Genomic DNA, 262,965 nt, shown 5'->3' on the forward strand with positions numbered 1-262,965 from the left:
TAATCATGTGCATAGTATCATCTCTCATAGAAACAAACTCCTCATAGGGCATCTCATCCTTGTGAATGAACCACTCACCACTGCATCATATGATTTGTGGCTCCCAAATCTATGAACCAATCATCAGTAAAGGAAGGTTTCTCACAACACACTCCATACTAAAGAGGTGAGTGCCATATCCATGCTCATGTGCATGCTCTCTTCCGCCAACGTAATGATTGTATTGTGGGTTTCCACCATGCCCTCTATGTGTGGCATTACACTTGGCATAACAATCTCTCTCGAAATGCCCATATTCTCCACAAAAGTGACAAATTCCAACTTGTGGAGTATGAGTGGCCCTTCCTTTACCACGGGGTGTGGCTCTCCCCCTTCCTCTTGGCATGTAACCATGTCCTCTTTGTGCAAAATTATTTATGTCCATAGTGTTTGAGGAGCATATAAGGCTCTTCTGCACCCTCTTGGGGGCCCGCTTCGCCCTCTAAAATCACCTCTTCCACCCTGGTGATAAAACAAATTGTATCTTCCACTACTTGTGGAGGCTTCGAGCCCAAGCTTCACCTCTTCTGTCATGCATAATGCAACTAGCTCCTCAAAATCAGGCATAGTGCCTTACACAAAAATAGAAGTATCCAACTATTAGGGCCTAAGCCATTCAAGGTGATAGACACCAACTCATCATCTTCCACATTGCAATTTATGGAGGCTAAGTCTTTTGTAATTTGTCTTATCTCAGTCACATAGCTCGTGATGCTTCTATTTCCTCTCCACATTCTGTGGAGCCGCTGCTTGAGCTGAATTTTGCCTTGCCTCCATGCTTGTATCATAGAATTTGTGAATGATATCCCAAGCCTCTTTAGGCATACTAGCCTTCTTGATGTGAGGGATGATTGTATTGAAAATGCATAAAGAATGCAATACCATTCTTGATTTTTTCGCCCATGTTTTGTACTCCAATTCTAGCTCATCCAATGGTTCATCCCATGACAACTCTGAGCATTCATCTTCGCCCATGATCAATCCCCAAACACCTTTTCCCATGAGGAAATTTTCCATTCTATAAGACCATGCACTATAATTATCCTTGGTCAACTTTTCACCCACTATTTGGGTTACTTAAGTGGTCTCACCCATGCTTAATTGTGACAAAATTTGCTTCCAGATATAGCTTAGTAAACCTCAAATTAATGGTGCTTTTCTGATTTTTCTAAGCACACTCACTTCAAGTGAGGTAAATGGAATCCAAATCTGAGAATTCACCCTCTTTTCAAGTGCTTACACTTGCTCAAATTTTAGGCATCCAAGAGCATCATATTTGAGCACTAACATTCCACTTTTGAACACCAATTCAAGCATGTACTAATGCACTAATGGCACTTCCCACTTTTTGTAAATGAGTGTATTTTGGCATCAAATGGTCACAAAATGCCTTCCAAAATTGCTCTTGCAATGACTTGCCAAACAAAGAATTTATCCCATGCTTTTGGGCATCATACACATCCAATTTTGGGCATACATACCCTTATATTTATTCTCTAATTGAAATTTATTGGTGAAACCTTATTTCAAGTGTTCAAGTGCATTCATGCTTCACAAACTAGGCATTTATCCTCCAGTATCAAGCACCTTTTTGTCTCAAGACATGACTTTTTGCTTTTTCAAGTAAATCCCTACAAGCAAGTGCTACCCCAATGGCAAACTCTTCCACCGCGCTAGCCATAGGTACTATGCCAATTTTTTGCAAATAAAAGGATTGAGAGAAGATAAGTATGGATCCCTTACTTGGTTACCAATGTGATTGGGCAACAACCTTGACAAGTGATTTCAGATTTACTTCCGAGAATCAAAATTCAAAGTATAGCACTCACTATCCTTTGCAAGGCATAGACTTCTCTTTTTGATATAATTTGGCATTCAGTCAACCACTTCTAAAATTTTTCCTTGGCTTTAACAACATATACAGTTAACTTTTGGCTTTGCACATGAGCATTCAATAGTAATGAAGCAGGTTCTTGTCCCTAATTAGCAAGTCACACAACAACCTTCATACGCATGGGCTTTCGGCATGTGCTACAGTATTCCTTCCACAAATTTGCAAATCTTTGAGAACACAAATTTAGAAGCCTTCACTCTGTTTTTGTTTGCGTGACTGTCCACACTGTAAAACTATCCATCAAAGTCCTTCCTGGTCTTCCTTCCAATCAAGTTCCCAAAGGAGACAGCACATGTGAAGCAAGACTCATGATTTAGGATTTATCTTGGAGATCCTCTTGAATCTTCTAAAAAATTGGTGAAGAATGTCCCTTAGATGGACTAACATGCCTCTAACATAAGTACTTAAAGAGCCTTCTGCTTGCTCTACAAAGCCTTGGCTCGGACGTAGCAAACTTCTCTTCCACATTAGACTTCCCACCAGATTTTCTTTTTTGTGACCTTGAAGAATCGTCTGACCTGCGCCTCTTGCCCCTAATTTTTCTTCGTCTTTTGTTTGTGCGATTCAAAATATTTGCATCTGGTCCTTGATTTGTGCTCTCAGAGAGGTGAATTTCAGCCAGGTTCAGCTTGATGAGAGTAGTAGGGGGTATGCTATCCCTGGCCTTGTCTCATGAAGTTTCTCTTATCATCTCATGGCAATGAAGATATGCTATTATAAGTTATTGTCATCGTTTGCAGGATGGGCAGTGCGAGAGTTGGGTACAATACAAGTTTCTAAGTAGACAGATATGCTTAGAGTTCTTCGCATAGATCCATAGACTATCTGGTAACACCTAGAATCATTGCATCCAGCATCATATTGCCAATACTCGCTAATCGGCTTCACTGTAGGCATGGCAACCAGCGTGCTATTGGCTGATTCCATGTATAATGTCCATGCTAACATTATTCTTGACTCTGTAAATAAGGCTTCACTACCATGGGAGGATGTTTGTATGCTCTAGAGAGAAAAAACCAGGGACCAAGATAACCATGATTTAAGAATTAAAGATGGAATTGGTAATGCTCGCTAGTTGTCCCACAAAGTAATAGAAGAAGAGAGATCTCTGGTTCTCAGCTCCAAGAAAAATTGATTGTATGTTGATGGACAGCTCAACTTCACCAGATTCTTATTCAATGCTTCGTCATGACCTAGCCCTTCTCCCTTCCTTTGATCAATATCGGTGTATACATTGGAATTTTCTCACTTACAAGAACTAGGCTATTCCATGCACACATGAAGCCTTCATAACGTGTGTTGTTGATTGATATTTATAATCCACCACCCCCACCAAAAGGAGACATTGGATCTTAGATGCATACCATTTGGGTGCTCTTAGATGTAAGGTGTGATCTGATGGCTCAAATCAAGTGCTACTCGCTAAGCACTTGGATGGAGTATTATCTAATGGCCTTAAGTTGGGCACCATTTGCGAGCTATTTGATCCCTTGGATCACACATTTGAAATCTCAAGTGCCATCCTTGATGCTCCATGACCACCCAAGGGAGATAAATAGCGACACAATAATTTAAAATTGGTTCTAATGCCCATTAACTCTTTATGAGTAATAAAATCCTTTGATTATTGCATCTTATGAATAGATTTGCCCCCTTAAATTATGGAGACTATCCATTCCCTATTCCTCTCTTTACAAGGCCATTTTTGACTCTACATATCCCCAAATGGCATAAGAGGGCTTGGATAATTTAAACTTAGAAGTTTAGTTTTGTAGAAACGATCATCAAAGGCAACACGTCTACTCTCTTTTGGAATGTGGAATTATATGGTAAACATCTCATACAATCTTCATTAAAACTTTGAGGAAAACTTCAAAAGAAATATTATTTATCTCATGTTCATAGTTTGAAACCTCATACTTTTATGCTGATCAAATCTACACAGATGTGAAGCACATGATATCCCATGCAACAAACTTTACAACATTTGGATTGCATCATTTTCTAAAATAGTAAATTCTCTCATCGAAAAAATATTGAAGAAGGTATTTTTACCATGTAATGCATGTAGAATCCCAAAAAAAGAAACTAGTATTTCTTTCAACTTAGAATAAGAACAATAAACAATTGTAACAAGCTATACACTACCTTATAAAGCTAGGATCCAAGGACGCAAATCGAAATGAAGTTTGATTTCACAAAACGTATATCGTTTGTCACCAAACGCCCAACATATTTTTAAATTGCAAAATATATTTCCCGTGAGTTTGTTGCTTTTAATTATCAAATAAATTTTACTTGGATAAGAAAAGGAGGACATTTTTGTCTCTTTGAATTTTGGTACATTTTTCTTATCAAACTAGTCCACATCATTTGAGTGGCACACGTTACTTTTAAATGAAGCCCAAAACAGACATGACTACTTAACAACATAGAATATTAATTTTCTCTAGATCCTTGCATTTCACTTCAAGTCTCATAATTATTTGAAGATTATGGAGCTACTAATAATCTCATGCACCATTGCCATGTATACCATTTCGATAAAGCAAAATTATTTTGAAAAATGAGTGGCCAATGTTAAAGTAGAGGCTCATGTATTCTCCTTCAATGCTTAAAAAGTATGGAGGTGAGAAGCACGTTCTAACGAGCAAATAATAGGCCAAAACATTTTATAAAGAATCACCTTTTATCATATCTAGTGATGTATGTATTCTTTCATCTAGGTCATTTCCTTAGCCTTAGCTTATCAACTTGGACTTGTATTACCATGTTGATGGGTCATATATCCTAAAAATGATATTCATGCATTGTTGTTACACAAAATATATTGAATAGGGCACTAAGAGGATTAATATATTATTGTACAATTGATGTTAGCTAGAACATGCATACGATTGAAATTCTAGAAATGGACCAATATAAATTGTGAAAATAGAAGCAATCCAATTATGATCTATTCCAAGTAAGCTTCTTATTTCTTTTGTTTATATTTGAGTTTATTGTGTACTACAATTATTTTGGCAAGAGGAAATAATGTCATAGATCATAAAAAGTATTTAGACTCTTACAAAAGAGTGATTTGGTGGTTAATTAAGACAAACACAACACACAAAACATAATACTTTATAACTACACATTTTTAGATGCAAGAGCATGCTTTAAATCACTTCAAAGTACTAATACAAATCTCATTGGAATTACATACAGAAATACCTTATTTGAGTGATGCCCTAGAAAGCTGTAAAGTATGGTAAAATATGAGATATCAATAAATATAATTGTGATAGCTTTCATGGAAAATGGATCAAACTTATTATCATCCTTGATATGAAAGATGGTCACAAGGATGCTCTTTTGGGATTACCTTACATCTATTCACAATATTAACAAGAATAAAGTAGAATTTGAATACAATTTCATGAGGATATTTAAGTATTTGATTATATTGCATGATGGTCTTGAAAGCGTATAGAGGAATACGTTAACTATAGTTTTACTTTATTATCTTAGGTTTCATTTGGAATGAAAATATCACATCCACATGGTCTTTTATCATAATTTACATGGCCAATAATCAAAATGAGATTATTCTCCCTTTGTTCAACTATGTGAAAATTCTTGATTGGATGAAACAAGTAAGTACATAATGTGAAAAATAGTATGCATATTTGTGATTCAAAAGATATGCTTACAAATGAAAATGGAGTGGGAGGGAGCTTTCATGATAACTTCATTTGTTGACTAGAATTAAAAGAGACCGCATTGAGCTATCCATAGTAGAAGGAATAAAAGATAACTTTTGTCAAATCTCAACGCTAGTGCATTTTTGTTTAATCCATGAGTAAAATTTTGGGACTTCACATCAAAAACAAATTATGATGGGTTCGCATGTATGTCATAATTCTTAAATTGTGAAACAAAATTAAAGGCACTTCCCTCACTATTGAGGATAAGGCTATAACCATACTGTAAAGTACCTCCTAGCAACTAGAAAGACATAGAGTCCAATGCTAGTAGCTGCATAGAGGTGTGATAGTACATCAACAAAAAAATTTACTTGCAATGATATGATATAATTTCTAACAAAATAATAAGAGACATGACAGTAAACATAGAGAGTTTGAATGTGGTGTTGCAAGAATATTTCCTAAATAGGAGTTCATATACAAATATGATATCAATTGAATGCAAGGAGAGTATGATGGTAGGCAATTTGACATTGCAACATACAAGGTCAACAACCGAGAAGTGCCCATCTTGTTGTTTTGTATGGTTGGCATATGGGAAATACATTACATAAAGGACTTGGGTGTAGCAAAACATGCCAATAATAGAATAAGGAGCACACACACTAGCATAAGGAGGAATAAGCAGTACTGAGACAGCAGTCTTAGGCAAGATCTAAAGACCATGGGGTCATAACTAAACTGAAGGAGAGTGATAGTGGATGATCAAATGATGCAAAATAGGAAGCTTATAAATGCGTAAAGGAGAAGTCAATCATAGGCATGTACAAAACAAGCACACAAAAACAATGTTCTTCACCCTCCATTCATTCTTCACTTACGCATTATCATTAGCTCCTTTTTTGAAGGTTGTTAACTTCTCATCAAAGTATAACAACTTTCCATCTATGTGGAGCATTGAGATGAGTTTAAATAAGGTTTTTAAAATCCCTTATTGACTAATCAAGGAAAAGACAATGTATATATTTTTAATACTTACAAATTTTCTATCACACAAATGATGAAAATTATCTCTAGACCTATCATGATTGATGATTGTTAAAAAGATTTATTTATAAGAAAATCCAACTTTTATGTGTAAGAAAGATAATAAGACTTGTGTAGACAAGAGATAGAATGGAGAATGAAACTGTGTTATTACAAATTGTTACAATGATGGCAATGCTTCCCAATTGTGTGCTTTGGTGAAAAGGCTTCAATGGCATGCTAGAAACGCTAGAGGATGGAGGTGTATGGTGGGAGAATAAAGGAGCCTTTGTTGTGAGGTCGATGGCTGACTAAACCACCAATCCCCAGCTAATGCTCATACCTCTAGCCATCAAGCCAATCTTGGCCTCCATCCATTGTTTAAACTGAGACCTACCATGTATGCATGTTATTCAATGCCTTTTTCTCATAAAGGGGGCTTACAAAGGAGGTCCCCGCATATTTACATGAGAGTGCAACATTGATTTCTAACACAGTTTTGCTAGTGGGCACAATTGATTTCATATATTCAAATCTCTCTCTCTCTCCCTCTCCCTCTCTCTCTCTCTCTCTCTCCCTCTCTCTCTCTCTCTCGCCGAGAGAGAGAGAGAGAGAGGGAGAGGGAGAGAGAGAGAGAGTAAAAGAATATCCTATGGGCATTCTTAAATGAAATGATTTTCTGCATTGCAAAACTCCCAATAACTTACTTGAGCACATTTTTAAAATAAAATATCTAATACCAGTATCTTTTTTTTATAAAGCTATATTTTCTATAGTAACAAAAGAAAATAAATAAGATGGAAAATTGAGGGTTTATTTGAGGTAGCAATTTGAGTAAGAAAATGTGTGACAAATGCCAAAGTAGGGCTTGGTTTAATGGTAAGAGTATGAAGCTTTGAATGCACCCCACTAAGGGTCATGTCCCCTTGATAGCCCTAAGTGTGAAAATTTGCTTATAAGGCTTCATCATCCTAGTTGCCTACATAGCCCCCCACTACAATTGACAACATAGGGGTCTACCGGAATACAAAAATAGGGAAACAAAAAAATGATAAAAGAAAGGTGTATGCACTTGTAGATACTCATGATACATAACTTAAGACCAAAAACGTTTTGATGAGATGAATAAGGGGAAGAGGTTGATTGGCCATTAAGAAATTAGATTGTTGGATAAACCAACCGATTGAAAAGTTCATGAAGAGGTTCTCTAAAAGTTTTGAAAGCTACAAAAGGTCCTTGATCTTTTTGAAAAGGGAAAAAATATGCTTCTAACTTGAGATCCATGTATAGAACTACATTTCTTTTCAGATTTGACTAGTTTTGTTATGCATCATTTGTGGCTTGTAAGCTAAATGAGAGAGAGAGAGAGAGAGAGAGAGAGAGAGAGAGAGAGAGAGAGAGGGAGGGAGGGAGGGACGGGGGGAGGGAAGGGGAGAGAGAGAGAGAGAGAGAGAGAGAGAGAGAGTTCTTTTGTTCATCTGTCCTTAGTTATGCAAAAAACAAGATTAGGATGATATTTCACTAAAGTACATGAATCATTGTGTAGCTTTATATAGTGTTTACTGGGAGAAAATAAGCGTATAGACAAAGCCAACATTAGTAAAAGATACTCTTAACGTGTTGAAATAACAAAAGAGGTCCTTGATTTTTGAAAAAAGGGAAAATTTTTTGCCTATAATTCCATATCAATGTAAGGGAGTCACAAAGAGAAAAAAGACATAATTAAGAACAAAATGTGGGCACATATGAATGTCAACACCCTCCCCCTCTCCCTCCCACATGCATAATGCCCTTTTATTGTTTGCAGTGAAATATGCTAATTTTCTTTCAAGTATGGGTAGTGCCACTCATTTTTTAGTATTAATGCTTTTTTGGGTATCCACACATGGATACACAAATACACACACAAGGGTACACATGCACACAGTTCTATCCACATGTGCATGCCCATATCCACATGTGGATGTACAACCCTTATCATACCTATGGGCTTTTTGTTGAACTATTATGGGACCCTTGATGGTTGGTGCCCTATGTGTTGGTTCTAGGATATGAGGGTTGGGATCGTTGCTTGTTTTGTGTGGACTAATGCTTAGAGTCAAGCCGTTTCTTCTTGAAAGTGACAATTACTAGGACAATATCCATCTACTTTTTATCCATGGGATTGTTTTGAAAAGTTGAAAGGGGCAATAATTGGGTGGTTTTGTTCCCCAAATTTGAGAAATTGACATTTTCTTATCCTATTGTTAATGTATCCATGCACTTGATGAGTTCCAAAAAAATAGCTCAGGATATGATGCACTCATTAAAATGATTGTTGATTGTTGATGGCCTTCTTTGTTATCCATTATTTCAATCTCCTTGTCCAAACTAGGAAGATGCACCACAACGCATCATGCACGCTGGGTATCTTTAATATAGGTGTTGCTAATCATCAAGCAAATGTGTAACAAGAGTTAAGAACCTAAATGGAGGGCGAGTGAGTGTGAGGTCAAAAAAATATATTTCCTGTTCTTTTAAAGTTTTGGGTTTGGTGATTATTTTTTCCTCTTTCACACATGGCAAGCTTGTACTTAGGCACCATTGTAAAGTCTTGAATGCCTTTGAGAGCACTCAAGCTGTCACTCACTTGTTTTTTACATGCATATTTAGGTCCCTTTACTCAAACTCTAGGATTGAAAGGAAAGGATGCCTTTGCTAATTTCTCTTCAACTGGCATGATAATGAATGAAGGAAAGCCACAAACAAAAAAGTAAGACCTTCTCCTTCCAAAAGGATCTCTTGAATTTGTATCTATTTGTCATAGATGTTTTTTTAATTTTGGGGCCTTGTATCTATATTTTGCCAAGTGGTATAGTAGTCTTGAGGAATAACAAGCGGATAAAAAATTAGGAGTTATTGTCCTAAAGCTTGGGACCTTCTATCCTCTACCAGGTAATAGATCCTACCATTCAGACAAGCATATAAAAGAAGAGAGAATGAGGGTGTTTACACATCAATTTCCCAAAGTTGCACGCTGCAAAATATCATTGGATGTGCAAAAGCAAGGTGGACAAAAATCTTGGGCAGCCAAACTCCCCCTTCATCCCTGCCCAAGTCCATGGACCCCATGAGCAAAAGACAATAGTTCAAACAATAAGCTATAACAGACCTACTCACAGATGTAGGAACCATCTGTGGATTTTCGTTTGCTTGTTGCCTTGGTGTGTAAAAGCACACTTGCCTATCCTTGCCATGCTTGAGGGTGGCACATATCCACCTTGAATGTTTGTGGGCTTTGCCTTGTTGGGAGCCATAATCTTAGAGACGTTCCCGCCTTCCGCCAGTCCAACGGAAATGCCAATTCAAATCTCATTGGTAGATAGACGTGGGAACGATATGAAAGGAGGCGTAAATGCTCAATCAACTACAAGCCCCCTGTGATTGTGACATTAGAAGAGAAAATAGGACCTTAGGATTGGCAGGAGCAAAGGTAGCCCCAAAATGCCCAAGGAGAATGAGCAAAAACCCATCTCACTACAATGCTAGGTTGTGGTGTAACGATTGGGCTGGCGATTGGTGAGAACAAGTTTGGTGCTAGAGTTTTCGGGTGCTTTTGGGCATTCCCGCTCACGTGGGAAGGTCCTCTTACTGCACATCCCACTTGATCATCATGGCACCCTCCATGTTATCTGCATTGGCCTTCTTGTTCTCCCGTCTCGGATCACTCTAATCCCCATTTATGATGAATTTGTTACTAGAGTTGCAACCAACGGTGACTTATTTTTGTTCAGTGAGTCCTAGAATCAGCCCTAATATGAACCAAATCTACTAAGTTTTGTTTGTTTTATTTCACGCAACTCATACACCCATGGCCAACTGTGAGGGGCCAACAACTTCTGGCCTACATGGTTACAACAGTAGGTGGGGATTCAAACGTGGGCGGCCAGCTTAGAGCGCCTCTCCACGTTCCAGCTAGTGGGGATGGTTGGTGGGGAGCCATATCGCCAAGCCCATCCCACATCCCTGTGCTTCATCTGCATTCGTCAAAAGCACTCTCTACTCGATGTTCATAGGTGAAAACTCTGACACATGTTGCAGCAGCTGAATGTTGACGAGAGAATCAGCAACGGTAGCGTGGCGGTGCAATGCTGGACGAGGAGGGATGTAGGTTCATGGTAAGCACATAAGAGCACATAAGCACAAAGAGCTTATTCAACTTCTAAACCGAGGGAAACGAAGGTGCACTAGATCCCTTGCTAAGTGTAGGGCGGATAATTTGTGAGATGATGATGATAAGGGTGTCAAATTTCAATGTAGCTGTTAGCTTTGGTTAAATTGTCTGTTGCTTTGAACTTTGAAGCTTCTTCCTTGGCAGCTATGGCTCGCTGCATTCACTCTGCTCACTACAAACACACACACATCTTCTCATAGATGCTTTGCAACCCTTTCAAGCTCCCTGGCTATGGCTCGCACCCTCCCTCTTCACCCAGCCGCCATCGCACCTCTCCATAGCAGCTCACCGTCTCGATTCGCGACCTCCACGGATATCTTTCCGGGCCGTTTCACTTTCCTGCTCCCGAACCAGAGAGCGATTTCCATGTGCTCGAGCAGGTATCACGATTCACATTCACCATCGTTACCCCTCCGTATATAGATAGAGCGCGCGCTTTGGACAAATGCTTAATTGTTATTCATAGTACAGGTGTAAATGAGGACCCCCGAGAGGACGACAACGGTGGCCTGCGAAAGGTGCCGCACTGGCGTGGGTGAGATGATGGATTTGTGGGATTTTTGGGGCGTGGTCGGGAGTCGGGACATTCCCGTGAGGGGGTAGGCTAGGCTGGTGTAAGTAGCGCGTCTGAAATTTCTCTCTGAAATGGTGCTTTAAAGTATCGCAACTACTATGACCTGTCCCTGCGCATTTTGATGTGGATAAGGTGGAGATTCCGAAATGGATGCGCTGCAGACAAAGTATCAGGGTCCCAGAGGAACCCGATGGGATTGGAATTCGGATGCCTTGCATTTGCTCCAGTTTGGACAAACAAGATATTGCCGCTCCCAAATGTTTCTTGTTTCGATCAATTATTGAATCTGCCGTAACTTTGCTGTAGCTGCGCTACTCCAGCCTATGGCTCTCTGCTTACACAGGGACTTCTGTACAGTTGCTGCCTAGGGCTAAAAATTGAAAATGAGCAACCCTGGCAAACAAGGAGCACAATGCCACAATCGGCAGCCGTAAAGCATCTCTCTGGCGCTGACGATGAAGTTGCAAATTTTAAGGTCGATGAATCATGACTCCGATCTGAACTGTAGCGATGCAAGTGAGCGACGCTATCTCAACTGTGCAGTCTTAAGGCTGAATTAGTACTACGGATTTGGGAAGTCCGATTACAACTTCGTGTGAGGCCTCAGGCTATCTCAACTGTGCAGTCTTAAGGCTGAATTAGTACTACGGATCTTGAAAGTCCGATTGCAACTTCTGATGTACCCGTGTACGGCGCGATTTACTGTGGTATTAGACACTGGTGACTGTCGGCAAGCAGAGATAATCAGGTTGTCCAACGCCATTTGCAAGATGGAAATTTAGGCAAGGGACGCGCAAAGATGAGTTCTGCAACGAAGGATCCTGTGATCAGACAGAATCACGAGGGAAGGGGATAAGGAAGTACTGACGAGAAGCTAGGAAACCAAGACTTACTTTGCGTCCGCTCGAAACAAGGGGAAAGAAGGCGCGGCAAAGGGGACAATTGTCAGAGCTGGGGAAAACCGGCAGAGGGGACAATTGGCAGGTGGTGAAAGGAAGAAAGCGTGTGAGTTGTCGGGGCAGGTGGCTGCTGAGGAAGGAGGAGGGCAAACAGGCGAAGGAGATGGCGTCTGAGAAACGGATGAGGCCAAATCGTTGAAATCCGAGGGGGGGATCGATCGATCTATTGCGAGACGGAAGGAGGGGGAGAAAAGGCTGCGAGGGTGAGATCGTCGGCATTCGTTGAAATCGAGGAGGAAGAAGAAGGAAGAAGGCGAAGAAGAAGGAGAGTGAGCTTGGATATGGCGATGGGAGTGTGAGCGTGAGGTTGGCTATGGCGATGGGAGCTTGAATTTTTCTTGAGCGTATGACTTCTTTCGTCGTCGTCAACGTCTTGTTCGTCTGGTAAAGAACGAGGATTCCATCCCAGTGTGTGGGAAACATCCTCCGTTGCAATCTCCTCTCTGTTCTTCCCTGGATCCTCGCCGCTTTCTGTGCTCCCCCTAATCTCCATCTCCAACAAACACTATTCCATTCCCCTCTCTGAATCATGCCTCCCTTTTCTCTCGACCTTGCTTCCCGTATCCATTCCCCTCTCACAATCCTTGCCCCCAGACTCATTTCTCAGCAGCTTCACCCTAGCCCTTCCCCCTCCTCCTGATCTTTCTCCTTCTATTTGCGCTGGAATTCTCTCACTCGCAAAAAAATCAGGTACCCGACGCACACGTGGAGGCTTCGTCGGCCGTCATGGAAGCGACACAGGCCTCCCTTTTCTGGAAAATGCTATGGCACGCCACATTGAAATGCCCCTCTTAGCCTTACTCTGTGACGAGCGTTCATCCGTGGCGTTTTTGATGCCTTCCTTTCCCCTTCCGCGAATTCTGCCTGTGGCTCACAGATTCTCGCCGCTGTATTAAAATTCATCCCTTCAGACAAAGGGGGTTTAATGGAGGTTTTGCCAGAAACAGAATCAGGCACAGAGGCAGAAGCGGTAGACGATCACGTTCAGAGAAGACTACCAAAGCTTTCAGAGGATACTACCCCAACAAGGCTCCCACAGCAAGAGGTCTGCAAAGAGGTGTTGAAAAGGCTTACGGAGGCTGGCTGTGAAGCAGCCAGCCTCCCTAATTTTGCTGAAGAGCTGCTCGCCCATTTCATGCGCCTTCCTAACAGGTTGCCTCTCTCTCCTCTTCTCTCTTCGGTCGTGCGACTAGGCGTAACGGCGCTTTAGCATGTAATTAGAAACGGCATCTTGTCAAAACGGGAAGAACCATTAAGTCGCTACTCAATTCCTAAGGTTTGTATTGAAGCAGGCGATTGATAGTGACTTGGCGAATATCATTTAAGGCGCTATATAGGCGCTGACAGGATACCCTAGGAACTTCACTTGAACCTTAAATCGACAAATGGAAGTAAGATGAATGAATAGTTGAATGGCTAGCTGCGCATCGGTTGAGAGCTTGGACGGATATTTAATGCTCGGAATCAATAGTGTCTATTGCACGAGCAGATTAGAGATCAAGACTCAAAAGTAGTAGCAGCCTTTTTACTAACACAGTTACCAAAGTGCGATTTTATGTTTTTTACTAGAGGGGTATGATGCAAGGTTGTTTGGTTGTGAATGGACAAATTGAGCCCTCTGCAGTGTGAATTTTTTGCTGAAGATGTGAAGTAGATCTATGAGATACATCCGGGATTAATTTCCTATAGTGTCGTGAGTCCAGATTCAGAAAACAAAGTTTGCAAGCTACTGAGAATTATTTTGTCGTCTGGTTCTCCGTGTGAGGAGAGATCTAGTGAATAGTTCAACGAATATTGCTGGCTGCTCAGTGTGGCCGTTATTACCCCCTTCTGCAGTTGACTATAATACCTTATGGATTTACAACAATATGACAAAACATCATTTGGCACCTAAATTACTTGTTCGATGAGAAAAGGTCGTCAGTGGGACACGTTCAATGTTGAGACTTTCGGCTGCCAATTTTGCAGCCTTCTGGTTTGCGATTAGTCTTTATCTTTTTATTGATACGTGGCCCTATCAGCTTCGTTTGCTAAGCCCTTATGCTTATTGTTAGATGAAATCATCTCGTCTTTGCAAGGCACTCCTAGCTTGGCTGAAAATGAGCTGGACCGACATCTGATTAGCCTCACCTTTGTTTAAATGGATGCTAATATTCATTTCAACAGAGGACACACGGTTAGGTTCGGTCCGCCCCTCCTTGATGAGAGTATTTGCCCTGAATCTTTGAAAGCACCCCCTTTGATGAGAGTATTCGAATCTCTTGTTGGAAAACCCTAGACAACCCTTTCTTGCTGAGCCCTATGGAATCCTTGGGCTAGCTAGGGCCATAGTCACATGAAAACCCGTTTCGTCCTCTTCGAAAGCTCGAAACTCGAAACAGATGAAACGTTTCGAAATAGGATGAAACGCTCTCAACAAAACCTTTGTTTCGCCCAAATCAAAATAAACGTTTTTGCCCCGTTTTTTCTAGAATCCAAGGTGTTCATGTTTTGAACTTCCTTTTAGTATCTTGACTTATATTTCTCTTTGTTCACTCTAACTTAAATATAACATATCTTTTTGTCCCTATAAGGGTATATATTAAGTATCAATTTGAAACCTTTAGTGCTAGCCTTCGTCATGGCTGAGTTTGCCCTTCACCTCCGGAGTGCCGACAGAAACTCAGTACAAAGACTTTGTATAAATGGATGCTCAAGTATGTGTGGGTGTGTGGATTTGTATGTGTGAGAGCATACTTTTATACTATGGTCTACACCCACTGTTGGGCGCTGATGACGTCAGTGGGGATGTCATAGTAGCTAGTCCCTACTATGCGTGATGGAGTTTATGGTTTTTAATCTTATGAGTGACTCTCGTGAGATTGAAACTGCACTATGTTGTGTTTTTAGAGGATGAGTTTGAGAATGTTCCTGGATTCATCTAGGTATATCAATTCCAAACCTATCCATTTCTTACGAAAAGCCAAAACGAAACGAAACAAAACTTGTCGAAACGACGAAACAACGAAACAGACGAAACGTTTCTTGTGACTATGGCCAGGGCCTGGCCTATGTGGCTGTAAAACCCTGCTTCACTGTGCTTGCCTGCCAATGAAGACATTCCTCCCTTGGTCGAGCATGGTTACTCCCAATCGTCATCATGCAGTCTTTTGGTGCTACGTGCTGCCTTGGATGGCGTGCTGCTCCTTGTTGGTCATGGTCATGGGCTGTATGAAGTCTGACTCCCGGGGGGGGGGGGGGGGAGGCTGCTGGAATGACCTTGCAGCCTGTTGCAACACATGTCAATGTGCTACGATTGACCCTGCTAAGTCATCTGACAACTGGTTCCTTCTACTTGTCTGCAACGTGGCCTCACAACAATAGGCAGGGACCACCCAATGCTCATCGAGCCCGAGGGGAATAACCAAGGGTATGTCCATCTGTATGAACCCTAGCTAGACTGGAGTAGCTTTCTACATGGTCTTGCAGAAGATGCATCTGACAGCGCTTGTGGATGTGTGCGCAATATGTGATAGCATATGTCTATACATAGTCTGCACTGATGGTTGGTGCTGATGACATGGTGGAGATGTCCCAGTGGTCAATCTTTGCTATGCATGATCAAAACTGCAGTGATTGTTTGGTTTTCTCATGAAAAGGTTGGGCATGTTTTTGGATTCATCTGGTTATATAGATTGGATAACTCCAGTTTGCTACTCTTTATGAGGGGAGATTCAACCTTCTTAAGACATATTGCCTGCTGCAGTGTCAGAAAGACACTCTGGAATCAATGAGAATCTAAGAAATTAGAAATACCGTGATCTTTTAATATTCTGTTCCAGTTTGCCCCTCTTTATGAGGGGAGATTCAACCTTCTTAAAACATATTGCCTGTTGCAGTGTCAGAAAGACACTCTGGTATCAATGAGAATCTAAGAGTAGAAATACCTTGATCTTTTAATATTCTGTTCTAAACTTACAAAGTTAGCTTTTTGTTGTGCTTGCAGGTATGCTCTGGATGTCAACACAGACAGGGCAGAAGACGTGCTCTTGCATAAAAGGCTGTTACAACTTGCTGAAGTTCCTGAGAATCGGCCTGTCTTTCATGTTCGAGCTGTGGTGTGTAACTTTGTGGGTTTTACATCTAAAATTGGTTTTCACCAATATCTAAGTATGAATGGGCTTGTATGTATGTACATGAATACTTTCAAAGTATTTAATCAATCAATTGCTTATGTAAAGTTACTGCTAACACGTGATCTGAAACAAGCGATTGAGATTATGTTGTTGGTCATTGGGCCTGCACATTGCAGACGGGCACCTTTTGGCATAGTATTGGTGTTTCCCACAAATGTCCACCTAGAGGCTGTTAACTCTTTTCGAATTGTAACAGAGACATCACGTTGGCATGGTACTTGCAGTGATCCTAGTTATCAAATATTGAACTCAGTAAAATTAGAAGGATTGAGTTTGGGGGATTAAGGATAAATATAGGTTAAATGTAGGCTCGATATTGTCTAAAGAACCCCGATCTGAAGAAGTAAAAGGTGTGGGTATTCATTTATGGACACACTAGTAACATTCAACTTCAAAGTGATTCTCGGGTAATGATAAGATAGTATGTATCAATTATGGTGAAGAACCCTGTGAATGTGTAGCAGGGAATAAACTCATGTATGGACGCAAAGAGTATGCTTGCAAAATCAGTACGAACATGGCAGATGAGGACTGTTACAATGTTGGGAAAGTTCCTGACACTTGGCCTAGCTCTGTTCCATGTTTGAGCTGTACATGTAAGTTTGTTGGATGTACATTATCGTAAGTTTATTTTTTTAACAATGGATCTGCATTTACCAATGTTACGATTTCCCTACTCTTGAGCAAAGAACCATCCTGCTTTTCTAAAGGCAACTCCTGCTATTAACGTTAGCCCAGAAACTGTTTAACAACCTGAAAACATTGGGTCTACTCATCAGGGGATTGAGGAGAATCTCTTTTTGCTGTCTTTTTGAGACAACAATAGCCTCAGGCTTTTTGACTTTTAAAAATAGTTTTTTCAATTTCTGCTTCCATACCTTCTCCTTAGCCTTGGATCAAATGAATTATGCAAGCTGATCATTTCTTTTGCAATATATGCCTAGAGGCTTTACTTTCTACTACTGTCTGATTGTCGATGGTTGTTACTTTCCACTACTGTTTGGTTTCTTACCTCTGCTGTTTTGTTGTGTGATGATACAGAAGTTGTATGTACCTCGTGGAGCTAACCAAATGAGAAAAATGCTAGAACCTATTCTTGGCTGCGTGGATAATAAATGAAGTAGCCTAGAAGACCTCATTGATTCCACCTCCCTGCCATAGGGTGACCCATGCCTTAACAATGGTACTTCTTATTGGCATAGCAAACTTCAACCCTTAAACTTATCGTGGACAAGATCTTTCTTGAAGCTCTGAGGATGCTCTTGGAAGTGGTATATGATCAACCGACGTCAAGCACCATGTTGCATGGATTCCATTGGAGAAAATTGTGTCGTATTGCACCCAAAGGCATATGCACAACTTCAAAGCCACGTAGACATAAGCAAGCACAATGATACCATCAATTCACACATACTAACCCTGGTGTCACGTACAATTTTCAGCCATCATAGGAAGCATCTTGATTAGACTAGCCCTTTGCTAGAACTTCAAGTTCCCTATGCTAGATTTGTAGGCCTTCAGTCACCTTTAAGACATCAATGGCACTCTATCAAAGCTGCCATACTGCCTTGACCCACTCAAAAGAAGCGCCTTGATTGTACGTGCTCTTTGCAGTGGCTTTAGCCACCTCTATGCTTCTTGGAGATGGGATCCAATTCTTACATAACCCTAAACTTAGGCCAAACATGTCAACTGTTGAAAATAGAGGATAGAATCACTGACACCTCACTTCCTCTCTAGCTCATACAACACTCAGAAAACTGAAAGAGAGATGGGACAAAACTCAGATATCTTCCTCCACAATCGTGGGCAACAAAAGCTCAAGAGTGAGCGTGTACAAACAGCTTGTGTGCTGTCAATGATGCTGAGCCTCTTCCTCTCCCTGTGCGCTTGCCTGTGTGCAAGGCTGTAAGTGCAGGTGATGAGGAATGAGGGGGAAGGGGGGACTTTTTATAGGACGGGGGATAGGCCCCCTCATTTTGGTCGACCAGGGAGTCGGCTCCCTGCCCAAGGCACCGACCTGCCAGCCCACCAACCAACCTGATTGGTTGGCCTTTGCTGGCTGGTCAGGCCGGCTTATGGGCTGCTGCTGCAGCTGCCAACTCTGCCCGTGCGCAGGTTCAGGAGCGCCTAGGATGTTGCACCACCTTCACGCTGCAGCGCGGGTTCCCTGACAGGTAGGTCTTCTGCCTTTTCACCTCCCCTACCCCTATGGTCTCCTGCCCCCTTGTCCCCTCAAATCGGGGGCTCACAGGTGGGGCAGTGACCTTCTAACATCAACTTGCTGTGTGCTTATATGTCAACTTGCTTTGTTTGGATATGACATTCCTTGTCTTTCATGTAGCCTGGCACAATTGAAATGTATCCGTTGCCTTGGACATCATGTCTCACTAGGCCTTTAGAGATCATTGAGTTCAAATATACTTATTAGTTTCCCCTCGATGCAGTCTTCAAAAATCTCATAACCACTAAAGTCTACTTTATGTTCATCAACACATTCACGAGCACTAGATCAAAGTTGGTTAAGATTGAGCTTGGTGCACCCTATTTATCTATTGAGTTAACTTTTATGGTTTAAGGCTAATAACGAGTGGCATTAGTACATCTATCTAACCTGTCTATGTCTAGATGTGTCTGCAATGACAGGTTTTTAGATGATGAGTTTGGGCATGTTCGTGGATTCATCTAGATATATCCTTCTGCCATATTAGTGGACATGCGAATTTCACCTTGTAAAGTTTTCATCCATGTTGTGGCTTGCTGAGATTGCGATAAATTCTTTTCGTCTTAAGTGGTGCGTTGCCCTACAACTAGATCGTCTAAGCATTTTTTTGCTTAGATGCTCGTTTGGGAGAGACTAAAATGAAATCATAGTCTTCACAAGTAGTTGTAGCTTGAACGAAGAGAATGTGGACTACTTTTTGATTAGCCTTCTCCTTTAATACAAGCCTTTGTTACAGCTTTGTCTGCCCTTCGCCTCTGGAGTGCCGAGAAACTTAGTACGAAGGCCTTTGTATAAATGGATGCTCAAGTATGTGTGGGTGTGTGGATTTGTATGTGTGAAAGCATATGTTTATACTATGGTCTACACCCACCATGGGGCTCTGATGACGTTAGTGGGGATGTAACAGTAGCTAGTCCTTGGTATGCGTGATGGAGTTTATGGTTTTTGACCTTATGAGTGACTATCATGAGATTGAAATTGCACATTGTGTCGTGTGTTTAGAGCGTGTGTTTAGAGGGTGAGTTTGGGCATGTTCTTGGATTCAGCTAGATATATGTTTGCAATGACAACTTGAATGCATGCTAACTTAATATTAGTCCCCAGGGACGAGGTTATGTAAGCTGCTGTAACAAGCAGCAAAGAGAGAAGCACATATGGACTTAAGGAGAGCTAAGCCCTTAGCTCTATAGGTTTCAAGCAGGATCATGGTATCAAGGAGACCTACAGAAACCAAGATAATTAAGCTACAAGATGAAGAGAATGACCTTAGTCACAATTTGTATTGAAAGAATATAACCTACCATATGTAAAATTAGGTGGCTATTTAATCGTGGAAGCCCATTGTAGCATTTGGTGCTGCTATTGCTTCTTGTTTTGGATGTGCCTGCATGAATTGGGACTCTCTCTCTCTCTCTCTCTCTCTCTCTCTCTCTCTCTCTGTGTAAATGGTCCCCTACATTTATTGACTTGAAAGTAGCCCACTTTCAAGTTATGTGAGTTGTTGGCACCCGCTTGTCTAAAGTGCCTCAACACACCCATCTGTCATCATCGCATGTCCCTACTATTGTCATTGAGTGTGCCACACTATTTGGAGTTGCCGTATCTTCTTTCATCTACCCTTGCATGGTCCAATGAACTTGACACCGTGCATGAGCTCTAGCCCTACACTACTGTGTGCCTACTTATAAGACGTACTCATTGAACTCTCTCCGTGCCTTGGACTTCTTAGGGATTTGATAGCCTATGGCTGCCATGTCCCTCCATTGTCCCAAACCAATAACATCCCTTCTTAACTTCTTCGAAATTGGCAATAGTAAGTTGATTACATGTTCACAGATACACACTATCTTGCCAAGCTTTGTGTCGTCCATAACACTCTAGCTAGAAACAATGACTTTCCTATATGCATGTTCTTGTGCTACTTAACGTGACTTTTTCATGGAAGCCTGTTCTTTGGAACATATTATTTCATGCATTTGCATTAATGTGATGTGTACTATGCTGGATGGCCAAGTGTCCTTGCATATGCATAATCCTCATTTTCCTTGCTGGGTCCTAGGTGTGAAATGTGGTCCTAGATGTAAAATGCCTCTACCCTAAACTCCCTTGCAAGCCTATCTTAGCAAGAAGACAAGCCCTCAAGGATCTACGCACAACCAGTACTCAGCTAGGAGGTACTTCAAATATATAGGTTGGCTTAATAGTGCAATGGTGCATGATTTCTTTTTGGAGGCAGCTATCGACCTCATAGTGTGGGCAAATGAAGGAAGGAGAGTGAGACCAAGATGGAAAGGGGTGGGGGAATCAATTGAGGAGAAGAAAGAAAGAAAGAAAGAAAGAAAGAAAGAAAGTTTATTAAAGTCTTCGGAAGACCGATGGGTCTATGAGACTGTGAGAATCATGATACAAACAAACTATGAGGGTGGAACTACTAAACGAGCATCCATATCAATGCAGAATGTAAAAAGCTAGTGCTAAGTACTACATAGTACACATCAGTATCATGATCATGATCATCATCATCATCATCATCATCATCAATTTCATCCAGGTGGATGAGACAACGGAAGCATGAAGTCGGCAATAGAGTGTTGTCGGCTGCTCTTGGGCGTGGTCCTATGTCGTCTCTTGGTCATGGCTCTGCGTCTAACAAGGGCTATAGTGACCCCTCTCGGTTGAGCTCCGACTCTAAACAGAGAGGGGATATCCCCAAGTGTAATCTATGAATCAACGCTCTGTCTCAGCTGTTGTGTCACTGGCTCTGGATCTCGTTCATGTCGGGGTCTCGTAGTGCACCTCGTAGTATTGTCCGACATGCTCTGGTTGGAAGAACTCCGTGATCGAGCTCTGAGAAGGTTTTACTAAAGTCTGCTCCTGTCTCCAAGCCGGAAGTAGATGCTCATGGTGCCTTATTGTCTCATGGATGAAAGCCGCCAAGCATCTCTGGTCTGGATAGGAGAGAAAACGAGACAACACCCCAGAACTACTTTGAAAAGGCAGTAGAAGTGTCCTCGGATCTCATAGTATACTGGGCACCTAAAAATGAAATGCTCCTCCGACTCGACCTCTTGTATGTCACATAATGTGCATATGCGCCTCTCCCGGGGTCGACCCTTTGCCTTGCCACTCTCAATGTGCAGTCTTTGTGAAGAGACCCGAAACTACCCAATAGAGATCTCTAATGAGGGGGGTAAGTGGATCTCTGTGTATCTTGGTGGGTCAAGGAAACCCTCCTCTGTGATGTGTAAGCAATGATCCCTGTAAAAGCTGAGCTGCACTGGAAGCTCACTTAGTCCCAACGAGGGAAAGCCAAGGAACTCATTTTCATCATGCGTTCTTATCATATTCAAACCAGCAAATTTAGGCTAGTGCTAGATTGACATTGAAACGTCAGGTGGATTGAGTATTACTAAGAGCAAAGAAAGTGCAATGATTTGCATGTATTCTTTTGAAGGACTTTTAGGAGAATTTGATTTTTTCAGCAATGGCTTTAGGAGAACGAATGTCTTTAGCAGCATAAAATCTTCAAAGAAAAATGATATTGGACAAATGCATTATCCGTAGTGGGCCTAGCATGACCTAAGTTTAAGAAGATTGATTGGGAAATCAATACATTATTTGCTCAAAATTTCTAGATTACTCTAAGAACTTGAGCTGATGTAATAACTAAACCTTAATTTTCTTGCCGGCTTCGGATATAGCTCCTAATAAATCTTGTTTCTCTATGAGATTGAAGGTAGCTTTAGCATGCTTTTCTCGTCGCACATTCGACCGAGGACATGCTTCCATCTAAATGGGAAGAGGATGAGTTTGGGAATGTTCCTGGATTCATCTAGGTATATGCTTCTGTCGTATTTGCGGACATGCAAATTTCACCTTGTGAAGTTTTCGTCCAAGTTGCGGCATGCTGGTATTGCGATAATTCTTTCTATCTCAAATGGTGCGTTGCCCTATCAGCTAGATTTAGATTTAGATGCTCGTTTGGGAGAGACTAAAATGAAATCGTTTAGACTTCACAAGCAGCTGTAGCTTGAATGAAGAGATTTGGACTACTTTTTGATTAGCCCTCTCCTGTAGTGCTAGCCTTCGTCATGGCTGAGTTTGCCCTTCACCTCCGGAGTGCCGACAGAAACTCAGTACGAAGACTTTGTATAAATGGATGCTCAAGTATGTGTGGGTGTGTGGATTTGTATGTGAGAGCATACTTTTATACTATGGTCTACACCCACTGTTGGGCGCTGATGATGTCAGTGGGGATGTCATAGTAGCTAGTCCTTGCTATGCGTGATGGAGTTTATGGTTTTCAATCTTCTGAGTGACTATCGTGAGATTGAAACTGCACTATGTTGTGTTTTTAGAGGATGAGTTTGGGAATGTTCCTGGATTCATCTAGGTATAAATGGGAAGAGGAGTTGAGCCTGGGAGAGCCATCACCTAATATACTGTCAGAGTGGCCGGATAAAAAATGCAGTCCCAAAATATGTGATAGTGATTTTGAATCCTACTTTGCATAATGCACGGGCTGCCATTTTTGTTTGAGATTTAGAGTATAATATTACGGAAACAAAAACACCAAAAAAACTGAAACGTCGTTTTTTGTTTCCCTGTTTTTTATGAAAACCCTAGTTAGGGTTTTTTCTTCTGCCATACACGTGCCGTGCCTGTTTTCGCCGCTTGCTGCCTCTACCCTCCACTCTCCTACTCTCCTCTACGCTTCACTCTCCTCTACCCTCCACTCTTCTACTCTCCTCTATCCTCCACTCTTCTCCTCTCCTCTGCCCTCTCTACTCTCCTCCCACTCCTCCTACTCCTCCTACTCCCTCCTTCAGTTCTCCTCTACCCTCTTATACTCTCCTCTACCCCCTCACTCTCCTCTCACTCTCCTTTACCCGCTCACTCTCCTCCTCCTCTACCCCCTCCTTGAGTCCTCTACTCCTACTCCGCATACTCTCCCTCCTCCTCCTACTATATTCATAATTGTGTTATGCATAAAAAATTTTATTTTTACACATAAATTATACTATATTGCTGTTTCTCGTTTCATCATTTCAGCTCGGGCTGGAAACTCCGTTTGTCCTGTTTTCCGTTTCGGCTGGCAATGATGAACTTCTAGTAGTGCCCTCTGGTTCCAAACAGTCCCAAGCCAAATTCATCCTAAGCCCTTCTCGGCCCAATTTCAGCCTTATTACAACTATCCCCACCCAAAATGAATTTGTCCTCAAAATTGTGAGTCATAGTCAAACACCAAGGCTCCATGCTGCAAAAAGGGGCATATTCCATCATGCTTGCTCCTTGGTTCAATAGAAAATGATATCTCTTTGCCTTGGATGCTGTGGAACCTTTTGGGTCATGTAAGTGTTGATACACCCTTGGTAGGCTGATCCTCAGGAAGCTTCACAATTAGATAGATGTTGACTGTCCCCATGGTTGGCCTTGCTGTCCGTTTCTTCCCACATTGGAAGCATTGATTGCGTTTCTATATATCCCACATGGCAGCTTCAATTAGCTATCTTCGCATTGCATCTTCCCAATAGCATAAAGCTGGGATGTGCTAAATGCCTATCCTGATGGATAAACTCTGTACAATTCATGTAACCTGAGTACGCCACCTACAGGGAGTGTCACTATGAAGAAGTTCATAGTGGGCTGCTCGCTACTTAGCGTCCTGAAGTCCTTGAGCTTGTACCCCAATTGATTGAAATGCTTGCCTCTCTTTGAGAGGTCTTGAGTTCGAGTCTCAATGGACACCTAATGCATGTTGCGAGTTAGGTGGACACTTGTAGGCCCATATGTAGGTCTTCATCGACGATTGTGTAGGGTTTCATCTTGTTCAACTTGACTTATGCCAATCGCCTGATGACTTCCAAGCTCCATATGTCTTCATCCGCAGCCACAGAGCTGCCAAGAGAGGCTAGACTTCGACATCAAACCTCTACAAACATGGCATTTGATTGGCGCATGACTAACATATTGTGTAGGGTGTTGTGCCAGATGTTGTTGATTGTCTCGAGACATTGTGTGGCTAATTGGTAATTATTTAGAGGGAGATACCACCGTAATGGTATCATGAGTGAGTGACGGGTGTGTGAGTATGTGTGAGTGATTGTGAGGAGAATTCACCACCACGAAGGTGCTTGGGGCTAAAAAAAACAAGCGCCTAAAGACGGAAGGATTTGGTTGGTTGTGTAGTAAATATCCTGCATGCTGCCCACCATGTATCTTGGGTCCGTCTGCAAAAGCGGTTTTGTCCTATGACAACATCCTTATCTTGTGGTACTATGAAATCACTTGGTGAGGATTTCATTAGTCATCCTTTTCCAGGTGCATTTTTGGACCTGGATCTTGTCTTGTGTTGTTGTTCAATGCTTGCTTTTTCTTTGCATTTATATTCAGATCTGCAGCTCATATAATATAATTGCGACATGATGTTTGGCAATCTCGGTTCTTATGTGATAAAGGTGTTAGCGACTGGGTTGTGTCCGTCTCCAAAATAGGTTTTGTCCTGTGACAGCATCCTTATCTTGTGGTTCTACATAAATCACTTGGTGGGGATTTCATTAATCATCCTTTTCCAGGTGCATTTTTGGACCTGGAACTTGTCTTGTGTTGTTGAATAATGCTTGCTTTTCCTTCTGCATTTGAATTCAGATCTGCAGCTCATATAATGTAATTGCAACATAATATTTGGCTATTCTTGGTTCTGATTTGTAAAGGTGCTAGCGACTGGGTTGGAAGTAGGGGAGGTGTCTTCTCAACCAACCACAATAATCTCAAATCAAGACCATCCCATTGGTCGATCCGATGAATTGAATCCTACGTATCAGCATGATCCGAGGTGCGTTGGAAAATTTAAGTCGTTGAAGTTTGTTTGCTTTAATTGTTAACTATTTGTAGTTTTGTTCTTGTCAATTCCTAACTGGTCTAGATTTTGCTATTGCTAAAGTGTCTGTGCCCCTGCATTTGGAAAGCCGGAGTCTTTAGCTGTTGATGCGTTCAATCTTTCAGTAGCAGATGGAGGGGCAGATAGCAGTAATGAGAGGCTTTCGTCAAGGTAAGCATAATTTCACTTTGGAAAAATAAAAAGAAAAAAAAGAGCTAAGTGGGAGTTTTGCAGGTGCTTGTGATTTTATGGAGTGTGCTCTTACTCTCAATAAACGTCAATCCTATGTGAAGATCTGTAAAGTGTTTCTTACTGTTCTGTTTGGCAGTTGTCATGACAACACACCACGAGAATAAAGTCATCAGCATGTCAAGAGCCGCAATTGAATATACATATCATGACATAAAATCCACATGTCCACAGACAATTATGTATAACGGATGAATCAAAGAGCATGTCCTTAAGCTAGAAATGGCAGGCTTCCCCAAAATCTAACTTTTACCTGGACTCCTCTTTGTCTTGTGCAAACCTGTTTATTTGGGAGATGCAAATGAAATACCTGCTTCACCAGCTGTTGCAAATGGATGGGGAGAAAGGGGACTGTTTTGCCTACCCTTGAGATGCTGCTGAATTTGTTTCATACCTCTTAAAAGTTTTTCTTGCACAAAACTGTTTATTTGGGAGATGCAAATGAAAAACTTCTTCACTAGCTGTTGCAATTTGGATGGAGAGATGTCAACTATTTGGCCTAACCTTCTTCTAACTGCTAGCGTTTACTTTTGGAGTAATTTATACAAAGAGCTAAAAGACGATCCGATGTTGGATGGTGTATGTGTGCAAATAAGTATATGTTCAGACATCAGTTTGCATGCACTTATAGGCACATAGGAGATGTTATGGCGGCTGGCTGCTACCATGCATGGATTTACACCAAAGGGCATGAGCAAATAATCCTGATATGTAGTTACTGCCACAAAATCAGTTCCATTAAGACCAGCGTTAGCTATCAGCATTAGGCTCGGCAAAAAAATAAGCAACTTGGTAATCCTGTCTTGGTAATTCTGCTGTAGACAGCACAACCTTAATACCAAGGCCTATGCAGCCGCGTATGGCCCTGACCATCAGGGGAAATTCAAAATCACCTATGCTGCTCCAAAAATATTTACCACAAGCACAGATTCTCTTCCTGTGCTTGTTCAACTAGGAATTTTCCTCTTCGGGCTATTTCTGCCAGGAACATGTGCATCCTACACAAGGATAAACACACCAAAGGGAATTTACACTTTTCCTGGAGCAACATGACTCTACTAGCTCAAAGCTGGCTCTGATGCCAGTAACCCAAATGAAACGGCCCCTAACCAGGTTAAGTAAACATCTGACCCTGAAGGTGTTCAACTTCAAACAAGAGTTCCAAATACCGTAGGACAATCCACCAAAAAAACCATAGGGCCTTGAGCTAGCAGCTCACCTCCTGGCTGTAGGTTCAGTACATTGAGCCACCCCTGAGCCTGAGGTCTAGACAGTCGTGAGAGCCAGCTATCCTCAACATCAAGACATGTGTCCCATACCACATGCCCCTTCATCTAGCTGCTACTCCTTGGCCAGTAGGTCTATGTCTAGAGAAGGCTTCAACTCCTTGAGCCCCTGGCTCATACTTATAGACCTAGCACTGGCTATCCTTAGCAGTTGGCCCTAAACTTAGGCTGCATGGCCAAAATAGCTTTATTTTACTTAGTATCATGCTTTTCCCAAATTAGCTTTGCTAATCTTGGAATAGCCATGCTGTTCTTAGACGAGTCCCGCATGACGTACTCCCGCATTAGAGCTTGCTTTTGTGGTTTTCATTTATACTAAATGAAGTAATCTTTTTTAGAAAAAAATTCCTGGAATACCGATACCGTTCTTAGACTAGTCCAATCCATGGTCCACCACGGGATTTAAGCCTCATCGACACTTGTTTTAGTCTCAACCCTAGGTTAATCCAACCCTTGGTTAGACTATGCCCTAACCCTAGATCCAATCCAAGATCCTAGGTTAGCTTGGCCTTGACCCTAGAGAGTCTAGTCTTGGTTAGGCCCTAGTTAGTCCAATTATGGACATAACACAAGCGTTGTAGAAATTTGCAATATGTTGATGTTCATCCATCGCCAATCCTTTGCATCTCGAAGATAGTGTTGTAGTTGGTGTGGCCAATCTCTCATGCCTCAAATTTGAGCCGCTCGCATTCTATGGACTAGTGGAGCACTTATCTTGTACAATTCGTCTTCTTTCACACCTTGTGCCACACCTTACCTACGTCCTTCAACGAGATCAATACCTTTTTGTCGTCGAACTCTGCCTTCCTTCTGTTTTTTGTAATCTGTTTAACATATAGCAAGCTCTTATAGAAGTCAGGCACATATAGAAAAACACTTTTTTTTGTCACTCGAGCTGTAGTGAATGGAATGCTCCCCATTTCTTAGACCAAACACATCTTGTTGTCTCTCGCCATTACCGAAGATATAGGATGTATAGGCTTCATTCCTTGAAGCAGCCCTTTCTCTTGGACATGTACTTCAAATCACTGTTGTCATTGTTGCAGTCATCTTTATACTTACTTATGGCATGAGTAGAGCAATGTTTGATAATTAGAAAGAGTTCTTTCTTTGTAACATTTAGTAATTTAGACTCTTCCTTGGTTTCTCATCATTCTCTTTCTTCTTATGGTCTAGTTTCTTCTTTTTGCAATCTTTTGTAATGTGACCAGGCTTCTTGGAGTAGAGACACGTTCGGCTTACCCTTGCGGCTTGCCACCTTTCCCTTTTGTACGGAAGGGCTTGTTGCCACCATCTCTGATGCACTCCTTGTCCCTTGCTTCGTCTTGTAGCCAATTGAAAGCTGACAGGTTTAGTGTGCTCCGAGTTATCACAATTGTCATGAACCCTATGGATCTTGAAGGAAGTGAGCCTACTTGAGCTGAATGGACCGCCTTGTGACCCATTGTTGCTAGTTTATCTCCATTCTGGTGAGCTGATCATGAATCCAATCCCCTTCTACATCATCCATCCTCTGGCGAACAATCGATTTTGGAGGGAAAGGATTTTGAGCATTGTTCATGTCCTATATGTCTTTCAAAGTCTTCCATGCTTTAGCCACCATGTCTAGAAGCTAGATATGTGGGATCAACATATTTGCCATTGTGCCAATTATCATAAAGAATGTCTCTACACATTTTGAATCCGATAGTGCACTACCACTAGATTTGCATGTGTCGTTTCACTTTGCCTGTGGAGTACACCACCTTTTTGGATTTCTTGTTTTTTTTTTCCAGAGAAAGGAAACTTCTATTAATGCTTGAAAACACCATACAAATAGCTTCCTAAAGGAGCTCTAGATGATAAATACAAAAGAGAAATAGGTTGCCAGCTATAAGAAAGCCAACCTATTCCGGATCTCGCGGCTCGTTGCCTAGAGAGATTCCGAAATAGGAGCTAGCAACCATGGTGGTGGTCTATACATCTAGCAAATACCCCTTGCGGAAAGGGTGTAAAAGATTCCTGCAGGCCAATCCTTGCAGAAGCCCTCCCGCCGTTCGGTGGTCGCTCTCGAACATGGAGTACCGCTCTCCCAAATGGTTTGCAAAGTGAAACTAATCTCTTGCCAGATGGCTACTAGGGTAGCCCTCTGGGAGACTAGCTGGCCTCCCATCACTTGACTGCATCTGGCGACCGAGATGTTCCAAACAACAATGCTGGACATCGTCTCCCAATTTCTATCCTCAAGTAGAGGGAGTGGACGTGATCGGGAGGACGGAGATGTGTCATAGATCGATCTGGGAGACCCGCTGTTCGTGTATGTATGTCGGTGCGATTGGAACAATAAAAAAGGCGTGTCCTCCCTCCCACCGTGAGCCATGCTGCCATCCCCAAGTGAAATCCCTCCTTATTTTGTGTGTACTAGCCACAGTCCTAAAGGATGCCAACCATATCCACTGCGTGACCGGGCACCCCCATAGGCAGTGGGGGATCGTCTCTAGAACCTCTTTTGCACAACATATGCATCTACTGTCTACCTGCATTTGCGAAAGCCAGGGGCCGATGGGCAGACCCCCGTGAGCCATCAACCAGAAAGAATAGGAAATCCTGCGTGGGCACAAGATCGTCCAGCGAGGCCAAAAGTGGAAATAACCTCCCTTGGGACATCTTGCTCTAGACGATGGCGCTCCCTCGAGGGGGTCCACATTGTTGTCTCAAGCTGTAAGTTGCGCCCAATGTGAGTCGTGTAAGAAAAAGAGACCACCTCCACCCAATACGATTGTCCTACATGGGTTGGCCAAAACCACTGTCTTGGATCCCACTGGATGTCGCATAGGGGTCTGCCCTCCCAAAGCCACAGGCGCCACATTGCTCTCTCCGAGGTCGATGGGACTATGGTGGGGTCAATGTACCAGGTCCTGCCTTGCCCAAGCGGCCACTATCCTGACCCTTTGTCTAGAGCCCTCAGCCACTCTAGACCCTCTAGGGCCACCTTTGACTCATCATCCACCCCTGTCTCTACCTGCAATGAGCCTCCATGTCCCACCGTGTAAAATCGACAATGGCAAGATCCAAGAGACTCTCGAAAGAAGCCTATCTTGAAAGGTACCCTTGTCCGCTGCCCTAACCAGTATTGTGGGGTCCAAGGACTCCGTAATCCATCCCACCATGAATGAGGTATCGTTGCCTCAATCTCCACCATTCGAGTACCTACCCCACGAAGATGAGAGAGGGCTTGCCTTCTGGCCTGTCTCACTAGAAAGTCGGCTCCAAGCCCCAAAGGATCTAGCTGGTCCATTGTCCCACTGTGCCCATCCAATGTGAGTCCGCTGACCTAGCATGCGTCCCTCCGAGTCTTGGACCTCCGGGTGCCATATGCCTCTCAAACTCCTCTCTACATGACGGCCTAGCCCGAATGAGTCCCCGTGCCAATCTCTGCCACAATCTGTAGAGACTCCTCATCAATGGAGAGCCATTTCTTGTCAAACGGAGCCTTGCAAAAAATCCACCTATAAGACTTCCGCCAGTGACCTCTTGTGTGAGAAGTGTTTCCAAGAAGCTCCCGCTGGAGGAGGAGCTTCCAGGGTTCCTCTCCTGGGGTGAGGCCTCTCACCATTAGATTTTCCAGTAGGGCTCTGCTCTGCATCTCTGGATCAATGATGCCCAATCCACCCTGCGCCTGTGGCATAATCACTGTCTGCCAAGCGACATTGGCTCTGGTGTTATATGTTCCATCCGATCCTGACCACAGAAAGTTTCGCACCAAGTGTCGTAGCTGCCCCATGCAGCCCCGGTGGAAACACCAACAGGAGGCGATATACTAGGCCGTGGCAAGGAGGACCTAGTTAACCACCAACACTCTACGTGCAAGCGAGAGTTTGGCGGAGCTCTAGTACAAGAGCTTACACCGAACACTCTCTACTCGGATGCGTCAATTTTACGAGCAAAAACCTATGAGCAGGTTTATCCGAGCGTGTTTTTCAAGAGATTTAAAAAATTGTATTTCTTTAGGAAACATGGTTTTTACACGTTTATTTTCACTAGAACTAGATTCCTTTATCATAAAAATATACACACTAGTCACTCATTGATTTTTACATAACATAAGTTTTCTTATTCATAGACATCCCTTTGTACCCCTGTTATTACCTTAAAAAAGTATTGAAAAATAATTCCTTTAAGAAACATCCCTCATAATCACTCTCAATGTAATAATATTATACATATGTAATTACTTATTAAACACATTTGTATCATATGGCAATATCTTTCTAGTGTTTTTTAAGCATAAATAACAAGATATTGACATGTTTCTAAAGAAGTTTAAATTACTATAAATAAGTATTAAATTGAGCTTATATATCACTCTCATAAAACACACTTAATATTTAATACTCTATATGCTCAAATGGGGTTTTCCAATCAATTTGAGTGGTTGAATGACTATATTTGGATATTGGATGTGAAAGTTATGTCACTTTTAAAAGTGCTGTCCAAGGTAGTTTCGCCAGCGAAACTACCTTGGAAGACCTATTTCAAAGGGGTTTCGCTGGCGAAACTACCTTGATGGCTTACTTCAATGAGTTTTCTTTGGAGAAACCCTTTCATGAAAATAGGTTGAGAGAGTTTTTCAATGTCACCCCCTATTAAGTTAAAGTTGTAAGAAGGATCATAAGGGCATTTTCATAGAGAAGTCTACTCTACATGTGGGTTCCTTCAAAAGCCATCCCATTATGTTTTCACCATTCCCAAAGATTCACGTAAGGAATTTTGTATACAATAGGCATTGCTATAATACTTTTCATATTTCTAAGTGAAACTATGTTTTCTTTCGATCCATTTTTGCCATATTTTTGTATAGTTAGAAAGTTTTTTTTTCCTTTGCTCGGACGCTCGGAACATTTCGCTCGGAAAATGCTCGTCCCCCTCTCTAGGAGTGGGTTGAATTGGTGCTTTGCCAAAATATCAATGCTAGCCATCTTTCCTCTTGGGATCCATCGAAAGTGGAAATCAGCCCCCTAGTCTCAAACCTCCTAGATCTCCTCTGGTTTTGTGAAGAAACCAATAGATTTGGTTTAGTTTATGCGAGCTCTGGAAGCCTTGCAATAAATGGACAAGGCTCCCCTGACCCTCTCTAGACTGGATGCTGAGCCTTCCACATAAAGGGTTGTATCATCTGCAAACTCTGAGTCTAGGAGCTCCTCCTCCTGCCGGATCGGAAGCCTCATCCCCGTAAGGCCAAGTGCCTGAGAGCGCAGAAAGTGACCTAAGGCCTCCGCTACAAAAAGGAAGAGGTAGGGCAAGAGGGCAGCCTTGTCTCAATGAACAGGAATGAGAGAAGGCCTCTTCTGTGTGCCCTGCGATGATCACCTGTGTTGGAGCTGCCCGCATAAAGAGCTGAAACCCCTCTGATCCATCTCTCTCAGAAGCCAAGTCTTTGCATGTTGCCCTTCAAAAAGGCTTACTCTACTCTGTCATATGCCTTCTCGAAATCTAGAAGAAGGATAGCGAGAGGCTGTGACTCTTCCCTGGACCAGTCCACTGCCTCCCAGAAAGTGAATATGTTATCCAGGATGTTACGCTCTTGGACAAAACGTGTTTGTGTCTCATGGATGATGTCTGGTAAGTGGGGCCTCAACCGGCTGAAGAGCTTGGCCGTGATCTTGTAAGCCGTGTCAAGAAGGGTGATCGCCCTCCACTGACGAATATCTAGTCTATCTCCTCCCTTTAGAATCAGACAAATCCAGCCTCTGCTCAAAGAATGTTAAAGGGATCTGGTGTCGAAAATCTCCTGGTAGGCTAACCTGATCGGGGTAGAGATGTGCTCCTAGAAGCACCTGAAGAAGCTCGGAGTCTGGCCGTCCTCTCCAGGGTACTTGTGACTTGGTAGGGCCTGCAACGCTCCGCATCAATAAACAACACCTCCAGACGTTTGCTCAAAATCTGCATAACGACTGAGGAAACCTACTTCCATACCGCCTCTCTAGCCAGGAAAGCCATGGGCGACTTCACCTTCGACTGAAAAAGATGATGGTAGAAGTCCGTGGTTAGCTCGAGGATCTTCTGTGGGTCCGTGTGCATATGTCCCTGCAAGTCCCCGAGTTGTTGAAGCTGGATCCTTGTAGACTGTGGTCCTGTGTTTTGAAAGAACTCCCTGGTCATCGTGTCCCCCTGTTGAACCCATCTAGCCCAGGAAGGGTGGTACGAGAACTCTGCTCTACGGACCTCGACCTGTAGCTCCAATCGTGCACACTCCAAGCGATCTCTGAGCCACCGAGACCTCGTTATCCCGCTCTCTTGAGTCTCTTTATGGATGCTAGATCTGGACGAAGTGCTCTCTCCTGCTCTTGAAGAGAAAATCTCCATCTAAGGGCCTAGGATTGGAGCTCCTAGCTACTTCGCAAATCATCTGAGCCACCCACGCTGCCGAGCCCTCCCTTGAACCCTCCTCAGGCTATCTCCAAATCTCCACTATAGCATGATATACCTCCATTTCTTGTAGAAGGTCATTTGGTATGCGGACCCCCTTTGGGGGAGTCCACGACGAGGCTACTCCAAGTGAAGGACCGTTGGGGAGTGATCTGACATCATGGTCCCCGCTAGGATACTGGTGGAGCAGCCTCTGCGTTCCTTTAGCATCTGTCCAGGATTTCCAGCAGCTTATCATGTTGCCGATGTCTAGAAGAAACTGTAGGTTGTCCAGAAGTCGGGTAAACTCAAGCTCACGCCATGGGTCCATTCCACTGATCCCAAAAATAAACTGCTCCCAGTGCTCCTCTCCACAGCTGGCATCTGTGCAAAAGAGGTTCCTCCCTGCTTATCCTCCATAAACTCTAGGTTGTTGAAGTCACCTCCAACAATCCACGAGTCAACCTGTAAAACCTCTCGCTCTTGAAAGACAACAATTACACTTGAAAAAAAAAAAGCTCTCCCTCACTCCCTCTCTCTATAGATGCACTAGGGCCCAGGACAATTGTCGGGCTGGATCCCCCTGAAGGTTTTTATTCATCATAGAGAATTGGAGTACATGAGTTCAGCGTGGAAGCTGAGCATACAAATTCAAAACGTGAATTTCAATTACATGAGCTCTCAGGCTCTCCTTCTTGGCAACAAGCCACTTGTCCAATTCTACATTACTTTCCTAATTACATGCCACTAAGGGCAACTCTAGAGTCTTCGAAGCACTTGGTCACGCGAACCGCCTCCTAGACTCTTGTTAGGCTCCATTGCGCTTAGGAAAATAACTCTTCCTAGTACTTGCAACAATTAATTAAAGCGCACCACCATGGTACCCATTAATTGTTAGCGCTTTACATGCAAATAACACACTGTGGACTAATTCTAGTCACGGTGGGCGTCCCCACTGAACACATGTGCACACATAACAAATATAAAAATATATATTTATTCTCTAGTTGATCGTAGTCAACGCTCTTGATCAAAATTAAGAGGCTTTGACCAAGGGTCGAGGCGTCTTAATTATAGTCAAGTCTCTCCAACCAAAGTTGGCACAACTTTCCAACCGAAGTTCGCACATCTTGGTTAACCGCAGTTAACCTTCTTGGTATAAACTAAGTCTTCTTGACCGAGATTAGGCTTACTTGACCGAAGTCAAGTATCTGTGACCGTAGTCAAAATTCTTTGACCAATAGAAAAACTATTTTGACCATAATTATCCTAGATGGAAAAACTCTTTAATTATGATCAAATAAATGGTCAACTGTACTTTGACTTAGGATATTTACATTGTGGTGACATCCCCTCGGCTTCTATTCAGTCGACCTCAACTGAAACGCTTCCTTGTAAACATCCAAAAGCTGTGGATGATCGGACAACATGTCTTCATCCATCCACTTGGCATCCAATGCCGTATAATTCTTGAATTTTACAAGGTACCTATAAAATTATTTGCCTTGAGCGCCTTTGCGTACGGTATGGTACACGATCTGCTCTGGTTGAAGAACCTCCTCCAGCTCATCCACTTCTGGTGGATCCTCTGATATTGCTTCTGTAGGCTTTGGCCCCTGAAATTTCTTTAGAATATTGACATGGAATGCATTGTGAATCCTCCAATGTTCTGGCAATGCTAACTTGTATGCAACCTCATTTATTCTTTCTGTAACCTTGAAAGGGACATAGTACCTGGGAGATAACCTTCCATACACTTTCTGTTTGCCTTTGAACTTACGGAGCTTAGCTTTCTCGAACTTTAAAAGTACCCAATCTGCTTCCTTGAGATCTAACTGTCTCCTATGCTTATCTACAGCTCTTTTATGCTTCTCTTGAGACCTTTCAATTGCTGTCCGGACTTGGCTATAAGCTGTCTCGAGGTCTCTCACAAACTGATTAGCTGCAAATATTTCATCCTTGGTCCTTAGGATAGGTGGCAGAATCACCTTTTCATAGATGACCTCAAAGGGGGCTTTCCCTGTAGAGCTGTGTATTGTATTATTGTAAGCAAACTCTACCAATGGTAGGTACTTTTCCTAGTTTGAACCTTGGTCACCCACGTAGCATTTCAGCATATCCAATGCTGTAGAATTTGCTACTTCACTTTACCATCTGTCTAGGGATGGAAAGAAGAAGCAAAATTCAGATTCGTCCCCATATTATCAAATAAAGCTCTCCAGAATAGACTGGTCATTTTGGGATCTCGATCACTGACAATGGACTTAGGCATACCATGGTGCTTAAAGATTTGTGCCATGAAAAGCTTAGCCATATGATCTGCCTTTATGGTTTTGCGAACCGGAATGAAATGAGCTTGCTTGCTGAATCTATCAATGATAGTCTAAATCCCATCATTCCCTGACTTTGATCTTGGCAAATCAAAAATGAAATCCATTGTAATACTTTCCCACGGTGCCTGAGGCACGAGAAGAGGCATAAGTAGGCCAGGTGCCTTCCCTCTATCATACTTCACTTTTTTACAGGTAAGGCATTCAGTAACAAATTGGTGTATATCTTTCCGCATCCGTGGCCAAAAGAAATACCTCTCTAGTGCTAGAGTTGTTGCTGTAATTCCTCTATGTCCAGCATAGGGAGGTGCATGGCATTCCTCCAAAATCTTTTTATCTCCTGGGTGATGCATAGGCAATCATCTTTCATTAGATACCCATCTTTCAGGGAATAGTGAGTGGTGGACTGCCCCCCTTGCATTTGCTGTAAAATCTTGCCAAAATCTGCATCATTAGCATATTGCTCCCTCATGTCTTCCAGGTCGTGATGATAAGCAATAGTCACACTGTTGACCTGGGGTCTTCGGGACAAGGCATCGGCCACTCTGTTCCGCCTGGGGTATGGACAATCTGAAAATGATACATTGACAGCATATTTGCCCATTTCATATGCTTCTCGGAAAGTTTTGTGTGAGTTAGAAAATATCTCAGACTTTGGTGATCTGTTGTAACAGTAAAATCTGCACCCAAAAGATAGTGCTTCCATGTGTTCACAGCATGAACTACAGCCAACAATTCTTTTTCATAGATTCCCAGATATCTTTCAGCATCACGCAATCTTCGGCTCTCGTATGCTACTACATGTCCATTCTGATGTAATGCAGCCCCAACACACTCTCCACAAGCATCGCAATCAACATCAAAAGGTTGATAAAGATCCGGGACTACAAGAATAGGCTCTGTAGTCAACTTCTCCTTGAGTGTATTGAATGCTTTCTTCTATGATATTCCCCATGTGAAGGCTGCATTTTTCTTGGTAAGGTCATGTAATGGAGCTGCGATATCAGCAAAATGCCTGATGAATCTCCTATAATAGGAGCAAAGTCCCAAAAGCTCAGGCCATTCTTGGATGGCTCAGATCCTTGCAAGATCCATCTGTATCCCATTCTTGGATATTATATGCCCTAGAGAATGGATCTCTTCCAAAAAGAATTCACTTTTCTTGCTATTGGCAAAAAGCTGATGATTTCGAAGTTGATGAAATACCAAAGTAAGATGTTCCCTGTGCTCTTCTTCTGTCTTTGAAAAGACTAGGATATCATCAAAGAAAGTACCCATGAAATGCCTGTACTTTCGCAAGATGCGATCCATCATTCTATTGAATGTGGCTGGAGCATTTGTCAACCCAAAAGGCATCACTTAGTATTCATACAACCCAAATGTAGTGCGAAAAGCTGTCTTATGCACATCTTGTGGTTGTATTCTGACTTGATGATAGCCACTCTTCAAGTCTATCCTGGTGAAAATTGTTGCTCCTCTGAGCTGGTCAAGCACATCATCTATGCGGGGTATCGGAAATCTATTTTTGATGGTCATCTTATTCAATGCACGATAATCAATGCACATTCGAAAAGAACCATCTTTCTTCTGTATTAGAAGTATTGGTGAGCAAAAAGGAGACGAGCTGGGCTGAATCAACCCTTTGGACAGCAAGTCCTATACTTGATCCATAATCTCCTCTCTCTAAGTCGCACTGACTTTATAAGGTGGTCTATTTGGTGGCTCACTACTAGGCATTAACTCAATTTAATGATCTTTTGGTCTCGCTGGGGGTAACTCCCCTGGCAAAGCATCGGAAAAGCAATCTTTAAAGTTTACAAGAAACTGAAATTTATCTGTGCATCATTCATTTCAGCATGCATATCATTCTCTTTTTCTTTTACAAAAACCATGTACGCGGAAATTGCAGACTTTATTGCTTTACCACATGTAACATCAAATACAATGGGGATAGTCTCCCCTTTATTCCTGGCAACTTATGGATAAAACTCAGCACCCTCTCAGGGTATTCTATCGTTACTTCCTTTGGATGGAACCACGGTGTACCAAGTACAACATCATGCTGCTTGAGAGGAGAGATTAAGAAGTCCTCCTGATCTACATAGCTCTGCACATGGACACGAAGCTTTCCAATCAAAGGAGTATCTTGCACTGGATTCCCTTGGAACATTTGATCAGCATCAAGAGCTCTGCCTAGCTCTTCAGTTTTTATCCCTAATCTCAGGGTTAAATCTTCAGATATGAAATTGTTTGTAGACCCTGGATCAAATAGGATTAATGCTTGTTGATCTCTTATCTTTTCCCATGATAGCAAAAGTTCTTTTTCCTTTGGGTCTGAGGTACTACCCAAAACATTTTGGACTGCTCCCACCATTTGCCTCGGTGCTACTTGTGGCTTTTTCTGCTCCTTAGAACCCGAAGGCTTCTCATGGCACTGGGCAGCCATATGCCCCTCTTTCCCACATCTAAAGCATTTCCCATCTCTGTGGAATTCAGCTATCTGTTCAGGAGTGAATGGGGATTTGCCTTTATATGACTTTGAAAACTGAGGACCCCTTGGCTTCTGAGGCTGAAACCCTTTCTTTTCAACCTTGGGATACTCTTTCTTTTTAGATTTTGAAAAATCAGTTTTCTTCCTTTCAACACCTCCTGCATGCAAGGATAGCACTGTGGATGGATCTTGTAACGGCACAAGACTAGCTACTGAAGCTGAATGCATAAGGTCTTGAATTTTCTTTGCCCCCAAAGCATTCACTACTGCCTAAATTCTTGGACTGAGACCTGCTCTGCACTTTCTCATTTGGGTTCTTTCGGAGATCTTTTTGAAAGGTGCAACCTTAAATAAGCATCCCAAAACTTTTTTGTACACATCCACTGTATCTCCTACATCCATATGCAAACTGTCCCAATCTTGAAGAACATGATCTCTAAACTGTTTAGGGATGAACTGTTGGTAGAAGGCTTTCTTGAAGTCCTTTCACCTCTTTGGGGCTGACCCATCTGTGGTATGTGCACTCCACCATGCACTAGCTGTTGCTGTCAAGTGCAAACTGACCATTCTTAACTTGGAGGATTCTGAAAACTTTCCTGTACCGAATGCAGCATCAAACTGCCTAATGAACTGCAATGCATGACCATATTGTCCATTTTAGGTCATAAACTTGATAGATTGACCTCCATCTTTGAATTCCTTGGTCTCTCTGGAAGACTTGTTCTTCCTAGACTTCTTGTGTTTCCTTATTTTCCTGGATGGTTTATCTGATAAAGAAGAAGATATAGAAGTCGAGCTCGAGGTACGAGCTCGAGGTAGATGTGCACACAACATGGGCACGTTCTCTTGGAGGGCGATTGGCTTGATTTCTGATGCCCACCATCTCAAGCCGAAGATCATTCATGACCTTGGCTAGGTCATTGACTCCGGGTTCTTTAGCAGGAGGGGTCAGGGGAGTAGAAAGGAGGGGGCTCGTGGGTCAAGTTTGAACAACTCTCTTTTACAATTTTGAAAGAAAAATCATATTCTTGTAAAACTACTCGGGCTGTTCACGAGATTGTGCCTTTGGCATTGGCACATCATAAGCTGCATTAGGCATAGTTTCTGCTTGAAACAAATGTTGGGCTCTTGGATCCCTTCTGAGATTTTTCATCTCTTGCATACGAATGCGTACCATCTGCTCAAATTCTTGTTGAGTTCGCTGCACACTTCTCTGTCTTGGATGTGCATCCCTATCTTGTGAATCCCACTGAATAGGTGATTGAGCCATTTTCTTACAACTCGTTTGAGATCTGCAAGTTTCTCACACACACTGTGTATGCAACTGATGCACACTGCCTTTGCTTTTCAAAGAGAAAAAATTACCTCAACAAGAGGTGTCTTGCATTCACAATCTATGCCAGTACCGGGCTGGTCAACTCAAGGCATATACCCACAAAGTGGCAAAAGCATCAATGACTGTGTTGCCCCTTTCTGGTTGCTGTAAAAAGCACTCAGAATGCATCTAATTCATCTTTCCAGTGCACAAAGGCATGCATTTTCTCTTTTCTGCAAATCTCTGATTTTTGTTTTTTTTGTTTTTTGGGACAATAACTCGATGGGTAACTATTGGTTACTCTAACCAGACTGATTGGTTTTGGTTTGGTTAGTTTGCAACTAGACTAACTGGATTGGTCACAGTCTGGTTACAATGACCAGACTTGTCTGGTTGGGTCATCTAACTGGACCTCTAACCAGTCCACTAACCAAAGTTAGGTTGGCTTAACCTCAAGTCTCCCACCTCAGCTGTCTAGCTGGCACTCCAGGTCAGTTGCCACATGTCTTGCCATGTCATCCATCGAGCTGTCTGCCAGCATGGACTACCATGTCATCTGTGTGCCATGAGTCTGTTGACCTGCCAAGACTACCCCTGCCACGTGTGCGCCACATCAGCAGAGATGACATCAGCTCTCCACGTTAGCATCAACGCAGAGCCCCTGCAAACTTTCAGCACCATGACGCCGTGCGTGAAGAACAGGCGGCTTCGTGACGAATCTCGTCAGCGCTCAACGTAACCGGCCCATCCATTTTCCGTCAGTTCATGCCTAGACAAGTTCCAGTTGTAGGAGCTTTTGCATCACGACGCGCTGTGTAGCAGAAGCTTTATGGAGCCTGCGTTGTCCGTCGATACCATTAGTCAAAGATTACACTCGGAGCCTGTGCGCTCCCTCAAAGCCTGTGCCTACGTGAACCTTCTCCATAGCTTCACCTGTATATCCCCGTCAGGCCAGCTATTACCCACGCATACCCACGCAAGAATCAGGAGCGCTTCCACAACTGCCTTCGTCAGCGTCTCGTCAAGACTCAGGGTCCCCGTTAGCTCTTGTTCATAGGTAGAATAACGCCTTGTCCGTTGCGCACAGCAAACTCTCTCCTTCCTTGCACATCCTTGCCTAAGTTACTGTTGGGATCGTCAAAGTCTTGAGAAAGCCTTTAATCCTGCTCTAATACCAATGTAAAACCTCTCGCTCTTGAAAGACAGCAATTATACTTGAAAAAAAAAAAAAGCTCTCCCTCACTCCCTCTCTCTACATATGCACTAGGGCCCAGGACAATTGTCGGGCTGGACCCCCCCGAAGGTTTTTATTCATCATAGAGAATTGGAGTACATGAGTCAGCGTGAAAGCTGAGTATACAAATTCAAAACGTGAATTTCAATTACATGAGCTTTCAGGCTCTCCTTCTTGGCAACAAGCCACTTGTCAAATTCTACATTACTTTCCTAATTACATGCCACTAAGGGCAACTCTAGAGTCATCGAAGCACTTGGTCACACGAACCGCCTCCTAGACTCTTGTTAGGCTCCATTGCGCTTAGGAAAATAACTCTTCCTAGTATCTGCAACAATTAAGTAAAGCGCACCACCATGGTACCCATTAATTGTTAGCGCTTTGCATGCAAACAACACACTGTGGACTAATTCTAGTCACGGTGGGCATCCCCACTGAACACATGTGCACACATAACAAATATAAAAATATATATTTATTCTCTGGTTGATCGAAGTCAACGCTCTTGATCATAATTAAGAGGCTTTGCAAAACCAAGGGTCGAGGCGTCTTAATTATAGTCAAGTCTCTCCAATCGAAGTTGGCACATCTTGGTTAACCGCAGTTAACCTTCTTGGTATAAACCAAGTCTTCCTGACCGAGATCAGGCTTACTTGACTGAAGTCAAGTATCTGTGACCGTAGTCAATTCTTTGAGCAATAGAAAAACTATTTTGACTATAATTATCGCAGATGGAAAAACTCTTTAATTATGATCAAATAAATGGTCAACTGTACTTTGACTTAGGATATTTACATTGTGGTGACACAACCTCTGGGAGGTACTCTTTGAGCCACCGCCAAAAAGCCGGACGGTGTTGTTTGAAAGATGCCTACACATTTAGGATCCCAATGCAGGCCTCGCTTGCCTAGATACCCATTCACACTGCACGACTAGTATGAGCTCACCCTATGCAAATATCTATGCCTGGGAGACCAATATGCGTACTCCGTCGCTCCTACCGATTGCGAGGGGCCAAACCTTTGGGCCCCTCCCAGGGAAGGGAGGAGATCATGTCGACGTGTGATGTTTGCTGCTGAGGACATGTGCTCTTGAATCAAGAGGAAGTTAATTGAATGACCTACAAAAGCCCGTTGCAATTTCTTATCAAGAATCAGATATTGCGGCTAACTACGCACATGGTCATGAAGCCCATGCATGTTCCAGCTCACCAAAGTCAAGCTCATGAGGATGGGGCGGTATTGAACAAGGCTCGTGTGTGCGTGGGAGCGTGCTCCAGGAAAGTGGATTTCAGCGATCACGGAGGAGGTTTGGAGGGAGAGTAATTTGTATCCGTGCGCCGACGAACCAAGGTCGCCACTGCCTCAATTCCTACCCTCCATGCCAAGTACAACATGAGGGAAACATCTACACCAAATAGATCGGCACATTGCTGGAGCGTCCACTAATGAGGTTGGGTGAGCACAACCTCAGTTGGCAAGCGAATCACTCCTATCGCCAAACCAGACCGTGGCCTCATTTGGGAGAAGCCAAGCTGAAAATGCGCCAATGCATTGTGGGCGAGCCACAGATCCATCCCCTAGTCCCATCCTCTCTTTCATCTGGTACACTTGATGCTCCATCATCGTGTCGAAAAGTTCCGGAGTCCACTTCTCCATCCTTATGGAGGCAAACTGGAAGACCCGAACCGGTGGGTGCGGGATCCAATCACACTAATACCCTCTTTTCGGAGCTGCAAGATCAGGATGGTCAGCTCCAAGGGCATGGGATATTCGAGCCCAAGTTATTCCTTTTATTATTATTACTATCTCTCCCTTTTCCGGTTGGAAACATATAAGTATGAGGAATCCCATTGTCCTCGCGGTGCTTTCACTTCTCACCTATCAAAGTGATGTTCTTTCACTAGGTTCCCCAATTTGATTGTAAATAATGAGGAAAGAGAGTGGTATTATAAAGAGATTAGGGTAGGACCTCCCTTCAAAAGATCACGTGTATAAAAGGCCAAGTGGTTTACTTTAGTCTTCATTATTAGATGCACAAGTTTGAAATACAAGCTCCCTCTTCTCTTCAAAGAGTGTTTTTGGGTGTTCTCTTGCTTTCTTTGTAGTGCCTTTGTTTTTGCCACTCCATCCCCCTTCATTCCCCTCATCTCCTTCCCTTTCCCCCAGCTTCTCCCCTCTCCGCTTCCCTCCTTCTCTCATGGAAACACATTGCGATAATCTGGGAGTCTCTTGAGTGACACTTCCAGATGGCTCGTGCTTTGCATTTCTCTCACAAGGACTATTTTCCACTGTACTGCTTTCGCAACTTCCACTTAAGTACTAGCATTGCATGCCATCTCAGTCTTAGACACTCCGTCATTGCATGCCTTGAAAGCTTTGTGAGATCCCTCATCATCTTGAACCAGCCTAATCTCGCCCTCCAATGAGCTACGCTTATCGGCAAGCATGGCTAACATGTAGCTCTACTCGGGGGGGTCACAATGGATAAACCCTTTATATCATGTGCGTTCAAGGCCTATTTGTAAAATCCCTTATTTGTAATTTTTCCATTAATAAAATGTACCCTTTTTCTCTACAAATCTGTAAATTTTTTTCAAAAACTCCCTTATGTAAATTACTTCCTGTAAATTTTAGATATAAAAAATATCCTTTTGTTGAACTCACGTGATAGGGTTACATATGATGAATGACCCCCCCAAGTAGCTCTATCTCATAGTCTCAGGAGCCTAGTTGAGCTCAACCCTTTGTAGTGCATTTTTTGGGCACTAGATCTCTCTTGGCAAGTGCAAGCTTTGAACCAGCAAAATCTTGTATCATCAAATGCTCCTCCACAAGTAGAACTGCCTCTGTACTATTTCTCAAGCATATTGCTCTAGATGTGGAAGAGAGGCCATGATGATGGAAAGATCGCTTTGTAAGGCATGTTGATTGAATCAATTCTAGCCATTTTGTCCATGTCATATGAAGGAACTAACATACAAAGAACCTTGCTCATGAATTTGTTTAACATGAAAATGCTCTCAATTGTGCATGTAGACATTTTTGTGAATTGGCTATGAGGGTGATTCACCCATTGGCAACACGGTAGCCGAGATTATTGGAGAACAACCTAATTTATTAGAATCAAAAGAGTGAGCATGCCAAAATGCATCATCAAATGCTCCCCCACAAGTAGAGCTCCCACTATACTATTTCTCAAACATCTTCCTCCACATGTAGAAGTGTGTAGTCTCGACGGTGACTCATGTGTTGTGGGGATCTTGAAGGAATGCCAATAGAGCCTCCACTCCAAGCTACAAAACTGTGGTTGGCCACCTAAATTCACCTACAAGTTTATGCAAGGAGTACAACAGACTACAAGATTGTGGGTTTTTTCTGTACTTCTTGGGTAGAGTGCCTCAAGAGGATGAGCTCGAGAGGTGGTTTATTCATACATATCAAAATAAATGTAGTATGACGGATTTACTTGTTGGCAAGGGCATCTATCAAGCTACAATTTGAGAAGTTGACGAGCGTGACTGGCTAGTGTCTAGTTTGGTGTGAGGCTGCTGTGTTAGAAACATGGTTTGAGAGGGAGAGAGAGAGAGAGGCTAGGGAGTGAAGAAGTGATAATGGGCTTTGATTCATTCATCAAGTATGACATGACAAGTGAAGTACAAGCCTTATATAGGCTACAAACTCACCACTAGCACCAAGTGCATATGGGATAAGTCCCATAGTGACACGTGGCACTCATACATGAACTGCAAACCATCACTCGTCACCCCCCCTTACTCTGAACTGTGTGGTCAATACCATCAAACCAAGGTAAAAGACCATACATTCATTTTTGGGTGACAACCCAAGGCAAAGTACCTCTTATTGACTCCAAATACATTCAGTTTAGAGGGACAACTCAAGGCTGAGAACCTTTATTGACTCAACACAAGCGCACATAGCATAGAGGGCCTAGAACACCCAATCCTTGTTGTATGGGTTTTCAAGAGAGAGGCCATGAACCTCTGCTGTAGCTGCATGTATCTCCTCAGGGGGCTCTTCAGATTCAGCTTGTTCTTCAACAAGGAGATTGGCATGGTGCTTCTCTTGTTCTTGTTCCTTCTTCTTGAAGCAATGAGCTTCAATGTGTCCTTTCCTCTTGCAAAACCTGCAAACAATGTTCTTGTTGGTCTTCCATTTGCTTGTGGAAGCAAATGCTTGATTACCAGGAGAGGCAAGAGAGGCTTCTTTATTGTGATGGTCCTTCTCAATGAGTAGTGCCACCATGTGGTAGTGGCAAGGTGAAGGACTTCAAGAGTTTGATCATAGCGGATATACCATGCATATTCTTCATAAGGACAGCCATCTTATCATCAAGTGGGCTCTTCAAACTTGAAAGTTGTTGAACAAGAGATTGAAACCTTGCTAGATGATCACTCAACTCATCACTTTCTTCCATTTTCAAATCATAGAACTTGAGCTTTAAAAAAACTTTAGAGTTGGTGATTTTATTACCAAACAATGTCTCAAGACGATCCCAAATCTCCTTAGCTGTTGACTTGAAGTCCACATGATGGATGAGAGAGTCGGCCAAGCAATGACCAATGAGGGCAATGGCCTTTGCATTTTGATGCTTCCAAATCCTTTGGTGTTGCTGATCAAGCAATTCAACTTTGTCGTCCTCAACAACATCCCAAACACCTTCATGCATAAGGAGCAACTGCATCTTGGTTTGCCATGTGGGAAAACCTTCCCCTTTGAACTTCTCCACGAGCAAAGATAGGAAGACACTAAAGTCATGATGGCAAAGACCTTGATGAAGGTGGACATCAAGCTGAGATGAAGTACCAGCAAAGGAATAGGCTGGTCTTGGGCAGATGCATGTGCTCTGAATGCCTCAAATGCAGGCGGCTGAGAGAAGAAGGGTTTGAGGAGAATTAGGGTTAGGGTTAGGGTTAGGTCAGAGATGACGTGGCATGGTGCTAGGCAGGATAACGTGGCTCTAATATGTTAGAAACATGGTGCAAGGGAGAGAGAGAGAGACTAGGAGTGAAGAAGTGATACTCGGATGAAGACATAATGAAGGTTTTCATTCATTCGTCAAGTATGACATGAGAAGTGGAGGACAAGCCTTATATACGCTACACACTCACACTCTAGCACCAAGTGCATATGGGATAAGTCCCATAGGGACACGTGGCACTCACACATGAATTAGTACTAGATTTCCTCGTATAACACATCACACATCACATCTCACATATTATGATATCTCTAACATGTATGGGGGGATGGGGCGGGGAGCCTCAACTTCGACAATGATAGATCCCTCATAGCCTCTTGTCCCACCCCTTCGGACCTGTCGCCCTTGCCCCCCTTGGACCCGCCTACCCCCTCTCCGCCTCCGCCCCCCCTCCCCCCCCCCCCCCCCCGCCGCTCCCCATGCCATGATTATCCTCACAAGCTAACGCAAGCAGTGAATTTACTACAGGATAGGACAATTGTTGGCAGGATTGTCGGCCGGCTCATGGCGAACTCCGCTTGCATGATCTGATGGAGGATCGAGGGCTTACTCTGAATCATCCTAGATCCCATTTTCACCTGCAGCCTCTCAAATATCTTCCACTCTGTCACTGAAATGTCACTCCCCAGAAAGGTGCTGCATACATGGTAGTCGGTCTCACCAAGGTGTAAAAAAGCCAACCCTCTGTTGGGGGTTCCTGGAAGTGTGCTTGGAAGCAGTGCCTCTCTAGTCGGGCTAGAGCACCCTGCCCTCAGATGAGTCACGCTGTAGTTGCATGGGTCATCGTGAAGACTGGTCTTGTAAACACTTCCCCCGCATATGTGTAAGACTGCACTATCTCCACTAGCTCACCTTGGTATGTGAAGCTATGTCGACAGAGCACTGCTCGTGAGGTGTTGAAGATCATAACCTTGGTCTTTTGAAGGTTAACTGTCAAGTATCTCTCTCTACATAACACCTCTAGAGCCTCTCGATGTTTCTTCAATCCCTCTGCTGAGGATGATATGAGGACTATGTCATCTGCGTACAACAGTATGCTTTCAGGACATGCCTTCTGGTCGCCTGCTATGGGCACAAGGGGAGGTACTTGCATTTCAGTCTCTCCCTCTATTCTCCCCTTGGTCGCTGGTCATGGTATTATTTCCCCCTCAATGGATCATTATTTTGATTGGAGGGCATAAGATTGGTCTTCTCAATCTTTATGCTCCCAACAACAGAGGGGAGCGGATCTCCTTTTGGAAGGAGTTACTCTCTAGGGCCCCCATTGCAGATTCTTGGATCATTGGTGGCGATTTCAACATGGTTGAGTTGCCATCAGACAAAAAGGGAGGCAGAGAGGGTGGAATTCATTCTTTGGAGAGGGCAGCCTGGGATGCCTTTCTTTTTCAGTACAGTAGCAGGGACACTTGGTTGGATGATGCCTTTTATGTTATGCCACAGTCACTCCTGTATTCTTGGTCGAACAGGAGAATACACATGCCCATCCATGCACGTATTGACAGATTTTATGTAGATGATTGGGCACTTGACAGAGGAGGATCTGTATGCATTTCTACTGGGGTTTCCACCTCAGATCATTTTCCAATGGTGTTGCAGATCCTTGAGTCTCATCAAAGAGGACGTTCTGCCAGTATCAGGATTCCAGATGCTTTTTATGCAGAGGAGAGCCTCACGGTGGATATTTTACAGATTTTGGGTTTCTCACATACAGGGTGGAGCTGTTCGCCCATCTCAGGTAGCTGCAGCCTTATCCGGAATTTTAGTGACTATTATCATACAGTCGCTGATTCTAGGAGACATGAGATTGGTATACGCCAGCAGTTAGCGTCCCTTCAGAGGGAAGAGCAGAAGAGGCCCACAAATGCTTGGATTCAGGAGCGCCTTGCTGCAGCAAGGGCTCATTTGTAGACATTGTTGGATCAGAGAGCAGAATATGCCTTTCATGCATGGGAATCCTTTTGGATTCATATGGGTGGCAGGGTCAGCAAACACTTTTTCTCTACTCATGGGCCCAGACATAGTAGAGATAGTGTCTCGCAACTTGTTGACTCAGACGGGGTTTTACAGTCAGATCGTGATGCTGTCATGTGCGTAGCTTCAGATTATTTTGCATCCCTTATTACTGCAGATCCAGGCACACAGGCTATAGATGATGCCAGAGATGTTATTTGGCAGTGTATCCCTGTACTGGTGAAGGATGAGATGTATGTTTCTCTGGATGCACCTTTCACCAATGCAGAATTCAAGACTGCATTACTTGCCCTTCACAAGGGCAAGTGCCTAGGTTCGGATGGACTTACCCCTTTTTTTTAAATTACTTTTTGGGAGCAGATTGGTGATCACATCACATCAGCCCTGCAGGGCGTGTGGGACTCTGGTGAGATGCCGGACTCACTTACAGATGGTCTCATTCATCTCATCCCAAAGGGGGGTAATAGGAATCTAGTGTCTCAATGGAGACCCATCACTCTATTGGGCACTTTTTACAAGATTCTGGCGAAAGCCATCAGTGTGCGGCTACAGGTTTTTCTTCCAGATTTGATTCATGACACGCAGACAGGGTTTGTGCATGGCAGAAGTATATTTGATAATATTTTCTCATTTTGGGAGGCCTCAGAATGGGCCATACAGAGCCGCCAGAGATTGGCCATTCTACTCTTGGACTTTGAGAAAGCTTATGGCAGAGTAGACTGGGATTTTTTAGAGGGTACTCTATCTCGCTTTGGTTTTTCAGATGCATGGATTAGAGGAGTATCCTCTCTCTACAGATCAGCCCATAGCCAGGTGCTCATTGGGGGGTAAGAGGGGACAGATTTCAGATTTCCAGATCAGTCCGCCAGGGATGTTCCCTTGCCCCTTTTCTTTTTCTGTTTGTGGCTGAAGCTATGAGTATCTACCTTAGATCTCAAGCTGATATTTATGGGCTGAGGCTTCCTATCCGTCGGGAAGAAGAGCTCCTGGATAGTGAGCTGGCAGATGACACGGCTGTTTTTTTGGATGCCACCCCCAGGACACTCACTTCCTTCCGGACAGCCTTGGATTTATTTTGCACAGCTGCAGGTGCACACATTAATTGGCATAAATCCAATGGTTTTTGGATTTGTGATGATGACACCCCGGATTGGGGTAATGATATTGTCTTCACTTGGGTACAGAGGGGCGTCTCTGTCAGATATTTGGGCTGCCAGGTTGGGGTGGGCAACTCTCCCTCACAACAGTTTGCTCTGGTGTTGGAGAGCATAAGAAGAAAGCTCCTTTTCTGGAGCTCAGTCAAACTTGACTTGGTTTCCAAGGTGGTGGTGGTTAACCAGGTTCTTGTAGCCACAACATGGTTTGTATGCTCTTGTTGGTGCCACTCTAGGGATTGTATCACTCAGCTTAAGAAGCATGTACGAAACTTTTTATGGAGTGGTCTAGATGGCACAACTGATGTTACAGCCAGGGTGGCTTGGGAGACCTTGATTCTTCGTACAAGAGAAGGGGGTTTGAATATCATTGACCCGGATCTACAGTGCAGAGCTTTACTGTGCAAGGTCGTTGTGAGAGGACTCATGCCAGGACAAGAGCCTTGGAAGGATTACTTTATCAGATGCATACAGTCTTGCACGCCCACTTCAGGAGAGGATTGGACACACAGCACCAGATGGGTTTTCACCACAGCCCACCTCAGATCTCCCTCTTTCCCTCTTATGGTTGCTATCCTGAAAGCATGGGCCAGCTCCAGGAGTACACTTCGCAGGGTTTTCCCATCCACATGTGAAGAGATTGAAAGGCAGCCTATCATGTGGAATGATAGTATATTAGATGAGCATGGCAGACCACTTGGAGCTTCCCCTTACATGCAGTGGCCAAGATGGGAGAGGGGCCCTGCATCTACCGTGGGAGCATGGAAAGCATTCAGGAAGCTTCTTGCAGACCGACAGGCACATATGGTTCTTAATCTCAGAGGAAGTGCAGGGAGAGTCCAGCAGATTGATGCAACCTTGCCCTTGGATTGGGTGGACACAGAGGACACTCCTATGACTTGCTCCACCTGGATGGGGGCATTTTCCAGATTGGGAGTTCCTTTATAGGTGATTGCTTTTCATGACACACATGAGGATGCCTTAGTCTTTGATGTTTCTTCAGGGGGTAGGCTGTCTAGATCCACAGAAGATATCTTGTTGGAGGTACCGTTTCAGCCAGTCAGGGTAGTGGGCTTCATGGAGCATGGCTCTCTATCACAGGGGTACTTAGATCCTGACCCTCTTCTCATCGCATTGGGCTCATGGAGGCTGTGGCTCTATGGAGGTATCCCAATTAAGTTTTTGCAGCGGGACCTTGGGGAATGGGAATGGATAGATGAAGGGCACTGAGAGAAGGGCATCCCCTTCTTCCATTACACGGTCAGTAATGCTAGGAAATTCCAGCTCTTTCTATTCATGGTGGGATAGCAATGAACCAATGGAGATCCAGGTTCCAGGTTCGAAGCTGACCCTTCTTGCCCTTGTTGCCTTTCTGCTTTGGAGACAATACAACACTGCCTTTGGGATTGCAGACAGGCGAGAATCATATGGAAGGGGATGGCAAGACTGTTGGAATATGGAAGCAAGAACTAGAACTAGAAACTGGAAATGAAATAACAAGACTGAAAGACTAGAAATACCTTGAGAAGAGTGTAGACAAGACACAAGCTAGACTGATAGATTAGAATGATGTGACCCATTGAATATATGGGCCAAAGTACAAGACATAAAGCAAGAGTGCTTATGGGATAATTGTAGAAGTGCCACATGGCACACACTCAAGACATAAAGACTAGACTTAGACTTAGACAAATGTAGACTAGGAAATAGTACACTTAGTGTGCACTTATCTCCAACACCCTCCTTAAGTGGACACTAGGAGTAAGACAGAAAGACAAGACTAGAAGACAGACTGATAGACTGATAGACAAGATAGAAAACATGACAGACAAATGATCCTGAGACACCCCTCCTCAAGTGATATCCTCATATGGGTCCACAAGGGTAAGGACAAGATGGATCTAAAACACAGTCAGATTGATAGACAAATAGAGAGACAGACAAGACTAGATAGACAGAAGACTGATTGTAGACAAATAGAAAGACCAAGACACTAGAACCCCTTGACCTACATCATCGGTGGTCAAGGTGGTAGACAAAACATAGAAGTAATCAGAAAGCCCACTTCTCATCATGTGAGGAAGGAACAGCAGGATCAGCTGATGGAGATGTTGCAGCAACATGGGCTGAGGTAGATACAGGAGCTGATGTAGAGGTTTTGGAGTAGCAGTCCCTCTCCCGGTGATTATCACGGCCACAAATGGTGCATGGATGAGCCTTTCGTTGTTGAGTTCTTTCTTCCTCTTGGAGAGCATTGATGATACCCTCAAGAGAAGGATTATTATGATACTTGAAGGTAGTGACAAGAGTAGCATAGGAGTCAGGTAAGCTTTTGAGAAGCACAGCAATAGCAATATCTTCGGAGATGGGAGACTTGACTGACGCAAGCTGAACCATAAGACTGCGAAGATAATTGACATGAGAGGCTATAGTAGCTCCTTCCTGCATATGTAGATCAAAGAATGAGATCATAAGTGCAATCTTAGAGTTTTTAGATCGGGCTCCAAAAAGAGTGTCCAAAGTGATCCATGCTTGAGGAGCAGACTGTATGTCGGAGATGTGATGAATGTAATCATCTCCAAGGCCGAGCAATATGATAGCATAGGCTTTGTCGTTCTTGGCAGCAACAACTTGCTCAGATGGACCTTCGGGAGCATCACGGTGAACAATGTCCCAAAGGCCTTCTTTCATAAGATGGCACTTGATTTTGATCTGCCAAGTATGAAAGTTGGACCCATTGAATTTGTCGATAGATATGAGAGAATGAGAGGAAGATGCCATGTGGGAAGGTCTTACCTCTTGCTAGGATGCAAGGGCAGTGTCTATTCCCTTACAGTATTGCAGAAAATAAATGAGAGGAAGAGATCCCAGAAGCCGGTTCTCTCACCACTTTGTCAGGGCCATAGCATATGACAGCCCATCGAAGTAGGAGGAACCAGCAGTTTGCAGATATGAGGATTAAAAAAGACTGCTCAGCAAACTGAAAGAGACAATGTACAGTACCTTAGCAAGAACTGAATGCAGAACTGAATGCAGGTTGGGCAGAGATAAAAAAGCTTCAGCTCCTCCTTTATTTCGAACAGAAAGGTACGGGCAGCAGCTTCAGAAAGTCGTGGGCAGCTCCTTCAGCTCACGAAATCAGGACAGAAATGGCAGGCAGATCTGCAGCAGTAGAGGCCACCTGAACTGGTACAACGGGTGCAGGTACAGCACTGGTACAACGGGTGCAGGTACGTACGGACGACGTCGAAGTACAGACGGCGTACGGTCACAGCGGAGTACGGACGCCTGTACGGACGGCGCTGATCTGTCAGGAGCGACAGCAGGAGCGGGTGCAGAAGTGACAGCAGGTTTGCACAGATCTGGAGCTCAGATCTGGCAGAAATGATGCGCAGATCTGGCGCAGATCTGGAGCAGAAACACACAGATCTGTCGCGTAGATCTGGAGCGCAATGGCGGGGCAGAAAGAGGGGAAAATGTGAAGAGGGAGCGCAGATCTGCAGCGGGAGAGAGATCTGAGAAAAGGCAGACTGAGGGGAGAGAAGAGGAAGAAGAGGGATCAACCTAGCTCTGATACCATGTTGGAATATGGAAGCAAGAACTAGAACTAGAAACTGGAAATGAAATAACAAGACTGAAAGACTAGAAATACTTTGAGAAGAGTGTAGACAAGACACAAGCTAGACTGATAGATTAGAATGATGTGACCCATTGAATATATGGGCCAAAGTACAAGACATAAAGCAAGAGTGCTTATGGGATAATTGTAGAAGTGCCACATGGCACACACTCAAGACATAAAGACTAGACTTAGACTTAGACAAATGTAGACTAGGAAATAGTACACTTAGTGTGCACTTATCTCCAACAAAGACTTCTCATCACTTTTATTCGCCCTCCTTTCTACATGACCTGGGGATCAGTGGCTTGGCTCACTCTTTCAGGGCCCCAGGTCTTCTTTGAGAGACTTGACTCCTCTTGGGCTCTTCACATCCGCCGACACCTTGTGGAGTCGTTCTCTCTAGAGGATGTTCCGACCACTCTCTTCAGGGCTGCTCATTCCTCGGTTGACTCTCCATGGGAGGTCTTAGCTAGCATTGCAGCATGGCACATTTGGAGAGCCAGATGTAAAGAGGCTTTGGAGGGTTCTCAGGTTCACCCTTCTCAGATCTTGGCCAGTACTTGGACAGATACAGTACACACTCTGATGGCCATTTGGGCGACCATGCAGGGATCATCTCGAGCAGCATCCTCCAGGAGAGTTACTTTTCTTAGAGATTGGAGAGACTCTCCCTTCTTTGATGAGACTTCTACAGGGTTGAGTTGGCATTTTCAGCCTCACATGGTTTCTTTCTACCTCATTCCTGTGAGGTGTTTTTATTACATGCTTAGCATGTTGTATTTCTGCACAGAGCTTGCTCTTGTGAGTTTCTTTCTTACTTGATAGAAGTCTCTTTTTTGCAAAAAAAGAAAAAGAAATCATAGAGCTTCTGGCTGAATCGGAGTCTCCTTGCTGACCTGTTTCTGTATGTTAATTCATCTGAAGATCCAGTCCTTTGTTCTCATTTTTCCAGGCCTGTTTTATGCTCTCTTTTTCCAGGTGAGCCTGTTTGGTGTTTGGATGATCTGTTTGGTGGTATGCTATCTTTGTGCCTTTAAATTTTGTAATTATTCTACGGTGTAACGAAAGTAGTTTGTATCAATGATAGGCATTGTAATTATTCTACAGTGTAACGAAAGTAGTTTGTATCAATTTGTGCCTATCATTAGCTCAATTCTTTACATTCATTATTAACAATGGATAGCTCCACGACATTGTTGATGTATGAACATGCTGGCATGTCATGGATGCCAAGTGGGTTTTAAATAACATTTTTACTGACTTCACACAGTACATGAGTATATTCAATTTGCCATCACTAGTAGTCCTACGTTGAGTCCTTGACATTTTTCTACCTTTTGTAAATCTCTGACCTTTAAAAAAATAAAAATAAAAAATGAAAAAGACTTCTATTAAGTAAGAACAAAAACCCGCGAGAGCAAGCTCAAAGCGGAATACATCATGAAATCATGAGGATAATAAAAAACCCCTCAGAGTGAGGTGGAAAGAAACCAAGGCTGAGGCTGAAAGTGCCATCTCAACCCTGTAGTAGATTCAGAGAAGAAAGGAGAATCCTTCCATTCCCTGAAGAAAGAAGCCCTCCTAGCTGAGGCTGCACGGGAGTCCCCCTGCATACCCGTCCATACGGCCATCAGAGTGTGTACGATGTCTGTCCAGATACTAGCCAATGTGTGCGAGGGATGAACCTGAGTACCCTCCATAGCCTCTGTGCATCTGGCTCTCCAGATATGCCAGGCTGCTATGCTCGCTATAATCTCCCAAGAAGTATCCACAGAGGCATGTACAGCTGTAAAAGGACGGTGTGGAACCACATCCAACGAGCAGAACTCAACCCGATGACGTCGAACCGAAATGGCCCGAGAGGAGTCAAGTCCCTCATAGAAAACCTGAGGTCTTGTAAGAGAAAGCCAAGCCACCGAGCCCCAAGTCATAAAAAGTGGGGAATGGGCAAAGTGACTGAAGATCTTGGCTATCCCCATCCAAATCAATCTCGCTTGTCTGCAATCCCATAAGCAATGCTGAATAGACTCCGAAGCAGAAAGGCAACGAGGGCAAGTAGGGTCGGCTCCGAATCTGGACCTCCAAAGGTTCACTGCAATCCCTCCATGAATAGAAAGCCAAAAGAAGATAGTGATCTTTCTATTCCTGTGGGATTTCTAGAGCCTCCTCCAGAAATACCTCTGCTGATCCGCAGTAATACCAAAAGTCTCCCAATGAGGAACTCTGGAGGGTCTCCAGCCTCTACTACTGAGCCGAAATCTCCTGGCATTACTGACCGTGTAACGAAAGAAGGGGATGGTCTTCTCTCGATGCCCCGCGTCAATCCACTCCCACTCTCCGGGGTCCCACTGTAAATACCTAATGGGAACTCCTCCATAGAGCCAAAGTCTCCAAGACCCGGTGGAGAGTAACTGGGGGTCAGGGTCTAAGAACCACTCTGAATCTGATCCTTGCATCAAAAGGCCTACGACCCTGATAGGCTGAAAAGCAGACTCAAGCAAGATATCATCTGTAGATCTGAGCAATCTGCCACCATCCTGGACACTGAAAACCAAAGCATCCTCCTGTGCATCTCGGAAGGCTAAGACCTGAAGTGGAACCCCGCCTCTCGAGAAAGTACCTGCCCAAGCGGATGAAATGAGAGGCATATCATCTGTGTCTATCCAAGCCTCTGGAAGGGCTGTCTCAATCTGCAAGATCCTCCCTGCACTCCCTCTGAGATGTCCTGTCAACCTTGACTTGGTTTCCTCTGGAAGCCTACGGAAAGCTTTCCAAGATCCCAAAGAAGAAGCAGGTCCCCTCTCCCACCTGGCCCACTGCATGTAGAGTGAGGCACCCAGTGGTCTGCCACGATCATCTAAAATACTGTCGTTCCACATGATGGGCTGCCTATCAATCTCTTCCCGGGAGGAAGGAGGAATCCTCCGAAGAGAGCTTCTGAAACTAGCCCAAGCTTTCAGAATGGCAACCATGAGAGGGGATGAAGGTGACCTGAGGTGTGCTGAGGTGAAGATCCATCTAACACTGCTCATCCAGTCTCCTCCTGAGGAAGGTATGCACCTCTGTATGCTGCTGATAAGAAAGTCCTTCCACGGTTCCTGTCCTGGCATAAGTCCTCGCACCACTATCTTGCAAAGTAAAGCTCTGCACTGTAAATCTGGATCAATAATATTGAGACCCCCATCCTGTGTAGGGAGGATGAGGGTCTCCCAAGCCACTCTGGCTAAGGCATCTGCTGTGCCATCAAGCCCACTCCAGAGAAAGTTCATGATCGGTCTTCTGAGCTGAATGATGCAGTCCCTAGAACGGCACCAACATGAACAAATAAACCAGGCAGTGGCCAGGAGGACCTGGTTGACCACCACAACTCTAGAGGCAAGATCCAGCTTGGCTGAGCTCCAAAAGAGAAGCTTCCTTCTGATGCTCTCCAACACGGGAGCAAACTGCTGCATGGTAGAAATACCCAAGCCGACCTGGCAGCCCAAATACCTGATAGGCACACCCCTCTGAACCCAAGTGAACCCTATGTCAAGCCCCCAAACTGGAGTGTCCTCATCACTGATCCAAAAGCCATTGGATTTATGCCAATTTATCTGCGCCCTTGCCGCCAAGCAAAATAAATCCAATGCTGTCCTGAAAGAAGTCAATGTCTGTGGAGAGGCATCCAAATAAATCGCTGTGTCATCAGCCAACTCACTGACGGGGTGAGGCCATCTAAACCTGGGCACTTGCCCTTGTGAAGGGCTGAAAGTGCAGTCTTGAACTCTGTGTTGGTGAAAGGTGCGTCAAGTAGAACATGCATATCCGGATTCACCAACACTGGGATACTCTGCCAAATAGCCTGTCTAGCATCCTCTATATCGTGTGTCTCAGGATCAGCAGTAAGGAGGGTGGCATAGAAATCTGAAGCTATGCGTAAGACGTCATCTGGCTCTGTCTGTAAAACCCCATGTGAGTCAATAAGCTGAGGTACACTCTCTCTACTATGTCTAGGGCCAAGAGTAGAGAAAAAGTGTTTATTGACTCTACCACCCATCTGAATCCAGAAGGACTCCCGTGCATGAAAGGCATAGTCTGCTCTCTCTGATCAAGCAATAACTGCAGATGAGCCCTCGCTGCAGCAAGGCGCTCCTGAATCCAAGCATTTGAAGGCCGTTTCTGCTCTTTCCTCTGCAAAGCTGCTAACTGCTGGCGAACACCAATCTCACGTCTGAGAATATCTCGTCTCCTGGTAGAAGCAACTGAGCAGTAAAAGTCGCTAATACCAGAGAGGGCAGCGGCTAAATGTGATGGATGTGGCTGCCCACCCTGGACATGAGCAAACCATATCCGTAGGGCTGCCTCCGTAAGGTCCTCCTCTGTGTAAAGGGCATCTGGAATCCTGATGCTGGCAGATCGGCCTCTCAAGTGAGGCTCTGAGATAGCCAGAACAATAGGGAAATGGTCTGAGGTGGAAACCCCCGCAGCAATGCATACCGATCCACCTCTGTCTAGTGCCCAGTCATCTACATAAAATCTGTCAATGCGTGCATGAATAGGCATCTGTTGCCTCCTGTTCGACCAAGAGAACAGGAGGGACTGTGGCTGAATAAGAAAGGCATCATCACACCAAGTATCTCTGCCACAGAAATGGAAAAGGAAGGCATCCCAAGCTGCTCGCTCCAAAGAGTGAAGTCCGCCTTCTCTACCCCCTTTTTTGTCTGAAGGTAACTCGACCATGTTAAAGTCACCTCCAATCACCCAAGAATCCACAATGGGGGCCCAGGAGAGCAAAGTCTTCCACATAAGGACACGTTCCCCTCTAATGTTGGAGGCATATAGGTTGAGGAAGCCAACCGTACGCCCTCCAATCAAAAGAATAATCCACTGAGCTCTAGAGGGGATAATGACTCCGTGCCCAACAACTAAGGGGAGAACCGACTGCGAAACTGAAATAGAAGTGCCTCCCCTAGTGCCCAATGGAGGCGACCAAAAAGTATGGCCTGAAAGCAACTTGCCTGACTTGGCACAATCTCTATAATCCAGCTTGTGCTCTTGAATAAATAATATATCAATGGGACCCCCAGTAACACCTGGATGAAGCTGATCCCGGATCAGCTGTCTACGGCGGCGATGTGGGACGCCACCTAGGCCCTGTATGTTCCAACTGATAATCCTCATCGACGGGAGGATGTAGAGTGGAACACCTTACCCGACCTAGTGGCAGAAACGAACCCCTCAACAGGGGAAGACCTCCTGCGCGAGGAAGGAGGGAAGGAACCCAGTGGTGGAAAGTCAATAGGGGAAAGAATCCTGGCACCTGAAGAAGAAGCCCTGTCAATAGGAAACCCAACCACTGGCTCCCCAAAAGTAGCGGGCACAAACTCCTCCTCTGGGAAATCTGAACTCTCTGCCAAGGCTGAAAACGAGTTCCTGTGGAGCAATCCAGACACCGGAGTACGAAGGATCCCTTGTGAGGGAAGAGGATCAACAGTGTAAGCTATCCCCTTCCCCCTATCCAAGGGAGGGAGTGAGGAATGCTCTCTACCCTGTGTCTGCCCAGCCGCGGAGATCTCTCTGTCCTCAAGAGGAACATCTGGCACTGCTGGATCTAAGGAAGAAGCTGCAACTGGGGAGGAGGTCGAAGCTTCAGCGTCTCGGACTGTGCAAGGTGAGACAAGAAGGACAGCTCGAGGTGAAGCAGAGTCTACTAAGGTACCCTCGTGAACTGAAGGAGGGACCTGCACACGTACTGGAACCCACTGTAAAGCGTCGCGTGTGCCTGAGGGAGGTGGGGGTCGAGGAGCAGGTGAAGGACCTGTACCACCCCCCTGTCGAGGCCGAGGAATAGGTACTGGACCTGTACCACCACCTGACTGAGCAGGACCGCCACGTGAAGAACGAGGAGCAGGAGCTGGACCTGTACCACCCCTCTGTCGAGGTCGAGGGGCAAGTGCAGGGTCTAATCCCCCCCCCCCTGTCCCCCCTGTCGATGTCCTGAGGCGGTAGCTGTACCAGAGGGCTTCTTAGGCCTTTTCTTCTTCCTGGGGCAATCCCTGGCAAAGTGTCCCGAGGTCCTGCAAATCCTGCACTGGTCCTGCCTGCCTGAAATGTCCACTCTCTTGCAAAAAAAGGAACCATCCGGGCGCTGGATCATGACGTGGTCCATCTTGAGGTTAGGATCCTTGCAAAGGACCCTAACTCTAGGAACCCCATCAGCCTTGGTTGCCTCTGCTGCAGTCAATGGCAACCCAGGGAGGGGTGGGATCTCAGCAATTGCGCCAAAATGCTCCCCAATAACAGAAAGAAGTCGATGGTAAACCTGGGGAAGCCCGGGGAACCTGATGAAGAGCGAGAAGATTTTCTTATCTGCCTCTACTGGGTCGAAACCAAGGTGAAAGGCTTCAAAGAAGATCTTCCTGTGTCCCAGGTGTAAAAACTCGGCCTTGAGCACAGTGCTCGCAGCCTCTGGAGTGTAAAAAACAACCTAGAAAAAACCTCGTCCCAGAAGGCGAACATCTAACAATCGAGGAGTGAGGTCTGGGAGGAGAGCCGCAAGCATCCAGTCTCTGGCTTGGGATCTGGAAGGGTGAGACCCGAAGATGCGTGCTAGCAATGTGGTAGAGCACTCAATCTCTACATCCTTCTTGAGCTGCTGCAACTCGTCTTTAGAGAAAGTGATAGTTTTCGCGGCCGGTGGAGATGGAGTAGGATTGGCTGACGGGTTATCCATCGCCAATCAAGGTGAGGAGGCCGACTCGAACAGAATAAAAGCTCTTTCCGTTCCAAAAAAGCTGCGGGGGGCAAGGGAGGGGAAAGGAGGCAAGGAGGAAGCAGGGGGGCTGGGGAGGGAAGGAGGAGAGGGGCTGGGGCTGAGAGGGGAGAGGGGCAAGCTGAGAGGGAGGGAGGGAGGGGGAAAGGAGAGGAGAAGAAAGAGAGGAGTGAGAGGAAGAGAGGGGGCGGGAGAGCAAGCAGGGAGGGGGCAGGACAGCAGGGGGGAGGCGAGGGGCAAGCAAGGGAGGGGGCGGGACAGGGGGAAGGGGCGGAACAGCAAGGGGGAGGGGGCGGAGGCAGGGAGAGGGGGCGGAGCAGCAGGGGGGAGGGGGCGGAGGCAGGGAGAGGGGGTGGAGCAGCAGGGGGGAGGGGGCGGAGGCAGGAAGAGGGGGCGGGACAGCAGGGGGGAGGGGGCGGAAGCAGGGAGAGGGGGCGGAAGGGCAGGGGGAGGGAACGAGGGACAGGCAGGGGGAGGGGGCGGAGCAGCAGGGGGGGAGGGGGGGGAGCAGCAGGGAGGGGCGAGGGACAGGCTGAGGGGAGAGAGAGACGGGCTGAGGGAGGGGGAGCAGCAGGGGAACGGGGAGGAGCAGCTCCTACACTTCCCGGAAAAAGGTCTTCTTCTTTAAGTTCATCTCTGACCATTTTTCTTTCTGGAGTTATAAAATTTTCTTTATATTCTATTGAACAGGTCAAAGGGACAGTTTCCCATTCATGAAGTGACTTTCTCAACAATCGATAAAACAAAACTTCTTAGCCAGGTCTGTGTAACCTCTCTGGAAGCTACCTCAGCTTTTGAAAATTTTTGTCAGCTTTCCGCTTGAACTCATAAGAAGTACTTTTGGTTGGCCCTGAGGAAACATATTCGTCTTGCGTGCATTCTCAAACTTGAACTTGCTTCTATTTTGCAGCTGTCTGCTTTGCTTGCAGATGTAGGTTTGAATATTCGTGAGGCTCATGTATTTTCGACGACTGATGGCTATTCATTGGATGTATTTATAGTTGATGGATGGCATATAGAGGTCTGTCTACTAACCTGAGTCATTGAGTGTTGTTTGACTAACTTTCAGAGATCCTTTACATAGATTCTAAAGATTCAGATCCAACAGGTCCTGTTACACCTTTGATCGTGGTGAATATACGATCATCCATCAATCTGTTTAGGTTTCAAGTAGCACTTGTGATGCTTGGGCTTTCTATTTGACAGGAACAGTGCAGAGCCCAAGAGTGCTGACTTCATGCCATGATGTGGTCAGGACACTGAAGATTTGGAACAAGCATTGAGGAATGCTGTAAGCTCTATTGAGGTATGTTACATATGCTCTTAAGATCTATTGAGGTATCTTACTCATGCTTGTTGTTTTGTCGAGAATTGTGTTATAGAAAATCAAATTTACTTTCAAACTTCAAGTGTTGGGTTTTATTCAATTGACGGGGCTCTTGTTGCTAGATTTTCAATTGAGAGTTGATCGCTTGTAGTTGAGAGTCAAAGCAGAGAACAAGTAGCAGGGATATTTATAAACAGAGTAGAATGCGAAGACCAACCTGAGCATTGGAAGTGGACTAGATAATGCACTCTACAAGGGTGATAAGGTCTTGGAACTTTTCTACAGTAGACCATGCACCTATGAGACCTACACATGTTCAGCTTAATAATTGGGCTCATGCTACATAGGAATCCAATACAAACGAATTTATGGCTGCATCATGACATTGCCTCCCTATTAAAGGGCTTCCCACGATCTCGTAGAGAATGTTGTAACAGTCAGCTTTAACTGCTAGGAACTCACAAGGATTTGTTGATTTGCAACCTGTTATGGCCAGAAACTATCAATGCCAGCAGCAAGGAACAGTATGTCTTAGATTTAATTGAGCATGACCCTCACGGGGCGAGTTACTCTTTGCTTTTCTTCAGGGAGTGGGGGGATGGACACATGTAAACATGGCCAGAAAGTATCAACGCCAGAAGCAAGGAACAATATGTCTTTAGATTTAATTGAGCATGATCCTCACGGGGTGAGTTACTCTTTGCTTTTCTTCAGGGAGTGGGGGGATTGGATATATTCTAGTCTTACAAAGGTATATATATATATGAGTTAGGTTGCTGAGACCTTTTCTTTTGGGTTCAGACCAAAATACACATGTCCCTCTGATTTAGCTTGCAAGAGTTTTGAAACTGTGGAGAGATTCCAGCACAATTGTCTCAATGTCTCTTACAAGTTGAGATATTTCAGGAAATAAAAGCACGCATATGTCCCCTTTATCTGCATATTTTTGGATGAGTTAAGCTATTTCAGTAATATTTCATCAGAATCTCATAATAATTTTTTATCAGGTAGAAGATTTTAGATTCCAGTAATGTTCTTGTTAATATGTCTGAAGATTTTGACCAGAATAGGAAATATCCACAAAAAACCTTCCCTGGATTAATCACGGAGTAGGGGTTGTTGGAGTTTGGAAGGGCTGTTCTTGTTTGCAAAAAGACCATGTTCTCTTTTCCAAAGTTCAACATGCCCCTAAGGAGAAGTTTGGTGGCTAATCTTGATAAAGATCCTTGTAGAAGATGTGGGGCATGCAACTGCTTTTTTGTCCTTCATGACCTCACTATAAGTGGCTGCCAGATTATTTAGTTAATAATCTATTGGTTGGATTTTTGGTTTATAAATTGAGAGCCAATATTTTTGAAGATATGCCAACATGCACTGGGATGAACATTCAAGGCTTTGCTTTGTTTACAAGGCTGAGAGACTCGTTTATTTATCTGCTTTGTTTTCTTAGGTTCTTTTGTTGTCTTTTGGTGTCACCAAGTTGTAAATACTCCAAGTCAAAGTTCGAGTTTACCATTTATTTGATCATAAATATAGAGCTTTTCATTTATTTAATTTCCATTGGTCAAAGCATTGACTACGGTCAAAGATACCTAACTCTGGTTAAGTAAGGCTAACCTTGGTTAGGGAGACTTGGCTTAGGCCAAGAGGGTTGACTACGGTCAAGCAGAGCATTACAGAGCTTGCTTTGGTCAGAGTGTTGACTCCGGTCGACAAGGCTTGGCTTTAGCCAAGGAGGATTGACCTCGGCCAACCAAGATATTCCCGATTCCCATAGGAGAGTTTTGGCTTTAATTAAGGCGCCTTGACCCACGGTCAAATCCCGTTAGTTACGATCAAGAGAGCTGACCTTAGTCAACCAGAGTATTTCTATGTTATGTGCACGTGTTTGCTTGGTGGGGACACCCACAGAGACTAGGATTAGTCTAGAGCTTATTTCTTTTGCATGCAAGCGCTAACAATTAATGGGTGCCATGGTTATGTGCTTCAATTAATTGTTGCAGGTACCAAGAGGGCTTGAAAAGCCAAGCATTATGTAGCTTAACAAGCAATTATGAGATTTTCCATGTGACCAAGTGCTATGAAGGCTCTAGAATTGCCCTTTGAGGCATGTGATTGGGAATTAGTCTAGGACTATGACAAGTGGCATGTTGCCAAGAATGAGAGCTGAGAGCTCTTTGTAAAAAGAATGTCTCACATATGGATTTGTATCTTCTGAAGTTTGTACTCAGATTTTCTCTGTGAAATAAAAATCCTTTTGGGGGGTCCAGTCCAACTGCTGTCCTGGGCCCTAGTGCTGCATACACATAGAGAGAGAGAAAGAAAGAAAGCAAGTTTATTAGAGTCTTCGGAAAACCGATGGGTCTATTAGACTGTGAAAATCTTGATACAAGCGAGCTGTGAGGGTGGACCTACTAAACGAGCATCCACACCAATGCAGAATGGTAGTACTAAGTACTGAGTATAACATAGTCATAGTCATAGTCATGTCGGTGGTCGACTACATATTAGTCACATCATCATCATCAACATCATCATCATCATCATCATCATCATCATCAAGACATCACTGGAAGCATGAAGTCAGCGATAGAGTGTTGTCGACCACTCGAGGGTGCGGTCTTGTGACATCTCCTAGTCATAGCTCTACGCCTAACAAGGGCTACAATAACCCCTATTGGCCGTGCTCCGACGAGGGAATATCCCCAAGTGTAATCTGTGTGCCCGTCCCCTCTGTCTGAGCTGTGAGTCACTGGCTCTCGGTCCCGATCATGTCAAGGTCTCATCTCGGGGGAGTCTAGATGATATGGCTGAAAGAGCTCCGAGATAGAGCTCTGAGAGGGGTTTGCCAAGGAAGAGGTCTGCTCCTGTCTCCGTGATCGACGTATCCTCTCACGGTGCATGACTACCTCATGAATGAAGCCTGCCAAGCATCTTTGATGATAGGAGAGGAATCGAGACAAAACCCCATAGCTATCCCTGAAGAGACAGTAGAACCGCCCTCGGATCTCATAGTAAACAGTTTACCTGAAGATGAAGTGCTCCTCCGTCACAACCTCCTGCTTGTCACAACTCGATTGCAAACAGGGAGGGGATGTCCCCCAGTGTGATCTGTGTGTCAACCCTCTGTCTGAGCTGTCGGGTCACTAGCTTCAGATCACGGTCATGTCGAGGCCTCGTCTCGTGAGGGTCCATGTGATCTGACTAAAAAAACTCCGTGATAGAGCTTTGAGAGGGATCACCCAAGGAAAAGGTATGCTTTTGTCTTCATCCTCAGCTGATGGGACGAAACCCGCATCTGACCAATGGCATTCCTTAGTGCATGGGAGACTCCTCTGGCTTCGAGAGATTGGGGTCTGATGATGAATCCCTTTGATGATAATCTCAAGAAGTGGTTGCGGTAAAACTGGGTCTTGGTGGGCAGCTCCTGGTCCTCCCCCCAAGTCCAGGATGTATGAAGCTGGAGGAGGTCTAACCGTATGATACGGTTGATCTCATCTCGCGGGATCGACTCAAGAGGCACATCCATGTACTGAAAGGGAAAAAGCTTGTCGATTTGGATACCGTGCCTAGCAAGCCATGTGGATATGCATGCATACCATGTGTCTGGCCCGCTCTCTGCTAGTTGTCTGGATGACTCTAGGGCCAACCTCGGAAGTCTCCAGTGGGATAAGTCCGAGACTCTGTGGACGAAAGTTACTGTTTGAAAGATGGCATCAACCTGGAGAGGTGTCATGGCAAACTCAGCCTTTACTATCTCATGTGGGACTGGGGGCTTACATCGGATCATCCTGGACCCCATCGTCACCGGTAGCCGCTCGAAGCTCCTCGAGTCTGTCCTCGGAAGATTGCATTCCCAGAACGGTAATGCATACATGGCAGTCGGTTGCACCAGTGTGTCAAAAAACCAGTCCTTCGTCGGTGGATCGTCAACGTGAAGATGGGTCCTGTGAAGACTGTTCCCAAATATGTGTACGACTGCACTATCTCCACTGGCTCGCTATGATAGGTGAAACTAATTCGGCAAGTCACTGCTCGTGAGGTGTTGAAGATCAAAACCTTAGTTTTCCCAAGGTTGACCGTTGGGTCTCTCTCTTTGCAGAACACCTCTAATGCCTCCAGATCTCTCTGCAGCCTCTCCGCCGAAGAGGATATAAGGACTATATCATCAGTGTATAACAATATCTGTATGAGGAGATCACCTAGTAATGAACCGTCGCCCCTAGGTGATCTATGAAAGATGTGATCTCATCGATGTAGAGTCCAAAGAGAGTCGGTGAGAGAGGGCAGCCCTACTTCAACCCAATGGTGCTCTCGACCCAATCCGATAGATGGCCTGGAGCACGGACCCTACCTCTGACTGACTCAAATAGGCTCAGTACACCCCAGACCAACGTCTTTGGAATCTGCATCTCCTGTAGTCTCCTGATCATGCGGGATCATGGGACAGTGTCGCAAGCCTTTTGAAAGTCTACGAAACATGTGTAGACTTTTTGGTGTCTGAACCTCGCCTCCTCAATGACAGCCCTTAGAGTGAAAATGTGGTCTAGAGTAGAGTGTTGCCTCCTGAATCTTGTTTGCCCTAGTGCTCGCTGCCCGCGTGCCTTTGTATGACTGCTGATCTCCCTCTCTAGTACCGATCCATAGATCTTGGCCAAGGTGTGGCCAATCATGAGGGTGCGATAGTTCCTGGTGTCCATGACGTCTCCTGCTTTGTGTATCGATATGATAGTGGTGGTTCTCCATGCTAGTGTGAAGCCGTGACAAACTACAACGTTAAACATGTGCAAGAATCGGTGCTAGAACCTCCTGCCCATGTGTGAAGTGCTCTGTCTGGAGGCCCTCATGATCCTGTGCTTTCTAGTTGTGGAGCCGGCAAAGCAGTCCGCACATTCTGCGTAGTGAATAGATGGTTGGTAGTGGGCTTGGGCATAGAGGACACGGTGTCTGCCTTGGGACATCATATAGGGAGCATGTGTAAGTGTGCCACACTCCCGGATCAGTGATGGGGATGGGTGGCTTCCCCTCCGAAAGAAGTCCCCATCCAGTGGTTGGGTCTCCCCCGCGAAATGATCTGATGATCTCATCCATCCTGTGTGTGAGGAAGGCTCGTCTCTTGTGGCGTGTCAACTGCTGAAAGATCTGGTGTGCCTCAGGTGATGTCAACTGACCCAAGGCTCGCTCCCATGTGAGGTGGGCTTGCATCTCTCTGCACTCATCATCGAACTAGGGGTTTTGAGGCATGTTTCCATCTCGTACCCGTGAAGATCGGGTCATAGGAAAGGATCTTGTGGCAGCATCCTGTATCACTGTGACAAGGGTGGCTAAAGCGTGGGTGAGGTCTAAAATAGGGCCGGAATCTCTTTGGCTAAGTGACACACATACACTAGATCAAGGGCACGGCCAAGGTGAATCTGGGTACGGGCTATGGTAGGAACTCTCCCTGTGACTGGTGTAGTAGCAAGAACACCGAAGGCCCATATGAGTGGTCGGCTCCGAGTTGGGGGGGGGGTGTACAGTGAGGTCATGTATTCGTGAGACAAAAGCCAATAGACCCTATAGGTAGTCCACTGTGCTAGTCCCGCCTCCATGTGGGAAGCATGTGAATCCCCCAAATGATGGTCATCTCTGAAGGCTATTGTAGATGATGAGGTCGTGGACAGCTCCCAGATCAAGCAAGTGTCGCCTGTATGCTACCCAAGCTCTGTTGCATCTAACTCTGGTGTCATGTGGGGGTCTCTCTCATATGTGAAGTCAAGTAAGCCCACTTGCCTATCCCTCGTCCTTGCATTGAAATCCTTCAGAAGGAGGGTGTCTCCCTGTCTGGAGAACTCTATGATATCATCATGTATCGTCCATAAGGACTGTGTCCCTTTGTAGTGACATCATGGGCAAATGATGACGTGCTTGAAGGGAAATAGCATACTGCAATGAAGATTGGTCGGGCATCTAGTAGCTGTACTCGTATCCACATGTGACGTGCATGTTCCTCTCTTCATACCACAGATATGAGTGGTCTCAAGTGTGTTTTGAAAAGGACAGCTACACCTCCAGAGCCTCATACTCCACTATCTCTCCTCAGTTCTCTCCTATGAGCTGAGTCGCAAATGTATCCTGTCACTGTGGGCAGCCCTCTCTCTGGGCTCTCATGTGTCTCAGTGTAGAAGATGACGTCTCTGCCTGTGTTCGTCTCCGAGAAGCCACTTGGGTTGGACCAAAGGGTGCCATTACACTTCCCTACAGCTAGACTCAGCTTGTTTTGTGCACTTCCCTCCCGGCTCTGACACCGTCATAGTTCCCCGTTGTCCTTCTCCCGTTCTCCCTTATCTCCTCTGTCAGCTCTTGCTCGAATAATCACTTTGCCATCCTTGTAGGCAGCCCATTTCCCTGCTTCCCTTGCTGCCATTACCGGTGTCATGCCTTCCCTTCTATGTTGCTGCTGTAGAAGTTGAGGTTATCATCTAAGTAGATTTTGGTCCCCTTCAAGGATGTTTGCATGCTCATAAGGTTGGAACTATCGATTGGAGTCCGGAGTTTCAGCACTAATGGTCCTGTTGGTATCTCTATCTTCCCTACCCTCCAAGCTGTCTCACAGGTAAGGTTGACTCCCATCTTGGCAAATAGGGGTTGAGCATCTGCCATTGGGGTATCTCCGACTGTGAAACCTCTAACTAGGACATTCATTGCTTTACTGGCCCGTCTTTTCTCTTCCTCTAGTGTCGTCGTTTTTGGGAGCTTCTGATCCCTTTATAACAACTTCTGTCCATTCAAGCATTACTTATTTCCCCTTGTTGAGCTGTTGTGTGAACTCGGCATGCTTACCATTCATGGTAGTCTGCATGGCCTCCATCTCTTTCTTAAGAGCTGCTGCATTTTCTGCTTTGAGCTCATCCATAACTTTGCTGCCTCCATCTGATGTTATTTGCTTGCCCTTCATTTGTTGTAGCTCAGTCCCCAATGTGTGTACTTGGTCTTGTAGAGAGAGAGAGAGAGAGAGAGAGGAGGGGGGGGGGGGGGCTCGGGGGGATGGAGGTTGAGCAAAGCCAAGGTTGTCTGAGAGAGAGAGAGAGAGGGAGGGAGTTTGAGCAAAGCAAGGTCGTCTGATCGTCGTTAGCACAAATTGGTTGCCAAAATTTGCCTCTACTTTGCATTGGTATCAGATCCCAGTGCTCATGGTTTCTTCAACCAGTGACGATCCTAGCAAAGGAACCAGAAGAATTGAAGACTAGAGCTAGATGCTGCATTTCAGGTCATTACATATCTATACCGAGTCAGGGAGTATGGGGATTACACATCAATTTGATTCCTATGCAGCACTAACTAGCACGAGACCTATGATAATAGGCTCGGGTAGCGCCACGATAAACAACCGAATGAGCAGGGGTTGATTCGTCATGCACTCTAGAATCGATGGGCTGACGCTGCACAAGTCAATTGATAAAAGGATTTGTGTACTGAATTCGGAGCAAGGGGCAAAGGATTGGTACATGACCACCGTCGAAACACAAGGGTTCAAGGCCCGTGCTGAGGTGCACGATTCTTTGTGACGAACAAGAACGCTGACCTTCGAATACAGTTATCGCTCAACTGGTGTACCTTGCCAGCATATTGACGAAATGCTCAGAGCTAAGTCTTAGCTAGGAACACCTATCAATGTAGAGACCGGGTGATATGACTGTTGTCTGATCCCCTCCGATCACCTTCGTAAGGACGGGTCTGACGTAAATTCTCTCCGTCTGGCAACGAAGCATGGCCATCTGCCAATTCATCTCCGATTGCCCATGTCGTACCAGATCTCCCTTACCCCACTACAATCTGAGAACCCTGCGATGGATTTGAGCGCCAGATGATTTGTTTTGGGACGAAATCCTACTTGCTTCCAGACAGCTTAACTTAGGTTGCAACTAGTCAACTACCACAAGCAGCTTACCCAAACTACAGTCAACCAGTTTGGTTAGTTTGAACAGACCATAGTTGACCAGTCTAGTCAGCTTAACCGGATCACAGTTAACTAGTCTGGTAAGCTTAACCAGACCATATCTAACCAATCTGGTCAGCCTAACCAGACTGTAGTTAGTTAACCAGTCCAAAAAAAAGAAAAAGAAAAAGAAAAAGAAAAAAAAGGATAGTAGATTAGAGTGACAACCAGCCAGCCAGCTGATCAGAGTTATTTAATGCCTAAGGAAAAGTCCAGGATATGCCTTGAGCAAAGAAGCAAATAATTGGCACAAGTCTGGGTTAAGTTGTGGATGCAGTAAACCTCTTGTTGTAGTATCACTGTGAACTGAAAGAGTGTGAGCATTAATATCATAATTCTATGTAAGGACAGACAAGTCCCAGGCTGAAATTGAAGTGATGGCTTCTTCAGAACATGCCATGCCATCTCGTGGGGATACTAGACTACAACCTGCTAGTTCACAGCCTAGTAATGTAGAAATGCTAGAAAATGAATGTAAAGGTAAAGTACAGGATGTAGGTTGCAGAACTTCATGAGCTGAACCATCAAAGTACCTGGCTTGTGTGTAGATCCATAGCTAATGAGGGTTTGCACCAGCAACAGGGCTAGGAAAGGAGATTACCAGGCCAGGAGAAAACATCCTAGTTCAGCCTAGAGCTATTCAAGCTTCAGCTGTAATAAGTGATCACAGATTGCATTAAGAATGAATTGGTACATAGTACAGCAAAGCCCCCTTTTATAGGTGTGGGCGTGGCATCAATTACAAGTTTACTTATGGGATGGCCAGCCTATGATGCCATGTGGCAACTTATGGCTCCCTTACTAAAGTACTACACAATTACAAAGGCATTTAAAAGGCCCACCATTCTACAAACTAAGTAGATTTACCCTTTGTTACAGTCACCCGGGCCCAAAAGAAATTTGCCCTCAAATTGGCAATGGCTGTAACAAGGAATTACCACAATAGAAATGGAAAAGTGACTCATATCTGTCAAACATGCTGCAACAGCAAGTCCAAATGACACCGTCATCTCTTATACATGTTGGTCTGCAGCAACAATGATGGGAGTATAGAGTGCATTGCAGTAAGTGCAGGATTGAGATTCCAGAAAATCCATCCATCACGTTGAGGCTTAAATTCTGTCAAGAGATCAGCTGAGCAGATGTGGATACTGCTCTACTATTGATGATGGCTGCCAGGATGACTCATCATCAGGTAAGCCCCTCCATTTAATGTAATATTCAGTATAAGATCTGTTTCTGAGTATCCTTTCCCTGAATCCAATAATTCTTTCAGGTATGTGTTGAATTTGATCCTGCTCATCCATTGAGAAAGCTCCTCCAAAACCTGATCAGTGGAAACCAATGATGCACCCTTTGGAATTCCCAATTTCTTTGGGTCTATCTGCTGGCTCAATGCCAGATATCTTCCCTGGATGTATCAATGTGCCTTGAGATAATGTCTCACATCCACCTGCCTCCATTGTTGTTTCTGTGTCAGCAGATGCGCTGAGTACAAGTCTGGACAGGCACACAAACAGTTGCATGGGTGGTACCAACGCCTGTCTCACCCTGTGAGTCAATTCTGAAAGCTCAGCACTGGAATACTGAAGAAAGAAGAAAGAAAGTTTATTAAAGTCTTCGGGGCCAATGGGTCTATGAGACTGAGGGGAAAATGAACCATAGCTCAGACAAGCACAGAAGGGTTCCTAATGCTGCACACACATCTTGTGCAGTGAGATGAGCATCACCATGCTTCCATAGCTGCATCATGAACACTTGGCATTCACTGTCCATATTATTCTGCCATGATGTTGCAAATAGTTGGCACAGCATCAGCATCAGCATCAGTTTTTAGAGCATTTTTAGTGAATTCTCATTACTGTTAAGAGTAAACTTGAGTTAGAACAAGCAGTCTCCAATGGGTAGGCATCTGTATCCTCTCTCAGCAAGATGAGTAACCATCATTGCATACCCATCAGAGTTGTGACACCAATCTGTGAATTTATAGTGAAAGAATGGACTGGTAGTCACCATTAGTTGTGGAGTTCACATGAAGTGGACCCACTAGGGTCATATGGGAAAGAAGGCTCCCTTGTGGTCCTATGAATAACCCCATTATTATCCTTGACATCTTTCTCACAATCATGGAATTCAGAATTTGCTACTGGATTATGAGAGGCTAGATCATCATCCAACTCAAGTATCATGCTAACCTTTGCCCCTGATTTGGCTTTGCACACACTCTGATGTTCTGGGGTCCATATTTCGCCATAAAGATAGCACAAATTCTTCGTTTTCCTTTCATCCATCAAGGCCTGAGAGACTTACTTCACCACCTTCTCCCTCGTCACTTGACTCCTCCTTAGGACTAGGCCTGACTAGGGACTTGGCCTCCTCAGCCCTAAAGTGTTTAGTGTTCCCCATCTTGTTGCCATAGACAGCAGGATAACTAGGGATAGGAGTAGCTGTTGTAGAAAATTCCTCTTCCTTAGAAACCATTGGAGGGCTACTCTTGTTAATGGGTTTGCTGTCCATTTGACCAATGCCCAATCCTTTCTCCTTCAAGCTATACTTAGGCTCATAGAGTTCTGCCAACCTTATTGCCTCTTTAAGAGTGCTAGGATTGAGGGGCCGTCATATCAGCAGCTATGTTGGGATGGAGTCCTTTAATGAATTTTAGCCTACTTCTTTCATCAATACCATGGACAAACAAGGATAATTTCCAAAACTTTTTAATATAGTTCCTCACAGAGCCTTGCTGAGATAGTTCATACCATTCACAAACAAGTTTATCTCTAGCAATACAAGATACAAATGTCTGAAAGATTTGCTCCTTAAATTCCTCCTAAAAGTGAATAGTGATTCCCTCATGTTGAAGGCTTCTCCACCAGGAATGAGCATAATCCGCCAAGTGTAGGACAACAAATCTTATCTTACTTTGATCACTTCTAGGATCGAGCAAAAAATAGTCTTCCATTTTACTCGGCCATTCCTCCAATTCACTAATCTTATCCTTGACATCCTTGTCTTGAGTAGATCCCCTAGGTTCAGCAATTGGATATATTGATGAAATGACATGACTGACCTATGATCAGCAGGTAAGGTCTTGTATTCATTACACCTTTGACACAAGCTATCTACCTCAGGACTGGCACTCTTGGGGACCCTGCTCTATGACTGACCTATGATCAGCAGGTAAGGTCTTGTATTCATTAAATCTTTGACACAGGCTATCTACTTCAGGACTAGCACTCTTGGGACATTACTCTTTAGTGCCCCCCTGCTCTTGTGAGCTTTCTGCCCATTAGAATGATAGGTCTTCCTTGCTGATGCCATGAAACGATGAAGTCTACCGTAGGCTCAACCATGACATCCTTTTCAGAATCTGAGTCATCCTCCATGGATTGCTCCATAGGCTTCTCTCCCTCATGAATCTGACTACTCCTGAGCTGGTCCAACTTCCTGTTCATTGTAGCAAAGGCATTCTGCATCGTTATACCATTAGCTTTAATCTCTACAGCCATCTCCTTAAGGTCCTGTAATATAGGATCCATATAACCAATATTATTCTGCTCCTGGCCTTGAGAAGGTGGCACAAATGAGGTGCTCTCTGTAGCCCTCTGTTTGCTACTGCCAGGGACATCGCTATGGTCCGTGCGATCATCTTGTACTCCTTGATTGGGCCCAATGTCCAACCCAATAGTATCTGTTACAGCGTCATTCTCAGGAATAGGTTCGAGCTCTCCCATTTGCAACTTTCTATTTTGACTTCTAGGCCTCCTTGCAGGCATCTTTACAACCCGAATCAATTTGAATGGAGACACTGTTTAAGAACTCTGTCAACCAACTGTCAGCTCACTAAAAGCACTACTAGAATAGAAATTCACTGTTTGACACACTTTTTGTACCCTCTTAATGATACTGTGTAGAGAAACTGTCAGAAACTGTCAGAAACACTGCTTAGGGATCAAAACATTGTTTGGAGCTGAATAATAATTATTACTAGCCAGGGCAGCAAGGTCACTGCCACGTGGCAATTGCACAGAGTTTACCCCTCAATCTCCAACTTCAAGGGTTAAATTATCAATGTTTACTGCAATTTGTGTTTAAGAAGGATATTAGGGAGCAGAATAACAGCTGGAACTGAAAAGCCCTAAATTTTTTAAAAACCATGACTGCTGGTAGCCAAATTGTACCATGCTGGAACCAAATTTGGAGTAGAAATTAGGGCAAATGACATTTGATCAACCTCAAACTTGGTACGGGGGTGGAATCAGCTGGGCGAAATTGAATATGTTGGAAAAACCAGACTTAAAACTGTAATTTGCCAGATAGATGCAGATTCCCAATTCTGCTACCGCCACTTGATTTAGAAAATTTCTGGGTCAATTCTTTGAATTTCAATGATGTGATTGAGGGCTTAGGATCTCCTGACCACAATGATATGACAATTGTACAATTCTGAGCAGTCTGGAATTTCGACGGTCTCAGAGGCTGACACGTGTCATCCGATGATTGGAGCAACTTTTGGCGATGAGTTTTTGAAGAGAGGTAGGCCCGAGGCTCAAGATGCCATGTCATCGTAAGTCAATGAAGTTCTCCCCTTGAAAGAGTGCTTGAGTTTGTGCATAACGGTAAAGCACAACGTATCGTTGCAAGGAATAGAGGGGAGACCATCCCCATTGTACCTAATGTTTCTGTTGGCAAGGCAAAAAAATATGTAGTTTCAACGTACATTGTTTTCATTAAAGAAAGAGATTCAGAAATGCGTGCAGATTTGAATGATGCTGATAGAGAAAAATTTCAGTTTCTTGAAAGTTTTAAAGATTGCTTCTCAGATGCATTCCTAGGGGAGTTACCCTCTCAGAGACCAGAAGACCATTGTGTCGAGGTTATTCTTGGCAATGAGCCATCCGACAAACCACCTTACAGGGTTAGTGCTACCCAGAGAGAGGAGATTATAGCTCAAGTACATGACTTGCGGTCCAAAGGCTTAATATAACCCAACTCCTCTATTATGCTTAATTCTATTATGCATTACAAAGGTCATGCAATCCTTACTTTGAAGTGAAAGGATATGCGGATCAAGCTCCTTCGACAATCTTACAAGTTGAAGGGTACCAAAGTATGGATAGCAGAGGAGCTTACACATGCTCAACTCAAGAGTAAGGCAACTGAATTAGCTAAAGTCAAGGCTGCCAAAAAGGATGGAAAATGGGCAGTTTACCGTGAAGGCGTAGCTCTAATCATAGAGTTTAAATCAAAACCAAAAGACCTTGGGAGCTGCCATGTGCCCTCCCTAAAGCAGATGTACTAGAGGGTTTCTTGCTGTCCCATAGACCTTTTGGTCTCTAGTGGACGTTAATAGATTTTCTTTCTTTCTTTCTCCGTTTTGTGTCCTTGTATTTCTTATATAGAAGAAAGATGGTTCATTTCATATGTGCGTTGAATATTGCGCACCAAATAATATGACCATCAAGAAATCCGTGCAAGCCTATAAAAAAGAGTCCCTGAGCTCTAGAATCATTAAGAGTTGTACTCAGCCAAGCTCTTGTGAGAGCCAGTTGTACAAAAGTCTATTTCTATTGCAATAAAGACCTTTGGGGGGGTCCATCCCTTTTTCTAGGCCCTAGTGCAGTGTGATGCTTCTACCTCTATTCTCACAGCACTCTTTCTTGAAGGCGAATGTGTCCTTATAGCTTCTTCCTGTAATTCAAGCAATCCCAACGCCCAGCCAGTCCAAAGCATCAATAGTTGCTGAAATATTGTTCCCAAAGTGGACTTTGAGGAGTAGTTCCAGTTTCAAAGAGTCTTCTCCCGTTTGACATTCATCCACTAGTTGTGCAATGTTGTCGACATTATTTGCGATCTGGTGATACACATGGGACAAATTACCAAAGATTGAATAGTGTATTGAATTCTACTCCTCATCTTGCAGAAGTTTGGGTGCCAAATTGTTGGCAGAGTCTAGCAATCGGACATCTTCCACATGCAGAATCTAAATTCAGACCAGAAATGCCTATTATATTTTGTACATATTGGACTTATGCCAAGAATAGTGATGAATGGAATGAATAGCCGCACCTCCAGATAGAATATTGAAACAATTGTAATATAATGGAATAAGGTCACCTTGCAAGACAACAAGAACCGTCAATCCTTTGTATAGTTGTCCTAAAAATGTCAGAGCTCTTTAAGAAATAGAATGGCCACCTTGAGGGGCACCTAGGTTAAAATTCTTTATTTCATAGCAAGACTAGCTGCATTCAATCGGCGGTCTGCAGCACGCGGTGTCTCCTTTTTGCGACCTCTGGATAGTTGTGCTGCCTTTGCCTCAGCCGGTTGTGGTCTTGTATAAGAAATTGATAAAATGAATAAAGATCCTCAAGGGCAATTGCAGCTCTTTGGTAAGTGTAGGGAGGCTCGCTTGTGCTAAAATCTTGAAAAGTGCTTCTTCTTGGTACTCGATGGGCTTCTTCTTGGTCACATACTTTGTGTCAACAGAATGACCATAGATCTAGCCAAGATGGAAGTGATACTCATGCTTCCCATCCCACTTTCTCCTAGGAAAGTTAAGCCCTTTCTTGGGCATGTGGTTTAGTGCCAAAGTTTCATTTATTTTTCGCTGATATGGCAAATCTCGTAGAGCTACGTTGCAAAGAGAGGTCCTTTGTTTAGATAGTGGCTCAACAACTGTCATTTGATGATTTGATGGGACATCTTTCCATGTTGTTGAGCAAAATATTCATTCAGCAATAGTGAAAAAGGAAGGGATAAGTTTTATTTGTTAATCCCTACTCCAATATCCTACATGACTTTGAAGGCATCCAACAAGATCGTCAAAAGTTATGACACCCAAATTCAAGCAACAAGTGCACCAAGTTAAAAGGGAAAAGGAACCTAAATATAGTATGGAAGAACTTTGGGATGCCATAGGACAGACATTAATGAAGGCATAGAAGACTACTAGGGAGAATCTTCAGACAACATGCATTCAAGTAGTAATATATATACCCCTGCTTACATACAGGTCTTACATTTCTTTCTTTTAAAAAACTTTGAAATTTATACGTTTGTGAATCAAACAACCCTTGCATATGTTTCTATGAATTTATTGGTTTACAATACCCCCTTATGTTAAAGTATGGTTACATATTTTTCCCTGTACCCCCAGGGCAAAGACCATGTAAAAGCTTAGTCATAGATTGACTAAGAGTTAGCTTAAAATTTATAGGCCACCCAAGAGACCTAATTTAAGAGGTCCAAAGTTCAAGAGGATCTAATTAGTACAAGATAATTTGTTTGAACTTGAGTCCCAAAATTTGTCTGACTTATGTTCGTAATCATTACCTCAAAACACTAATAAAGCACATGCATGTGTGTCCTAGTTGATGGGACAGATCTTGTGAAGCCATGACAATTTATGGAGTCACGAAAGAGGTTTAATTTTTGAAAGATATCTACTAGGGGCTTTTATGGGCCCCAAAGGAGGGCCTGGCCGGCCAGGGAAGTTCAGTGAGGTTGGCAGGCTCGGCCAGCAGTCTGTCGGGTCAGCCTGACTTCAGCCAACCCCTGATCTGGTCGGCAGGACCAGCAGGCCAGTCGGCCATTCTAGGAGGGCTTTGTACCCTATGTGAAGAAGCCATCACGGGGCATTTAGCATTGCAGAAGGCAGTGCAGCAGTAGAATAGTGTGCAGACAGCTGGGCTCAGAGTGTCTCTTGAGCAGCTACTGAAGCCTACAGAGATGCATGTGGCATATGTCAGAGTTCCCACAGTAAAAGTTGCAGCATACACATCCTGCCTTGGTCCAAACCTGTGCTGGACGTGCTGCAGGTGTTGGCTATATGACAGGGCAGTTTATATTTTGCTGTGTAATTTTCCAGATGTGATTGTGCTTCTAAATCTACTTTTGTGCACATGTTGTAATTGAGATATATCGGTGTGTATTGTTCTGGCAATTTGTCCACATAGATTGGCGTGTTTTTAAAGGATAGTCATTTCTCTAGCAAGGTGCCAGAACAAGCATTTACCAACGTGCAGGTTTTCTGTAATAAGGTGATGGCCTTTTCATGAATAGACTTGGGAATTAGAAAATACAATTATTTTATATAAGCTTTACCAAAGGAAGAAAATTCTGTGTTTGCAATTGTTTATTGTGAACTTATGGCATGCAGTATGGTTCATGGACAGTCTGTATTTATCTAAGGATTGTAATGACTCAAATGTTGCTCTTTTGTCACAGAAAGGAGCTTGGGTAAAGGTATCTCCATCATCTTCTCCCATTGAACCATTATCAAGAAGTAAAGATCCTTGCTATGGACTAGGTGTACGACCTCCAGATTTAGGTGATGATTGGGAGCTTGATGGGAACCTGTTGAAACTAGAGAAGAAAGTTGCATCTGGCTCTTTTGGTGATCTGTAAGTATCTTTCATCATGTGGTGAGTATGTATTCGAACAAGTTTGAATAGTCTGAAAGGCATTCTATTGTTAATGTCACAGGTATCGAGGCATTTATTGTGGGCAGGATGTTGCTATCAAGGTTTTAAAACATGAAAATTTGAGTGATGACCTGGAGAGGGAATTCTCTCAAGAAGTATTCATAATGAGGTACATATGCGCTCTCCCTCTGGCTGCAGTTTGTACACACAGACAAAGTAACTAGGACGTTCTGTTCTATTCAAAATAAATAGAATAAAGTGAGGTCATGTTTACTTTGAATATGTAAGGATAAGATTAAACACAGCAATATTTTTCGGTTCTAAAAAGAAAAGATACACAAAGGTAGTAAGTGTTGAAGATGATTGCTCTTGGATAGATTTTCTTTTAGATAATCTTTACATCACAATAGGTGATTCTTTGTCTTAACAAATTATGGGAATCCCCATGGGCACTAATTGTGCCGTCTTTTTAGCAAACTTTTATCTTTTCACTTATGAATTTGAGTTTATGTTGCGTCTTATTTGTATCAATACCTGCCCTATCATTTTACATAAGCTTAGCCAACTTAGGCATTTCATAGATGATTTATTTGTACCAGATGTTCCTAACTTTCAAGACTTTATGTACAAAGACACTTGTGCTTTTGGCGAAGGAATCTATCCTCGTGACTCTTGTGAACTGAACTGCACTTCAAGGGGGGATTCTTGTGTTTTCTTGGATCTTATACTTTCTCAATCTACCATAGGATTAGAGGTTGATATTTACGATAAACATGAACAACCTGAATATAGTGGTTTACACATTATAGAAATGCTTCACATTGACTCAAATATTTCTGATTTGGCAAAATACGGAGTTATTTTTTCCCAATTCCATAGATTTTCCCACCTTTGTACAACTAAGGAGTCTTTTATCACTCAATGTAGTAATTTGATCACTTTACTATTACACAAGAGGTATAATCCAAGGAAAATAATGAAAAAACTACGCACTTAGATATGAAGTCTTTTATCTTTGGTGTATCGGCCTTAGGTATGTTTGGAATGATTGAACATAAGCTGAAAACAAAAAGTGGGGAGCTGAATAGCCCGTTTTTTCTTTTAGTTTCAAAAGAGAGTTTGATTGAGTATGCTTCTGCTTTCTAAGTTAGGATTGTAATTTTGCCTCTTTGTAGGAAGTGATACATAAGTGTAAAGGGTCCTTTTAGCTTTTTATGTTTTCAATAAGAGAGAGAGAGAGAGAGAGAGAGAGAGAGAGAGTTAGGATTTTGTTTTTTGTTTCTTGACTTGCTTGTTTATTTTTGCTTAGTCACCTTCTTCCTTTCTTCATTATTTCTTGTTTTCCTTCTCTTTTGTTTATTTGACGTACTTTAGTAAGCACTGGGTTTGCCCAAGACACTCCGCGCGTCTTTAGAAACCGAGTATAGCTGCTTATGCTTGGGCACTGATGACGACATAAGTGTTACTTTGCTTGCTAAGTATATCTTCCTTTTGTTTTTCATAAAAGTTTGTGTTTACCACCATATACATATGGTGCGTTGCCCTATTAGTATATACATATGTATATATGTATATATATGTATATATATCTATATGTATATACATATACATATACATATACATATGTATCTGTATATGTATATACATATATATACATATACATATGGTGCGTTGCCCTATCAACTAGATTTAGATTTAGATGCTCGCTTGGGAGAGACTAAAATGAAATCGTGTAAACTTCACATATATATGTATATGTACACATATATTTGTATATGTATATGTCTATGTATACATATACATATACATACATATACATATACATATATATATATACATACATATACATATACATATACATAGAGACTCCGCGGGTCTTTAGAAACCCAGTATAGCTGCTTATGCTTGGGCACATCTCAACGAGTCCATCTGAAGCCTTCTGCCAATCCGTGTGGTGTAGTAAAAGAAGGGCACCTCATCCACCGTCTCAGCTAGGCTGCCCCTGGAGGGCCAAAACCACTCCCCTAGATCCCACTGGACGTTGTATACCAATGCGACTGGTGTAGGAGAAGTAAGGCACCTCTACTAGCTACACTGAGTGCCCAACCTAGGATGGCCATAACCACTCACATGGGTTCCACTTTATCTCTTGCAAGGGTTTACTCTCTCATAGCCAAAGGCACCACCAATATTGGTCCTATTTATACCAGAATCTTTTGACTTGATGGTCTATCTCCATCCTAACCGGCCAACAACTCTGCTTCTTTGCCACTCCGTTGAGTCTAAGACCCCATTGTCCCTCAGATCCCTATCCCCTCACTTTAACTCCGTCTGTAGTAACTTGCTCAATCCAATATTGAAAACGGCGGTCGCGGTTCTCCCGTAGGAGAAAAACTTCGAGAGGGACTTGGGTTTTGTAGAATCGACAAAACCATCATGGAGGGTCTATGGCATTTGGGGTGTGACTAAGCCCGTGTTCTACATAGTTTCACATGCGCGCGCACGCGCGCACACACACACACACACACTTGGAAAGAACATGTGGCAACTGCATGAAGTATTGAAGCATGCCCAACATTCAATGTGACCAGAGAACGCGTTTCGCCCAAGCGAAATGTGTAGAAACGTTTCTAGGCAAAACGTCCCGCCGAATTGGGCAAAATGCTAGTGCATTGGGTGAAATGCCCTGGTGCAGACTGTTACTGTTTTTGACCCTTTTGAGAGTGCTCAATGTGTATCTGAGAGCCCTTTTTAGAGAGAGAGAGAGACTCTGGAGATAATTATTTATGTTTGATGCTATATAATCTATATAAAATACATTTTTAAACCTCTTTCTACATGAAACGCCGGGCAAAATCTAGAAACATTTATTGTGACACTGCCAACATCGTATAAAAAGGATTCAATATAGAATTAAAAGCCACGTGAATCAACATTGAAGAAAATTTGAATTTTAAGAAGGTGAGAAAGGTTATTTGAGAATGCGAGAGGTATTCTAAAGATTAGTGATTGTCTGAAGTTGTCTCCAAGATATCATGGACCAATTATTGTACTCTAGAGATTTGATGAGTTTCCTACGAGTTAGCCTTACTAGAAAATGATAGAGTGCATCAAGTATTTAATTGTAGTTGTTTAAAGAAATGACCACTTAGAAGGTGATAGTTTGGTAAGCGAGGAGATTATGTGTACTTGATTGAGCCTCCTATACCTCCATATGAACAAGAAAGAATTCTTGATGTGGAAGAAAAGGGTACACGGCATATACTCCAAGAAGAATATTTAATAAAGTGGTTCATAAGGAAAGGCTACTTATGAAAGTGTAAGAAAACTTAAAAAACGGTTCCCTAATACTGTCACTGAGCGGCGAGCATGTCAATTCTTTTCTTAAAGGGGAGGAAATGTTATAACACCACTAATGTGGGGTGCCATTACCTATAGCTTGCTTAGGAAACTAGGAGTCTAGACAATAGTCATTTGTTAGGGGGTTTAAGTGATCCTGAAGGGCTACTAGTGCCGATTAAGATGGTTAGTTTAATTAATACTAACATATTATCCTAGTGTACTAAGATGTCCTAAGTGGAGTTGTACATGGTGAGTAATTGACCACTGGGCAAGCAATTTCCCAATTGAATAGAATAGTTACTTCTCCTTTGTGATTTGGCATGTTTTCCAAATTATAGGTTAGAACACTTTTACCAATTCATAATATTGGACGTTTTAAGGTTTTAGAGTAAGATGTAAGTAATGCTTTTTCCATAAAAGTAGCAATTTCAAAAAGATGTTTGACATCAAATTGCGTTTTTTTTTTTCAAGAAAGAGACTTCTATTAAGTAAGAGAAAAAACCCGCGAGAGCAAGCTCAAAGCGGAATACATAATGAAATCATGAGGATAAATAAATCTCCTCAGAATGAGGTGGAAAACAACCAAGGCTGAGGCTGAAAGTGCCACCTCAATCCTGTAGAAGTCTCAGAGAAGAAAGGAGAATCCTTCCATTCCCTGAAGAAAGAAGCCCTCCTAGCTGAGGCTGCACGGGAGTCTCCCTGCATACTGGTCCATACGGCCGTCAAGGTATGTATGGTGTCTGTCCAAGAACTAGCCAATGTGTGCGAGGGCTGAACTTGAGTTCCCTTCAATGCCTCTGTGCATTTGGCTCTCCAGATATGCCAGGCTGCTATGCTAGCTAGAATCTCCCAAAGAGGTATCCACAGAGGCATGTGCAGCTGCAAAAGGAAGGTGTGGTATCACATCCAAAGAACATGACTCAACCTGATGACGTCGAATCAAAATGGCCCGAGAGGAGTCAAGTCTCTCATAGAATACCTGAGGCCCTGTAATAGAAAGCCAAGCCACTGAGCCCCATGCCATAAAGAATGGGGAGTGGGCAAAGTGACTGAAAATCTTGGCTACCCCCATCCAAATCATCCTCGCCTGTCTGTAATCCCATAAGCAATGCTGAATAGTCTCCAAAGCAGAGAGGCAACGAGGGCAAGTAGGGTCGGCTCTGAACCTGGATCTCCAAAGGTTCACCGCAATCCCACTATGGATAGAAAGCCAAAAGAAAAGAGTGATCTTTCTATTCATGTGGGATTTCCAGAGTCTCTTCCAGAAGCACCTCTGCAAATTCACAGTGATATCAAATGTCTCCCAATGAAGAACTCTAGAAGTTCTCTAACCTCTACTACTGAGCTGAAATCTCCTGGCATTACTGACCGTGTAACGAAAGAAGGGGATGCTCTTCTCTCGATGCCCTTTGTCAATCCACTCCCACTCTCTAGGGTCCGACTGCAAATACCTAATGGGAACTCCCCCGTAGAGCCAAAGCCTCCAAGATCCGGTGGAGAGAAGCCGGGGGTCTGCGTCGAGGAACCACTCTGAATTTGATCTCTGCACCAAAAGACCTACAACCCTGATAGGTTGAAAAGCAGACTCAAGTAAGATGTCCTCTATGGACCTGAGCAATCTGCCACCATCATGCACACTAAAAACCAAAGCGTCCTCATGTGCATCTCGAAAGGCCAAAACCTGAAGAGGAACACCGCCTCTCGTAAAAGTACCTGCCCAAGTGGAGCAAGTGAGTGGCATATCATCTGTGTCTACCCAATCCGCTGGAGGGCTGCCTCAATCTGCAAGATCCTCCGTGCACTCCCTCTGAGATGTCTTGTCAATTGAGATTTGGTTTCCTGGAAGCTTACCGAAAGCTTTCCATGACCCCAATGATGAGGCGGGTCCCCTCTCCCACCTGGACCACTGCATGTAGAGTGAGGCACCAAGTGGTCTGCCATGATCATCCAATATACTGTCATTCCACATGATCGGTTACCTATCAATCTCTTCACAAGAGGAAGTGGGAATCCTTCGAAGAGTGCTCCTAAAACTAGCCCATGCTTTCAGTATGGCAACCATGAGAGGGGACGAAGGTGATTTGAGGTGTGCTACGGTGACAATCCACCTAATACTGCTCATCTAGTCTCCTCCTGAAGAAGGTGTGCACGTCTGTATGCTGCTAATAAAAAATGCCTTCCACGGCTCCTACCATCTTGCAGAGTAAAGCTCTGCACTGTAAATCTGGATCAATAATATTAAGACCCCCTTCCTGTGTAGGGAGGATGAGGGTCTCCCAAGCCACCCTGGCTAATGCATCTGCTGTGCCATCAAGCCCACTCCACAGAAAATTTTTGATCGGTCTGCTGAGTTGAGTGATGCAGTCCCTAGAACGGCACCAGCATGAACAAATGAACCAGGCCGTGGCCAAGAGGACCTGGTTGACCACCACGACTCTAGAGGCAAGATCCAGCTTGGCTGAGCTCCAAAAAAGGAGCTTCCTCCTGATGCTCTCCAACACGGGAGCAAACTGTTGCGTGGAAGAAATATCCAAGCCGACCTGGCAGCCCAAATACCTGATTGGCACACCCCTCTAAACCCAAGTGAATCCTATGTTAAGCCCCCAAACTGGAGTGTCCTCATCATTGATCCAAAAGCCATTGGATTTATGCCAATTTATCTGCGCCCCTACCGCCAAGCAAAATAAATCCAATGCTGTCCTGAAAGAAGTGAGCGTCTGTGGTGTGGCATCCAAGTAAACTGCTGTGTCATCTACCAACTCACTGTCAAGTAGTTCCTCTTCCCTTCTGATGGGAAGTCTCAGCCCAAGATGTCAGCTTGAGATCTAACATAGATACTCATAGCTTCAACCACGAACAAAAAAAGAAAAGGAGCGAGGGGCATACCTGACGGACTGATCTGGAAATCTGAAATCTCTCACCCCTTACCCCACCAATAAGTACTTGGTTGTGGGCTGATCTGTACAAAGAGGAGACACCTCTGATCCAAGCATCAGTAAATCCAAAATGTAGAAGGGTGCCCTCCAAAAAACCCCAATCTACTCTGTCATAAGCTTTCTCAAAATCCAAGAGTAGAATGGCTAGATTTTGGCCGCTCTGCATGGCCCACTCTGAAGCTTTCCAAAAAGAGTAAATGTTAGAAAAAATGGTTCTGCCATGCACAAATCCCGTCTAAGTATCATGAATAAGATCTGGGAGAAGGGGCTGCAATCGGAGGCTGACTGCCTTGGCCAGAATCTTGTAACATGTCCCCAAAAGTGTGATAGGCCTCCACTAGGACACTAAATTTCTGCAACCTCCTTTCGGGATAAGGTAGATGAGACCCTCTGTGAGCGACCCGGGCATCTCGCTAGAGTCCCAAACGCCCTATAGGGCTGATGTAATGTAGTCTCGAATCATATCCCGAAATGCAATGAAAAAAGAAGGGGTGAGGCCATCCGAACTTGGGCACTTGCCCTTGTGAAGGGCTGAAAGTACAGTCTTGAACTCTGTGTTGGTGAAAGGTGCATCAAGCAAAACATGCATATCCGGTTTCACCAACAAAGGGATGCTCTGCTAAATAACCTGTCTAGCATCCTCTTTATCCTATGTGTCAGGATCTGCAGTAAGAAGGGCGGCATAAAAATCTGAAGCTATGTGCATGACATCATCTGGATCTGTCTGTAAAACCCCATGTGAGTCAATAAGCTGGGATACACTCTCTCTACTATGTCTAGGGCCAAGAGTAGAGAAAAAGTGTTTATTGACTCTGCCACCCATCTGAATCCAGAAGGAATTCCATGCATGAAAGGCATACTCTGTTCTATGATCAAGCAATATCTGTTGATGAGCCCTTGCTGCAGCAAGGCGCTCCTGAATCCAAGCATCTGAAGGCTATTTCTGCTCTTCCCTCTGCAAAGCTGCCAACTGCTAGCGAACACCAATCTCACGTCTGAGAATATCTCGTCTCCTGGTACAAGCAACTGAGTGGTAGAAGTTGCTAATACCAGAAAGGGCAGTAGTTACATGTGATGGAGATGGCTGCCCACCCTGGAAATGAGAAACCCGTATCTGCAGGGCTGCCTCTATAAGGTCCTCCTCTGTGTATAAGGCATCTGGAATCTTGATGCTGGCAGACTGGCCTCTCAAGTGCGGCTTTGAGATAGCCAGCACAATAGGATTGTGGTCTGAAGTGGAAACCCCAGCAGCAATGCATACCGATCCACCTCTGTCTAGTGCCCAATCATCTACATAGAATCTGTCAATCTGGCATGAATAGGCGTCTACTGCCTCCTGTTCGACCAAGAGAACAGGAGGGACTGTGGCTGAATAAGAAAGGCATCGTCCAACCAAGTATCTCTGGCACTAGTGAAAAAGGAAGGCATCCCAAGCTGCTCTCTCCAAAGAGTGAAGTGCTTCTTCTCTACCCCTTTTTTGTTGACGGCATACAGGTTAAGGAAACCAACCTTACGTCCTCTAATCAAGAGAATAATCCACTGAGCCCTAGAGGGGATAATGACTCCGTGTCCAACAACTAAGGGGAGAACCGACTGTGAAACTAAAATAGAAGTGACCCCCCTAGTGCCCAAGGCAGGCGACCAAAATGTATGGCCAGAAAGCAACTTGCCTGACTTGGCACAATCTCTAGAATCCAGTTTGTGCTCGTGAATAAATAAGATATCAATGGAACCCCGAGTAACACTTGGATGAAGCTGATCCCGGATCAGCTGTCTACGGCGGCGATGTGGGGCCTTGTATGTTTCAGCTAACAATCCTCATCGACAGGAGGATGTAGAGTGGAACACCTTACCTGACCTAGTGGCGGAAACAAACCCCTCAACAGGAAAAGACCTCCTGCTCGAGGAGCGAGGAATGGAACCAAGTGGCGGAAAATCAACAGGGGAAAGAACCCTGCCACCTGACGCCCTGTCAACAGGAAACCCAATCACTGGCTCACCAAAAGTAGAGGGCACAAACTCCTCTGGGAAATCTGAAGCATCTGCCAGAGATAAAAATGAGTTCCTGTGAATCAGGCCAGGCACCGGAGTGCGAAAGATCCCTTCTGAGGAAAGAGGATCAATAGTGTAAACCATCCCCTTACCCCTATCCAAGGGAGGAAGTGAGGATTGCTCTCGATTCTGTGTTTGCACGGCTGCGGAGACCTCTACTGCCTCGAGGAGAGTGTCTGGCACCGCTGATTCCAGGGAGAAGTTTAACTGGGGAGGAGGTCGAAGCTAAAGTGTCTCGAACTATGTGAGGTGAGACTGGAGGGACAGCCCGAGGTGAAGCAAAGTCCACTAGTGTATCCTCGTGAACTGGAGGAGGAATCTGCACACGAACTGGAACGCACTGGTATGCGACGGGTGCCTCTGCAGGTCGTGAGGCACCTGAGGTAGAAGGTGGCGGTACCAAAGGAGCGCTCAGTCGAGGAGCACTCTGGCGAGTAGGAGCTGTACCACCACCCTGAGGAGGCCCGCCATGTGGAGCTCGAGGAGCAGGTGTTGGACCTGTATCACCCCCCTGTCAAGGCCGAGGAGCAGATGTTGGACTTGTACCACCCCCCTGTCGAGGCCGTGGGGCGGCAGCTGTACTAGAGGAGTTCTTGGGTCTTTTCTTCTTCCTTGGGCAATCCCTGGCAAAGTGTCCAATGGTCCTGCATATCCTGTACTGGTCCTGCCTGCCTGTAATTTCTACTCTCTGGCGAGAAAAGGAACCATCCGGGCGCTGGATCATAACATGGTCCATCGTGAGGTTGGGATCCTTACGGAGGACCCTAACCCTAGGTACCCCATCAGCCTTGGTTGCCTCTGTTGCAGTCAACGGTAACCTAGGGAGGGGTGGAATCTTAGCAACCGCGCCGAAATGCTCCCTAATAACAGAAAGAAGTCGATGGTAAACTTGGGGAAGCTTGGGAAATCTGATGAAGAGCGAAAAGATTTCCTTATCTATCTCCACTGGGTCGAAACCAATATCGAAGGCGTCAAAGAAGATCTTCTTGTGTCCTAGGTGTAAAAACTCAGCTTTGAGCACGGTGCTTGTAGCCTCTGGAGTGTCAAAAACAACCTGGAAAAAACCTCCTCCCAGAAGATGAACATCTAACAATCGTGGAGTGAGGTCTGGGGGGAGAGCCGCAAGCATCCAGTCTCTGGCTTGGGATCTGGAAGGGTGAGACCCGAAGATGCGTGCGAGCAAGATGCTGCAACTCGTCTTTAGAAAAAGTGGAGTAGGATTGGCTGACGGAATATCCATTGCCAATTGAGGTGAGGAGGCTTATTCGAACCCTTTTGAGGCTCCGTTTGCTCCAAAAAGCGCTGCGGGAGAAGGAAGAGAGGGGAGACAGGAAGAAGAGGAGGGGGGTAGAGGAGAGGGCTAAGGTGGGGGGATAGGGAGCGGGGGAGAGGAGAGGGGGATACAGGAGAGGGCTGAAGCGGGGGGGAGGGAGCGGGGAAGAGGAGAGGGGGGTAGAGGGGAGGGAGGTAGAGGCGGGGGGTAGGGAGTGGGTAGAGGGGAGGGGGGTAGAGGCGGGGGTAGGGAGCGGGGTAGAGGGAGGACTGAGACAGGGAGCGGGGGTAGCGAGTGGGGTAGAGGGAGCGGGGGAGCAAGGAAGGGGGAGTGGGCTGGGAGGGGAGGGGGCGGGCTGAGCGGGAGAGGAGAGAGGGGGTAGAGGAGAGGGACATAGAGGCGGGGGGTAGATACTTTTTATGTTTTTTTCTCAAAAAAAGGAGTTGTGTTGTCATTTGTATGATTTTGTTGTCATTTTTATGACTCCCTGTTAAAACATGAAAACATCACTCAGTAGAAAAAAAGAACCTACTTCTTGTATTACTATTCAAGTAACAAAATTTCCTTATGATAGTTAATCAATAAGTCTACAAAGGTAGAGGATATGTGTCCTAGATAATAATGACATTAGCTGCCACATTCTTTGTGAGTGTCATGAGAGACCTAGTGCAGGACAATTTTTATGGCAGGAAGGAATAGATAAGGATGTCCTGTTGGGGTTAAGGCCCTGTGCCACCTCATGTACACCTTTTTGTTACAGGTTACAGTGTGAACACGGTTCACTCTGAACTGGTTCCACCCAAGTGTCTATCCTAATATATTCTTGAGGGTTGTGGTGTGCCCTAGCTTCTCGATTCACACCCACCACTCTTGTGGTCTTGGTCTCACTCTCCTCCACTTGCTTCCGCTTCAACTGGTATCAGAGCTTTGGCTCATCATCTCTATCCTACGTCCTCACCCTCAGCCGAGAAGTTCCTCGTCTGCTTCCCGTATTAGACTGGTGGCTTCGTCCGTACGCGTATTGGCCCGTACAACGCCAACCGTACGTTCCGTACAACGTGTGGCTTCGTCCGTACAACGTATTGGCCCGTACAACGCCAAGGTCCGTACGTTTCGTACAACGTGTGGCTTCGTTTGTACAGCGTCAAGGCCCGTACAACGTCAAATTGGGTTGCGTTCCGCTGCTGTTCTACGCCCTTCGTTGGTCGTGACCTCGTTAATCTCGTGCGTGGGAATATCCTTCTTCGAGGTATTTAAGACGTGGTTCGCAGGTACACTTGACATTTGTCAAGTGGGCAGTCGGATTGTGTGACATTTGGTCACATTGGGCAGAAATTTGAGGATTTGGTGCACATCCTGGTGCATTCTCGGAATTTGCAGAAATTGCATGCAAGAAATTTGGTTGCTAAGGGGTTCAAGCAGGAAAAGGGAGTTGATTTTGATGAAATCTTTTCTCCTGTAGTCAAGATGACTACATTGAGGACTGTTTTAGCTTTGGTTGCTTGTCAGGACATGGATCTTGTCCAAATGGACGTGAAGACGGCCTTCCTTCATGGAGACCTTCACGAGGATATTTATATGCAGCAACCAGAGGGATATCAAGTCAAGGGAAAAGAAGGGCTTGTATGCAAATTGCAGAAGAGTCTTTATGGGCTCAAGCAGGCACCCAGAGAGTGGTATCACAAGTTTGATGCTTTCATGAAAGCACAAGGATTCAGACGGTCTGATCATGATCATTGTCTCTACACTAAGAAGGCAAGAGATGGTAGTCTTCTTATACTCATTCTTTATGTGGATGATATGCTTATTGCTGGGAAGTCATCTATTGATATGAATGCTTTGAAGGCAAAATTGCACAAAACCTTCGACATGAAGGATCTTGGTGATGCAAATCACATTCTTGGTATGCGGATTGTGAGGAACAGGTCAAAGGGTTTACTCTATCTTTCTCAAAAAGAGTACATTGGCAAAGTCCTGGAGAGGTTCAATATGGATAAGGGGAAGGCTTTGAGCACACCCTTGCCACCATATTTGAAACTCAGCCAAAAGGACAGCCCTCAGTCAAATGATGAAAGGGCTCATATGGCCAAGGTTCCTTATGCTTCTGCATGTGGCAGTCTGATGTATGCCATGGTTGCTACTAGACCAGATATTGCTTTTGCAGTGGGAGTGGTCAGTAGATATATGGCTAACCCCGGTAAGAGGCATTGGGAGGCAATTAAGGGTATATTGAGATACCTTAAGGGGTCTCAAGATGTGTGCATATGTTTTGGCAAGTAAGATGCAGAAGTGCATGGATACACAGATTCAGATTATGCAGGGCATGCAGAATCGTAAGTCCACCACGGGCTACGTGTTTACTTTTACAGGTGGTGCTATTTCTTGGATATCCAGGTTACAGAGATGCACAGCATTGTCTACCACGGAGGCAGAGTATATTGCAGCCACTGAGGCTTGCAAGGAGGCCATATGGCTTTCACGTCTGGTGGGAGACTTGGGTTTTTCAGGGGATATTCCTTCTTTGCATTGTGATAGCCAGAGTGCTATTATGTTGGCAAAGAATCCGGTCTTTCATCGAAGACCAAGCACATTGATGTTAAGTACCACTTTATTCGTGAGGTATTGCTTGACAAGTTGTTAGAACTTGTCAAAATCCATACTGACGATAACCCTGCGGATCTTTTCACCAAGATCTTGCCAGCAGAGCGGTTTGCACATTGCAGGGCACTGATGGGTGTTGGATAGGCCATATATCACGTTTTGGCCTTGTACATTCTATATGTACTTGCTGTAATTTCTGATTTTTTGAGGCACATTGCCTTCAGGAGGGAGGTTGTTGGGGTTAAGGCCCTGTGCCACCTCATGTACACCTTTTTGTTACAGGTTACAGTGTGAACACGGTTCACTCCGAACTGGTTCCACCCAAGTGTCTATCCTAATATATTCTTGAGGGTTGTGGTGTGCCCTAGCTTCTCGATTCACACCCACCACTCTTGTGGTCTTGGTCTCACTCTCCTCCACTCGCTTCCGCTTCACGTCCAAGATTATCCAAAACAAGGTCATCTGTAGTACAAGCATCATCCTTCAAGACTTCCATCTCATCATCACTTTCTTCAACAAAGAATCATTTAGTACTTCAGCAATCTATGCTTTCCAAAAGAGGAGAAAGGGCACCTGAAGGGATAAGTGCATATATAATCTTACTTGTGGCTGGCGCCAATGGAACAAATGCGTCAACAAATGGCTCCCCCTAGTTTGAAGATGCATTAGGGTTCATTGGGAGAGGAGAGGCATACACTCTAACATTTCTTCTTAAGACATTATCTCAACATCTGACTCTTTTTTCTCAGAGTTAGATTTTTCTAAGACTAGTACATGCGAGGGATATGACACTTTGAGCATAATGGCTTTTTTGACTGCAATTGTAAGAAGTTATCCTTGATTCATCTTATGGAGCCATAAGAAAGAAAGAAAGAAATTTTATTAGAGTCTTCGGAAGACCGATGGGTCTATGAGACTAAAAGAAAACCTGATACAAACCACAGTAAGGGTGGAGCTATTGAAACGAGCATCATCACCCGTGCTGCATCCTAAGTCTGATCATACATAATCAAATACAGCTAGATGTAACAATGAAAAGAAAAGGACTGGAGTGGAGTGGAATCCTCCGTATGTCATGTCGCATTGGCTGGTGCATAGCCGGTGATGGGACACTGGCGCTCGTCAAGGGGTGTTGTGCGTCTCGGTCTCTTGGACGAGGCTCGACGCAAGACCAGAGCCACCGTGACTCTTGTGGGACGTATCCCGGGTCTAAACAATGACGGGAGGTCCCCCAAAGTGATATGTGTGTCCCCTCGATGTCTCGTGTGTCGTGCTGCGGTCGTTGGGTTGGGATCTCTGTCATGTCTACGGCTAGAGATTAGGCAATCAATGTCACTCGATGGGAAGAACTCTGTGATCCTGCTCTGAGAGGTGTCTGATGATTGGCCAAGCCCCGTCGCCTGAGTAAGTACTCTCTGTGTCGGACCCCCTCGTGAATGAAGGCCGCGAGGCATCTCTGATCTGGGTAGGCGAGGAATCTGGAAAGGAGCCTAGAGCTGTCTTTGAAGAGGCAGCGGTAGCGACCTCGGATCTCGTAGTACACTGGGCACCTGAAAATAAAATGCTCCTCCGACTCAACCTCCTTACAGTCGCACAATATGCATAAGCGATGCTCCCTAGGAATCCCCTCTGCCCCGCTGCTCTCTATGCGGAGGCGGTGTGATGATACGCGAAACTATGCGATGGAGATCCGTAGTGAGTGAGGCATATGAAGCTCAGTGTACCCCGGTGGTGTGATGAATCCCTCCTCTGAAATACGAAGACAGTAATCTCTGTAGAAACTCAGCTTCAATGGAAGCTCCCTCGGCTCCAACCAGGTCCTAAAGGTGTGTAGCTGCAAGAGATCCTCTCGAATGACCTGGTTGGTGTGTGGCCCGATCGGGATGGTGGGTGGGAGTATTGGAGGGGCATCTAAACTGTACTGAAAAGGAGGTATCCTATCGATGTGGAAACCTAGTCTCACAAACCATCTGTGAGTTCGCGCATACCAGCATCGCTCGTCTCCCTCTGTTGCCAACCTCACGGAGGAATCGAGAGCCAACCATGGCAACCTCTGTCTCCCTGATGTGCAGTTCCCATATGATCTAACCCGGTGTAGATATGTGATGGTCTGAAAGGCTGCATCTAGCTGAAGTGGAGAAGCACCAAACTCGCCCTGAATGATGTGATGTGGTACAAACGGTTTCCCTCGGATCATTCGTGAGAGCATGAGGATCTGCAGGGGCTCCACCCGTATCCACTCTATCTCTGACATGTGAGGCCCCCAACAAGGGCTGCCATACATACCGGCTGGTCGGACCAAGGAGTCGAACAGAAGAGCCTTAGTCCGAGGGTCCTGGAAGTGGGAGTGGAAGCATTGTCTCTCTAGCCGAACCGGTGAGGCGTATCCCCTGCTTAGTCTGGCCTGCATCGCTGGTCTCATCGTGAAGATCGGGCCGGAGAAGATGACCCCCAAGTAAGTGAATGAGGATACGATCTCAGCTGGTGACCCACCAAAAGTAAAAGTAAAGTGCTTCCGTTGCATGTTTGCTCGAGATCATGACCTTGGTCTTTCCAAGGTTGACCTCCGAATCATGGGATAAACAAAAAGCCTGCAGTAGTGCATTCAGGTGTCGCTGGAGCCCCTCGGGTGTGGACGACAAGAGTGCCACGTCATATGCTGATCCTGCAGTGCATCTGGGTGTCGTTGGAGCCCCTCGGGTGTGGACGACAAGAGTGCCACGTCATATGCATAAAGAAGAATCCTGATGATGATCTTGGCAAGTGAGCAACCAGTCCCTCCGAATGCCCCCATGAAAGTCTCAAGCTCATCGATGTAGAGGCCAAACAGGGTCGGTGATAAGGGACAACAGTGTTTGACCCCTATGGTACTCAAGATCTCATCTGTCCAACCTGCGCCTGTCCGAACTCGGCCTGAGACTCTCTCATACAGTGCCATGACTGCCCAGATGATCTCCTAATCAAATCCCAATGTCTATTCGAACTCCACCAACTCTATTCGAAGCTCATTAAAAGATGTTAAACAACAGTATCAAGTGCAAGGCGAAAAGAAACATACTATGGAATCAAAATAGATTGGGGGGAAAGTGACCAAGCCAAGGTGACGATCAATGATTCATCTTGGCGCTTGACACATAGGAGGCATGGAAGAGATCTAAGTGTCCAGACTCGAGAGATTCTATCAAACTCCTCGGCAATAACCTTTGCCTGTTCCATTATAAAGGGTGCCTTCAACTTCAACTCAAGTTGGAACTCGTTACCAGCTCTATTGATCATCTGACCCAACATAGACTGAGCCATCCTAGAGGCAAAACCTTATTGTCAATTGTCATTTCCATAAGCCTCTCGAGAAGAACATCCGCTCGATCTATCTATACACATGTTGTCTTTCTTGCCTTAACTAGGCCACTTGAAAATAGACACGTACACACAGGGTCGCTAAAATGCTGCACAAAGGTTCAACAATGAACAACTTTGCTTAATCTCCTTGTCTTGTTTCCCAAACCAAACTCTTGCAAGAAAGCATTTATCACCTTGATCTATTTATCCTCTGTTAATAAATGAAGTGCTATGCAATGGAGCTTAAATATTACAAGATAATCTTGAGGGTTTTCATGCATCTCCTATATGAACTTGTATTTCTAGCGTGATGTAAGTGAAATGGTCTCGATGGGAAATGCACAATGAAGAGAGGAAAAAACAAAATACAAGAGCTCCTATGATCTTAGACTCTAGGCTTGCTGAGAGGGAAAAAAGTATTGCCAAGGCTAGAAAGAGAAAATCTAAGGCCTAAGGTGTCTGCTGTGCAACTTCCTCAATCTCTTCAACCTCCAAGCTACCACCTCCAGACATGTTTGATTTGGCATCCTTCTTCTGGGCAGCATGCTTAAGAAACTTTTGGATGATTTCTGTAAGACGTGCCACCCATTCAAGGTGTGCATGACACTTGGTTTTGCGATGACCACAATTATCGCATATCCTACAAATTATGATCCGTACATGGGCTGTTCTTCTCCATGGGTAGGAGGGCTCATTAAGAGAGAGAGGGAAGGGGGTGGGGGGATTTGTTCTCGACCCTTGGATTGGGATTATTCAAACCCATAAAAGGATGTGGGGTCCTCATCTACATCCTCAGGCCAAGTAGGATCAGCGTATGGCCAATCATGAGAGTGTGATAGTTCCCAGTATCCATGGGGTCACCTGCCTTGTGGCATGGTTGAACATCTGCGCTAGGACCGGAGCTAAAACCTCCTGTCCATGATTGAAATGCTCAGTTCATAGCCGCTCATGGTCTTGTGCTCTCCGATTATGAAGCTGGTTGAGTGTACCCGCACATTCTGTGCAGTGAACAAGTGGCACGTGGTGGGCGTGGGTATAGTGGACATATCGGGTGGTGCCTTCATTGGAACATCATAAAGAGAGCATGTATAAGTGTGCCAAACACCTGGGTTTGTGATGGGGATAGGTGGCTTCCCCTCCGATAGAAGCCCCCAACCTATGGTGGGATCCCCCCCTCGAAATGAATTGATCACCTCGTTCATTCTGTGGGTGAGGAAGGCCCACCGGTTACGGCGTGTCAGTCGTCGTGAGATCCGTTGTGCCTTGGGTGATGTCAAGTGGCCAAGGGCTCGCTCACGTGTGAGGTGAGCTCTCATCTCTCTGCACTCATCATCAATGATCATACCAAGGGTTCTGTGGCATCTTCCCTGGTGAGGCACGTGCAGATCGAGTCGTGGGGAAAGACCTGATGGCTGCGTCCATGACCACTGTGGCAAGGGTGTTTGAGGTGTGGGCGAGGTCTATATCATCTCCAAGTAGTAACCCGTGCGCCAGGTTGCTCACATAGATGGGGTCGAGGGCACGATCGAAGTGAACCTGTACACACGTGGGCATGGGGGGTACTCGCCCTGGGACTGGCATAGTGGCAGAGATACAAACGTCTAAGTACGAGTGATCAGCACCAAGTGGGGGAGGGGGCACAATAAAGTCGTATATCCGTGAGGTAAAGGCCAAGGGACCCAATAGGTAGTTCACTGTGCTTGTCCCTCCGCCATGCGGGAAACAAGTGAGACCACCAAATGATGGCCATCTCTATAGACCATTGTAAATGATCAAATCGTGGACAGCCCCCTAGCTCAAGTAGATGTCATCCATATCCTTTCACTTGCGGTGCATCTGCGGAGTGTCTCGCTATCCCGAGCTCAGCTGCATGTAGTTCTGGTACTATGAGGGAATTCGATGCAAAGTCCAATAGGCCCACCTCCCTGACCCTGTGCGTGCATTGAAGTCACCAAGGAGGAGGATGTCCCCCTTCTTGGAGAACCCAGTGATATCATCCTGAATCGACTCATACGGGCTGTGCCCCTCTGTGGTTACCTCACGTGCATAGGATGAAGTATCTGGGGGGAAATAACACACTGTATGAGTATCGGTCGTGCGTCTAGTAGCTAGACTCGTATCCACATGTGTTGTGCATGGTCCTCTCTCTGTGCCACTGATATGAGAGGTCTCATGTGTGATCTAAAGAGGATAACCACTCCCCCCGAGCCCTACACACCAGTGTCTCTCCTCGTCTCCTTCCTATGAGATGACTCCCATGTATATCCTGTCACAATGGGCAATCCTCTCTCGGGTTCTCATGTGTCTCAGTATAGAAGACCATGTCTCTGTTAGTGTATGTCTTCGAGAAACCCCCCGGATCAGACGAGAGTGTGCCATTGCAATTCCACACTGCCATTCTCAGTCCACTTTGTGCCCCATTGGCCCGACACCGTCATAATTCACCCTCTTCTTTCTCTTCCCTTTCTTCGTTCTCCCCCTGGTCCTGATCTTGTCTCTCTCAGATGATCACCCTACCATCCCTGTATGCAGCCCATTTCCTTGCTTCTCTCGCTGCTAAGGACGTGTACCATACCTTCCCTCTGGTGTTCCTGCTGTAGGAGGGTGAGGTCATCGTCTAGTAAGATCCGGGTTCCTTTCAAAGTCACCCTCGTGCTCATGAGGGTCTTCGTATCCATGGCTGTTCGGAGCTTCATCACAAGTGGCCTTGTGGGTGCATCGGGCTTGCCAACTCTCACATGTCAGGTTCACACCCATGTTGGTGAACAAGGCTTTTGCATTTGCCATAGGAGTGTCTCCCACTGTGAGACGTCGGACCCAAACATTTAGGGCTTTACTGTTTCTCCTTTTATCCTCCTCCAAAGCATCCGAAATGAACTCTTTCTTGGGGGCAGCCGTGCCTTTCTTGACCACATCTCTCCATTCCAAGATTGCAGCCTCTCCTTTCTTGATCTTCTGGGTGAATTCTGCATGTTTACCCTTCATAGTGTCTTGCAAAAATGCCAAGTCTTTTCTGAGTTTTTCATTCTCAGATTTCAGTTGACCTAGAATCTTGCATCCTTCTTCTGAAGTTCCCTTTACCCCCTTGAGCTGCTTCATTTGTTCCCTAATGATATTCAGCTCCTCATGTAGGGATGGCTGAAGCTCCCCTTCATCTCTGTGTGTATTTGCCTTCAGTTTTACATTCTCATCTTGGAGACTAATCACCTGAGCTTTTAGGCTCTCAATCTTGGATGTAAGAAGACTATTTTTCTCGTCCATATCTCGCATCATATCCATCTGCATTTTTACCAATTTGTTTTGTCCATTTTGCATGCATTTCTTCTTGCCATCCCTTCATGTGGTCATTCATTTGAGCACGTAGGTTTGAATCTCATCCTTCTTGTATTCTTCCAATTTCTTTTGTAAGCATTCAATTTCAATATCTTGTAGCTTACATATCTCTTTGATAGTGGATAGACATGCTTTGGCATTCCCATCGTCTACTTTCTGCCCTTTGGTCCAAATTATGCTGTATTTCCTGTCTTTTCCCCCTTTGGTTTTCTGATCGGGTGAGCTTTCCATGGCCCACTTCTTTGAAGGCCTCACAGGCCTTTGGGACAAAGTACATCAAGAGAAGAAACTCATACAAGCCTATGTGGGCTGAAGCAAAGGGCGTGCCTTGCTTAGTGCTATGCTAAGCTAAAGAGCTCAAGAAGGAAAGAAAGAAAGAAAGATGTATTAACGTCTTCAGGAGGCCTCACAGGCCTATGAGAGAAAGTACGATGTTAGAGTGACTCAAAACTGAAAACTGAAAACTGAAACTCAAGATTCAAACACCGGCGCCATGGTGGTGCTCCGGTGGGCTGCAAAGATGTCCTGGATCTGTGTGTGCCGAGCTGTCTCTCACTGTGGCGGAGACGTAGTCTTGAGCTGTGGATCCGATGGGCTATGTCGAGAGTAACGCCTCATCTATGGCGGTCTCCTCTGATGAGAGATGAGATAGATTGGATCTTGATAGAGAGAGAGAGCAGCCTCTATGTCTTGCAGTGGTATGGCCATCCCCTGCTGCTATGTGATCTGTCGCAATAGTGTCTCCCTATGCCGACCCATCTCCATCAGATAGAGCCTGATACAAACCTGGTCATGGAAATGGATCAGTCGTGATAGAGGGCCGAAGCCACTCCCCTCTAGGTAGAGACAGTGGTAACGCCCCCGGATCTCATAGCAAGTTGGGCAAACACAAAGAAAATGCTCCTATGTCTCAACCGCCCCCAACATATATAGCGTGTAGACCCGTTGCTTTTTGGGTATACCTACTGGTCTTCCCGCATCGATCCTCAACTGATGGGACGAAACCCACATCTGACCAATGGCACTCCTGAGTGCATGGGAGACTTCTCTATCCTCAAGATACTGGGGTCTGATGATGAATCTCTCCTCTGATACTCTCAAGAAGTGGTCACAGTAGAACTCGGTCTTGGTGGGGAGCTTCTAGTCCCCCTCCCCCAAGTCCGGGATGTATGAAGCTAGAGGTCTAATCGTATGATACGGTTGATCTCATCTCGTGGGATTAACTCAGGAGGTGCATCCGTGCTGTGCTGAAAGGGGGGAAGCTTGTCCATATGGATACCGTGCCTGGCAAGCCATGCAGATATACGTGCATACCATGTGTCTGCCCCGCTCTTTGCTAGCCGTCTGGATGACTCAACCTTGGAACTCTCTAGTGGGGTAGGTCCCAAACTCTGTGGATGAAAGTCATTGTCCGAAAGATGGCATCAACTTGGAGAGGTGTCATGGCGAGCTCTGCCTGTACTATCTCATGTGGGATTGAGGGTTTACATCGGATCATCCTGGACCCCATCGTCATTGGTAGCCGCTCGAAGCTGCTTCAATCTGTCTTCTGGAGATGACATCCCCAGAAGGGTGCTGCATACAAGGCAATCAGTCGCACCAGTGTGTCAAAAAGCTAGCCCCTTTGTCGGTGGATCCTGGAAGTGCGCCTAGAAGTAGTGTCGCTCTACTCTAGCTAAAGCACTATGCCCTCATGTGAGTCGTGCTTGGGCTGCATGGGTCATCGTAGAGAGAGAGAGAGAGAGAGAGAGAGAGAGAGAGAAGAAGAAGAAGAAGAAGAAGAAGAAGAATATATTATCGTCCTGTGAAGACCAAAACCGGCCTATGGGACCTGAGCAATACAATATCACAAGTACATGAAAGCTCCTCCCGAAGATGGGAGGGTGGAAAGAGAAACCACCTTCTAGGATTCAGGTGGATCCCTATGCTTGAAGAGCTTATACACAAATGTTCCTAAAGCTGAAGGTGACCCTTTATGCAGCAAATCAGCCAGTTTGTTATGTCCCTCAAGGAGGTGATTGAACTCTTCCCTAATGTGTGCATAGTGAGGGCATATCATTACCATGTGTTCTTCTGTTTCAACCATACCTTGATCACATAGTTGGCATATTCTACTCTCCCTTGGCATCTTTTTCCATCCCCCTGTTTCTATTTGCAGCTGGTGTGATCGGGTGCGAAGTGAGGCTAAAGCCTTCCGTTTATGCACTGCTATAGGTGTACATATGTACATAGAGAGAGAGAGAGAGAGAGAGAGAGAGAGAGAGAGAGAGAGAGAGAAATGAAATATCGGGCATGGGAGAGAGTGGCGCTAGGGGTTGTAAAAAGATTACATGCTATGAGGGGGTGAAGAGAATTTGAGGCCTGTGGAGGAGGAGGGATGCATGGAGAGTGACTAGTAGACAGTGGGGGAATGAACTAATCAATGCTTGACCCCTCTAGTAACTTGATCAAAGAACAATTCGATTCTCTCTTTTTTCTCAACCAATTTTCATGGAAAATAAATCAAGGAGAACATTGATAGAAAGAGCGAATTCCCCTTAGAAGATATGCTAAGCATTGGTCTACAATGATTCGATCCTAGTAGCCAAATGTACTTTGGGAATCTCTTTGATGCCATGATCCACAATAGTTAATTCCAAAGTATATTCATGCAGAGAGAGGCCAAATAAGAGAGGGAGATAGGCGGGAAAGTGAGAGTATTGCACAAGGAAAAAGAAAAATGGAGCATGGTGGCATGGGGAGGGAAAGAGCGAGAGTATGAGGGGAGAGTGGAGAGATCATTGACACAATTTTGAGCTTCAAGTTGTAATTTTTTTTGTCTAAAGATAAACTATCAACAAAGGATTGCAAGTTTATTTGGTGCTGAACGTCTTGCTAATGGGAGAGAAAGTTCCTTCTTCCCAATGCCAACATTGATGAAGAGGCCTTCCACGTGCATAAGATTGGGGACATCATCCTTCATGTGAGCATAACGGCTGAATACTTCAATTGGGTGCGATGAGACTTGGCCTCCATTTTCGCAATAATGAAAGTCTATTATCGTATGTATGAACCCCTTCTCCACATAAAAATGCACAAATGACACCAAAGAGAGTCTACTTTTTCAATTCTATATATTATCCCTTGGCATATGCACAACCTATTCAATGCACACATGGGGCCATCAACATGGAGGGGTAGATACAAGGGAAGCTTTGCAACCTCAACCATGACCCATATGCCCTCCTATTCACATTATTCATGATACATCATATTCCATACATTCAAATTAATCACAATAACGTTGGTCAATTTTGGCCTTCATAGTGGCTGTGCATGCATGTGCAGGTCTGCACACATGTGTGTAATGTGCAAAACTTTTCGGTGGTTGACTAGTTTGCTTACAAAGACTTGACATGAAGCAATGGAGGAATTCATTTTTGTGGGTTTGGGGTGGAGGAAAGATAGGGGATAGGGGGGACAAGGTTACGTTGAATCCATGTTGCCTTCTAGTTTTTGGAGTAGAAATCATCTATCTTTGCCATCGTGTTAATAATTGAAGGTGTGTATTTGTTGATAATATTTTATTCCCTTCACGGACTCAGATAATGTGAAATGACAATACATGTTTTATTCTTATGCATGGTATGATTTTCTTAGTAAAATAGTACTTTATGTGGTGAATTTGATTGCTTGATTTGTTTGAATTGCTTTGGTTGAAGTCAAGGCTTCGAACTAATATTTTGATTTACCCTATTTTGCCTTTGCTTCATAATACTAACACATTGATTAAATGAAACAGGAAGGTTCGGCACAAAAACGTGGTACAATTTATTGGAGCTTGTACAAAAGCCTCTCATTTTTGTATCGTTACAGGTAGGTTGTATACACCTTTTATGAAATCTATATCTTTGGATGTCTTTAAAGACAGGCCTAGTGTTTGTATTGCCTTTGCTTAAGCCTATACAATCAATATGGACTTTAAGCCTTACACGTATTCGTTTGAACCTCCAGTCTTGTGGAAAGGCCTATGGTGAAACCATCTCTTGTTTTCGGGTGTGTTTGATTGCTATGTACAAGTAGTGCTCTAGTTTTGGCTCTAATCTACTGGTTGAATATGAGAGTGCTCTCAACGGAAGCAAGAACGGAAGAGGGAGAGAGAGAAACAGAGAGCCACACAAGTTTTGGTGGGTGCAGAACCACCCTAATCTTCTTTTTCATTCATTTATATATGTGTTTGAGTATTGTACATAATCGGGGTAAAGGCACAATGACCTTTAACCCCCACAACCTCCCACTTAAAGGACAATGTGCCTTTAAGGGAGAACAACCAGTGAGCATACCATCCAATGCCCATCAATACACGACAATACTCAAACCGCTGACTAGGTAGACTCTTCATCAGCATATCTGCAGGGTTATCATCTGTATGAACCTTGACAAGCTCTATGCGCTTGTCCTCAAGTACCTCCCTGATGAAATGGTACCTGACCTCAATGTGTTTGGTCTTTGCATGAAAGACCGGATTCCATGCTAGTTGAATAGTTGCAATGTCGGTACACTTGTATGAATCCCCAAATCTCCCACTAGCTGATCAAGCCATATAGCCTCCTTGCAACCCTCTGTGGCTGCAACATACTCAGCTTCTGAGGTAGACAAAGCAACACACTTCTGTGCGCGAGACATCCATGACACTGCACCACCTGTAAAGGTGAACACATAACCAGAAGTGGATCTCCTTGCATAGTCTGAATCTGTGTACCCAAGTACACGTATGTCTCCTCTACCAAAGCAGATGCACATCTCCTTGGTACCCTTCATGTACCTCATGATGCACTTAACTGCCTCCCAATGCCTCTTTCCTGGATTAGTCATATACCGGCTAACAACTCCCACTGCAAATGCAATGTCTGGTCTAGTAGCTATCATAGCATACATAAGACTCCCAACTGCTGATGCATAAGGAACCTTGGCCATCTCCCAACCAAAGTACACGCATGTCTCCTCTACCAAAGCAGATGCACATGTCCTTGGTACCCTTCATGTACCTCATGATGCACTTAACTGCCTCCCAATGCCTCTTTTCTGGATTAGCCATATACCGGCTAACAACTCTCACTGCAAATGCAACGTCTGGTCTAGTAGCTATCATAGCATACATAAGACTCCCAACCGCTGATGCATAAGGAACCTTGGCCATCATGGCCCTCTCCTCATCTGATTTGGGACTATCTGTATGACTCAGTTTCACATATGGAGGCAATGGAGTACTCATTGCCTTCCCCTCCTCCATATTGAAACGCTGCAATACTTTTGTAACATACTCCTTTTGTGAAAGCCAAAGGAGTTTCCTACTCCGATCACGCGTGATGCGCATACCAAGAATATGACCTTCAAGTCCCAAATCCTTCATATCAAAGGCCTCATGCAACTTGGCCTTTAATGCAACTAGCTCATAAGTATTCTTGCTAGCCAATAGCATATCATCCACATATAGTGCAAGGATTATCAGGCTATTATCCTTAGCCCTTTTAGTGTAGAGGCAGTGATCAATTTCACTCCTAAAAAAACCATGGGACCGAATGAAAGCATCAAACTTCTAATATCATTCTCTAGGCACTTGCTTAAGACCATAGAGAGTCTTCTTCAGCTTGCAAACTAAATGCTCTTTGCCCTTTTCTTCAAAGCCTTCTGGCTGCACCATGTAAATTTCCTCATGTAGATCCCCATGCAAGAAAGCTGTCTTGACATCCATCTGCATAAGCTCCATATCTTCTGCTGCCACTAGTCCAAGCATGCATCTAAGTGTGGTCATCTTCACAACTGGAGAGAATATCTCATCAAAGTCCACACCCTTCTCTTGCTTGAACCCTTTAGCGACTAAACGAGCCTTGTACCTAGGCACATCATCACCTGTGACCTTCCTCTTGTAGATCCATTTACATGGCAATGCTTTCTTTCCATGTGGCAAAGAAACCAAGTCCGAAGTCTTATTTTTCATAAGTGAACTCATCTCTGATTGCATAGCATACTCCCACTTGCGTTGATCCTCTCGCATCATAGCCTCTCTGTAGCAAGAAGGATTCCTGCAATCAATAAGCATCACATAGTCTACCCTTGGAACAAACCTATCAGGCGGTCTAAACACTCTAGATGATCTTCTCGGGCATTTCAGCTTGCTGTCCCACCTGCATATTTGCCACATTTGGCTCATCATTTCCACCAATAGATAATCCATCATCTACCCTTGATTGTATACCTGTGGGAGTACTTGGTGGTACCATTTCTTGCACATTTGGTGCATGGACAGCTTGCTGTCTATCAACATATGCAGGTGGATTCACATCCTGGAGAGTGATTCTCCTCATTTCCACATCCCTCATGGGTGCCTTATGCATCTTCTTCTCATTGAAGACTACATCATGGCTGCGTATGATCTTCTTTGCTTCTGGATCACAGAGATGATAGCCCATCTCTCCACTTTCACCATAACCCAAAAAGATGCATTTCCTAGACTTAGGATCGAATCTCTTTTGGCACATGTGCATATGCCTCACACCCAAATATACGCAAATGAGAGTAAGAGGGCTTCTTGCTACTCCATGCCTCTTTAGGAATACCACCATCCAAACTCGTACTAGGTGATCTATTGAATCACATTCACTGCAGTCTTCATTGCCTCAGCCCAAAAACCACCAGAAAGACTTGCATTGCAACCTTTCTTGAATGGTACGGTTCATCTTTTCTGCAACTGGATTTTGCTTTGGAGTACGAGGGGATGTGAGCTCCCTCTTAATCCCACGTGTATCACAGAAATGCTGAAAGTCATGAGAGAGATACTCTCCACCATTGTCAGTCCGTAGGCATTTAAGCGTTCTACCTGACTGATTCTCAACCAAGGCCAGCCATTTATGAAATACTTAGAACACATCACTCTTCCGAGCTATAGCATAAGCCCCCACTTTCCTAGTTGCATCATCAATGAATGTCACATAGTATTCAACCCCGCCTAATGACCGTGTAGGCATGGGACCACATACATCTGAATGCACCAAATCAAGCTTTTCAAACTCTTTCTTTCCCCTTCTTTTATGGGCTGATTTAGTCTGCTTCCCATAGAGACAGTGCTCACAAAATTCAAAATCAGAGAAACTCAAATGCGGTACATAACCCAAACAGCATAAGAGTTTCATTCCATTCTGGCTCATGTGCCCCAACTTGTAATGCCACAAAGAAGTACTTGGTTGCTCGGTTATTGCAACAACATGATCAAACACCCCTGATACATGTAAGGGATACAAAGTCCCACACTTGGCACCCCTGGCCAAAAGCATAGAGCCCTTCTGAATTTTTCAACTTCCAAAACCAAAGTTGGTCTGAAAACCAGCATCATCTAGCTGACCTGTTAAAATGAGACTCTTGGTCAGCTTAGGCACATGTCTCACATTTTTCAAAATAAATGCAGACCCATTTGCAAAAGAAAACTTTATGTCACCTACTTCCACTATGTCACATGCATAGTCATTTCCAAGATGCACACAACGTGTCTTTCCACTGTCATAAGTGGAGAACCATTCCCTATGGGGAGTAACATGGAATGAAGCACCAGAATCCAAAATCCAATCCTAGGAATATGTATCATCTGAAGTGGTAAGCAACTCTGCAGATAAACTAGACATGAAGAGAATGTCATTGTCACTATCATGTGTGACTGCATTGATCTCCTCGATCTTCACTTTTCCTTTGTCCTCCCTTGGACTCTCTTCCTTCTGATTTGCATCCCAATTTGCATTCTTTTTCTTATCCTTTTGCTCTCTTTTCAGCTTGTAGTAATCCTTTTTCATATGGCCCTTCTTGCCACAATGGTAACACTCAATGTTTTGTGCCCTGGATTTGCTACGAGACTTCCCTCTTTCTTGGGACTTTCCCCTGAACTGTGATCTGTCCCTTTGCACATTTAACGGTGCATCCTGCTTGTTGCCATCCATAGACTTCCGTCTAATCTCCTTGGCCAACAAACTACCCACAACATCATCAAACTTGAGTACTCCACCAGGAGCAGAGTTACTGACAGCTGTACGGAAGGTATCCCATGAGAATGGCAATGAACATAAGAGAAATATTGCCTTAGTCTTAGCATCAAAATTCATCTTCTGAGCCTGAAGCTGGCTGAAAATAATATTGAATTCATTCAAGTGAGAAGCAATGGAGACCCCTTCCTTCATTTGCAGCTCAAACAACCTCTTCATGAGGTAAACTTTATTAGAGGTAGTTTCCTTCTCATAAGTGACACACAGTTTCTTCCACGAATCTTTCGTAGTCTGCTCATTTACTACTGTGAAATAAACTGACTCTACAAGATGAAGTCTAATAGTAGACTTTTCTTATGCATCCAACTCATTCCAATCATGCTCAAACATATTTGCAGGCTTAGCTTCAATCCCTGCCAAAGGTTTAATCTGCTTCTTTTGAATAAGCACATGCCTTATCTGTTCTTTCCACAAAGAAAAGTTTGTCCCATCAATCTTTTTAATGCTGAAAAACTCCTTTTCAGGCATGGAAGAGGATGCCATGATGCAAATGAAGCAAAATCCCAAATGCTAGTGCCTGCAAGAGAATCACACCAAATACGAGGTGCACCCAAATGTGTATGCCACAATAGAGTGAAATATCACCAAAACTCAAAGCTCAAAGCATCAAAAGATTCAGCTGACTCATGTGCATGTACTATGCATCCATATGAGCAAATCTGGCCCAAAAGAAAATGCCAATTGCAATGGCAATCCAAAATGCCAATAAGTGCCAAATGGCTCAAGAATAAACACCGTCCATGGGCATATGCATCAATAATATCTCATCCAAGAGAGCATAACACTATCAGTGCATCACTTGCAATGTGTCAAAGCTGTCCCTCAGCATAAAATAGCATTCATGTGCGAAGTGTCCATAAAAATAGCATCCCACAAGGCAATATGGGCCTATCAGTCCATCCAATAAGGATCACAATGCTTCCAAATGGCCTATAAATCATCCATTGCAACCCAATGCACACCACGAATGAGCGCACACGGCTCAAACTACAACCAGAGTGATCTGCATAAGGTATGCTCAAGAAATCATGGTCCCACGGAAATGACAGCTACTGAAAATAGAACCTGAGATGCCTCAAAACATGGGCGCCATTGCATAATCGGACTCAACAAGAAAATCTGCAAATATCTCTCTTCTGTTGGAACTTCAAAATTCGAACCGATGAGTGAGAAATGGGAGTCAACACTTATCCACTGCCATGTGGCATAAATCTAAGGTTTCAAAATCTTAGAATGAAAAATGCATAACAGAGAGACGAAATCCAATACACAGAGATCTATAACTCTGAAAATACTCTACCAAATCGCGCAAGAACTGAGAGGTAGGGGTTTCCAGGCGTCCGAAACGCAATGGGACAGACGGTTTTGGAAATCGTGGTCTCAATCACTGGGTCCAACACATGGACTGAAAAACGTTTTTGAAAGCAGAACTGTTTGTAAACTCCACCGGAGTGCGAATGATGAGCAACATAGAAGTTTTAGGACTTCTTGAGTCCACCGGAACTGACAGATCTGCAAATGGTTGCTCAAACTTGAGTTCCAACACCCGGGCAGAAAAACGTAGGAACTGACACAGCGAGTCAGAAATCCAATGAAATGATCCCAGATTCAAGAATGAAGGTGTTTTCAAGCTCCTGAAGTAAAGTGCACACCAAAAGCAAGCAATAGTTGCCTCTACAAGTCAATACGGAGTCTCTGTCGTCGAACGGAACAGGGAAAAGCTTAAAAAACGACTTTTTCTTTGAAAACACTTAACAAGCTTTCAAAACCACTTCGGAAAACCAAAGTGACTTTTCCAAGGGTTCCTTCAAGATCTTTGCGCACTCGGATGCAAGTAAAATCACCCACAAAGCTTCCCACAGAGCTTCTCCTTCCTTCCACAGAGCTGCTGAGCTTCCAGGCATTCACGCACGCTTAGCTTAATCACCCGGGCTCTGATACCAGTTGAGAGTGCTCTGAACGGAAGCAAGAACGGAAGAGGGAGAGAGAAACAGAGAGCCACACAAGTTTTGGTGGGTGCAGAACCACCCTAATCCTCTTTTTCATTCATTTATATATGTGTTTGAGTATTTATATACCCGAGGTAAAGGCACAGTGACCTTTAACCCCCACAAAATAGCATAAGCAAATGCATTTACTTTTCTCAATATGAAGAATCTCCCAAATGAACCTATGGTAACGTTCCTAGTGGTACAATTGTTAGATGCATCACAATTTTAGACAATACGAATCCTTATGTGACCCCATGGGAACTGTAGTAGGGGTGAGTTTTGCTTCATCAAATATTATTCAATGCTTGTTCCAAAGATCACAAAGGTAAGTCCCAAGCATAAGAGTAAAACTTGCTTACATATCATGAAAGAAGCTTCTTTATGATTCATATAGTTTGAACTTGAAAGATGCAAATGACAATCTTGCGTGTGTGCAAGAAGCTTCTCAATGTCATTACATGGCGGGAAAAATGGTGAGTTTAGTAATAATGTCTTGTAAACATCTTTTGAGTAAAAACAAATGATGTAAACGACCGGATCAACTTATTCAACCTTGAGCAACGGTAATCAACTAGGTCAAGCTTGGTTGTATGGCCTTTGATGGTTAGACCTAGCCTCGGTATAGCAGCTAGCCTTGTAGGCTTAGGACTAATAGTTCTAGCTAGATCTCAGGTCTTTTGGGACACTTGGTCCTGTTAGTTAATGCTCGACTTTTTGGACTATTAGTCACAGCCCTATTCCTAGGATTAATCGTTATTATTGCTTGTACTTTCATTTCATATTATTATGCAATCTACATACGCTTTGTTCCTACTATGGTCTTCAGCCTCATTGCTTCCTAATAGTGGTATTATAGCAGCCTATGATTCTGCCATTGCCACTAACATTCAACATTCGACTCCACCTTGGAGGAGCTCGATTTGCTGATTGGTCACCGTTTTTCTATCCACAAGCCATTGAATCAGCTTTGGTCACATTCAAGAGGAGCCAGCATTGCCATTTGATTGATTGTACCAAGTTCTTCATGTTTCCCATTACTTCTTTTTTGGTCGTCATCATAAGCTACTGGTTGTCGTGCCCTCAGAACAATTCGTCGACTAGTTCCTTCACCTCACCTAGCTGTTGCTGGTCGTCACCATCCTCTATAGGAGCCGCCGTCCTTTTGCTGTATACAAACCTCAGTTTTTGTTGCCGCCATCGTTGTGGAGGAGAAGCGACTACATTAAAGCCGGCTGGTGCCTTTTTTGGTGGACATAATCTCTTGTTAGTTGTTTTTGGGTCTCCTCCTATAGGTGTTTTTGGTCGACATAACCTCTCGTTAGTTTTTTTGGGTCTCCTTCTATAGCATCGCACAGTTTACTTCAGGCGAGCCTACTACAGGTCAAATTCAGTTGCTGGTCATCGCCAAATTCAGGTCTCTTTGGATTGTGTGCTCAGGCCTCCTCTTGTAGCGTTGCCACAGTTTACTTGAGGCTGGCCTATTACAGGTCAAAAAGTTTTGCTGGTCATCACCGATTTCAGGTCACTTTCGGTCGTGAGGAAATTCTGCCAAATCTAGCCAATTTTCAATAGCTACAAAGGCTGACAAAAAATTGGCGAAGAATTTGCTGTTGCAATCAAACTTTTGACGGATCATTGATTGTGTCGACTGTATCCTCAGCTACAGTTGATTTTGTTTTGCCCACTTGACACATTGGCCCTTAGTTGTTGTGCTGGCAGTTGATTTTGAGCTTGGATCAGTGAGATTATTTGGGTTTTGTGCATCTTTGCCTCATTTGCAATGGCAAACAATGATCTTTTTGGATTTTTTGCACTTGAAGACAAGTGAGATGGCACCAACTACAATATGTGGTCCTACATGATGCATCATGCATTCGTAGCCAAGATCATGTGGAATATTATTGCAAGCTTTCAGGTTAGGCCTCCGTCATAGGCACATGCCATTGCACCTATCACTACGGGTGGTGGTAATGCTGTTAATTTTTCATCTTTCAGCACTATCGCTCTTTTTACCCTCAACTTAGGAACAGCCCAGATGGGATAGCAGAGATGCATAGGCTTGTACTTTAATTGCATTGTTAGTTAAAAAGAGTTATAATCCTCACATCAGGGTGCTTGGGATAATTTGGCTATTTGAGATGCATACTTTAGAAAGCAGATGGATGCCTATTTGACCAAGGACTTTAAGGATTAGTTGGATGAGGGTCAAATCATGGATGCCTATTTGACCAAGGACTTCAAGGATTAGTCGGATAGTCAAATTGTGTCCATTATACTTAGTGCACTTCTTGACTCTTATTGAGGGTTTGCATACCACTTTGAGATTGGTGGCAATAGGCAATGCCAACCATTATACCTTTGATTAGTGTGTCACGTTGTTGGTGAAGGATGAGCAAAGCCATTTCATAAGGGTAATGGAAAGACAACAAAGTTATGTGGGAAACCCAATAATAATTCTGGTAACACTTCTGAGGGTATAGAAATGCATATAAGGAAAAGAAAAGATGCAACTACTATAGAAAGCAAGGACTGGAAGTGAGAGAATGCGAGAGAATGGAAAAGTTCAGAGGATGAGAAGGGAGCACCCCTAGCACAGATGGGAGGTGCAAGGATTCAACCCAGGAAGGCGCGAAATGGCCATATGGCAGAGATGGTTTCAAGGGTAGAGATGGTTCTCAGGGAAGCAAGGGGTAACAGATGAAACGAGGCATGAGAGGCAACACGTTCAATTGGGCGTTGGGAGAGCCAAAGGGCTAGGGCACCTCCACATGGCTTTACAAGCAGCATTGCCGTTCCTCGCTAATGCGACGTTTTTCACTCACTCACGTGATATTGCTGGATTAGGCTTTCGCCCATTGTCCAATATTCCCCACTGCTGCCTCCCCACTGAAGCAAGCTAGAATGAAATTTCAGCAACACAAATGAACTATAAAACTAGGGTAGTCATAGAGATGAAGCCCTAGAATGAACCCTAACTAGGGTTAAAAGATGTGGTGATTAACTCACCCTTAAACTCAACCTGTAACTGAGGTAAGCGGTAAAAAACCTTAATAAAGGAAAAAAATTCCCCCTAGCCCCTTATTACATAACATTGGCCACTACCTTAGGAAATAAAAATATTTCTAACACCCCCCTGCAGTGACAATGTCGCAATGTACAAGGTAAACATCAATCACCAAATGGATATAAGTTTAAAGCTTTGCGAAAAGCCTCAAACTTTGGACAAGGTAATGCTTTGAAGAGATCTGCCACATTCTGTTGAGTAGGGGAGAAGACCAAGCTGATGTTTCGTGCATGTAGCCGCTCTTCGAGGAGTCTCATTGTTGGAAACATGGTGAAGGGAGAAAGAGAGAGAGTTAGGGTGTGAGGAAATAATGCTCCAATGAAGACATAATGAAAGGCTCTCATTCATTCATCAAGTGTTACAAGACAAGTGAACTACAAGCCTTATGTAGGCTACTCACTCACACACTAGCACCGAGTGTTTTTGGGATAAGTCCCATGATGACACGTGGCACTCACACATGACTCTCACACATAGACTAGTACTACACACTAACACTTCACACCAACACACTCTTTGACTATGATATCTCCAACACCCCCCTTTTGAGCAAAGAGGTGTGAGACCCAACACACAAGAGTAGACCAATCCCCCCTCCACCACAATACTGCAAAGAGCAAGTCCAACTATCCAACACCTCCCGTGTGTTAGTGACTTCTCAGCTAGCTTGCGACCGGCAAGGGAAGACCATCACTCTCCATCCCCCCTTACTTTGAACTGGGTGGTCAATACCATCAACCAAAGTAAAACACAATACAATCATTTTTGGGGGACAACCCCGGGCAGAGGACCTCTTATTGACTCCAAAGACATTCAATTTAGAGGGACAACTCAAGGCTGAGAACCTTTATGTGACTCAACACAAACACATATAGAACTAAGCATCATCTACCTCCTCAGAGAGGAATAGATCATGCAATATAGCAGATGAAGCTTTCTGCTGAGGTCCAGTAGATGTAGCAAATAGATTCTTGAGCTTGTCCAGTGTCTCCTTCGCTGAAGTAGTGAGGTCAAGATGATGAAGTAGTTTGTTAGCCAACCTCAAACCAATAAGCGCAAACGCGGTCTCATTCTTGTCATCCCAAGCTGATTGGTCTTCACCATGAGGATGAGGCTCCATGTGGGCAAACTGAGGTAAGAACTTGGCAGTACCAGATGAAGAACCAGCAAGTATGGGGGCTGGTCTAAAACACAAAAGTAGACTCCATGTATGCAAAAGTATGGTGGCTGGCGGTGCTCCAAATACCAACCCTAATCAAAACACAACAAGAATATGCTCCAAAATGTAGAATTGAACCATGAAAGGAGCCCTTGGTCGAGATAACTGCTCGAAATGCTGCAAGTGTGTACGTGCTCCAAAGCACAACGTGTTGGGTGTAAGTGCTCCACTAGGAGTGCTCTTTGTGTGTGGTCCTTTGTGTGTGAGTGTGTAGGTGTGCCATGTGGCACCTAGGGATTTATCCCATATAGATTAGTGTGTGGTACATTGTACTTGGCACTATATATTGTAGTGTCACATCATGAATAAATCAATCTAGATCTTTGTGCCTTCTATCATGAGTACTTTCCTTGTCTTTCTCTTTCGTCCTTAGATTTTAGGATGATACCAATTTCCAACAATTGGTATCAGAGCCATAGACTCCTCACCCATAGCTCCCTCTTCCTAGCTCATAGTTAGTCTACTCTAGTTTTTCTCCCTCTTCTAGCTTATCTCCTAGCGCCCTTTCATCTTATTCTCTTCTCCTCTCCTTCACCTCAGTCATAGCTCACCTAGCCTAACGTAGATTCTTCTTCCCTCTCAGCTCGAGATTATCCTCTCCAAACTCCTCTATTTCTGGTTGCAGGCCGCCATGGTTCTGGTTACACCTACCTCTGGCTACGAATACCTTTCCAAGATTGTGCGCATCTCATGAGCTGCTCCTGACCGGAAAACTTTGGGCTGTACACATGCCCTCTCTCCATCTCGTCGCCCAGCTTTTAGAGGATTTGGACAATGGTTCAACCAGCTAGGAGAATGACGAGGTAGAATGACAGGGAGATATCATCATTTTTTCAGTTCAGCTTGAAGGAGTTCTCTCGGGTACAACCGCGTGACATTTCTGGATCTACCGGTTTGAAAGCTTGGTAGTGCCGTCATTATCTGAAGCATATCCCTGTTGCTACTGCGTGACATTTCTACTGGAGGGGTTTGTTCCTGATCAACATGTTGCTTTTCATGGCTTCTCTAAGGCTGCTCAAGCTGTCGACAGCCATCTCTTCTTTATTCATTATCGTCGATATAAGGTGATGCTGCAGCAGTGCGCCACACTTCCTTCTCAAGCTGTGCTGCACACATTCATTTTGTGATTGGTCTCTACTCAAGGTTCTGCTGTCCTCTGTTATATTCAGCAAGAAAGTATTGTTCTGCTTCTTTTTGGATATCTTGCTGAAGAACAAATTATTTTTCTGCTCTTGATTATGTGGTTCCAAAGGGAGTTGTTTTCACTCAGATATTCTGATATCTCAGCTCTTTGTTGCGTTCTCTTGCCATACAAAAAGATGTATTTTTTATGAGCTGCAGATTTTTATTTCAGTTCTCTTCTCAAAGATATTAAAGAACTGAATCTTATTTCTCATGTAAGGGATTAGACACTGCCACGAAAAGTGGTAAGACCTTCCCATTTTCTTCATGGTTCTGCTGGGTTCTATGCACTTGCCTTGTGCATAAAAATATTTATTCTCCATGATGATATTTTATGATTATGGGTACTCTGCCCTGGTACAGCCTTTGTACACACCTTTGGCCACCACATGATGTAGGCCATGTGGAAGATCTCTCTTTTATGTGTGTTTTGATATGTGTAATGAGTTGTGGGCCTTATTATTTTGTCCCTACCCATGAGGCACCCCTGACATGGCATGAGAAACTGGACCATGAGTACCAGATTTATCCTTGACCAGCAGGAGAGATGTCCCTTGAGGAGGATTGTGTGGCAAGGTCCATCTCTCTCTCTCTCTCTATGTGATTGTGTTTACCAGATCCTTCTCTTGTCTCTACCCTTGGAAACCCATAACTGGCATGTGACACTAGTGCTATGAGATTTATCCTTGACCAGAGACACTGGCATGAGAAACCATAAGCCTAGATTTATCCTTGACACAGTATGAGGATATTCCTTGAGGAGGGGTTCTTTGGATCTTGGTTCTTTTGTGGTTTTTGTCCTCCTAGTGTATCACTTAAGGAGGGTTTGTTGGGTGTAAGTGCTCCACTAGGAGTGCTCTTTGTGTGTGGTCCTTTGTGTGTGAGTGTGTAGGTGTGCCATGTGGCACCTAGGGATTTATCCCATATAGATTAGTGTGTGGTACATTGTACTTGGCACTATATATTGTAGTGTCACATCATGAATAAATCAATCTAGATCTTTGTGCCTTCTATCATGAGTACTTTCCTTGTCTTTCTCTTTCGTCCTTAGATTTTAGGATGATACCAATTTCCAACACAACGGAAGGTACGAAATCTGCAAAGCGGCTCACCAGGGCACTCCAAAGTGCTGCAGCAGGTCAATGATTCAAAAAATCGGCTGATGTAGATGTACTAGAGGCCAAGAAACAGCTCCGAAATGGCTCTGTTATAGGTGGTTATGTAGTAGCCGCTCAGAAATCACTAGATACGGCGATGAAGTGTTCCAAAAGATCCTCGAATGACCACGTGCAGGAAACACCTTAGGAAGTGAGCCGACCAGCAAGCAGGGAGGCTGCCAAGACAACGTAGAGCACTCGGGACAGCTCCTAGGCAATTTGGATGGAGGCGGCAATGAATAAGGGTCTAATTGGGTGAAAGCAGCAAGAAAATGGAGGTAAAAACAGGGCGAAATGGAGCAGGGCTGAAGCAGCTGAAGGCTGCAGGAAGAAGGGCTGAAGCAGAATTAGGGTTAGGGCTGGAGAGGGTGATGACGTGGCAGGGAAGCTATGGCTAGGTCAGGTCAACGTGGCTCTGATACCATGTTGGAAACATGGTGAAGGGAGAAAGAGAGAGAGTTAGGGTGTGAGGAAATATTGCTCCAATGAAGACATAATGAAAGGCTCTCATTCATTCATCAAGTGTTACAAGAAAAGTGAAGTACAAGCCTTATGTAGGAGTGTATATGGGATAAGTCCCATGATGACACATGACACTCACACATGCCTCACACACATAGACTAGTACTAGATCCCCTAGTACTACACACCAACACACTCTTTAACTATGATATCTCCAACAGGCATCAACCATATTAAGCTTCTGCAATAACATAAGACTGCCATAATTTACATGCCCAAACCTGGTATGCCATGACTCTGCATCTTGCATTGCAGAGGTAGAAGCCTCAAAAGCTGAATATGGTCTTTTCTCATAGGCATCAAGCTGAAATAACCCGTGACATAATGTACCGGTGAAAGCCAAGGCATAATCTGTCTCCATGGCACGGATTGTACACCTGTCATCCTCAAAGATGACCTGGTAACCTCTTCGAGAGAAAGAAGAGACAAAAACTAAATTCTTCTTAATCCCAGGCACATACAAAACATCCTAGATGCAAAAATCCGAACCATCCATGGTTGTAAGTGAGTTTTCCAATCCCTTTAATTGGATAAGGCCGGCTCTTTCTGTGTAATGGGCCAGTTCCGCGACATGGTTTCAAAGTGTGTCATCCCCTTTAAAGGTGCTTTGTCTCTTTGGTAAATTGAATGGGGTCCTCAACCTCAAGTTGGCCAGCCGTCAAGCAGTTTTGGAGAAAGAAATTTTGGTGGTGACTTTGTTTGGCAAGAAGGGCTCAAATGGCAACACCTTCGACTCCCCGAACTGTCAAGGTTTTACTTCTTTCCGAGACAAACAACAGATAAATTTAGTAGTTCAGTGTCTCAAAGATAAGGCAGTGGTGGGCAGACTTATGGGAGTCACTCCCTCAAGGAGGCAAAATCCAGCATGGGCTACATGCAAGATTAGCACTAGAGGGGGATCATATTTTTCTTCTTCAATGGAGCTCACCTGAGACCACCCAGGCACTTATGGAGAAAAGTCCCATCTAGCTTGACTTGCACTTGCTTTAACTCTTTGTGTTGGTATAGTGGAGAAATGGATATGACTCATCAAGTGCCACACAGCCGGTGACGTTCCGCTTCCCGAGGCTCGCGGGTAGGGGCATCATCTAGGATTGACCTCCAGACACAGATCACAATCACTAGGACGGATCAACATGCTAGATATATTGGATTTGACTTGGAGGCCTCAGACCACAAATGTGAATATTGCAACATGCTACTTTCCCTCATAGACATCCCACTACGGCAGATTTCACCATTCTTAACATTGTACGAGGACATTTAGAGGTACATGCAATAAGGAGAGGTCCTACTCATTAGGGCCTTTAATACTAGGACCAAGGGCACACACAGATTTCTATGAGAATGCATTAGCACTAACAGATCTCCAGATTGGATAGTTCAAACACATGTTAGAGGATCCACTGTCACGCAATATTGGAGATATTTTCTAGACGTGTACTGCACATGAGCTGCTCATGTACAATGGGCTACAAAAATGGCAAGGGTTAGAGAGATACACATGCTGCCCACATGGAGGCGGCCATAGTGTAAGTAGAGTACGTAATGGATCTCTTGCCTTGACGTCATAGATTTTAACCTTTTAGTACACTCACTTCCCATGAGCAGAGCATTCCCACCCATCCTTTGATATGACACTCCCTCAACCCATACAAGACATACACAAGCCCACCCTTCTGCACAACACAAACATGATATCGATCATGGTAGTTATGACGAGCCATATATCAACCACAAAGTACTCCTCGTCACCAATTCTCTTCACGTAGCATCCCAACAGTGTTTTCCCTACATAGTCAAAAACCTAGGAAAGCCTCTCAAAGGAACTATACCCTAGAAGGGTTGGTACAATGATGAGTGCAAAGCGCTTAGGCAACGTCGGCACTTTGAGACTAAGCAAGGACACTGAGCTAGGGATCATACTATATTTCACCGGTCTTCTTTCCTCAACTAATCAATGTTAGGGAGTATGCACTTGAAACCAAAATTATATGCACACATTTCAAGCATTCAACAAATATAAGTACTTAGACATAAAACTATTTTGATTCCAATTTTTGATATGATGTTACAATAAACCAACTTTGTTGGTTCGGTATGTCTCAAGTACATACATAATGTTGGCACTTTCAGACTAAGCAAGGACACCGAGCTAGGGATCATACTATATTTCACCCGTCTTCTTTCCTCAACTAATTAATAGGAATTTCCTATTTTGCAATGTTAGGGAGTACGTACTTGAAACCAAAATTATATGCACACATTTCAAGCATTCAACAAATATAAGTACTTAGACATAAAACTATTTTGATTCCAAATTTTGATATGATGTCATAATAAACCAACTTTGTTAGTTCGATATGTCTCAAAGTATAGATAAAACGTTAGAAATAATGCAAGTTTTTTGTCACGGGAACATTAATTTCTAAGCTTTAGGATTTTATATTGACTATCCTAGCCTCCAACTGATTGAAACAGTTCAAAGGACACTTTAGTGCAATTAATTCCCAAGGCAGGTTAGAGAGCCTTTTGCTAAAAATAGCTCCAGGAGCCACGTTCGGCTAGCTCGCTTGAAAAGCCAGCAGAAAAGTCGAAATTTGCTTTCAGGGCTGTTTTTTGGACCACAAAAGAACATGGATAGGCAAGCCACAGGTTGGGAAAGTGCTCCAGGGCTGTTCTTTCGCATCGCCTTGCTGATTTTCGACTACCAGGGTAGTCTGTGGGCCGCTAGGCTTGCCAGAAGCTTAGAAAGGAAATTCGTTTTTGTGCCAGGAGCCTCCAGATCAGTACGTTTTTGTTGCATGCCTTCCTAGAGGCCCAAATCTAATTCTTACCTCTTCTAGGAGGTTTCTAGGCCAGGTGCTTATTAAAATCGCACTTTTCTAGGCAATTTGGACAAGCAAGTTGATTTTCTTTCAGACTTGGCGATTCTCCTCCAGCAGATTTCCAGGGTTGCTTTTGCTGATTTTCACCTGCAAGGGTGGTAGAGATCTGCCATGGAATTTCGTTTTTCCATGCTTGCTGATTTTCCCGGGGTTTCTCAAACTTTCCGATCGGTTGATTGCTTTCCAAGAGCTTCCCTACTTCCTTAGTATCTTCAGATCCTTTTGCTTTTGCAGCTGGCCTTCCTATTTGCCAAGAACAGCCACACATGGTTGTTTTGCTGGCCTCTATCTTGCTAGGACTCCCTTGACGGGTATTCAAAACTACCAAGGCAGATTGGGCTGATTTCTCTCCTGTGAGGACTCACCTAGTGGGTATTAGAGCTGCCAGGTTAGAACCCTCAGCGAGATTCAGAAGAAGGGCCGCTATGGAATGCTGCACTAGACTGGGATGCCTTTTCTGTGATTGCATAGCAGGACAGAAGTGCCTGTGAACGGATTATTTAGTTGGCTGTCTGTGGGCTGATGCACTACGGTGCTTTCTTGTATTTGAATGCCTTCTGAATAAAAGATAAAGAAATACCAAAAGGGGCGCGAAGCTTAGGGCCCATCTTGTGTCCGGGGCGATCTAGCTCTCGGGTGTTGTGTTCTAAGTTGATCTGGTTTATTGTGGAAAGTTTTAAGTGGCTGTAAATTGAGTATTTGCTGGTTGTTATCTGTTCACTGCCCTTTGGAGATCTCGAAGGCTGGTTACATTTTTCTTGGTTCAACAATATACAACAAAGAATAACTTTCCAATGAGCTACAAAATGGGGGCCTGCTGTGTCCGCTCATTGCCAATGCAGGCCTGGCTGGTAGGGGCAACAATGTTCTCTTAATCATGTGAAAGGATATCCTCTGTTATGTTTACAATTAGGTTCTGAATGGTCTCAGCTCTAAATGCCTGTTGATCCGGGTCTGTATACGATGACAATGGGGGATACTATAAGGAAAGGTGAAGTTAATATGTTATCTTGAATGGAGAAATTATAAAGAACTATGAAACAACAGTGTATTGACAGTAGTCCATTACTACACCCGAGGACAAGTTGAAAAGTTTGTTAATGACTAGCATGGTGTTGTAGCATACTCTCCAACCACAGGTATGGCCATCATTTTGCACTGCTGTTTCGTTTGTTTAATACTAAGGTGATTGTCATAGCTTTCCTGCGTGTTTGCATCAATAGCAAGTACCAGCATCCTTGTCGAGCAGTAACATATAACATAACATCAATGTGTGCATTATGAACGGTAAATAAGATGTAAGAAATGATAGTTTCTTATGTCACGAACAATAACTATTGTATGGTAGTAACTCCAAAGAATATGGGGTGAAGCTCGGAGATCATTGTGTCTCCTCTAGGATCCTAATCTTTGAAAAACCCATGCAAATAAACTATTCAACCAACCCATGCCCAACATGGAAGGCATGCCCCACTCCATAAATTCCACACTCTTCACCACAGCCGTTTGAAAGAGGCCATTAAGAAGCTACGAAATGGGAAGGCTAAGGATCAAGAGGGCCTTCAATGGAACTCTAAACCATGGTTGGAGGTGCTTGCTCCAATACTAGCCAAGTTGTTCAATGAAGCCTTTTGTACAAGCTTCCCCTTCTTAGACCATGAATACCATCATGTCCATTTGCAAAGTAGGATATCCCATGGATGCAAGATGGGCCACTCGATGGCTTGGTGTATGGGCTTGTTCTTGAGATACACATTAGTGAATATAGTGAGAGAGAAGACATGCGAGCAGACCGGGGAGGCAAGCTTCAGCTGAGACCGATCCACACTAGGCCACTTTTTCACCCTCAAAGCTAGCATGGATGAGGCTTGACATAGATAGCTACTTTGTAGAATTCGGAAGGCTTTTGATTTTTTACTATGGGTTTGCCTCATTGCATGACTCCAAGCTTTAGATATCACATGGGATATTATATGGACAATTATGGCTATATATGAGAGACCTATAGGCAGAGTGCACATGACACAAGGGTTGTTAGAAGTGGTAAGCAACTCCATGGCGGTGAAACAAGGATACTATTTATCCCCCACCCTATTTGGGGTGGGCATTGATGAGTTGGCCCCTTTTATAGACACATGAGCAGATCGAGGCTCAACTTTGGCAGAGTGCGATACTTTCACTGCTATATCTTGATGATGCCATTTTGATCATATAGAGACTACAGATGCTACATGTCAATGATGTCCTTTTGATCTCCGACATGTGGTTACAAACCTTTTGTGAGCGTCGAGACATGAACGTCAGCTTGGGTAAAACGAAGGTCCTGAGTTTCAACAATAGTGATGCTCAACTTTAGTCTGAGACATTCATAGTTGCAAGGTAGTTGATTGGATGGTCAAAGTCATGTGTATTTTGGATGCGCCTTCACAAGTGCCAAGTTTACCATGAAACTAACAACACAAACATGACTACAGTGCATGCTCCGTTGGTGAGACTGCAGAGACAATGGTTTCAAGCACACTTCTAGCACATGAAATGAAGTCACTCTTGTTTGATTCTCTAGCCTGACCAGCTGTCCTATATGCACGTGTTTTTGGGGCAGTAGACCTCAAGGAGGGTGAGTGGACTGGGTTTGAGAGACTGCAGGTCATAATGCTATCTTGCATGATTCGAGGGAAGAGCTACATCTGCATGACATTATCTTGGCAGAGTTTGTTGTGAGACCCGTCAACATGGGTGTCTCATTCCAGATCATCACCTATGTGGAGCAAGTAAGACTGCTTGGCTAGAGTGATGTTGCTGTGGAGGTCAACAGAGGCTATGAATGGAAGGCCTTTTGATTATCTATGCAGCTTACAATAACGGGAGATGAGCAGTGTGGGTGTCTACGAGTCTCTACATGGACATTGATCTTTTATGGCCATATTAGTTCTGACTCGACGCCATCTCCTTGTGGTTGGTGCATCGTACAATTGGAGATTCATCAGATCATCGAGGTGATCTATGGTAGATATATGTTCATCAATGTCGAAAAGGAGCAAGGGAAGAATTAGAGAAGGGGATAGAAGAGATGGGGGAATGGAAAGGAGAGCTGAAGGAATGGGGTGGGGAGGAGAGAGAGAGAGAGAGAGAGAGAGAGAGAGAGAGAGAGAGAGAGAGAGAGAGAAGAGACGTCCATAGGAGGCCTCACGGGCCTATGGGACAAAGTACACAGAAAGATATATTAACGTCCGTGGGAGGCCTCATGGGCCTATGGGACAAAGTACACAGAAAAGCGAACTCATACAAGCCTCAGTGGGCTGAAGCAAAGGGTACGCTAGGACCCTTGCTGAGTATTAATCTATACTAACACAATCATAATCATAGAGAAAAAACAGCGAACTACAAGAACAACTGCAGAGTGGGCCATATCAATCAATCAATCAATCTATCTAGGTGTTGGGATGAAACCCAAGCCTAGTACAGTGATGGCTCTCTGGTGGGATGCAAAGATGTCTCATATTTGCATCTGTTGAGTTGTCTCGCGCTGCGGTGGGGGACGCGGTCTCCTCGCTCTCGGGACTCTCTGGGCTACGTCTAGGGTGACCCCTCGTCTCTGTCGGTCTCCCTTGAGGAAAGCTGTGATAGGCCAGACCTCAATAGAGTGTATCCTGGGGGCTCTCTGTCGCACATGTGGCCTTTGCGCCCCTCTCTCGGTGGTACTGTGCCGGCTGCTCATCCACACTGCTCTCATGTCAGCAACCTCCTCCTCCACTCCCCTATGTCCGGGGGCTGACTCAAATGTATAAAGGTCTGTGATGTGTCGCTGTGCCCGGCCACCCTCTCTGTCCTGTAGTGGTCTAACCATCCCCTGCTGCTGCTCTCTGATCTGTTGTAGAAGCATCTCCCTGTGTCGCCGCATCTCCATCAGATAAAGCCCGATACAGACCTAGTCATGGAAATAGATCAGTCATGACAAAGGACCGAAGCCACTCCCCTCTAGGTAGAGACAGTGGTAGCGTCCCCGAATCTGTAGTAGGCTGGACAAACACAAAGAAAATGCTCCTCTGTCTCAACCGCACCTAGCATACATAGTCTGTAGACCCGCTGCTCTCTGGGTATACCCACTGCTCTCCCTGCATTGATCCTCAGTTGGTGGGACGAAACCCGCATCTGACCAATGGCAATCCTCAGTGCATGGGAGACTCCTCTATCCTCGAGATACTGTGGTCTGATAATGAATCCCTCCTCTGATACTCTCAAGAAGTGGTCGCGATAAAATTGGGTCTTGGTGGGGAGAACCTGGTCCTCCCCCCAAGTCCGGGATGTGTGAAGCTGGAGGAGGTTTAACCGTATGATACGGTTGATCTCATCTCACGGGATCAACTCAGGAGGTGCATCCATGGTGGACTGAAAGGGAGGAAGATTGTCCATCTGAATACCATGCCTGGCAAGCCATGTGGATATGCGTGCATACCATGTGTTTGCCTCACTCTCTGCGAGTCGTCTGGATGACTCTAGGGCCAACCTCGGAAGTCTCCAATGGGGTAAGTCCTAGACTCTGTGGATGAAAGTCACTGTCTGAAAGATGGCATCAACCTAGAGAGGTGTCATGGCGAACTCTGCCTGTACTATCTCTTGTGGAACTGAGGACTTACATCAGATCATCCTGGATCCCATCGTCTCCTATAGCCGCTCGAAGCTACTCCAGTCTGTCCTCGGAAGATCGCACCCCGAGAAAGGTGTTGCATACATGACAGTCGGTCACACTAGTGTGTCGAAAAGCCCGCTAATCGTCGGTGGATCCTGGAAGTGCGCTTGGAAATACTGCCGCTCTAGTTTAGCCAAAGCACTATGCCCTCATGTGAGTCGTGCCTAGGCTGCATGTTTCATCGTGAAGATGAGTCCTGGTCCTGTGAAGGCTGCTCCCAAATATGTGTATGGCTGCACTATCTCCATTGGCTCACCAGGATAGGTGAAAGTAAGTCGGTTAGTCATTGCTCGTGAGGTGTTGAAGATCATAACCTTAGTTTTCCCAAGGTTGACCGTCAGATCTCTCTCTCTCTACAAAACACCTCTAAAGCCTCCAGATCTCTCTGCAGCCCCTCCGCTGAATAGGATATAAGGACTATATCATCAGCATATAACAATATCTGTATGAGGAGATCCCCTAGTAATGAGCCCTCGCCACCTAGGCGATCTATGAAAGATGTGATCTCATCAATGTAGAGTCCAAAGAGAGTCGATGAGAGAGGGCAGCCCTGCTTCATCCCAATGGTGCTCTCGACCCAATCCGATAGATTGCCTGGGGCACGGAGCCTGCCTCTGGCTGACTCATATAAGCTCATCACACCCCAAATCAGCATCTCTAGGATCAACATCTCTTGATCATGCGAGCTTGTGGAACAGTGTCAAAGGCCTTTGAAAGTCTACGAAGCATGTGTAGACTCTCTGATGTCTGGACCTCACCTCCTCAATGATAGCCCTCAGAGTGAAAATGTGGTCTAGAGTAGAGTGCTGCCTCCTGAATCCTGCTTGCCCTAGTGCTGGTTGCTCCCGTGCCTTTGTATGACTATTGATCTCTCTCTCTAGTACCGATCCATAGATCTTAGCCAATGTGTGGCCAATCACGAGGGTGCGATAGTTCCCGATGTCCATGAGGTCTCCTACTTTGTGTATCGGTACAATAGTAGTGGTGCTCCATGCTGGTGGGAAGCCGTGATAAACTGCAAGGTTAAACATATGTGCAAGGATCGGTGCTAGGACCTCCTACCCATGTGCGAAGTGCTCCCTTCATGATCCTGTGCTTTTCGGTTGTGGAGCCGGCGATGTGCAGCCCACACATTCTGCGTAGTGAATAGATGAGAGGTAGTGGGCCTGGGCATTGTGGACATGTCTGGCGGTGTCTGCCTCGGGACATCATATAAGGAGCATGCATAAGTGTGCCACACGCTCGGATCGGTGATGGGGATGGGTGGCTGCCCCTCCGCGAGGAATCCCCACCCAGTGGTTGGGTCTCCTCCGTGAAATGATAGGATGATCTCATCCATCCTATGTGTGAGGAAGGCTCGTTTGTTGCGGCGTGTCAACCGCTGAAAGATCCTATGTGTCTCATGTGACATCAATTGACCCAAGGCTTGCTCCCGTGTGAGGTGGGCTTGCATCTCTCTGCACTCATCATCAAACCAGGGGTTTTGAGGTGTCTTTCCATCTCGTCCCCATCAAGATCGGGTCGTAGGAAGGATCTGGTGGCAGCATCCTGGGGGGGGAGGTCTAAATCAGCCTCCAAGAGGGCCGGAAGCTCTCTGGCTAAGTGACACATACACTGAATCAAGAGCACGATCAAAGTGGATTTGGGTACGAGTAGCGGTAGGAACTCTCCCTATGACTGGTGTAGTAGCAAGAACATCGAAGGCTAGGTATGAGTGGTCGGCTCCACGTGGGGGGGGTTGGTCATGTATCCGTGAGACAAAAGCCAATGGGCCCAGCAGGTAGTAGTCCACTGTTGCTAGTCCCGCCTCCATGTGGGAAGCATGTGAATCCCTCAGATGATGGCCATCTCTGAAGGCCATTGTAGATGATGAGGTCGTGGACAGCTCCCAACTCAAGCAGGTGTCACCCGTATGCTATCACATGTGAAGTATCTACAGAAAGTCTCTGAATCCCATCTAACTCTGGCATCATGTGGGGATCTCTCTCATATGAAGTCAAGTAAGCCCACTTGCCTGTCCCTCGTCCTTGCATTGAAATCCTTCAGAAGGAGGGTGTCTCCCTGTCTGGAGAACTCTATGATATCATCATGTATCATCTCATAAGGGCTGTGCCCCTCTGTAGTGACATCATGGGCATATGATGACGTGTGTGGAGGGACATAGCATACTGCAATGAAGGTCGGTCGGGCCTCTAGTAGCTGCACTAGTATCCACATGTGACGTGCATGTTCCTTTCTTCATACCACAGATATGAGTGGTCTCAAGTGTGTTTTGAAAAGGACAGCTACACCTCCAAAGCCTCGTACTCCACTATCTCTCCTCATTTCTCTCCTATGAGCAGACTCCCAGGTGTACCCTGTCACTGTGAGCAGCCCTCTCTCTGGGCTCTCATGTGTCTCAGTGTAGAAGATGATGTCTCTGCATGTGACTCTCTCCGAGAAGCCACCTGGGTCGGACCAAAGTGTACCATTATAGTTCCTTACAGCCATACTCAGCTTGTTTTGTGCACTCTTCTCCCGGCTCTGACACCGTCATAGTTCACCCTCTTCCTTCTCCCCTTCTCCCTTGTCACCTCTGTCAACTCTTTCTCGAATAATAACTTTTCCATCCTTGTAGTCAGCCCATTTCCTTGCATCTCTTGCTGCCATAACCCATATCATCCCTTCTCTCCGATGCTCCTGCTGCAACAGCGTGAGATCGTCATCCAAATATATTCTGGTCCCTGTCAGGGTTGCCCTCATGCTCATGAGAGTGGACCTGTCCATAGCTGTTCGTAGTTTCATTACAAGTGGTCTTGTTGGAGCTTCAACTTTACCAACCCTCCATGCTGTCTCGCATGTAAGGTTGACTCCCATTTTGGTGAACAAGGTCTTGGCATCGGACATAGGGGTGTCTCCAATTGTTAGGCCTCTGACCGCTCCTCCTTTTCTCTTCCTCCAAGGCTTCAGAGATGATCTCTTTGTTGGGGGCTGCTGCACCCTTCTTAACCACATTCTTCCCTTCTAGTATATATGCATTACCTTTAGTGATTTGCTGTGTGAACTCAGCATGCTTCTCTTGTATGGTCGTCTGTAGCGCTGCCATCTCCTTCTTAAGCTTCTCATTCTCGGCTCTCATCTCTTCCATTGCCTTGCACGTACCTTCTGGTATTCTCTTCATATCCCTCAATTGCTGTAATTCTTTCCCCATGGCCTGCATTTTGTCCTTGAGGTTGACCTTCTCATCTTCCCATGTCTCCTTCTCCTTTTCCCATTCGTCCTTCGTCCCCTTTCTCCTTCCGCCATTCTTCTTGCATACGCCCCTGTTGCTTCTTGATTTCATTTAGGGTCTCGTCAATATGTGTCTTTTTCAGCCATCAGTGCCACATTAGTGGTCTCGAGGCTATCGACTTTTTCAATCAAGGCCAAGCAAATTTTTCTGAGGTGGGTCAATATCTCGGAGGTATTCTTGGGTGGTGATCCTGCCATGTACACTTGCATTGCACTTTCAAGAGCCTTAACATAGCTCTGTGTCGTCATGTTTCGACAGTTGATTTGCTGGTCTTTTTTGCCCTGATCTCTGAGTTTCTTTTTGCAGTTTGCTGATGGAGTGGAAGCAACAGCTCACGGAGGGCCTGGGGCACCTTCTTGACCTCCGGGTTCAGTTCGGGGGGGCTTCTATGCTCTATCACAGGCCGGGGGACCTGCGTGCCCCTGGTACAAAAATTCGGGGGCCTTTATTGGCCCTGGTGCAAGCCACGACAGGCCATCGGGCCTTTGCTGAGTTGTATTGTGTAGGTAGAGCAGTTGCTTAGTTGCTGTGGTAGGCGGGAGGTAGGCTAGTGGCGGAGTGGGTAGGCGTGGGCTATACGAGGTGGCGCAACAGGCTGGAGCAGGGAGGCGGGGCTAGGGGCTGGGGGCGGGGCTAGGGGTTGAGGCGGAGAGGCTAGGAGCTGAGACGGAGAGGCTAGGGGTTGAGAGGCAGGGCTATAGGAGGTGGCGCAACAGGCTAGGCTAGGGAGGCGGGGCTAGGGGCTAAGAGGCGGGGAGCAAGAGCAGCATGGCGGGGAGTTACTAGGCGGAGAGAGAGAGAGAGAGAGAGAGAGAGAGAGAGAGAGAGTTGCCAAACAGTCCTAAATTTCTACATTGACTATTGTTGTGGGAATACACTTTGCCATCAATATCTCCTCTCTCACTATCCCTTTTTTGCAAGATTGCATGCCTCCCCATTTCACGTCTGCTAGTTTTTCTGATGGGATTGTGTACGGATACTGTAGGAAGATGAGGCCAGCAAAGACTTCTTCATAGACCAAATTCATATTGCATTCTTCGTCAGTGTTACCATTAGTGTGCTCACACACCAAAAGTGATGGAGAACATTCCAGGACTAGCTGCACATGAATACATACAAAGGGGAGGATGCAAAGAGAAAGGGTGAGGAGAAGCCTTTGAGGCGTAAGGGAACCTGCCTTGCAATGAGGATAACTACAGCATTATAAGTTTGCAATTGTTTACGGAAATGTGGGTGGAAACCTGAGCTTATTGGTTGTATATTGAGCAGCCTTCTTAGTTGTGAAAATTCTGTTGGATGTTCTCTTAACTTTGCCAGCTGGTTATGTTCTGATCTTCAAATTTTGGTTTTTGTGTCATAGAAGCTTTCATGGGCAAAAAACAGAGCTTGAGCTGCCCCCTCCCCCTTCCAGCCAGCCCCCTCTCCCTCTCTCTCCCCCCTACTCAGCCTGCCCTCTCCCTCCCCTCGCTTCTCCTCCTCTCCCTCCCCTTCGCCAGACCCCTCTCCTTCTCCCTCCTCCTTCCCTTCCTCCTCTCCGCTCTCCCTCTCCCCCCCTGCCAGCCCTTCCGCCCCCTCCCTCTCCCCACCCGCTGCCCTCCCTCCCCCCCCCGCTGCCCTCCCTCCCCCGCACCCTCCCCCTCCCTCGCACCCTCTCCCCCACCCGCTGCCCCCCCCGCCCCTTCCCTCTCCCCGCCCCCTCCCTCTCCCCCTCCCTCCCTCTCCCACTTCCCCCCGCCCCCTACTCCTCTCCCGCCCCTTCCCCTCCCCTGCCCTCCCTCTCCCCCTCTGCTGCCCCCCCCGCCCCCTCTTTCCCCTCCCTCTTTCCCCTCCCTCCCCCGCCCTCCCCCGCCCCTTCCCCCTCCCTTCCCCTTCCTCTAACCCCCCTGCCCCCTCCCTTCCTAACCTGCCCCCCCCCTTCCTCTCCCCCGCCCACCTTCTCCCTCCCCGCCTTCAGCCCCCTCCCCCTCCCTCCCTACCCCCCTCTTTCCTACCCTCTCCTTCCCCGTCAGCCCTCTTCCTTCTTTCCTCTCTCTCCTACCCTCTCCTCTCTCCTCCTTCCTACGCCCGTTTCAGGGCGTCCTGGGTAGTATTTTCACGGACGGAGTTTTAACAGTGTTGGAATCGGCCTTTTCACCTCGATTGGCGAATGGATCCCCATGCAGCCAATCTCCGTCCACTTCCACCGGCTGCGAGAACCTTCATTTTTTCAGAAGACGAGTTGCAGCAGCTCAAGAAAGATGTGGAATTAGAGGGCTTCAAATCACTTTTCGCCCGCATCTATGGGTCACATCCTTCCAGATCACAGGGTAGAGACTGGATGCTGGCGGCGTTACTAGGAGATCTCGCCCCAGCGGCGCTACTAGGAGATCTCGCCCCACACCACAGGGATATTCGACTTCTGGGACGTGGATTCTTCCAAGTGATTTTCGACTCCCACGAGTCCACAGCCCTCGTTCTCAAAGCTAATCTCCTGGCTTTGGGTTCGAGGAGATTTTTCTTCTACCCTACACCGTGGGCTTTGATCCGGTCGAGGAGGACAGTCAGGTCACATCACTGTTGATTCTGACCCTGACATCTCAGATAAACACATCATGATTCAGCGTCCAGATGGTTCTCTCTTTGGACAGAGAATCGAATTGCAGGAAGACAGGATCAGTGCAGGATTTGCAGGACCCTTGGGCACTTTGCTAGAGATTGCCCAAGGAAGAGAAAAAGACCCAAGAGGTCTTCTGGTGCGGCTCCTTCACGTACTACCCCGTCTGCACCTCACCTATGGCGTGTACCACACACTCCAGGACTACCAGGAGCAGCAGGGCGCCCTGCTTTGCGCACCCCAGGACTACCAGGGGCAGCAGGGCACCCAAAGCCTGTAGCACTCCCAGTTCCACGTTGGAGAGTGGTCAGAGTGGCTCCTCTACCTCAGGAGGAGACCCTTGGTCCGGTTCAGACAGATGCCATCCAGACTCCAGAGGTGGATGCTGCTGCAGGCCCAGATACTACAGTTCCTCATCAGGAGGCGCCTTCAGATGCACCAGCCCTGGTCATTTTCGTTTCTGATCACGAGGGGGCTACCGATACTTCTCCCCCTCAGACTGTTCATGCAACAGCTGAGGGAGTGTGTGCACAGATGAGGACTATAGATCCTTCTTCAGCCCAGCCACATGCCTTCTCAGCTCCTAGCTCCACATCTGCTGATAGAGGCCTGGCAGGTCCCTCTCCTTCTTCCTCCACGAGTGCAGGTCTTCTTCGCACTCCTCGGCCAGACTTGCTTCTGAGGAACTCTTTTTCAACACTAGCTGATTCGGCGACTTTCTTGGATGATGATGAGTTTGTGCCCTCCACCTTAGGGATCCCGGTCATCTAGATTCCTTTTGACAGGGCCTCCCCCTTAGCAGGTGTAGGGATCCTTTCACCTGTTGAGTTTCCTACCCTCAGCAGGAGTGTTTCGACCCAAGGGAAGCTGGTCTCCTCTACTAGGTCGGGTAAGCCTTTCCATCCAGCATCCTCCTGTCGATGAGGATAGTCAGCTAGAACATACAGGGCCTAGGCGGAGTTCCACACCGTCACCGTAGGCAGCTGATCCGGAATCTCAGCTTCATCCAGGTGTCACTAGAGGTACTATTGATATTCTTTTTATGCAGGAACACAAATTGGATGCCATTGATTGCTCTAAGTCCGGCAAATTGCTTTCTGGTCATACATTTTGGTCGCCGGCCTTGGGCACCAGGGGGGGCACTTCTATTTCAGTTTCGCAGTCGGTTCTCCCCTTGGTTGTTGGACACGGAGTCATTATCCCCTCTAGAGCTCAGTGGATTATTCTCTTGATTGGAGGGTGTAAGGTTGGTTTCCTTAACCTATATGCCTTCAACATTAGAGGGGAACATGTCCTTATGTGGAAGGATTTGCTCTCTTGGGCCCCCATTGCAGATTCATGGGTGATTGGAGGTGACTTTAATATGGTTGAGTTACCTTCAGACAAAAAAGGGGGTAGAGAAGAAGGACTACACTCTTTGGAGAGAGCAGCTTGGGATGCCTTCTTTTTCACTATTGTGGTAGAGATACTTGGTTGGACGATGCATTTCTTATTCAGCCACAGTCCCTCCTGTTCTCTTAGTCGAACAGGAGGCAGCAAATGCCTATTCATGCACGTATTGACAGATTCTATGTAGATGATTGGGCACTTGACAGAGGTGGATCGGTATGCATTGCTGCTGGGGTTTCCACTTCAGACCACTTTCCTGTTGTGCTGGCTATCTCAGAGCCTCTCTTAAGAGGCCGATCTGCCAGCATGAGGATTTCAGATGCCTTGTACACAGAGGAGGACCTTACAGAGGCAGCCCTGCAGATATGGCTTTCTCATGTCCAGGGTGGGCAGCCATTGCCATCACAGGTAGCTCTCAGTTGCTCGTACCAGGAGACGAGATATTCTCAGACGTGAGATTGGTGTTCGCCAGCAGTTGGCAGCTTTGCAGAGGGAAGAGCAGAAACGGCCTTCAGATGCTTGGATTCAGGAGCGCCTTGTTGCAGCAAGGGCTCATCAGCAGGTATTGCTTGATCATAGAGCAGAGTATGCCTTTCATGCACGAGAGTCCTTCTGGATTCAGATGGGTGGTAGAGTCAATAAACACTTTTTCTCTACTCTTGGCCCTAGACATAGTAGAGAGAGTGTATCCCAACTTATTGACTCACATGGGGTTTTATAGACAGATCTTGATGATGTCTTGCGCATAGCTACAGATTTCTATGCCGCCCTTCTTACTGCTGATCTTGAGACACGGGATAGAGAGGATGCTAGACAGGTTGTTTGGCAGAGCATCCCTTTGTTGGTGAAACCTGATATGCATGTTTTGCTTGATGCACCTTTCACCAACACAGAGTTTAGGACTGCACTTTCAGCCCTTCACAAGGGCAAGTGCCCAGGTTCGGATGGCCTACCCCCTCTTTTTTCATTGCATTTTGGGATATGATTGGAGACTACATTACTTCAGCCCTGCAGGGCATTTGGGACTGTGGTGAGATGCCCGGGTCACTTGCAGAAGGTCTCATTCACCTTATCCCGAAAGGAGGTTGCAAAAATCTAGTGTCCCAGTGGAGGCCTATCACACTTCTGGGGACTTGTTACAAGATTCTGGCCAAGGCAATAGCCTCCGATTGCAGCCCCTTCTCCTAGATCTTATTCATGACACTCAGACGGGATTTGTGCATGGCAGAAGCATTTTTTATAACATTTTCTCTTTCTGGGAAGCTGCAGAGTGGGCCATGCAGAGCGGCCAGAATCTAGCCATTCTACTTTTGGATTTTGAGAAAGCTTATGACAGGGTAGATTGGGGTTTTTTGGAGGGCACCCTTCTTCGTTTTGGCTTTACTGATGCTTGGATAAGAGGTGTTTCCTCCTTGTATAGATCAGCCGATAGCCAGGTACTTATCGGTGGGGTAAGGGGTCAGAGATTTCAGATTTCCATATCAGTCCGCCAGGGATGCCCCCTTGCTCCTTTCCTTTTTTTGTTCGTGGCCGAAGCTATGAGTATCTATATTCGATCTCAAGCTGACATCTTTGGGCTGAGACTTCCCATCAGAAGGGAAGAGGAGTTACTTGACAGTGAGTTGGCAGATGACACTACAATTTACCTGAATGCCACTCCACAGACGCTCTCTTCCTTTAGGACAGTATTGGATTTATTTTGCTTGGCGGCGGGGGCGCAGATAAATTGGCATAAATCCAATGGCTTTTGGATCAGTGATGAGGACACTCCAGTTTGGGGGCTTGACATAGGATTTACTTGGGTTCAGAGGGGTGTGCTTGTCAGATATTTGGGCTGCCAGGTTTGCTTGGATATTTCTTCCACGCAGCAGTTTGCTCCCGTGTTGGAGAGCATCAGGAGGAAGCTCCTTTTTTGGAGCTCAGCCAAGCTGGATCTTGCCTCTAGAGTTGTGGTGGTCAACCAGGTCCTTTTGACCACGGTCTGGTTTGTTTGTTCTTGCTGGTGCTATTCTAGGGACTGCATCACTCAGCTCAGGAGACCAATCAGAAATTTTCTTTGGAGTGGGCTTGATGGCACAGCAGATACCTTAGCCAAGGTGGCTTGGGAAACCCTCATCCTCCCCACACAGAAAGGGGGTCTCAATATTATTGATCGAGATTTGCAGTGCAAAGCTTTACTTTGCAAGATGGTGCGGGGACTTTTGCCAAGGCAGGAACCGTGGAAGGCCTTTCTTATTAGCAGCATTCAGAGATGCACACCTTCTTCAGAAGGAAACTGGATGAGCAGTATTAGGTGGATCTTCACCACATCACACCTTAGATCACCTTTGTCCCCTCTCATGGTTGCCATTCTGAAAGCATGGGCCAGTTTTAGGAGCACTCTTCGGAGGATTCCTCCTTCCTCTCGTGAAGAGATTGATAGGCAACCCATCATGTGGAATGACAGATGATCATGGCAGACCACTTGGTGTCTCACTCTACATGCAGTGGTCCAGGTGGGAGAGGGGACTTGCATCATCTTTGGGGTCTTGGAAAGTTTTCCGGAGGCTTCCAGAGGAGACCAAGTCTCAGTTGACAGGACATCTCAGAGGGAGTGTAGGGAGGATCTTGCAGATTGAGGCAGCCCTTCCAGAGGAGTGGGTAGACACAGATGATATGCCACTCACTTGCTCCACTTGGGCAGGTACTTTTTCGAGAGGCGGTGTTCCGCTTCAGGTTTTGGCCTTTCGAGATGCACAGGAGGATGCTTTGGTCTTTACTGTGCAGGATGGTGGCAAATTGCTCAGATCCATAGAGGACATCTTGCTTGAGTCAGCTTTTCAGCCTATTAGGGTTGTAGGTCTTTTGGTGCACGGATCAGATTCAGAGTGGTTCCTCGACCCAGACCCCCGGCTTCTCTCCATCGAGTCTTGGAGACTTTGGCTTTACGGGGGAGTTCCTATTAGGTATTTGCAGTGGGACCCTGGAGAGTGGGAGTGGATTGACGTAGGGCATCGAGAGAAGAGCATCCCCTTCTTTCGTTACACGGTCAGTAATGCCAGGAGATTTCAGCTCAGCGATAGAGATTGGAGACCTTCTAGAGTTCCTCATTGGGAGACATTTGATATCACTGCGGATTTGCAGAGGTGCTTTTAGAGGAGACTCTGGAAATTCCACAGGAATAGAAAGATCACTCTTTTCTTTTGGCTTTCTATCCATGGTGGGATTGCAGTGAATCTTTGGAGATCCAGATTCGGAGCCGACCCTACTTGCCCTTGTTGCCTCTCTGCTTCGGAGACTATTCAGCATTGTTTATGGGACTGTAGACAGGCGAGGATGATTTGGATGGGGGTAGCCAGGATTTTCAGTCACTTTGCCCACTCCCCATTCTTTATGACATGGGGCTCAGTGGCTTGGCTTTCTCTTATAGGGCCTCAGGTATTCTATGAGAGACTTGACTCCTCTCGAACCATTTTGGTTCGACGTCATCAGATTCAGTCTTGTTCATTGGATGTTGTACCACACCTTCCTTTTACAGATGTACATGTCTCGGTGGATACTTCTTGGGAGATTTTAGCGAGCATAGCATCCTGGCATATCTGGAGGGCCAGATGTACAGAGGCTATGGAGGGTACTCAGGTTCATCCCTTGCACACTTTGGCTAGTATCTGATCTGGACAGATACCATACATACTTTGATGGCCATATGGATGAGGATATAGGGAGACTCCAGTGCAGCCTCAGCTAGGAGGGCTTCTTTCTTCAGGGAATGGAAGGACTCTCCTTTCTTCTCTGAGACTCTTATAGGGTTGAGGTGGCACTGTCAGCCTCAGCCTTGGTTGTTTTCCACCTCACTTTGAGGGGGTTTTATTTATCCTCATGATTTCATGATGTTGTATTTTCGCTCAGAGCTTGCTCTAGCGAGTTTCTTTCTTACTTAATAGAAGTCTCTTTTTTGAAAAAAAAAAAAAAAAGCTTTCATGGGCATACAAAAATAGTCAGTAGCAAATATAGCTGAATATTCATGTAAGGCTTGTTTCCCCTGGAGTGCTGTTTTCTCATGGCTGTCTCTGCCTTTTACTTTTGGAAAAGCCCTTCACACTGGGTCATAAGATTCTTAAGATGTTTTCCTGTGCCTGATAGCTGAATCAGTTTTGAATGTGACAGTTGACTCATGTGTCTACTTAAGAATTGACTCCTTGTAGTTTCTAACTGGCACTTGCATTTGGACGATTATTTTCATGCTGACATTCTTTTTCTTGAAAAAAATTCAGAGTTTATGGCAGGAGGCAGTCTTTATGACTATTTACACAAACAGAAATGCATCCTGAAACTTCCTATGCTACTGAGGGTTGCTCTTGATGTTGCTAAGGGGATGGACTACTTGCACCAGAACAATATCATTCATAGGGATCTGAAGGCAGCCAATTTGTTATTAGACGAAAATGATGTACGTCTCTATGCTGAAGATTTCTTATGTTACATTAGCTGTTATTTCTTCTTAAATTGTACTAGCAATCTGTTTGTCGATGCATTCTTCTAATGTTTCATCTTGGACAGAATGCATGGTACAAAACAGATTTTTGATTATAGGATTTTCTATATTTAACTTCGTAATCTTGTATTAAGGGTTATAGTAGTGATGGATTACATAAATGGATCTTTTTTGTTTTTGAGTAATTTTGTTCTGCGATGCAAATTTTTTTAATGTGCAATGATAGGAGAAAATTCCATCTCATTCAAAGGAAGGCCACAAAGGAAGGATAGCAGCACACGGGATACTGTTCAAACAACTATTTCTGGTGTATTAACATCATATACACAGAATGAATAGTGGACCGGTTCCCTAGAGCAGCACCGCTCATAGTTGGCCCATTGCATGATTCTTGCTGCTTAAATATTGAGTCAGGATGTATGAAGCAAAGAATATAGTTACAAGTACCATATCTTCATGAGGACATCATTAGGAGGGGCTGACATTTTAGGTGCTAGTTCCTTCAGGCAGGTGTACAACTCACAGATGCTCTCCCTTGGCTTTATATCATCTCTTGGACAATCATATCCTCTAACTTCTCCAACTTGAAGTCTGCAAGAAGTTATCCCTGAGAAATGACCATGTCTGTGTATGTTTAGGAGGAAATTGACTATACTAGACCGAATCCTCAAGGAACAAGGAAAAATGTGGAGGAAGGCATGCTTGTTCTTCACACCTTTGGCCTTGCAAATCATGGGGAACTTGTGGATGCATGCTTCAGCATCCTCGTGTAGCTGTCCCTCAAACTTTGATGTCTTTATGTGGACCTTGTTGAGCAGCTGCAGTAAGCAGCCTCTGTCTGCAGAGGTGAGAGCCACCATTTCCAACCCAAACACCACCACACCATTGACTCTGTTTCATCCCAAGGTTGGCACCATGGCTAGTGAGGTCACTAGAAAGTTGACATCGATGTTGGTGCCATAGTTGGCATGGGTGATGAATAGTTATACTAGTCTGTTGGCAAAATTTCAACATGTTGTGCAAACCCTTTCACGAGAAAATTGCATTAAATGATCACTGCTCACTACAAAGATTCAAACTTTCATAGGGCCTTTGTAATCTTTGCTTTGCATATTCATAGATGTGTAAGCTTGATTTCCAAGCCTTCACTAGCATTGACTGGAGGTGGTGCTTTCTTTGAACTTATCTTTGTTTGTTTTGTGGCCATGAGAAGGTTGTCAAGGTGGCAGACTTTGGTGTTGCTCGTTTCCAGTCTCAAAGTGGAGCTATGACTGCAGAGACTGGAACCTACAGGTGGATGGCCCCTGAGGTAAGAGTTCTTTCCCTCAAACTCCAATGAAATAACAGTAAAGTCACTGGCATTCGTCTTGAACACAAACAATTGATCTGAATCTGTCATTTTCAACATTGGTGGAATGGCTATCATATTTCCATTGTCTTAAAACTTTCTTTTTCAGGCTTCTTCCATGAGAAGACGATTGCCTTCTCCTTGTGATCTTTCAAACACCTCCTTTAGCATAGTCTATTAAATCCTTGATGTAGCCAGGATAATCTAAGAAAGATTTGTGCTTGGGTGCTTTGAAAAAAGTAAAACGTTTTACAAATTGTTGTTTTTTCTTGGTTTAACTGTAAATCCTAATCTCATAAAAGACTATGAATGCAACTCCACCGAGATAGTGTCTTAAAACTCATAAATCCATTTAGAGCATTAGTTACACCAAATGGCTTACTTCGAAAATTTTAATGATCATAACTAGTTACAAAAGTTTGTAACCCTTGCTTTCATCATTGTAGCCAATAACAATGCACTTTTCTGCCTTATCATCAAGCTTGCCATGTAACTCATGATGCACGTGCATATGCTACACAACCAAATGTACCAAAGTAACCCACATCAAGCTTACGGTCATACCAGGTATTATATTCTTAAGTGCCTTTGTGGGACACTTGTTCAGAGTTGATTTGAGCACGTGATTGCTTCCATCCAAAATTTATGTGGCATCCCTTTTGCCTTATTCATGCACCTTCCCATCCCCTTAAGTGCCCTATTTTTATGCTCAGCCACTCCATTACGCCCGGGAGTGTATCATTGTGATGTCCAATGGTCTTTTCAGCCAAAAAATGTGTCAGTGCATTTGACATATAGTCTCACTCTACTCAGAGTCTTCAGTGGCATTACTCGCCCCCACTGTGGCTGTTTGTCCACACTCAGATGATTATGCCCTGAGAGGCTTGTAATTTAATTTTTGTTTAAATAACTAGTTAGAGGAAGGAGGAGTTTAAAGAAGCAACTTCTCAAAGGGATTGGATTGAGGAGAGTCTTCTTTCTCAAAGAGGAATACAAAAAAGACAAGCACTACTTTTTGCAAAAAAAAACATATAGTCTCCGGCCCCCCCCCCCGGCCGCCCTTGATCTGAACGGAGGGTTTGCAGTCAGATTGATCTTCGACCAAGGCAACGGAGTGCTTAAACACAGTGAAGACTTAAGTTTTCTTCTTTCTCGCTCTCTATCACATAGTGTACATGTGTCATTCTCAAAGATGACCTAATAACCTTTGGAGAGAAAGAAGAGACAGAAAGTAAATTCTTCTTTATCCCAGGGACAAATGAGACCTCCTAGATGCAAAGGTTAGAACCATTCATGGCTGAGAGTGAGAGCTCTCCAATCCTTTTAAGTGGATAAAAAGAATCATTGGTGCATGAGGCTTTCTTGATAACATGTGCATTAGATAACTTGCCAAACAATGCCTTACGTGAAGTGATAAGGCGGGAGGCACCGCTATCGAAATACCATGTTTCGGCCGAGGGTGAAAGTGCGTGACCCTCATAGCTGCAAGTAAAAAATGCCGAATAATGCTCATCATAGCTAGCTAAAATATCATCCATCCTTGTATCATGGGCTGAATCTGAAATAGCCATACCAGATTACTTTTTCCTTTGCAGGCCTGTTTGGGCTCTCATTGATGTGATGATCGGGCTTCTTACAATAATGGTATCTACCTTTCCTAGAAGACTTCATGGCATCCTTTTTATCCTTCCCACCTTCATGTCGCTAGAACCGTGATGGGGCCATATATGGGCTGATATTTCTTCTTGCTCTTATTCTTGGCTGAAAATGCTTGCTGCCCACTATGAGAGTGAATGAGATGCTATATTTTTTTGATTACGCTCCTTCTGCAATAAGAGTGTTATCAACTCTTGAAAAGTTAAGAGGATTCAGATTTTCCCTCATCGAGAGATTGAGCGACGTGTGAAAAGAAAGATATGAATCTGGTACGGAGTTCAAGGTAGTGGGAACAAGTTGTGCATTTGAATATCTTCATCAATATTCAAGAGCGGCTCATGTAAATCTTGAATTCTAGTGACATGTTCTTGCATTGAGTCCCCTTGTGCACCCCATCAAGCTCTATCCGCAAAAATGAGACTCTAGCCTCATTTCGAGCTTGATACATGTTCTCCAAAATATCCCAATCTGCTTTAAAACTACAGCAGGACCGAATATGAGGAGTTATGAACCTCCTCACATTAGGTGAAATGAAAGGCAATTCTTGTCCATCACGAGTTTCCCATCTCCTCTACTCAAGAGTAACACCTACAAATGCTTGCATTCCACTAGCCCACGTGGAGGGGCTTGTTATTGTGCTTGTCGCTCACCCACCCCCCCCGCCCCCCCCCCCACGCAGTTGTTGAGGAGTACCTAGTACATGTGCAGAAGCATCGCAATGGGTTTCAGCACTTGCAACATAGTCCCATAGGCCCTTGACAACCAAAAGATTACGGATCATAAAGCTCCAAAGAGGATGGTTGGTGCCATCCAAGCAATCCCTTTAGGCTTGCATTTGAAAGAGATCATTTGGATTATGCTGTGCTATTTGAGGAAAGTAAAGAGAGGCAATAAAACTTAGAAAAGTTCATGTGCTCTGAACGCCCTGTGCTCAAGCAAGAAAGGCAATACTTGGCTCGAAGATGCACCTCAAACTGCCAGGAAATCCTTTTCTAGGATATGTAATGCAATCTCAGAATTCTCTGCTTCAAAACTCAGCCAATGCTTGGCTCAGCATAAACCCTGTGAAAATCACTTTTGTCCTGAACCAAACAGCCAATTGCAAAATCCACTTCCTCTCAACGAACTAAACACGTGACTGCTGAAGATGAAAGTTAGCGATGCACAGTGAAGTAAGGGTCGGAGTGGCTTTTGGTTTTATGTTTGGAGTGGCTTTTGGTTTTATGTTTCAACCAATAGACTGGGATTTTGGACCAAAACAGTAAAATAACAGCTCAAATAGCCCAAATCTCGCAACCAACAGAGTCGACCAGTAGGCTGAGCTCAAAACTGAGCTGAAAATGACCTCAAAATTGTTCCACAAAGTCAAAAACTGAGACAATCTGACCTGGAACGGCTACTGCAGCTTTAAAAGTACCTTCAAATGTGACAAAACGGTCAAACACAGGTGTAGCGTGTTAGCAGTTATTAGCAGTTAGCCCTGGTATGGCCTTGTTAGGCTAGTTAGGACATTTGCTCCCAGTCCTAGTCAACTAGTTGACTTTGGGCCTATATTGTGGCTACTTGTATTTTCTTCAGTATCCATTTGCAACTACTTCGAGTTCACGATGAAGGGGGATACCCTTTCATTAACATCCCTTGAGATCACTCAAGGTCCATATTTCCATTTAGGCCTACCCTTAGCCTATGACTCATGCACCTACCATAAAATGCACTATTCCCTCTCCTATTATCCCTAGGACCTAGATATGTGGGTACACATCTTTGTTAATAAAATAAGGGTTACATGCCCAAATTTGGTGCTGTCTGGACTCTGAAGTAGTGGCTCCAGCTCGATGGGCCCTATCTACTGAGATGGTCCACTGCCATAACAATATCAGTTGGTATCCATCATAAATACAAACATGTCGCACCATCAAATTGGCACATCATTGTTATAGTGCTCCAATGTCTGTTAATCACAAAACAATGATTTCTCTTGTCATGACACTTTCTCCTGCTTGGATGAGTAGTCCTCTTCTGGATTATCTTTTCTCTTTGTCTTGCATACACTTGCTCTTTTACTTTTACATTTGCATCGCCATTTTATAATCGCCTCTTTATAATTTGCAAGTATTCTTCTCTTGATAGTACACAATCCGTTCCTTCAATTTCTAGTTCCTCTTGATCCTTAATTTCCAAAAATGGGGAAGTATCACTGCAATGTCTCTCCAATATCTCTTCATAAGTGTCAATATCTGTTCATGCTCACATGAAGTAGAATCCCTCTTCTGAATACCATGCCGCTGAAATCTCTTTTTAATAACCTGCTCAGTAACTCGTAACACATTGTAACCAAACTGCTCAGTAGTTAAAACTCTCTTTCCCCAAAATTCATGAGGTCCAAGAGGTGTTGGTTGAATGGACAACATTTACTAATCGCTCCATAGTTACGACAGATTTCTGAAATGAGGACATAGAAGCATCAATCTCCTGTTTGGATGTCTTGGATTTCCCTTTGACCGAGTTTGTATTGGCAATAGTAGCCAAGAGAACAGGACACTTATGCCATACAGTACCTGGCTTATGTTTCTTGCATCCAAAACATTTGCGTTCCTTCATCAGTCTCTTCTTTTCTTCATCAGTCATGGAAGGAAATGGCACCCACTTGGAACATGATTGGCTGTTTACATTCTGTACAATAGCCTTTTTCTTTCTCTTATTGAAGGGTTTACAAGGATTCAACTTCTTTTTTGCTATTTCAGCCGCTTTGGTGAGGTCTCTAAGAGTGTTTGGGTTGAACATTTCAACTTATACCGGAAGAACTCCCAAGAAAACTCAACATAAGAATACGTGTTGTCGAAGTGGAATTTTTGAATTCCAAATCTGTCTCAATCTCTTCCGCCACCACTTGGCAGTGCAATTCATTCGCCAAAGTTGATTGGCCTTGTGAGAAACCCATGGGGGAGGCGAAAGCACTTTATATAAAATGGAGACAGTAATATGTGACAGCCTCAAAGGGCGACAAGATGATTCTGGAGAAGTCCTGAAGCATTCCAGTATTAGTTTGCCACATGAATCTGTAATGCATACCAATTGCAGCAGCCAAAGGAAAAGAAAGGGGAATCCCATCATCATGAATGACATCTGCAACTGAGTGGATCCCCTTCAAGCTAAGGAAACATGAGCGTCTAGGCTCCTGCACTACCAATGGAGGGGTAAAAGCCTTTGACCCATGTATGCTCTCATCTCTGAGAGAGTTGACCAATGTATGCTCTCATCTCTAAGAGCCCACACACTTTTTTGTGAAAATCGAGTTCTTTATATTGCAAAATCATCATCCCAGAATAGGATGATGTGAAAGACATCAAGAGAAAACATCAAATGCTGTCTAAGGAAAGTGAGAAAATCCTGAGTGGGGGAGCAATGCCAAAGCAGATGTGGCATAGACTCCCGCAGACCTAAGCATCTGCGACAAATAGCCGGAGCAATATGTCTGCGTGCCAATAGTTGTCCAGATGGAAAAACTCCCAACAGCACAACACACTTTTTTTTGTGAAACCAGTAACTATATTATTAACATGAGATCAATGTACATGACATTAGACTCTAAAAGAGAGCCTAATGGAAGAACTCAAAAACAGTCAGGAAACACTTCAAGGCTAGTAGCATCCAAGTCCCTCGCAGCATAACTATCATATAAAGATTGCTTGAGGGACATTCTGAAGAAAGCATATGCCTGAGGAAACTGTTGTCCCATCCTAGAATGCAATCTCTGTGTCCAAATAGTCCATAGTACCCAAAAACGAGTCCAGTGAAAGAAAAGGAGGAATGGAGACATCTGAGATGAGAAGCATCCAAACATCCAGAAAAGTTTCCCGAATCTGATAGAGGGAAACCGAAGCCGCAGCAAATGAGAAACATGAGTGATCAATATCCGAGAGTGCGGGCAAGACCATAACAAATGGGGAATTGTCTCACGGTGATGAGAGCAACGGGGGCAGGAAGGGGAAGCAATGCGACGTGCTGCCAATTTCAGCCCAATGGAAAAGGCTCCCACTATACATCTCCAAAAGAAAAGCCTCTGTTTTAATGGCAATTTGGCTTTCCAAATTTTCTTGAGTCGTGATTGCCACCAAGATAAAGGCCTATCCAAATTCCAAAGAGTGTTGGCATGCTTATCAATCCATGGCGGTGGAAGAAGAAATCTGTAGACCATCGAGGAGGCCAGATTGTGCATTGAAAGGGAACAGGTAGCAGGGGATAAGGAAGTCAGATTCCAGTCCAGCAATCTATCCTGTACAAACAGTGGAGGAACATGAACAAATGGCTGCAACATAGTTGTAAGTATTCTCCAAATGGGCCTATGATGCAGACCCAAGGGGAATGTCCTGCAAGCTTGTGGGAATGAAAGCACATAACCATGTTGATCCACAACATCTCCGACAAATCTTATGCCCAATTTCATAAGATTATATGCTTTAATAGGTGCCTGTAAAGCGAGAGGCGATTCAAACACCTTGCTCCAATGGATGCTTTCCAAGCGAAAAGAATTACCATGATGGGAAGAAGCACCTGTTAATTTAGCATTAGAGAGAATTCTCTTGCAATCATGAATAAAAGCAATAGAAACAGGACAACCAGGAATTTTCCCCTGAAATGTGGTCATGACTGCTTCCCAGTGATCTGTAATCCAATGCCCATATGCATGGGACGTCATGTTTCCACACATAGCTGCTAACATAATAGCCCATGGCTGTTTTTGCTGAAAAAAATAAGCAATCATAGTGCTCTTTCTTGCCAACATATGAAACTGAAGATTGAGAATGTTCAGTCCCCCATGAGTCTTAGGAGAAGAAACAGACTGCATGGGAAGTAGTCGCAATGCCTTTTTGTGAGATTTGCTTTTCCAAAATATCTCCATAGCCTGGGACATATAGGAAGCCAAATGCTTAAAAGACCAGGGAAGAAGAGGCAAATAAAATTGCACGTATGCCATAATGATAGACTGTACTATCCGAAGTCGAACATGTAGAGGCCAAGATCTTTTGAAGCACCCATTTGAGCTGTTGTTGAGGGGTAATATTCCAGCCAATGGGATACCCTAGATGCCTCACAAGAGTATGGGAAGGGAGGATGTGGCCTGGCCAGAGAAGTGCATGCCAATCAGCTTCTTTCAATGCTAGAAGATTCGATTTCTGAAAGTTAATATGCAGTCCAGCAGCTATGCCAAAATCATTCAGAGTATGCATCAAATGAGAGAGGTCACTTTGAGAATTCCTGGGCATGAAATATGAATCTTCAGCATATGCATGTGCAAGAAACGGGTGTGCCCCTGGAATTTGCAAGCCATGAAGCTGCCCTGTATCTGCAAGATGGTCCATATGCAACAATAACGGATGAGTAGCAATGGCATACAGTAGCGAACTAAGAGGGCAACCTTGTCTGACTGAACGGGTCATAGTCCATGCTCTTGACAACCCACCACCAAGCAAACACTGCGTAGTGGCATGAGAATAGAGCCAGTAAATAATATGGACCAGCCGAGGGGCCAAATCCCAATTTATGCATAGTCTGAGAAATAAAATCCCAATGGACAGTATCAAATGCTTTGGCAATGTCCACTTGCAGAATGAGAACATCTTGTTTAGAATATTTGGCATACTTAATTGCAAGCAAAGCATTGGAGATATTGTCAGTAATCTGTCTTCTGGGAACAAATCGAACCCTGAGGACAATCATTTTGGCAATGAGTTTGTAAATGACTGGCATAAGAGATATGGGCCGCCAATCAGCCATTGTCTCACACAACCTTTTTTTGGGGATCAATTTGACAAGGCCATGTTTCCAAGAAGGAGGAAGAGATTGTTCTGCCCAAGCATGATTGATCATAAGAAGCAGAGTGTTCTTGAGATCACCCCAAAATGCACGGAAAAATTCTACAGTCAATCCATCCCAACCAGGAGAGCTGCCTTTACGTAAATGACTCAAAGCATCATCCAGTTCATTAAGCATAAAGGGCTGCTCCAGTGCACGAGCCTGTTCCTGGGACAATATGGGCTGAACATGCATCAGAATTTGAGACCTAGCTGCATTCACTTGCATTGAATGATCAGGCTGAGGAGAAAAGAGATGCTGGAAATGACTAGAGCATTGCGATTCCAATTCTGATTTGGAGGTGGTCCAAGTGCCATCATCTTGCCTGATCCTGCAAATATCTTGCTTTCGCCTATCCGCATGCAGGCTTTCAAAGAAGGCTTTGGAGGAGCAGCCGTTATCCAAAAGGGGTTTCATGTGAGCTCGGGTTTGCCACTTCTTTAATTTGCGAAGATCATTTTGATGGATGATGTGAACCGCATAAGCACAAGAATCCTCCCAACAGTACAACACACACACACACACACACATACATTTAAAAAAAATAAATAGTGAAAGCCATGATTGTTTAACGTGCCGATAGTTGTCCAGATGGAAAAAATCCCAACAGTACAACACACTTTTTTTTTTGGGTGAAATCCTTGATTGATTATATTACATGAGTAGCAATCTCAAAACAAGATGCTACAATTACATCAACTGAAAATTTCAGTATATGCCAAAAAGACCTCATAATCCATGCAGTGGGTCTACAAGCAATCAAAGAAAGATTGCTGCAGCGAACGCCTGAAAAGCCAAACAGAGAGAAAATAGGATCACCAAAGACTTTACAATTCCTATATGTCTATAAAGTCCATAGTGCCCAATAGCGCACCCAAATGAAGAAAAGATTAAACTCCAGTCTGGATGGATGGAACCCAAATATCCATAAGAACTTCCCAAAAGGATAAGATGGGAATCTCGCTCGTAGGCGCTATCGAAGCAGATAAAAAAACTCACGAGAGCACAGACAATGCCAAAACAAGTGAGGCACAGTCTTCGAAGAAGCAGAACATATGTGGCAAAGTACAGGAGCAATGTGTCGATGAGCCAATAGCTGTCGAGATGGAAACACTCCCGAAAGACCTTGCCAAAAGAAAACCTGTTGCCAAAGCAGTACTTTATAGGCCAAAAGTTGCTTTAATATTTTTCTCCACCACTTGGTTGGGCGATGCATTTGCCAAACAGAATCACCTCTCTCTGAAACTCAAGGTTGAGGCAAAAGGATTTTAAACAATGCAAGTACAGTAATCTGAGATAGCCTCAAAGGACGAGAAGAGGACCTTGGAGAAGTCAAAGTCGAATCTTCCAGCCAGTCCTGAAGTTTGAAAGGAGGAATCGGAACAAAAGGCGAAAGCATAGAAGTAATTTGTTGCCACAAAGGACAATAATGAGAGCCCAATCCATATCTGGTGGTTGCCAGAGAAAAAGGGAGCACAGTACCAGCATCATCAATAACATCAGCAATGGAAGTGATGCCTTTAAACGAGACAAAGTAGGAACGTCGAGGTTCCTGTAAAGCCAAGGGAGGCTGAAAGACTTTTGACCAGTGAATGCTTTCAGCTCTCAAAGAGTTCTCAAGCAAAGACTGCCATCCATTCCATTCTAGATGAGAGCCCAATCCATATCTAGCGGCTGCTAGAGAAAAAGGGAGCACAATACTAGCATCATCAGTAACATCAGCAATGGAAGTGATGCCTTTAAACGAGACAAAGTAGGAACGTCGAGGTTTCTGTAAAGCCAAGGGAGGCTGAAAGACTTTCGACCAGTGAATGCTTTCATTTCTCAAAGAGTTCCCAAGCAAAGACTGCCGGCCATTCCATTCTAGATAAGAAAGGACATGCTTCCAATCAAGAAGTAGGCGGGAGATAAAAGGGCAGCCAGGCAAAGTGCCATCAGTGCAGCCAAAAAGGAAATCCCATTGATCGAGTTGCCAATGACCAAACGCAGAAATATTGATATGAGTGACTAGAGATCTAATCATAAGAGCCCAAGGCTGATCACCTTGCAGAAATTGCAGCAACATTTTTCCTCTGTGGGCAAGGATATGCACTTGAATATCCGTGATGTTCAATCCACCATGCATCTTGGGAGAACAAATGTGATGCATCGAAAGCAGCCTGAGACTTTTTCTGCCATGTTTGGATTGCTAGAAGATTTCCACAAAGGCAGACATGAAAGATGTAAGATCTGCCTTAGTGAACATGATCAATGGCAAGTAAAATTGAATATATGCCACAAGGATGGACTGCACTAGTCGGAGACAAATATGCAAAGGCCAGGTTGCCAGTTTCCAATACTCAAGCTTTTTCCGAAGCTTAGCCAAAACCCAATCAGTTTGTTGTCGGCGAGTAAGTTCCCACCCCAAAGGGTAACCAAGATGACGAACAAACTGAGTGGATGGAATGATATCCCTGGGCCGGAAGAGACTACGCGAGTCTTTGGAATGCAAAGGGAGCAACTTAGACTTCTGAAAATTAACATGAAGACCAGCTGCCAAACCATAAACAGAGAGGGCTTGCATCAAGGCACCAAGATCATGGGGCATATTTTTTGGGGTAAAGAAAGAATCATTAGCATAAGCTTGAGCAACCATGCTGTGATTAGCATCCAATTCCAAGCCATGAAGTGACCATGTAGCCACAAGATGATCAATATATTGCAGCATAGGATGAGTAGCAATGGCATACAGTAAAGCACTTAGAGGGCATCCCTGGCGGACCGAACAACGAAGAGTTCACTCATCAGAGATAACCCCAGAAAGAATGCAAGCCGCATTGCTATCTCTGTAAAGCCAGTAAATAACTTGCTGCAATTTTGGTCCAAACCCCAAAGCTCGCATAGTTTGCGAGATGAAATCCCATTGAACTGTGTTAAAGGCTTTTGCAATAGTTTGGCAATGATCTTGTAAATGACTAGCATGAGCGTGATTGGCCTCCAATCACCAAGTGAATCACATAGCTGCTTCTTTGGAATCAGCTTGAGAAGACCCTTTTTGCATGACATAGGCATTTGCTAATTTTGCCATGCTACATTTACCATTTGCAGCAAGGTGAATTTAAGAAGATCCCAAAAAGCAAGAAAGAATTCAACAATGAGACCATCCCATCTTGGAGATTTCCATCTGCCACAGGATCTTAGTGCATCAGACAATTCCCTTTAGTGAAAGGATGTTCAAGTTCCAAAGCCTGAGCATTAGACAGAATTGGATGAACATGTTGCAAAAGAAGCTAACGTGCAGACACAACCTACGGAGAAAGAGTATCCACATGCCCAAAACGAGTGGAGAAGTGCTGCACACATAAATCAGCAAGCTTTGAACGAGATGTTGACCAAGAACCATCAGGCATCCGGATCTGACAGATATTGGCAGCCTCTCTTTTATAGTGTAAGCTCTTAAAAAATTGCTTGGAAGAGCAGCCTTTATCCAAAAAATCCCGTTGTCTAGATTGGGTTTCCCATGTAGCAAGCTTTCTACGATCATTAGATTAAAGAGAGAATTGAGCCTGACATAAGAGCATGCTTTCCTCTGAAGACAAAGGGCGAAGATGAGCAAGCTCAATCAAACTCTGACAAGTAAATTTGGCATATTTTACAGTCTCCCTTGTGGCTTGCATATGCCATAATCCCGAATAATTGCTTGCATTCGAGCAACAAAAGCTTGCTAGGCATAATCCAAACCAATGTGTATCTGACGAGAGAGAGGCTGAATAGCATCAAAGACCAAGGCTTTAAAGTTAGCATGCTCCAGATAACTATTATTAATCAGCAAAAGCCTTCGGCAAGGCAATCTGTCAGTGGGAAATTCATGTAAGGACAGCCTCAACCAAAGAGGAGCATGATCCGAATGTGTGAAAGCATGATCAACCCAAATTTGACAAGTAAAGGCATCACAATGCTGTGGATCAACCTGATACCATCTGTCCAAGCGTGCCCGATAAGAAGATCGAGCGGTGTGCTGAAAGGTATAGCCCGGAAGCATGGGCTGTAATTCCTTCCAGAGATCAACCAGGCGCAACTGAAGCAAAAAATCAGACCATGGCTGTGTTTCAGAAGCCAACATATGAGTGTGGCGTGAGCTGTTGTCACCTGATTGAGGGACATTATTAAAGTCACCACAAATGAAGGCATGTTGTCACCATGGATAACTATGCATGGCAGCCCAGAGCAAAGCTCTATCACGAGAAGATTGCGGGGCATAAACCGATGCAAATTCAAAAAATTACCCTTGAGGCATTGAACAATAATCCATCTACCATGGCGATCATTGAGAGCCACAACAGGTTGAAGGTCGTGCTTTACCAAAAAAGCCATGCCAGAAAAGGAGTGCTCTTCCAGCATAGAAGATATCATAACCAGCAAAATGGCCTATCTGACCAGCATACATATGCTGATTATGCTCTTGCAAAGCAACTATATCAGGCTGGAATTGCCTAATGTACATGTAGACCAGTTTCCATTTGTGACCATCACACATTCCCTGTACTTTGAGAGTAACATACTTCAGATGATCAAACATATTTACAGCTATGGGATATGTATATACATCAACTAACGGGCTGTCTACGTCTGCATTTCCACCTCAATGTCCGGGCCTCTGCCCTGGGATGAAGCATCAGCCTGAGGAGAGGACAAAAGTGCAGCAACTTTCTCTTCAAGAAACAAGGTCCAATTTGCAATCACAGCAGCCCAGGTCAAGCCAACACCAGAGTTTTCAGGAGGTGTTTTCTCATGAGAGGATGCACCACTCCTAGTCCGAGAAGGCAAAGGTCACCTGGGGGAGATCACTTTGCGAGGAGTTTGCTATCCATCAGTCGAATTTTTGTCCTTCCCTTGAGGTGGAGAGGACAAAGGCACAGGAGAGAAGCATTACCATTTGAGACAGCCGATGCTTTGCCTTTGTCTTGAACAGAGAAAATTTGTTTGATCCCTTTGGTTTTGACCATAGAAGAGGCATTTGCATTCTTATTCAAAGGTTAAACCATTTCAGCTTGCACTGGCATCTGTGGAGCTCAGGAAGGGCATTGTGAAGCCATGTGCCCAAATTTCTTGCATTCAAAGCAAGCACCTACAAATGTGAAGCTGGAGTGGAATGATCTGTGTCCCACAAAATACAGAAGCGATTCGAATTTCCATTGGGTTGCGGTGGACATACCACCTTACGGAGGGAAGCTGCAATTTTAGGTAGAAGAGAAGACAAGCATTGAGGGAAATCCACAACTTCTACCCAAACAGGGCAACGATGCTGAATCAATGCCTGATAATCCTGGGTAGGAGACTAGGGCAAGAGATGGACCATCTACTGTCCATAGAAGAGAGGAGAGTGCTCTAGCAAAACCTGACGGTGCTCTTCATCAGCTATGATGATCTCTAAAAAACCCTTTGCTGCATACTGAACTTCTTTGACATAAGAACCACCCAGGGTTCGAGTCAACCAATTCCCAACATCCGCTACAGTAGGCATCCGTCGTGGGAAGAAAATTATAATGGCATGCTTTACATACTCGTTAACTAGATCAAAGATATCATCCACTTCCACCATAATGCCAGTGGTGGGAAGTGGATCTCTCCAACCCTTGCGGGTATCTTCAAACCATTCATGAATAACCTCATAAACAAGCTGAGCCTCAGCAGAGGCATGAGGGGAATCATCTGAATCCATCACCTGTTTTTACTTCTTGTTGGAAACCAACTTGTCCTTGAGAAAGGTTTTCTCATAGGAGTAATCCGCCATTGAAACTGGAAAGCTTGGAAGAAGCAAGGCTTTACAAAGAAACAACCACAGCAGATACAGCAGCAACTACTGGCGACCTAACAGTACAAACCTGTAAGGAAGCCCTGAAAGGAAAACTATATGGAAAGTGCACGGTCACTTGTACGGAAAAGACGAAAGTACAGATTGTATGGACAAAAGTACAGATTGCACGGACGAATGCACAAAATGTGCACGGATGAAAGTATAGAATGCATGGACGAAAGTACGGATAGATTGTACAGATGAAAGTACAAATTGTATGGAAACTATACGGCAAAAATCCGTACAAAATGTACGGGCCAGAACGGCAAAACGAACAGAAATTGATGGGTCTTGTAGCAAGAAAATGAGGACAAGAAAAGGCGAGAAGCAGAGCAGAAGCAGCTCCTGGGCTCAAGGGTGACACGCGCGCGCACACACACACACACACACAACACACACACACATTTTTAAAAAAAAAATAATGAAAGCCATGATTGTTTATATTACAAGAAAAGCCACCTCAAAGCGAGGAGCTATAAATTACATCAACTGAAAATCTTTGTATAAGCTAAATATACATCATGATCTATGTAGCAAGTCTGCAAACAGTCAAAAAAGGATTGCGTTTTTATTCCAAACCCCAAAGCTCGCATGGTTTGCGAGATAAATTTCCATTGAACAGTATCAAAAGCTTTTGCAATATCCACCTGCACGAGTAGAACATCCTGCTGCATGTATTTTGCATATTCCATCCCAACATAAGCATTTGCAATATTGTCTGTGATATGCCTACGAGGGATAAACCCATATTGAAAAGGATGCAGCCCCTCATGCAAATAACCTTTGATACGGTTTGCAAGCATTTTGGCTATGATTTTGTAAATGAGTGGCATAAGTGTGATTGGTCTCCAATCAGAGAGTGAATCACATAATTGCTTCTTAGGAAGGAGCTTTACAAGTCCTTTTTTCCATGACATTGACATATGCTGATTTTCGCAAGCTGAATTAACCATGGTCAGCAAAGTAAATTCAGAAGACCCCAAAAAGCCGGAAAATCTCAAGAGTGAGACCATCCTATCCTGGAGATTTCCATCTACCACAGGATTTAATTGCATCAGATAATTCAATTTCTGTGAAGGGGCTTTCCAGTTCCAAAGCCTGTGTAGCAGAAAGGATAGGATGGACATGCTGTAAAAGAAGTTGCCGTGTAGACAAAATCTAAGGAGGAGGATCCACATGCCCAAAATTAAAGAAGTGTTACACACAAGCAGCAGCAAGTTCTAGGCGAGATGAAGACCAGGCACCATGAGGCATCCGTATCCGGCAAATATGTGTTGCTTGTCGCTTGTAATGCAAGATTTTAAAAAATTGCTTTGAGGAGCAACCTTTATCAAGAAAAGCTTTCTGTCGAGAGTGTGTTTCCCGTTTAATGAGCTTTCTTTTATCATTAGATTGGAGACAAAATATGGGGTGGCATAGCAACATGCTTTCTTTCGAAGACAAAGGCCTAAGATGATCAGGCTCTGTCAAATCTTGGCAAGTGTATTTGGTACGAGCAACAGTCTCCCGTATTGCCCTCATATGAGATTTGCCAGAATCCCAAATAGCAGCTTGCATTCTAGCAACAAGAGCCTGCCATGCATAATCAAGATCTATCTTTACACTTTACTCACACTCTTCTAGCAGGATGGTGGTCTGTGGAGGCAGAGGACCGGCTTTTCAGCTATCCAGATCGGTACGACAGGGATGTCCGCTTGCACCTTACCTTTTCCTTTTCGTAGCGGAGGCTATGGGATACTTTATGCAGGCTACCAGTCATGGCACTTTGGGCCTTCATCTACCTATCCGGCAGGAGCATGAGCTTCTGGACATTGAGTTTGCTGATGACACGGCATTGACAGTTAGAGGAGATGCATATAGTCTTGCTACTGTTGCGGATTCAATTGACAAGTTCTGCCTAGCCTCAGGGGGACTTGTCAATTGGAACAAATCAAAAGGCATCTGGACTGGAGCTCAGCAGGATACCCCAGCATGGGGAGGAGACAGAGGCTTTGTATGGATACCCAGAGGCACCTCCACGAGATATCTAGGCTTCCAGGTTGGCATTGAGGTGTCCCTGACGCAACAGTTTGCTCCAGTTCTTGAGAGTATCCGGAGAAAGCTAGCCTACTGGAGTACGGCTAGACTTTCTTTAGCCGGAAGAGCGCTGGTACTCAACCAGGTTCTACTAGCGACTATGTGGTACGTTGCGTCATGTTGGTGCTTTCATGCTGACTCGATCCGTCAGGTGAGGAGATTGCTTCGGAACTTTCTGTGGAGTGGTGGTGATGGTTTTGAGGACACTAGGGCCAAAGTTTCATGGGATATTATCACTTTACCCTCCTCGCAGGGAGGACTTGGGGTTCTTGATCCGAAGATACAGAGCAGAGCTCTTTTAGTCAAACTTCTTGTTAGAGGTTTGACTCCAGGAGATCATCCGTGGAAGCAGTTCCTACTGCATGGGATTCACCAGTGCACCCCCAGAGCAGCAGGCGAGTGGGCAGGTAGAGTCAGTTGGATCTTCCTAACGGACCAGCATTCTCAGCCTTCCTCACCACTTGTGAAAAGGCTTATTCATATCTGGGATCATTTTCGACAGCACCTCATCAGAGCAGTTCCCTCCTCCAGAGAGGAAATTGCCCGATAGCCACTTTACCATAACCCCCTGGTTCGGTATCAGGGATCTTCCCCTGGTACAGAACTTAGGACTCCCTTGGCCAGATGGCATGCTCAGGGGGTTGTGACAGTAGGAGATTGGTTCAGGGGAGGTGTGGAGATGTCAGAGGAGGTGATCAGAGATAGACACGGGCTACTTGGACAGATTGCTGCCGCTTGATTACTGATCATGAGAGCTATTCCTCAGGAGTGGAGGGATATACTTACAGATCCAGCCTATGTTCACCCCCATCTCTACTTGGTCAGGTTGTTTTAGTGAGGCTGGGCTATGCATTGGAGTTCGTTTAGGACCGGCACCGTTTATTTATTTTGAGACGGACTCCTCTCACTGATTGTATCCCACTCAGCCCCTGGATCGACAGGAGATCCTTTGGCAGAGAGTCAGGGTCATTGGTTGCCTGGGTAAGGGATGGGCCACAGATCCTTTCAGGTTGACCATTGCAGAGGATACTAGATGGAGACTTTGGATTTTTCAGGGTCGACCTCTTGCGGAGCTTGACTGGGACCTAGGTGAGTGGGCATGGCTTGCTCCGGTGGCAGGCGATCGTCCTCTTTCCTTTTTTCAGTACTCGACGAGGGCAGGTTATAGGCTTCAGCAGAGCGACTCTCATCACCTACCATCTGCTTCCCAGCATTGGCACGCACAGGGACTTACTGCAGAGCTCTTGCTGAGCTTCTGGACTCACTTTTGGGGCATCAGTAGAGGCAGTAAAGTCTCCTACTTTCTTTGGCTTACTATACATAGAGGCATACCTGTGGGTTCTTGGCTTCAGCAGATGGGTAGACCCTGTATGCATTGTCAGCTTGCAGAGGAATCTAGCAAGCATTGTTTATGGAGCTGCCCCAGCTCTAGAGTGGTATGGACAGGTATCTTCAGGTTGTTCTCACATGTTACATCCGAGTCCTTTCTGATGACAGGGGGCGCTGCCCTTTGGGGGAGAGGATCTGGAGCCTTTACTCTCTTCGAGTCAGAGCCAGGAGACCACGGTTTCTTCATGCATCGTCGCGAGAGACGGGGTCCCACAGAGGCCATCATCATGGAGCCGCAGGATTTGCTTTTGGTACCTGTACCAGCTCAGGATTCCCTGCCTACTTCAGCTGCAGGGTCAGCCTGGGAGGTGATTTCCAGCATTACCCTATGGCGGATATGGTGTTCGCGATGTTCTTTTGTCCTTGGGGGCCATTTATGCACGGAGGTTGACACTCTCGCTTCCATTTGGGCGGAGATTATCTTCACTCTCAGGAGTCAGTGGGAGCAGTGTACAGGCACCTCTTTGGCAGCTCGTGGGAGACTTATATCCTTCATGAGGACATGGGACTGCTCATTATTTTTTCATTTGACCCCTTTTGGGATGTCGTGGCATTTTAGACCACCACCATGGCTTTTTTGCCACATTGTTGAGGCTAGGGATAGAGTACTTTCTCTCCCACCTGTTGTATGATTCGTTTTGAATGGAATATATCACTCTTTTATTTAAAAGATCTATCTGTGTCTGATGAGAAAGTGGCTGAATGGCATCACAAACCAATGCTTTAAAATCAGCATGCTCCAAATAACTATTATTTATCAACAGTAGCCTTCTGCGAGGCAATCTGTCATCTGGAAAAGCATGTAGGGAGAGCCTTAACCAAAGAGGCGCATAATCCGAATGTGTGAAGGCATGGTAAATCCAAATTTTACAAGTAAAATTATCACAATGTTGCGGATCAACTCGATACCATCGATCCAAGCGTGCCTGATAAGAAGATTGGGCATTATGCTGAAAAGTGTAGCCTGGCAGCATGGGTTGTAATTCCTTCCAGAGATTAACCAAACTAAGATGAAGCAAAAATTGAGACCATGCCTGCTTTTCAGAGGCTAACATATGAGTGTTACCCGAGGTATTATCTCCCTGTTGTGTAGCATTATTAAAGTCATGAGGTATTATCTCCCTGTTGTGGAGTATTATTAAAGTCACCACAGATGAAGGCATAATGTCTCCATGGATAAGTTTGCATAGCATCCCAAATGAAAGCCCTTTCGTGCGAAGATTGCGGAGCATAGACTGAGGCAAATTCAAAAATCTCTGCTTGAATGAGGCATTGTATGATAGTCCATCTACCTTGATGATCATTGAGGGCCACAAGTGGCTGAAGATCATGCTTCACCAAGAATGCCACCCCTGAGAAAGAGTGTTCCCCAGCATAAAAAAGGTCATAACCAGCAAAGTATCCAGTCTGACCCGCATACATGTGTTGGTAATGCTCCTATAATGCGAGTTGGTTTGGCTGTTATTTGCATCTACACATATTTCCATTTTCTACCATCACACATACCCTGTACGTTGAGAGTAACACATTTGATATGATCAAGCATATTTACTGATATAAGACAAGTATGTACAGCAGTTGAAAAGCTGTCTATGAGTGCATTTCCACCTCAATATCCGGCTCTCTCCCTTGAGAGAGGAAGAATCAGCTTGAGGAGAAGCCAAGAGGGCAGCAACTTCCTCTTCTGGAACTAGAGTACAATTCGCAGTCACTGCAGCCCAAGTAATACCAATTCCAGAATTCTCTTCAGGAGTTTTTCCCTTGGAAGATGCACCATTCCAAGTCTTGGAAGGCAAGGGTCTCCTAGGCGAGATAGCTTTTCTAGGAGTTTGACATGCTTCAGTCAAAGTTTTTTCCCTCACCTGTGGTTGAGAAGTAAAGGGCACAGAAAGAGGAGTATTATCATTCGATGCAACCTGCTTTTTGCCTTTTTTCTTTTCAACAAAAAGCTATCGAATACCCTTATTCTTCATCACAGAAGAAGCATTAGAATTCTGATTCAGAAGCCGGGGAGAGATTCAGCCTCCAGTGGCATTTTGGGAACACGTGAAGGGCATTGGAAAGTGAGGCGCCCAAATTTCTTACATTCAAAGCATGCACTTGCAAATAAACCCCATCTCAACTTATAAAAGGCACTACCCATCGAAACACCACATGCCCAAAATGAGTGGAGAAGTGTTGCATACATTAATCAGTATAATCCGGATCCGACAGATATTGGCAGCCTGTCATTTGTAGTGTAAACTCTTAAAAAATTGCTTGGAAGAGCAACCTTTATCCAAAAAAGCCCGTTGTTTGGATCGGGTTTCCTATTTAGCAAGCTTTCTGCGATCATTGGATTGAAGAGAGAATTGAGCCTGACATAACAGCATCCTTTCCTCTGAAGACAAAGGGCGAAGATGAGCAAGCTGAGTCAAACTCTGATAAGTAAATTTGGCATGTGCTACAGTCTCCCTTGTGGCTTGCTTATAGGATTTGCCATAATCCCGAATAACTGCTTGCATCCAAGCAACAAAAGCCTGCCAAGCATAATCCAAACCAATGTGGACAAGAGAGAGGCTGAATAGCATCAGAGACCAAGGCTTTAAAGTCAGCATGCTCCAGATAACTATTATTAAGTAGCAAAAGCCTTCGGCAAGGCATCACAATGTTGTAGATCAACCTGATACCATCTATCCAAGCGTGCCCGATAAGAAGATTGAGCATTATGCTGAAAGGTATAGCCCGGAAGCATGGGCTGTAATTCCTTCCAGAGATCAACTAGGTGCAACTGAAGCAAAAATCAGACCATGCCTTTGTTTCAGAAGCCAACATATGAGAGTGGCTTGAGGTGTTGTCACCCGATTGAGGGGCATTATTAAAGTCACCACAAATGAAGGCATGTTGTCACCATGGAAAGCTATGCATGGCTGCCTAGATCAAAGCTCTATCACGAGAAGATTGGGGGGCGTAAACCAATGCAAATTCAAAAATTTTCCCTTGAACAAGGCATTGAACAATAATCCATCTACCATGGCGATCATTGAGAGCCACAACAGGTTGAAGGTCGTGCTTTATCAAAAAATCCACGCCAGAAAAGAAGTGCTCTCCAGCATAGAAGATATCATAACCAGCAAAATGGCCTATCTGACCAGCATACATATGCTGATTATGCTCTTGCAAAGCAACTATATCAGGCTGCAATGGCCTGATATACATCTAGACCAGTTTCCATTTGCAACCATCACACATTCGTTGTACATTGAGAGTAACACACTTCAGATGATCAAGCATATTTACAGTTATGGGACAGGTATGTACAGCAACTAACAGGATGAAGCATCAGCCTGAGGAGAGGATAAAAGTGCAGCAACTTCTTCAGGAAACAAGGTCCGATTTGCAGTCACAGTAGCGCAGGTCAAGCCAACACCAGAGTTTTTAGCAGGTGCTTTCCCATGAGAGGATGCACTACTCCAAGTCTGAGAAGGCAAAGGTCACCTGGGGGAGATCACTTTGCGAGGAGTTTGCCATCCATTAGTAAAAGAATTTTCCCCCTTCCCCTGAGGTAGAGAGGACAAAGGGACAGGAAAAGAAGCATTACCATTTGAGACAGCCGGGGCTTTGCCTTTGTCTTGAACAGAGAAAAACTGTTTCACCCCTTTGTTTTTTACCACAGAAGAGGCATTTGCGTTCTTATTCAAAGGCTGGACCATGTCAGCTTGCACTGGCATCCATTGAGCTCGGGAAGGGCATTGTGAAGCCATGTGCCCAAATTGCTCCTCATAAACAAGCTGAGCCTCAGCAGAGTCATGAAGGGAATCATTTGAATCCATCACATGTTTTTGTTTCTTGTTGGAAACCGACTTGTCTTTGTGAAAGGTTTTCTCATAGGAATAATCCGCCATTCGAGTCAAGGAAAAGGCTTGGAAGCAACAAAGCTTTACAAGGAGGAAAGCACAGCAGGTACAAAACTGTACGGATTTTTCCTGGCTGTATAGGCAAAATGGTATGGATTTTTGACAGTACGATATATATATATATATATATTCCCCCCCCCCCCCCTTGACAGAGCATACGGACACAAGACGGGCGTGAAACGGAACCTCGAGGGCGTGAAACTGAGGGAGAAACAAGCAGCTGCAGCGTGGGAGCACGAGGGCTAGCACGGGATCTCTCTCTTACACCACACACACACACACACGCGCGCGTGCGCAATGATTAGAGGAGACTTGATACTTTTTTACGCAGCCTAGCTTGTCATCCAAGCAAAAGAGGTGGTTGGCTCCAAGGGTGACAACTATAGTTCCAAAGGCATCTCACTTTTCTCATTAAAATTTGAAGTGCTCTATAGACACTCCATAGACATACAACCATGTTCTCTTTGATCGAAAATTTGCATGTTCATGGGGGTTTACAGATTGAGCAACTATGGACTGACCTAGAACTAAGAGGGTAGAGTATTGATTTCTACCATCCCTTGCTTGCAGCAACAGGAAGTGGTGCATGTGTGGACTGAGAGACAATGAACTCATCTGAGACTGGTGACTTGGTATCTCTACTCTTAAAATGCATCATGCGCTCCTCCTGAGTTTGATGATCAATCCTACATTTCTTCACGGTCCAAGAAATTAAAGACCAGTTAAGTGAGATTGGAGGACTGCATTAAAGTTACTGAAATAGTTTTTTTTTGTTGATTTATTTTTTGAGGCCTCTTTAATGATTAGTTCAACCAAATTGGATTTCTTGCTTGCCCTATGCATGAATCCGAGATGGAAAGCATCCTCTGTTGCTGGGTGAACTGAATATCCCCTTTGAGATGGCCATCACAAGCATGTTCTCCCAATTTGATAGAGAGGCAGAAGCAAATAAATTGAATATTTCCATCCATTCTCGAGAGACCAATCTAAGGGAGGGCCAACTCAACTAAAATGACATTAGCAGCTCTGCCAGCTAGACTGGCTAGCGCCATGTGACTGCCATAGAGCACAAGATAGAGCTGAAGCCTGATGCAAAGCCTGTGGCTCAGAAGTATCGGAGATTAGGGCCCCTGCAGACTGATGCTTTGCGCTCCGAGTTGTAGGAGCTTGTAGAGGCTAGGTTTATTGTTCCGGTTCACAATACTGAATGGGTTTCACCAGTGGTAGTCATCCCAATGAAAAACAATAAGTGGCAGGTTTGCATCGACTATAAGAAACTCAATGCTGCCACCAAGAGGGATCATCATCCCCTGCCCTTTCAAGACCTCATTCTTGAGAAGGTAAGTGGTCATGAGATGTATACTTTCTGTGATGGCTACTCTGGGTTTTATCAAATCAGAATTGCCGAGGAAGATGTTCTTAAAACCACATTTGCCACACCCTGGGGGACATTTGCATTCAAAGTAATGCCATTTGGCCTCACCAATGCTCCTGCCACCTTTCAAAGATTTATGCAGATGGTGTTTGCTCCTTATTTGGGGGATTTCTTGGAGGTGTTTTTAGATGATTTCTGTATATTCTCATCATGTAAGGAGCACATCATGAAGGTTAGATTGGCCTTCCAAAGGGTCAATGATGCAAATGGCAGTGTCAACCCTGAGAAATGCACCGTTGGAGCCACTCAAGGGAGGTTATTGGGACATGTTGTCTCATCTGAGGGCATCAAACCTGACCCCGAGAAGGTAGAAGCCATCCTCAAGCTCTCCCCACCTACAATCAAACGTCAGGTACGATCATTTGTCAATCTAGCAGGATACTATCGCCGCTTCATTGATCAATTTTTCCCTTTCTAGGTCTCGGAGGAGCCTTTCTTAATGATTCAAAATATGTCAACCAGTATAGCCGGCATCTCAAAAGCATTACATTGTATCTTGCAGTACTGCTCAACATAAGTGTGTTAATCCCATCCCCTCCTTTGTACCACTTGTCCAGCTAGATTCATACTGCCAGTTGCACCTAGATGTGTTGAAAATGGGAGAGGGCGAGAGACACATGATTGGAGACAAGAGCTGAGGCACAATAGCTGATGTTGATAGTTGATAAATTCGTAGCAAGTACATGGCCTCATTTATAGGCTGGGCAAGCCTTATCTTCCCACACTGATACCTCATAGATGAGGTCACACACGATTCTCTTGAAAATGGGAGAGGGTGAGAGACACATGATTGGAGACAAGAGCTGAGGCACAATAGCTGATGTTGATAGTTGATAAATTCGTAGCAAGTACATGGCCTCATTTATAGGCTGGGCAAGCTTTATCTTCCCACACTGATACCTCATAGATGAGGTCACACACAAGAGAATCTAGATCCTGTAATCTAGGGGAGGAATCACACCTACCACATGAGGTGGCACAAGTGGCCTCAAGATGATACCAATGCAAAGGTAGCATGCACCGAGATTCACAATTATGTGAAAGACCAGCAACGAGACCCCCGTAGACTCGTCCTCTTCAAACAGCGAAAAGACCAGCTGTACCGTCATAAAACTACAGCAGCGCCTCTTTCTTTTCAGTTGATTTTCAGCAGAGTCACCCGATACTAATTTTGCTCTCTCCCTCTCTCAACACAGCACTAGGGCCCAGGACAACAGTCGGGCTGGACCCCCCCGAAGGTCTTTATTCATGAAGAAATGAAGGTACAAGAGTTTTCAGCGTGGAAGCTGTCTGTTCTCCGTACCAAAATCAAAACGTGAATCCCAAATCATACATGAGCTCTCAGGCTCCCTTTCTTGGCAACAAGCCACTTGTCAATTTCCTACACTACTTTCCTAATTACATGCCACTAAGGGCAACTCTGGAGTCTTCGAAGCACTTGGTCACACGAACCGCCTCCTAGACTCTGATTAGGCTTCTGCAGCGCTTAGGAAATTACTCTTCCCAGTACCTGCAACAATTAATTAAAGCGCACCACCATGGCACCCATTAATTGTTAGCGCTTTGCATGCAAAATAACACACTGTGGACTAATTCTAGTCACGGTGGGCGTCCCCACTAAATACATGTGCACACCTAAACAAATATAAAAAAATATATTTATTCTCTGGTTGACCGGAGTCAACACTCTTGATTATAATTAAGGAGCTTTGACCAAGGGTCGAGGCGCCTTAATTATAGCCAAGTCTCTCCAACCGAAGTTGGCATATCTTGGTTAACCGGTGTTAACCCTCTTGGCGCATGCCAAGTCTTGTTGACCGAAGTCAACACTCTCTGACCGTAGTCAACTCTGTGGTTCTCTGGTTAACCGCAGTTAACCCTCTTGGTAATAAACCAAGTCTCTTGACCGAAGTTAGGTTTACTTGACCAGAGTCAAGTATCTTTGACCATTAAAAGAACTCTTTGACCATAATTAACACATATAAAACTCTTTAATTATGATCAAATAAATGGTCAACTGTACTTTGACTTAGGATATTTACATTGTGGTGACATAAAGACTCTTCACACTCACACAACTATAGGACACTCCTAGGACTCTACGACCACGCACACTAGGACCACGCACACTAGGACCACACACACTAGGACTCCGATTCCAACAAACCCCCCTTCGGAGCTAGGGTGAGAGACTATGACATCATCCAGACTGTGCATCCCATGCAATCTCAGAGGCTAACAGCTGAGCATAATTCAGAGGTTGAACCAAGCACTCTCATGGCTTAGGTGTCAACGTGATCAGAGACTCAAATCTGAGCATGGATGCATGACCAACTCATAGGTCTAGGGAGTACACCAACATCTTGGAACTCGGCCAGGCCTGATAAAGGTACATGGAAATAAGTGGAGCCTTTTATAGGACAAGGCACACAAAATGACAAATTATTACATCATTTTAGGGGGACTACCCAAGGCAGAGTACCTAACACACATGACTCTAGAAAGCCCACTCTTCATCTATCACCTCATGGAGGGATAGACCAGAAATAGCAGCAGTGCAGGCTTGTTCCTCAGGTCCAGAAGGTGTAGCTTCATCGTCTTCGTCCTTGCTCTGCTCCGCAACCAGATTGGCATGTTCTTTGGCTTGTACCTTTGCCATTTTCTTGAAGCAACGATCCTCTGGATGGCCAAGTTTCTGACAGTAATTACATTTAAGAGGTTTTCCGTTCTTCTTGGGCTTATTCTTGAGAAAGAATGCTTTGCCAGATTCGAAGGAAGATTTTGCTTTCTCTGTAAGCCTACGGTCCTCATCAATGAGATGAGCTACCATATCCCTAAAGCTCATATTGCGGCTGACTCTTAGGACAGCAAGGATCTCATTGTACTTGGAAATGTCTTCAATACTAGAGAGAAGTACAACAACTTGATCATCATCTTCAACAATGGCTCGGATGGTAGATAATTGTTGGAGAATTGACCCAAGATTACTCAAGTGTTCAATGTTCAGTTTCCTTCATCCTGAGCTTGAAGAGTTTTTCTTTGAGAAATGCTTTGGAATTATTGATCTTATTTCCAAACAAATTCTCTAACTTTTCCCAAACGTCGTTTGCTGTCTTATCAAAATCCACATCGTGGATAAGGTTGTCAGCTAAAGCTAGGCCAATGATAGCCATTGCTTCATCATTTTGGTTCTCCCACCAACTGATTCTAGCATCATCACCTTGGGGTTTTGGCTCCTTGCCATTGGTGATATTCCATATGCCTTCTCGCATAAGAAGAAGCCGGAGTTTTGTCTGCCAAGTTGGGAAATTGCTCCCTGAGAATTTCTCGATGAACGAGGAGTTTTTTATGCTATCCATTGGTGGGAAGGTCTTAGCTGTTATTACAGCCAGTGTCTAAATCCCTTACAATGTTTACTCAGATTTCAAAAAAGGCCCAAATTTTACATGGTAGAAGCTTCAATTATGCCAAAGGAAGACACAGAACAGAAAAGCTCTAAATTTTAGAGTTAGGGTTGCTGCAAAATTAGGGTTTGCAGAAAATTGGGGCTTTTCTAAATTTCTGACAGAAGAGTTCTTGTTCAACGGTTGGGAACCCTCACATCATGAAAACACCCAAAAAATTCGAGAAGTTGAGCATAAATTGTAAAGGGGCGAAAATTAGAGTTTCGGGCACTAAATTGGTCCCGAACAGGACCTGTGTCAGTAAAAATGATGATTGAATTGCTGGGCTGCTACTGCATCAAGGCATCCTCAAGAGACAGGGAGGCAGCAAGGAATCAATGAGCCGAATCATGGAGAACAGAGCGTCCCACCACGCTTCCGCTGCGTTGACATGCGAGTCAATGGCCACGGCCCTCAGGTCGTCAGTCGCCGGTACAAACAAGACGCTGCCAAGTTATCGCCTTGTTACAAGACCGGAGCTGTCGCAGGTCTAGCTACGTGGGCAGTAGGAGAAGTTGCGTGGGCAACTAGAAGCAGCGTGGGTGTACGGGCACTCAGCAGGCTCGAGCAGGTAGAAGCTCCGCAGTATGGCGGGCAGAATGGCGCACAAGCGCGCGTGGGTTCAGACCCCACAGCCAGCACCAGAGGGCGCCAAGGAAAATAGCGGAGAGGCGGCAGCAGCAAGGCGTGAGCAGATTGCGAGGGAGGCCGACTCAGATCTGGTGTGGCAGCGCAGGTGTGGCAACGAGGGGGCGCAGGTGTGGCAGCGCAGCTCCTCGTTGATGACGCTCATCACCTCAAGGAGAGGAGGAAATCACGAGTAGCTACAAGAGGAGCTTATGAGGAGAGGAATGGGTAGGACGCTTCAACCTGGCTCTGATACCAACTGTTGAAAATGGGAGAGGGTGAGAGACACATGATTGGAGACAAGAGCTGAGGCACAATAGCTGATGTTGATAGTTGATAAATTCGTAGCAAGTACATGGCCTCATTTATAGGCTGGGCAAGCCTTATCTTCCCACACTGATACCTCATAGATGAGGTCACACACAAGAGAATCTAGATCCTGTAATCTAGGGGAGGAATCACACCTACCACATGAGGTGGCACAATTGGCCTTAAGACTCTTCACACACACAACTATAGGACACTCCTAGGACTCTAGGACCACGCACACTAGGACCACACACACTAGGACTCCTATTCCAACAAGATGGACGTGCACTTACTTGTGATAACATATTCATAATAGATATATAGATATGTGCACTTATATGTTTGTAGATATGTATCTCAATGATTGCATTTGTGTGCATATGCTTTGTATGTACGCTCCTGCCGAATCTTTGGATCAAACTTGAATTAGCATGTTTCTTTTATCCTGTAGCTCAGCTAGATGTAGTAATAATGCACCAGAAATTTATTGGATTCTTGCTGTACAGGTAATTAGTCACCTTCCATATGGACATAAAGCAGATGTCTTCAGCTTTGGGATTGTGCTGTGGGAACTACTGACTGGGAAGGTGATATTTTTTTCTACGATCTAGAAATTCGGATGTAGCTTGATTGCCTTCTGTATTATTGAAGCATTTTTTAAATGTACTTCAAAAATTTGCATGCACGAGTTTTTCTCAGTCTGATTCCAATGGGACTTTTGTATGTCTATCAGCTTCCCTACGAGTCTATGAATCCAGTACAAGCTGCAATTGGCGTGAGACAGGTATTTACAAAGAGACATTTGAGAGCTATGATGTTTCTTCCTTTTTCTTACTTCTCTCTCACTGCTCTTGCTATTATCTATGATGACATGATAAGGTTAAGTGTGCCTTGATTAAGTTCTAGTTCTGTGCACGATTATTCTTTTTTTTGTACTCCAATGCTGGGAGCCACGTTCTTTGATTGGCATATCAGGTTTGATGCAAAATTTTGGATGAGCTGCCTAGTAAATATCCTTGAGTTTCAGGTGGGTTTGAGATGAATCTGTCTTGACAATGAGATTTTTGGGAAATTTCAAGGTGACGATTTGGGTAGATTTTTGTGTTCTTGTAGGATAGAGTTGGTTCTCTCTCTCTCTCTCTCTCTCGCTCTCTCTCTCTGTGTCTCTCTCATACACACACAAGCTAGACACACAAGAACGAGTCTCATAGACAGTCTAGAACATCTAACAGCTATTCTCAGAGCATTTATCAATTTGTGTGGACTATTGGATCTGTCCCTGTGGAGACACTAATAAAAGTCATAATATATGATACTCTCTCTCTCTCTCTCTCTCACACACACACACACACACACACACACACGCGCGGCACACACTCGAACGTGCACGCCTGCACATTGTGTATTGTAGTCTGTAATTTGCAGATTTGGTGATTATGTGTGGCTTAAATGATGGTTCATAATAACTTTCAGGGTTTGCGGCCTCCAATTCCTGAAAAAACTCCTCCGGAACTTTCTGCTTTGATTCAGAGTTGTTGGCAAGCTGAACCTGCTGATCGTCCAGAATTTTGTGACATAACGGTTGCCCTTCAGAATTTGTTTACGGAGGTACGGAATTTTCATCCAGTATATGTTTGTGATTCTTGGTTTGCAAAAGTGTGAAAGTGCATTTATACATCATTGGGGATGGAAGTATTGCAGGATGAGCTGTAAAATTCGAGAATGACTTCTTTCATCGCCTATGCAAGTTTTTGCATTCATTTTACTTATTAAAATTATTCTTATTTGCGTGCATGCGTGTGTACGGTCTCTGTGTGTGTGTGTGTGTGTGTGGGTTGGGAAGAGAGGGGGGGGGGGGGGTCGGAGATTGCAAACAATTGACATTTGCAACGTTTTTCAATGTATTACTCCACCTTGGGTTTGGATTGCAAACATTTGACACTTTTTCAATTCATTACTGCACTTGTGACCTTGGGTTTTCTAAACATCTGGCAACAATGGTAAATTTCTTTAATTATTTGCTTCATGACTTCGAGCAGGTGGGAGAGCACGAGCAAAGGCAAAGGGATAAGAGGTCAAAATCCATTCTTGGCTCTTTGAGAAAAAGCCCGTGATTGTTCTGCAGAGTTCGTAATCTATGCGGAAATTCTTGTAATTTGATGGAAAAGTGTTTTACCCATACGGTAGACTGTCCTTGAGTTTAAAATGAAGAGCCAGTGTCTTAGATGTTTGCATGCTATTCTTGGAGCTTTCTGCACAAGCGGCTATAGGTTGTAGTGATTGAGAGGCTTTCTTTTTGTAATGGATCTTTAGTCTAAAGTTTTCAATGTAATTGAGGTTTAGAGTCTACAAAGGATGATTCAATGGTAATGTCTCTTTATTCGCCAATAACATCCATCAGTCAGGCTATTCTGTTCAAATTTTTCTTATTGCAAAACGCTTTCAGTTTGGCTTTTTGGTTGGGTGGTTTTGAACTAGCATCATTGCAGTAAATTTTGAAATCATGATTTTCTAGGTTGCAAAGGTGTGTGCAGGGTCCAAAAGGGATGTGTATCAAAAGTATTTAGTCCAAAATAGTTTTTTGAGTAGGGCATCTTGGGGCTCTACAATGAAGCAGATTCTATGGCGTAGATAAAGGTGAGATATTGGCTGCATTTCAAACGTAGAAGCATGGGATCAGACAAAGGTGAAGTTTGATGCAATGAAGAAGTATGGTTGAGAAAAGGCATAATTGGAAAGATACGCTTAATCTAGATTTGAAGTGGGCCAAACGATGGGTGGATTGGTTAAAGTCTTGATGATGTTGGCCTAATTCTTGTTTTTGTTGTGTGTGTGGGGTCACATATATAGGGTGATAGTTTTGTTAGGGGTGTGGGAGGCAACAATTAAATCTGCTTCCTGAACATTTTTACTCCGTATATTCCTTTAAAAAAAAGAAAAAGTTTGGGAATCGTGGATTAAAATGACATGTAGGAGAGCTACCAAGAGCTAAGACGGTTGGTCAAATAGGAAAAAAAGGAATACAATTAGTGGTTTGCAATCAACACAATGGGTTTGTGTTGAGTTTCTACCATAGGCTTGGTGAAAGTTAGGATAGGAGTAAATATTTAAGATTCCAAGGGTTTTCATTGGAACGAAGAGAGGAGCTGTTGTTTTGGGGTGGGGGGGGATCGTGGTGGGAAGGGTGTTTTCGAATCGAAGCATGTTGGATTTCTTTGAATCTATCAAAGTGTTTCAATGGTCAAAACCTTAGTACTCATTCTTATTTGTTTGAAGCTAGTCCATTGTATAAATCATAGTTTAATATATCAATGCAATAGCAAGATTTTTCTTCAAACATAAGTTTAAGTGAAGTGGTTCCTATTAAGGTTTGGCATATTCCTTTATAGCCTATTCGTAGGGCACACTCATGCACACGTATTGTGGAGGGGGATTGTCCGAGTTCGATCACTTATGAGAGGACGCTATGAACTTCTCGGAAGATTAATATGTGCTCCCCTCCCCATATGTAGTCCCTTGCACCCACATGAGAGTAAGTCACCTATGCAAAAGCATAGGTGAATTGGTTATTGTGGGACCAAACAAATGGGTTGATTAACAATGAGCTAAATATATGCCCTACGCCTCTCCTTGAACTAAAAAAATAATATAGGTTAAAAGGGTCACTCCCCCCAAAATTTAATCGCCCCTCGTGCAAATCTGTCTCGTCGCCTCACTACTCTCGGTCCCTCCCTCTCCTTGTCCTCTTGCCTCCCATGTCTTTCAGCCCCCTCCCTCTCTTTCATCTCACGTCTCTCCAATCAAGTATCTACGAATATGGTAGGCAATGTGGGCTTATGCGTGGGGTGGGGAGGGGTGGACACCCAAGGATGCATAGGTGTGTTCGCCACCTCACAACTCACTCGCTCCCCCTCATCCTCTTGCCTCCTCTCTCTTTCTTGCCTACCATCTCTCTCCCTCGCCTCCTTTCTTTCATCTACCCCTCTTGCCTCCCCTCTTTCATCTCACGCGTCTTCAATCATGTATCTAGAACAATGGCAGGCAGTGTGGGCTTATGCGAGGGACGGTGAGGGGTGGACACCCATTGCCAAGGATCATCGTTTATTAAATTTATTAAGAGTTGTCATGTTGTGTATCTCAGGAGAGGTGGCAACACCATTGGAGCTCGTAGATGTGAGGATGGACTTAGACTTGATTGGCATTGGCATCTCCAACTAGAATCGACATGAATTTTTAATACTGCATTGAAAAGGACTAGGAAAGTCTGCTACAACAATTTACTAAGATTTCTGCTACAATCATTATTGTTGGGGGGGGGGGGGGGGCAAAGGACAATTAGGCACATGGATTTTTCATCGTTATGGGATGATTGTAGGAAGCTTTCCAACTCTACTAAGGTAGAGGGGAAGTAAGAGGAGCTATGGCAGAGCTTCATGGCAGTGGTTGGGTTAGGGTTAGTTTGATTAAGTTGCGTTGGGCTTAGGATTAGTTAGATTGGGTTAGCCATGTTGGGTTAGGTCAAGTTAAGGCTAATTAAGTATTGTTGTTACCTAAGGGTAATACGTATGTGATTTTTGAATTTGTTTTAAGCATTTCATTTTTATAGGCATTAAAAACAAAAGGCTTTGGAATCCATCTCATTGCAACTTTAGATCCAAGTTCTAGATCTTATAAGAAAGATGGATCATTTGGAGTTATTGTGAAGTCTTCTATCTTCTATCTATATTTACTTATATCTATGTGCACCTCAAAGGGCTTTGTCATGTGGCACCTCTTTGTGCTTTCTCCTCGTATCACTTCATTGCTCTTTCGTTGCCTTTAGGGTGCATATTGGGGCAAAGTGGCCTAAAAAACATGTCTTCTTGAAGCCCCATTTTGATGTGCGCTAGCACACATCCAAAATGAGCTTTGGAGAGTCCCAAAGTCCAACCCCTTAACCCATGTTGCCCCTATGTTTGAGGCACAGGGGGAAACAATTCAGGGTGCATATCGAGTCAAAGTGGCCTCAACACAAGACTTCAGAGCCCCATTTTGATGTGTGTTAGTGCACATCCAAAACTAGGTTTGGACAGCTCCCATTTCCCAACCCTTTGATCCCCATTGGTCTTGTATTTGAGGCACAAGAGGAAACAATTTAGGATGCATATTTAGTCAAAGTGGCCTCAAAATAAGACTTTTTTGCGCCTCATTTGATGTGCGCTAGTGCACATCCAAAATGGGCTTTAGAGAGCTCCTCTTCCTCACCTCCTTTGATCCCCATAGCCCCTATTTTGGAGGCACAAGGGGGAACAATTCAGGGCACATATTGGGTCAAAATGGCCCCAAAAAACATGACTCTTCGAAGTCCATTTTGATGTGCGCTAGTGGACATCGAAAATAGGCTTTAGAGAGTCCCTATTTTTCATGAACTCTTTTAGCAACCCACTCTAGAGAGGTGGTTATAACTTGTTTTACTTCAGATTTTACCATGTATAGATCCATGTTAATGTGAAATGGATCAACTAAAAACAATGGAGAATGTGATGACAATGAAACGGAAAAGTATAAGGTGAGATCGGCATACAAGTAGGTAGCCAAAGATAAGAGGCAATGCAAGAAGTGTTTTCATGGTCCCTCCCTCTCCTTGTCCTCTTTCCTCCCATGTCTTTCATCTCCCTCCCTCTCTTTCATCTCACGCCTCTCCAATCATGTATCTACGACTATGGTAGGCATTGTGGGCTTATGCGTGGGGTGGGAAGGGGTGGACACCCAGGGATGCATAGGTGTGTTCACCACCTCAAAACTCTCAATCGCTCCCCCTCATCCTCTTGCCTCCTCTCTCTTTCTTGCCTACCATCTCTCTCCCTCGCCTCCTCTCTTTCATCTCCCCCCCTTCCCTCCCCTCTTTCATCTCACGTGTCTTCAATCATGTATCTAGAACAATGGGAGGTAGTGTGGGCTTATGCGAGGGACGGTGAGGGGTGGACACCCATTGCCAAGGATCAGCGTTTATTAAATTTATTAAGAGTTGTCGTGTTGTGTATCTCAGGAGAGGTGGCAACACCATTGGAGCGCGCAGATGTGAGGATGGACTTAGACTTGATTGGCATTGGCATCTCCAGCTAGAATCGACATGAATTTTTGATACTGCATTGGAAAGGTCTAGGAAAGTCTGCTACAACAATTTTCTAAGATTTCTGCTACAAGCATTATTGTTGGGGGGGGGGGGGGGCTGGGGGCAAAGAACAATTAGGCACATGGATTTTTCATCGTTATGGGATGATTGTAGGAAGCTTTCCAACTCTACTAAGGTAGAGGGGAAGTAAGAGTAGCTATGGCAGAGCTTCAAGGCAGTGGTTAGGTTAGGGTTAGTTTGATTAAGTTGCGTTGGGTTTAGGATTAGTTAGATTGGGCTAGCCATGTTGGGTTAGGTCAAGTTAAGGCTAATTAAGTATTGTTGTTACCTAAGGGTAATACGTATGTGATTTCTGAATTTGTTTTAAGCATTTCATTTTTATAGGCATTAAAAAAAAGTGGCTTTGGAATCCAGCTCATTGCAACTTTAGATCCAAGTTCTAGATCTTACAAGAAAGATGGATCATTTGGAGTTATTGTGAAGTCTTCTATCTTCTATCTATATTTACTTCTATCTAAGGTGCCATGTGCACCTCAAAGGGCTTTGTCATGTGGCCCCTCTTTGTGCTTTCTCCTCGTAGCACTTCATTTCTCTTTCTTTGCCTTTAGGGTGCACATTGGGGCAAAGTGGCCTAAAAAACATGTCTTTTTGGAGCCCCATTTTGATGTGCGCTAGCACACATCCAAGATGAGCTTTGGGGAGCCCCAAAGTCCAACCCCTTAACCCATGTTGCCCCTATGTTTGAGGCACAGAAGGAAACAATTCAGGGTGCATATCGAGTCAAAGTGGCCTCAACACAAGACGTTAGAGCCCAATTTTGATGTGTGTTAGTGCACATCCAAAACTAGGTTTGGAGAGCTCCCATTTCCCAACCCTTGGATCCCCATTGGTCTTGTATTTCAGGCACAAGAGGAAACAATTTAGGATGCATATTTAGTCAAAGTGGCCTCAAAATAAGACTTTTCTGAGCCCCATTTGATGTGCGCTAGTGCACATCCAAAATGGGCTTTAGAGAGCCCCTCTTCCTCACCTCCTTTGATCCCCATAGCCCCTATTTTTGAGGCACAAGGGGGAACAATTCCGGGCACATATTGGGTCAAAATGGCCCCAAAACATAACTCTTCGAAGTCCATTTTGATGTGCGCTAGTGGACATCCAAAACAGGCTTTAGAGAGTCCCTAGTTTTCATGAACTCTTTTAGCAACCCACTCTAGAGAGGTGGTTATAACTTGTTTTACTTTAGATTTTACCATGTATAGATCCATGTTAATGTGAAATGGATCAACTAACAACAATGGAGAATGTGATGACAATGAAACGGAAAAGTATAAGGTGAGATCGGCATACGAGTAGGTAGCCAAAAATAAGAGGCAATGCAAGAAGTGTTTTCATGGTCCCTCCCTCTCCTTGTCCTCTTGCCTCCCATGTCTTTCATCTCCCTCCCTCTCTTTCATCTCACGTCTCTCCAATCATGTATCTACGACTATGGTAGGCATTGTGGGCTTATGCGTGGGGTGGGGAGGGGTGGACACCCAAGGATGCATAGGTGTGTTCACCACCTTACAACTCTCACTCGCTCCCCCTCGTCCTCTTGCCTCCTTTCTCTTTCTTGCCTACCATCTCTCTCCCTCGCCTCCTCTCTTTCATCCCCCCCCCCTTCCCTCCCCTCTTTCATCTCACGTGTCTTCAATCATGTATCTAGAACAATGGGAGGCAGTGTGGGCTTATGCGAGGGACGGTGAGGGGTGGACACCCATTGCCAAGGATCAGCGTTTATTAAATTTATTAAGAGTTTTCGTGTTGTGTATCTCAGGAGAGGTGGCAACACCATTGGAGCTCGCAGATGTGAGGATGGACTTGGACTTGATTGGCATTGGCATCTCCAGGTAGAATCGACATGAATTTTTGATACTGCATTGAAAAGGACTAGGAAAGTCTGCTACAACAATTTTCTAAGATTTGTGCTACAATCATTATTGTTAAGGGGGGCGGGGGGGGGCAACGAACAATTAGGCACATGGATTTTCCATCGTTATGGGATGATGGTAGGAAGCTGTCCAACTCTACTAACGTAGAGGCAAAGTAAGAGGAGCTATGGCAGAGCTTCAAGGTAGCGGTTAGGTTAGGGTTAGTTTGATTAAGTTGCGTTGGGTTTAGGATTAGTTAGATTGGGCTAGCCATGTTGGGTTAGGTCAAGTTAAGGCTAATTAAGTATTGTTGTTACCTAAGGGTAATACATATGTGATTTTTGAATTTGTTTTAAGCATTTCATTTTTATAGGCTTTAAAAAAAAAAGGCTTGGAATCCAGCTCATTGCAATTTTAGATCCAAGTTCTAGATCTTACAAGAAAGATGGATCATTTGGAGTTATTGTGAAGTCTTCTATCTTCTTTCTATATTTACTTATATCTAAGGTGCCATGTGCACCTCAAAGGGCTTTGTCATGTGGCACCTCTTTGTGCTTTCTCCTCGTAGCACTTCATTGCTCTTTCTTTGCCTTTAGGGTGGACATTGGGGCAAAGTGGCCTAAAAAACATGTCTTTTTGGAGCCCCATTTTGATGTGCGCTAGCACACATCCAAGATGAGCTTTGGAGAGCCCCAAAGTCCAACCCCTTAACCCATGTTGCCCCTATGTTTGAGGCACAGAAGGAAACAATTCAGGGTGCATATCGAGTCAAAGTGGCCTCAACACAAGACTTCAGAGCCCAATTTTGATGTGTGTTAGTGCACATCCAAAACTACGTTTGGAGAGCTCCCATTTCCCAACCCTTCGATCCCCATTGGTCTTGTATTTGAGGCACAAGAGGAAACAATTTAGGATGGATACTTAGTTAAAGTGACCTCAAAATAAGACTTTTCTGAGCCCCATTTGATGTCCGCTAGTGCACATCCAAAATGGGCTTTAGAGAGCCCCTCTTCCTCACCTCCTTTGATCCCCATAGCCCCTATTTTTGAGGCACAAGGGTAAACAATTCAGGGCACATATTGGGTCAAAATGGCCCCAAAACATGACTCTTCGAAGTCCATTTTGATGTGTGCTAGTGGACATCCAAAATAGGCTTTAGAGAGTCCCTAGTTTTCATGAACTCTTTTAGCAACCCACTCTAGAGAGGTGGTTATAACTTGTTTTACTTCAGATTTTGACCATGTATAGATCCATGTTAATGTGAAATGGATCAACTAAAAACAATGGAGAATGTGATGACAATGAAATGGAAAAGTATAAGGTGAGATCGGCATACAAGTAGGTAGCCAAAGATAAGAGGCAATGCAAGAAGTGTTTTCATGGTCCCTCCCTCTCCTTGTCCTCTTGCCTCCCATGTCTTTCATCTCCCTCCCTCTCTTTTATCTCACGTCTCTCCAATCATGTATCTATGACTATGGTAGGCATTGTGGGCTTATGTGTGGGGTGGGGAGGGGTGGACACCCAAGGATGCATAGGTGTGTTCACCACCTCACAACTCTCACTCGCTCCCCCTCGTCCTCTTGCCTCCTTTCTCTTTCTTGCCTACCATCTCTCTCCCTCGCCTCCTCTCTTTCATCCCCCCCCCTTCCCTCCCCTCTTTCATCTCACGTGTCTTCAATCATGTATCTAGAACAATGGGAGGCAGTGTGGGCTTATGCGAGGGACGGTGAGGGGTGGACACCCATTGCCAAGGATTAGCGTTTATTAAATTTATTAAGAGTTGTCGTGTTGTGTATCTCAGGAGAGGTGGCAACACCATTGGAGCTCGCAAATGTGAGGATGGACTTAGACTTGATTGGCATTGGCATCTCCAGCTAGAATCGACATGAATTTTTTATACTGCATTGAAAAGGACTAGGAAAGTTTGCTACAAGAATTTTCTAAGATTTCCACTATAATCATTATTGTTGAGGGGGGGGGGGCAATGAACAATTAGGCACATGGATTTTTCATCGTTATGGGATGATTGTAGGAAGCTTTCCAACTCTACTAAGGTAGAGGCAAAGTAAGAGGAGCTATGGCAGAGCTTCAAGGCAGCGGTTAGGTTAGGGTTAGTTTGATTAAGTTGCGTTGGGTTTAGGATTAGTTAGATTGGGTTAGCCATGTTGGGTTAGGTCAAGTTAAGGCTAATTAAGTATTGTTGTTACCTAAGGGTATTACGTATGTGATTTTTGAATTTGTTTTAAGCATTTCATTTTTATAGGCATTAAAAAAAAAAAGGCTTTGGAATCCAACTCATTGCAACTTTAGATCCAAGTTCTAGATCTTACAAGAAAGATGGATCATTTGGAGTTATGGTGAAGTCTTCTATCTTCTATCTATCTTTACTTATATCTAAGGTGCCATGTGCACCTCAAAGGGCTTTGTCATGTGGCACCTCTTTGTGCTTTCTCCTCGCAGCACTTCATTGCTCTTTCTTTGCCTTTAGGGTGCATATTGGGGCAAAGTGGCCTAAAAAACATGTATTTTTGGAGCCCCATTTTGATGTGCGCTAGCACACATCCAAAATGAGCTTTGGAGAGCCCCAAAGTCCAACCCCTTAACCCATGTTGCCCCTATGTTTGAGGCACAGGGGGAAATAATTTAGGGTGCATATCGAGTCAAAGTGGCCTCAACACAAGACTTCAGAGCCCCATTTTGATGTGTGTTAGTGCACATCCAAAACTAGGTTTGGAGAGCTCCCATTTCCCAACCCTTCGATCCCCATTGGTCTTGTATTTGAGGCACAAGAGGAAACAATTTAGGATGCGTATTCAGTCAAAGTGGCCTCAAAATAAGACTTTTTTGAGCCCCTTTTGATGTGCGCTAGTGCACATCCAAAATGGGCTTTAGAGAGCCCCTCTTCCTCACCTCCTTTGATCCCCATAGCCCCTATTTTTGAGGCACAAGGGGGAATAATTCAGGGACATATTGGGTGAAAGTGGCCCCAAAACATGAATCTTCGAAGTCCATATTGATGTGTGCCAGTGGACATTCAAAATAGGCTTTAGAGAGTCCCTATTTTTCATGAACTCTTTTAGCAACCCACTCTAGAGAGGTGGTTATAACTTGTTCCACTTCAGATTTTACCATGTATAGATCCATGTTAATGTGAAATGGATCAACTAAAAACAATGGAGAATGTGACGACAATGAAACGGAAAAGTATAAGGTGAGATCGGTATACAAGTAGGTAGCCAAAGATAAGAGGCAATGCAAGAAGTGTTTTCATGGTGAAACAAGATAAGAATGTTGTACTTAATTAATGTCCAATTTCACTGAGAAGTAAAATTTGATGAGAATTGTGGCATTGTTGGGTTGTCATCTTGATGCATGGAGTACAATTATAACTTTGAGATGAGACATCTGATACAATTATATTGTATGGCCTTTGATTTTGATTTTTTAAAACATTGCAAGTGAAAAATTAAAAATTTGAAGCCCATTTTCAATGTGCGCTAGCACACATAAAAAATGGGCTTGGTTTGTAGGCTTTAATTTGGGCTCTCCAAAACATACATTATTCTCTATGGAGTGGTCACATTTGATGAAGTGTGGTCAAATCAATGAAGGGGGCCAATATTTTCGTGAGATTTTATGGCTCTTTTTGAAAATTTTGGTGAGCATTTAGGGCTAAAATCTCAAAAAGATTTTGGTTGAACACAAGAAACTTACCATAGAAAGTTTACGAAAAGACATTCCCCTGACCATTACATGTTGTCTAGCTTAATACTATGACTAGGAGACTTATCATCCTATTGTTTTCTATAGTCGAAAGATATTACCTATTGAGTCCCGATATACTCAAGTAGAGGTGATGATGATAGCATATGGATATATTACCTATTGAGCTTGATGGGGGAGATATCGCGAATGTGACTATCACATCATAGTGGGCTCCAAAGGATTTTTTAGAGCACTTGTTGGTCATGGAGGATGGATTGTCAGAGTCTTCGAACTTCACCTTGAATTGCCAAAGGGTATGCATGCCAAAAACTTAATTCCTAATGTCAATTTATCCCTTTGGCAACATTGAAGATATAGTAAACAATGTGTTTAATTGGTGTGAGGATTAAATTAAGAATGAAGTCTTTTTTTTTGCCTAGCAAGTGCCATGCAAAGTTGGTTGTATTTCACTATGAGGTTTTTTGTGTGTGGTTTCATGTCTTAATTGTTTACGATATTAAAGTAAGAATATTTAAAATTTACCTTTCTTACGGTATTTAAAAGCTATATTAGATTGTAAGACCCATTTGTTATTTACTCTCACTTCCCTGCTATTAGAACTTCCCGAATTGTGGTAGTCTATGTAGCACCTATACCACAATCTACATGGATTCCACCCGAGTAGCATTTAATGAGTTCATCTCATGAACCTCATTTGCTGATAGGGAGAATGAGCTTTTCCCATATTTTGAAAAACCCTAGATGTCCTAGGAACATCGGAGCAAAAGAGACCTTCCATGACCTAATCAAGTACATGCAAGATTTTACAAAGTCCTTTGCATATTAGTGTGAGGAATCTACAAACAATGGGTTATTTGAGATTATCTCATCTACTTGTGCTAAAGGGAGCCTCAAATCATAATGCATATTGACCTTTTGGTCTATGGTCTTTTGGTCAATTCTTATATACATGCTGGTGTATCAAGAGACTTATAGGCTTGGGTATGATAGGGAACACAAGAACTAGCTTTCTCCCTTGGGAGATAAATTTTATTTCCCTTCTCCAAGAGGGCCACCAAGATGAATCCCTATATAATCCCTCTAGCTTTGATTTTGACATCTTAGTCCCTCTTGAGAGATGCTAGCCTCTACTAGGAACAATAACTTGATGAGGAAGCTAAGGAGATGAAAGCCTTGAAGTTGCTCTAGAATGATCCTAGCATAGGGCCCTTGACTAGCACACATCCCTCATCCACTTCTATAAACATGCCCGATGATCAAGAACTAGATATTTTGACATTGGTCTCTGTAATTATTGAGGGAGAGTACACAACTCTTCCATGACATCAAGACCCATTTTGGTTTGAGGGAGAAAGAGGCACTTGGAGTTTTTTCAGAATTTGAGGTTGACACCAAACGTCAAAGTTCCAGGACTAAACAAAGACTCAGATCAGTTGCACAACACTAGCAAGTCTGAAGAATGAAGACCCCTCAACATATAACTTGTTACTAGATGTAATATGGACCAATGGAGATTTGGCCTCTCACAAAACATAGAATGTATTTGAGAGGACGATTTACTTGAATATAATAAAGCTATAGAAGAGGATGCCAATGTGGTGATTAGCAACTAAGCATTCCTTCTTTGAGTTTTGCTTCTTGTTTTGAAGTACTCTTACAATGTAATGTTTTATCTATTGCATTATGTATTTAGGCTTGACAAAATTTCCTCTCAAAGGAAACATGTCCGCAACACATTCGGTTGGGATAGCTCATTGGTGCACTACATCAGTTTGGTGCAACTAGGCATGATGGTGATCTTTCACCAGATCTTCTCACAATGAGGGTGGACGGAGCTTCTGAAGTGTAATGCTTGTAATAGGGAATCGAGCATTCTAGCATATATGAGAACATCAACAAAGTCATTTTGATCCACCACCTTGTAGCCATCAATGCATTGTGGGGGTTAAAGGTCACTGTGCCTTAACCCCGGTTATGTACAATACTCAAACACATATATAAATGAATGAAAAAGAAAATTAGGGTGGTTCTGCACCCACCAAAACTTGTGTGGCTCTCTGTCTCCCTCCCTCTCTCTCTCTCCTTCTTCCGTTCTTGCTTCCGTTGAGAGCACTCTCAACTGGTATCTGAGCCCGGGTGATCTAGCTGAGCGTGTGTGAATGCTTGAAGCTCAGCAGCTGTGTGGGAGGAAGGAGAAGCTCTGTGGGAAGCTTTGTGGGTGACTTTACTTGCATTCGAGTGTGCAGAGACCTTGGAGGAACATTTGGAAAAGTCACTTTGGCTTTGCGAAGTGGTTTTGAGAGCTTGTTAAGAGCTTTCAAAGAAAAAGTCGTTTTTTGAGGCTTTCCCTGTTCCGTTCGATGACAGAGACTCCATATTGACTTGTAGAGGCAACTATTGCTTGCTTTTGGTGTCCACATTACTTCAGGAGCTTGGAAACACCTTCATTCTTGAATCTGGGATCATTTCATTGGATTTCTGACTCACTGTGTCAGTTCCTGCGTTTTTTGCCCGGGTGTTGGAACTCAAGTTTGGAGCAACCATTTGCAGATCTGTCAGTTCTGGTGGACTCAGGAGGTCCTAAAACTTCTATGTTGCTCATCATTCGCACTCCGGTGGAGTTTACAAAGAGCTCTATTTCAAAAAACGTTTTTCAGCCCGTGTGTTGGACCCAGTGATTGAGACCACGGTTTCTAAAACCGTTTGTCCCATTACGTTCCGGACGCCCAAAAACCCCTACCTATCAGTTCTTGCACGATTTGGTGGAGGATTTTCACAGTTATAGATCTCCGTGTATTCGATTTCGTCTCTCTGTTATGCATTTTTCATTCTAAGGTTTTGAAACCTTAGATTTATGCCACATGGCAGTGGATAAGTGTTGACTTCCATTTCTCACTCATCGGTTGGGATTTTGGAGTTCTGGTAGAAGAGAGATATTTGCAGATTTTCTTGCTGATTCCGATTATGCAATGGCGCCCATGTTTTGAGGCATCTCAGGTTCTATTTTCAGTAGCGCTCATTACCGTGGGACTATGATTTCTTGAGCATACCTTATGCAGATCAATCTGGTTGCAGTTTTGAGCAGTGTGCGCTCATTCGTGGTATGCATTGGGTTGCAGTGGATGATTTATAGGCCATTTGGATGCATTACGGTCCTTATTGGATGCATTGATAGGCCCAAATTGCCTTGTGGGATGCTATTTTATGCTGAGGGACAGCTTTGACACATTGCAGGTGATGCACTGATAGTACTATGCTCTCTTGGATAAGATATTATTGATGCATATGCCAGTGGACGGTGTTTATGCTTGAGTCATTTGGCACTTATTGGCATTTTCTTTTGGGCCAGATTTGCTCATATGGATGCATAGTATATGCACATGAGTCAGATGCATCTTTTGGTGCTTTGAGCTTTGAATTTTGGTGATATTTCACTCTATTGTGGCATACACATTTGGGTGCACCTGGTATTTGGTGTGATTCTCTCTTGCAGGGACTAGCATTTGGGATTTTGTTTCATTTGCATCATGGCATCCTCTTCCATGCCTGAAAAGGAGTTTTTCAGCATTAAAAAGTTTGATGGGACAAACTTTTCTTTGTGGAAAGAACAAATAAGGGATGTGCTTATTCAAAAGAAGCAGATTAAACCCTTGGCAGGGATTGAAGCTAAGCCTGCAAATATGTCTGAGGATGATTGGAATGAGTTGGATGCATTAGCAAAGGCTACTATTAGACTTCATCTTGCAGAGTCAGTTTATTTCACAGTAGTAAATGAGCAGACTACGGAAGATTTGTGGAAGAAACTGTGTGCCACTTATGAGAAGGAAACTGCCTCTAATAAAGTTTACCTCATGAAGAGGTTGTTTGAGCTGTAGATGAAGGAAGGGGTCTCCATTGCTTCTCACTTGAATGAATTCAATATTATTTTCAGCCAGCTTCAGGCTCAGAAAATGAATTTTGATGTGGAGACTAAGGCAATATTTCTCTTATGTTCATTGCCATCCTCATGGGATACCTTCCGTACAGCTGTCAGTAACTCTGCACCTGGTGGAGTACTAAAATTTGATGATGTTGTGGGTAGCTTGTTGGCCGAGGAGATTAGATGAAAGTCTATGGATGGCAACAAGCAGGATGTAGCCTTAAATGTGCAAAGGGGTAGATCACAGTTCAGGGGGAAGTCCCAAGAAAGAGGGAAGTCACGTAGCAAATCTAGGGCATGAAACATTGAGTGTTACCATTGTGGCAAGAAGGGCCATATGAAAAAGGATTGCTACAAGCTAAAAAGAGAGCAAAAGGATAAGAAAAAGAATGCAAATTGGGGTGCAAATCAAAAGGAAGAGAGTCCAAGGGAGGACAAAGGAAAAGTGAAGATCGAGGAGATCAATGTAGTCACACATGATAGTGACAATGATGTTCTCTTCATGTCTAGTTTATCTGCAGAGTTGCTTACCACTCCAGATGATGCATATTCCCATGATTGGATTTTGGATTCTGGTGCTTCATTCCATGTTACTCCCCATAGGGAATGGTTCTCCACTTATGATAGTGGAAAGACAGGTTGTGTGCATCTTGGAAATGACTATGCATGTGACATAGTGGGAGCAGGTGACATAAAGTTTTCTTTTGCAAATGGGTCTGCATTTGTTTTGAAACATGTGAGACATGTGCCTAAGCTGACCAAGAGTTTTATTTCAGTGGGTCAGCTAGATGATGCTGGCTTTCACACCACTTTTGGCTTTCAGAGTTGGAAAATTCAGAAGGGCTCTATGCTTTTGGCCAGGGGTGCCAAGTGTGGGACTTTGTATCCCTTACATGTATCAGGGGTATTTGATCACGTTGTTGCAATAACCGAGCAGCCAAGCACTTCTTTGTGGCATTGCAGGTTGGGGCACATGAGCCAAAATGGAATGAAACTCTTATGCCGTTTGGGTTATGTACCGCATTTGAGTTTCTCTGATTTTGAATTTTGTGAGCATTGTCTCTATGGGAAGCAGACTAAATCAGTCCATAAAAGAAGGGGAAAGAAAGAGTTTGAAACGCTTGATTTGGTGCATTCAGATGTATGTGGTCCCATGCCTACACGTTCATTAGGTGGGGCTGAATACTATGTGACATTCATTGATGATGCAACTAGGAAAGTGTGGGCTTATGCTATAGCTCAGAAGAGTGATGTGTTCCAGGTATTTCAGAAATGGCTGGCCTTGGTTGAGAATCAGTCAGGTAGAACGCTTAAATGCCTACGAACTGACAATGGTGGAGAGTATCTCTCTCGTGAATTTCAGCATTTTTGTGATACACGTGGGATTAAGAGGGAGCTCACATCCCCTCGTACTCCAGAGCAAAATCCAGTTGCAGAGTTGCAGAGATTAGATGAACCGTACCATTCAAGAAAGGTTACAATGTATGCTTTCCAATGCAAGTCTTTCTGGTGTTTTTTGGGCTGAGGCAATGAAGACTACAGTGCATGTGATCAATAGATCACCTAGTAAGAGTTTGGATGGTGATATTCCTGAAGAGGCATGGAGCGGCAAGAAGCCCTCTTACTCTCATTTGCGTATATTTGGGTGTGAGGCATATGCACATGTGCCAAAAGAGCTTCGAAAGAAGCTAGATCCTAAGTCTAGGAAATGCATCTTTCTGGGTTATGGTGAAAGTGGAGAGATGGGTTATCGTCTCTGGGATCCAGAAGCAAAGAAGATCATACGCAGCCATGATGTGGTCTTCAATGAGAAGAAGATGCATAAGGCACCCATGAGGGATGTGGAAATGAGGAGAATCACTTTCCAGGATGTGAATCCACCTGCATATGTTGATAGACAGCAAGCTGTCCATGCACCAAATGTGCAAGAAATGGTGCCACCAAGTACTCCCATAGGTATACAATCAAGGGTAGATGATGGATCATGTATTGGTGGAAATGATGAGCCAAATGTGGCTGATATGCAAATGGGACAGCAAGCGGAAATGCCCTTGAGAAGATCATCTAGAGTGTCTAGACCACCTGATAGGTTTGTTCCAGGGGTAGATTATGTGATGCTTACTGATTGCAGGGAGCCTTCTTGCTACAAAGAGGCTATGATGCATGAGGATCAATGCAAGTGGGAGTATGCTATGCAATCAGAGATGAGTTCACTTATGAAGAATAAGACTTGGGACTTGGTTTCTTTGCCACATGGAAAGAAAGCATTGCCATGTAAATGGGTCTACAAAATGAAGGTCACAGGGGATGATGTGCCTAGGTACAAGGCCCGTTTGGTTGCTAGAGGGTTCAAGCAAGAGAAGGGTGTGGACTTTGATGAGATATTCTCTCCAGTTGTGAAGATGACCACACTTAGATGCATGCTTGGACTAGTGGCATCAGAGGATATGGAGCTTATGCAAATGGATGTCAAGACAGCTTTCTTGCATGGGGATTTGCATGAGGAAATTTACATGGTGCAGCCAGAAGGCTTTGAAGAAAAGGGCAAAGAGCATTTAGTTTGCAAGCTGAAGAAGAGTCTCTATGGTCTTAAGCAAGCACCTAGAGAATGGTATCAGAAGTTTGATGCTTTCATTCGGTCCGAGGGTTTTAGAAGGAGTGAAATTGATCACTGCCTCTACACTAAAAGGGCTAAGGATAATAGCCTGATAATCCTTGCACTATATGTGGATGATATGCTATTGACTAGCAAGAATACTTATGAGCTAGATGCATTAAAGGCCAAGTTGCATGAGGCCTTTGATATGAAGGATTTGGGATTTGCAGGTCATATTCTTAATATGCGCATCACGCGTGATCGGAGTAGGAAACTCCTTTGGCTTTCACAAAAAGAGTATGTTACAAAAGTATTGCAGCGTTTCAATATGGAGGGGGGGAAGGCAGTGAGTACTCCATTGCCTCCATATGTGAAACTGAGTCATACAGATAGTCCCAAATCAGATGAGGAAAGGGCCATGATGGCCAAGGTTCCTTGTGCATCAGCAGTTGGGAGTCTTATGTATGCTATGATAGCTACTAGACCAGACATTGCATTTGCAGTGGGAGTTGTTAGCCGGTATATGGCTAATCCAGGAAAGAGGCATTGGGAGGCAGTTAAGTGCATCATGAGGTACATGAAGGGTACCAAGGAGATGTGCATCTGCTTTGGTAAAGGAGACATGCGTGTACTTGGGTACACAGATTCAGACTATGCAGGGCATGTGGATAGTAGGAGATCCACTTCTGGTTATGTGTTCACCTTTGCAGGTGGTGCACTGTCGTAGATGTCTCGCGCACAGAAGTGCATTGCTTTGTCTACCACAGAGGCTGAGTATGTTGCAGCCACAGAGGGTTGCAAGGAGGCTATATGGCTTGATCGGCTAGTGGGAGATTTGGGGATTCATACAGGTGTACTGACATTGCATAGTGATTCCATGAGTGCTATTCAGCTAGCACGGAATCCGGTCTTTCATGCAAAGACCAAACACATTGAGGTCAGGTACAATTTCATCAGGGAGGTACTTGAGGACAAGCGCATAGAGCTTGTCAAGGTTCATACAGATGATAACCATGCAGATATGCTAACGAAGAGTCTACCTAGTCAGCGGTTTGAGTATTGTCGTGTATTGATGGGCATTGGATAGTATGCTCACTAGTTGTTCTCTCTTAAAGGCACATTGTCCTTTAAGTGGGAGGTTGTGGGGGTTCAAGGTCACTGTGCCTTAACCCTGCTTATGTACAATACTCAAACACATATATAAATGAATGAAAAAGAAGATTAGGGTGGTTCTGCACCCACCAAAACTTGTGTGGCTCTCTGTCTCCCTCTCTCTGTCTCTCTCCTTCTTCCGTTCTTGCTTCCGTTGAGAGCACTCTCATGCATATGGTGCAAATGTTCATGGCATGGCACTCTGATGATGTCACTCTTGCTACTAGTGGTAGTAGATCTAGAAATCTAGGAGCCTATTCGGGGTTTCTAAAGCCCTTATTCTAGATAGCATAAAAGTAGCAAAGAAGAAAAATAGGCTATCAAGACTTCTTGTAATGACCTTTCTTATAATTACTACATCGATCTCTTTCACATCATATATTTTGTCATTAAGAAATGCCAAGTTTCAATTGTTATTTTTCATTAAGTTATGGTTTACAAGTAGAAATTTACTATTTCTCATTGAGTTATGGACCAATTTTAGTTTTTTATGTCAAGACATCAATGACGACCTTTGTTGTTCAATACTTCTTCTCCAATAGCGCCTTGAAATCTTTAGTTTCTACCCATGCAACATGCTATTTTGGTTCTACTCCTTTTTTTAAGAGTAGGTTCTTATGGATCTACTATTGCGGAATGGATGCCATGTTGCATCGAAGGAATGAATGTGTGAATATTTGTGTAGCTATCGTTTACATAGTCCTTCCTTCTGCAGACTTTGTAGTAGGTTCTTGTTAACATTGACAACTACGGACACACGAACAATAATTACATATTCAATACTTTTTGGTATCCCTGCATGCTATTGTAGTTGTGGAGGTGGATACTTATCCTTGAGGCAAGCAGGTGAAGGGTAGGTGTGGCATTGGCAAATCTTTGGTATCTAGAGTTGAGTGTTTACTTCATAGTATCCTTGGGATTGCAATAATTCCAAATAGGAAGGTCATTGGTACTAAATGAATTTGCAAGGCTAAGTACAAATTTTATAGTTCATTAGAAAGTATAAATCTAGGTTGGTAGCTTAGGGATTCTTACAAGTTGAAGGTTGTTTTTTTCTGAAACACTGTAAGTGCAGTTCTTGCCTTTCCTACTCATAACAAGTGGCCAATTTTCCCTATGGATGTTAAATTAATGGATGTCTTTAGATGCAAGCTTATATGTTTGCCAAAGGATGGTAAAAAATTATGGTAATGAGTTTGAGGTGACGAATTTGAGGCTGATGCATTTTAGTTTGGGGATCAAGGTCTAGTAGTAGCTAGGTTAAATCTTCATTTCACAATAAATTATGCATGCGAGATTTTGAAGGGATATGGGACGACTGATTGTAAGCTTGTTTTTGCATCTATGGAGGTGAATTCATACCTACCTTCAAGGGATTCCTCACCTTTCATTGACATCACAAAGAATAGGAAGTTAGTACGAAGCTTTATTTTTCTCACCAACACTAGATTGGAGATTAGTTTTTCAGTTGGGGTATTGAGTAGGTTCTCCAACAAGCCGAGAGAGATCATTGGAAAGAAGGGATGTGAGTGCTTTGATACATCACAGGTGCTCTTAGTTATGGCATTACTTATAGCATAAGTGACACTCTTGTCTTCAACAAGTTTTGCAACTGTACTGCAATATTTACCCTTTTGCTAGGTTTAGGCAAGTTAAGGTCACATTGGTCCCTATGTCTTAGAGCACTCACTTAGTGAAAGCACTTACATACATCACGGCAGTTTGATCCATGGTCCATACAAAAATCAGATCAGCTTGCTAGGTCTAGGTGAGTATAACGCTCAAGTCCAGATGTCAAATGTCTAATCCATCTATCTCAGCTTAACCTTTAATAAGACCAGCATCTAGTCCTTCAATGTTTCACTCATCTGCAGTGTATAATCCCATCCTTGTGCGTATGTTTTTGTGAGAAACTTGTGACTATGTTCATATTCATAATCCACCCAAATTTTTGCACTAGGGTCCAAAACACATCATCATGCTGGGATAGGCCTATACCAACACCCTAGGTGAAACTCTAGGATGTCTTTTCATAAATTCCCATCTATTAGTCCCCACACTCTTTGCACAACCACAGAAGTACCCTTGGCACATCACATCACTTCTTGGTACAATATAGGGTCTTCAACACATCAGCACATTGGGATAACAACTAACCCAACTTGACTCAATGAATCCCACTTCCACTATTCCAATCACTCCCCATTCATATATAAGCCAGACCTACCATTGGACATTAGTATATTAGTTTATGTCAACAATAGACCATTGCAGGACCTAGAACAAGTTGCACATTGACTTAGCTATTCGAGGGCATTGAAGATGCCCAAATTTTTCATCTAATTACATGAGTCCTCATCTACACACTCAGCAATTCCTAGATCAGTTCTTGACTCAAAAGTCCTCTAGCAATGTTGCTATCCAACCAAGACACTAGCTTAGCCTATCCAAACACCCACTTAGCTAAGTCAGCAGGGTGGTTGAATGGGCTGACTCATGGTACAAGATTTTGGATTTTAGCACTTTGGGGAGTATCCATATGTTAGAAGAAGAGGCCAGATCCATAAATTAATGGTTTGGTCAACCAGGGGATTAGAATTAAACAAAAGGGTAACTTAGTTATACAACGGGGTGGATGAATTGGCCACCTTATCAAGCCAAAATCTGGAATGGAGTGCTTGGATCAACATAAATGAGTCCAAGAAGGTGGTGACAACCCTAAAGCAACCTTAGAACTGGCCAAATGCCTATTTTTATCAAAATTCAAACATAGTAGACATGATGTTGACTTATCTAAGTTAGTGCCACTGACATAGCATCTAGGCTTATAAAATCACCTAGGGGTTTCAGACACTTACATAGCAATTAGCTTGTTATTCTATCAAAATTTCTTCAAATTGCTTCCAACCTTTAGGTTAGTCATTCCCAACAACATCCTCTTGACATAGTCATCCACTCTTGGATGTCACTAGACTCATCCAACTCCATTGACCACCTTTTGAAAAATACTTTTACCTTGGAACGGGAGTATCAGCTTGATTTTAACGAGGAAATGTCTTGCATTCATGGCATGCATTCAAAGACCCAACAACTTTAAACCAACCACCTTTGTAGCTAAATCCTCCTTATCCTAAAGACCTTCAATATCCTTCCTAGGACAAATGGATGAGGAAAAGCACCAATTGTAGCCAGGACCCAAACCCCTCCCAAATTCGAAGTCACAACCTTGAAAATTCTAACTTATGTGCTTACTTAGGTAACCCTACCCAATCCATTCATGCACCACACCACTTCTAACCCACCACCTCACACCACTTCATAACCCTTAGGTCACCCTACATGAAGAAGACATTGGGAATATCAGAGAGATTTAGGTTGGCAATGGGGTTCATATAGTTTTGTTAATAGTTTGCGGATGACACTAACCTCACTCCATGCAATGATGACAGATCAGTTGAAAGCATCCGAAAATGCTTCCAAAGACATCTTTTGTACAATGTCGGGATCCAAAATCAACCATGAAAAAATAGTATTTTTCGGTACTAAGGCTGCTCCCCCCTAAATCCTCATTGACAAAGGATGTTAGATCCTCAAGGAGGGAGGGGGAGAGGTTTTTTGTCTCCTCAGGATTCCAATGGGTTCTAACGTGAACACTTCTCTCTATTTTGCAAGCTCCTTCTCGCCTCTCATACCCTCTATAACCTATAAGATTACCTCCAGCAGCTGTTATACAGCTCGACCACCATCTCCTATTATGACGGGCAGTTTGAAGTCATTTTTCTCTACTCAACCAGGACACTATTTTCTACATGTTCTCTTTGGCAGTTGCAGCTTACAAATGTGGTTATACGAGCAGCCTCGAAAGGCTAGTATCAAATTGAGCCAGTTATGCGACTATGTCAAGATGAATATCCTCGAGATAGCACCTGAGATAGCTAAGGAGAGACGTTGCATTGAGGATATCCAGTGTGAACACGAGACCCAGGTAAGATCTATACTACCATTAATTTATGCTTGACGAGCAAGAGGGTCGCCATTTTGGCTTTTAGAATGGAAGAGGTAGTTAAAGGTCTTATGATCCTAGTTATACATCGCCTAAGACTAGGATTTACTATGGTGCAGCTGTCTAGATATAAGAACTTTGAGTCTGCTTGTGTCGCTAGCTTTGGACTATTCAAAAAAATAGGAAAATGTGTGTTCTCGGCTCTATGAGCTCAACGTTGGACACCTAACTACTACACCAGGGACAAAATCTTACTCCCGTGTACACGAAATATGAAGTTCATGTTTACTTGGCTCCAAAACATCATAGGCAGGCTCCCTACTAATCATATGCGGCTTGAGGGAAGGCTCTCACACTGGTAGCTCATGAAGGAACAATCCTCGCTTTGTATAAGGGTCTCACAAGGAGGTTGAGATACCCAAATGGCTCTCAAATACACTAGTCGCCAGCCAGGTATTACATGTTTTTTACTTGTACCTTATTATATCAGAAGAATGCTGGAATCGATGAAGTGCGACGGAATGTCTCCTCCTCTTCTGTTACGGGATGAATTTCCTAGCTTCAATTTGTTGTAGCACATCATGCCATACTTATTGTAACTGCCGAGCAAGCAGAGAGCCCACGGTGGAGCAAGATGGAGAGCCCACGGTGGAGCAAGCGGCTTAGCCTCAGTATAACTGCCGAGTCTTTCATCGACTACTGGTTTTCCACTTCAAACCACGTGACTACTTTCTCATTAACTTGTCAGAGAGTTATTTGAATCACTCATTATAGGTGGGAGGGAATGAGTTGAGAGAACACATGACCAGGAGAGCGCTCAGAATACACACTGTTGTGGTAGATATCTCGGACCTTTGCTGTATGCATGGTTGCTGAGTCCAATCATACGTTTAGATAGCCAGAGCTAGTCATGCGTGGCTGTTGAGACCTTTGAGCTTTCGATCAGTCGAGATGCCACGTTAGTCGCTCGTATAAGCTCACATTGAGGAAACGTTCGTTAGCTGAGTCCCTTAGACAGCCCAGACATATGTCGGGATTATCTCCTCCTAGGCATAATGTCTTCAAGAACCTTCTAAACTGATTATCTCATAGATGTGAGTATGGAGATGGCGATTGGGAACTTAGAAACTGCGATTGTTTATGTACTCAGACTTTGATCAGTAGTTGGACGAAAAACTGGTGAGCGCCATTTCGCTTGGCTCTGCTAGTCCAACGTACTTAGACCTCCTTGTAATTTGTTGATGTTCATGGCTTGGGTAGCTTGGCGACCCCTCTATAGCTCTGCTATGGCTCTTGGGTGATCCGTTAGAAGTCCACCATTTACTTGTCTGATGTACTGACGGGATCTGGAGACCTTCACAAACCTTCACTACTACGAGATTGTATTCTATGGCTAGTAGAGAAGATGGTTGTGTAGGAAAGATATGCCACTGGTTGTTAGGATCTCAACTTCTCCCTGTCTCATGAATTGGCAATTAGGTCGACTATGCGCTGTAGATTTAAACACGATCAATGTAACAAGTTTATGGCCACTGGCTCAATAGAGAAATACACTCGGCTTTCCTAGCACAGCCTATCTGAAAGGTCTGCTACAGCGGCATTTTGTCGAATGATCATGAGGGTGGTAGAAAAGGCTAGGCCTGATCTTTGTGTAGCCCACACTTTCAGATTGACCACCCACGAATTGTTTTGACGAGTCCTCCCCGGGTACCATTTAGACTACGTGACTTCGCAACTATTGCATGCTAACTGTTGTTAGAAGACCATGTACACTGCCTCATGTATGGGGCCTCATTTCGAGTGTTTTCACGATTTAACTATGCTCATTTAAGCAGGATAAGGAGGGGTCAAGACAAAGGCTTTTTATGGTTGGATATAGGGAGATGATTATGATACGTATATGTTAGAATGGCTGTTTCAAATAACCACATAAAGTTCATGATCTTGAAAAGTTGGGGATATCTTATGCCCTCTCATCCTTTTCTAAAATGGACTATTTAGAGCTCTTTACATGATTCATACATCTTATGGCCTTTATAACCTTTAAATTATGGTTATGTGAGCTCTTAGAATAATGAAAGCATATATATGAGCCCCCTTTATAACATTATAACTTTGGAAGTATTTCAACTTTGGTTTTAGAAGAGGGGAGAAACTTTGAAATCTACTATCTCATTCCCCTCGCTCACTGTAGCTCCCTGGTTCCTTACCTGTTGGGTTTAGTTAGTGTTTTAATCTTATGCTTTTTGAACTCTATTTAGAGGTTCTCATTAGCCTTGACATATATATGTGAAAAGGCCTTGGCATATATACGAGTATATATATATTTGTCTCTAAAATCTTGGCATTTATACTTGTTTAAATATAAAAATATATATATCTCATTAGCCTTGGCATAACGTTTATTTATATTTTAACCAAAAAGCTCCTATAAATGTGGAAGAACTCATGGCTTCATTATACATTACTTTCATTAGGATAGGAGGAGGACCATTGGTATTACTTACATTCAATTACCGTCAACTGACTTGATGGGCTCATTGTATGAAGTTTTTTGGGGCAATTCCCAAGGTCAAGGAGGCATTAAGCCTTAATTGTGGTATTTATGATGCAGGGGTTAATCAAGACATATTTCCATTGGTTTTGACTTCATTATAACACCCCTTAGTAGGATAACCCTTTCTTCTTATGAATGGAATTACCTTGATGATGCATGAATACGAGACCCTTTTAAGATTCTATCTTGCAGGTTTATGGGCATGGCTTACTTTGGAATGGAAACTGGAGGGTCCCAATTTCATAATTAATGCCTTTAACTGACAACATTTTACTTAACACTTCACTTGTTATATTCTACCTTTCTGCTTACTACAACTTACTAGAATTTTGACATTTTTTGCCAACGTATGTTTTAAAAGAATGCCAAGATTTGATGCTAATCTAGATAGAGTGACATGGATAATAACTGTGTGCCGGCACTGAAGCCTGGCTTCCACAGTAAAAATGTATTGTTCTAACCTTCATTTTTGTTGTGATGGTGCCAAGTGAGTTAGCACACCTCTCCGTCAGATTTGCAAGTGGAATCTTGGGCATGATATTGCGAAAAAGGTGTTGGCAACCTTGAAGAATATACTTGGGAGACTTATGATGAGGGACATAGTACTCCCAACCCTATTATGCACACTTAGACAATCATATGTGTTTGCAATGTAAGAACTTGATAGTGAGCTACCTTGCAACTTGCTTAATTTAGAAATTATCTTATGGTTTTCACCATTGGATAGATTGATTGGACTTTATTCTCTTGGATTCACGATTTGAAATGTAGCTAGAGTAATCAAATGGATTCCTCTTCTCTTGATGATTCTCTTGAGACTCTACTGCACCCTTAAGCACCAACGTAAATGTGAACATAGTCTTGATAAAGCAATGGCTGCCAGGGGCCTTTCAAAGTGTTGACTAAGAATATGGATTAATGGAGATTTAGACTCGTTGAAATAGTAGGTCACACACACACACACACACACACACACACACACAGGGTACTTCTATTAAATGAATATGATGTAATGGGAATTTTGCATGTGTGTGTGTGTGTGTTTGTGTGCAATGCTCTATGTCTGTGTGTACATGCATACGTACGGGATCCATGAGGGGACATACATGGAATGGATTTTCTCATATTTAAAGCACATGAAATCTCAATAAATGAATAGAGGGAACTGGAATTCTCTTCACCAATGATCCAACAGTAGTAAGAAGTAAATGCAAGCAAATAGTACAAAATAGCAAATAATGAATGTACATAGTAGTTAGAATCCCATACTAAGTGAGCCAAGAATAAGAGCATCTAGTGATAAATTATCAAATACATTGCTAATGAGAGGCATCCCGAGTCAATGTTTGCTTGGGTGTAGACATTTTTGGTGATTTTTAGTCTATTTTTTGTATATAGGTATTTTACTTGACCCATAACTTCATAATTCAACAAACTTTGTCTTCAAGTTGTAGTACACATTCCAATATTGAACATCAAACCAAAAAAATATGGAATAAGTATTTAGGACAAGACCATTAAAGCATTACAACTACTATATTGCAAGTAAATCATGTATGCTGAAGAGTATATGATATAACAATTAATTCAAAAACATCAAAATTTTATTTTGCATATACATGCACCCAAGTATTTATTCAAAACTACACTATGTGATCTTCTCTTCAACCCAATGAATCACCTAATTGGAAACTTTAGTATGGTTTAAGGGGCTTCCAATGTTGTGTTAAAATTTTCCATACCCATTCGAGGGCAACTCCATAATTTTTTCTTCATTTGTTGAAAACCAAAACGAATTGAAAATTTAGAATCCTAGAATGGAAATTTTTAAAAATGTGCAATTTTTGCATGTGTAAAGAACTTTTAATAAATCCAACACTATTTATAATTTTTGTATTGGTTATTTTTCCATGCAATTGCTTCCTATATGGCTCATAAACATGTCAAAGGTCATTGCACTTCATAATATATAGCATCAAAACTTATAGTGAACCCTTTGGCGGCCTATTTGTATTTTGAAGCGATTTGGGCCACAATTCAATTGCTTGATGGCAACTGGTATATCCAACTATGCTGACATATATAGCAAGAGGTGACAATTTTTCTATCCTCGTGCACTTTTAAAAATTTTCACATCCCACTCTACAAATCTGAATATTAAAGTGCATCCTTGTCTTTCTGCCCTACAAAGTACATTCTCCTCCTGCCACCTTGCAACATGCCTGGTGTAGAGTCAGCTCGATGTGACCTTGTTCTTTTGGTTTGGCATTATCTTCTTTACGCAGGTAAGCCATCCTCTATTCTTTGCTTGTCGCGTGAGATAGCTAGTTTCTGTTTTGGTTTTGGTTCACTGATCATCTGCATCAGGTCAATAGAACTAGACAAAGGCTATGAGATAGGAAAGATGAAAAGCTTGGTCAAGGCATAAGCAATAGATTGCAGGGTAAGGGAGAAAAATGATAAGAAAGAATACTCCTTGCAGAGTGACAACATGAAGCAGTTGCAGATGCACACATTTAATCATTGCCATTAGAGAAAAGAACATGAGCTGTGGTCTCACATTTGGTGGGAGCATTTGAGGCAGCAACATCAAGCCATTTAGGTGAATACTAGCCTTGAGTCTTCACAATCTTTAGCATGCACCCTAAAATTCAAAAAGTGACAACCCTACCAACACCTCAGGAGATGCACACCCAAGAGATGATGCTCTCTAACTTGAGAAATGACCTACAGAAAGTGAAAGGGGTGTGCAAATTAGATCAGCTACCTGCAAAGAGGGTGATATTGGATATGTTGGTATCCTCTAAAACAAAGGAGAAACAGCTTGGGCATAGAATATCAAAGATGTTGTCAATCAAAAGAACTAACATGGGTGCAACAGTTGGATGTAGAGAGGAAGCAATGCAAGATCATTCTAATTCGAGAAGTTGGGCTTCAATAAAATGCAAGAAAAGGAGAGACAGCCTAAGTGCGAAAGTTGTTGATTGAGTGACAACATTCTAGCATGATAATATGAGATTTTCTCCAAATAAGAAGAATATATGCAAAAAGCGGATGGGATGCAAGCAGTGGGATGAGCAAATAATTCCAATGCAGGTTAGTGATGGTTGCCTGAACTAGTTTGGTGGTTGTCTGTGAATGAGTTTTGGAATAGTTTAATTGTTTAACTTAATTTCTAAAGTGGATTGGCTTGGACTTAATGTGATTGTCTTAAACCAGCCTGGTGGTTAGAACATCATGCAATATATGACCCTATGGTTTAGGCCAAACACCTGTTAAACATCAATTATGTGATTATCTAAATGAGCGTGGTTGAATAGCAATATATTTCACCAGCCTGGTGGTTGTCTATGAATGAGTTCTGGAATAATTTAATTGTTTAAATTCTAAACTATGCGGGCTTCAACTTAATGTCATTGTCCTAAATGAGCCCGGTGGTTCAAAATGATGTGTTTCTTGGTAGTTAAATACTATTTAAGTTTAATTTTCGGGCTGGTTCACATCATATACCAGTTGATTTCTAAGTTGGGCTGGCTTGGACTTTGGCTTGGACTTAATGTGATTGTCCTAAACCAGCCTAATGGTTGGAACATCATGGAAATATCACCAAGCTGGCTCAGGTCCAATAGGAGTCATGTGATTATCCTAAACCAGCATGGTTGAAACAAAAATATATTACACAAATAGAAATAATTGATGACATAGCCTTATAAGCTTTAAATGACTTAAGATTTGGTCGTGTTGGAGCATTGCTCCATGGAGATAGATAGCCATGTCTCACAAATGAATGTGGAGTCTATGGAATCACCTAGATCCTCATCATGTGTTGCAGGGGAGACCAAGTTTTGTAGCCTAAGGTCTCTATAGGAGCCGGTAGGCTGTCCAAAGGGAGACTTTGAGTGGCACTACATTGGAATATGCACAGATTGTAATTTGAAGAAGAGGCAATATGATGTCTGCCCAATTGAAATGGGGGAAGACAAACCGTTGCTCTAAAATGGAGGAGATTTGAACATTTTAGTGTTGAAGAATTGGGTAAAAAGAGATTGCAAAACTATGGCATACACAAAAGACTTTGGCATGCTCATGTTCTATCTGAGAACAATGTTAGATGACCTCCTTGCAAAAACAAACCTAGGGACAAGGGAGGAAAAAGGAGGACATGCTTCATGACTAGCTGTTTGATATGGAGGCAACAGATATAGTGAATATTCATTCCCATGGCTATCGCTTTTCCTATTCCTTTAAGGTACTTGTCAAGGTCATGATGTAGGTATCTTTTGGTAGGACAAGGCAGAGGCTTTTGATGATGTATAGAGTGTCGAGTGTAGGATGAAGAGGACCCCTAGTGAAAGGAGGAGTTACTATGGGCATACAAGTAGGCAGAGAGTAGCAAGAAGTTGTTGAGAAGAGTGTGTGCTAAAATCTATGATGATAGATGGCTACTATCGTATAAGAGCACTAAGCCAAGGGATCTTATAGAGTACTTCAATCCATCCCAAAATAAGTGCTTTAGAATTTTAGTGCCAGCTAGCAAGATCAATAGTTCAGGAAGTGCCTTGCCAATTTTCCCCATGACACCATCGTCTCTGTAATAGATTTTCCTGAAAATTAGTCATTTCAAGAACAAGATGAGATACAAAGTGCTAACTAGTACAACAAGGAGGTATCAATTCTAGTTCATATCACATACAGTCATTTGCTTATTCTTTGTATGGATAATGCCATCTGCTTGTGCTGAGTCAGAGTCTAGGTCAGTGCAATGCACTTATCATTTCTACATTTTAGATAATAGGGAACATGACACCATATTTGTGCAACATGCTTTTCTATTACATTGGGAATGGCTAAAAAATGATGATCCCCATGTATAAGAAAATATAAACAACATTTGGTGTGGTCAGATGGTGCTTCCTCTTAGTTTAGATCAGCCCGTGGATTCTACTTTGCCTCAAGGTTTAATGGCATGGAATTTCTTTGGGTCTGAACAGCCATTGCAAGGGGGAACATGATGGATGTGGTGCTATTATTAAGTGAGCTATATTTAAACACCAACTAACATGCCTCAAGAAAATCTCAATGATGCCCATGATGCTATAACATGGCTCACAACCAACCTCTCCATAGGGGCACAATCAATGTATGGTAAACAAAACCTCAAGAATAGCATCGTGCACAAAGTGTTCCATGAAGTGAAAGAGAATGAAGTGTAAAGGATAAATAGACATGATTGTGAGGCCATTAAAGGAACTCGTAGTTTGCACATCATATGGGTCTTCTCAAACAACCATGTGCTTAAACAAGAAAACTTTCTTGTTTTTGTAGTGCATGCATTATAGGAGATCATGACAACTATGAGGACATTACAATTCTATGAAGAGATGGGAGACAGTTCAAGTTTTTCCTCTACATGATGATCTAGTGACATCACCACATTTTGGGGAGTCTTTTCATGACCTCACTAACTATTTGGAAGAGGGGCATAGCTTTACAGTTGTTGCTGACTCTGGGGAGAATGAGGAAGATGACCCATACTTTGTGATGTAGTGCACCAAGCCCAAGCACAAGGTTGAGGAAGCTTTTAAGAATCATCGGGGAATAAGCTACAAGAAGTGGGACGTAGAAATTGGAGCTGTATGCTCACTGTACGGTACAATAAAAGATCCAAGAGAGGCCAAAATTAGGAACTATCACATAAGAGTATGCAAACATTTGTGTACTCTCATTTAGTAAGAGCTATTAAGTTTCAATTGTAGGCTCTGCCTAGACAAGAGAAGGGCAAGAGTATCTTCAAAATGGATTTTGACATGCGCATGAGCATGGGGTGCCTTGAAGTAGTGGATGACTAAGACAACACAATAAAATGCATCCTAAGGAAAAATATTTCACTTATCCGGGAAAAATGGATAAACACCAAACCCACCACACTTGTTTGACAACCACTGTGATTGTCTTATGTAAATACCAAATAGTAAATTCTGACTGTGCTAGTTTTACAATCACTATGCTTGTTCAATGTAAATCCCAAATAGTAAATCCCCACTGAGCTTGTTTTATAACCACTGACCCACTATTTTTTTTTATTATTCCCAAGTGATGCATGTATTCTAGTATTAAAAAGGTATTAGTATGTAAAAATAAAATGTATGCCACCTATCTTATAAAACCTCCAGAGTGGTGACCATATTCATCTTGTAATAATTTTGAAGGAAAACCACCATGATCCTAAAACAACTTGTATAAATGAAATTTTTGATATGGCCCTTGAGGTGTCCCCTTTATGGGCAAGGGCCATATCAACATGCCCTATATGTCAAGTGACATGTCGGCCCTTGCCCTTTAGGGGACCCATCAAGGGTCCATATATCATATGCAATGTGGGTTGTACTACCGCCGTGCTGGTTGTGATACTAAAATAACTTGTTTGTGTAAAGGAAGATCCTTAAAAAACCTCAAAACAACTTAATTTGTATAAAGGAAACTTGTGATCAAATGGTTGCAAACCTTGTTCAAACAACTTTGGCAATAATGAAATAGTGGTTTCATTAATAATTGCACAGATACATCTCATACATTTGAGGTCCTTCAGCTAATCCTCTTGCTTGGAGGTCTTTTAGGTACATCCACACTTGGAGGATGGGACCTTCTTGCTCCTTTCCTTCAGGGGGCTAGTTCCACGTTTTACCTTTTGCTTTGAGCTCCCTTCAATCAGGTCACTTTGAGCTTCTTGGGAAGATCGGCCCTTCTTTGTAAGGCTCGAGCTTGGATGCCTTTGCTTTAGGCTACCTTCTTTTAGGGGGCTGATCAAGGCCCTTTCTTTTTTCCTGGTAGATCCACCTATCAAGTTTTGCTATAGCTTCTTGTCTCCATTGTGGATAGATGAAACATGTAGGCACAATTGATCTTTCCATGACATGGGTAGTGGGAGGCCACAAACAAGATCTCTGCCAAGTGAGTTTGCATCCACAAATATCCCAAATCAATACACGTGCAGAGCATGGCCATAGTGGGGCCATCAAATCATGCACTCATCTATGATGTGCAAATGGAAGACCATGCACTTCTTACCTTGCTGTATCATTAGAGTATCATTAGAGGATAGTCATTCGCTTTAACCAATGTGGCTGTCAATAACATAGTTTGACCCTATGCATTAGCAAGATATTTCTTGATTCCTTCTTGCCTCATCTTGAGGGTGCAAATGATCTCCTGCAGCACCTCCACTTGGTGCTCACTCGCTACAATAGCTCTAACTCATTCTATCATCTACTCTTGAACTTGGTGAAATTGTGTAGCAGCTTCTGTGAACGCATGTTTCAAGAGATCCAATCTTTGTTGGGTTTTAAACAAGACGAAGGCCTGTTTGTCAAAACTTTCAAGAGCCATGGCAAGATCTTGTAGCGCTAGTGCAAGCCGATTTCATGGACTTCTACATATCCTTCCAAAATTGCACATTCTTATTATCTCCTCTATCATGATTTTTCTCTACCCGATCTGCATCCTTCCTTGACTTGAAGCTCTCTCCCAACTCCTGCATTGATGCACGGGTTTTTGCATTCTCCCTTTGTAGTTGCTCGATCATTTCGTCCTTATCAATGTTCAATGCATTTTGCATTTTGTAGAGTCATTGGTAAAGAGCCTGTGCATCGGCTCTATGATCTTCAAGAATGTTTTTCAACCATACTTGCTCTTGCTTAGCTTTGTCCTCATCTATTATAATGTCATCAAGCTATTGATGTAGCAGCTTGATGCACTTCTCAGCTTACTTCACCATCTGCACTAATCTAAACATTCGAGCATAAATCTAAACTATTTGATCTCTTTCAGGATTTCTATAAGACTTGTGCTTGCAAATCACCTCCATGAATAGAGGTGCCTTTCAATCATGCTTTCACTGATGTTAATCTTATGACTTTGACAAACAATGTATCCATCCTTCACATTCACTTCATCCATCAACTTGATGAAGTTGGGGAGACATCCAAATAGGGATTTGTAAGACTGTGTGAGGAGCTCTTGTAGGCCACAATTTCAATATTCAAGGAGGAATGATTGTATGAGGAGCTCTCACATGTCATGATTTCAAGACTAGGGGAGGAAAGATTGTATAACTCTCTTAGACAGTGTAGAGATGGAGGAGCAGGATGACATATTTAGGAGGGGATCCATTGTAAGAGGGCATAGAAGTCATAGGAAGAGTGCAACAAAGAAAAGTCAAGAGGTGATAGCAAAGGGAGTCAAAAATGGCAAAGGAGTAATTAGACAAAACAATGAAAGGAGTCAGAAATGGTGAATGAAATGGAATAGTGGAGACTTAAGTAGAGTGAAGGCCACCATGGTGGTCTAGTTCATGTGATAGTGGTTGTTTGAGGTAGCTAAACCATGTCTTCTTTTGCCAAATTAGGTAGACTACATTTACTTATTAGCAGCCACCATGGTGGTTCCTTGATTAGATGTTGCATTGCTAGTGACCAGGCAATTAAGTTCTAGTTTGAAAGATTTGACATTCAATACAAAGCTAAGGTAGAATAATTTCCATAGCTTTCATAATGCATACGTGAACTCTTGGTGGGATAATAATCCTCTTTCAATGCATCTAAGTTGAATCTAGCGGCACCAATTTGCTTCCAAATAGTATTTCTCCAATTAGATGTAGATGTAGAAGACTTTGATTCTAATCCGAAAAATTGTTATTGCGAAGGCATTAATAACGATTCGATCTCTAGGTGTAGGTGTTCCATAGTAAGGTAGCTTAACCATTTTTCCCCTCCCAGGGAGAATCTGTTGACAACTCTTTACAATCCCAAAGGGTTACTCTTGACGAATGTGGAAACGGAGCAAAGGACTATTTGGACGAGTGGTAGGTGAATAATTGGTGCCTAATTTTGACTAGGCTTGCATGCGATTTAATTACGTGACTTAATTACCAATAACCAACATGGTAGCTCCTTCAAGATTCTCATCACAATGGCTCAAATTTTGATTAATTTAAGGTTCTTAATTAATATTAGAGTACCACTATTTCTATTTAGCAGCCCCAAACATGATTTAACTACTTTGCCATCATTCACCCCTATTTTGCTACTTTGCTCCATGCTCCCTCCTCTAGCTCTCATCTACCCCTGATTGGTTACCTTGCTTCATGCTCCCTCCTTGAGCTCTCATCCACTCATCTACTCCCCTTCTCATGTGCTCCACTGCTCACCCACTCTTTTTACCATGCCACAAGCTGCAAGACACTACCCAACATTACTACCCCCCTTGATACAACATGATACCAATCTTGTCTACTTTCTCATATAAGGTCATTGTGTTATACTCTCGACTTGAAATGTCTGCTCTTATGGAATTTCTTTGTAGTCTCCAATGATTCCCCCCACATCTCTATGTCACCACCTTGGATGGTATGCACATAGCTGACCTCTTTATGGCTTTGCTCTATGGGATTCTGTGGAGACGTTGATGAATGGCTAAGGATTTTTAGAGTAGAGTTTTCTCGTGTTGTTGGGGGGGTTGAATTCTGAGTCCAACATTTTTGCATGACCTTTGGTCTCTCCATCTTCTCTCCATTAGCTCCCCAAAAATTCAAATGCAGCAAATTGGACTGACCTTTGTGAATACAAGAATGTACAGTTGTCTATCAACAATCAATAATATTGAGCTGTACAAATATCCTCTTCGCAACTTTTGCTCAACGAGGCTTATGATTCATAACCAATTAGCAATGGCTGAGTGGTTATCCCCAATGGATGTAATCATTTGGTCTCTAAGGCTCTCAACAACTGCTGAGTTTTTATAAACGTACTCTCTTTTATTCAAATTTTGCTCCATGAGGCTCTGTTGTTAGTCTTTATAAGCTGTGTTTGGATGTAGATGTAATCTCTTTTATTCAATTTTTGCTTGATGATGCAATTTTTAAGGCTCTAAGTCTCTCAGTAATTGCTATTTTATAAATGTAATCTCCTTTGTTCAATTTTTGCTCCATGAGGCTCTCAGCAAACTGCTGAGTTGTTAGTTTTTATAAAGTGTCTTTGGATGTAGATGTAATCTCTTTTGTTCAGTTTTTGTTGAATGAGGCTCTCAGTAATTATTGAGTTGTTATAAATTATCCTAGGATGTCGGGTGTAAGTTTTAAATTTAATATGAATAATACTATTATTACAATCATTATTGTTAGTAGTCATTGCTAATAGCAGTCATTGGTGGTTGTAGTCATTACATAAGCAATTGGAGCACAAGGAAACACATTTTCCTTGGTTTTAGGATTAACTAAAAGCAATACTAAAATAGTTTCAAGAGCCAGCATGGTGGTTTCAAAGAAATACATTTTCCTTGGTTTAGGATTAATTGCAACCCGCACTAAAATAAAACCAGTGCAATGTTTGCACAAGGGAACACATTTTTGTTAGTTTAGGATTAACTTTAAACAAATGAAATATGTTTCCTCAAATTTGAATTGACTTTTAAGCAAATAAAAATGTTTAACTTTGTGCAACGACTGCACTAAAATAGAACCAACGTGATTGTTACAAGGAAATACATTTTCCTTGGTTTAGGATTAACTAAAAATAGAACTAGCATGGTGGTTGCACAAGGAAATACATTTTTCCTCGTTTATCATTAACTTTTAACCACTTGTTTTAAACTCGATCCAAAATATATGAAAAATTGTGAGACTCCAATGTGGATCTCGCATGACCCAACTAATTAATGTAAATATATTTCCTTTGGTTTACTTAAGAGTAGCTACAGCCACCTCCAAGAACCAACGCGGAGGTCACACCAAGCCAACATTAGCACGGTGGTCTCGTGAATCTAGATCAGGTGAACGTAGATGATAGGTGGTGACCTACAGTAGATGATAGGATAGACTGTGGATAGTTTGGTGTACAAAGATACAGCACAGAGACTATGCGAAGGAGGGCAGAACTACTTGTGCAATGATATGTGTTGATATTTGCGGTGTTTGTAATAGCACTTTTTGATAGATTGTGTCTCATTACTATGCCAGTAAGGGAATCATTACATTGGGAAAATTTTGGTGAGTGCGCAAGTCCACCTAAAATTCAAAATATCACCCACCAATGCATCACGTTGTGCCCCCAAAACTACCCCTAAAATAGTGTTGAGATTGGCTACACCTGATCGTGCATTGATCCTCCCATCATATTAGAACTTAGAGCCTAGGATGGTGAATACTAGTTCTTAAAGCATATAAAACCAAAGATACTAGAGGGCCATCAGGATGACTACTGAATATAAAGCATAATAATCTTCAAATGTGCTCAAGGTAACTCGCTAGGTAGCCAGTGGTAAGAATCCCCCCCCCCCCCCCCGTCGCCCTCCAATTCATAGACACATACACAACAAAGAAAACAAACATATAGACTAAAATCAACACATGCCAACCCATATAACACATAAACATATGTGACAAAAGCAAACAACATATGCAAGACAAATTATGAACAAGATGACTAACATATCATGATAACCCACATAACTAAGTACCAAAAGCCCACTTTAAGTCACAAACATGAGTCACAAACAGTCTAGAGACATAGGCTTCTCTCAAAAATAATGGTACGTGGGGATAATGTGTAGGTGGTGAGTTGTCTAGAGACCTCCCCATACATCGTGAACTCCTACTGCTCCCTGTCTTCCCAACGTGGACTCCTTTGGGTGTCCAAAGGTGTGAAGCTGTTCTTGTTTTCTGTTTGCAAGGTGATAGTGAGGGCTCCATTCCTCAAGACATAAATAAAGAGTCTAAACAAGACATCCATAACTAAACCCATGCACCAATACTTATGAGCACCTAGAAACCACTAGAAGATAGCAAAACTAATGAATTAAGTAGACATTACAAGCAAGCCATGCAAAAAAAATCCATGTGCCCGCACTCTAAGTGCACCTAGAAACCACAAGAAGACAAAAAACTCAAAAAATGCACCCATAGGCAAGAAATCGACTTGCAATGAAAAACATAATGGAGCACATGCAACAAACACTATGACCACATAAACAAAAACGACATAATAAAAACACTTAGCAACCAAACTAGTAGCTAGTTAGTTAGGAGCAAACAAAAATGGGCGAGAGGAAGAGAAAGAAAAAGAGAGTGAAAAACCACAAAATGAGGATGATAGAGAGAGAGAGAGAGAGAGAAAGAGAGAGAGAGAGAGAGAGAGAGAGAGAAAGAGAGTAACCAAAATGTTGACCCCTCAAAAATCCATTTTAAACGTTGAGGTAGAGAAAGTAGGAGATCGAAAGATGTTGCTAGGTACAAAAAATCCTATTCACCTCTTCATAATCTATGAATCTCCCTCTTTCATGATTTGCAACACTCCCTCTTTCATGATGATCTATGGAGACTTAAAACTAATACTACGATAAAAACAATATGCTATTGTGATTATTGAGCCACCTTTCCATTGTTCAAGTTGTGCCATAAATTGCATCTTCAATGAGAGCTACATGGAATACTAATTTAAATAATCTCATATGGTAAGGAAATTTATAGAGTGCAAGGGCGAGTCACAATATGTGGGCATGGATTCATTATCTAGGTAATTTTGCACATGTGTTCATGGTGATAGTTGTGCCAGCTACTAAATATCATAAGGTGGATTCCACAGTGCTTAAAGTCCATATAATGTAGTACTTCTTATAGATTCCTCTTAGACCAAGTAATGTAAGAGAACATCTCCACACATTCCAATTGCTTATCAAACTTAGTCACTATCATACTGATTTCTTACTTGGTAAAAAATCAAGCAATAAAATACCATGTAGATATCCCTCTCACCAAGGACTAGCTAGTTGATGGTACAATATTCTCTATGGCTAGATAATCATATAAGCTCTACATACATGGAAAGGGCATCTACTTTTTTACCCATCTCTCTTATTATAATAGCAAGTATACCTCTCCTATAAATAATCTTTTGCCATGACATCTAATTCTAGCAACTTATTTACATGGCAAATAAACAAGCAACAAGAAGGGAATCCACCCCAATCAATGGAACTTGCTATAAAAGTATATGTGAAATTAAAAAATGGATATCATATCATGATTTAAGTACCATTATTTTGGCAAAATTAATCCCATCAAGAAGTCAACCATCACAGGGATACCGTATATAAAAGCATTATGTTCAAGATTAAATAATAAAGCACAAATCAATTAGAAGTTAGTTTAGATCAAAATATGTCTGTGTGTGTGGTTGTGGTGTGCACATGTGCATGCATGCGTGCATGTGTAGGGGGGGTGCACACGCATACACATGCATGTGTGTGTGCATGTGTGTGTGTGTGTGTATGTGTGTGTGTGTGTGTGTGTGTCTCAAAGAGGTCATTGGAAAATATGTCTATTACGTGGGTTCAATACAAGGTATCATCAAATTCTCTCTTTGGATGTAAATTTATGGAAAAAAATTGTAACTTTGTATGGAAAAAGGTGAGAACAATGCGAAAAGGTTAAAAAGAGTATGGAAAAATGTTTAAAATGTACCATAATTTTGTAATATAGGAATGTGCACAAGAAATATCTGTCTTGTTGAATTTTGGCATAATGGTGGCATTGTCACGTGGCTTCTCCATGTTCATTTTTTGGTTTCCCATTGAATTTACAAATTGATATGTACTTGTATACCACTTATAGGTGGTGTATTATTGGCTTATGTTTTCATCAATTGCACTATAATGCAAGATATGTGGTAATACAATATCTCATATTTGGACTTTTCCTTTAATATGGAGAACACATCAATGTGGCAAACAGACACTTCAGTTTATCTCTGATTGCATCTATTAATGAATAATATTTCATACATTTCTTGAATTATTCCAAGTTTTTTATTCCTTCTTGACCTTGATCTTTGATATTGTTAAATTTTGTTTATTAGATTCTAAGGATCCCAAAAGAGAGTGCCACAAGGTCTAGATATCAGGGTACAATGTCCCTATAATTCTAGCAAGCAAGCAAAGAAATTCATGATTTAGATTTTCTACGATGGTTTTTGAGGTAATGGGACCAAGATTAGGACACTCATATGTGTGATATTGAAAGGCATACTAAAAGGCATGGTGCCCAAATGGACTAGGATAGACCCATGTGCATACTCAAAGGCATAGCACCATTGTTGATCAACAAATATGCAATTACCAAGGGCATCGACCACTTGACAATATTCATCACCATGCTCGTCAAAAAATGCAAACATTTTCGATTCCTAATATATTAAGCATGGGCATTTCATGTTTCTTATTTTATGAATGGATTTATCCAAAAGACACATCATTTCATGCCTTTTTTAATGATAATCTATTGTTTAATATTGACACCATATCATTAAAGAAAAATATATAGAATAAGTTCAACATATTCTAGCTTGTATTGTTTTTTTTCTTTTGAAAAATAACAATATTAACGCTTTCCTTGAGAACATACCTTGAACATACAAAGTTCTAAATAAAAATTCTATTGCTTTATTGTAAAATATGTTCCCAACATGTAAAAGGAAAGAGGAAATCTTGGATTAATCTAATTACTAGGGGGAAATATTATCAATGGATAGAGTCACCAAGATATGATTTTTAAACAAACTTTCCATAGAGAAAAGTGGGGAGCTGATGACCCATTGGTAAGTAGAATAAGGTATAAACTATTGTGATTGGATCTATTAATTGCATAGTTTTGTAGTTGAAGGGTTTGGGGTATGCTTCTTCATAGTGTTGAATGAATTGGAGAATAAATTGGTGATAACATTGATGGTTTTAAGAAGCTTAGATAATCGTGAGACTCATAAGTAGCCATAATTCCCAATGAAAAGTCAAACTATGGTATACAAAAGGTCATGCATTAGATGATACATGCCATGTAAAGTGAACATAAGGGAGAATCCACTACCACAACCTTCAAATTCTAGATTCATAATCCTTGTAGAGAACCCCTCCCATGTGGAAGTAATGAGTTCCTCTCCTAATACCATCAATATTAGTAGTCCATGCGATCATTCAAATAGGAACTATCAACATGCACACATCAACCTAAACTCCTCAATTTTATCATCAAAGTGAAATATGATGATATTGAAGTGAATATAAGAGATATTGAGTGACTATTCATTTTTAATTTCAATGACGATGATGTATCTATTGTTAAATAAAAATCCACAAGGAATTACAATAAGAAGAGCATAATTGATGATAAAGTAGATGTTCTAACCAAAAAACAAAAATTATTGGGTGAATAAAGAACTAGGTGACATAAGTTGATTCTTTAAATAGAACAATTTGATAAAAGCAATCCAAATGTGATGTGAATCTATGGGAAATCGAAAGGAACATATACTATATACACCACTTTCTACAAATCCTTAATAATACATTCATTTAGAACTCCTATTTGAAAATAAATTCATAAAACACTTTTTTAACTTTTAAGGATTCTATAAAAGAGATATATCTAGATAAGCATGCCCAGTGAAGTGAAATAATAATACAAATAGTATTTGCAATCATGAGGATAAGTTGCAAAGATCCTAAAAGTGTTTGATGTAGTAAGCTTAAGACTGTATAACAAATCTATAAACAAGAAAAGGGAGAATCACAAACTTAAAATCTTAATTTGGTTAGACACATGTGTCTTTCAACTTGAAGTAGATACTCTTTAGGATTCTAGTTGCTTTATGTCTTGATTCTTCTCAAATTTAAATTGCCAAAGAGAAGAGGCTGCTATATGAATTACTTTTACACTAAATACTAATTATAAAATTTTGAGTACTATGCATTTGTAACACCCAAAACATTAATTTTAAAGTTTGATAGATCATTATTCCTACGAAACTAGAGTTTTTAGAAATAATTGCATAATTAGCTTTTTGTGTCTTGATGTCCAAAATTATAGGCTTCCATTATTATGTACTGTCTCTCCCAAGATTTACCATGATAATTTGTTTGCCAAAAAAAATTGTTGAATATTTTGGTGAGAGTCATTGTCGTCTTTGTTTCATTATTTGAGAATAAAAGTTTGAAAGATAAGAATTGACAACATATGCTAAAATGTAATTATAATATAATGATTGGATCAAATTTGTCTATAATAAAATGGACATTCATTCCCTCACCCTCTTAGAAATATGTTAGTGTCTTTCTATGCATGGTACATGGACAACAATCAATTGTTCAAAAGTTGTATCCTCCAAGGACAAGTCTTAATGATGCAGCATTTGACTGTGCAACCTTGACTTGACGCTTAGGATTGGTTCACATAATAATATGTAAATATAAGGCGTAAGTTTAAATGATTGGGCTTTATCATGAAAAAATATAAGGCTAATAACTTTATAGAAGGGGTTTTACAAATTGATTTTAAAAACAAAAACTATAAGTACTATATATCAAAGAAAAAGTGGTCCTTTTATTCATGAAAATTCATCAGTAACGGGTTTTTGAAATACCCCTTGAACACGTTAAAATCTTGACAATTGTTGTTTAAAATTCTCAAAAAATTATTCCTTACCTAGCATTAAACTTAAGTGTAACCTTTAATTGGTAGATTTATTTGAAAGATGTCTTTAGTTTATAATTTAAAACAAGAATGCTACAATTTCTAAATATGTAAGCATAGTATGTGGGCTCAATAGAAGGGGTTTTTTAATTCTTTTATTTGCACATTTTTTACATATAGAAGGTACCATTTAAAGGGGTATATCTTGGGGAGGTCACTCAAGAATATGTAAGCATAGCACGTGGGCTCACAAGGGATTTAAAAAACCTTGTCTTTACACATTTTTTTAATACTAAAGGGTATCATTTAAAGGGGGTATTCACAAATTGAATAGAAAAATGGTGTGCTTTATTCATGAAAAATTCACAGATAAGGGATTTTAAAATTATCCCTTGAATGCAAGTGTCCTATAGTGAACCCCTCCAAAGCGATTGCTTTCTTTTGCCAACATCCCTTTAGCATTCCTATAATTTTGTTTGACTAGGGGCTTGTTAATTAATGGGAGTTATGGTTAGATAACTACTAAGTTTAGATGCGCCATAGAGATTTGTAGAGGACGTTCAACACAGTAATCTCTTTCTTAAAACAAATTATGAATATTGTAATTGTACATGTGCATGTTTTGGTGTATTGACCTAGTGTAGACATGACATCATCATTAACAACAGGTAAAGAACAACGTATAATAAAACTCTAATAAAACTAGAGAGTTGTAAAATTCTGAGGTCTTGGTGAAAGTGGGGACTGACCTAGTTAAAGGGTGGAATATAAAGATACTAATAGTCGACATTAGAGGCCTAATATTTCTAACGGAAGGTTAGCATGGAATGCCGATGGGGGGATTAGCAACTGCATGGGAAGATTTAGTGAGATTGCTATCAAGTGGTTGTATGAGAGGCTAGCAAGGAGAATCAAGGTTACAAAACTAATATAATCATTACTTAATGTTCACCCTAAATAACTATGCTAGACTATGATCAAGATCATAGCCTATAGACAAACACGTGAAGGATGTGGGTCGACATAAACAATGTTACCCATTAAGGCAATACAACTACTCACATTGGTAGTGTTTTAATCATCTGGCAATACAATAGAATATAGCTCACTAGTGCCTAGACTATAAATGAGATTTCTCACTAGTAGTCTCTAGAATGTACGTAATCATGTAGCTAGAAACCATCATGCTAAGGATGCTTTTTAGAGAGACCAACAACTTGTATATGTGGCACTAAGGGACAATTGCAAGGTGCTTCAAAATTCAATGTCTAAGGGTTATTCCAATACCTACCATTGTTGTTGGATGTTGGAAGTCAAGCGGAAATATGAGAAAGGCATTGTAGTTGTAGGTCAAGAATAGTTTGCAGGCTACTATTCAATATTTGCTTGACCAAGTCATCCAATAAAATGGGCAAAGCGAGCCTAGAGGATCTAATAAATTTATTTTATTAGCTAGGCACTCAAAAATTTAAAAGAAGTTGATAGGCTACATACTTTCACTAGTACAAAAACGGGGCAAATTGGAACTACAAGTGGTAGCTGTAACAGTCAACAAACTTAAACAAGAAATGGAAGTCTAAGTCTCAATGTAACTTCAAAGGTGACACTTGGCATGAAACTTCTCAACTCCTACCCTTTAATGCATGGTACATTAACCTGTGACTAGATGTTGCCTGATGCCATGGCATGTAGGGTATTATGCCATTAGCAAGAATATGGCATTACTTGGATGCAATCTTTTCCTTCGTGTTCACTGTTTTTTCCTCCTCGTTTTACTACTCCTATCATCTTCATCTTCGAACCTGTCATCACTGTCCCCTCCTCTTGCTTCCCCAGGCTCTTTTCTTGAGAGGGGAGTGGGGAGATAAACAAGTAAAGTAACATAGAATGCTAGTGCACGGAGGAGTATGACGTTAAGATGATAAAAACGTGTATATGAAAGAGGGGGTTAATGAATTGAGTGAGAAGATGTAAAGATGCAAGAATAGAGCTATTGTTAGTACATGCTTTGCTGAGAGGAGGCGAAAGAGAAAAGATCCACTGATCCGTGATGTAATGCAAACCTCGTCCACCCATGGAATATGGAGAGAGAGAGAGAGAGAGAGAGAGTGATGCAAGGTGGGCGTCATGCTGGCGATGGTAGAAGACCTTCACGAGGCGTGGCCTCCTTGTTTGTAAAAGCATGGCAAGCCCACCTTATCACTTGTAAGAAGGTGTCGCCTGAAAACGAAGACAAGCTTGCCAACATTCACATTCTTACACAGGTCAAAGTGTGCCTATGATTTCGCCCACACTGCTCCCTTCATCATTCTCATCCTTCCTTTATCCTATCCCTTGCCCCTGCTTTCTCTTCAAGCTTCGTGTTCTTCCGTCCCCCTTGCCTTTTCTGTGCTCTAATTGGCAAGCAACACCATCGTTTGGTCGACAGGTCAAACCTCAATCATGGCATCGCGTACTCCTCACGCCACACGGCAGAAAGCATTCATTTTCCTGTCACTACTTCACATCGTTAACGTCGCTCCACCATCGAAGAAAAATGCATCATGTAATCACGATTCACCGCGTTCTTCTTTCCGGGATCCTCGCCCTCCTTTTACTTTTCCCAAGCCCACCACAGCTCGCAATTCGTATCGCTTACTTTTTGTCCCACAGAACCATAATAAAAGACCCAGCACCAAATTGTAAGTCGCTGCTCGCGACTCGCGACCCCTTCTTGCAGCACTTGTCGCTGCTGTCACCTGCGTCCTACAAGGAATGAGTCTCGGAATCCGCATTCTTAGCTTCCCATTGCACCGCCCGAAAAGATGGATTCGAGATCTTTCAAATCTCGATTGTTTACTTGTCATCCGACTTTTTATAACGTAAACCTTTCCTATTCACAGCTAATGCATTGTTATCAATAGAAGAGCCTTTCATATTACACACTTGACACGACAAGTCATCTGCACAACCGCCACTTGCATCATCAGTCGTGATGTCTACTCGTATACAAGTCAAGAAAAATCCTCGGTTTTATATACGGCTGAAGCTCAACAAGTGCTCCCGAAATGCATGCATGCAAGAATGTACGTCTCATATCGAGAACATATGGCTGGGTGAGATATCAAGAGAGAATATGAGGCTAATGCTTATGGGCTAGCTAGCCCTTCACATTGGACATTGACGCTAGCCCCCACATGAGGTTAACCCTCGCACATGTGTGTGTTTGAATGTGAGATATCAAGATAGAAATTTTTTAATATGAGGCTAACCCTCGCTATAGAATCGTTTTTGCCAAAAAGTGGGCCAAAAAGTGGGGGTATTGGAGTTAATCTTTGTTACTTCATGTGACTGTTTTTGTATCTACAATTTCTTCAAAGTTTATAGAGGCAAGCATATATGAGGCAAGTAGATTTCGAGAGTTTAAAGTGATCAATGTCAAAAAGAAGCTATCTAATCAAGCTGGCAATACCGATCTTCATGGCCAATGTAATTTACAAAACAGGTTGCACTAGCCTTCATACAGCCACATAAATTATTTGCATTCACAGAGTAATATTTCATATAGATCATGGATTACAAGGATGTCGGATCAAAATGGACTTGGGTGTAGCTTTTTTTGGTGAGCCTTTGCAAATATAATGCAAGTGAGCAACTTGCAAGAGCCATAATCTATCAATTCCTTGGTATGAAGTAAACAATTTGACAATCTATCATAAAATAGTTGCATATGTTATTTCTTATAGTGAGATCTTAATGTGTTGGATTGAATAGGGCAATAGTTTTTGGATTTGCTAAATTGTTTTGTTAACATGTAAAGCTCCTTATACATGCAAGCATAGAAATCATCTCTTGTGCTTGACAATGTGTGCAATGTAGTACTCTGCCCAAGTGCACATATATATGTGAGGGTATTCTTTACATCTTTTTCTACTTTTGTGGTCAATTAAAAGAATTGACAGATACATAAACTATACTACATGGTAGTAAGAAATGACCAGTGTACATTCTTACCTACAATATGGAGAGTGAAAACTTCATGGAAAATCTGATCCATACATGTGCATGGAAAATATGATTCATACACTTGCAATGTTCCTAGATCATTTGTCAATTATCAATATTCTTTTTCCATGTACATGTTAAATGGGAGGCTAGTGGTTTAAAATGGGCTTGAGAGGAGTACCCAATCTTGGGTTGAGTGGACATTAAGAGGCTCATAACGTAATTAATATACATGTATCATAAAACCTAAGGAATTTTTAAAATTGGGGGACTTACATGCCATTTACATGCACATTAACCAATGTACATAATTGAATTCTATAAATATATAAAGGGGAGCATTAAGATCAACATCCAAGCATTTATATGTATGGAAATGTGTAAAAAGTTATGTAAAAAAATATAAAACTGTAAATTATATACAATTATTTTTTATATATACTGGCTTACACACTTATATGGGTTTTCAAAGAGTAAAGGACTAGGCACAAACTCGAGATCATAATTTCACAAGCAAGATCTTATCAAAGTTAGCTATTGCCCTCAACTCACCTTCTCTGAAATTTCCATTGCCCTCAAGTTAGGCTTATATTGCCCTAAACTCCCTTTTATAACAAGGCTATGAAATTTCCATCAATGTTAATCAGAATGTTAATCGGAATCTAAAGCATCTACATGCATTAACTTTACCTTGAGAGCTTCACAAGCTAAAAAGGTTAGGTGTATAGCAAAAACATACCTGTAGCTTCCTAGACCTAAGGAGAAAAATTCAAATTCAAATTCATGATTCAAAAAATACGAGAAAATCGGATGAATGATTCAATAGGGAGACTAAATTGGGCAAAAAAACGCAGCCACGTCATGTTTTTAAAGGAATTTCTGATAGTATTTTTATGAATACAGTTGATTCCTACGAATAAACCAAGTATTCGTATGAATAACTGTTCGTATGAATATTTATTGGTATGAATACGTGCTATGATGCCTATATATGCATACATAGGAGCTTTTTGTGTTCATATTGTGCTTGGTTCTCTAGCTGAGTAGAAGAGATCAAAGAAGAAAAATAAAACAAGGTAGGCCTTGGAGTGCTCAAACAATCTTAGAGGTCTTAATCAAAATGAAGTTTGTTTATGTGAGTTCTTAGGATCTCTCTTTTGAGATTCTAAGATCTCTTTTGTGAATGAGTTTGTTTGTGTGAGTTCTTAAGATCTCGCTTTTGAGATTCTAAGATATCTTTTGTGAATTGTGATTTGTGTTATGTTAAATGGAGTTTGTTTTATGTGATTTGTGTGTGTATGGAGTTTCTTTTGTTTGTGTCCATTCTTAATAATCTCTTTTGAGATTTTAAGATCTCTTATGAGAATGTTAAATTGTGCTTCTATTAAGACTTTAGAGTTCTTTGGATCTTGTTCCTAAGATCTCTAAATTGTGATTTGTAATTTGTTTTCTTGTTTGATAAAGTTCTTTGGATCTCATGTATATGTGTTCCTTAAATCTCTAAAACTATTCTTTATTTTAGTTTATAATTTTTTTTAAAATGCTGGTGAAATAGTTTTATTCTTGCATACATGATTAATTTTTAATCTTAAGTTATAAGTTCTTACACTTATTATTGAAAGACTATATACGTATTCTTTCGATTTTATGTGCATGAACTTTTAACTGTTCACATTCTTACACTTGCTTTTGAATGATTTTTTTAAATTCTTTCAATAGTATGTGAATGAATTTTTTGTAATTTGTATGTTTGAATAGTATGTGAATGAATGATTAGGAAGCTTCATCGCCTTTATCACTACCATGACTATGGCACCAACATTGGTGGGTAAAGATGGGGTCATTATAAGAGGTATTCAAGAGGTGTTATTGTAAAGCTGGAGTCATTATAAGAGCACCTCTTACATGAGGCTAAATAACTCCTTACTCCAACATCACTTCATCTCGATGGTTGGCATCTATGTCATCGAACATAGAGGATGGAGACTCATTTGATGACTCTAACTTATTGGCAAGCCCCTTGCAAGAATGCTTATGTTTATGGAGCATGACGTGCTTGACCCACTATGGACGTGTAAGAGTGAAGATATCTAAAGAATCCACAACACGTTTTAGAGGTTTAGAGAACAAGGCACCAACACTTTGATCCAATTAGACTTAGCGGTTCATAGAGGTTCCTAGTTAGGATTTTAGCCACAAAGCCATGAAGATAATTTTCTTATGCAATAATTCTAATGGGGTTTCATAATTTTTTTATGTTTCCATCAACTTCATTGCACATTATTATTGGTTTTCCAATTTTTTGGTCTGTGGAAAATTCAAAATTGTTCCTTAGTATCTCCTCTAGAAACATTAATGATGAAATATTTTGAGCAATTATTATTAACTTTTCATTTGTCCATTTGCATGATTCTACAAGATCTACCCTAGACCTCATCTTTCATCCCCGTTAAGTAGTGTCTCCTAAGCATTGGAGCGATTAAAAGGTAGCTCTTCTATATTTTTTGAAAACTGTACTCTGTGAAAAGATATAGGTGGATAAAAATGCTCGTTACAATGTGTCCCGAAGGCTAGCCTCATGTAAGAGCTGCTATTGTAAAGCTGGGGTGTCATTATAAGAGCACCTCTTACATGAGGCTGAAGAATATGATGAATTGCAACAAGAGCTCATGAAAAGGCCATTTTTCTCCACCTCTCTCTTTTGATATAGTATAGTTTCATAGAAAGTACAGAAGCATTAGTTTTAAGGAGCTTCTAGTTTTGTGAGGCACTACCCAATATGGATGGACGGATAAGTTTAACTTGGATTTTGTAGAGTTTAGGGGTACACATGACACATGGTGAGAAATGAGGAAAAAATGTATTCCTGACCATGCAAATGATATCTGATGGGCATTGTACTTTGCACAAGCCTTAAAAGGGGAAAATTTAATCTTCATGTAAAGTAGCATACCCATCGGGAGACATGCACATTCAAGTGTTGACCTAATGCATGTTTGTTAACCCTCACTCATGACACGTGATTAGAAATAGGAAAAATGCATCCTGGACCATGCAAATGATATCCAATGGGAATGGTATTTCACATGGTCCTTAAAGTAGGTGAGATTAAGGCCCATGGAAAGTATGGTAACCATTGGATGATGTAGCTTTGAATGACATACCTTGATGCGAGTGTTTTGACACTCATGCATGATGCATGGTGAGAAACAAAAAATGAAAACTTATTAATATTTGATCTAAACATCTTCCATTAATGACACTAGAGAAGATACTAGAAAACAAAGTTGAACTATCATTGTACAAGAAATTAGAGAATGAAAAAAAATATACAATGAAACAAATGGTCACATAATAATAATATTGGTGTCTATTAGAGCATGTCCTGAAGAAATTTATCTTTTGTGGGTTTCATGGATGATATTTCATGTTGATGTGCATTTGGATGTTGCACTATTGAAACAATCATTTAAAAAAGAGATAAATTTCCACCTTGACAAGTTTTTTTACTTGTCTTGACACACATGTGGCTTTGGTGGTCATAGACTTAACACAAATGTGATTGCACCGATCACTCTAATGGTGGTCATCTTTATATATGTACATCAATATCCAAGTAGTCATGAGTGACCTTCAATCAATCAAAGTCAATATGGTCCTTGAGGGATCCCGATTAGGGGCCAAGACATATTGATAAGCCATATATGTCCCAATGACATCATTCACCCACAAAACCACTTTGGTGATAGGTGATTCCATGTAAACCATTGCAATGGATGGAATCAAACTTCGATTACCCTTTCATGCATGTATTCAAATAATCATGAGTTGCCTTTAATTGCTCTTTTTAAGTTGAGCTGTTCTACCAAATGAATCACATATTAGACCGTTCACATGTCTAATTAATCTCGAGTATCCTTCAATCAATCAATCAGGTATACAATGCTAGTGAGCTAGCTTGATTCAAAATAGACAAACCACCAAGTTAAGTCTTTGTTTTTGGCAAAATTATTCGTACAAATACTGGTTTATTCATAAGAATAAAATTGCATAAAATTTCTAGTTCGTTTTAAAAGACACGATTTATCCTATTTTTCAAATTAAAAAAAATTCGAGCGAACATTAATTTGGGCGAATTAATGCAACTTAGTGCTAGATTGGAATTTCGACCCAAGCATGAATTGGGCCTCATGTTCTTCATGACCTTGAAGGATTCACATGTAGCATGACTAGGACATATAAACCAAGTAACAAGATTCATCTTGATGCAATTGTAATTATCACCTCCACAAACCTCCCACAAACTATATAAAAGAAACATATATTTGTCATGCTATTATGATCGAACTATAGATAACTAGCTATCTCTATAGCTCAATGGGGAAGTGTCATGATATATGTTCTCTTCCTACACGTGGATCAAGGTAGGTGATATACCATATACTTCTATTCTCTAGAAACAAGCTACCTAGTTTTGATAGTTCATTCAACTAGCTAATTTATGAAAGTTGTTATCTCTGACTTAAATGCTACTTGCCTTTTGCAATTGTCTTCCTTTATGCAATACCACAGCTAGTGCATCATGGTGCATGCTACCTAGAATCATCAAGTGAATTCCTATATGCAACTTAAAATTTGTAGCATCAAGCTAGTTCGTATTTCTCTATCATTCCCAAATACAAGTTCATGCCAAAGGTTTTAGATTCACTCCAAGTACATGCATACATAAAAGGGAAAATTCCCTCAAAACTTGAGGAAGTGCTAACATAACAGCCATCAAATACAATCTTCATCAATTTTCTCTTCACAAATTTTCTCTCTTTGGCTCCTTATATTCAAGCCGATATTGTATTGATGTTTTTGAAGAACATTTATTTCAATTGCATAGCACTACTATAACTTGAGAGAGGGAGATTACAAGAAAGTCAATGATTGCACTCTTTGATTTATTTCCCATTTTAATAATGATTATTGCTTCTAGAATCTCATGAATTTAATAGGAATAGGATGTTCATATGGGGGATATAATATATGCCTTCTAGATTGGTTGAACATGAAAAATTCAAGAACAACAAGCAAAGATGAGAAACTATTGAATGCACTAGGTAGAAGGAATGGCATATCTTATGTCACGTCTTTCTTTCCAAATATTCATTGCTCCATCTATATCATTGAGAATGGACTTTCATGTTGATGCTAGTTTCACCTCAAAGGTGTCATGGGATACTTTTGTAAACATATAACAACATGCTTTCTTGTATATAGATGATCATGCACTATACTCATAAGTGGTGCAACTAAACATCTTCCTTTTTGACATGACAATTGTAGGAAAATAGTACTCCTTTCAAGATATGCAATATGCTACCAACATGTTTTATTAACATTAAACATATTTTACATATATGCAAGATGGTATCAATGCAACCAATATATTCACACATAGATAATTTAATTTCTCATTTAGATCTCTTAAGCGTTGTGCCATTGAAAATAAATATTTTTCACATTTCTTCAAATCTTTAGATCAAATGTCACATGCAATATAAATCATAATGAATCAAAAGGACACAATATTAACAAAAGTGTAATTAAAATTTATATGAATACAATGAATATAGAAATAGAGATCTATCTCTCCAATAGCTTCTCATCATCATAATTCTCCTTTAAAATTCCTATTAGCTACACATAATTGCTAATAAGATGATTGATTTTGCTTGGACATACATTCGGACTATCTACACTCTAGACATTGCAAAGGCAATATACCTATTTCTAGATGGCCTAAAAAACGTGATGGCTCACTAAGGAATGAATTTGATGTGCTCACAATGGGCCTCATGAATATTTCTTATTTATATTCAAGGTGGCTTAGATAGTTTTAGAGAAACTGGGTGTTTCTTTCATTTCTCGATGTCTATATATAAGGCAATAAAATGGCATTCCTTTGTCTTCTCCTACAGCCACTCAAGAACACACATTGTGACCCTATAATAATGTTGTTACTAAAACTACAAACCCATCTCTCTCTCTACAATCTATTGTGTCACCTCTACTCACATCAACCACTACAGTTATCTCCATAACATGACATTAAATGCCTCAAAAACCAACGACAACAAGTCTAAAACAATAGCCTCTCATGACTAACTACTCGTTCCTCAAATAATTTATCCCTCTATGCTTAATGTATTACCAATGTTGGGTATTTTAATGTAGAGCTTTTAAGATCTGGCATATATTCAATAAGAAACACCAATTGGATGTGAGATATCAAGAATCTTGATAAGGATATATAATCATATCTAGTGACATGTCATTGCCATGTCATAAGCTAAAATATTTATGTCAGCAGAGCAGCAAAGGGATCAAAATAATACTTATGGAGCTATCTCTATACTTTTTTGGTGTACTTTTACATAATTCCATGCCATATCCTTTCATTGTATCCCTCCAATAAAGAGTTCCCATTTCTTTCATGTCAAATTCAAATGTGAATTGCAATTTATCTTTTGAAATGAGCTTACAAGGAAGACAAGAATAATTTTATATGTATTGATCTTCCTAATTTGCGTAGAGGGATTTGAATTTGATGCTTGGAAATCCATATTTGGCAAAATGATTATGGTATTGCCATTCCATTCTCTTAATGCTTTGAAAACATAATATTTTGGTTGTTGCATATAAATTGTTTCATCCAGAAAACCATTCAAGAAGATACTTTTCACATACATTTGGTGTATTTAATCAAATTGTGGTGAGAGAAATAGTGCAATATATAGGTGCAAGAGTTTCCTTGTGCCATACCCTTATGCATAAGCTTTAGCAATAAGTTTGGCTTTGTACTTGTCAAATGGTCCCTTCTTGACTCAATTCTAATTTATAAACTTACTTAGAAGATCAATAAAGACTAGTTTTGGCTCTTAGTGAGAGAACTAAAGTCCTCATGTTAAAAATTAGGTCCTTGATCTAATTTTTGAATGATGCATGTTCATCAATCTCCATTAGTTTTTCCATGGATGCAAATAAATAGTTCTATAAGTTCACATCTTTCATGCCTTCCCTCTTCCTTCCACTCATGAGAATGTCATTTCACATTTACAATGAGGCTTTTTTGCATGTTAGTGATGATTGTGATGGTTGGCATGTTTATATTTTTTGACATTTTGCATGTCTTGGCCTTGTGTATCAGTATAGGCTCACTGTAGACTCATCACTATCTAATTATGTCAGCAAATTGGAGTTGAAATTAGATAGCCTATCATAGGATGATCAAATTATGACGAATTTCCATCAAGGATGACCCTCTCTTGACTAGATGATAAATATGAATGCTTGAGTTTATTTTATATATCCTGTGAAGACACATTTGATGGATTTAACACCAAGTTTATTCCAAATAAAATAAAAAATATGTGAGTAATCTAGAGAATGATAAACTCTCAAACTAATGCCTCTTTGGTGTCATGTTCTACAAAATAGAAGTGGGAGCTTCTATTCATAAGGTCTACGTAGAACTGTTTCATATGCTTTTGCCCAATTTAGACTTGGAATTTTTATTTTATCAAGCATAAATTGTGGGATTGGATTGGCCCTAGACTTATAGAGGTGTGGCAAGAAAGTATTTCTACTTCTTGTCTTCCTGAACACTTGAACAGTGGAATAATCAAACTGATTCCAAAAGAAGGAAGAAAGGATTTGATAAAAAACTGGAGACTACTGACTATGCGTTACTGCAGCTACAAAAATTTTGCCAAAGCTTTAGCCCTAAGAATTCAACACAAGATGGACCAATGGATTTTGGAGGAACAGAAGGGTTTCATAAAAGGGAGGCACCTCTTGGAGGCTATTGTAAATATCTCGAAAGGCTGTGAACATGCTAGGGAATTGAGTCAAGATATTTGTTTCATCAAAAATAGATTTTGCTAAAGCTTATGATAGGATGGATTGGGATTTCCTAATGAAATCCATGAAAGACATGGGTCTTGGGACGAATTTCATCTCCGTGGTCAAACTATGCCTCAGCCAAGTGCATTAATGGTGAGATATCCTCACCTTTCCCATTGAGAAGATCCATTAGGCAAGGCAACCCCTTGCCCCTCTCTTCTATGCTATAGCAGCTGACGCTCTGGGCTAGTTGCCCATTGAAAAGAATAGTCAAAGGAATTGAATTACCTTCTAAAAAGCACCTGGTTATGCAATAATTCACAGACGACACTAATCTTATGACTAGAAACACCACTCATAACGTGAGTGAGGTTATGGAATGCCTAAAAATGTATTGTCCAGCCTCAAGCTCTCTCATCAACCACAGCAAAACATGATATTTTGTCCTCAGTGGAAAGCCACAAGTTGAGCTAGATCACCTGGGTTGTCAACTGATCCAGAAAGGAGCTGTGTTTATACTGCTCGGCATACCTATGGGCTTCGAAGTGTCCATGAAGGAACAATGGGACTGGGTGCTAAATAAGTTCAGTGCTAAGCTAGAAAAGTGGAGAGGATTTCAAGCCAATCCCATGGGAAGACGAATGGTTCTCAACCATTTCCTGTACCCCATTACCATTTTCTACATGTCTTGTTGGCATCCAAGTTAGGCGGGTCTAGACAAGCTTATCTCCAAATGCAAGTCTTTTCTGTGGAGAGGAACTAACAAAATCGCCAAAGTTAGATGGAACTTTTGCACTCGACCCAAGAGTGAAGGACTGGGGGTAGTAGACATCAAACAACCGACTGCAAAGTTGGCTGCTACATGGATTCTCAAAGTCCTCCTAAGCCCTAAACTTGATTGGGCTACACTGCTAGCACATAACTTCAAGCATATTCGACCTATCAGAGCTAAGGGGTGGAAAAAATACCCAATCTTGTCTGCTATTTTTTGTCCTGAACCCTACTCAACAGAGGGAAGTGACTTATGGAAATCTCTTTAGAAGGCACTCGAATAATCAAAACCCAATTGTGTTTCTCTGGAAAAAGCTCTTTTATGAGGCTGGACTCCATATGGGCTTCTGCAATACAGAGAAATGTTTTACTATAGTGATTTTCTCAAAGCCTGCTTCCTTTTCAATAAGACCTCCAATCTTGGGGTTAGTTGTGGAAAAGGGACCAATTCATATGGAAGACTATGCTTAAAATCAGAAGGGAATTCAAGCTTACCAATCAAGATGCACTCTTTGTCCACCACTAGACTAGCACTTTGGGAAGGAGACACACAGTGGAAACGGGGCTCAGTACTTAACTACACCTTAGAGTTTAGCTAGATACTTTCCCCCCATCTACTTCCTGTGCCTACCCCCTATGATTATATTGAAGATATGATCCCCGTTTTCTAAATTCCCATTGGAACACCTCCAACTCCGCACTTTGCTGGAAGCGTGTGGGCACACGCACTGTGGTTTGTTTGGGTTTCCAGGAATGAATTTTAATTTAACATGAATCTTACTGATGTAGAATATCTATTTTCTAAATGGTTAGCAGGAGGCATCCCAAATCTATGATAGTGACCTCAAACTTTTCTTCGCAGAGATCAAGAGCCATTATCTCAAGACCTTCAACCAAGAATGCCACTACAAGGGATCCATCTACTATGAGACTGTGATCTTGTTAATGATTATCAGTTGGGCTTTTCGGGTTGTGTGAATCTTCTGTTACAACTATAAATTTGTGATTATGAATGTATATCTTATGAACAGCTTATAATATTAAACTTTTTTTCTCAAAACAAAATAAATTGTGTTGATTTTGTAATGAGTCTATTTTTCCTTGTTCTACTCAAGTGTGTTCGCATACGGTTTTCTAATCTTTATCCCATTTTTTTTGCAAATGACATTAAAACCAGTAGACTTGTATTGAACTCCATTATCGCATCAGGGGATTTTTATGTCTTTACCAGTTTGTTTTGTTACTAGTTCTTTGGAGTACTTGAATGCATTATCTAGAGAATCTAAATCTTATAATAATTATCAGTGAAAGTGATGGATTTTGATGTCCTATTAGATGATAGGGTAGTCACATTTCAAACTGAATGATCTCACTACAACATGCCCATCTATTTTTTATGCTTACCTCTCGACATTTTGTGGGAGATTTTGTTTGTGCCATGGCTATGAGATCCCTAGGTAAGCTTTTGGGTTTGAAAATTTTTTATATTTGCATCATTATACCTATTGATACCAAACAGATACACGACGGCTATAATATCGATTCTAGTAAATTATGACTAATATTTTGACTTTTATAACAACTTTGGCATTCTCTAATGGAATTTATAGAACCTTGTTTGCAATAGGGCCCACACTTATTTTCACCTGCAAGTTTGATCATTTTAAAGGTAAAAAATGTAAGAGCATGTACACCAAATTTGAGTTTAAAATACTCACATATTCATGATGAACTTAATATACAAATCAACATAATGCAAGTATAAAAGTGAAACAACCAAGGATAAGAAACCTGATCAATGGTAAAAGAATCAATTACTAGGGTTTACATCAAAGGTTGTGTCATCGGTCTTGCTTTTTGCTCTATTTGAATTTTATAAGAAGACCATGCATAAAAAGGTCATTATGCATGCATCAATTAATAAAAAATGAAAGCACAAAAAAGGTAATTAGGCATGGATAGATGTACAAACACATACCAATGTACTCTTTATATCCTAGAAAGTTATGCATTGCCCACATAAAAATTTACCAAATCAAAAAGTCATTGGTACACCTTGGATCCCTAAAAATATCAAAGACATGTATGCCTCTCCATAGGTCTGCAGCTCCTCTATCAAAGGTGACATGTGCACTCCATATTATTTGCCTTATACTTCCCTAGCATGAGGAGGGAAAGCATGAGGTGTCCCTTATTTATTGTTAGTCATGTTGGGATGTTGTAATTCACCAAGAGTATAGGCCATGTTGACCAAGATGTTTGAGCATAACCCAAAAGTATTCACGCCATCCATTGCAAGCCCAAGCTGTAAGTTACATGGCTCCATTGCAAATTCAAGCCACATCTTATGTATGTGTTTCCAAGAAGCACAATCCGAAGGAATCCAAGAAGTATCATCAATGGACCAATGTGTAGCATGCCATGTCAACTTTGCTATGGACATGCATCTAAACATATGATGTAGTCTGACTATAATTGGGAAGCGTCTCGATTGACCTTTACTAGGATGGTTTGTGTAGACCAAGGCCCCCCTCTTCAGCCCCGACCTCGCTAATTCACAACAATTAAGCGATGCAGCAAAGATGACCGGACGGCCTAACTTCCACCAGCACACCACCCGTCCTAACTCGAAAGGAGCACAAAGCTCGTCGCAGTGGTAAACCAATGCCATTGCATGCTCACCCATGCCACCATCCACCGTTCAAGAGATTCGGGAGCTACAAGTACAAGATGCTATCCTCTCCACCCAATGTTACTTGTAGCTCCAGCCACCTCGAGATCGCTTCCCCCACACACACGCACTACTCGAAGGAAGCCGCATCCAACGCTCACACCTCATCCATCGCCATGCAACACCACCCGCTCGGGCGGCCAAGGCAACAAAGTCGCTTGAGTACTTCCTATAACATTGTACCCCACACTCTAGACAATTAACCAAATCTTCATGCTCATGAAAAAAGAGAATACAATCATTAAGATGAACATGGATAGTGTTATAATCCATCCCAACACTTGTCAAAATCCTTTTTGCTTCATCCCTTGATGCAAGCAAGCTGTTTGGGTTATACAACATATTTTGGAAATAACTTATTACAATTCCCATATGCAAGGAACATTAAGAACGTGATACAAATAATTACTAAAATACGATCAAAACATTTGCATGATGAGTGCATGATATGAATTAAACAGCATACACTCAATAAAGATCTAACATCAGTAACATATGGAATTTGAAAAGCCTCCTGTGGAAACTTCCCATACACCTGCACTTGGTGCATGAAAATATGTCATTGGCATTGAATTTGCTACTTGCAACATGTGCAAGGATAAGGCCACCTCTAGCTAATTAGCCACTTTGAGCTCCATTATCCAATGAGCTACCAATCATCCTATCCATCTTCTCACATTAGAAACCATGCCAAAGGTCAAAATCAAAACCCAGAAAGAGTAAACATTAGACAAAATATGAAAAAACCATGTTTGTATTGGTATATCATTGATATTTCCATTGATATTTACCAATGGAAATACCGATGGCAATACCAACACTATGGATTTCATAGTTTTCAATGGGAATATCTATAGTCTGGGAACCCAGAATAAGCCAAACTGTGTTTTGCCACCTCATTCTAAAAATTTTGGTTCTTTTCATAGCTCCTTTCCATCATTGTGTCGGCTCCCCTATGCACTCTCCCTCCTCCTTGCTCCCTCCACCTCAAGATCCCTTCCACCTTGTTTCCTCTCCTCTTTCAATGTACTAGATCAAGAACATGACTAATCATACGATTATGAATATGAAGTTACGATCATGCTTGTGATGATTATAGTTGCATTCTTGATAGTCTCTATATTTTCGAATGTGGGTATGATTACGTGCAATGAGTGGTTTATTTTTCACATTCTTGGTTGGTTGAACTGCCATGACTTGCTTACATGAACATAAGAAAAAGCTTTTCCCATGTTTCAAGTTTGTCAATGGTCTCACTTTAGGGTTTTTGAAAATATTGGTCTTTGTAATATTTAACAACAAATGTTTGTAATGTGTTTTATGTGACCCCTACATGCTTCTTGTTTTCCACCAGATTAATGGGCTACCCACCAGTCTTTACTGAACACGGTCCTTGTCCCCCATGTTTCCATCATATGACATGTGGACACCCTTCTGTCCCATGTTGGGATAAAAAGCGATGCAGAGTGGATCAAGTTGAATATGGAAATGCATGTGCATGGTTGGGATTGGAAGAAAGGATGCTTGGAGCAGCATGCAGCATTAAAATTGTTTCTGAAATTCCATTAAATTATAAAACCCCTTCTGTTGATCGCATGCGCTATCTTACATATTTCTTAGTTGAGCCACATGTGGAAGTGTATATGCCTATAGTTGGAAAACATTGAATTATGAAAAACTAAGGTATACATCGCTTAGGCCTGGGTGTCATTGGGATATGGATACTAGGGAGTGGGTTGTAAGACAAGGATACACTTGGGTATGTCCCAATGGTGTTGTGGAATCTCAATAGTGGTAGGAATTTGGCTATTGATTAGCATTGCATAGAAGCATTTTTGTGCTGGCATCCTTGAATGTAGCGAGTAGTAATGATCTCACCATTACATGAATGATTGGTTTGAGTACTTTTAATTACATGTATTAGTCTAGGGTCTACATTCACTAGTACCCCATATGTCCTAACCAAGTCCTTTAATCTCCACACATATTGCTAAATATAATTTTGGTAAGGTTTTTCTGGATATTTGATAGTTGTTGAACCAAAGGGGTGGCATTAATCATTAGAATGTAGAAGGAAAAGACTCTTAAAATTAGCAACACCATCAAGGAGGTGCAAGCCTAATGGTAGTCCTAATCTACCCCTGTCTACCATTGGACCCTTCAGTGTGGTGGAGAAGAGAGCATCCTCATTCACTTGCAATTCTTGGCATACTAAGAGGTGACTCTCTACATCCTCATTGAAAATCCCATGGAATTCAAGAAAAGGTAGATTTAGCTTGGTCAGTCTTCCTATGTTGAGAGGTACAATCATGGTGTATTGTAAGGGGTCGATGCATGCTATGATGGACCAAAAGATGACTTCTAGTCTTTGATTTTTCATTTGCAATAGCTACCCAAATCTCTATAGTAGTACTCACTAATGGTGTTCTATTGGGGACACCATGACTAATCATTCACCTACCCAAAGGGGTGCTTTTACACATAATGCTAGTGAACCTTACACATAATGGGGGTGGGTTCACATCTATTAGAGATCTCCTTATACCCCCACTAGTGATGCAGGATCAAGGAGGCATTGCATTGACTTGGTTGGACATAGAGATCAAAATAGCATGTGTTTTATTGATTTGGTTGATGGACATTAAAGTTGGGTGGTGAGAGACTACGGTAATTCCATTCTTCACACCCTTAGCTAATTGATCAAAATAGGAGGAGGAGAATCCAAAGATTGTTGAATAATGTACTAGGATGTGTTTATAGAATTTATCAACAAAGTAGGTGGCATTAAAATAAACGCCCTTTCACTCAAAATTATCTAAAATTGTATAAGAAATGTAATATTAAGAGAAAAAATAATGTTGAAATTGGTGTATTGGGTTCTTAATTATATTATGAAGATATAGTCAACAACAATGTAACCAATTCACCATAGCCAACTACTAGTAGTAACCACCTATGTAAACTTTGAGAGGGTTGTGATCTCTCTTTTAATTAAAGTGTGCTTTTTTGTTTCTACACTCTCCTTAATTTGTTTGTTCAATATGTGATTATCCCAATAATGAGTGCACGTGTATGGATTATGCTATCCAGTCTTTCTGTAGATCCAAATTATTTTATCTTGAAAGAACCGAAGACACAAGGCAAAAAATTTATCAAATTGTAGAAAGGTAAGAGGTGGAGTTGCTATCTCCTTGAAGTCAGCCTACTATGGCTAATTTTATAGTGTTTTTATTTTAAAAAAGGGAAAAAAAAAGAAATTCTAAATGAAGACTCTAGATTCATTTCTAAAAAATAGGAGTACACTAGAAAAAGCAGATCCACACTTGAAAAAGATAGATTTTTCTTAGAAGAACAAGTTCTCCCTATATACAACTTTTTGAAGAAGATAGGATCCCGCACATGGATTTTGAGGTGAATTGAAAGATATTCAGATTCCAGAATTGAATTGAGATGCATATTTTGTGATCGAGATTGAGATTGATATTGTGACTAATATTGTGATTGGGATTCGTATTCTACTCCTATTGCGATTGAGATTGAGACTGAGGTTAAGATTGAGATCAAGATACTTGAGGTAGCTCTCAAGGGTGGTGGGGCAGTACATCTCTCTACCTATCAAAAGTGTTTCCTTTGTAAAGGTTAACCTAAAGTACTACTTTGTTGTCCAAAAAGAGCAAAAAGGATATCAGGCAAGGAAATGACGTAGTTGTGGAGATGGATGGCCAACGTGTGATGATATGGTATAGGAGGAGCTCCCTAGCAACACTTTGTTATACTTTGGCCATACTAGATCAATTGCAATGAAAAGCTCTTGATCCCACCTCAAGGGACTCAGATGCCTCTTAACAAAAACCCTATGATGCAAGGTTAACCATTTCTCCACTTGAATAAATGCATTCATCAGAGCTGGATACTTTGAAGGATCCAAGGGAAGAACGTAGGGAAACCTATTAGAAAATTTACTATTACTTTCATCCCCATGCTTTAGTTTGAGCATGGCCTATAATTTTCAAATGTTCCATGCTCGAACTTATGTTCGAGCACTAGCGTATACTTTTCAATAAAGAGGATAAAGAGAGGAGAGAGATGATCAAATTCATCCAAAATCAAGGAATTGTCCCAAAATTACTAAAATTGTCTTAATTAAGTTAATTATAATGAACATTAGGAGAAGAGAAGCACCTTGTAGTTCCCTCTTATCCATCTCAATCAATACATTCACTAGAGCTAGATAGTTTAAAGCATCCAAGGAAAGAACCTATGGCAACCTATACAAAACTTGTAGCAGGGCACCACCATGCTTCTAATTTTAAGTTAATTATAATCAATGTCAGGAGAAGGAAATCACAAACAGGTTTTTTAGATACATGAGGGTTTCACTATGTATAATCCCTCTATATCACATGAATCTAAGGACTATTTGTAGAACCCCTTTTCCATACAATTTTCATTAATAAAATGTACCCTATAAATTTCTTCTATGTGAATTCATTCCTATAAATATTAGAAACTTAAAACCGTCTCTTGAACCCATGTGCTTCACTTACATATTTTTAGGTGAACCCTTCGAGTCAAGGTGATCATCTAGTTAAAAAACTCACCAATATGGTGGATGCTTTGAGGGTGGGTGAGTGGGTGTTTGGCGGGGGAAGGGGTGGGGGGCAATGTTTTATAGTAGTCCATTAATGAGCATCTTTTCTATAGGGGGACTTACACGGCATTACATGTGCATAAATAGCATTGAAGTCTTAGTGTAATTTATATATGTAGATTTAAGAAGGAGTGTATAAAATATAAGATTGAAAAATGTATACATGTAAGAGGGGGTTAATCCTCGGGGGGGTCACTATGTATAAACCCTCTATACCACGTGCATTTAAGGCATATTTCTAAAATCCCTTATCTGTAAATTTTTCATTAATAAAATGTACCCCTTTTCTATACAAATCTGTAAATTTTTTCCAAAACTATTTTAAATAGTCCCTTATGTATATTTATTTTTGTAAATTTTAGAAATAAAAAATATCCTTCTGTTGAGCTCACGTGATAGGGTTACATATGATGAGTGACTACCCCGAGGGTTAATCAATTACATTAGAAAATATTAAAAATGCAAAGTAGATATTTGTTAATATCTAATACATGCTTCTTGTTATGTGTTATATGGGGTTTATGAAGAGTGACCCCCATGGTTGCATATCCATCTCGACTAGAGTATTGTATCAAGCATGGAGCATTTGAAGGAGGGTAAGTCCTAGGCTCAGATGGAGTGATCATATAATGTTATCTTAAGTTTTGGGATACTATTTAGATTATGTCAACATTGTTTCTTGCTCATTGTTAGGGGCAGTCACTTTAACATGTAAACCCAGCTAGATATCATGTACGCTTCCCTTGCACTTAAATGCTATTTTTAAAAATCGCATATCTATGAATAGGTGCCCACGATGTTGGAAAATAGGTATTAGAATTTGTAGCAGGATGGGTGAGAGGTGATAAAGATAAGGTGAGAGGCGATTAAACTAAGGAAAAATTTAAGAGAAAGGCAGTGGCAAGAATTAATGCATTTGAGAAGCTGTGATTCTAGAACATTCCATGTCCAAAACATTCATGGCTACCCCTTGAGCGAGTATATAGAGAGGAGGGAGGGGGGTGTGGCTGAGATAAGAAAGAGAGGTGGAGGAGAGCCCAAGAGAAGGGGGGAGAGCGATGGAAGGGAAGACTGAGAGAAGTAGAGAGAGCAATGGAATGTAGAATGAGGAGGACAGTAGCGGCGGGAGGTGGCGAGGCGAAGGGGAGAGGGAGTAGATTAATAATAGGGCAACGCTTAGGTTAATGATTAAATAGGAGAGGAAGTGAACTGTGAGTGAACAAATTAATTGAGCAAATTAAGGAGAGTGAATAGGGAGAGTGTTACAAGGACCTATTTTTGAATATCATATGATTAAAAAACACACTTTTTCTATATAAATTTGTCATCTTTTTTCAATATGTATTTTATGATTGGAACTCATGTCTTACTATTGAACTCATGTGGTAGTCACATAGTACATGCCTAGTATAATCTCTTTGATACCCAAGAAGTTGAACAGCATTGAGACTAATGGATACAAGATTGGTAAAAACAAAATTATGAAAAAATACATACCTCTAGGATAAAAGAATTTCAACCAAATGTATTGAAAAGAAAGAGTAGAGGTTTCTATTTCAAAATAAATTCTTTTCAAATATATTCTTTCAAAATAAATTCTTTTCAAATAAAATAGCCTTAGACTATTCTTTGCTAAAGAGGGATGTTTCTGAGATTAAATTTGGATAAAATTCATGATACGATATGCTACTATGTCTAATGATTGGGCGTAGCCATCTTTAAGCTAGTACATGGAATCCTTAACTTAAGCAACTCATTTTTATTGAATTTATTATAGCGCACAATTTTCTTGTTTTAGTTCTAGGATTGTCTATATCATATCATGCTTCTTATTTCTTTTCTTTTAATTGAGAAAATTATTTGAATAACCTGGGTAATGCAGCCCATTGTGAAAGCTATAAGAATTTGAAAAATGCACCTCTAAATAAATGAACTTCACAAGTATTGATAAATCATTATGACCAAAAACTTAACAAATCTATTATGCATCCAAATAGAAAATACATGTGTGCATGCACGGGCATGAACACGTGCTCTCTCTCTCTCTCTCTCTCTCTCTCTCTCTCTCTCTCTCTCTCTCTCTCTTCCTTTCCTTAGGCATCTCTAGAGCTTGTATTTCTATTTTGATTCTTACATAGAAAGGGACAACACTACAATCAAGGTATGTTCCTATACCACACCAAGGTAAGATTATCGTACCTAGATTTTCTCCACTCCATAGTTTACCTTGACTCTTTTAGGCCCATCAAGTGTGAGTTGGCAATACTTAACTATGAGAACTATTACTTGCTCGTTTGCAGATAGGAATCTAAAACAAACCAATTTTATGTAAGGAATCTCTAACCTGGGTAATGCAGCCCTCTCTCGCTCTCTAAGGATCTTTCTCTCATCCTTTCCTTAGGCATCTCTAGAGCTTGTATTTCTATTTTGCTTCATACATAGAAAGGGACAACACTATAGTCAAGGTATATTCCTATACCACACTAAGGTAAGATTGTCTTACCTAGCTTTTCTCCACTCCATTGTTTACCTTGACTCTTTTAGGCTCAGTTTGAGCTTAGTTTGTGGATAGGAATCTAAAACAAACCAATTTTATGTAAGGAAGTCTCTAACCTGGGTAATGCAATCCATTGTGAAAGCTATAAGAATTTGAAAATTATAAGGTTGCAAAAAGTCACCTCTAAATAAATGAACTTCACAAGTATTGATAAATCATTATGACCAAAAACTTAACAAATCTATTATGCATGCAAATAGCAAATACATGTGTGCATGCACGAGCCCGAACACGTGCTCTCTCTCTCTCTCTCTCTCTCTCTCTCTCTCTCTCTCTCTCTCTCTCTCTCTCTCTCTCTCTCTCTCTCTCCTTTCCTTAGGCATCTCTAGAGCTTGTATTCTATTTTGATTCTTACATAGAAAGGGACAACACTATAGTCAAGGTATGTTCCTATACCACATCAAAGTAAGATTATCTTACCTAGATTTTCTATACTCCATCGTTTATCTTGACTCTTTTAGGTGCATCATATGTCAGTTGGCAATGCTGAACTATAAGAACCATTACTTACTCAGTTTGAGCTCAGTTTGCAGATAGGAATCTTAAACAAACCAGTTTTATGTAAGGAAGTCTCTAGAATGAATAGGCATGCATGCACACGTGAGCATACAACACACACACACACACACACACACACACATTTGTATCTATATGTTATTGACTGGCTAGACTATCATTGCTAGGCCTAGACATTTTTCATCCCTTCATGGTTTACATATAGTGGAGAATTATATCTTTGAAAAATATGGGTGGATGTCACAAATAAGTTATATACATTAAAACAAGGTTTGTGGCCCATTGTTTACTTGCCACTAACATTTCACGACATAATTTTAACCAACACTTAGGGACTAGACCTTGTCGGACATTTTTTCAATGACTATATACCATTATGAACTCATGTTGGAACCTTTTTTCCATGCCTTTTACATAAAAAAGTTTCTTGCTCATATGATATGCTCTACATGGGTAGGTGGATATCCTTCTCAACGTGGATAGTAGTTCACAATCATGGCTAGCATACGTACATATAATACAACCTAATATGGAGAATAGTTTACACAGGCCATTAAAACTCCTCGGTTTGAGTCCAAAATATTTGAACTGTTTCAAAGAGTGTGGTTTGCTCTACTCGACTGAAAGGACCACAAGATCTATTGGTACGTCGAATCTCCTCCACACAAGATTATAAGAACAACAGTGATCATGGCTTCATGAAGATATCAAGCCAATATTCCAATGCTTAACATAAGCAATCGTTCTTTGGAAAGAAAAAAAACATAAGCAATCGCATGTGATGGCCAGCATACTCTTGCATATCGGTGTTTCGCACACCCCAAAAAAAGAGGCATCCTAAAATCGACCATCGACTCTCAATTCTCAACCCAAATATCTCTTTCGAATAGCAGTAAAGTAAGCACATATTGTTGACTAATTATTCAAACCAGTCTAGCACATTCATTGGAAAAAGGTATGAAATATAGTAAAGCTATAGGAATACTTACCTATATATCATGTGTTGGATTGGGCTTTCTAGACCTTATGACTTAAGCATGTCTATTGGAAATTCCAAACTTATTTACCACCCATCATACTTTGGTCAGCTAGTATGTGTGTGAAAAAAGAAGTGATAATGACTTGGACAGAGTTAGCTTCACCAAAAAAATGTATAAGTTGAAGGTTATAGCCTCGACATATCTTAATGATTCGAGAGTATGGGTTTCATGATATAGTGCTCTTTTTTTGACCCCCTACTTAGGGTGATATCTAAAAATGTGTTTCAGAAAGGGTAATAATTTTAGACCATGAAGCATCTGGATACTTGTGACTCAAACATTGAAGTGCCATTGATGCACCGCCAAATTCCCAAGAAATTTGCTTAGTCTGGAATTCCCAACCGATTCCCACCTATTCGAATATTCTCAAATTCATGACATTGTCCAAATTCTTGAGGATTTCCAACTTGATATGTTTGACATGGTTTTTACATTTTAAGCAAATACCAGATGGTCTTACTTTTAGAAGATGGCCTGCTAAAGTTTGTAAGAAGCTCGAGAAGGCACCTTATAAAATGGATATTGCAAATCATTGTTTGAACCTTTGTGAACTAAATCTCATTGTACTAAATAGTCTTTTAGCATCATACGTATTTTGCCTTGATATGTATTGTGTAACCAACAATTACAACTTGTCACTATTATGACCCTTGCGCTTGCTTTGAATGTATAAAAGCACCTAAAATGAAGTGAATAAACTTTCAAGTTGATGTTGGTTGCATGGAAAGAATGATTTTATTGTGTGAATAAGAAATCAATATTTCTTTCATGGTCTTTATTTAATAGCTAGGATTCTACACATTCTGACTTTGATAAAAGTTAGTCCATCAAATTCAAAATCCTTTGAGACTTAATACATTAGAAAATCAAAAGGCTCCTATGATCTCCATACATGGAAACACATGCATGAGATACCAAGGCCCTCTTAGTTTCCTAAGAATCTCCAAAAGCTCAAGGAAAGAAGGCATGCTGGTTGGAACTGAAAAGGAGAGTGGGAATCATTTACGTAGTAAGGATTGACAAAAAGCATTGTATATGTACAAGAAAAGGAGAAGGGATGAACTTGGCCTATTTGTGTGGTTTTGAGGAAGAACTAAGGCTTGGATAAGTGCTACACCTCCGTGTAAGGGTACACAAGGGTATGCACAAGAAAGACTAAAGGAGATGGCAATTAGGCGTGCCTATGGGATCGAGCTTGTTGTAGCACTTGAGCATTTGGATTTCTAGAGCGTCACATTTGAACCTAAGGAGAATGGCTATGCTTGTAACATGGAGCAATGAGTAAAGATAACAACGTGACCCTCCATCCAATCCTACATCTCGTCGAGCAAAGATGTGAGCCGTTGCAATTCGAGGGAGGTGGGGGCTGACATGGCAAAGGTGGTGAAGTTCGAGGATGAGGAAGTGGGCCAGGTGGCATGAGTGGTAGAATATTCAGGAGGCAAGAATCCACAGCTATCAGGAAGGTGGGGGTGATGGTGGTGTGGAATGGGCATGGAGGAGTGGGAATCCATTCCCAAGGTGTCATTCCAAGTGAGGTAATCAGCTTCCAAGTGGGCAAGAATCTGTTGCTGATCACCTATATTGTGACAATTTGCTTGTTGGCAATCTACTTGTGCTACTAAAGAAGCTTGGTTGGCCATAGCCATGTTATGCTGCATGCATTCCCAAACTCCTTGCTCAGCATAACCTTTCATGAGAGCCCTAGCATCACCTTGAAATTGATGATCTTGAGATGCAATATTGGCAGTGTTACCATCCCTACTGCACTCCATGGCAGCTCCTCCTCCATTGAAGCATTCACTCATATTTGCAACAGAATCAAAGCAAGAATCAGCTAACGTCCCACTGGTCTGCTTGCTGCTCATGCAGCTTGCCGTAGCTCCAGAATCAAAGTACGGGCTCCTCCCACTCGTCTTCATGCTGCTCATGCAGCTCGCAGCTGCTTCAGAATCAAAATAGGAACTGATCCCACTCGGCTTGCAGCAACTAGCCTCGCCATATATATTATTCATCATGGAGGATGGTGGCTTCAGCTCATCTCCTTCAGCTTGCGGCCTCTGAAACAGAGATGAGTAGCTGGATTGAAAGTCCTGCCCCGGATTGCCTTCTTGCAGCTTCTGAAATAGAGATGAGTAGCTACTTTGCGTCGCTTGCACCGCAGATGAATTCGTTAATCCTTCCAACATTGGCGAGAAAGGAAAGTAATCAGGCATGTTGAAACACATTCGAGGCTTCTTCCTTGCTCCCCACAGAGTCTCCCCTTCTCTGTTGATCAATGAGTCCTCCGAATCCTCATCCGTCTTGTGAACTACAGTGATCACACTCGTGGGCGAGCTGATTACGCTTGTGGGAGATCGAGAGTTGAAAGCTTGCACGGCTGCCCTCATCTTCTCCAGCCTCTGATGTGCCTTAATGCCTTCAAGCTCCATCCTCTCTCGCTTCGACATTTCTCCACCTCTGACAGAACGTTTCTGAATGATATTGTTTGTGGCAAAACCTTCTTTCGTCTCGTTCTCGTCCGCAGCACCATTACCTTCGTTTTCCACCGATGAAGAGCTTCCACCAGCCTTCGTGCCGTTTGAGACTACGCTCGATGAGGAGATGTCAGTTCCTTCGGCTTCTCCAGCAGTCTTAAATGACGTCCTTCCCGTCTGTTGCTCGGATACGGCACTCAAAGGCTTGTGGGTGACTGGATCAATGCCCATCTGCCTCAATTTCTTCTTGATGCGTGTGTTCCAGTAGTTTTTGATCTCGTTGTCTGTCCGACCGGGTAACTGTGCCGCGATTCTCGACCATCTACAGTTACATTAGACACAAAAATGTGTTAGAAGCACGAAATGCAGCAGACAGCTACAGAAGACGTAGCTTTTTTCAACGAGCACAGCTCAGATTCCGAGTCATTCCGATACTTCCAAAGGAAAAAGTCTGGGCTCCGAAGCTGTCCTTGCTCCACAGAAGTATTCCATTGACAAGAATCTAGTTTACCTGTTACCAATGGCGGCATGAAGATCGATTATCAGTTTCTCTTCAGCTTCAGAAAGCATGCCACGCTTCAAATCAGGCCGCAAGTAGTTTGTCCATCTCAATCGGCAACTCTTTCCACATCTCAACAGCCCTGCAGAAAACCCACTTATATATCAAAAACGAAGCTATAGATTGAACTATAATCAGCAATGATCGGAGACCTCAATGCGCGGAGTGGCTATCACACACATACCGGCAAGCTTGGGGACTTCTCGCCAGCATCCATGGCCAAAGTGGGTGATGAAAGTCACAAGCTTCCGGTCTTCCTCTGCTGTCCAAGGACCCTTCTTGAGCCCAACTTTCTCACAACACGGTTGCCTTCCCATTCTGACGATAGAGATTCACGCGATCGCAAGACCTTTAAAAAGAGCGAGAACTATGGAACTATAGCTCAATGAATGATCTGCAATGGCCTCTTAGAACTTGCCGCTGCATCTAGCAACTGAAACTGCATTCTCCTTTTCAATGGACGGATTGGTCCATCTCTACAAATACTAATCCTCCTCCACTATGGCTCTTCGACTATGATGCAGCGACGAAGAAGGGGACATTCTCCAGGGAAATTTTCTTTCTGACGCTCCAATCCAACACTACCAGCCTTGCTACCTCCTGTTGCGTGTCTCAAGGGCCTGTGGACACCGCAACCTTGGCCTCTTTTCCTTCTCTCTCACAATCTCAGTACTGTTGCAACTTCAGCTTCACTTCTTCCAAATACAACACGCAATCCCACCGATCGTAATACTCCGCGTCGGCTCCACTATATCCTCTCTCTCTCTCTCTCTCTCCCTTACAGTTTGTCAACAGTGCTTAACCTCTCGTTTAGTGTGCAGCCTCAGTCTCAGCAGATTGAGAGAAATTCGAGGAGAGTATGTCTGCTTGGAAACTGATTTAGACCTCCGTCCAGAGAGATATATATACACACTTGTACACATACGCAAGCAGCAGACCGAGCACCGTTCTCAGGTTCCACCTCTAACAAACTCGATTCTAGCTGCTACTCTTGGATTCATATGTGTAATCTTGCCTGTGAGATCACTCTGAAGGATCCTCTTGCCTCAGCATGCGTCACGATCCTAACTTACAGTAGAAGCACATTCCCACCTCAAAACTCTGACAAAGAAAAGCCCACACATACGTGGTAATCGTTAGCGTCTACAGTAGTCTGAGGCCCGTGTCCTCGGACGATACCGATCTTTGCAGCAACGTGTGCCGCACTTTGAATCTATATGGGACTTTTTTAAAGCTTTAACAAACCTCTCGTAGGACTCCAAGTATGTGTGGCTTTTCCTATGAATTCTCTCTCTCTCTCTCTCTCTCTCTCTCTCTCTCTCTCTCTCCCCCTTCTCCCTCTCTCCCCAAGATTGTTTGTGTAAATGTACTAAACACAATAGAAATGTTTAAGTCTCTCTTATGTATACATGACGTCTTTGAGATTTAGAAATGTTAAGTCTCTCATATGTATACATGACGTCCTTGAGGTTTAGACTTCATTCTTAGAATGACTTCCCCACATGGCTCCTTGATTATACCCTAGTACCCATAGCTTGCCCAATTTACATTAAGAAAATGCTCTCCATCCCATCGTTAGTTTTCGGCATGCTTTCTATGCGGTAGGATGAATTGCTCATGATTCTACATAGCCTAAACATGTAGCTAGTCTTTGTCACTAAGGAGACCTCACTATTTTGCCTACACATGCTTACTGACACATTGTGTACCATTTTAGCCTAAAAAACTGTATATATTTCTATACTATCAATTTAAAGTCAACACTTAGAACCTATTAAGACTTGTCTCTCATCTATATTGTCCTCCTTAGCACACCAAGAAGCAAGCACACAACCTCAATGCTCTTGTGTGCATGCGTGAGCACACCCACACATACATGCAGTATACATGTATTCCTTCATAAGTTTGAGAAAGCTTGTGTATGAGCATAAAAGTATGCAAATAAACAAACATGATCCTTAGCATTATTGGTGACATGGATGATTTTTTCCTATTAGTTTCATTAAGAAGTGAAACTTTTATATTGGTGTCGAAAGTTTGTATGCCCTAATAATAATAAAGACTTAAAAATTTTGCCAAGATTTGAAACTTTTATAAAAAAAATTTAAACTTTCACGAGGATTAATAACTTTTTCTTTAAAATTCAAAAGAAAATATATGAAATTGTAATATGTTCTACAAATATTGTGAAACTAAAAATACTAGCTCGATAAAATTTTGCCAAGATTTTATATTAATATATAAGTGTAGCTGCAATAAAGACATCCTTGATTGGTGAAAAATGTTTCTCCATGTCCAACTAGTACGTTTTTTGTGTGCAATACCAAGCCTATTCTTGAGTATCCTTTTATAAAATTCTTACCACCTCCATATTCATACATGGCTAACCTCATCACTTTTCATCTTTTATACAACACAAACTTCCCCAAAGTAAAAGTCCACGCCTACCTATGTGAACATGCCATTGGTGTATTCTACCTCCTTGATTCTCCCAATGCATGACTTTTCATATGGAGAAATCTGTGAACATTCAATTCCAAATCTGGACATCGAACAAAATTCATGACATGCCACAATTTTCCATGCTAATCAAGATTGGTATTTTTGACTTGAAATATTCTTCGAATTTCGCAAATCGGTGTTTGTGCACGCTTTCAAAGTTCTCATGATCACTATGTATGCAATGAATGATGGCTACAATTTTTTATATAGTACTACGTAGTGAAAGCATGTTTCATGAATGTTAAAATAAGAACCAATGCATGCCATGACTTTTCTCAAGGAAAACAATTGGTGCTCCTTTTCTTTTGGCCATTTCTATCCAATCCAAAGGAAAAGTCAACATTAGGAGAATCACTCTCAAACAAGGTGTACTAGAGACCTTCACCTCCATCATGCGATGGTTGATGTTATGTTTTAACATTTTAGTGCTACAATTCCCAAACTTCTACAGAAATAAGTGATATCAATTCACATAGTTCTAAAGTGTGTAGATCGATGCCCTTGGGTCATAGCTATAATAGATTAACATTAGGTCTATGTACTCTTATGTATTATAAAATTAGAACTCTACCAAGTGGGAAGTGGGGTTGGAAGTGAGCTAGGATTGCCAAATGGATGCCACTAAATCGAAAGATTCAAATGTGATTACATAATTTTTTTGGAAATGAGTCACATAAAACAATCATGGTGAAACTACTATGAAAGTTGCCAAACTTAGGAGTATCTTAGTAAATAAAGATTCATCACCTTGTTTGTAAATCACGCGAGAGGATGGTGTAAAAAGAACAAAATTTATAGAAAAAGTGAACTTCTCTTTATTGTCACACTTGTAAAGATAACGTGGACATCTTCACGTCGAAAGTGAAGTGATCTACAAGCATCACTTTTATTTTTATATAAACCTTTATCTATCCTTCTTTTATAACTAAGATAATATCTTTGTGCAAGGAAATTCTTTAACAATGTGGCATCCAACAATATAAGGGTCATGAAAGCACGTAGGTTAGTGGTACATAGTAAGTAGATGCCAATGGGAGAGACACAATACCATTTAGCTTGTCATTAACCATTTTTCTCGCATGACGGGAACCCCATAGGTGCCACCTAAATATGGTAATGTCAATTGTGGGGAGGAGCTCCATAGGAGCAATTTGCATTAATTAAACGGTGTCCTTATTTAGAACTTGGCACTAAAAGGCTAGTGCCTTGGATTCATTTTGAGAATTAGAAATTCTTAGCATAACCATTGAGTTTCTTGCATGTATTAGGATGGATAAAATCACCAAAGTTGTAATAAGAGCAACGACTAAGTAGCCAAGACATATGCATAGCACCCTCATGTACACGTTTTAGATGTGCCTTGCTAACTTAGAAGATATAAGGTTTGCGTAACCGATAAGGTGTGATAAGGGCAACGAATTTGGGCATATAACAAAAGAGGCTGCATTGTGCACGGTGCGAACGATCAACGAAGGGGTAGCTGTCGCTATGTCGGTTTTGACTAGTTTGAAGAGAGATTGGTGATGCAATGAGCATGCAATGCCGCGTGAATCGTCTGGTGGAGCGTTGATGGTTGCTTCAAACTTTGGTTGCAGTTGAGTAGGCTTTGGGCACGCATCCATCAATCAAACAAGTCAATGTACTGATGGAGCTTGTGGAGATGGCGAGTGGCTGACTTTTTGAGCCAGGAACCTCCACTGTTTGCACGGATTTCGTCCAGGGACGACCATCGCCAGATGATTGCATCTGTTGCAACAGAGTCTGAGCAGGGGCTCCACACAGAATTTAGGCCTCCACTGAGCACTCGACCGGAGTCTGCATAGAATTGAGCTCCACACAGAATTTTAGAACTCCTCCGAAAGATTAATATAAAGCGCGAAAGATCGCGAGGCGGCTGGAGGATCAGCCAGTCCTGAATTTAGAACATAATTCCTTTCATCAGCCCGACGACACAGGATCATCGCTCCATCGATTCATGCAATTATATAATTCGTTCCATCCATCACAGGCGGTTTGGCCCAAGAAAAATATGGTTGTGCGGCGTGCGACAGGGGTCAAGCGATCAAGATCGGGAACATGGAGAAGAGTCGTCACCGCAGGATCGATGATTCGAGGGAGGGTGAGGAATTTTTATGTGGCCTGGGGAGTCGTGAATAAATGGTGATGTTCGGAGGGGCTCAGGAGGATAGACATGTACCACAAAAGCGGTATTCACTGTTGCCATAGTATAACTTGTCGGAACCTTTGTGAAAGTGCTCACATGTGTCAACGAGTATGACCCCCTCCACAGGTCCCCCCAATGTGTCCGTTGCTTCAAAGTTCACACGTCGTTTCATTAATCCCTCCATGAAAAAGCTTCCCCTAGGGCCTACACTCTGAGCTTAACTTTACACTATTCCCACGGTCACAATGTCACACAACCAGCTTCCCCATCTCATATTTCCCAAGTCACACTCTCACACAACCGGCTTAACTTCACATGACAAGCTTCCCCCCGCTTAATTTTATGCTGTTCCCAAGTGCTTTACAGGAAACCTAGGAGCAAAAGAACCCAGGCAAGGAGACCCAATAGCTCAACGACTTAAAGGGGAGGGATGGGGAGGACCATTACTAAAGCCATTTTTGTAGCTACTTACCATTTTTATGTTCCATGAGCCTCAAACAATGCCATATTCTCCAAAAGCACATTCAACTACTCAATCTTCCTATCATAGGCTAGCTCATACTAGCATACAATTGCACGACACCAAGCAGTAGTCACCTCAATTTTCAAGCATTGTCGTCTTTATGATAAGAAGGGGCTCTTAACATATCAAACCTTGAAGTGTCAGCTTTTCTGACCTTGCCAACCTAAGTACGCCATTAAACGGCTCTTAATAGTCTCTCCCCTCCTCTCCCAATTCCATCGTTATGCATAATGCCACTAGCATAGGAGGATGCATACTTTTTTTTCTGGCCCCCTCCCAAACTTACCTCCTAGGCACTTACCCAAGATGTAACCAATTTGCATTAGGTAAGAAAAGCTAGGACCCTGGCAACTTTCACAAATAATGCCAAGCCGTTTTTCGTCCTCTCATTCAATAATTATCCAAACGCTAGGGCTTCCTTACAACCAACCCTAACTTGCAAGCTCACGTGTTGTACAAAGAAAGATTTGTGTATATGCATGTTCAAGCACATAGTGTGCACATAGCCCATGATAGCTAGCTCTCTTGAAAACTACGTGCTAAGTACTTGCATGTGTGTGTGCATGCAGGGATGTGTGTGTGTGTGTGTGTGTGTGCGCGCGCACGTTCGTGCGTGCTCGCGTCTGTGCATGTGTGAGTCCGTACATGTGTATGTGTGTGTGTGCGTACATTCTTACATGTGTGCATGTGCGTGTGCGTGTGCGTGTGCATCTGCGTGTGTGTGTGTGTGTGCGCATGTGTGTGTCTGTGTGTCTGTTTGTGTGTACGTGCATGCGTACAATCTTGTGTGCATATAATATGCACCATGCACGCACACGCACATGCACATGCACATGCCTAGGTTAAATAGATGTAAATTATGTCAGCATTATGCATTCCATTATTTCCATATAATACATTTGTATTCTCACATTCAAATGCCCCATTTGCACTTTAATTGATGTGCACGATTATGCTTCATATGTTTTTACTAGTAAGTGTATCCAATCAATTACTGAAGCATGAACACATTTTGAGGGAGTCACAAGACCATTTGAAGATGTGCGTTGCACAAAGAGCAAGACTTGTAAGAGGCATAGCAAGAACACAATTTTTGTAAATAATAAGGGGAGTTACTTATGGTCTCCATTATGCCAAATAGGCCAATGTCTCTTCATAGTGTGAATAGAAGATGCCAATTTTCATCCAATTGCTATCTCGTGATCCCCATTTTCTTTCATTTTCTTCCCATTTCCATCCAATCACTATCTTGACACCGCTCCACATTACTCAATCAAAATTTCATACAAGGTAGAAATTTTGCATTTTGACTTGTTATAAAGGAAAAAATACTTTGCTTTTTTCCAAATGTGTGTGCTTTCCCATTTTCAAAACTTATGTGTTCTCGATTCAACATTTGGAATTTATCAATTCGTTTAGAAAACTTGCATTTTGGAAAATGACACTATAGCACACGATTTCAACCAAAGGGGCTTTATTCTTTTAGGGAGTTATAGAAAATATACATACATAAGGGGTAATAGTTAAAATGCTTAAATGCATGTGATATTACATAGTGAACAACTTGGGACAAATCATAATGGCTATCTGTTTGGCAAGTAAGCCTCTTGCATTCAAGAGAAACCTCACATATTAAACAAAACTAACCAAGTCACACACTTGTATCCAAGCCCCAACTTACCTCAATTCACATGCAAATCCCAACCCTGGCCCAACACGAAACTATGGTGGTACTTGTGCTTTCTTCTACATCCTACTCTATACAAACCCCCCGTCCTCTCTCTCTTTCTCTCTCTCTCTCTCTCTCTCTCTCTCTCTCCGTATGTGTCTGTGTGTGTATGTGTATGTGTGTGTGTGTGCATGCACTCGCGTGCATTTGCATTCTTCATAAAACCCATGGCAAATTTGGCAGGTGCAAGTTGAAGAAAAGCGTGATGGAAAGTGAGGAAGGGATTTTGAAAACCGCTAGCTGCCCTTTAGTTGTAGGCAAGTGTGATGGATAGTGAGTAAGGGATTATGAAAATCGCTAGCCATTATTTTCAAGTCCGCTTCTTTCCTACATTTTCAACCCCATCCACATCTTGCCTTAACTATTGCTAATTGAAATTCTTAGCCATTCTTACATAGGAGGACATACTTGGGAAATTCACAACGTGGATGAATTTAGGACTTATAATGGCCTTTGCTTACAAAGGGATAAGTTAGAAATTGTTTCTAAACTGAGAGGCACATATAAGAAGAAATTTGGAATTTTTAAGCTATGCCCTTAAAGCACATAATAGTCCTTGAAATCCTTGATTTGGCAGGCTTGTAGCTTAGAAATTTCTTTTTCAAAAAAATTCCTAGATGCCATAATTTAATAAATAACCATTTGCATTTCCATAGAGCAAATCTCATGATGTCTATTCCACTATAAAATTTTATGGTCAGACATGATGCTTATTAAGGCGATACAAGTTGTGAAAAGCTATGTGAATTAAAAGAATGTGTGGAGAAAAAATTGCTCCTATGCACACAAAATTATTCAAGGTTAAATTGGCTGATTTCTTGAATGGGCTACTCGAAACCTCTTAGAAGAATATTTCAAACTCGTTGAGAGAGAGAGAGAGAGAGCGAAGGTTAAAGCCGAGATATTTGTGCAATATGTCCTTTTTAAAAAATAGTTACTTTTTTGTGGAAATTTTTAGAAAAAGATAATTGGGCTTCAACTTGGGGGGTCCCTGTGCCTGCCAACGAGCCTCTCATCATGAAATCGTCCCATCAATCGCAGCTCCATGAAAGTAAAGCGCTAAAGGGTTCGCATTCCGTAAGATCCAGCTGAATTGCATGTCTCTCGTTTATTCAATCCTGAGTTTCTTCTACGTAAAGTTGAATCTACTGATTTGTTGTGGTGCAAGCCTGCTGGATCACACCCTTTGTACCTTCCCTGCGCTTCATTTTGTCAAAGGTTTACACGAATTGTACCAAGCCATTGCATGAACGGTGGTGGCGTTGCATGTTTGCACTTGCAGATGGAACGAAACTTGCTGCAGCTTTTGTTAGCTTTTTGGTGCGACAATTTCCATCGGAGCTCAGCAGCTGCATGTCTCCCGTGCCTCTCCAGAGTTTCTTCGACGTAAAATATGAATGCTTTGTTGTGCGAGCCCGCTGGCTACATACTCTAGATCATCACGTCAAGCTCGTGATTAAGCTCCGCGTAGAGCGAATTCTCTGCATGCAAGAAGTTGCTGCTACTGTGGCGTGCCCGTTGCAGCTTTTGTTTCGACAACATCAACGTGCGCGCAATTAGGATCAAGCTCAGCAGTCGACCGAAACCGTCCGTAATCTATCGACTCCTCAGTACGTAATTCTCTTTTGTGTCACATCTCCGGAAGGAACGGTTTTAGTCACCGCACGCTCAATCCCGAATGTGCGTTTCCATCACGATCAAACAACCTGCCCCTCTGGAATACTCGCCCGCTAGGTTGCTGCTCGCAATGGCCTTGCGTCTCTTCTCCAGATGCTACTTCCCACTTTTGCTGATTCCTCAGATTTTTCCACTGTTCAGTGAGCGACTCGATCTTTCCCGTCACTGTTCACACGCGTTAATTCTTGGAGCCATCTCCAAACCTCAACGATCTCACACCAACAACCTTGATATGGAGCTCTGGGTTCATCCAAACAACCTTGATTCTCGACAGCGGTCCAGACACTCGATCCAAACCTCCAGTCCCAAGTCGTCGTCTCGCGATTTTTCAAAGGGCAATACCGGAATGTGACGAGTCACGACTTGCGTTTGGCCCGCCTTTTCTCAACGAAATCAATACTTAAAGCAACGTAGCGTTCGTGTATCGATCCATGATAGAACAAAAGGTATTCCCATTTTAACTTTGCAGGATGGACTTTCTGCGTTTCCCCGATGCACCTTGATTCTTGGAAGACATCTAGACATTGATCCAAACTAAAGTCACACTCTAGCAAAATTTCCAAAGTTGAGACACAATGTGACACTTTGTGCGTGGTCATACTTTTCCTAAACGAAGACATTTTCAAACTCTCAATCAAAATTCTACCAACTCCTACACTCGTAAATTCTCACGTTCATAGGTGTTCAATCCAAGAAACTAGGGACATAAGGAAAAGGGGCGTGTACTAGTTGCATAGTACATTATCGTATGATCTAAAGAGTAAGAGTTTATGCTAGTTGTTCTAATTATAACCAACCTCGAGCCAACTAATATTAGGGCCATGGTAGGGACCCTCCCTCTTGAGAGAGGTTGGGTTGCATTTCTATCTATTTTACACTCAATGACAGTCTTAAAAAAGTGTTAATGTTAATGAAGCCCAATTGTAGGAATGCACTTATCAATATGCACATCTCGGGTGTTCACATGGGTTTTTTACTTCAAACTTAGAAACCAATTCATTAGACATTATAGGAATTTTGGAATAAAAAAGGGCCTCTTGGATTAGACCCTTAAGATTTGTGATTAGCAAACCATCCAACGAGAAGGCTTGAGTATTGAAAGAATGGAGGATTCCATATTAGCCTCTCATAAGTGGAGAGGCCTCCCTTGGTTCCCACTTCCCTCCCTCTTGCCCCTACCACCTTCTAGGGCATTTACTCCCCCCCTTGACTTTTGGTGGTCCCCCTACTCTCGTTCTTCCTTTGGTGGGTTGCCAAAATCGTGAGTTTTTTCCTCTCTAAAAAGTTAAAAATTTTCAAAAGTGAACCCACCTCCCCAAACACCTCCCAGTAGTCCCCCCAAACTATTCTCATTGACTTATGGCCTTCCTCTCATTCTCTTCCTTCTCTCAATCTCCTCTTAGCTTCCTCCTCCTCCACTCAATCTCCTTTCCCCAGCCTCATCCTCTTAACCTTTTCCTTCTCCCAACCTCTTTCTCTTGGCTTGCTCCCATTAGACTTTCTACGATGATGAAGCATTCCGCTTCTACTAGGCCAAAGCTATCAATTCAATCTTATGTGCGTCACATTATGAAGGATGACAATGATGTTTGGATTCCTCAAGAGTTTAGGCTAATGTCTTGGGTCAAAATGCAACCATATGTAATAGGTCAATTCAAATTTTCTAGAAAGGATAGAGCAAAGAAAGAGAGCATTAGAAGGGTTGCATTGTCGGGTTTTGTAACACAAAAAAGGACTCAATGTGATGGTTCAACAGGTGTACATGGCTCGAAATATGAACTTGGACCATGCAAATCGAGCTTGCTTTCCTTTAAATTGTATCTCTCTCTTACATTGTCATTTTTTCATTATGGTACTTCATTTTTTCATTCTAATGTGTATGTGTGTTGAGACTCAAGAGATGGTGTGTTTGAGAGATCTCAACAACGGAGGCAAAACGAAAGAGGGAGAGAGAGAAAGACAGCCATAAGAGAGCCACACAAGTTTTAGTGGATATGGCAAAAATGCTAGTTACAAATCTTTGGCGATCTGAGCCGATCCTTATGTCGTATGTCAAGGTTGCAAGGTCACCCAAAAACTAACTCGAATATTCTTCATACATGCATATATACATATATGTTTCCATCATATTGAAGAGGAACATTTCTTCTAACAAATGGGAAAGAATGAGGGTCTCCCCATTTTCAAAAGGAGCTCCAAATGCTCTTGATTGAGACAAGGAACCCATGCCCCTTCTTCTGCTCATCATAAGTTGCACGAGGCACATCTATGATTACCAATCACACCCCCTACCATAAAACTCAGTGCCCTCTTCCTTTAGGTTTGTGAGGTCATTTTTAAAGTCATCAAGTGATTGACCACCTTTTGAGGTAACGGTTGTATACATAAACTTTTTTTGCATTTGCCAAGTATTTGGTTTGTTTACTCATAAAAGTCCCATGTTAAACATACTACCAAAAAAGCGGTCCGGCTATACTGGATGTAAATTTCCTCATGCAGATCCCCATGAAAGAAAGTTATCTTGACATCCATCTACATAAGCTCCATATCCTTAGTTGCCACCAGTCCAAGTACACATCTAAGCATGGTCATCTTTACAACCGGAGAGAAGATCTCATCAAAGTCCACATCTTTCTCTTGCTTGAATCCTATAGCAATTAACAGGCCTTGTACTTAGGCACATCACCTGTGACCTTCATCTTATAGACCCATTTACATGGCAATGCTTTCTTTCCCTTTTGGCACATGTGCATATGCCTTACACTCAAGACTATGGGCCCTTCTGGGTGAATTTCCCCCCCCCTCTTAGCTTGTTGCAGGCCTGCCCCCTCCTCTTCTCTAGTCTAGCTCTATTATCCCTCCATTTTTCAAATGTAGGAGATCATTTGGCAGCTGCTCTACCCCCTCATGCTCTGATCCATTGTATTTGTCACTCTCCACTAGCACCTCTTGTAGCAGCTGCTCATTCTCTCATTCCTAGCTATAGCACCTCCTACAGCAGCTGCTCATCCCCCTCTTCTCTTTCTCCCTTCATTCCTAGCTATAGTACCTTCTGTAGTGCCCCTCTGCTCTTTCTCCCTCCATTCCTAGCTACAACACCTCTTGGAGATACTCTCCACCTTCTGTTGCACCCTCTATACCTTCCCCCCCTCTCCCTCTCTCTCCCTCTATCAAATCTGCTCTCTCCCTCCAAGCTACACTTTCAGGTCCACTCTTGCTATTTTGACCTCTGTACAAGCATGGTGATGAGACCATATATGTCCTCTATGTCCCACAGGAGAAAAAATGCACTAGGTAAATGAGTGCCTTACACCTACAGCTTGAATGATTGGATAGTCATGAGAGGATATGCCAAGGGTCCACATAAGCTTCCCAAGAGCAAGAGAGGTGATCTTTTGCATGAATGGAAGGGCCATATCATGAACTTCAAGCTTGGGAAGAAAGGATGCTTGCAAAGGTGCAACATGTCTACATGGGGAAGGACATCCGCGCCTTGCTCCATCAGGCAATCAATCGACAATACCATTGCATTGTAAGTCTGAATTTTGTGTAAATTTTCTAAGTGTACTAAGTAAGTTTGAAATTGTATTTTGAAATAGCACTTGTGCATAGCATATGTATTTGTTTCATACTTTGAGGAGTGGGAACCATGGAAAAAATAAGGGGTAAATTTTAGCCCAAGGGCTAATTTAGAGGCTTTCCCAAGTTGGTTGGGCTAATGTTTAGAGCTTTAAATTTGATAAATTAGCCCAAAAATAAAGCTGGGCTAATTTTTAGAGTCTCAAATTTGATAAATTCACCCTAAAAGTGGTAGCAGGGCTAATATTTATGACTCTATATGCGTAAAGATTTGCCCATTGACCTACATTACCATAATCTTGTTCCCTCCTTATTTTTTACCCTGGTGGGAACCAGTCGAGTGCTTCTTAGGTAAGTTTACTGCCATTCATGAGGATTTAGGAAGGCAAATGCATGTTGGAGAGAAGTCCTCTGCTTTGAAATAGAGAAATATATATTGGTATAATGCCAAGTACATTACTCCAAGTATGGCATCAGGCTATGGCCATCTTCAATGCATTGCAACACCACAACTTGAAGACATGGATTGCAACATGGTGGACACAAGAAGAATGCAATCATATAAGGAAAAGATTGCAAAGGATGTAAGCATGGCCATGAAGTTTACATTTGGCTCTAAATGGGTAAGCTCATCTTGGTTTATGCCTCTGAACATTTTTGCTTCTTGTTTTCAGAATATTTAGATGCACAGAACAAAAACCATGTGGTCATACAAGTGCCTACATGAGAATTCCCTTGAGGAATTTCTTGGGGTGAATTGGGGAAGTAGATCAGTTGAACAAAAGGGTGATCTGTTTTAATGCCATGTATGTAAGTATAATGTGGTTGTCAAGTACCACATCTCCCACCAAATGTTATATTTTGCTTTCCAATATAGGCACTAGAAGAAAACAGGTGTCAATTGGCTCCCCCTTGACTCTAATGATGATGATAATACAGGGGAAAGTATATGTATTGATTCTCATTTAGGAGATGTCAAGAATGTGACCATCACGTCACAATGGACTCTTGGGGATGTGCGGGCACACCTATTGGTCATGGAGGATGGCATGTCTGAGTCCTTTCACTTTATCCTAAATGGTGAAATTTTAGGAAAGCATGCAAAGAAGCGCATGCATAGTGCCACTTTTATCCCTCCTGCAATATTGAAGATGGTAAACAATGTGGGGTGAAACAATTGTGAATTTTGACATTTTCCAATTCATAGTGATGCAATTAATTTTGATGTTTTGAACAGTTTTGTTTCATGTCAATGCCAAATTTCACCCTAAAAAAATATAATTCATTTTATTATTTATATTTAGAACATTAAATTTTGGGTATATATAGATTATAAAGTTGCTTTAGTTTCAAAGTTTCACTATCATAGCCATAGTTCTCCTAGATACCAAACCACCATGGATTTTGCTAGATTTGCCTTCCACTATTTCATCTCCCATACTCCATTAGTTGATAGAGAGGAGGAGTTATTTTTAGTCTTTGATAAGAGCATAGATGTCCCAAGCACCTCCTTGGGAGTCCGAGATGATTTTGTAGACCTCATCAAGTATATGGAAGACCACATCATGAGTTTTGCATATCAACTTGATGAGTCTATAAAAAGATGGGTCCCAATTGATTATTTGAAGTACTTGTTCAATCAAGAAACCAGGTTTGTGAAGCATTTAGATCGCTTTAGAGCCCAACTCACACCCCTAGGGTTTAGAGAGGTGAACACTGGTGACCTCCTAGCATGTGGAGTTGTCAGAAACACAGGAAAATCCTGGGAAATAACCTTTATTTTCCTTCTCTAGGAGGGACAAATGGAAGAGGAGGACTCGACTTGAAGCCCTGACTCTGCCCCTGCCCTTGTTGATCCTCTTGTTTCTGTAGATGAGCCCAACATCTACAATGAAGAGCCCATTGATAAAGAAACTAAGGAGTGGGAAGCTACATTAGCCCTAGAAGTGCTCCAGAGACCTCTTGGACCCCATTCTACTTCTCCAATTCCATCTACCTCGGGCACCACCATTGTTAACCCCGCAACAATGATATGGTTTCTTGCTCCCTTTCTTGTTTATGGAGAACAATACCTTTTTCTCCATGACATCAAGGTTATGTTTGGTCTCCGCAAGAGGACAAAGCTCTTGGTGTCCTGTGTGGATATGAGGTGGACAAGACTATGCAAGAACCTAGGTTTTTGGGAGCATATGATTCAACAAAAGAGGTTCTTGCTTTCACACTAGCCAAAATCAAATCGATCTACTCCGACCTACCTGATGTGCTAGAGGAAGCCTCCACATCTCACTTCGGACACCAGGAGGCCTCTGGATCCATCCTCATTAACAAATAGGAAGGGATTGAGCAAGACGATTCCATAGTGGTAAGAAACTATGAGCTTTGACTTTCTTCTCTCTTGGTATAATTTTGCCTTATCGACATTCTAATGTAATGTTGGATTGTTGCAGGAGGCATTTGAGGTCGACCTCTTCTCATCTTTGCAACGCCTTGTTCATAGTAGCTTCAACCGAGATCACTCATAGGCACATTACCTTGGCCGAGCAAAAGGGTGCTTTGTGGTTATCCATTGAAAAAAATTGCCACAATGCACTGAGGACCTCTTAAAGTGCAAGGCCTTGTCACGAGTGATTGGTCATGCTGACATCAATCAGAATGCTGACAAGGTCATTTTGGTGAACCACATGGCTACCCTCATTGCTTTTGGAACTAGTTTTCAAGGTATGGCATTGACAGTAGCAACCATGTCCCTGGCCAGCAATAATAACAATAGCATTGATGCTCTATTGACTAGGTTTAGAGCTAGGAGTCTATTTGGGAATTTAAAGCCCGATATTCTCAATGTTTTAGAGAAGAGATAAGGGCTACGAAGCCTTATTGTACATAACTTTATTTTTATATGAATACATATATACTTTTTCTACAATGTCCCATTTTGTGTTTTTTCATAAATTTTATTTTATACTATAATTGTATTTTGTAACTTTAATTGTTGTTGGCATTAATATTTTCATTCACTATTTTGTTCAAAAGCAGATAACTTTTTGCACTATAATGGTCATTTCTGAGCACTCTAGTAAGAATCTCACCCTAGCACAGAAGGGAAAAGTGTTCAACATCACACCAAGAGCCCAAAAAGGTTAAAACCCGCTATGGCATGTATGGAGCCTATTTGACTTGGGGGTTTTTACCAATCTGGGCTCCCCGCGCGATGTTGAACACTTTTCCCTTCTGTGCCACATTGAAAAACCATCATTTGACCACTCAAATTCACATTGAACTTGCATAAAATGATGGAAAGCATCACATATATAAACTGATGGACAGCATCGCATAACATGTATAATAACATGGGAACAATAATAGAATATAAAAATATATCTTATTCATTGGCTTCAAAGGGTAGAGATTTACAAAATGATTCAGATTACACCAAGTAAACCTAAACAACATCTAGGGCCTAAGGGAGGGATCGAAGCAGATGCGCTTGATGAGTGCAAGGTTGTTTTCCATCACTGTTACTCTTTTGGTGTGGATAGTGTATAAATTTGCATCTTCAAAAAGACCTACTGCCATTTCCTCCATCACCTCCTGAATTTCTCCCATGGCGCCTGAAGTGAAATGCACATCATCCTTGTAATGCTGTGCTATTCCATGTACAACACGTTGGAAAGGTGCACAAAGAATGAGATTGTCCATAGTGGTCTAGAACTTGCGGATCTCTTGAAGTGCCTTCACGCCTAATTTCTTGTGCCTCTTAATCTTTGGGGGACCCTGCACTGGTGTATGGACATGGCTCCATGGCCGCTTGTCCGCTTTCAACTTCTTTTGCCTCTCCTCCCTTGCAACCTCCTCTTTAGACTCATCTTCCTATGTCTAGTGGGTTTGTCGAGGTGGCCTCTCGCGTCTAGGGGTCTGTTTTTTCCTTGTTCCCTTTCCCTTTTGCTGAGGCTGTGAGTCAACAAGCTGAGGCTCTTACTCAGCTTGTACTAGAGGCTCCTCATATGTGACAATCTTGAGGCACAGAGGGTTGATTGTGCTCTTTCGTGCAGTCTATTTGGTTGGAGGATTGGGGCCAAGGTTCATGATATCTACGAGCCTACCAAATAGTTCATCTTGTTGTGGCCCCTTTAATCTCTCCATCTGCTCGCTTTGTCTTTCTTGCTCCCCTCGTTGGTCTAGATGCTCCATGCCTGGACCCCATGGAGGAGGGAGGGGTAGTTGATCACGATTGATTGGACTATTTTGTCCCTCTTGGGAGACCTATCTCCTTCCATGGTTAGTTGTGTGGAAGGACTCAGAGGATCCCTAATCGTACTAGGATCCCTCATAGTGCTGAGATCCCTAGGATCCCCTATGAGAGTCAAATGGTGGGGACTCGTGTTGCTGGGACTACAGATCATGAGGATTGCCTTTAGATCCCTGCTTATCATTGCTCTATTGGCCACCATTGGGGCTCACAGTGTGTTCAGAGGCCATGGAGTTTTGAGGAGGAGACGAGGTAGCATCTGAATGGCGTCCAGTGGGTCTAGCAGTTTGTTTAAATCGTGCCATAGAAATGTGAGATTTTAGGGTTTCAAAATGCTTTATATAGTCTTTTTTAAAGCACTTTAGGGTTTTTATTTATAGGCCCTTTTAAATTAGGGTTTTTTGAGTGCACCCCCTTCCCCCCGTCTTTCGTCGCCAGTTCAGTAATGCTAGATCTTCACCACCTTCCCTCCCAACCCACCACCCCTCCGCCCTGCCATGTCACACATGCACATGCAATTGAATTTTGAAATTTGTAATTGACCCAAAATAGTGTTAACTTTATTTATCAAACATTGTAGATTTGGGGTTCTCTTACCTATGCAACATTCCCAAGTTACTTAGTTCTTATCGGAAAGTAAGTAGCTTCACCTCTTGTAAGGGCTCAAAATGGCAGCATGAATGTTTACTTCTTAAGAAAGTGGTCCACTCATCTTTTCCTTGAAATTGGAAGAGCATTTCAATAGCCATAAGTGTCGTTAGTTTCATAACTATCTAGTGCATTTGTGAGTTACTCGGCTTGATCAAAGATAGATGACGGTCCACCATCCTTGGTTTCACAGTAGGGAATATAGACATGTAAGAGACTCGTTTGAGTTTGCTTGCTTGTATGGATCCTTCTAGCCAAGGAAAATACCACTAGACTTCATAGGAATCACGAAAAGTTAAGACCCAATGCCTCCCCTGTCTGACTCTATGTTGTAACCAAAGCACAACCCCTTGACTCCCCGTTGAGGACTTCCAAGCAGCACATCTCCTTGTCTTCTTGACATGTTGAAATGCTTTTGCAAGACTTGAGACCTCTACCTTGTCGCGCTTGAGAGTCCTAGCCTCTAGATGTTTATAAAATGAGTTGAACATTTTGTGTAGTGCATTGCTTCGTGCGATACCACCCCCATGCCTTGTATTCTTGAAGTAGGTTGTCTTTACTTTGTAGTGTGATTTCTCCATTCCTTGAGTATTCCAAATGGATAGAGGGCCCATTGCTCCATAAACCACAGTGAATGATGTGCATAAAGAATATGCTGTAAAGAAAAACATCATATTAGAAACATAAACTGACTCAAGTTCAAAGCACAAAATTTCAACCTAAGTAGGATTAATGTGTAATATGTGGCTCCCCCCATGCTTCTACCATCAATGATATGAATTCTCCCAATGATGTCCTGAATCTTTCATAATAAAGCTCATCTATTTGACCTTGTCTAAGCAACTTTATAAATGCATCAAGCTTTGTCCATAGTTTTGCTCTCAAAGTAGCAATTCGCGGATGTGAAGCTTGATTCATACTTGGGGCGCCAACTCCCTTTAGTAAGAAAACCCATTAAAATCTTGAGTATGAGATGGATTTAACAATATGCCATGAGTAGAAATTATTCAAATTAACATTGTTGTGTTCTATACGAAAAGAGCTTCAAATATGTCTTTACACCTTGAAATTTGGGTAACATATGAAAAAGTTACATTAATTTGAAAGGATATGGGTTTTTTAGTGTATTTTTTGTTTTACCCCCCCTCATCCAAAAGACCCCCCCCCTTTGGGCCTCACATATTATGAAAAATGTGTACAAATCTTAAAATCTTGTATGTTTTTCAAAATATATACCTTATATTTTGAGGGTGGGAGGAGATGAAGTTTTCATATTTTCCCCTTACATATTTGAATTTTTTAAAGGAAATCCATGCATATTATATATGAACCTTATCCCCCCGTACTCTCGATTTTGGACGAGGGTAGTAACATATTACATATTGAGTTGGTGTCCCTGGATTCATAGTGCACTCACACAAAGCTTTCCAGTACTCCCAACCTAGGGTGCTTTGAGCCAATGTATGTTTTCCTTTATCAGCATTGTGGTTGGACAAGAACCTCCTTGCCTTTCCTCCACCCATTAACACTTTAGTTGGAATATTTTGTGCCTTTCCTAATTGTTTCTTGTCCTGCTTAAGCTTTACATTGCCTATGTGAAGACCATTAGTGAGAGTAGTTCTTCAACTTTTGCAATGCATTGTGCAGAGACTTGCTGTGGCCTCAAATTCCAAGCATAATCTAGATGGAGAGAGAGTAACTTATCAAGTATATGCAGTTCAGCATGCAAAGTACACACGTGTACCCACTCCAATGGAATTGGTAGAATGGGGTCCCACTTAGGATCCTTTTTGTGACGATCAGGGGCTACACTTTAGTTGCAAGAAAGGATGCCATTTTTCCACTGTAGGCTTCCCTTTTGCAGCTTCTGAGAGTGGGTGCAATACAAACATGTCCATTTTGCATATGCACCTATATCACAACCATACAAGCACTTGAGGGTCTTCAAATCACCAGCTAGATGCCATTCAACTTGAAACGTTCCATGCTTATCCACTATCATTGTTTGCCCTGCCTCTTGTCTTTGAATAATCAATGGGATGCAGGTTCTCTCCAAAACCCACTTCAATGTCTCGTGGCACTCCTTTGGGGTCTCAAAGGAAGCAAGCCACCATATGTCCTTCTCAAATTAGACTAAGAAACCCTGCTTAACTTCCTCATCCCCTTGAGCAAAATGCAAGGTGTCATTCATAATACAAATGCTCACCCTCTCTAGCTTGTGCTCTTTTACCAACTAAGCTTCATCCATTTTTATAATAAATACTATCTTGCCATCTGTACAATGAAAGAGAAATACTATAAGGATAGAAATGAGAAGAAGTAAAGTTGAATTCAAAGAGTGAATTTATCTTACCTTCTTCTCTCATCCCATAGAATTTGACCATGGCTCTCTACAAATTCTCTACATTCACGTAAACATTATTGAAATTATTCATTTCAAACGTTTGGATGTCATATCTATTTCTTTTTACTCTTCCAAGTCATTGTGCCACTTACACAATGGTATCCTCCAAGCTTTTCTCTAGCACATTGGTTTGTTTCTTGACATGCAAGCCTTATAAACTAGGGTGTTGGCAATGGCATTGTAGATATCTTGTACTTTTCCTCTATAGCAGACTTGAAAATTTTAAAAAGAGAGTTGTAAGCTTCATGGCTTATACTAGTAGCATCACAAGCTCCGAGCACCTTCTTTACTTGCACGAGGCTCTTAAAGTCATTACCTCTTTCGCAACTTTTTCTCATAGCCCTTTTTGTCTAGGGTCCTTCAACACTTCAATGACATCACTTGGCTTTATTAAACTTCTTAGAACATATGAAAGATCACTATCGTCCATTTCCATTGTTCCCATAACATCCTCCATGAATTCCTAAATTAGAGTACAAATGAGTCTTAGTGGAAACAATGCAACACCATGAATATTTTGGAGGAGGAGCCAAAAGGAGTAGGAGAGGGGGAGAGGGAGGAGGGAGGAGGAGGAGCAAGACAAAGGAGGGGAGAGGAGGAGGGAGGGAGAGGGAGGGGGAGGGAGGGACAAGGACAGGGACAGGGACAGGGACAAGGACAGTAGGGAGGGAGAAAGGTGGAGAGAGAGGAGGGAGGGGGAGGGAGAGAGAGGGAGGGAGGGATATTCGAAACTTGAAATTCAATTTTCAAAAAGTGGCCCCCTCCCCTCATTAATGGGGGGAGAGTGGACTCAATTGTGGGTTTAACCCACCTAGGTTGTGCTGGTTAGGCCTCTTTGGACCCTCCAAGCCCCTTTCATTAGCCCACTAAGCATTCCCGAATCCATTCCTTATGAGGCCCTTTTGAGACCCCAACTCTCCCCTAATGGATTCATCATGTGTACATGCATAAAGAGCTTGACAATCTTGGTGGATAATCCAAAGTATCTTTCATAACATATACCAAATTTTAAGTGACTTATTTGAGAGGGTTTGAGGGTTTGAATAACATTACCTACTATTTTTTTCCTTTTATTTTCTTCACTCATATTTTCCTTTCCTATAGATATATACCCTTCATCTTATAAGCAATGGAAACCGACGGAATGCCTTTTAGGATTTATGGATGAGATTCATGGGTCTATAGGGGAATTGCAATATGCAGGTTGATGTGGAATGCAACTTGCCCAATCAAGTATCTTTTTCTATGATCATTATTGCCAATTGCTGAACAAGGCCCAAAAACATGGTTTGTTGAAGAAATTAGCATGGAACACCATTGATTGGATAATTCCTAACAGCAATGTGATTGAGAGCTCATTCCCTATGGCTAGGAATTGTGCGTCACATTCACAAATGTTGTTGGCATTAATTAGAACATCCCTTAAACTTGACTTATGACAACAAGTTCATTCAATTGCATCAATCCAATTCCAAGATTATTTTATGTAAAAAGGTAAAACAAGTAATGAAAAAATAAGAAACAATGATTTGATTCTTATGAATTCATCCTTTGCAAGCTCGCCAGTACGGCAATCTCAGATGTCTTCCGTGGGTCTATCAGTGTGCACATAACACGTATGTGTCTTGCCCTTGTTTGATTTTGTATTATGAGTCGGCCATACCCCAATCATGAAGCACTAATGCTTCTCATTGCCGAGGGCATTCGAGCAGAACTTGATAGGAATTCTTGGGGAGATTGAAGACTATGAATTGGACAGAAAATCATAGCCCCACTACCTTTGTCAATACCCCACCCATTATGCCCAAGGTTATTGTGCATGAATCATCTACTAGGCAGATCTTAAAATGATCTTTCTTCATTGATGGGAGACCCCATTCATCATAGAGATCCTTTGATAAATCATTCACACCTGTGTCTCCATCCATGATGGCTTGGACCTTATCATGTGCTTTATGGATCAAAGGCATGGTGATATTGTATATGTCATAACTCTCACCCAATCAAACTAGGATGTCTTTTGTTTCTTCCACAGGTGGAGGGAGATTTGCTGATTCAACCCATCCCTTGAAACTCACCCAAAGGTTGTGACAATTCCATAAGAGGATTCCAATGGGGATGGAGACAGGGAAACTCAAGATGCTCGAGAGGGCTGCACCATCTAGTTGGCATTGCAAAGCATTGCACTGTGGCCTTGGTTGATGGAATAGAGGCTCAATTATGGTGTCGAGACTTGGTGGAGACAAGTGAGGGGTTGGACCTTGTGCTTGCTTTTCAACATCAAATTGGGCTTGTTCCTTCTCCACCCATTGTTGGAGTGCTTGAAATCAAGCCATCTCAAATTCGGCGTTAGGGTACAAAGCATTTTTTACAAGTGGATCTAAATTAGAGGTTGAAGTACTTGGTGCTTCTTTGCTTGGTGGAGGAATTGGCACTTGTGTTTTCTTTAGGAGGAGCTTTTTAGTTTGAACAAAAATTTATTGCCATCTAATGGACACAAAGTTAGCAAGATGTTTGTTAACTCTGTGTCCATTAAATTTTTACATATTTTTTGTCCCAACTATGTGTTGTCATTTCTTAAAGGTTTCTATAGAGTTTTGTCATGTAGTGCCTAGCTTTGTAAGCTGCAACATGCACCGTAGTGTTGAACAATAGGTCATTAGGCTTTTAAGTCTTATTTAGTCACCATCCTTTGTTCTATCTCATACAATTAATATTTTATGTGGAAACCTCTATATTTTATGTGATTGAATGTATTCTAGTTTGAACAGTGGAAGTCCTTATTTCATGCTTTGAAAGCTAACAAAATTAGTGCTCCACAAAATTTGATTACAATGAAACTTGGATTAGAAATAACTTCATTGTAGATACAATTTGACCACAATCAAATTTAATTGCAATACAAATTAACATCTTGAGAAAATGAAACGTATATATTAGATTTCAATGTATAAATGCAATGTTGGTGGTATACACCATTACAATATGATTTTTCTTTGCAAGGTTTTGTATTTATTTGCCTCCTTAACTCTTTGCAATATTTTCCTTTCTCCTCTAGGGTGTCATGATAGTGGGCTGTGTGAAGGTGTATACAATTTGTGTGGCATCATAAACACCTATGGAAGAACCCATAGCAACAGTTGCCAAAAAACTTTCTCTTAATCTTTCTCCCAAAGTAGAGAGTGCCACATCTTGCCTCACCAAAATACATGTATGCACTAATGGAGATAAAGGAAAAATGGACATCAACCTTGAAAGTGCCCTACACTTTACAAGCTCCTCTTTTTTGTGAGGCAAGAACATATGATGGGTGCACACATGGTTTTGGCTCTTAAACACCCCCTTATAGTGGCCTAGTACTGAGTCCCCACACCTTTGCTTTCCCCTTGACCCAAGTGTCACATCATGAAATTGTTAACTTCAATGACATTCTTAGAATCATAATCACTAAATCAGTAATTGTTCTTAAAAATCATTAATTCAGGAACATTAAGATCAAAAGAATTGGAAAAATTACATTAACATACAATCTTTTATGCTTTTTTTTTTTGTCATCCCCCTCTGTGCAAATGTTTATGGAGCTCTTGCTCTCATCAATGTCTACAAATGTTGTAAACGATGAGGCCTCTACATTGCTCTATGTTCTTGTAGGATTTTACTACATCGACATCTTTATAGCCTCTTGGATCTCGTGGAACTCTGTCTCTATCGTTGGTGCATGACTAGAGTCATGCATTTCTTTCCATATAATCAAGAGTGGATGCTCCATAGTGTTGGCACATGTCAAATTTGTGCAGCAATGAAGCCCTCTGCACTGGGAGCCAATATCAATGTTACCCTCCCAAGTGGAGGGTGGAGTCTATTACTTCATATTCCCTCAACTTCATGATATATTGAATGTCACAATCAAAAAACAAATATTCCCTATCTTTGATCATAACGTATGGAAGGGTATGAATTAGAAACTCTTCCATCATGCCTTCTTCTTCCTCTTCTCCCATAACAGATAGTCCCTAGGAAGATGTTCCAACTACCTCTTGAAAGACCAAGGCCAGCTCTAATCTTGCCACCTCTATGGTTTGTTTCCCCCTACAATGTGTTTTCCTCTTGAGAGACCACGGCCAATTGTAACCTTATCACCTCAGCATTGTGTTTTCAATTCTCCAAAGCAAGGTTGGCTTAATATATTCTATGTCTCGATCTTGCTCTATTACAAGTAGAGCCGGCATCTCTTATATGAATGGAGGTGTACAGGTGTCTTCCATCTTTAAAATGATTGCACAATATGCTAATTCTAAGGAAACAATGGGTTCCTACAGTATCCCATTGAAGATAACAAAGTAACATCTCTTTTGAGTGCATAACATTCGTACTTGTTTTAAGATTCTCTCGAAAACCATTAAATTATAACTTTTTCAAAATAAGGTTATATCTTGCATAATCAAAATTTTGAAACTTAAATTCATGCAATTTTCATACATCATGCCCACAAATTAATAAGGATATCGATAACATTACAAAATATCAATCTCTTTTGTGTGATCTCTAATCATTCCATTGATCTTTGTGTTTCTTTTAGAAAACCACATGATACATCTTAGGTTGTTGCACCTAGTAGCATATTCTACTCATTGTTGTCTAAACCAAATAGGGCACTATCACATAAATTACGGAAAGAATAGAAAAGTGTTATCAAGATAATGAAGTAAGATCAATGCGTCCTTGCTTAAAAATATTCAGAGCGTACAGGTTCAAAAAAGTCTCAAGAACCCATATTCAAACCAAACATATTCACAAAACTCTCAATAGAAATCCATATCTTTCTTTCTACTCAGTTGTACTAGATGCATCATATAAGTCATAATTCAATCTACTCAATAGAAATCCACATCTTCTATCTACTCGTATCTTCCATATGTCTCATCTATCTCTCTCCGTGATCCTCCTCAATCTAAACTTTTTCTATCGGTGTCTCTCTTGCTTTCTCTTTCTCAACCTCCTCCTCCCAAGGGCCAACTAGCTTGCTTGGATCCATAAAATCGGGTTTCAATATCTCTGGAGGTTGGGGATCTTGTCAGGTGGCTACCATTGAGTCCGTATCAAACTTTCCACCTTTCAATCCAAGCTCTTGGTGCTCATCATGCAAGTGATCAATTGCAGTCACCCTCTTCTTTATATAATCACATTAAACTTCATATTTCTCTATCATAATTAGATTTTGACTCTTTCAAAGCTCATGCCATCACTATGCCTGAACAAGCATACAGATCAAGTACCCTTTCATGCTCGTTAGAGAATAGATCTAAGGGTTGATTTATGAGGCATTGTAGTTTTTGATATGGATTCACTATCTCTTTATTCTTGTCCATTGTCAAATGTCTAAGTTTCTTTGTCACTCCAGGAATCGTAAAGTGATTAAGAGTAAAAGTTGCAGAGTGAGAAAATTGATGTAACCTATATTTTTTTAACCATCCACCGCCACTAATCAATATCCAACCGAAATATTCCCTGTGGTAGAGGTGAATCGATGTCCCTTCAACTGCCTCACATTAGGCTTCATCATGCAACATAGAGTAAAAAAAAAGTTTAATTTACCAAAAGAAGAAATAACAATAATAATAGTTGACAAATAACATCTTCAAGTTTTTTTGGAAGTACTTATCAATAAAATTGGTCATGTCCACAACATCGGTCATTAATCACACTCATGATTGTCCCACCTTGTAAGTCTAAATGAAATATTACAACCCGCTAAAGTGTTGCCATTGTAATTGTCATGAATTGCTCAAGAAAACTCATGATCTCATTTGCTTTGTATGGTTCTTCATCAATGTAGATCCAGGCCCATTAAACCCATAAGAAGTGTGTACTCATTATTTGGCACTATCTTTGTCAATTTATTACAATCACCATTGATCACATGATAAAATTTGGTGGATGGTCTTGTCCTTGGTCCAATCTCCAACATCCCATCAATAAGAACGATTGATTTTTGTCATGTTCGATGCTCTTTTTCTTTGATAGCTTGATCAATGAGTTGCTTGAAGCTTGGGGGGGCATAACGGTAAACTCAATACCTTTCTTGCCATATCTCTAAAGATAATAGTCAAAACAACCATTTAATCTCTTTTGAGCATCAGAAAGTTTCCTATATAAAAGATAAGCTTCATTAAGGTTACTAGATTTGACATACCATGCTTCAAGATACTCCTCCCAAATTGCATTCCAATTTGACATGTTCAATTGGTGGAGCATTGTTTTCTGCATTTTCATATATATTTTATGCTTGCATTGAAACACGTGTGTAATTTATCTTAGTTTCACAAAACAAAGTTTCACAAACAATGTATGCATAGAATAATGTAAAATCACTAGAAGCCTCACAAAGAAAGCGGTCCGGATCGCTTTGTTTAACCATGACTTTTTTTTTCCCTTCGATTTTTAAGTTCTCCCAATTTGTGAAAATTGTATTAATAAGATCCCATATTTCACCACTGAAAAATGGAATCTGTAAAATTTTATCCCACACTCTAACGCTATCACTTAGCCTTGACGAATCTTTTATAGATGCAAAAATCCTGATCTAATTTAACAAAGACAAACAAAACTCTGTATTGATGGCATGTTTAAGTTTTACAACAAACTCAATGTGATAAAGTCATACTTGTTCTATCATAACATCGACTTCCGATAGTCGTTGTCATTGTTGTGGTTGAAGGCCAACAACTTTGCATCCTTAGAAGTCAATCCATCATATAGCGATGATCAAAATCTTGCTTGCTAGAACATTGCATCGGATCTACAATTACGATAAAGTTGAAAACTTGTGCATGGGGATTATCCTTCATCCTTGTCTTCAAATTTTCAACATTAATTTGATGTATGGCACATACTCTATGGAAGTAGACTGATGGTAGGATCAATAAGAGGTATAACAATCTGATTAATGTGTAAGAAGAATATTTGACAATCCCACAAGATTCTCTTTTTTTATCTTTGCACAGTTTGTAGCTAGAAGTCCATTTTGTGGGAGCAACACACTCAAGCCATGCCCACCTGGAGGTGCACTTAGTCCATGAGCTCTTAAGAGAAAGCACTCCAACCATGATGGATCTCTTAACCCCTAACAACTAAGAGCTTTTTTTTTGCCTTCAATGTAGAAAGATGCCTTTCCCTTTGACTTTAGAAGAATGAGCTACTTTGAGTGGCATAGTAATTGAGCCAACGGTTGAGGCTTAGTACATCATTATTGAGTGGAGGTCACCACTTCCAATTTAGTAGACTTTCTTTATTAGGCCATATTTGTATAGAGGTAACCCATGTAGGGTTGCAAATTTACCCATGATGTATTGAGTCAGGTCATTAATTACTTCTTTGGTGAATTTTTAGCTTTATTAGGCCATATTTGTGTGGAGGTGACCCATGTGGGTGTTGCAAAATTACCCAATTTTGGAGTTCACCATTTTGACCATTTTGGAAAGAAAGTCTAAATGAAGCAAGAAAGCTCAAAATTTTGAATACAATGGTGAGCATAAAACTATATTACTTTGTCAACTTTTCACCCACACTTTGGGTTACTTGAGTGGTTTCACCCATGCTTGATTAACAATATTTGCTTCCAAATGCAACCTGAAGACAATGGCACTTTTCTGATTTTTCTGAGCACACTCACTTCAAGTGAGGTAAATGGCATCAAAATCTGAGAATTCATCATTTTTTCAAGTGTTTCCCGACAGGCTCTTCCTGGTTCTCCTAGTCTTCAGCACACGGGGATCTTCATTGGCTCTGATATCAAATTGAACATTCAATGAAGAGGAAGCTTACACAAGAGAGGCCCATGGAAACCACTTCTGTATTACGGGGATGCCCCAAAAATACACACAGCAACTCTACTCTCCACTCTATAAAAGAGAGTTCTAAAGACTCTTCACACCACTTCTATAAAGAAGTCCATTCATCCACTTATCCACATCTATCTATTCATATGCATACACATAGCTATGCATTTACAAAGTGGAGCCTGAAGGCAAGGACCTTGCTCAAGGACGACCTTGATTCAGAGCTCGGGGGAATCTACTTCGACGTCTGAAGGATTGTACACAGGCAGGAGACTCAGGTTCAAACAGGTGACTGAAGAATTGTATCCAGATGGGAGGCTTACGTTCAGATAGGTGTACGAGTACTGATATTTGGTTGTAGACCAGCATGGTGCCTACAGGACCTCAGGCTGGTCACCCATCATGAGGGGGACAATCGGAGGATGCTGGTACCTAAGTTCAAAGGCAAGGATGTCAATGAAGGTGGTGGTGCCATCAGGTGCTACACCAACTTGGTACACAAGTCCATCCAAGGTAGCACCTGATGGCACCACCACCTTCATTGACATTCTTGCCTTCGAACTTAGGTACAGAAGTTGATGCGGAACCGGACTTGGCGGAGCACGAGTCACTAGATGAAAAGCTAGGAAAAGAGATCGACATCGGATTGTTCCAGATGTTTTTGAGACGGATACCAATGGAGCATCTTCATTGACAAGTTGGGATCAGGACGAGATGTGTCGCTAAGAGGGGGTATTGGAGAAGTCACCTCCCCATGTAAGCCCCCAAATGAGGACTGTGGGTTGTCACATGGGCAAACTCTGGTTGCCATGTCGGCAGCAAACCCAAAAGGAAAAAGATGGAGAGGGGGCTGCCACCTGGGAAGCACCTCACAGCAAGAAAACAAAGAAGTATGGGGCAGCCACATGGACAGAAAACAGGCTGTCATGTGGGCAGCACAAGGGTAGAGCATACCTAGCAAATCAGAGGCTGCTTGGAAGCCTGTAGCAGTACAGAACCACGTTAGCAGTATGGAGAAATAGAAGATTTGATCCAGGCCCGGGGTTCACGGGCCCCTGGCAAAGAGGTATACTGGCTGGGTCACTATATGAAACAGTACGGGGCGCTGCAGATCTGTGTACGGAGAGACTGGAGAGGTTCCAGGGCTGAAACAAAGGCTGAGTGCAGGTGGAACAGAGGCAGCAAGTTTGGGCAGGATTTGGGCAGGTGTATGCCTTGCAAAAGACCCCAGATTAGGGCTGACATGGGGCTGGTCCATTGGAAGCAAGCCACATGGCCAGACGGCTGCCTTAGAGGACTGGTTGGGCTAGTCAAAGCCAGCCAACCAGGTCAGTTGGGGCAAACCCAGATCAATCGGCTGGTAGGGCTGACTGGATCGACCAGAATAGTGTTGGCTGGTTGGTTTACAAGGAGGGGAATTTCCCCTATATAAAGAGGCCTTTGGGACTCACTACACAGCCACTAGGAGTCCAACAAGGGAGCGTACTGGGGAGCCTGCCTCAAGGCCCAGAATATGGACAAGGGAGCTCGCTACCATCAACAGCAAGACAGAGAGCTCGTGAGGATGAAGACCTTGGCTGGCCTTCAACACAGCAAGGAGAGAAGGGCTTCCAAAGAGACTGAGGGAGGTTCGCAAGGACCTGAGACAAAGAGCCAGGAAGAGCTATACAAGGATCAAGGGAGCAGACTAGAGCAGTGGAGCAGCAAAGCTTGGGGCCTACATTGAGAAAGACCAAGGAAGCTGTGTACTGCAAACAGAAGGATCGGATCCTTGGCTAACATCAGGACAGCAAGGTACAGGGAACAAGGGAACAGGAGAAGCTTGGGCCTCACCATTGGATGCACATGAGGGCAGCAAGGAGGTAAAGTCTTCTAGGCATTCACTGCTTCACAGGTAGCTGTCTCGAAGGATAGCTTGCAGGTGTGTTTGTTGGCACAGGTGACCAAGTCTATAGAAGTTCAGGGAGGAGCACGTGGGCTCAGGGATCTAGAAGTGCCACAGAGGTAGTAGGACAACATTTTGGTAGGGAGAGAGGGCCACGGTTTGGTGGGACTCTGGACCTCTTTTGTATTGTGTCCGGTTGGGACGGAAATAAATTGTGTTGGTTCTGTATCTCTAGAGCACTGTCTATGTACTAGTCTGCACATACACACATGGTTGTTGAGTACACATAAGTAAAGAAGTTTTTGGTTCCATAATTAAACACTTCTGTGTGCGTTCCTGGGACACTCTATCAGTCTTTGGCTACGCGATACCCTCTGTAGGGATTGATTTCTAACACATACTAGTAACTATAGATCAAAGAGCATATAGATATGCAAAATACGAGAAAAGGAGACCATGCCTGCAGCCTCGCTCCTTAAGCCCTTATACCAAGACTCAAGAGTCAAGTACATGATATATAGAAAAAGACAGAGTGAAGCAGCCAACCCTAAAGGTTTGAAGATGACATGTGAGCTCATCATCATGGTTTTGGGCCTCGTCATCATCCTCTTGCTCAAGAGCATCCTCTGCCGCATCACTATAATCATCCTCGTTAGGTCAAAATCCAATATATGGTGGTTGAGCACACTCTGCCCTAAGTTAATAAGCAAGTTTGCATTGACTATTACAAGGTCATTTTCCTTCTAAACCCTAAGCCTATTTTTCTTTTTAGATGCAATGTTTTCAAAATTGATTCACAAGCATAAGCCTTTAAGCCCTTGCAAATTTACGTTCATGCCATGCATCCCACTCAAAAGTGACAACAAGCTACCTCAAACAAGTTTTCAGCTTCCACTTCAACGTGTTGAAATTGTAAGCAAAGTGCATCTCAGAAGAACTACACAACTCAATGGAAGTCTCTACCCAATTTAACTTAGCAATGGCTTCCAACAAAGTATTTAGCCCATGTGCCATGAGAGCAGTTATCCTCAAGAATCTTCCCTGCTGCCGTATCAAAGTTTTCACCATCGGAAACAAACTCGATAAGTTTGCACCCACATACTCAATTTGAGCATAGTAGTTCTGGTACGTGTATCAGACAGATTTTTCCATACAGTACGTTCTGTACCAAACTGTACACAGTTCCGTGCTGTCAGCCTACAAAACCTGTTGCATGGCATTGCAAGTTCTTGCAACCCTGCTCTCATTCATCTCTCATCACAGGTACAAGTTCAAACTTCACAAGAGGTGAGGACATTAATAGACTGCTAATATTTATGATTCTCTCTTTTTTCTTGGTGCCCATTTCAATCCTATTCTTTTTTGTATATGGATGTCAACTTACACGATGCCAAAGCCCCTTCATCCTATGTCTGTAAAGCACACCACTATTTTGTCACCAAATACACGAGGTTCTCGTGTAAAAAAATGAAAATGCAAGCACTGTGGTTTTGAGAGGACAAGTACACTTACACGTCTCTTGCGCCACATGCCTAAACTGGTTGGAAAGGGAATTAAGGGCTGCATAAGTTGACGTAGATGATATCTTGCTTGAGTATGCAAACCAGCTTCATGGTGACTTGCCTATGGCTACTGGTAATCCTCATGCTCTTCCTCTTGACGATGTCGAGAAGATAGAGACAATTGGCACTATACTCCAGAGGATAATATTGTTGCTTCTTCCCACCGTATTGATATTAGAAATCGCACCGTATTGATATTAGAAAGAGGCCACGGAATGTCACATACATCACAGCCACATAGGACTTTGCCTAGGATGCTTGCTTCTACGAGTTGGCAGAAAGAGAAAGAACACATAGCTAAGTTTGAGATTGGTAGAACAATTGTAGATTGTGATCCCTCCTTCAATGTCTTGCACACATGACAATGGAAAAGAATGATCAAGACATTTGCGGAGATTGGATCAGTAGAAGATTGGACTGGATTGCAATATAAGAAGATGCACACCCCCATGCTCAATGAACACATGCAAAGAAAGCTTTCACTTCAGCCTATTAGAGAGCATACTTTTTTATGGATGGAGTGCTATGAAGACAAGGAGTATTATTACTATCTTGGTTCCTCTTGTCTAGGCACACAATTCTTGCGGGATGCTGATTGCTACGATGGGAGAGTGAGCAGGAAGATGATAGGGGATAGGCACATTCGGGCAGCCATCATAAGAGAATGTGGTGCAAGTCATTTTGGATTGCAAATGAGAGAGATGGTAGAGGAGGAGCTTCCTTCCATGGTGTGGACCCCTTGCACTTCACATTGTCTTAACCTATTGATGGAGGGCATAGGCAAGGTTGATTGGGTGCAAACTAACATGAGGGAGGGCAATAACATCATGGTATTCTTTAGTAAAAAGCCCAAGACATTGTTTATTTTCCACGAGTACTCAAAGCTGGAAATACTACAGCTTCTAGGACTGGATTCACTCACGCTAGACAGTGGTATCTGATCATTGGATACATTGGGATAGCTCCAAGGACACACATGCTCTTCATGTGCAGGTCTCTATTCCCGACACCTCCTTATGCAAGCACATAGAGACCATTGTGACTACTTTAAGGCCACTATTTGTGATGCTGTGTGTGACAAACATGGACGGATGCACCCTTGGTCTTTTATACCATACGCAGGGTACGCACAGAGCGAGACAAATATACCAGCCCTTCTGCATTTGGGTAATTATATTCAGCCCTTGTGGTAGTTCGGAAGTTTTAATGCTTAATTTGAAACTTAAATCTTATGCTTGTGCAATGTATACAATGTAGATTGGATGAGATCAAGGCTATTGTGCAAGAAAGGTGGATGTTTATGAGCCGCCCCATCCATGCTCATGCTACTCTTCTACATCCACTTTATCAAAGTCTTGATCTATTCCTCGATAGCCTTGTTTGCAGATGCTCCGCATTAATAAGTGTCTAGAGTTTTCCCAGAGGCAACTTTGGAGCATATAGACGACAAGCTTATACTTATGGTAATTTCTCTAGAGCCACTACAAAGAAGAAAGAGAACTATGCGAAGCCCATTAACTAGTGGGAGACATATGGCTCTAGCACTCCCAACTAGCGGGCTCTTTCTTTGAGGGTCCTCTATCAGGTTTGGATTACTTTCTTAAATCTGAATTTCTAAGCTATTATGCAATTTCTAAAATCAGCAACTTATTAATTCTTTTTTGAATCTTGAATCTCCATAGGATTGCTCGTCTGGTGCTTGTGAGAGAAATTGGAGTTCGTATGGATTGATCCATATGAAGATTAGTAGTAATAGGCTCGGCATGAAGCAATGTGAAAAGCTTCCCTATTGTTGTCCAAATGGGAGGCTAGTCCAAAGTTTAAGGATTTGACAGCTCCCATTCAGGTACACTCTAGAGTTATGTAGCACATGTGACATGCCTAAGGTCTCTTCTTGAGTTGATGTGCTAGCTGTCAATTGAATCGCTTATAAGTTATCGATAGATGGAGGCTTGCAGGAGTATCGTGGAAGCATATCATGGGCACACAGAGGATCAACGCACATAAAGAACTTGAGTACCTCTTTTTTGGGCTTTGCACGTGGATGTCTCAAAACTCGACTTGAATAAAGCACCTAGTTATGTTGTTGCCAATGA

The 262,965-nt window shown here is 42.6% G+C and overlaps 2 protein-coding genes across 4 annotated transcripts; one reads left to right on the forward strand and one right to left on the reverse strand.

Annotated features, from left to right (window-relative positions):
* Nucleotides 1-11,215: 11,215 nt before the first annotated feature.
* On the forward strand, nucleotides 11,216-162,850 carry LOC147903313 (serine/threonine-protein kinase STY46-like). 3 transcript variants are annotated; one of them, XM_087373069.1, is made up of 17 exons: nucleotides 11,625-12,438; nucleotides 12,589-13,546; nucleotides 16,380-16,491; nucleotides 25,507-25,628; nucleotides 25,737-25,844; nucleotides 60,155-60,224; nucleotides 60,375-60,485; nucleotides 60,720-60,770; nucleotides 76,996-77,171; nucleotides 77,254-77,361; nucleotides 99,850-99,923; nucleotides 132,357-132,532; nucleotides 133,791-133,886; nucleotides 160,955-161,035; nucleotides 161,182-161,232; nucleotides 161,922-162,056; nucleotides 162,488-162,850. In XM_087373069.1, the coding sequence occupies exons 2-17, from the start codon at nucleotides 13,320-13,322 to the stop codon at nucleotides 162,560-162,562; spliced, it is 1,773 nt and encodes a 590-aa protein (XP_087229195.1). In that variant the 5' UTR covers nucleotides 11,625-12,438; nucleotides 12,589-13,319; the 3' UTR covers nucleotides 162,563-162,850. The 3 variants fall into 3 exon arrangements, with proteins under 3 accessions (XP_087229197.1, XP_087229195.1, XP_087229196.1); XM_087373071.1 differs by lacking the exons at nucleotides 11,625-12,438; nucleotides 12,589-13,546 and adding an exon at nucleotides 11,216-11,241; XM_087373070.1 differs by lacking the exon at nucleotides 11,625-12,438 and having other exon boundaries at nucleotides 12,463-13,546; nucleotides 161,979-162,056.
* A 65,200-nt stretch (nucleotides 162,851-228,050) lies between these two features.
* LOC147903314 (uncharacterized) lies at nucleotides 228,051-231,027 on the reverse strand. Its single transcript, XM_087372473.1, has 3 exons — nucleotides 230,297-231,027; nucleotides 230,065-230,194; nucleotides 228,051-229,875 (listed from the first exon to the last, which is right to left on the reverse strand). The coding sequence occupies exons 1-3, from the start codon at nucleotides 230,427-230,429 to the stop codon at nucleotides 228,390-228,392; spliced, it is 1,749 nt and encodes a 582-aa protein (XP_087228599.1). The 5' UTR covers nucleotides 230,430-231,027; the 3' UTR covers nucleotides 228,051-228,389.
* Nucleotides 231,028-262,965: the final 31,938 nt, after the last annotated feature.

Source organism: Dipteris shenzhenensis, chromosome 3, assembly GCF_047967505.1.
Source record: "Dipteris shenzhenensis isolate YYH24624 ecotype China chromosome 3, Dip_SZ_1.0, whole genome shotgun sequence".
NCBI classification, from domain to species: domain Eukaryota; kingdom Viridiplantae; phylum Streptophyta; class Polypodiopsida; order Gleicheniales; family Dipteridaceae; genus Dipteris; species Dipteris shenzhenensis.

Coding starts and splice junctions, on each gene's coding strand:
- LOC147903313 (XM_087373069.1), top strand. CDS start 13,320: ATGGAGGTTTTGCCAGAAACAGAATCAGGCACAGAGGCAGAAGCGGTA. Junction 77,172..77,253: donor TCTGGCTCTTTTGGTGATCT/GTAAGTATCTTT, acceptor TTAATGTCACAG/GTATCGAGGCATTTATTGTG. Junction 99,924..132,356: donor TCATTTTTGTATCGTTACAG/GTAGGTTGTATA, acceptor AAAAAAATTCAG/AGTTTATGGCAGGAGGCAGT.
- LOC147903314 (XM_087372473.1), bottom strand. CDS start 230,429: ATGGGAAGGCAACCGTGTTGTGAGAAAGTTGGGCTCAAGAAGGGTCCT. Junction 230,195..230,296: donor AGAAGTCCCCAAGCTTGCCG/GTATGTGTGTGA, acceptor GGTTTTCTGCAG/GGCTGTTGAGATGTGGAAAG. Junction 229,876..230,064: donor CATGCCGCCATTGGTAACAG/GTAAACTAGATT, acceptor ATGTAACTGTAG/ATGGTCGAGAATCGCGGCAC.